A 288358-nucleotide genomic window follows, 5' to 3' on the forward strand; every position below is an offset into this window, starting at 1 on the left:
TCTCCTCTGACTTCCTCGATGTCTGTGGACCCCTCATTTCTGTCCTTAGCTCTCTTTTCTGACTCTGCATAATCTCTCCAGTTGTTCTCCCTGGAGTTTAGTAGCAGCTACATTTGATAATACCAACATCCATGTCTCTGGATCATAGTTTTCTACTGAGATCCAGGATTATATCTTTATTTCCTTCACATCTCAAGTTCAAGCTGACCCAAATGAGTCCATAATTTTACCTTTAATGCACAACAAACCAGGCATAAAACAGCTGAAAGAAATAAGCTCATTTTTATTTTTATATATAATTAAAAATTATTTTTCTATTTTGATTTGTGTCTTACATGTCCAGGTAGAGGCAAAAGGGTTTATATTAAAACATCTTTATATGATTAGATTTCAAAAAGAATCATTAGGTCTTCTGGGAAAAATATTTACTTGTCATTTTTTAATTTAAATATGAAAGCATAATCTGTATTTTTTGAGTAATCTATATAAAATTGTACTTCTGATATAGTCATATATATCTAGTTTGGTCTGAATATTGATATTAAGCAATTCAGACCTTACTGGTCATATGATGATGTAGTTCCTTAGTTTCTGGGACCTGGCACTTTAAAAAAGTCTTGCAGATGGACAGAGTTGTGGGGGGAAGTTGTTTTATTTAATAAAAATGATATTATAAAAAGAAAAAAACTATGGTTTCAGGCAAAGCATGTAAGAATATGGTTAGATATGACTCAAATGAAAATGAAATAAGTTGATTTTGATTCAAAAGCTGCAGACTTTGCCTAGTTGTGAAATGAAGAGTTCTTGAGTTTGTAGTCATGGCAACCAGCACTGAGGAAGCTAAGCTTTAGTGCCCTTATCCTCCATCACTGTCATGTTCCAGACCCCCCATCTGGAGGAATGGTGTTGGAAAGTTGGTAGTAGGAAATCACTAATTGAACCCTTTACCATCACACTAAATCACGCTAAAGGTCTTTTGTGTGATTCTTAGGTAACCTCCTGTCAATAAAAAGCCCAATGCTTTTGATTTACTTTTTTCTGCTTCTTTTTCATTTTCTTTCTTTTTTGCTAAGGGTTTTCTCAATTCATTTTGTTTCCACATAAACCTCTGTTTGCATTGGGGAGCGATTAGTTCTGGCCTTACTGTAAAAAGTGTCCTGTCATTTACTTCTCTCTATCACCACCTTGGTTACTTCCTGAACAGCCCCATAATTAAGCTGTCAACATGTTAAGAGAGAATTGATAGCACAATGATTTTCTCAATGTAGGGAAGAGACTGAGGGGACATGCAATCTCTTTCAGAAGGTTTGCCTGAAGCTTCTTTAATTCTAAGTACCGCAATGATACAGTATTATCATCCCCATATTATAAATGAAGAAATTGAGTCTTAGGAAAGTTTAACAGCTTTATACAAGGTCAATAGCTAGCATGTGTCAGAACTAGAACTTAGACCCAGACTTTACAGGCTGCAGTGTCTGGGATTCTTAATCTCTCTTTTGCCTCTCATCAACAGATTGTTAGGGGGGTCGGGCTGTTGGATTGGCCTTAACATCACACTAACTTTTCTGATGAGTAATCCCTTTTGGCTTCCTATCTCTCATCAGGCCGGGTTCATTAATTTACTCAGGAAGTACATATTGAATGCCTACTAGGTACCAGGTGGTATTTTAGGTGCTTGGAATATTTATGAACAAGATAGATTAGCACCGTGATTTTGTAGATCTTATACATTAATGGATCCAGGACAACAGCTAAGTGAGAAATCCAATGAATAAACAAGATTATTAAAGGTAGTGATCCATGGTCTGATAGGGGAAAAAACAGTGATGAATGTAGCCAAAGCGTGTATATATAAGGGTGAGTAAGTGTTATGTGAGAAGACTGGGTCATTCTCACAGGGAACATTGGCTCTAAGACAAGGTTTGAATGATGGGAAAGGAACATCAAGTCATGGGTCAGGCTAGAAAATGATTCTGAGGGGGAATATACTGGTCATGTTTCAGAAATTTTTTTTAAAAGGTCAGTATAAATCAGACAAAGTGAGAAATGAAAAAAATAATTATTCAGTGTAAGATTGGCAAAGTGAGCCAGGGTCATGTGATATAGGATAATGCAGTCCTTAAGAGAGAAATGAGATTTTGTTCTTAACGCAAAGGGGCAATTTGAGGGGGCGTCCAACCTGTGGCCCATAGGCCACATGCAGCCCAGGATGGCTGTGAATGCGGCCCAAGGCAAAACCGTAAATTTACTTAAAACATGATGAGATTGTGTGTGTGTGTGTGTGATTACATGTTGCAATGTATTTAATGTGTGGCACAAGACAACTGTTCTTCCAGTGTGGCCCAGAGATGCCAAAAGTTTGGACACCTTGTATTAGGAGATGTTAAGCATGGTAGTAACAAGGTCTGATTTATGCCTGTAAATAATCACCAGTTGTTGACAGTTGTTGTGGATAATAAGGGGAATGGACAGGAATGGAACAGAGATATTTGTAAAGAAAAAAATATTGTATTCTGAAACAGAAAGAGTGGCTGCTTAGATTACACTGGGACTGTGGTACTGGAGATAACTAGACGATTCCGGGCATGTCTTGAGGGCATTGTCAGTAGGTCTCACTGGTAGATTGAACACGAGGTGTGAAGCATAGGGTGGAGTTAAGGGCAGCTCTGCAGCTCTGGAGTTGAGAGGCCAGGTGGATGAATGTGACATTGACAGAGATGCAGACAACTGAGTGAGGAGCAAGTTTAAGAGTTGGGAGTAATCAAGAGCTTCATTTCAGAAGTCCACATTCTTTTAACCTGGTGCCCACTGATATGTACTCATGTGTAGTTAGGTGCTATCTACATAGTAATATTTCATAAGTGTTTGTTGGATTGAGAGGTGGAAAAGCCAGTGTGCCTCTCCAGTTTCTGTCGAACTCACGTGAAGTCACTCACTGGGAACAGCTTATCAATTCTAGAATCACATTGCCCAGTTGTTGGTGAAGATCAATTCTGTCCCATTAATCACCAAGAATTTGTACTCAAAATTGTAAAATTGCTTCTTTGTAGTTTACCAGACTTCTGCAAAACCCCTACTGACCCACTGCAAGAACTACTCACTAAGTGAGTACAGTATTTGTGTATCAGCCGGAGCTGGAAAGCCCATTGTCACTGTATGAAAACTAGCTTTCTTTCCCCTGGAGGTGAATTGCAGACTCTTGCAAATAATATAAAATGCAACCTATATTCCATATGATAAGGGAAATATCTCCAATCATCCAGATTGTTCAACAAGACAGACTTATCCTTTTACTCACATTTTAATTGCAGTAATGTCAGCCTCAGAGCTCATTAAGTTTTTGAAGGCACCATATCTTGGATGTAAAATATTTTTATCGGGAAAATGAATTTTTTTATGCCTTGAGAATAGCTTGCTAATTAGAAAGCACATACCATTTGTGCAAGTATATCACATTAAACATACATTCTGATGAATTGATCATTCATCTCAGTCTCAAATTATAATCATTTTATTACTTTTCTACAAGAAACCTCCAGTGAAAGGAGGAAACATCAAGATATTTTGTAGAAATTGTACTGTTCTTATCTCACTGAGGTTTTCTTCACAGTCGTAGTTTCCCAGATGGTTTATAATAATTTAATAATTTTCTTATTCCTCCAATAGCCAGTCAGCATTTGAACCTGCTGCCTCCAGCCTGCTATCCTGCTGAGACTGTTACATAATGTTTTAAATATTATTTTGCAATCATCTCAAAAATTATCTTCTTTGCAAGAAAAGTTACATCTGTCATTAGCAAAACATCCTCCATTTATTCTAGACACCATGGCAATTATGTGAAGAGCATGGTCTACATTTTCCCACAGACACTGAATAACACCCACAGAAAGTGATTGCCTGCTGTAGTCACAGAATTGGCAGTTCCAGGCAGCACATAACCCATTAGGTTTCAAATTTTCTTTATGAGAAACTCTCCATGTTTATTTTACTCAACTGTGTGGAGGTTTAAGATCTGCTGGTAAAGCACTTATCATTAACAGTGATTATTCATGGTCATTCTTGAGTAGGCAAATTCCACTTTAAGAGATTTCTCTCTGCTAAAGAGAATTAATGGGATCTGGGAAATGACGGTGGAAGCTTTAAACCACAACTCTAAAGCTCGAGACTTAAAAGAGGAGAGGAGCCTAAATGGCTCATTTCAAAGAGCAGAGTCGGGTCCTAGTCAGAGTAGAAGGCGAAAGGCAGAGATGAGAAGGAAAACGGGTTGACTGAGATGGCCAGCCTTCCTTCCTTTTCCACTCAGGTTGACCAAACTGTAGAAAGGTTCTTCCGGTATTAGGCCATTGACCTGCCTTTTACTAGAATATTACTTTAGAAAACGTATAATAATTGTTAATTCTGCCCCATTAAAATGTAAACCTTCTACAACCCAAGAATGTCTTTCTCAAGGATCTGGGAGCCATCCCATTGAATTGTAATCATCAAGAAAGCTAGCTCCCCCAGCTCTGGATCTCTGTGTGGGGGGGAGGGGCCCAACTTCGATGATGCACAGTTAGGAAACACATTGACAAACCGTCCTCTACTTTTTAAAGGTTTTTACTTGGGAAGTCTTGAAAATAGGTCTTGGGCATTTGCCTTCTTAAAAGCTCCAGTCTTAATTAGGATATGGCTCTGGCATATACCTTTCTACTATTCTAAGCAGTTGAGAAAAATCAGTGGAGCCGGACCAGTCTTTCAAAGTAGATACTGCGGACTGCTTGCATGAAAATTACTTGGATAACTAATGAAACACAAATTCCTGAGCCTTTCCAGTAAGTCTTAAAATTAAACTACTGGACATGGGAATCAGAATCTCTAAAATAAGCTCCTCAGTTCTTTCTTTTACACACTAAATTCTGAGTATAATTGACATACAGTAAGTAATTACCATGCATTCAGCCTCATAATAAAAAAAGTAGAGTATGAGGAAAGTCATGGAACTGATAGAATTTGAAACAATGGAAAGGAGAATTTTAGTTCCTTATCAGGATAAAGGCAGGGAGATGGAAGTTTTCAAGGTATATCGTAGTGAAACAGAAAATTTAAGTCATTTGATTTCTCTTCCTGCCTATGTTTGGTTTTTACCATAAAGGACAGCATCAAATGAGAATCCATTATCTTTGTCACATTTTTGATTGAAGAAAATTTTATAAATTTTCTCCCGTGTTCATTAGGATGTATAATGTTTATTTGTCAATGGTTCTTTGTAAATCATTCTGAAGTTTCTACTGCAGCTGAAATTTACTTCTTCCTCCTCTATCCATTGGGGTCATAGGAAAGTAGTGATAGTTAAAGAAGAAAAATAAAAATTCTTCTCTTTTATATTTACTTTTCCAAGTGAAAAATTACATTTGTTTAAAAAAATGTCTTTAAATGTTCACTCCATGTCTTGTGGAACAAGGAAATAGTGTCCTTGGAAAGTGCCAATGGTTGGCTGACTTTCAGCGCACTGATTTGGTTCATTTCTGGAGGCCCCTTTCCAGAAAATGTTTCCTTTCTCTTCATCCCCTTGTTCCTGTAATTAACAACTTATATTTCTTTAAAATCTATTTGAAGCAAAGCCCTGTCAGAAACTATCTACGTAGAGAGTATGAATTTATTATATCACTATATTTCTTTCTGGTATTTCTGCTTTAGGACATTCCCCATTATGCAATCAAACATTTCTACCACTAATGAGGAAGGGAAAGTAATTCTAGTAGCAGGTAGGCCTTTCTAGCACCACTAAAATTTACCATTCCCTCTTATAACATGACCTTCTTTAAAACAAACATTTCCTGAGAAAAACTATACATCCCAAACCCTCCTCCTTTGTGAAAAGAAAGTGGTTCCCTCTTAATTCGGAAAACCATGAAGAAGAGAGGCAAAGACCAAGTAGGGGAAATGTACATATTTCATCAGTCTTCCAACTTGGAACACTTCTCAGTCTTTGCTACCCTATTCTTTTTCCTCATAACTTTTTTGTTCGTATTGTTTCTTTTATACTTGCCCCAATTTTCCCCCCATTGCCCTCCTCCATCCCTCCCACCCACAAATCCCACAGTCCATCCCCACACCATTGTCCATGTCCATGGGTCACTCATATATGTTCTTTGACTAATCCCTTCCCCTTCTTTCAACCAGTCCCCCCTCCCCACTTATAGCTGTCAGTCTATTCCATGTTTCCATGCCTCTGGTTTTGTTTTGCTTATTAGTTTATTTTGTTCATCAGATTCCTCTTATACGTGAGATCATAGTGTATTTGTCTTTCATCGACTGGCTTATTTCACTTAGCCTAATAGTCTCCCACAAAATGAAGTATTTAGATTTAAATATGGATCTTTCTTGCCGTAGCTTCCTACCTATGTGGGTGACAACCCTGGGTAGAGGGTGGAACCTCGTGGATTATCTCTGACCTGGATATGTGCAGTATCTCAGATGCCACATTATGTCTGACTTCCCGGTGGAAAATCAGGACAGAGCGAGGTTGCTAAAGAGATGGCTTCTTCACACACACAAATCTTCTGATAATTAGAAATCATGGGAGGGAATACAGGAAATTGTAAGTACACTAAATTGCTTTTTTGTTTTAATGTTCTCCCGTTTTTGCATAATTCCTGTTGTGAAAAGCTCCCCTCTGTGCAGGAAGATGCACTGCAGCCCTCGGTAAATTAAAGGCTCAGCGCGGAACTAAAGCTTAGAGAGTGTTCTCAAACAGAGCCTTTTATTTTTAGGAGAGGATAAGCAGGGGCTCTGTAGCACACTTACATTGGGAGAATCACTGTGCCCTAAGACATGAAGGCGGTTATGTGAGGCATCTAATGCCCCGAAGAGGATCTTATGCATGCTCAGAGAAATGAAACTTTGGAGATTTGCTCTGCTTACAAATTGCCTATGTAATTTTTATTTTTATTTTTGGTGAAGCTAAAGATAATGGAGTTCTGCTCAATATAAATGAAGTAGTATACCTGGAGGCATGATGAAACTCTAAGTGGCCGTACAATAGAGAGCTAGTGTGAGAGAGTAGTGAGGGAGTGCACGCCGGAGGTTCGGGGAGGTAATCACAGCACAAAAGGAGACATAGGCTCTGCAGAGACAGAGAAATAAGAACCTTGGAAGAACCCGAGAAGTGTGGGTGCAAAGGCGGATCAGTGGCAGCCTTCATGCTTTGAAGAGTCATCCGTGTTCTCCTTCAGCATTTATGGAACAAGTGCTCTGTGTCAAGAGTTGTGCTGGATCCAGAGGTTATTGCAGAGAATAAGACATAGCTATTATCTGCAAAGACATGCGCATATAGGTGTAGAAAATGATCATCGCACTCAAATAGGATCCAAAACAAAAAATCTAGAGAGTTTTATGGGGGTTAGAAGGAAAACTGAGAAACTGTAAAGGAGAGTCAGAAAGTGCTTTACAGAAAAGGGAGCATTGTAGCTGGGACTTGAAGAGCGAATAGGGATTTTCCAGGCCCCCCAGAAAATGGAGACACAGTAGTTCAGATTGGGGAAACATCACACCCAAAGATGTGCTGTGGAAAGGAATGTTTCATTTACATAACATTTAATATTTTATTTATGGGGAGAAGACAAAATAAAGATGGGTTTAGGGACAGAGAGAAGGAGATGAGGAGGCTGACTGCCAGGTATCAAGGAAGGCAAGAGAGGCCTGGCGTTCTCACTGCCTGAGCACAGGCAGAAGTGAGGCATGGGGAATGAGGGTGTATGTGCCAGGAGGCTAAGAAGCAACGCCAGCTGTGCGGAGTCTGTGAGGTGCACTTGATTCTGTCACACAGCTCTGGGACATCAAGTGCTACCTACATATTCATTATTAAGATGGAAACCAACTCCAGGTTGTTAGAAATCAATTTCCTTCATGTGCCTTCATGGAAAAGAAATGGTATGTATAAAATTCACCAAAATTTATTGAGCTTTTATACTTGCAACAACATGATATTATGTATAATTAACATGATGAAGTACTTGCCCTCAAGAAGCTTATAATTTAGCAGGGAAGAAATGTATGCACTTCAGTGGAAGAGGCTGTAGAATGTTCATACTTTTTAGCAGAGGAGGATAGTGAACTCACCTAGGGCCTGCTCGGTACTAGGCAACGGGCCAAATGTTGGCATGCAATTGCCACACTAAGTGAAGTAGGGATTACTGTCCAATTTAGCCATGAAAAACATGCTAAAAAATTCCCCAAAGACACCCAGTTAGTAAGTATCAGAGAAGAAATGAGCTCAAGTCTACCTGACACTGAAATCTGCCATTACCCCCATACATGGCTGCCCCCAAAATCAAGCAGAATATAAATATTTACAATATAGAAGGAAGAAGAAACCTATTTTTTAATGTTCCTTCCTGTTCAGTTTAAAGAGTGCTGTGAAGATTTTTCTGGAAGTAAGAGGACTCCAGGTGCAGAGATGTATGTAAAGAAAGGTTATCTGGCCCTGGCTGGTATAGCTCAGTGGATTGAGCACAGGCCTGTGAATCAAAGGATCTCAGTTCGATTCCCAGTCAGGGCACATGCCTGGGTTGCAAGCCAGTTCCCAGCAGGGCACCCACAAGAGGCAACCATACATTGATATTTCTCTCCCTCTCTCCTTCCCTTCACCTCCAAAGATAAATAAATAAAATCTTAAAAAAGAAAGAAAGGTTATTTGGCTGGCCACCCGAACCCTCAAAAGGTGCTATTTATCTTGGTCAATTTACTATGACCCTGAATATGGATGGCCCTTAGGAATTGGGTCAAGAGTAGTGATTCACTCCCACCACCCGCCTAAGCTATTCATTTAAAAGACAAATTTTAACTCTACAGTAGGCCACTAATCAAACTGGACATTCTCTTCTGATGTAAGTTTTTGATGAGGAAAGTCTCGTCCAAAAACTACAGGGAAATCAAGCAGAAAATTGCTTGTTGACAAAAGTTATGGGACAGATGAATTAAATGGGCAATAATATCAAAATAAACTCTATTCACTCATTAAAGAATTATTGCACATCCGATATGAAAACTATCACATTTAACATTGTGCTAAGTCTTAAAGAAGAGCATGGAATCAAAAGATCAAAAGTCAAAATCACTGTCCACAGAGACTTTCAGTGTGTTGGGAGAGCCTGTCAAGAAATCACTACCATGCAAACGATAGAAGCTCTCAGAGTTGCAGAGACTCAGCTCATTCAATTACGGATACACCTAGAGAGAACTTGACTCAAAGAAGGGGGCCAGGTGAGGAAAGTTACAAAGGCCTCCTGAAATAGGCAATAGCTGAGTTCCATCATGAACTATGAGTAGATTCCCTGAATATAGGAGGACACTTTATAAAGGAGAAAAGGAGGTTTCAGCCAGAAGCAAGAGCTCAGGAAAAGACTGGAGGCTAAGCGCGGCAGGGAATTTCCAAACTAATAATCTAATAATCTGAGTCTTTGTAGTTTTGAGTATAATGGCTGTGGTTTCTGCTGGGGTTTTGCTCATGCCCTCTTATTTCCTCATGAATTCTGTGATTATTAACTGTGTTTATATTCCTGGTAAATGTTGGTTGGGATCTTTAGACACCAGAATCAAAAGTTAGTGCTCCACAATGCTTTCATACGGCTTCTGACCACCACTTCAGAGTTTTACCTTCCTGGGATCAGCTTAAAATAAATTCTGGTATTAAAGAATTTTTTTTTTACTTCCCATCATGAGAGCCAGCTGTGATCATGCATTTTCCTGAGCTGTTTTTATTTTCCCCACCCCAGTGCCAAAATTTGAGACAGGCAGTTTTGTATCTTTTCCCCTTGAGGGAAAACACAGATTTATTTCTGGTCATCATTACATTGATGAATGTTTGGGGGGAACCAGTTAAATGTGGGGGTCATCTGTCAGATTCTTCATTTTACAAGGTTCCCAAGCTATATCTCTTTCTACTTCCACCTCTCCACATTCAACAATAGGACATAAAAGCTATTGGTTTAGCCAAAATGTCCATTTAGTTTTTTTCCATGAAAGAAAAGGTGCATTTTTCATTTTCACCAATAACTTCATTGATTTGAATATTTTGAGTACCATGCAGGCTATCTCCTGCATAGTATAACATTGATTATTCTCAATATCTCCATTTGATTGCTATTAACATCAACTGGTCTACCCAACTATGGAGCAATATTCACTGAGAAATCTCCAGCACAAAACTTCACAAACCACTTTTGACATGTTTGATCAGTCACAGCACCTTCTCCATACACTGCACAACATTCGAGTTTCAGTTGCATTTCTACCTTTCTTGAAATAATAAAGCATAATATGCCAAAAATGTTGCATATTTTCTTCCATCTTCAATATTAAAATGGCTACACAAAATTTTACCAATTGTGTTGTTTTTAAATACACACTGATATGACAGCTCTCAAAGTACAATCTAACAAAACTATTTTGAATGAAGTTAAATACAACTAAGTGCTACTAGAACCATTTTACAGAAAAAAACAAACTTTTTGGCTGACCCAATAAAAAATAATGGCAATTGGCAGAGACTAAAGCAAAAGCCAAATTCAGTACTCTGTCTACCTTGCTGGGTTGTCTTCAGCTAGATTTTGGTCTCAGATTTTATTCTTGTAAACCAATAAATGCACTTCAAAGATGCTTTTGGAATAGTGTATTTTAAGTCCTGAGTGGAAGCATTATCAGGGGGCCTAGCCCAAGATATTACCATCAGTGGAATACCATGCCTTTTTCGTTACGGTTTGTTGTTAGAACTTTTTAATTTGGTAAAGTTGGTGACGTCAGAGTTCTTATTTTCTTTAATGTGTCAACATGTGAGTAAAATGTTATTTATCAGAAAGAATATAATAGCTACCTCTTCCTCCTTTCCTATAGTTGATAAATATTGTGATATCAAACTGAGATTAGAAATGAGAGAAGGCAGCACTATGATAACACATAGAGATGTTGGATTATATTGAAAGTGGGGAAGAAATAAACTCTTGTAGGGTGCTATTGTTCCTTGAGTATTGCATAACAAAAAAAAAGCATCTAATCAACCAGAGTTTATTATCCTTCAGATATTCTAATATTACTTTCTTCTGGATAAAGATGTTCTTGATGGTCAGCTTTAGGAAATGACAAAAATCTAAGATAGAGGAGAATTGATTAGGTCTGATTCCAGGCATCTGCCATCTACAATGTAGACATTGCATGTGTAGTGTGATTTAGCAATGAGCGAGCAGTGGGGAAAAAAGTAGAGACTTTATCATGTGAATAAGACAATAAGATACAACCTCCTACCAGAAAATTAGTCATTCACTTTGAATGACTCTGTGGCCATAGAAACAATTGAAAGCACATGATGCCATTACTACTGATATTGTGGAGCACAGGTGGCAAACACAAGGCCTGCGGACCAAATCTGGCACCTTGTTTCTACCCACTGGCAGTGCCGAGTTTTTTGCCCCTAGTTAAGGAGTAGTTACATTTATACAGTCCTAAAATTACAGTCCGCCCTTTGAAGGCAACTGGGAGACGATGTGGCCCCCAATGAAAATGAGTTTGACCCCCCTGTTATAGAAGCTCAGCCAAAGCAATGGGAAAAGAAGGGAGAATACCTCTTTAGAATTAAAAATTAAATTAAATATTTTAAATACCCCCCCACCCTAACTTTACCTCCTCCTCAAGTCTTAGTTCAGGGGCTATTCGGAAATACAGATTCAACAAGTGAAACACAAATAACCTATTTAGTTTCTTGGTAACTGAATATATTTTTGTTGTTAACATAGAGATGGCAAAAGAGAAAATCAACTATTTAAGTTCCCTGTGAGTAGCCTGCTCACGAAAATGACAAAACAAAATAAATAGCTGCTTTCATATTGCTCTCTAGTGCAACTAAAAGAGAATGATATTATTTCTTGAGTCTGACATAAATACTGGATTCAGAACCAGGTTGCTAGATTGTATATGTGTATTTCCAGAGGTTGTGGCAATGTTCTCAGGAAAATGAAAAGAAAATAATTTCAGGATGCACAAAATCTATCTTTCAAATAAATGACCTCAGGAGGTGGCAGGGGGGATAAAATATATTTGGGAAATTAAAATTGTAATCATTACAGATTTTAAAACAACATTACATGAAACTTTTAAATATACTAGTTTTCTTCTTTAAAACAGAAACATATCTGGCTTAGCCATATAGTTCATAGCTACTAAAATGAAGCTCAATTAAGTTACTATTTCCTGGAGAATGGAATATATAGTACTTCATTCTGTGCATTTCTATAACAGCAATCATAGAAAACAGTAGCAGAATAGCCACCCTATTATAATGTGGTTCCATCTTCAAGGAGGTCCAAAGGCATGAATGGCATGTAGCAGTCTATGCTTTTTGTGGTTCAAAAATTTTGATCTCAATTGTTACCAAGATATTAAAGACTTCAATAATTATAGGAAGTTTTAAGCTCAAATAAAACACTATTGTTTTTAAAAAAAAAACTTTTTTTACCTGGTTTCTATGATTTACTTGCACATAGATTTGTAAAGTGTAGTTAATGAGTGAATACCTCTTAAGGTTCATCTAGATTACAGCTTGAAGCCAAATTGCAAAAGTTAAAAGGGAGCATTAAACAGAGGGTCTAGAAACCTGGTTTTTAGTTGTAGCTCTGCAACTAACTAGCTGTGCAGTCTCCCAGTTTCCAGAGCTTCTCTGGACCTCTCACAGCTTCTTGATGTGTGAGTTGAAGAGATTGCACCAAAGACCTATTCTAGTCTAAACTTTACAAAGGTTAAAAAATGTATCAACAACCAGGATGATTCTGCTGCAAAGACAGAAACCCAGCTCAATGTGGTTTTATTTTACAGGGAATTCATGTGCTGGTTAATTAGGATGAAAGTCTGAAGGTAGACCAGCTCCAAAAATAACAAAATGTGAATGCTTTTTTTTTTTGGCTGCTTTTTCAGGCCAACTGTTTTTATGCTGTAATTATGAATTTCCAAAGTTAATTACCCTACATGTAACAGTTCCAGAGGTATGGAACATCTCTTTTCTAGTAGTTTAAACAACGCCCTACAATTGATAATGACTTGTCTGACTTGGGTCAAGTGTCCATTCCTGTTCTGTGGTCAAGGGCATAGACTTCCTCTAATTTCTCAGGTATGCCTTGTGTTTCCCTCCTTTAGTTTAGGGGGTAGAAACACCCTTTCCCCCAAAACCACGTGAACAGAATTGTGTGGCTGCTGTAAAAGAAAATTGAGGTTCTGCTCACTGAAATGGAAAGGAAAAAACCCCCCAAAACTACAGATTCTCAATCCAGATCTCCCTTGTTCATAGAAAAATCAATCCTATTAATTTCTTTAGGTTTTAACAATACAAATATATTTGTCTGTGTTTCCATAGCTTCAAATAAATATAAAGATGGTTATTTTTTTAGAAAGCTAATAAGTATAGAAAGAATGATGTAATTTTAAAATGATTTTGTAACCTTCAATGTAATAATTTATTCAAAAACAATCATAACTATAAAGCAAACAAATAAATAAGTAAAAACCCAGCAAAGGCCATGTGAAAATTTAACTGGATTTTGGATTCTTAAAAAAGTTATAAAATTACTTTTGGGAAAATGGGTCAATTAATAAGGGCTACAAGTTAGTGATGTCAGTGATAATGTTTTGGTTTGATAATGGCATGATTGTGGTTGTGCAGGAGTGTGGTCCTGTTCCCAGGCTGTCCGTGCTAAAGCATGTCCCTGGTGGGTAGGTAGGGTCTGCAACTTTACATTGTTCAGCCACTGAACACACAACACACATACATGTATACCTGTATGCATACACGTATCTATATCTGTACCTGTCAGCTGAAGAGATACAAAGCAAACATTCTCCCTAACTGCTATTTCATTCTTCAAAACAACTTGGAATTGTTTGCGTATGTTTTTTCAGTGTCCACAGTAAATGTATTAATACACTTTGGAATGCCATTATGGATCATATCACCTGAGTCTTTACGTACTTTTCCCTTTCTCCACCCTATCATATTCCCACATCCAGAGAAAAATAAGTGGTGCTCAGAGATCACTGTTCACGTGTGAAGACTCCCTGTTGCCCATTCCTACCCATGCATTAGCTGTGCCAGTGACTGTTAAAAGTAAGTAGCCAGTTATCCGCAGCCTCTGTTCCTCATCCGGGACCAGTGGGTGGTGCAAGTTTCTTACCCCTACAATCAGTGTGATTTGAAGTGATCCCTTCTGCTGCTCTGTAACTCTAATATTTATAATTTTGAGCACTTGCTATATGGTAGCATAATGTTAGGTAATATAATGCCCATAGGAAACCTATCAATTAGGTAAAAAAATATACATATATAGTGCCCCAGTCCCTACCCTAGTCAAATTACTACCATCTGTCTCTTGCCTGAATTACTACTCTAGGCTCCCAACCGTCTTTCAATATTGTCCCTATGTAAATGACTCTCTCCACGGCAGCCAGGGGGATATTGCCCAGGTCAAAAGTAGGGATTTTTGTCTGTAGTTACACAATCATCAACCTGGATCAATGCCTGGCATATTGATGGTGCCGTTAATTCTTTTAACTCTACTGGTGGAACTCTAACAAGCTTAGAACAAGAAACGAGAATTGATTTAATAGGGGTGAATAAATATTGATTGAATGAATGGATGCCTTTTAGCTCCTTAAAACATTTTAATGGCTTACCTTTGGACTTAAAATAATATGCAAAGCCCTTACCCTGGTACAAGGCCGTCAGTAAGTTTTCCATGCCTACCTTTCTTACCTTCCGCAGTGTGTTATTCCGCTCCTTCACACTAGCCTTCTCTCCCCAACCATGCCAAACTTAGTCCTTCCTCTAGGTCTTGCTCTTTGGGGGAGAGATGGGGGATAGGAGGGGATATTCTCTCTGCCCACAGATCTTCCCTTCCTTGGTTGTGTCTTTTCAAGTCATCACACATCAAATGTTATTAAAGAGGCTTTCCTACAGCAACCTCATCTTAATTAATCCCTCCAGCCAGATACTCTTGATTACATCCACCCTGTTGGTTTTCTTCACAGCCCAAAGCACTATCTAAGATTACTTTTTTAATTTATTAGTTCATTTTCTGTTGTCCACCACTAGAATACAATCTCCACATTTTAAGGACTTTATCAGATAAAAATTTGTACAGACTTTGTAGCTTTGTGGGCAGTGCCTGGCACACAGTAGGGCATGAATTGAATGCACTTATCTTGAAGGAATGAGGAAATCAAGTCTTATAAAGGTCAATATTACATATTTCTGATGAATAGAACCCAAGTATGTGTTAAGTTTACATTTGTATTTGTAAACTTGTAAATATAATGTGTATATTCATTTTTTTTATGTGTGGACTCTCATATTCCAACTGAAGCCAAAATTGGGCACATTTTTCTTTGGCCATTTTCTTTGATTCTGTTTATTGAAATATACTGTACCCTCAGTTGTAGATTCAGGTTGTAGAGAAAAATATTTTTAGCGGTGCCATTAAAAATTGTTTATCTTTCAGGCTGAACCGTTTATACCATTGTTTTTGTTTTATCTTGGAAACAATGAGAAACCAGAAATAGGAATTTAGAAAATTCACCTTAGAGCTTTAGCTGTAATAGATAACTCCTAGCATTTTTTGGACATGCAAAGTACACATTTAAGCACTGACCTTTAGATTCAACAGGTATTAAATTACTCTGTCAAAATGCTATGATGGTTTCTAAATGTTTGGTCAGTGGTAGAATTCTCACCTGCCAGCATTTTTTTTTAGATGGACCAAGCAGACACCACAAAAACTTTGTCAGGTTACATGCATTTGAATCATTTCTTCCTCCTGTTAATCTAGATTCATGGAATTACATCAATATGCATTTAAATAAAAGGCATTACAGTTGTCTTTCTCACATGAAGAAAGTAGGATAGTTTTATGTGCTAAATTATACTTTTAAAGTCCTGATATTTGTAACATTTGAGAGTACTTTCACACACCATATTAATTTTAAAACAGTCCAAGGGGTAGGCATGTCATAAAATATTCCTCTTTAACAGATGGGAACATCGAGGTGAAGTGTGGCAAGAAAGCCACCCGAGGAATGTATCTCTTTAACAATGGGCAATGGACGAGAAGAGTCAGAGCTCTAAATGAAGCATCTCTATTCCTTATCCGGAACTTTTCTTTTCATGTGAAATAAAATAAAGATAATAGTATCAATAGGTAAATGTTAAGGCAATGAAAATATTTTTAAATAGTAAAGGAATAAGAAAATCAGCCTTCTAGAAGGTTTGTGACATCAATATTTTGAATGGGATACAGAGAGAATGAACTGTCACTGTTTCTACGCGTCTGAAATGAACGATGGAAATAGACATATTAGGCATTTGAAAAGAAGCCATTAAGGCAGAATGCTTATCAGATTAAAAGCCTGTATTGAATCTCATTTTCAACATATTGAAAGCTCCACCCTTCCTGAACATCAGCTAAAGCACCTTTATTTCTTGCTTGACTGAAAATGTAATTTAGACTTACATGATAATTGAGTCTGAATACATAGAAGGAAATTTTACTCAGTTTGACTTTTCCTATGAATGATATATGTAGATGAAAACTTGTAAATTCAGCTAATTATCTATACACTTTTTCTTTCATAGTGTTAAACTTTCAGATGAAGATAAGGAACATAAAGATGAATTTATGAGTTAGAGTCTCATTAGAAAACAGGAGGCATACTCAAATTAGAATGCTTCAAAAACAGGTTTATTTTTAAGGGTGTGGGAAGGATATCCAGTAGCCTTGCTCTGATCTCCGTCTACGGCTTTTGTTAGTGAACCCAGACCTGAAGCTAGAGGCAAGCTCAGCCTCCAAGGGTAACTGGAAGTCTGTAGGAGGGTGGAAATAGAGTGTAAATAGATCTGGAGGTGCAAAATGAAGGTATTAGGTGGGGTGATAATGATGATAATGCTAACATAAAATCAGTATTGGCTATCTGTATATTATACTTAGCACTTTATATTCATCAACACACTTAATTCTCACAAGCACCCTGTGAAATCAGTATTAATCTCACCATTTCACAGGTGAGGAAACTAAAGCTTTGAGAAATTGCTTGCCGTCTAGTGTATTCCTTAAAGGTGTGTTTGTAATTATTCTCCTTCTTAGAAACAGTCCAAGAACAAGGAACAAGGGAGGCAAACGTCAGCCTATGACAGGGATAATTTTTCACAGGATATTATTATGACTATTTTTCTTGGAATAATAAAAAAGCAATACCAATATAGTTATTTAGGTATATTTTGATGTAAAATATGTAACAAAGTATAGATAACTTTATTCTAGCTAACTAGGTGTAACAAGACAAGTGTTCTGATATCTAAACTTGCCAAACACTGGATACAATTAAGAAGGTAAGACAATAATTAGTTTCCAAAGCCACTCTGTCTTCTGACTAGACAGAATTCCTCAGGAGAAAATAAACCAAGGAAATATAACTGTTGGGAATATGTGTGCTTTCATTATCTTCTTTGCTTTCACTATTCCACAGACAGGCTCTCCCCACCTATTTTGCAAGGGGCCGGTGTTAGCATGGCTCAAATTAAATCTCATTCAGAAGGCTAGAAAATATCTGAATAAGAAACCTTTTCCATGGCACTTTCCCAGGACCAGGAGAGAGTCAACACTGAAAGTGGATCTTGCGCCCAGATGAGCCGTAAAGCCCATCCCCCTCCCACTGTGTCCTGTTGCAGCCTGGTCCTTTCCTCAGCATCCACACAAGGGGAACAAAGTACAATAACACACTGGTAGTTTGCATTCGTAATGTGAAAACTGGTTTCTCTTTTTTTATTTACCTATTTTAGTGCATTCTACTGGGGTACATAAAATGGGTGCCAAAAATAGCTGCATAAACCCTGACCAGTGTGGCTCAGCTGGCTGGGCTCATGCCGCCAAGCAAAAGGTCACCAGGTTTGATTCCCAATCAGGGCACGTGCCTGGACTGCAGGTTCAGTCCCCTGTGGGGGTGCATGTGGGAAGCAACCAGTCGATGTTTCTCTCCCTCTCCTCCCCCTCTCTAAAATAAATATTTATTTGAAAAAATTAGCTCTATAAGGCACAAAAAAGTGAATGTTTTAAAAAGGGTGGTTGTAAAGACAATAATATTATCTAAGACAGCACTAAATCACATCTTCCAAGACTTTATCATTTGACGCCTCTTTAATTAAAGTCTCCATGAGTTATATGAATGTCGTATGATATTTCACCAGAAAATATGGTCCGTGGAGAAAGACCCTTCATTGTCCCTCAAGCCAGATACTCAAGGACAATGAAGATTCATGTCTCAACATTAACAAAGTCCTACCAACACTTGCTGTCCCCATACCACTCCAACTCCTGCTTCTGTGATGTTTTATCTCCTCCATAAAATGGCACAGAAGTCCTTAAAGTTTTTTTCTGGATATTGTGAAGTAATTTTTAGAAGGTAGTTTCAAAGCCCCAGAGCTTATTGCAAAGAATTCATTGCAGGCATTTTCCGTGGTTTATATTACCAGCCAAATATGCAGACCATATTACCAAATACATATTTTCTCTAGCTTAGTGCTTAAGAGGTACAATACAGTTTCTTGCATGCATTTTACTAATAGAACATTTCAGTCAAACTTTGTGGGGAAATACAGATGAAACCAATGATGGCCTTGCTGGATCTGTTCATGGCAGGGATCTGTACCACCTCACAGACCTCCAGTGTTTCCAGATAACACAAGAACTCTCCCTTCCTCAATAGAACGGACACATAGAATCTTCTAACCTCTTTTGTCTTTTTCTACTTTTCTTGGTATTAACTCTGCTCTGAATTCTTAAGATTTCACTGTTGACAGTGCTGTTCTAAACCATCTCTATAGGATGTGTTCGCTTCCTATAGTATGTATTCACTCTTCCACATACCCCAGTGAATCTGCTTGGATTAAAAAACAAATCAAAACAACTCACTGATAAATGAAAAGCAGATGGGTGACATTCGGCTTTTCTTGCTGGCTGTAGTCGGTGCCGTGAAGCATCACCTGCAGAATGGGCTTTCTTCCTGGTGTTATTTTCCTTCACATTTCAGTTACTGTGCCTGTGATACGGATCAGAACTTGAAATAGTCTGTGATTTGCTATGAGAAAGATTTCATAAAGTGCATCGGTGCTTTTCCGGCTGCAAACATCTGCTAGGAAGCACAAATTTAGCTTCTCAATGTTAGCACCCTTAGTACCAGACAGAGTTTATTATTTAACCAAAGACTAGGAGAAATGGGTTCCTATAACAGTCTGGCACATTAGTGGGTGGGCTTGACCATCAGGCAGACTGGCTTCGAGGATGGGCTGTGACTACAGCAGGTGAGTCGTTTAAGGGGGCTGACCCCACACAGTGGGATTCACTTTAGCGGGACTCTAGTGCCTGACAAAGCCACCCTTTGGGTGTGTCTATATGGAGTTGATTGAGTGAAGCTCTGATAGAGTCTGAAGTCGGCCACCAGATGTGTTGATTCTGGGGCCTTTGGTGAGAGGCCCAGGTGCAGCCAGGAACAGCTGCTATCTGAGCCTGGCCTGGGCCCACCCAGTAATAGCTATGAAGTGGTCTGCAGTTGGTAGCAGCCTAAACTGGACTTGCAGGGACGTGGGAGAGGCTATGCTGTGGCCTAAAGCTGAATCCCACTAGTGGAAGGCTTGGGGTCACTTAGCCAGAGGTCCAGAGTACACCCTATGCCAGACACTGCTTTTGGGGGGTTTGTGGATCTCTGAGAGATTTTAGGGAACTCCATAGCATGACCTAAGGAACGCTATTTGTGTAGAAAAGTTGCTGAAAGAGAGTTGGATGGAGCAGAGTGTCAGGGAATCATTAAGATGGAACAAATGGTGTTAGCAGTGTGAGTGGAGAGCTCAGATCTGGTGCCCTTCTGCACCTGCAGGCTGCGTGGGGCCAGCACTCAACGAGGAACAGTGCACTTGCCAGCACTTCCATCCTGGAGCCCTGACCACTGCCCCTCCAGCCCTTGCCCTGAAGCTGACCAGTTCAGCTCCTCCCCATACATTCCTGGTGCTTTTCGAGCTGCTGCCCTGTGCTGGGGCTCCAGCTCAGTGACTCTGTAAGCTAATGAGCCTGTGCACAGGCCACTAAGACCTTCAACCCACAAGTCTCTAGCAGCCTATTGTCTTTCTCAGACACAAACCCTGCTGGTTTGCACAGCCGGATGTTATGGGAACTTCTCCTCCCAACACTGGTGCCCTGAGCTGCTTAGGGGGGACTTCTGCATGGGGCAACCTGCACATCCATGATAATCCTTCCTTATTCTTAACCACCAAACCATGGGTGTGCCCATTCTGTGCCTTTGTCCCACCTAACAGTCTCAACATGGCTTTATATTTATATCCTTAGTTCTAGAACTTCTGTTTGGCTAACCTTCAGATGGTTCTCAGTGATGATTGTTCTATAATTTAGTTATCATTCTGGTGTGGTTGTGGGAGGAGGTGAGCATAGTGTTTTTCTATTCTATCATCTTGACCAGAAGTCTCTCTTTCTTTGCTTTGTGGACTGTAAGAGCTGCTTTACTTAAGAACAGGAAAATAATATTTTTCTTAAAAAAGTGATTTAAAAAAATAGATAATTTGAATTTAGCAAAGATAATGAAAACCCCTTCTTACTCTTTTAGGAGTTTTGAGTCTCCTGAAGGGAGACAGAGATGAGAGACTATATTGAGATTCAATCAAATGGCAGTTAACGAATACCCCTGTGCACCAGAACAGACACCAGTGGACACCATCCCGTGCATCAGTCACTGTGGGAGCACTGTAGCACTTTGTTTTCTCACCAGCTTAAAGAAGCTGGAATAGAAAATGACCTCTTGTCATTCTTTATATTACAATTGGAACAGATCTGAGTGTTCTTGAATAAACAGGTTTAAGCAAAAGTAGATCTACAGTTCTGAGTGGGTGAACCAGTGTATGCACGTATTATTTATTAATTATTGTGTTCCCTGTATGAACAACTGTAAACCTACATTGCCCCACCCTGTATTATTTATTGCATTAGATTCTACAAAAGGTGTATTTCTGACCACGTGATCATATGTTTTATTGTCTACAGCTTGCTTACTGTTTCTGCTCTGCCAGTCCATTGGGTAGGTCTAATGCAGTGGTTCTCAAACCTGGCCGATCATTAGATCACCTGGGAAAAATTTTTAGAACATACCTGTAGCTGGGCCCCAATCCAGACCAACGGAGTCAGGATTTACAAAGTTGTAAGGGAGAGCTGGATAATTGGCTATGCAACTGTAGACTTAAATCGGGTAACTTCTTATGACTTCTTCAGGTGAACCACAAAAGAAATAGACAAATATTAGATCCCTTCAAGGGACACAGACAATTTAAGTTAAAATCACCACTTATTTTTTAATAGTTGATTTCAAGCCAGGACTTGATACATGCTGTCTCATTTCATCTCAACCACAACTTTCTGAGGTTAATATTGCCTATATTTTCCAAATGAGGAAATAGAAGTTCAGTGAAGAACATTTCCCTGGGACCTAGAACTTATACATAGTACAGCCAGGACTTAAGTCCAGAAGTACCATATTTTGCCATATATAATGCTCATCCATGTTTTTGTGCACTTTGTACATGGATTATAACCATTAATATGCCCGTGGTATGTAATCGTCATACCCATGTATAATGTGTACCCTTATTTTCCCCTCAAAAATTTGGGCAAAAAGGTGTTCATTATACACAGCAAAATACAATAAATGGAATTGAAGTCCAAATTCTTAATTTCTTCATCAGTAGTTTTTATTCCTTGACTCAACCTCATTTTTATTACCAAATATTTTGAACCACCTTATCCTACCTTAAAATAAATTTATTCATTATATAATGTTTACATTTCAATAATAATACATCTCTAACTGAAATAAAGTAAAAAAGAAGTAAATAGAAAGTAATTTAAACCGAAAAATAATAAGCAGCACATTACTTATTTGATGTCTAAAAATGAAGGTATAGCCACAATACAAGTCTTAAAGTAGCCAGTGGCTGGTATATATAATGAATCTTAGAAGCACTGAATGCCACCGCATTCTGAGCTCTGATTACTGTAAACAGATTTTGCACATATGTGGCTGTTTAGTGCATTGAAAAGCCATGCAGAGTGCCTTACTGTTCTTCTTTGTATGAGACTATCTGGTGAGTATCAGAAAGACAAGCATCTCTAGCACTTGTCCATTAAATGGCAGTAGAATCTTCAGCCTCTTTCCCCCCAGACCTTGTGATAATTGAAAACTACCCACAATGAATCCACCAAATGAACTCTAGGGGGCAGCAGGGCCATTACTGAGACTTGCAGCCTAAAGATATCAGCTGAGGCTAATCTTGTATATTTGTGAATCTCATGGTTTTATCTCTTGAACATACAATATAATGGAGCTAATTGGGTAGCTCGAAATCCAGGTCCACGATTATGTGCTTAGTCAAGGAGCAACTTTTCTGGAGTTTCTTGTATTTAAAGTATCATCTCTGAAATCAATTACACAGAGGTAAAACGATGGAAAGATATAAAGCTGATTTCATTCTATTACTTTCAAGATTAGGACACAGTGACACATACTGATGTTCTAGAAGAAAATAAAAACCTATGTTACATAGGTGTTCTTGTGTCCTTCCAAAAATTCATAAAAGGGATCTCGAATTGACTTTACCATTGCCCACAATGAAGCTAAAAATAGTTTTGCTCCAGGCATTCTTTTACTTTAAACCACTGTAAAGAGAGATAATGACAGGTATTTCCCTTCAATTATTTAGATTTTGCTCTTTTGCTCCTTTCCCACAATGGCTTCCCAAGAGGTCCAATTCGAATTAATACTCTGAAAGCTGAAAGCTGGGTATTTATCTTTTGTCATCTTTTCTTCATGATGTGCCATTCACTTTTTATTATAACTAGATTGATTTTAATATTAACATACTTAATTTACTCACCAGTTCTCCAAATCTCTGGTATTTTATACTCTAGGATTTGTTGAGGAAACACTCTTTTACACTGCTTATGTGTATTAATGTATTTTTACTTTTCTTTGAGAATTTCAGCTGTCTATTTGTAGTGAGTAAACACTATCACATAGTTGACTTTTAAGAGAAAGTTAATTTCAACTAGAAAGAGTCTGCATATCTTTAAATGTTGAATAAGTCTAGGATAGACTAGACTTATTTCCCAGTGGCTTAGTGTTCTTGACATGAATTAAGTGTTTAAAGGATGGAATGAAAGGACATTTTTACTACCTGAGGGAAATGTTGAAATGTTTTCTGCTCAAACATCATATCTCTTCATACCAACGACAGGTAATTTTCACAGGTAGAAAATTGCTGTTCCTCTCTTTCTCCAGTATTATATCCCTTTAAAAAGTAGTTTTTCTTTAGAAAATGGATATGTTTCTCAAGTAAAAATATTATGTGCCAATTGATACAAGCAGCTTAACTCAGGCTGGTTTGAATTCTGAAAAAGTTTACATTTGCAGTGGCTAATGAAGAGTAAATCTTCCTTTTTAAAACAAATGTGTGGTTTCTTTGAGAAGAATGTAAATTTTGACTATGAAAGAAACAAAAAATCATAACTGATCCTTTATTTAGACAATGAACTGCATTCTCTCAAGTTCAAGTATGTTTCCTTTCTCCCATAATTTTCTAAAAATACTAAATACCAAATAAAAATTATGAGAATCAAAGTGATGTCAAGCTTTTAGCAGCTAACTCACCTGGGAAAGATCAAGAGACAGATTGCTCTATATATAATACTGGAAATGAGTTGAGAGGGCAAAAACTAGTGGGTTATTTTTGAATTAGGAAGCGTTTACCAGACTAGGGGATTTCAATATATATCAAATCATTGAGTAATCCTCCCTTCAGCAATTGGAACCTCCCTTGAGTGCAGGCTAGAGCGACCGATGCTTCCAGTGCGTAGAACAAAGCAGAAGTTATGACATGCAGAGACTGGCACAGAAAAACATCACAGTGGCTTCTGTTGCTTGCTCTCTATCTTGGATCACTTTCTCTGGGGAAAGCCAGCCACCTTGTTATGGGAGAGGGCCATGGAGTCAGAAACTGAGTCCTCCTACCAAATGTCATAGGAATGAGTCGTCTTAGAAGTATATCCTCTTGTCCCAGTCAAGTCTTCAGATGCCTTCATCCTCACGATGGATCTGACCCAGAACGCCTGGACTAGGCCCTTCCCAAAGCCTCACCTATGAAAACTGCTAGACAATAAATGTTTGTTGTTTTAAGCCACTGATTTTAGATTAATTTTTATTCAGCAGTAGACAACTCATATACCAACATGTCTTTGATATTCATTTATACTTAGGGCATTTTCCATTGTGAGATTGTAAGTTTAAAGGATTCAGTAGCTTAATATATCAGAGTATCTAAGGTGTAAGGCTATGATTAGTTTCAGCATATCTTGCACAATTTCTCCAATTTAAAAACTTTTACTGTGTGTTTTTCTGGTTTATAAAGTTTTCTTTCTGTAATTGTTTTACTCAGACATTACTCCCTCTTTCTTGTTACGATCAAATAGTAATTGATGAGACGTGAGGGCTGTAAGTGGTAGTGAGCTCCATGGGTAAGTACAGAAACTTTTGAGCCAGGCTATTTGGGCTCAAATTCTGCCTTCACTACTTACTAGGTGTGTGACCTCAGGCAAGTTACTGGTGCCTCAGTCTTCCTCTATGAAATAAGTATAAGAATAGGACAGACTTCATGAGTCTCCAAATGTTTAAGTTCATTGGTTTAACAGGTCAAAATTAATCAATGTAATTTCCCACATTAACAGAATGAAAGAGAAAAATCATAATTCATTTTGGTATATGTGCAAAAAACACTGATAAATGACATACTATATCACAATTTTTAAAAAAAACCATCAAACTAGGAATAGAAGAGAACATCTTTAGTTTATACAAAGGGCATCTACAAAACTTAGAAGACATCTTGAATCCTAAAATGTTACAAGTGTTTCCTTTGAATTTGGAAACATTTTCATAAAAATTGTTGTCTTGCTTTGCACTACTGATATCTAGAAAGGGAATTAAATTTTATATTAGTTTATTAAGCAACTTTTTCTCAACCTACTTACTAATTCTACCACCTTATCTGTGCATCTGCCATTTTATCTGTGCAATGTTCATTTCTTCACCTCTGTGGTAGGGTGTTTTGGCCAAGAAAAAGATGATGGAGTTCACAATGGCTCTTCTTAGGAATGTCATACATTACTTCTGCTCACATTTTAGTAGGCAAAGCAAATTAAGAACAAACCCTGGTATCAATGGACACAGAAGTATAGTTAGCCCAGAAAAGGAGACAGAGAATATTTGGAATAATTATAAAATCCATTGCACAAATTATTATAGTAAGTCATTTGTAAGTAAGGCAGACTCTTAAAAGTGAATCCCTTCATGCTAAAATTATTCGGGGGTGGAGAACTTGTTTATGAATGTGATGATTTACATGAGATTCTATTTCGTCTTCATCTTGTCAATGTCATGCAGAAATTCACTTGCTAATCAGAAACTTTTCTTTGACATCCTAGATCTTTGTATCCAAGATTTCTGAATGTAGAAATTTGTTTGCCTATGAAATACACTATAGTAAAGTAACAATATATATTTGTATAATCCATTACAGTTTACAGGGGTACTTTTGTTAATTCATTGAAAAAGAAACAATGAAATAGAATTGAACACTTTAATTGCCTGTTCCTCAGTTGCGTTCCCCAATAGACAGAAAAGTAGAAATGAAAATATAGTCAATGTAGTGCCCATCCTCAGAGTCTAACAATATTTGACACAGGAAGGGACTCATGTATTGAATAAAATAAGATTTAATTGCTTGTTCAAGGTCACAATGTTAACACTTGTTGGAGCAAAGACTGGATGCTGGCCTCTGGCCCCAACAGTAGCATTTGCACCTCTTCACCACTGCTGGCCAATTAGCACCTGCCATGGTAATGGCAGAGAAACTAGAAAAACTGAGAAGAAAAATGTAAATATGTTTGTATTTTTTTCTGAAACTGACCAACCTTTCCACTTTTAGCATGCTGGCAGGAACACAGATGAAGAAGATAAAACATGGGTCGCTAGGGAAGGCAACTGCTGAGAAGTCCCAGCCCATATAGTACCATCAATGTGCCCATCTGTTCCATATTTTGGACACACATTTTTCAAAATTAACATACTTAAACCCTTTTAAGTGAAGAACATATGTTCAGAAAGGTGTTGGAATGTGTACTGAGGCTGTTGAGAAAGCCTGAAGTCTAAGAGAACATCAGTGACTAACATGTCCTTATTCTAGAAAAAGTTGTTTAAGCCAATAGAAAAGGTCCCAAAGGAGGAAGTTCTCTGGTGTTGTCCAATGGGATAAATTTGACCTATGTAATTTCATTGGCCAGAGCCTCTGAACACAAGCAACATTCATTGCTTGCTTTTTGTCTTGAATAAATGAATATTAGAGTTGAGAAGATTTTCCAAGTCAGGCTGATGTACCCCTCCCAGAAAAATATAATCCTCACTAAGCAGAGTAAAACATTTTCTCAGTGGCCCGCTGTACAGTCTTCCAAATGATCTCATCTTTTAACTTTCCTTAACTTTATTTTCTGTATTATCTCTTTATGTTACCATTCACTCACCCATGATTTTTTCAATGTTTACAGACATCTAGGAACTCTGGGCAATAGAATCACAAATAATAATGTCTGTCATCATCCTTCTAAAAATAATAATCTGAACATAATATAGGAGGACATACAGTATACTTTCATGCTCTTAAATTAGAAATTGATCAATTATGGTGTCACAGATTATTTGTCTTTAATCCATTTTTAGTTTATTTTAGTAAGGAAAATCTCAGATATCCCACATAGCAATATTTTTGCCTATATATCTCCTAGGGCAAGGGAAATAAAGGAAAAAATAAATGGGACTACATCAAACTAAAATCTTCTTCACAGCTAAAGAAACTATCATCAAAATGAGAAGGGAACTGACCATATGGAAGAGCATATTTGCTGATGATACATCGGACATGGGTATGATCTCCCAAATATATAAAGAACTCACATGATGCAACACCATAAAGATGAACAACCCAATTAAAAATGGGCAAAGGACCCCCAAATAGACACTTGTCCAAGGAGAACATACAGGGGGTTCAAACATATGAAAAAATGCTGTACATCACTGGCCATCAGAGAGATGCAAATTAAAACCACAATGAGATATCAACTCACACTGGTCAAAGTGGCCATCATAAACAAAGCAACAAACAATAAGTGCTGGTGAGGTTGTGGAGAAAAGAGAACCCTAGTGCACTGTTGGTGGGAATGCAGACTGGTGCAGCCACTATGGAAAAACAATATGGAATTTTCTAAAAAAAAAAATTACAAATGGATCTGTCTTTTGATCCAAAGATTCCACTGCTGGGATTATACCCTAAGAGCTATGAAACACTAATTCAAAAGAACCTATGCACCCCAATGGTCATAGCAGCACAACTTATAATAGTCAAGTGCTGGAAACAGCCTAGGTGCCCATCAGTAAATGAGTGGATCAGTAAACTGTGGTACAATTACACAATGGAATACTATGCAACAGAAAGAAACAAGGAATTCTTACCTTTTGTGACAGCATGGATGGAACTGGGGAATATTAGGCTAAGTGAAATAAACCAGGTGGTGAAAGAGAAATACCATATGATCTCACCCATAAGAAGAATTTAGGAATTGTTCAATTAGTACCTATGTTTTTACTATAACTATAGGAAGCACAAAGAATCAAATCCATAAGTTTTGCTGAAAAGTAATAAATAAAACATGAAATTACTAAAAATAATATTCAATGTAAAATTTAATAAAATATATGCTATTGTGAAATATATAATGTAATCTTATCTTTAATATATTGTTTATTTTATATATTCATATAGAATGTATTATAAAATACAGTGCATGATCTTATTGCTAAATGTTTAATACAGGCTCTAAATCTGGATTTTAGTAGGGGCAGAACTCTGAACTGCAATTAATAGGAAATTACACATAATAAAGATAAGACTTGAGATAGGCCTTGAAGAATTAGTGCCTAATAATTAGCAAGGAATAGAATGAATACTACATGGACATCTGTATCTTGAGGTAATAAAAAGTAAAGGAATGATCTAGGTGATAGAGTTAATAACTGGGTATTGCCAAAGCAGAATGGAATTTTAATTCTATTTTAGGAGGAAAAGAAAATAATATTTGGAGGAGAAGATCGTAAAGCAGTGAGATAGGAGAAATGCTAAGAATAGGGAACAGAAAATAGTGTATTGGTCCGTGTCACTGTAATATATTCTTGAGAAAAACACTGAGTTCAAGCTTTTCTCAAATGTTTTCATCCTAGACGAGAGGCAGCCACTATAAGAACTGCGTGTGAGTCCGTCAAGAAACCAATGTGGAGTGAGGGTAGGGGGCTGTGGTCCCTGGCAACTGCCTTGCAAGTCTCCAGTGCTCTTCTTCAGCCTCCTTGAGATAAATTCAAATCTTTAGAGAAATACCCCACTCTTTTCAAGCAGCGGTTATCTATAGTCTTCAGATACTATATTGGGAAAGTTCAAAAGATACTGAATGTGTTAGTATAATATGTCTCTATTCTATGTGCTCAGACATTAACTCTGATAGCTGTGTCCATATAGAAGCAGGCTGGACCCTGAAAATGCAGGTTTACCTGCTACATATCCTTTCCAATGCTGTGGATAAATACTATCTCTTTTGCAATTGCTGCCAAAGTTCTTTTATTTTCTTTCATTTTCTCAGATAGACTCTCTGAGTTCCCAGCTATCCTATTACTCCTGCCTTCTTTTGAAAAACAATTCCTCACAATCAGGCATATACTCAGTTTTCACCCACCTCTTCAAGGGTGTATTTATCATGAAATAATCTACTTTAAACAGAGCTTCATCTTTCTAATACTGCCCAGCTCAGATAACCAACATTTTGCAGATTGGTATGATGCCAGACTATCCATCTTCTGGAGGGTTTGGATGTTTAGAAGCCTCAATAATATAATGGGTACTTTTACATCCTTAATTATTTCAAAGGCGTTTTGTCTGATTCAAACAAAATGGCTAATACTTGTCTCACCTTTCTCTACTTAGTCATTTTTGTGTCATCTACTGACAGTCTCTGAATCAAAAATTCAGAGATGACAGCAAACATCCACTTACTGTGAGTCACTAATTTGCTTACAGTGACTCATTAGAAAAGAGGGACTTCTTTCTTTTTTTTTTTACTATTCACCTCCACTCCAGTAATTTTATCTATGGTCTGAAAACACACAAGTTTGATTCACACAGAAAAGTCACAAAAGTGCCTCAAATCATTTCTAATGGAAAATCAAAGTATAGAATCATATCTCTAGGGAGGGGTCTGCTATATTCACCAACCTAGAAAGATCTTGAATTAATCTAGATGTGCTTATTTAAGAAAGAAGAAAAAAGTGACTACAACTATTGATCCATTCCATTCACTCTGGTAGGTAGAGAGAAGAATAAGTAAAAGTTCTTTCTTTAAGAAGTATGAGTTTAAAAAACAGTAAGCATATATGAACAAATGTGGTATAATAAACACAGTATCATTGGTATGTGACAGATTTGGAACAGTGCTGGGATCTTAGAATTCAGTACCTGGCAGGGTCGCCATTAGACTTTTTCACTCAACATAGTGCTATCATGGAAGAGAGGACTGGATTTTGCCATGTATGATGCATGCCCATGTTTTTTCACCCAAACTTTAAGGAAAAAATATTTTGTTTTAATTGTATAATTCAATTTTTAATTTATATTTAGATACTTGGTTTTTATATTACACAGGAACCTTAGCATTTATTTTTTAACATACTGTGGTACAAGAAATTTTATGTAACAAGTAATTACAAAACACAAGGATACAAGGTATTTCTGGCACTATGCATATACATGCACATCCTTATTTTTCCTTCAAAAATGTGGGCAAAAAGTGTGATTATACATGGCAAAGTAGGGTAATTAGGTCAGTGCGGTTTGGATAAGGAAGGCTCCCTTTCAATTAGTATTCTATTAGCTTTTTACAGTAACTGTACAAGTATAATTAACTTTGAATTTTATAATTGCAGAAATGTAGAGGAAGAGTAATTAAGTTTTTCAGGCCACTTGCCTATCAAGTGACACAGTTCAGGTTTGGTTCCAGAACCGACGGATACCCAGGACCATCTTCTTCCCAGAATACTGCCTCTTTCCTCTTCATTATCCTCTGGGCTTTGAGGAGGTTGCAAAGATATACAATGTTCATTCTCTATGTTTAAGGATTATAAAAACCTGTATAAAAGACCACCCTCCCCCTAAAAAAAAGATTTACAGGGTATAACAGAAAATTCTATTCATCAAAAGGAGATAACTTCAGTAGTTCTATTCAAGGCCATTCTTAGAATTTCTTGAAGATGGATGTGGTTGAAATCCATCTCTGTAGTGTTTCCAGTAGCATGTTTAGCATACTGGAGTACACAGTGAGCACCAAAGATGGCTTCAAAGGAACAAGAAAATGATTGTAGCTGGTGTGGCATCTCTTTTGGGTGTGGAAGTATTCCCAGAGTGAAGAACATAGACTGGTCTAGATTGCAGACCCTTAGGTGATTAGTTCAGTAATGGATGTTTCGTATGGAAGTATTCCCAGAGTAAAGAACATAGACTAGTCTAGATTGTAGACCCTTAGGTGATTAGTTCAGTGATGGATGTTCTGCTGCATCTTGGAGGAGGAATATTTTCAAAACTTTTTTTTAATTACAAATTTGATTTTACTTTAAAATGCTTTGTGTTGATAGAAAAAGCCTTGTGACCTAGATACAAACTATTACTAAGACCGTGTGGTATTTTCTATCACTTTGATTGCATTCAGCTGCATATCTTTAATAAAAACTGGCTTATTTCTTGGAAGATTAGGTGAAATGAGCATGAGTTCTGCATATTTCTCTAGGGAGCAGGTCTTAGACACAGAAAAATAATGGAAAAGATCTCACAGTGCCGTGTCTTTGGTCTTTGGAATTAACAATGATAAATCATTCTCTCACTCCTGAGATACCTAAATCAGTTAGAAAGATTTTAGTAAAATATTTCCATCTGAAGTGTCAATAACTAATTAATTAGTTAAATAGTCACCATTTAATACGCCATTATAGGTTATACACTAGGTGTCATGAACTTTGCTTTGGCCCTGTAGAGAATGCAAAAGTGAGAAAAATAATATAAAGATGCTGTCCTTAAGGAGCTTAACATCAATCAATTAAAAACAGATAGCTGGTTGATACTTTTGGAAAACTATGTGCTGGGCACAGGGCAATACAGTGGTGTACAAGATGGAGGGATGACTCTTCTCATAGGGATTGTGCTCTCTTGGGGTAGTCAGACAACAAATTCCTAAACTTACTCCTAAATAAATAAACTAGAACATTTAAGGTGTTGAGAAGCACTACAAAGAGAAGGCCAGAGAAGGTCTCTTGGCAGAGGTGATATTTGTGTCAGCCATGCAAAAATCTGAGGCCAGTGCATTCTCGCAGGGACAAAGAGCAAATGTAACAATGTAGAGGCAGGGAATGGAGTATTCAGAAAGTACTGAGGTTGGCCCGTGTATTAGAGCTCAGTAGGCAAGAGGGCCTTGATCTAGCAAGGGGTCAAAAAAGAGGGCAGGACCATTTCTTGGAAAAACTTGTGGGGTCTAGTAAATGGTGTGAACAGAATGCTCAGCAAGATGCCCTAATGTTGACAACTGCCCCACAGACATATTTGCTTCCCAGGAAGGGAAAATTCTTTAGCCCAAACAAATGACTGCTCAATGTGACACCATAAGTCCCAGCAACACACTGAAATCTTCAGGTGGCTAGAGGTTGAGAGGGATGAGAAGGGTGGACTTCACCGCTCAAGCTACACTAACAGCAGCTGTTTACTGACACCCTGGATGCTGACCCTCTTGTCGTGGGAATCAGCGTGATGGCAGTAAATGTCATGATAAAGGTGTTATTATGTTTCAGGAACCTGCCAAGGTCACAGGGAAAGATCTTGTACATCTTCAGAGTAGAAGAAATTCTCACTAGTGAATATGAATGGCCTGCCCTCTCTTGTTTTTTATGTTTCTGTTTCAGTGATTATACAACAATGCAGTCCGTGTTGAGAAAGGCAATTCAAAGGCTCGAGGAAAGCAACTGAAATCCCATTTCTTGGCTTTGGGTATGCTAATTACTCAGAAACAATTGAGGCCAACTTTTTATCTCTGTTTCAAAATGGATGGTATGTTCCATGCCATTGATGCAGTTGTAAGATGTCCTGCAATTATTGTTATGCAGTCTTTATTTCAATAGGGGTATTTTCATTGTGATTGCTTTCCCGTCTTGAAAGGATTTGTCAGGCAAACAAATTTGACTAGCAATGCGTACTGCTAGTTGAATCACTCTAAAGTAGAGATCGGGAAATTTTTTTCTATTAAAGACCAGATAGTAAATGTTTTAGGTTTTGGGGGCCAAGAAGCCAAATCAAGAATATTACAGAAGCAGTTACATAAAAAGAAAGAAAACAAATCCACTATTTCTTTGATTGATGAATTAATAGAGTACAACATTTTATAATACAAGACTACTAATAAGAAGAATGGACTTCTCTGAGGAATAAGAGTTCAGGAATTGGGGTTCAAAATTAGTGTTCTTCATCATCAAATCAATTGCAAGTGTTCATGTGTGAGCAGCATTCTTTGGGGATGAGCTGGCCTGATAGGTGCAGTCTGCTGATTGCTGCCCTGTAGGGTGCCTGAACTGCTGACATAACCATTTTTTCAAATGTCTGTGGTGATTCTACAGCCAAAATTCAGTTCTGTTATCCTGTTATTTTATTTAGTAATTATGTATTATGCAGCTATGTATGTACTATGCGGATTTCTAAGATGGCTCCCAAGAAACTTGCCCTTGGTGTATATATCCTCTCTAATCCCCTCTGCTCAAGTATGAACTTGAATGGGACTTGTGAATACCAGGGACAGTAACATACTTCATTAGATTACATTTATGGCAGGGTGATGGAAAAGTCATTCCCATGATTTTGATACATTATATAAGATTCCATAATATCAGACTAGGTGGAGATTCTTCTGTCGGCTTTGAAGACATAGTCACGTTGTGAGCGGGACAAGTGGATAGGACTTTCGGGCATCCTATAGGAGCTGAGAGTGATCCCCAGTAGGTAGCTGGCAAGAAAATGAGAAATTCAAAACACTGAATTTTGACAACCTGAAAGAACTTGGAAGAGGAGTCCAAATGATGAGAAGCAAGCCCAGCTCACACCTTGACTTCAGTCTTGTGGGACCCTGAGCAGAGAATCCAGCTATGACCTGCCAAGACTTAGCCCTGCAGAAATGGGGGATTAAAATGTGGGAGACTCATCATGGGCAGAGCCACAATTCAAATGACAGAGTATGGTACTTGGAACTAGGACCATGGGAGACAAGGAAAAACAAAAATGTTCAGGGCCTTCCACATTTCCATGATATGGATATTGAGTTGCCTTAGCTTCCGACATGATAAATGGGGTGGTTTGTAGGCCATAGCTAAAAATGTAAAAAAGTTACTCTTCCACTGAAGCCTTTTTAAAAATAGGTTGTATAACTTGAGTGTCTAGACTGTGGGAACAAAAGATTCAATCAAGTGTTCTTATCATCTGCAATGGAAAAAAAATCAATGACTTTATATGGTATGCAATGGTTATTGTTTTCTTTTTCAGGAAAAAATGATATCAGAAAAGTGGTTACCTGTTTTATTGACCTTTTCAGGGACTGAAAAATGATAAAATGCTCTGACCTTTTTAACCTTATTGCATCCCTCTGGCATTTTGATGAAAGCAATTAGCCACTTCTCTTTTTTCCAGTAATAGCAGCTCCAAATTCAGATCAAGCTCTCTCATTCATAAGCTAAGAAGGATAAGCAAATGGTCACCCAACAAGCCAAAGTAACAAGCTATTGGGGTAAATGACAGAGGTAAATAGCTCGTACAGCTATTTTGGTAAATGACAAAGGTGAAGTTCCCAACAAGCATATCTGAAATAAGAGGCGGTCTGACAGCCCAGAAAGGTTTTGATCATGTGATAAATGAGTCAATGGGAAGAAATCTCTCAGGTGAGAGAGTTATAGTTTCTATCAATTATGTTGCTCTATAAATCAGGGGAACTAGGGAAGGAGCGAGAAGATTCCTTTCAGCTGCTTGCCAGAGGGATTTCTAGGAACAAACCTCAGCTGCATTCCAGATGCTGTGTGGCAGATGAACTCTCAGCCAGAGTGTGTTAATGCAGACAGGAGTAATACCAAAGTACGGATGTATTTCCTTAATTTATGAAAATGAGTCTGTGGTTGGAGATTCTTCTGATGGAGACTGAACAAAACAAATAAGGATATCCATGACAAACCCCCTTCCTTTAATGACAGTGTGTAACGCCCATAGCCAAACTATCAAACATGTTTTATTTAATAATCCTCAAGCTGATCATTTTCTAATGAAGGCTGACCGTGTGGGACCTGAAATTGCAGAAGCATGCTACGAACATTTCTCATGGGGGACCTTCTCCTTAATTAAGCCCCTATGGGCATTTTATTGCTGAAGTAGAAAGCTTAGACAGGGTTGAGAAAGCAACCCTTTAGTGCACCCAGGAAATGCGCACGAGGACCTCTTTTTCTCATTTCTAGATGGATGTGTTTGCAAGTCCAAGCTTCCAAGTCTAGGAAACCTCTCAGGAACAATGTATCTCATAAGATTTCCAACACCAAGTCTGAGTGAACTCTCCATGAGCATTTTCAATAGGGAATGCCAAATGCCTATAAACCAAGCCCCCGGTTTTCTGGGGTGGAGCACGTTCCCTGACGTACATGGCTGCCAGTGGCTTCACACGAAAATCACCGGGGAGACTGCGAAGGAATCAACTCTAAGGTGCTGTAGAAAACATTTTGTTTCTGATTCTTCATAATCTTTGTAAATGTCAGCATCCTCCACTTGCTCCGTATTCTACTGATTGATAATATATTTCTCTTCATGAGGTGTAAATGGACATAAGCAGTAAAATGAATTGCTGGTAGTACTTATAGGATAGAAGGAAAGGACCAAATCTTCTAAAATATTATGATCTGTACTCAACTAACAACAGAATGAAGTATTACCTCACATCTTATGACACTGGGAATATTGTACAATCAGATCTTAAAAAGCTATGTTATACTGTTCTCCTAGAACCTCCATAATTGGATGTCCACTGATAAAGACAGGAAGATTAAAGAGATGGGGCTTGGGATGAGTTACAAATGCATATCGTTAGCAGTTAAAATAACAGTTCATGGTAGCGTAGAGAAGTATTTATTTTCCTCCCATGCTGTGTCAGTGGCCAGATGCACACAATGGCTGTCATTGATTCAGTGGTTCAGTGATGTCATATCGACGACTTTGTCAATCTCTTGACCTTTCCTTATCTCAGGAGACGACTGCTTGTGTTAGTTTGCTTGGGCTGCCATAACAGGTACTACAGACTGGGTGGCTCAAATAACAGATGAATGTTCTCACAGTTCTGGAGGCCAGAACTCTGATATCAAGGTATTACCAGGGTTAGTTTCTTCTACGGCCTCTCTCCTTGGTTTGTATTGTAGATGACCATCTTCTGGTGTTTTTATTTATTTTTCCCTCTAAGTGTTTCTATGCCCTAATAACCTTTTTTAAATGTCACCAGCTGTATTGTATTAGAGCCAATCCTTAATGGCCTCGTTCTACCTTCATTACCTCTTTAAAGACTCTATCTTTGAATACAGTCACATGCTGAGGTTTGGGGGATTAGGACTTCAACATATGAATGTGGATGAAACAAAATTCAAACCATAACACTGCTGAAGCTTGACGGAACATGATCATGTTCAAAGACAGGATCTTCCTGAGGGGCAGAGTCTTCCCTTTTAGAAGCCCCACCCACCAACAGGCTCATTGCTCACTTCGATCTGGAACACGTGATTACTTCTAGATAAAGGAGAGGGAAGATGGGTTTGTTGTGATTTGTTCAGTTCAATTACAACCTATTGCCTGGGTGAGAAGGCAAGAGGATGCATATTAAATGTGTAAATAAGAGAATTTGTGTCAGGTATGAAAAGAAAAGATCTGAGAAATCAGGAAAGGTTTCATGAACGTGTTTTATTTCCAGGTGATCCAGGGCTAGGAGTGCAGGTGCGATCAGTACTAGACACAATTATAAAGGTCAGCTGTCTTTCTGCTGGTTTCTCTTCCCTCTTACTCTGCCGCCACTCCCCGCACTTAACCAGGTGCTCTGCGCCAGCAGATTTGCTTCATGTCCTCTGGTCAAAGCTTGCCCTGAGAAGAGCGTCTGCTATCAGCTTGGACTCCCTGTAGTTTCTGGTATGAATAAATGTAAGTCATTGCCATGAGTCTCTGAAGGAGATTTCCATTTTAAGCTTTACTTTATAATGAAAGGCTTTGCTCAGAAGTCAAGGGATTTCAGGCACCGCTGCACAAATGAGAGAGCATTCAAGTGTCCCAAAGTTCACACTGAATCAATGGCTGACTCTATAGATGGCTACATACTCTGCTTATTCAGAAGGTTGGTACTGAATATTGGCTTACACTGCCATATTAACTCTAGATCGGCTCATTATAACTGTTTTTTATTGCTGTGTAAAAATTATGACAAATAAAGCAGCTCAAAATAGCAAGCCAGTTTTGAATCTCACTTGTGCCGCAATCTCTGGCTTCCTCTTCTATCAGCCCTGAGAAAACTCTCTGCTTTTGTTTTTATTTTTTTTATTGTTTTTCTATTACAGTTGTCCCAATTTTTTTGCATTGCTCTCTCCTGCCCCACCCACTCTTACTGCCACAGTCCATCCTCACTCTCTTGTCCATGTCCACGGGTCATTTATACGTGTTCATTGACTAGTCCCTTCTACTTCTTGCCTCCCTTATCTTGCTCCCCTCTGGTCACTGTCAGTCTGTTTCTTGTTTCCATGCCTCTTGTTCTATTTTGCTTATTTATTTGTTTTGTTCATTAGGTTCCTTTAATAGGTGAGATCATGGGGTATTTGTCTTTTGCCACCTGGCTTATTTCACTTAGCATAATGTTCTCCAGTTCCATCCATGCTGTCTTATAAGATAGAAGTTCCTTCTTTCTGCTGCATAACATTCTATCGTGTAAATGTACAATGGTTTTTTGATCCACTCATTTACTGATAGATACTTAGGCCGTTTCCAGCACTTGGCTGTTGTAAACAATACTGCTATGAACACTGGGGTGCATAGGATCTTTTGGATTGGTGTTTCAGGATTCTTAGAGTATAATCCCAGCAGTGGAACTGCTGGATCAAAAGGCAGTTCAGTTTTTAGTGTTCTGAGGAAATTCCTGTTACATTCCACTCTTGCGAGCAAGAAAGGTCGGAGACTGCCGGGTAGTAAAGATGTTTTATTGGCCAAAGCTTTTACCTGTGCAGGGGCGAACTCTCGAAGTGTCAGGGGACACAGTGCCAGAGGCTGCAAATGAGAGTTGCGCCAAACGCTTACAGGCTAGGGTTTTTATAGAAGCGGGCAAGCAAGCGGGTTTACAGAAGCAAAGGTGGCGGTTAGCGATTGGCTCGGGGCTATGTCAGGGCTCGTGATCTTTCTAATTAGTGGACCGTGGAGCTCGTGAGCTGCTCGCACTCTTACTGAAGATTGGATCGTAGAGCTCAGGCCATGTCTTGAGGTAAAAATTTTCCCCTAACGGGTGTCCAAGAGATTACTTCAAGGCCTTAGCTTAACTCCCTGGAACATCTGCCCACGGCTAGGTGTGGTTTCCTGCCTAAGTCTAAAACAAACATCTAGTTTAAGCAAACATCTCAGCTCTTCTCCTCACCCTCTAACAATTCCATACTGTTTTCCACAGTGGCTGCACCAGTCTGCATTCCCACCAACAGTGCACTAGGGTTCCCTTTTCTCCACAACTCCACCAGCATTTGTTGTTCATTGATTTATTAATGATGGCCATTCTTACAGGTGTGAGGTGATATCTTTTTGTGGTTTTAGGTTGCATCTGTCTGATGGCTAATGATGTTGAACATAATTTCAAATGCATATGGGCACTCCGTATATCTTCCTTGGAGAAGTGTCTGTTCAGGTCTTTTGCCCATTTTTTAATTAAATTTTTTGTCTTCCTGGTGTTGCATTGTGTGAGTCCTTTATCTATTCTGGAGATCAAACACTTGTCTTAGGTATCATTGGCAAATATGTTTTCCCATAAAGTTAGTTCTCTTTCCATTTTGATGACATTTTCTTTAGCTGTGCAGAGGATTTTAACTTGATATAGTCCCATTTGTTATTCTTTTCCCTGTATGCCTTGCCCTAGGAGATATATCAGCAAAAATACTGCTGTATGGCATATCCAAAATTTTTCTGCCTATATTCTCCTCTAGGACTTTGACATTAGCATAGCATGTTTAAGTCTTTTATCCATTTTTAGTTTATTCTGGAGTATGATATAAGTTGGTGGTCTAGCTTTATTTTTTGCATGTAGCTGTCCAGTTCTCCCAACATCATTTGTTGAACATACTATTTTTACTCCAGTTTATGTTCCTGCCACTTTTGTCTAATATTAATTGGCTATAGAGACAGGAATTTCTTTCTGGGCTCTCTATCTGTTCCATTGATCTATGTGTCTGTTCTTATACCAGTAGCAGATGGTTTTGATTATAGAGGCCTTGTATTATAGATTGCTATCGGGTATTGTGATCCCTCCTACTTTGTTCTTAACTTTCTCAAGTTTTCTATGAGGCTATTTGGGGTTGTTTTTGGTTCCATATAAATTTTTGAAATATTTGTTCTAAATCTGTAAAACATGTCATTGGTATTTTAATAGGGGTTGCATTGAATCTATACATTGCTTTGAGTAATACGCACATTTTAATTGTGTTAATTATTCCAATCTGTGACCATGGTATAGGCCTCCATTTATTTGTATCTTCCTCAATTTCTTTCTTCAGTGTTCTGAAGTTTACCAAGTATAGGTCTTTTACGCCCTTGGTTAACTTTACTCCTAAATACTTTACTTTTCTTGTTGTTCTAGTAAATGGGATATTTTTTCCTACTTTCTATTTCTGATATTTCACTGTTGGTGTACAAAAAGGCCTTCAGTTTCCAAATATTAACTTTATATCCTTCTATTTTGCCAAATTCACCTACTAGGTTGAGTAGCTTTTTGGTGGAGACTATAGGATTTTCTATGTACACTATCATGTAATCTGCAAGTAATGACAGTTTTACTTACTCCTTTCTAATTTGGATGCCTTTTATTTATTTTTCTGGTTTGATTGCTGTGGCTAGAACTTCCAAACTATGTTGCATAGAAGTGGTGAAAGCATACACCCTTCTTGTTCCTGATCTTTGGAAGAAAGATTTTAGTTTTTTCGCATTAAGTATGATGTTGGCCATTGGTCTCTTATACATGGCCTTTATTATGTTGAGATATACTCCCTCTTATTCCCAGTTTGCTGAGCATTTTTATCATAAATCAGTGCTGTACTTAAATGCTTTTTGTGCATCTATTGATATGATCATGTGATTTTTGTCTTTGCTTTTGTTTATGTGATATATTACATTTACTGATTTGCGAATATTGAACCATCCTTGCATCCCTGGGATGAATCCCACTTGATCATGTTGTATGATCTTTTTAATGTGTTGCTGGATCCAGTTTGCCAATATTTTGTTGAGAAATTTAGCATCTATGTTCATCAGCAATATTAGTCTCTAGTTTTTTTTCTTTGTTGTATCTTTACCTGGTTTTGGAATTAAAATAATACTGGCCTCATAAAAAGAGTTTAGGAGTCCTCCTTCTTCTTGATTTTTTTTCAGAGTAGTTTTGAAATTTTTTGGAATGAGAAGAGGAAAGAAGTAAAATGGAGTAAGAGAAGGGAGGAGCAAAATATGAAATCTGAAATAAACTATAATATAAAAACTTGTGACTTAATGATCACAAACTTGAAGAACAGGAAATGAATGTTAAAAAGCTATGTAGGAGAGAAAATAACACAAATCACAAAAAAGACCTCAGTACAATTCATCTCAGTAGAATCTAGTGTTTACTGCTATCTTCTTTTTCTGCATCTGCCCCTATTGATGTCAGATGGTATCCCAGTCTGGCCTTAAGCAACCTCTTTGAGACTATCAGGGATCTACCATCAGTGGCTGACTCCTTCAGTTGTTTATCTAGTCACTCTGCAATCAGCAGTCAGGCTTAAACACCATAGGGTGGGGCAGAGTAATTTCTGTGGGCTGGGCCATTGCTTCCCCTCAGGCTGATGGCACTTGGAGGGGAGGGGTCTACCTGAGCAAGATGGGTCCTGCAGTATGGAAGATGACTCAGCATAGGGATCCTGGTGGCTGCTCTCTAAGTTCTCTCCCCAAAGCCACCACCCCCAGATTCTCCTCAAGCACCTCTAGTACTGCCCCTCCTTTGCTAAAGCACAAGACAAGTGACTACAACCACAGTTTTATGTGTTGGCCCTTTAAGAGGCTTTCTGTATCTCCAGGCATCTCACGCTGGCAGACAGAACCCCTGCTGCTTTTCACAGCTGGATGTTATTTGGGTTCCTTTCCAGATCTGGTGCTGTAAACTAGGGAGCCCAGCCTGGGGTTTAGACCTCACACTTTTTAGGGAAAACCCCCTAGCTGCTGAAATTTCCCCCTGACACGTCAACTGCTGCCCATGGGAGCCCAGTCAGCCTTCTTGCATCTCCCCTGCACTCCATAGCACTCATGTTGTGCTGATGTGGTTCTTCTGTCTGTCCATGGTTACAAGGCTTCTCTCCATCTATTGTTCAGTTGGTTATTCTGGATGATTTCTCTACAATTTAGTTGTAATTCCGGATTGGTCCTGGGAGGAGATTAGTGTAGCTTCCATTTACTTTTCTACCATCTTGGATCCTCCTCAAAAACTCTTTGCTTTTAAAGGAATCATATGATTAGATTAAGCCAGATAATCTCCCTATTTTTGAGGTCAACTAATTAACCTGAATTACATCTGAAAAATTTCTCTTGGCATGTAACGTGGCAATATAACATAATCAGAGGTGTAAGATGAGGGGACAGAGATCATAGTAGGGGACGTCTTATACTTACCATGGTCATCTCTGGCTAAAAGAATGTCCTTGAAGAAAAGTCGGTCTTACTTTTTTTAAATTTTGACCAGTAATAAGAAAAGGTAAAAGAGTACTAAGCCACCCCAGTGGTGGTTCACCTCAAGTATGAGCCTTCTGAGATAATCACATCCTATGGAAGACAACAGGGGGAGTGAGAGGAGAGTTTTTAAGCAGTGTGAAAATAAGAATGGAAGGTGAAGGCATTGAGAAGTACAAGTTGGTAGTTACAAAATAATGTTGGGGATGTAAAATACAGCATGAGAAACACAATCAATAATATTGTAATAACTGAGCATGGTACTAGGTGGGTAAAGGAAATATCAGGGGGCTTTGTAAAAATATTGCTCCCTGATATTTTACTTTGTAAAAATATGTGCTTATCTAACCACTGTGCTGTACACCTGAAACTAATATGAAATAATATTGAATATAAAAAAGGATATAAACAAAAGAAAGTAGGAATGGAACCATGTTTGTTTTGTGTGCTTGCATATTCCCAACCCAGTAAATCACATAGTAAGCACACAGTGTTATGAATAAGTGATTAGACTATGCATTAGGCAACTTTTGTTAACAGCGCCCCCCAATCTTTTTCACTTATAATAACAAAGATTTTATTTCTAATTATCTTGATCTTGCTATTTCTTTTTCTCATGGCGGATCTTGGTAAAGAGACCAGTTCAAAGCATGCAATTATATAAAAGCCTCTCAGAACTGGACATAAGTCATAAGTCAAAGGGTCAATCCCACAGCCATAGGATGAAAATTTGGCCCATATACTGAAAGGCATTGCAACATCACATGGCAAAGGACAGAAGGAATAATACCAACACTGGGAGAGGGCAGCTCAGCTGGCAATAGTGATACGATCTATCATAGACCACACACAATTTATTGCCTAATAATTGTCCCTGCTCTTCTGTTAGCAGCCTCTCTAGGGTTTGGCACTGGAAGAAGAATATTTAGATAGAAAGGGTATCTGATCGAGGTTTCCCTACTCTATCACTCTGACTTCTGTCTTCCTCTGAGTTCTTTTACACTCCGTTGTGGACAGGATACCAGGCTACAATCAAAATTCAGTACAGATGTTTGAATGACCCATTTGGCCAACCTCACTGCAACCCTCTGGAGCTCCTCCTTCCTAGTTTTGTTTTAAGAACAAAATTTATTTATCTCTTTTCCTTATTCTGCAGAGACCCCCCCCCCATACACACCCTTTCAGGTACAATATACCTTCTCGTATTACCTAATCTATGAATTTTACATGGAAGATTTTATTTCTCACTATGTTTTAAATGTGCTTTAAACCCAACCTAATTGGAATAATGACATTAATTTTACCTCCAAGATTCTAAATACTGCTTTGTAAAGGATTATTTTTATAGCTCAATCTATCATTTTTTAAAGAAGTGTGTATCTTTTCCTTTCTTGCATTCAGGCAACATTTATCTTAAATTATAGAAACATATAGTGAAAAAATATTGCTCTCTTCCTTTTAATGCATGTTCATTTTTCAAATTTAGAAGAAAAGTTGTTGTGGAAATAACATTTTACTTAATAGAATGCTAACATATTATATTGTATGCCTTGCACCTTGAGTAATGTGATGTATGAAAAATTACTTAGCTATTAGTCTTCAGTGGGAGCCAAATGAATAATGATAATTGGTAATTCATCTTATTTTCAAGGATTTTCAACACTGTCTGTGTCCTTGGGGACACTTTTGCAAATGTTACACTCTACTGTTTCCTGATCCTAAGTGACAGGAGGCTTTATTTTAAGTCTAAGATTTAAAAGAGGATTGAGGCTTCTCTGAGCTATGCATTTACAAAGACAGGCAGGTGGAAATATAACCATTTGTTTGCATTTCTTTTCAAATAAGACAGCTGGAACAATGGCTGTGTTTTCCCTTATGCGCAGTTTCCAAAGCACCGTGGACCATCACAATCAGAATAATTAGCAAAGCTCAGTGTAGCCTCACACCTCACCTTTACTTCTTGGTCTTTGGTCTTAATGAACCACCTTCTGCCATAAAGTGAAAAGCAAAAGTTCTCACTGTCCTGCTATTTCTCCGATGGGTGTCCATAGGTTTTTCTATTTGCTGGTGATAGTGAGGTCTCCAGAAACCCTTGCAGAATAAACAACAATTAATGAGGTAGTTGGGGGAACATTCATGTGGATGGGTATCAGAAAAGAGTCAGAAGCAAGAGGTTTTCCTGGTTCTCACAGCTACCCTGATGGTGTCACAGGTGCCTCCAGAAAATAGCCCCATGACAACTCCTAGACTCAGTGTTTTCCTGCCTCTTGGGTTTATTACAGTTAATGCAATTTTTTTCTTAAAGAGATTGGAGTCAAGAGAAGGGTAAAGGGGGAACTGCACTATGCAATGGAATTATGGGGCAAAACTAGCTAGTTGTTTAGCAAACCTTATTCTGCTTTTTCCTGAGCACATGAACCATATTTTTCTGGACTTGCTTATAATTAGTTGTGGATCCTGAGTCCAGCAGATAGAATATGGACAGAAATTAAGTGTCCACTCCCCAGGAACATGCCATAAAACACCCATTAGGAATCCTTCATTACTTGGATGAAGATGGTCATTGAGGTTGGATGGTGATCTTGGAAACCATGCAGTGAAGATGGGGTAGTGACAAGACAGAAGGAGGCTGAGTAACTGAATCACCATTTAGACAATATCCGGTACGCTTAGGGTGATATGGCCATAGATGAATCACCATTTAGAGAAGCGTCCTCCACTGATCAAGAACTCCTATTTGAACCTCTTTGCAAGAAGAATAAATTCTTGTTATATTTAAACCATTATGTATTTTGGGCTTTGTTATTGCACTTATTATTTCTTTTAACTAATGTATATACAATTTCATTGTCTCAAAATAAAAGAATAGAATAGGGTAAAAAGATGACCTGTTAAATGAAATCCAGAAACAGTGTAAGAAATTATGTCCTTAGAGACTCTTGAAGTATACAAACTATTTAATGTGTGCATGTCCTTGAAAAATGTGGAGAGGAGAATGGAACATAGGAAGAAGAATGAGAGATTGTTATCTAGTACTTATGTACCTAAATCTGAACTGTAACCAGAGTTAGCATGGTAGAAACTTTATCACTACCCACTGAGGTTTAGAGATTTTTAATCAGTGAAGGTCCCTGATGAAGCTTTGGGATGACTACAAACTTGATCATTGTCAATTGCAGAGACATTCCACTAAGGTGTACACAGCTTCCTGGCCCACAGAAACTGTAAAATAATAAGTTAACTTGTTACAAAATAACAAAAACCTATTATAGGTTGGATATGCTCAAGGTGTATATATAACATACACACAGGTATTCTATCACCCAGTATTTCTACTCATAACCATCAAAAATGCATAAACCTATGTTCACAAAAAACATGAAAAGGAGAATAGGAATGTTCACAGCAGTACTGTTTATAATAGCCCACACCGGAAACTTCTCAGACATCCACAACAGTAAATGTCCACCAAAAGTAGTGGATAAGGAAATTGGGATGTATTCCCCGAATGGAAAACTGTACAGCATTGAGAATGATCAGTATGTAACTAAACACAACAATATAGATACATTTCATTAAAAATCTGGGTACAAAAAAGAACCTAATGTGTCATTAATGTATATAAAGTATGCTGTTTCGAATCAGTATAATGTCAGTATAATGATTACCTTCTGGGGACTTTTAAACTGGAAAATAGGATCAAAATGGGCATTTTACTGTAGGTGACATTTTGTTTCTTGAAATGAATGCTGTACCTGGTATGCTGTCTTTGGGAAAATTCATCCATGTTTATACTTTCATCTATTTATATTTCTGTGCAAATATTAAATATTAATTACAAAGTTTTTAAAGTTTAAGGAATGTGTGTGACTTTGCTCTAGAAATTTACCTTAATGAGATGGAATATGTGTGTGTGTGTGTATTCTTTTGTTTTTGACTGCTGCATATTGTTTCAGAAATTTGGAGACAACCTATATGTCCACTTGAGTGATTGGTTAAATTTACTCATTGCAGGGCATTCACCAAATGGTTTACTATAAAGCTATTATAATAAATATGAAAATCTGTACTGATATACCAAAATGCTCATTACATGCTTCTCAGTGAGGATAGTAGATCACAGACATACATGCCAGGGACTGGCACAACCATAGTGGGTTAGGGAGATAGAAAGATACTTACAAAATACTAATAATGATTAACTTGGGTGGTAACTTCATGGCTGATTTTTTTCCTTGTGGTTTATATATATTTTAATGTATCAGTGGATTTGGTTTTGTTTTACATTTTAATATTTTCTGTTAACACCTTAGAATCCAAAAGTCATGCTTTTTATTCAATGCTCATTGTATGCACACTTATCCCATTTAACCATATAGACCTTATACAAAGTCAAAACTCAAATATTCACATACTGCCTGGCTGAAATTCTCAAAAGTCACAAGAGATAACCAATCAATCTAATCCACATATTTTCATGCATGTCTTAGAGAAGGGTGTTTATGTGTTCTAACAAATTACATAGAAACCACATCTGAAGATGTTATCTATCTGTGTTCTGCCTTTTGTGTGGGAGAATTACATATTAGAACCTGGTATAAAGACATTTTGGACATGAATTTAAATAAGGGAAAGATACCATTGAGAAGGGACAATAAAGGTAATGCCTCCAATTGGTTAATAGTCAGTGGACATTTTTTTATCAAGTCAATTGAACAATTTGTTAGTTTCGCCAGACATTCTATCTCCTTGTCTGGTTTAGGCTCCTTGCCCGATTCTGTGAAGGTCACATAAATCCCGCCTTATTCTCAGCAAGGAAAGTACCTGCCAGTGCTTCACAACCCAGGCAGGCGCTTGGTGGCAGGATGGCTAGTGATCCGAAGCCGAGAATTAGAACTGGTTGTTGATTCTGCGTGCAGGGCTCAAGTTCTGATTTTGTATTCCTGTCTGGGAATGACTGTAAAAAATAAGGAATCCTGGAAAAATCCGTGATGGTTTTGAGCAGTTGTTTATTTTTCTTCCTTTTCTTTTTGCCTTTTGTATAGTTTGTGTATGTGTGTGGTGCTATGCCCTCCATTAAACGTCAGCAGCTCTTAATTATTCGGTTGCTGACAACTGTCCGCTTAAATGTAAAACTCCAGCTTGGCTGTCTCAATGGAAAAGAAACTGTTCACAAACTCGAAAATGTAAATAGGGGGGAGGGAAGGATGCAGAGGAAGAATGAAGCAGTAAGAGATAACTAAAACGCATTTTTCAAGATACAAGAGCCAGGACTTTGCTTATCACAAAAGTAGCAGTTCATTTTATATTTCCTGCAAATTAATTTATGTAATGTAAGAGAAGTGGGGTGAAGGAGTTAGATTCACTGAATAATGACATATAGAACTAGAAAGACAGCAAATGAATAATTACTATCTAAATTATAGGTTATCCAGGCTTTTCATTTCTTGCCTCCCTTCTCCTAGTCTCTGGGACATTGCCCAGTAAGAATATAGCCAAAATTAAAGAAAAAAAAAAAGATTGAAGTTCAAATAGGTGCTGTTTATCTGCTTGCTGGCATCTATTTTAGAGAGTAAAGTGAGGGATATCTCAAATACTTAGCTTCATTGAGAAATTATCTATACATCTGTAATGCAGGTTTTTTCCTAGTTAGTCCCATTTGCCATAAATGTGGTTTTAAAAATCATTGCATAAAAAAGCTGACCATGTGTTTTTTGAATTGTATATATGTGCTTACGATTGTGTGAGACGAGGACAATACACTTAATTTGGGGACTGTCAGTTTTCTCACCACAGTGGGATAATTTTAGTAACATGAAGCAAACACACTAGCATAGTGCCCAATATATATATATCAGTTTGAACAAGAAGAAGTAGAGAAAAAGCTAGAAGCCTGCCCATATATAAGAATTTTAAAATAATTTAGCAAAGTACAGGATTGTAAACCCTCATTTTGGTTCAATGACTTTTATACTAACTTAAAAAGTAGTAAGTATCTCAAGAGTTTTCAGCACCGAGACGTGTATATAATGTTGTATAGTAATCATCTGATCAGAAATAACAATGTTTACTAAAAAGCAGAGCTCCTATAAAACTACTGGTTTACTAAACCATTAATAAGACCAGGTTCTTAGCAACCGCAGTTTTGAAAATAGAAAACAAATTACTGGGTCTTTAAACAAATATTTTTGGCCCCATCCATATCCCATGTATCTATTTTACCTGTTCTCTGATCTGAGTAGTTCAGTGACTTTAACTTTTAGAACTCCTAATTTTTAGGAGTCATCCAGTGCGATGGCACTGGATGGTATTATTTGGCACACGGGAATGGGATGTCAAAAAACGGAGGAACTCAGGGCCTAAGTGTAAGTTCTTCAAGGTCAAGAGCATGTCTCTGCTTTTCCCTTCTGATCTCTTTTTAATGCCTAAAACAAGGCTTAGCCAGAAATGGGTGCTTGGTAAATATTTGTTAAGCGTTTTAATGAATAAATGAATTACCATGAGGTTACCATGGCTTTTGACCAGTTGAGTTATCCTGTACTTTATATTTTTAAACCTTTCACTCTTTACAGAGCAGCACTAATGGGTAAAGAATGTAAGCCACCCATGTAATTTTAAATTTTCTAGTAATCACATTTACCAAATAAAAATAAAGTAAAATTCATTGCAATACCATATTTTATTTATTCCACTATATCCAAGATATTACTATTTTAACAGGTAATCATATAATAATTATGAAAGGCTTCATTGTTTTTGTGTCCTGTTAGTGTATTTTACATGTGTAGCACATTTGGGCAGCCACATTTCTAGTATATCAATAGCATATTAGACAGTGCACTTATAGAGCTGCCACAACCTGATTTGAAAGATATAAAATCAAAGCAGAATCTTAGATTTACAATAACATAAGTGGTTCATATGGAAGAGCATGGAATTAGAAGTAAGGCAGAACAGAGCTAGTTTTGAATTCCATTTACTAACTGTGTGACTTTCAGCAAGATAGTCTCAATGCGTCTTTTGACTCATGCATTAAATTAACCAGATGTTGCTGACATTTTGATTATATTAGAAATAATATATGTGAAAGGTCTCCTATATAGTCTGACACATAGTGGGTGCTCAGTAAAGATTGCGAATAGTCATTTTTTGCTTATTATAAGTATTTAATATACGTTTTATGCTTCTCAATGGTTTGTGATTTAAAAAAATGAGATTACACATTCTTTCTAAAAAGAAACAAGTAGGGCATGAATCCCATCACTGGATTATATAGTGTGTATTAGCCCCTGTCAAAGTTTCTCCAGTTATTTCTGAGTGTTCATCACCACATAAACTCATGTATGTCCTGTATAAAGTCCTCATGTACTTTATATATCATTGCCAGGGTGCTGTCTAAACAACTGGGGAGCCCCTGGTTTTCCCGCTGGCACCTTGCCTCTGTGACCACTCTGATGCCCTCTTTTCATAGAACGGATCTTGACTTTACGAAGTCAAACACAATCCAAATATTCTCCACATGGGAGAAAAATAGACGTTTTTGAAAATGTAAATATCTAGAAATTTGTCACTCACTAGTTCTTCTGAAAATTGAATTACTCATGTACTCCAGCAAAGAGAAGGCTGAGTGGTAGTTTGAGAAAAACACAAGAAATGGTAGCAAATAGACCATGAAATTTAGTGCAATTGTTAGGCAAGGATTTAAAAAAAGAAATATAATTTGTAGACAATACTACAAAGTGAACAAATCAGTAAATTAGAAGAAAACTAAGAGTGGAATACTGGTAGAAGGAGAAAATAAGTAAAGGTGTATTTATGGTTTCCTGTCAAATGAAGAAAGGCTAGGTAATCTTTTTTTTTACAGTAATAAAAAACTCTTTTCAAATCTTAGCTATAAATTTGAATATATACATTAGTAGAATATAAATAAAAACTATAACAGCCAATGTAGCTGCAAACAAAAAATAATACATGATAACTATAGGCAATAATTAAGGAGAAAAAGAAAAATGTAAACATTGCAAAGTAAAATAGCTGTATTAGAATCTCACCAGCCTAGTCTTTCTTGTCAATGTTGGCACACCACTAAATCACATTTTCCATCATTCTGAGCAGTTCGCTGTAGTCACATGACTTCTAGCTAATACAGCATAAGATAAACTGGTATGTTCCACTCATTTTTCAAGACTCGTCCAAAAAATTCCCCGTTGAGCATTCCTTGACACTTTTTTGTTTCCTCAGACTGGATGGAAATGACTATGACAAACTTGGCAAAATTCACTTAAGATGGCAAAAACCTCTATTACTGTCAGTCTTTCAATAATTGTATGGAGATGCACTCTCTGTTCCTTGCTCTGCTGGACCACTCAAGACTATTGCATGAGAAATCAACTATTACATTTATGTCACTATACAATGTTTTCATGTCTACTTCATATACTGCTAGTATTTACCTTCACCAATGTTATGCCCAAAATAAAACCAAATATAGTAGTGATTACAATAAACATGAATGAATTAAGTTTCTCAAACTAGATTTAATGTGATTGACTTCCCCAGATGCAGGGGATCAAATCACATCTTGAAGGTGTGTTTATGAGTGACGGGGGGAGGTGAGCTTTCTTTGAAGGAAACATATGCTGCTATCGATCTCATGGCAAGAACTGGCATAGGACCAGACTTAGTGGAGGCACGGCCTTTTTCCCTTGAAATTGTTTGGTTCTTTTTTTTAATTGTTTTTTTTTTTTTTTATTCAGAGCATTTCATGTTCTGAATCTACCTTCCATGCTTCTTAACCCTGTTTAAAACATTCATATCTTTCTAGTTTTGTGCAAAATTTTGGGAATATCTCTAGGTTGTTATTGTTCAGATGGAGTAATTTTACTACTAATTTTTTGATTTATTATACTTTTTTTAAATCATATTTTTAACTTCTAACATTCTGCTTCTTTCATGGCACACAATTCATGTTTTACATACCTATCTGAGGATACTAATTTTCATTAAAGATTTGTTTGTTTCCTATATATATATTCTGTTGCCTTGAAGGTTAGTTAATCTTGGTGTTTTTTTCACTCTAATGTTTCTTTTATGCTATTGTTTTCTTTAATGTTTCATGGAAAATCTCGTTCACCTGTCCATTGTATAAGGTTCTTGACAGCGTGGTATATTATTCTTCAATGTGTTTTCATACCAGCTGTGAATATTCTGTCCTCCTGGCAACAAATTTAGGTTATGATAGAATTTTGAGCTTCTGTGAAAGAACAGGCTGGGAGCATGTACCCAGACAGACTATCTTTCTTTTTGGATATGAGGTAAGTCTGCCTTCTTGAGATTTCCTTCAGCTTCAATTTGGCTCTAGCTTTGGCTTTGCAAAGATCCAGCAGCAGATCTACTGCTCTCTCCTATAACCTATTCTCATGTGTTGAGTTTGAAGGAAAACATCAGAGCCAGAGCATGGGAAGGGAGGGGAGGCTGCAGTTGCTCCACACACTTGTCCTCAGTTATCCCACTGACCACCCAGCTCTGGCTCCCAGCCTCTGCTGCATCTGACAGGGATCATTACAGCTTTGCAAAGGGAAACATACCTTTTAAGTGATCCTGTCTTTAGTCATTTAGTGGTAAAGTTTATCATTCAAGTTAGGGTCTGCTGTTGATATAATTTTCTCTGCTTCATTAAGTCTTCAATATTTTCTTCTATCTGTGGCTTTGTTCTTTGCCTATGTACTCACTTTTATGTTGTATATCTTCTATTATTTTATAGTGATTGGAGAGAGATGGAAAGTAAACACATTTGTCCATTTACGTTTCCAATTTTTCCATAGAGTGGAGGTATTTCTTGATTTCCACCAAACATTAATTTTTAAATTTCCAAATGCTTAAATTCTTAAATGTTCTCACCACAAAAAAGATATAGTAATTATGTAAGGTAATGGAGATGTTAACTGACCCTATTATGCTAATGATTTTACAATATATATGTGTATCAAATAATCACATTATATACCTTAAACTTACACAATATCATATGTGTCAATTATATATTAATAAAGCTGGAAAAGTTAAATTTAAAAAACTTTAAAATTAACATTTTAAACAAGCTAGCCCCACCAAATATTAGAACATATTATCAAGCCTCTATAATGTGTGGTATTGTTACTGGAGCATAAGCAGTGATGAAAATGAATAGGAAACCGAGAGACAGATCAGAATGCATTGCTAGTTTGGTATAGAATAGAGTTACATGTTAAATCAATGGGGAAAAGTTTTAAATGTAATAAATGATAGCCATTTGGGAAGAGGTAAAATTGAATTTATACTTTACTCTCTATACCAGAGTTCTAAATGAAAAAAAAAAAAAGTGGAAGCATCCTCAGAGTCACTATAAAGTTGATGAGGGGGAGTTTGTTTTTGCTTTGAATTATTCTACACCACCTTGACTAATGGGAACTGAATTTCCCAGAATCCTCTTTCCCAGTTAGCCACAAGAGGAACTTACACTGGGATACAGAAAATGGGAAAAATACACAAATAAAAATAGCATTTCATACTTTAGCATTTTTCTTCTGTTTTAAACAGTTTCTCTCAGACATCGTGCCAGTGTGCTTATGTTCATATGCTATTGCAATCTTACCTACTTAACTAGCCTGTGAGTGGAAATGGAAGTAATCATCTTCCAGGTGAGTTGATGACTTGCAGGCATAAAAGTAAAAAAGTAGCTACAGATAGTTTCTAACAAATGAACTGAAAAAATATCTGCATGCATAGATACCCATGTGACTAATTTTAGTCCAGGAAAAAAAATTGTATGTTAAATTATGACACTGGAGAATAATGGGTTTGTGTGATTTTTACATTTCCAGGTTTATGTCACTATATTTCAGCTTCTTATAACTATTAAAGGATAAAATATTTACTGCAATATGCCACACTGAAAACATTTAAATTCTTAACATACGGGCATATTTCACAATGTAACATGAAAAAGAGAATACATAAAGATGTTACTTACCCGTATCACTTTTAATCTAAGAGCAAAATAAAGAGGTGAAAAGGTCTCGTACAGTGCAAGTAGATGCCTTGATGTTTTTACTTCCTAAGTAAAGATGATGGGCACCCAATTTTACTACGATAACTTAAGTGAATATCTGGTAATTAAAGTATGTACATCTGTCCCTTCTAAGTAAGCATTTGCATCCTATCGAGGAAAAAATGGATCATCATAGGTAATGAATTCTCTGTGTTCAGACATATTATCTTCTCTGTTTCATGCATTGTCATAGCAACCATTGACTTCATATGGCCTGACTCAGCTACTCAGCAACCAAAGAGAAACGTCCTGTTGTCTGTAATCTGCTGTTAGGGGTGATATCTTTCGATTGCGCAGCAGTAACAGGTGATGCTTAAACCTACTGGATTTCTTTTTGTGATTGCACAAAAAAAAATCAATGTCTATCTTCTAGATACAGGGCAGTCACCATTTTGAAGTTTGGGTGGTAATTTCCATAGGTAAAGAACAAACTGTTTTAAGGGTGTCAGGGTTTCTTGGAAAAAAATAAAATCAGGATGCTTTTTAAATAGTTATTTGCTCAAACATTTTTATGTGTAACAGATATGAGCAAAGATGAGATTTTTGAACAAAGAACTGTTATAGGAACACAGAAAACTCAATTATATTTTTCTGTATCTTCCTGTTTTAAAAAAGTTAAAATCCTTTATTACATTGAGATAGTTCTTTTCTATATGAGATAAATTTATAAAAAATATTTGCCATTGAAGGGGAAAAAGAATACGTATTTTGAACTGACTGTTGAGTATCCAGTATTGATGTTCTTCAAAATAACATAGTAATGAGGTAGCAAAAATTTGCCAGTCTTGGGTTTTTATACTGTCATATGTAGACTGTGTTGAAAAGATACAAATGAAGCTGAATGAAAGCACAAATAAGACTTGTTATTTTTATGGTGTTGGGCTGGACTAGACTGAGACAAACACAACAATTAATGACAACAAACAAATCTTTAAAGAATTCACTTAAAAATGTTCATTTTATTTCAATCATACCATTTCTTATTCCTGAATAAAACAGTTTTAGATGGCTGGTTTTTCAAATTATTTTTACCTCAGTAGACTACACAGCTTTAAACAGCTTTAATCTCTGCAGGGAATATCAGCAGGGCAGAGGGTGATCCCTACATAGGAAGACACATGGGAAAAAAAGCCGTATCAGGTTTGCCTAATTTTTAATTTCACAATTATAGCTATATTTATTGCTTTATATTGAAATGGTGCTTATAAATATGAAAACTAGCCCAGTAAGGACACAATTATGAATAGCAGCAGAAACCTGATTCAATGTGTGGGTGACATCTGTGTGGTGTATGCACTGCCCATGGCTGTCTTAATACATGCCGGTATCTCTGAGTCCAAATTTGCCCCAACAGTTTAACCAAGTGGTCCTGGCAACCACTCTTGGGAATTTCCTGCTATACCATTTTATTTTACTTAGTAAAAAATAGCTAGGGAGATGTCGTCCTTGCATGTTTTGCAATATAGTCTTTCCCATAAGTCAACTCTTGGTCCCTGCTCTAGTCCACTGACCTGGGCCTTAGGAACAGAGAGCACTGGGATGGGACACCCATATGACCACCAGCCCTACCAGTGACACCAGCACCAATGAATAACAGTGAGTCAACACAAGTGACTGTGCTTTCATTCAGCTTTTATTAATGCAGATTCAATCCAAATCTACACAAGCCTACCAATCACCCAAACAATCAGTAATAACATCACGAGAGAATTGGGGGATAAGGAACCCGACTCCCTAGTCCAGATCAGGTTCTGGGTCTGGGAAACAACTGGACCAGGTGGTTGTCATCTTGTAAGGCAGAGTCAGAGGGATGGAAGTGCAGTGGAACTCTTTGTCTCCAAAAGTGGAACATGCAGGACGTGTCAAAGTGAATCACTCTTTGCATGCGCCATCCACGGTCTGAAGTCCTCTGCTTTTATGCTTCTTTCATTGCAAAGTCATGTTGATTTTGCACAATTTCTCATAAACAGGTTTTTCTTGACTTGTATAAGCACATGTTGTTTTCCTCAGTCTCAGTAGGCACATGTTGGCATCAGTTCTGATAGTCAAATGTTGTTTGACGTCAACTCTAATAGCCGTATGTTGTTTGCCATACTGTGCTGCATGCGCTGAGGGTTTGCAGTATTTCTCTGAGCCATTGCTCTACTGCACATGCTATAAACATGGCTTCAGGTCCCGCTCTCCACAGGAGAAAAAATAAACACTGTAGAAATCTGAAATGTGGTTAACTCTTCCTCACCATCATCTTGATTTTATTTTCAGTTTTCCAGTCATTTACCTCACTTGGATGATTTGGTTTATCCTTTAGAAGTGATCTTAAAGACAACCATTTAGTCACTTATTATCATTTTTATCAGTTCTGTCATCTGTGAGTTCTGTGTTTCAAGAATATTGAATCATATTAGTATAACATCAAATGCTCAGAGTTTCTTGGAAAAATGACTCTACATTAATACAAGGCAATGCTATTTTCTTTTAAAAAATTACTCTGTCCCCATGGGTCTTGGTTACTCCCCTAAATATTTGAAATGTTGGAAGGCACAGTATTGATCTTGGCTTAAAGTGTGGCCCTGAATTTATCACATAGGCTGTGAACAGTGCCAAAATATATCCACAATTTAGTATTCTTTCTCTAACTTCCCTGCATTGTCTCAAAGGATGTATACTCATTATTTCCCCTGTTCTGCATCTTTGGACAGTCCACTAATGGTGACATTCCAAGAGGTGATTGCTGTATCCTTCATATCACCTTGTAGAAATGAAATGCCCCAAACTTGCGTTATTTTTATTTTATTTAGCTTCACATTTTATTACATCTAGACCATCATCAGACCATTACCTTTATATATTAGAGGTTCAACGATTTTGGATCTCAGCCCAAATATTAGACTCATTCTGTCTTTTTCCACTCTTCTTTCCTATATACCAATATAGAAGGTCTCCTTTATCATAATTCTCTCCCTATCTTCTAGATGTTAGGAATTGTTTTAAGGATAAATGTTTTAAACAATGAGGAATGAGCCAGAGGCAGTGGGGCGAGAATATATCTTTGCCTAAGGCTCCCCTGCAGCTCTTCTAAGGTAACCAGAGCCCCATGGGACTTGATTCCCAAAAAGGGAATCTGTTCTCTTGATGTTTGTATAAGGAGAGCTTTTTTTTCTCAGTAGCTCACAGCAATGGGAGAAAGGAGGTAACTTGCCATATCTGAGTCAAGTCAGACAGTCCTTTAAACTCTGCTAACCTTTTAATCTTCTGGGAGCACATCAGAATGAAGAGGTGAAATTGTATTTTAGAAGATTTCTGTGTGGCTGGTAATCTACCCTTTGTTCCCTGCCACTGAGCTAAAAGCAGCACAGTGTAGATCTAGTTATCTAGTCCCTACTAGCCTGTAATGGCAAGTGGGTGTGTGCGCATATGCACATGTGTGTTTGTGTGTATGTCTTTTGTTAGACAGAAGTGAAATGGTAAGAGCATGGGCTTTAGAATGAATCAGTTATAGGTTCCAGTCTTAAACAAATAACAGGTTGCCTTCTTTTGTGAAATGGGGAAAAGTATCAATTTTATATGATTATTGTGATGTTATATATACTAGTATGCTTTAAATACCTAGAATAGACTATAGTATAGTAAATACTTGATAGGTGCTAGTTTCTTCCCTGGCCCAATACCTGGGAAAATTTTTTTGTGGTAATGTGATCTAGAGTGCATTACAAAGCATTCTAAACTCTTTAGATAATTACCATTTCTTCATGAAGAGAAAATATTTCTCATGAAGATAGAGCTAGATTTTTTTGCTAATCTAGACCTGGCTTGGCTGATCTTCCTTGGCCTTGATCATGCAATCAGTAATGAGTCAGATGGGGAGAGTAAGTTTAGGATGACCTCGTATGTGACGACTGGGCTTTGCTCTCTCCTTCCCCTTAAGCAATCTTGTCCAAAGGCAGGTACTCAAGAGCAAGCAAGCCCATGTGTAGAAGGAAGCAAGAAAAAATGATCATGTGCTTTTCAAACTTGCATTACATTTGCTAATATCCCTCAGTCAAATAAAGTTATTTGGCTGAGCTGAGAATTAGAGTTTGAAGGGAATATAATACTACAGGTCAAAGGGCATGAATAATCAGGACCATTAGTACAAGCCACCTACCACTCCTACAAAACCTTTTTTTCAAACCTTTTTATTCAGTCATATATGGGGGCAACTTTTCCAGCAAGTCCCCTCATCCACCACGGATGAAAGTGAAACTAAAACATGATCTGTTTGGGGAGGAGAGGTAGCCAATCTCTCACAGGAGAAGGACCAAGAACCTCTTCTTCAATGGCTTTTATTGGGTTGTAATACACAGGAATACAGATAAAGGTCATCAATCAGCGTCAGGCAGCAAGGATCAAACAGAAGATAACATTTCAAAGAAATCTGAGGGCTTAGTCTGAGTCAGTGTCTGTCAGGTAAGGGGGTTGCAAAAACTTTGGGAGACATACTCATTTCCTGCTTGGACCCGTAACATATGAATGAAAGCACTCTTAGCAAAGCAGGCTTCATAGGACTTTACAAACTCTTTTTATGCCCGATCACCCTGCAATCCGCTCTAGCCAGCAAGGGGCTACATTGCCTTCCCCATCATAGGTTTTAGGCTTAAGTGGATTAGAGTGCTTCTTTCAAATGGAAATGGGGACTCAGGCAATGTCAGAATAGCCAGGGAGTGAGGGTCCATCACACCCTCTTTGCTGCAGCCCTCCAAATCTTTCCTTGATGGCCTCCCAAGTGATTGTGTCTGGCTTAGGTTGCCCCTTGTCTGAGGGGTCTTACCCGTCTCTGACTAACCAACCAAGCTTTGGGGGCAGGGGATGAAGCAGAATTAGTGCTGCTGCCAGAGAAGCTTTGTCTCCTTAGTGGCTTACAGTCTGGAGGTCTTTCACTCAGCCTTAGCCATGGGGGGCAGTTACAACTCCTGAAACCAAGCAGAGCGGTTCCCAACACTCATGGTTTGATCAGAGAAGCATAATACCTACAACTCATCCACCCATGCAGAATAAGGGATCTATTTTAGGAACTAAATTTTACATAATGGTGGGACCTAGTGAAGTAGGCTGTAGGCCTTTCTGTCTAGTATTCATTCAGCCAGACTGGCACTCAGGTAGAAGAAGAGAAGAATGTAGAAGTCAATAATTAGAACTCATGAACTTAAACTGAGACTCAAGTCTGTCTCTTACACCTCTATCCATGGTGTGGTGGGTGACCTGAGAGAGAAGATGGTACTCTTCACCAAAAGTTACACACACATTGGCCCAAGAATAAAAGGAACTGAAGGATTTAGATGGGACCTAGAGGACCTGCTGGTCCAGTTATTGCCCTAATCGACTCCTAAGATGCTCTTTAGCAATGATTTTTCAACCAGTGCTTAAAAATTCAACGAATTTTTAAGACATGCAATACCTGACTATTTGGTCAGGGGCACTAACCTCCTTTTCCTTTAGATTAAATTGTCAAATAAAAAATGACAACAACCAACACAACAAGAGCTGTCAGTGTGAATGAATCAAAATTACACCTACTTTTTATCAGATTACCAAAAAATGTATTTTGCGTGTGCCTCATAATTTTGGTAATTAATTTATGTGTTCCATAAGATGAAAAAGGTTGACAATTGCTGCACTGGATCAACCTTCACAATATAAAAATGTATGGCTGCTGCTTCCCTTTCATTGTCCAAATCTCATACAAATGTCTCCTGTGGCCAACACTGAGCTGAAAGTATACAGGGAAAGAAATTCTGGAAAATATATTTTAGTTTGGTCTCTTCTGCTGCTTTATTGGAGTCTATCTTTGTCTTACATTACTTTGTATTTTTAGCTGAGCTCATGTTTAAGAATCCTCACATTCAGCGCCTCTCCCTAAGAGTGTAGATAGCTAATTCACTCAGTAGGACAGAAATGCTGAAAACAATGTTATATGATAGCATCTGAATGATTGGCATTTTTTACTGCTCTTCTAATCTCATAATTCTTGATAAAGAATTTCCACTTTCCTCATGATTTCCACTTTTCTTCCAGATTAGAATATGTTTATAATATGCTTTCCAGCCACAATAATAAAAGATGTTTTATAAATGCAGAGATTGAAACTGAGAATTTAATTTCTTAAATAATGATCACAACTCTAAGTAATCAAAAGGACAGACAAACCAACCAAGTGTATTAGGGATTTGTTATCATTAAAAGAAATTATTTCAATGGATGAAGAATTAAATTCTTTAATTAATAAAAAGTTAGTGAAATTATTTTACTTCAATGTAAATTCACACAATTCAACATGTAGAGCTAATTCTCAAAAGGGAAATCATAGACTTTCTAATTGAATACAATCAGTAATCTAATAGTAGTATTGCTCTTTCTTATGAAAATATTTTACTATAGAAATAGCTAACCAGTTCAAAGAAAATTCATATCTTTATATCTAGCTAACTTGCTATACTTTAATAAAAATGCCTGGCTTGGGGAACAAAAAAGTCTAGTTTTAATTTTCAGTGGAAAATTGAAGTCATTATGATATAAGTGTGGTTAATTGTGAGAAAAGAGAGCAAATGAAACTTAGTGAAGGTGCATTCTATGAAGAGTTAATTCTAAAAGTAATGTTATTGAACAAAGTGGGATTTGGCTGCCTGCCACCATATACGAGCATAACACAACAATTAGTGGGGAAGAAAGAAGGGTTTTATTAGAAGGTTGCACAATTTGGGGAATCCGGAGACTCCCCTGCGCCAAGCTATTCTCTTCTACAAAATGTAGAAAGAAGCCAGCCACCCCCAGGACCAGAACCAGTACCAGTGTCCAGACACCCTGCTCAATCCTTATCTTTCCTTCTGGTACCAAGGGTGCTACACCAGTGGGTCTCTCCCTCCCCCTCTCCCTCTTCCTCCCTCTCTCCCCCTCTTCCTCTCCCCCTCCCCCCGTCCCCCTTTCCCTCTCCCCCAGCTTCATCCCTCTCCTGAGGCCAGGGAGCAATCACCGGGACCGGTTACATAAGGGGCTCTGTTCATGGGCCTGGGAATCCAAATCTGCTCCTGAGGCCTCTGGGGCCAGCAACCATTCCCAGCCTCAGCATCTGTGCATTGCTATTGGAGTGAGAAAGGGAGTGGTCCAGGACCCATGCTGTGTCCTGCGGGCCTGCAGCTGGTGATACACATGTCCTCTGCGAGCCTGCTCCTGACCAGGTGAGCAAGGCAAGACAAAAGCCACAAGTGGGAACCAGTATCTGCTGGGTCATGCAAATACTACTGTCCCCTGGACTGGACAGGGTAAGGGGAACACAAGTATGGGCGAGTCTCTCCATGCCCTTTATTTAAACATTTCACCATAAAAATCCCACATGAGGAGGAAGTGTACAAATTCCCAGGCAGTCTAGGCGAGCATCCACCACACTTGTCCGTTTGTAGGGCATCTCTGCCCTTCCTCCTGCTGCAATGATCTAGAAGTGGGAAGGAAGGTTTCTAGCCCCGTGCAGAGGCACAGATTCTCTGCCCAGGGCAAGGCAGAGTGTCACACACTGGCTTGCTTACCCACATCCAGTGGAATGGAGTCACACACCAGCTGCACCTCAGCCTACCTGCTTGGGTACTTCCCGACCCCTCTTGGGTGTTCGTTTCCTCCCTGTTACAGTAATACCTTACCTCTGGATAGTTGTTGTAGGTGTGATACCGGAAGAGAGAACCGAATTTCTTTTTTCATCAAGATACATGCTTTATGTTGATAGAGCAGGATAAAATACAGATCACTATCCTTTTGTCGTTTAGTTTTAATTTTCAATTGTACAAAATAACAAAACTAATACATTAATCCTTTTCAGGTGTACACTTGTGTTCATTGTATCCATTGTTGTGAAACAGCTCTCTAGAACTTTTTTATTTTGCAAAACTGAAACTCTTTACCCTTTGATCAACAACTCATTTCCCACGGCCCCCAGCCCCAGACCACTGCCTTCCACTTTGTAGACACTTGACTGTTTTGCAATCCTCATGTAAGTAGAATCACACAGTATTTCTTTGACTGACATGTCATTTATCGTAATGTTCTTAAGGTTGATCCATGTTGTAGTATGTACCAGGCTTTCCTTTTTTAAAAGCTGAACATGCCACTGTACGTATGTACCACGTTTTCTTTATCCACTCATTTGCCAATGGATGTTTACATTATTTCTACACCTTGGCTATTAAGAATAATGCAATAATACAATAAACATTAAGATCCTACTTTTAATTATTTGGGATATCCAAAGAAGTAGATTGATGGATTATAGGGTAATTCTATTTTTAATTTTTTGAGGAACCTCCATGCTGTATTCCACAGTGACTGCCCCATTTAACATTGCTTCCCACAGTGCACAGGGCTTCAAATTTCTTCATATCCTTGCCAATACTTGTTATTTTTTATAGTGTCCATTTTAATGGTCTGAAGTGATATCTCATGGTTTTCACTTGCTTTTTTCTAATGATTAGTGATGTCATTACTACTCAATGTTAGTTTAACATCTTTTCATATGCTCATTGGCCATTTGTGTATCTTGTTTGAAGAAATATTTGTTCAAATACTTTGCACATTTTAAAATCAGACTGGTTTTTGTTGTTGAGTTACAGGAGATTTCTTTTATTTACTTTTTTTTTTAGATTTTTAAAAATTATTTATTTATCTTTAGAGGGGAAGGGAAGGAGAGAAAGAGAGAAACATCAGTGTGTGGTTGCCTCTCATGAGTCCCCTGCTGGGAACTGGCCTGCAACCCAGGCATGTGCCCTGACTGGGAATTGAACCGCGATCATGTGGTTCGCAGGCCCGCACTCAATCCACTGAGCTATGCCAGCCAGGGCTAGGAGATTTTTTTAAAAAATAGATTCTGGCATTTAACTTCTTATAGACGTGTGATTTCCAAATATTTTCTCTCATTCCCTATGCTGCCTTTCACTTTATTGTTTCCCTTTGTGCGTAAAACTTGAAAAGGCCAATGTTAACTCATTTACTTGGTTGCCTGCGATTTTGGTGTCATCGCCAAATCATTACTGAATCCATTGTCTTCAAGCTTTTCCTCTGCCTCCTTATAGTAGTTTTTTTATAGTTTTAGCACAAAGACCTATAATCAATTTTGATTTAATTTTTGTATATATTGTAAGGTGAGAATCCAACTAAGTCATCATGCATGTGGATACTTGGTTTTCCTGACACCATTCGGTGAAGAGCTATCTTCTCATCACTGGGGGCGAGGGGTCTTGGCAACCTTGTTTTGTGCCCAAGATGCAAATGAGATTTTTTCCTTTTATTTCAAAGTGAGCATTTATGTCTGACTCTGTATTCTGTTTCCTTTGTCTACATAACTGTCTTTATGTTGGTGCAACACTACTTTTATTGCTATAGCTTTGTTATATATTATAAAATCAGGAAGTATTAGGCCTCCAGGTGTGTTCTTTTTTATAAAAGATTATTTTGGTTATTTGGGGTCCCTTGAGATTCCACATGAAATTCAGGATTTTTTTCTATTTTTTCCCTAAAATGCCATTGGGATTTTGATAGGGATTACACTGACTCTGTAGATTTTGTGTCGTATTGACTTTTTAACTTTATTAAGTCTTCTAAAACTTGAACACAGGGTATTTTTCTATGTATTTGTATGGTTTTATAGTTTTTCAGCAATGTTTTGCAGTTTTTGGTGTATAAATCTTTCCCCTCATTGGTTAAGTGTATTCCTCAGTGTTGTATTCATTTTGATGCCATTATAAATGAAATTTGTTTTCTTAATTTCCTTTTTGGATTATTCATTGTTAGTGTATAGGAATGCAACTGATTCTTGTGCATTGGTTTTGTATCCTACAAATTTGCTGAATTCTAACAACTTTTTCATGTATTTGTACTCTATAGGGTTTCCTACATATAAGATCATAAGTTAGAAAATTATAATTTTACTTCAGACTGGTTATCTTTTATATCTTGAATATCATTTATTTCTTTTTCTCACCTATCTTTTATTTCTTTTTCTTGCCTAATTGCCCTGACTAGTACTTCTATTACTATGTTGAAGAGAAATGATGAGAGTGAGCATCCTTGCCTTGTTCCTGATCTTAGAGAAATATAGATGCCTATTCTAGAAAGTATAGATGATCCTGATCTTAGACAAATATAGATGCCTATTCTAGAAAAATAAATGTGTTTAATTTAGGCAATACCCTGGTAGTCATATTCCTATCCTGTCATATTCTCTGCTAAATTGCTCTGTGATCTTAGTTTTTATTGTTTTGACTATAGCCCCTTAGAGTTTTTTCTTCCAACACTGCTCTCTGATTTGCCTTCTCATTCCAGGGTTTTTGACACATTAATTTTTTTAAATTAAGTTTAAGGTCATTCAAGATGTCTAATTTTTCCTGGCTTCCCTTGGCTCATGAATACCCATACAATAATGTTCTTCCTTTACCAATATTATTTTGTTGTTTTTATAATTGGTTTATGTAGTTTTCTGGTTTAATTAAACATTTTTTTCTTCTCTCATATGAGCTCATTAGGGAGATATATAATGAATTATGGTCTTAATTTGTCCTTAATTTTTTATTACTAAATGTATAATTTTCTAGAACTGCCACTGTTACTGATTTTACTCAGACTACTTCACAGTGTTCATTTGGAGGCAAAGTAGTAGGTTGCCAGTTTTTTCATGGATTGAAAAAAGCATGTATCCAGGTTGTTTTTTTTTTTTTTACTGAAATTAATATTGTGGTAGAGATCATGGCAAACTCTTAGGATGTCTTGTAAGACATCCAGGAGATTCCTGGCCCCCTTCCTCTTTGTCTGTGTCTCCTATGCAGGTTGGGAAGATAATGCATGGACACATTTCTGGCTCACATGTATCGTCAAATGGTCATAGACAAGAGTTTCTAGACTAAGGAACAGGTAAAAGACAATTTTTCCCAAAATTTGATGTTGGGAAATCTGCATATCCACATACAAAACAATGAAATCAGCCAAAGGAAAGATTTAGATATTCGGGTAAAAAATGGAGACACTTGATACTATCTCTCTACCCTCATTGAATAAAGTTACGATGGCTGTATCCATACTTGTGAACATGAGGAAAGGCTAAGAGAATTGAAAAAAAATAGTCCTCACATTGTGAAGAAGGTAAACAAATGCCACAGATTTTTTATCTTCACATACCTGGTAAGGTGAGAAAAGTTAAATCCTAAAATGTCATTTCTGCCCTTTTTTTTGCTTAAAATCAGTCCAGATTTAAGGGGAGGAAAATGGATAGGAGTAGTGGCCAACTCACATTGGAGAAAGGACAGGAACTATTGTAATAACTTTTGGAAATAATTTTCTGACGTGACCTTATGTCCTGGTTTGCAGGTGCTGACTCATTCCTGTTTAGTATAATTATCATAGAGCATCTTTTCTCTCAGAAGTTTGCTTATTTAAAAGGTATTCTTAATTGTCAGATATATTATGACAAACAGGTGTCTTCTTTATAATACACCAATATAACTAGCCAGTATAAAATATTTGAAAGAGGATGGGTTTTGGGATTCATCAGAACTTGCTAGCTTGTGTGACTTAGGGCATGTTAAGAAATCTCTGTCAGTGTATTTCTTCATAAGTGGAAGTGGTAAAATAGAAAAGGGAACAAAAATATCATAAAGTTATAGTAAGCACTGATTACAGAATAGAAATGTAGTGCCTGAAAGAAAGGTTGGCACAAAGCAGGAGCTCAGTTCAATTACTTCAGTTCTATAAAATCAGAGGTCCCCAAGAGTTTAGCACCAGGGACCAGTTTCATGAAAGACAGTTTTTTCCATGGACCAGGAGGGGATGGAGGATGGTTTCAGGATGATTCAAGTGCATTACATTCACATTCACCACTTGCTGTGAGGCCTGGTTCCTAATGAGCGCAGACATATATATAGGTCCACAGCTTGGAGGTTGGGGACCACTGTCATACATCATCTGACACTGATAAAGCATGGGGATAACAGATATAAATGAAAACAAATAATTTGATAAAAATTGTATTTTTCTGCAATCTAGGAAGCAGACATTTGGATTGTCTTGTTTAAATTGTGTTACAGAGTCTTTTTATTTCAATGGTGAACCGTGTGTCTTTATGTGTGTGTGTTTGTGAGGCCTTGTTTTGATTTCATTCAAATTATGTGCCTATTCCAATGTCACCCAGTCAGTATCACTATGAATAAGCTCTTGGTTTCTTTGCACTATGTACAAGTTATGTTTTGCAGTCTTTCATTATGTGCTGCAGTTGTGCTTATGTGCCCATTTCTCATTGCTGGTTCCTGACAATTCTCACCAGTCCATGGTCTTGTGCTCTCCTCCTGGGGCTAATGAGACTTATTAATCTTTCCCCATACCATTGACACTTTCCTAAGCACACTTTCAACCAGTATTTCTGCTGACTGTTTCATGTTTTCTTTGGTTGTGAAATGGGTCTTCTGTATAATGAATTAGAGGTCAAAAAGAAAAGATTCTATTTCCTGAGTTGTGTAGGATCCCATATTTTAGTTGTAATAAATAATAAACACACATCATAAAATGGGGAGTGCTTATTAAGGAAGGAAAGTGTTATAATTTACTTTTTCTAACTTGTATTGAAGGATTGGTAAAGATACTATATCAAAATAGGTATAAATGTCTCAGTATTTGAATAGTATTTAGTTAGGCATTAAGACTGTCCAGCTAGAGAAAGACTAATGGGAAGACAGGATAGTGTCTTAGAAAGAGCAAAGCCTTTTGAATCAGGAGCACTGTTAGCTACTGCCTGAGTGACCTCATCAAGTTTTTTAAGCTCTCTGAACTTATTTTTTCCTATGTGAGAGAGGGATAAAAACACATATATCTCAGTTAGTTTACCTCTTATCATTATTTTAAGGGTTACTTGAAATAATTAATGTAAATGATGAAAAACCATGTATCACACATATTAAACACCAAGTCATGTTAGATCTCTTTTCTGTTTCAATGGGGGATCTGGGCATCATGGACATTCAACAAGCGAGAGGTTGTGTGAAATACCGCAAGTTGGTAATAGGTAGTGTGCAGCTATCTACCCAGACTATGGTAAACATCGGGGGGACAGAATAAAAGTCAAATAAACCTTAAGAACAGTTGCTTTTTAGACTGAAATATTAGGTTGTTGGCTGGCTTCATATGGAAAGGAAGGAAGTTAATTTATTGTCATTGAAGAGTAAAATCAGCCAGGACAATAAGCGAATTTTCCCTGGTGCTGAGATACTCAAGTACTTAACTTGAAATTATTAAAGTTAGGCTAAACTCTTGATTGATCCCAGGGTATGATTTGAAAACCAAGAATCACTTGGGAGTTTACTTAAAAATACAGATTCATGGGCCCAATTACACCTGCCTTCATGCCCTAGTGTTCTCTCTGTGCCTTAGAATACACTGTGATGCCACATCAGACTGGTGAAATAGATTTATGGATTATCCTGTTGGGTTTTGATTAAATTAACTCTCCCAAAATAAGTTTCTGCAAAGAAATTCTTCCTGAAGATGAAAGAATAATACAACCATGAGAAAACAGAAGTAAAATGACAGAAACAATACTTTTACTATTAGAGGAGCTCTCCGAAGCCAAGCAATGAGGGAAGCAGATGCTAATCTGGTTAGACAGGACATAGTTAATCATATTGTGCAATCACAATGCTCTCATCAACTGTGAGAACAAAACAACTTGTATAATTAGTATATAAAAGTCAAACTCTGAGTATACTTTAAAATATTTTACATTTATACATCATTTGTTAAATTTTCTGTTTGCTCTATTTATTATAGTATGTTAATGGAGGAGTAAATGTATGTAATTTATAAGTAAATATAAACATATCAGCTGTGCGATTAGAGTTGATTAGAGCTCAGTACAAGGAAGGACTAATAGTAGGAAGCCAGCTATGTTATTACCTACCATGTTATCAAAATATTTTTATGAGAAGTTGAATATTGTATCTTGTATTCTAATAATTTCCCTATGCTGTGCCCAAAATATGCATGTTCAGAAATATCTTAATATTCTGATTATGTGACACACCATTGGCTTATGCATCTTATACTATGATACTAAAGTGGATAAGGAAACACTGTCTTAGTTACTAAGCTTAAAATCAAATACACATTTCTTTTTGAGAAAATTTGCACAAATTCTTTAGTCATAGTAGCCAAGTGCTCACAGCATGCTAAAAAACTTCTTGATGAATTGTACATTTATAGCACTTGTAATAGTATAACAATAGCATAACTTTTAATAACACATCTGCTTAACATGTTTCTAAAAAGTATGGAATGTTAACATGGAAAATCTAGTAAACTAATATTAGATTTTTTCCAATGAGTTAACGTTATGGACTTTTAACGTTATGGCCCTAATGAAGTAGAATGTATAAAGGGAATACGGCCTAAATTAAAATCAAGGAAAAATGTTCAGTATGCTCATAAATCCTCTAGGGGAAATTTGGAAGTCTCTTGCAACCAGACTTTCACAAAAACCTCAGCATTTCTTGGTTTATTTGAACCAAATTCATTGCTTTCTTATTGATTACTCTCTACTGTTGATTTTTCTTTCTAAGTGGCATAACCCATAGAGATGATAGAGATGTAAAAGAAACAAATCCTGGAGAGGTAGTGACTATAAAATGAAATGTTTATTATTCTCTAAACTTGATATAACCTCTTTGCAAACAACTGATAGGATTTGCACATTTTTGTGTCTTGCATAATGCCCACTGTGGAACATGTAGATGGAATATGTAGATGCAAAAACTGGGATTTTTTTTACCCTTCACAGAATAAATTACTATGATTGAAAGCTTATTAATATGGATATAGAAAAATATGCAATTATATCAACTTTGGTTTTTTACTCAGAGATAAATCAGCAAGCAATCACTGGAGTGTAACAGGATAATGAGGGATTAGGGGACTATATTATCTGAGAAATAGTAAATGGAGGAAATGATGCCGTTTCCCTGAGAGAAAGAGGAATTATGAGGACTTTGCAGTTATCTTTAAATAATAAAAAATTGTCATGTAGAAGAGGGAAGAGTCTTTGTTGTTCTAGTGGGAAAGAACTAATGATATAAATTATTGGAAGACAGGCTTTAAAACAGTATACATAAAGGCTTTCTCATGTTTAGCTCATAGTTGTGTTTTTTGTTTTTTTTCCACAACAATGCAAGGAGTTACCACATGACTTGAGTTATATTGTCCCTGAAAGTTTAGTATTTAAACAGAAAAAGAATGATCATCTGCCTGGGTTCAGATAGGACTTATTAATTCTTTTCTACTAGCTTTGGTAACTGCTAAAGTCTTCTAAAGTTTTAGTCTATTCTTTTTCACATATACATATATGTAAGATTTGAACAGGGAAAAAATCTCTCTGCAAGAGCAGTTTATTTTTCAGTTGGAGCACTTCTAATGTCTACTCCTTTGCCAGATTTTAACCAAGTAATGTTTTCACTTCTGTGTATGTCAGTTGGAAGAATATCCTTGTTTTAGTTAACCTATTTGGGCACAAAGAACAGAGGCTCATTTGAGCCACCCTGAGAAATAAGAATCTGTGAGAAAGACAAATTCTTCCCATGTAGCAATCCCTCATATCAGCAATTTTCAACGTGGCAGGCACACTGGTATGTGCAAGAATTTTTTAAACATGTAATATATGACTACTGAGTCAGGGGCACTGGCCTCTTTTCCTTTAGACTGTTGAATAAAAAAATGACAGTCCAGTATAAATGAATCAAAATTATACCAATTTTTTGCCAGATAAGCAAAAATATATTTTTTGGTACGCTACAGAATTTTACTAATTAGTTTTTGTGTGCCATGAGATGAAAAAGATAAAAAAATCACTGCCTTATATAGACCTAAAAATTGCTTCTTAATCTCAAGTATATGAAATGTTCAGAAACTCTCCAGCAAAAAAATTGTCTTGTAATTCAGGTATCTGGCTGACTTTCAGCCCCCAAAACTTTCTGACCCTTGATGTGTTCTCTCACTGTGAGGCCTTTGCTGATCTCCACCTTAGGTTCTTTCTGGGTATTTTGGCTGTAGCCCCAACTCCTTTATATTATGAGGGATGCCCCCTCAAAAAACTGGAATTATCTTCTGGAGGGTGGGCCCCTTGTAATACATTCTTCCTCCCCACATGAGTATTCTGGGAACCCATGTGTATCAGTATATGAGCTGGCATTGTTGTGAGAAGCTGTGTTCAGCTTCAGTGAATTTTTTTGTAGATTCTTTCAACGTGTTTGCCCATTTGGTGATGAGTAATTTACAAGCACACCTACCCACACCACACTGAGTATTCAGCTGAGTTTTTTTTTTTTAACCAAAAATGGCGTGCCCCCTACGCCCCATCATCCTCAGATGAGAAACATCCCCAAAAGAAAATGTGTTGGTGATATGGAAGAGGTGAAACAAAAACCAGCAGAAGCACTAAAAGACATCAAAATCAATGAGTTCAAAAACTGTTCTGAGCAGTGGGAAAAAAATGTCTTTGTAGGTGTATTGCATCAAACAGAGCATACTTTGAAGGTGACTGAAGTTTAAACATGCAAAAATAAATACAAAATTTTTAATAAGTTCTGAGTTGGGGGGGGCCTCCTTGTATTTGTCTCAAATGTAAAATCATCCAGACATCAGATCTGACTGACCAATTTAGTCATTAGTATTCCTTTAGCCTGAGTTTTTCCACCAGGACACTTTATAGAAAATTGGCCAACCAGAGGTTTAGGTGAACTGCCTGTGGATCAAAAGCCACCCTAGATCAATCAGCTGTAGAATGCATTCAAAGTGAGGCTACCAAAGAAAACATGGATCAGTACAAAGTGGAAACAGGACTGAAAGGAAAATGAGAGGACGATGCAAAACGTAGAACCACAATATGCTTCTAAACATTGTAGAAACACCTTGCCAGTTACATCCCTCTCAATGCCACATGATTTAAACAAAACAATTACCAGTAATAGAGAAAACCATTCTCAGAATAGATAGCAGAGTTCTCAAAACAAGATCACATAGTGATGTTCTCAACAACATCTTTACAATAGAGGTAATGTTCCACATCTCTCTTTTGTTCAGTCTAGGTAATCTTGTGTGTATTGTGCTTGCAGTGGCACTTTGGGTATTCATTGAAAACCAATTTGTTCATATAATACGTTTATGGTATTGTTCCAGGTTTCAGGAATATATAATAGTTGTTAAATAAGATAGACATAATCCTTGCTCATAAGAAATTAGATTCTGGAGGAATGAAACAATAAATAGTAAATAAGCTCATTTCAAGTCATAGTAAATTTTATGAGGAAAAAACTACAAAGCAACATGTTAGGTAATTGCTTTGGGTTGAGGGGTCAAAACTTGACTGTAGATTAGGTAGTCTGGACCTTGTGGAGGAAGTGATACTTAAGCTGAGAAGAAAAACTAACATGTAAATGCTGTAGGAGCGCTCCAAGCAGAGAGAACATAAAATGCAAAGACCCCGAGATAGGCATGAGATTCTAGAACTGGAAAAACCTTTGTGACTGAAGCATAATAATTGATAAGGTCAGAGAGTTAATAAGTGTAACAAGTTTGGATTTTATTCTAAATGTCGGAGAAAACCGTTGGGCAGTTTACACAGGGAAGGAAGTTGATCTAATATATATATTTATTTTTAATATTTTATTTATTTATTTTTAGAGGGGAAGGGAAGGAGAAAGAGTGAGAGAAAAACATCAGTGTGTGGTTGCCTCTCATGTGTCCTGTACTGGGGACCTGGCCTGCAACCCAGGCATGTGCCCTGACAGGGAATCGAACCAGCAACCCTTTGCTTCACAGGGCTGTGCTCAATCCACTGAGCTACACCAGCCAGGGCTAATTTATATATTTATATGAAGTCCATCCTGGCTCCTAGGTGGAGACTGGGAGATGGAGTAGGTATGGCAGATACAGAAGCAGAGAGATCAGTTCAGATAATTTGGGAATCCACACAGAATAGAAGGGTGGCACAGACTAGGTAAGAGTGCAGAAAGGAAAGAGTAAATGAATTTGGTATATATTATTATAGAAAGTACAGTCAATAGGTTTCTATAGTCATTTTATACATGAGAAAACAAGTATTCAAAGAAACTTTTAAAATCTGTGCAAAAATATAAATCAAGGGTTTAAGCATAGCTATTGTGATTTAAAGTCTGTCGAATCATAGTTTTAAATGGGTGATTTTTTTAACCTTAAAGAATTCCATAAACATTGTATTATCTTTGATGCCTCCATTGAATAACATTTCCACTGACTTCATTGTATCTCCATTCAGCCTTCCCTTTATTTTTTCTTAAGTTTCTTTGTTTTGTCTGTGTATTTTTTAAAGAGGATATAAATAATTTTAGGACATTGACTACATTGCGTTACCATGTCAAAGAAATAACATCTTAGCTCTATAAATTACTTCCTTCTTAAGAAGACTGCAGGATTATACGTGGCCTCATTGCTGAATCCTCTATTGCTTTAAATATCAGTCTGTTCATAATGATATTTGATGCTCAAATCTCTGCGGTAAAAAATGTTGAATATCCACTTTCTGTTTCTGCATGGGTATTTTTCTGTTGATGATTCATAATATTAAAATACTAAATAATTTGTGGAGCAGGAGGATGACTTTCAACCCAGCAGTATGCCTCACAAAATCATGTAGGCACTTTTCTCTGAAACTGGATTTGGAATATTTTTTATGTTTTAAAGATGATTCTGCTAGCAAGTTGTGCTTTACTTTCTGAAAATCATTTTTTAAATTCTATTTGGAACATACCTGAAATCTATCACAAAGTAGCAAAAGGGACATGTAGAAAAGGACTTTTCCACATTGTGGGGGCTTTATCAAAATCTAAAGCTATATGAGATTGAAGATTACATGTGGGAATTTATGTAGTTTTACATTTGATTGATTGTTTGAATTATATTCCCATCATCATACAGAAATACCTTGGAAATAAGGACCCAAGATTGAACTCCAATATAGTGTTATAAATTATTCCTTAGTCCCATGGTTTTAAAGTCACTATAGCTCAATGGAGTTAGTAAAACATCTCCCACCTCAACCCTGCTTCAGAGAAATTTGCAGATCATTCAGCCTTAATCTAATGCAAAAACATTTTTTATGGTTTTATTATTCCCACTTTACTTCTGGAATGAATTCTTTTCTTGGCTTTATCCCATTAATGGCAACCAGAATTCTCTCAGTCTCTCAGGCTTGAAATCTCAGTGGCGTATTCCATTGTTGTTTTGCTGTTCATGGTTGCATCTGATACACATTAATTCTCGTAGATTCTACCCTTTCATTTGTTAAATGATGTTCCTACCCTCCCTCTCTGCTTCTTACTTTCCCATAGTTCTAATTCAGATTCTTATTACTTCTTACCTGTAATATTTGCATGGCTTCCAAATTAAAAAAAAAAAAGATAAAAAATCAGAACTTCAAAATTACACATAACATTCCACCTGTTCTTTGAATTAGGGAGTGATTTATTCCCCACTGCCCACAAGCAAATTGGGCCTTTCTGGTGCTCATTTCCTGGGTGGGTGGGCTTGTGTACATTCTCGGACCCTGTGGGTCTCTCCAACAAACTCTCCTGTGAGGCTGGGAGTTTCACCCACTACTGCCTCAACCCCTACAGATGTTTTCAATCAGTTTTGAGGCTTTATTTTTCCTCACTGGGACCTGAGGTCTGTATCCCTCCCAAGTTCTTCCTCCTGGTTTATCGGCACTCAAATGTGGGACCACCCAGTCCAAAATCTGCCTCGTTGCATCCACCAGCCACCGTCTTGCCAGCCCAGTCCTCTAGCTGCCACCTTGCAGAGAGTCCTCTCCACCCACCTGCCCATCTCTACCCCTCCTACCAGTCTGAATGAGTATTTCTTCTTTAACTCCTTGGTTGTCAGACTTCCATACAGTTTTATTTTTCTGGCATTTCTGGAGTTTTTTGTTTTTAAATTTGTTGTTGTACTTCTTTTGGTTGTGTGATGAGGCACAGTGTGTCTACCTATGCCTCCATCTTGGCTGGAAGTCCTGGGTCTCCTGGAGATAAATTTTAAATAACCAAAGTAGCCTTTCTGTACACTTAAGACCTTTGGCTATAATATGTTCAAAAAAGTAGATAGTTGGATGGAGGGAATGATCAAAAGCCCTTGCCTACTGGTATGTGTTATTTTCTCAAGTTAGAATCTGTCATAGCTAAGACATGAAAAACCTTGGAAGGAGAACATTCGGGGGTTTTAGTTTTAATAAACTTGGTATATTGAGATTGTCGGGAAGCCACTTATTAGGAAAAGCCACTTATTATATGGAAAAGATCCCATATTGGCACAGCAAAGCCACACTAGATATTAACAATTACTCAGATACATTCTAGTACCCATAAACTTGTCATCTTACTGTGGAAAATGAATTAGCATTAGCATCTCCAGGACAGGGAATTGGGACATGCACAGTAGGTTCTTGTCATATCTTAAGGGTCAGCTTTTCCAACCCCTTCACCTAATGTCAACTGGTTACCTGATTTTACTGTATTTATGAAAGTTGGGCCTTGTTCCTCAGGTCATAGCTTTTTGTACTAGTTTGTCTCAACTGAAAAATCAGCTGCAGAGTACTTGTAACTTTATTGCAAGTCACCATGAACACTTGGACTTGGTACAGTGCCTATATGTGAACATGAACCTCAGCAGATGGATAAAAGTCAGGCACGCTATACTTAGCCTTCCTATTCTGCTTCTTAATTTTTGATAACTTATACATGTAAGGGTGTAGGTATATTAAATTCTGTTGCAGGACTGAAAGTAAACAAATGAGTTAAATACAACAAGATGGAGAAAAATTTTTTGAAGTTCTATGACAAGGAAAACACAAAACATTTTAAACACAACGTGACAGCACAGTCTTACACAAACACACACAGTTGTTACTATTTGTCTTGAGGTTCCCAAGCACTTCCTTTTTCAAACTTCTTCAGGGCTAATCTTCACTACCTTCTAATACGTTGTCTATGAACCACCTCCATCTACTATCACAAATGCAAAGCCTCAGACACAGCAACTCCCGGAAGGTCATTTTCCAAAATGAGCATTTTGTGTAACAAAAATCCGTGAAAATAGAAGAGGAACATCTGTGGAGTATTTCAGGGAAGTTTTGCAGTCCAGAGACTTTCAATATTCACTACTAGTGTGAAGTACAAATATGCTGTTTAGCATCTAATGAATGTTCATCAGATAACAAATGTCCAAACCTCAGACCTTATTGTAACTGCATGTGTGCATGCTTCCACACATGGAGACACACACATTACAACACATACATACACATACTCCCCAGTGGGCAAATCTTAAAAATAGCACTATCTGGACCAAGATGAAGAAGCAGAAATATTTCTCTAAATTTGTATCTACACTCCTACTTATGAAAATGATAAAGTTTTATGTATGTATGCCTCTTTGTCTTCCTCTGTCTTTACATTCTGTCCAGAGAGGTTCATGGGCGCTCACAAAATAGGAGCCTTTAATAAGCCTATTTTAAACAACAGCATTTTCTGCCTTAGTCTGCATCTCCTCTTGTTATACAGATAGATAAGTAGTTGAAGCTTTGAAATAATGCTTTTTGTTCCTGCCTTTCCCAGTGTGTCATTAGGTCCAGAATTTTTAGATTATCCTTGGTAAGTGTAATAAAAATGATGTGAGAAAGTATTGTTTTCATATTTATGTAGTAACATAGGGGTCCAATTGCAAGGCCTGAATAGATCTGTTCTTACCAAAGAGCAGTAAAAAGAATGAAACCAATAAGTCCAATAGAAATATTACAGAACAAAAGAAAACAGCACCAGCTGAGGAATTATAAAAACCTTTGAATATAAAACTGAACTTTGAAAACAATCTGTTACAGGAACTAGAAGACTTATTTATAAAAATGTATGAAACTCTGACCAGAAAGCAGAAGGCATGAAGGCTAAAAGTATAAATAACCATAAGGAAAGAAAACTTTGAGATGAAAATGTAGACAAGAGAATAAAATAAAAATGTATGCATGATGGAAAATAAGATGGAATAGCAAATTTGGAATATGTACTGGAGGTAATAGTAAAATTTTTTAACTACCATTCTTAACTATTTACTGATACAGTTCAGTTACAATTTGTTTTTATATTTGATGATCACTTAAAACCCTTTTGCATCCTCTACCCCATGTTAACTAAATTATGAAGTGTTCTAAAGGCTTCAGAGAGCCCATTCTTTTCTCTAAGGAGATTCTAAGGAATCTCCTCTAGAGCTTTTGGGTAAAGAAGTTTCTCATGTAGAAGCCATCATAAATTCTCTGGAGAATACTTAAGAGCAAAAACCTCTGCAAATCTTCGGTGTTCTCCCAATGCCAGAGTTTGGTAACCCTTCTCTGTAAAGTGTCAGGTACAAATATTTTAGGCTTTGCAGGCTATATGCAAACTTGATAACATATTTTCCCCCTTTACGTTCTTTAAACATGTACAGACCATTCTTAATACATATGTGGGCTACAGCACAATAGGCGGGGGGCTGGTTTTAGCACCCAGGGTGTAGTTTGCCAACTGAGCCCACAGCCTTCTCCTGTTACACTGCTGAGGAATTCTGTCCACATGGATCTCCCTGACCTTTCCTCTACTTCTCCTCAGTCAGGGAGCTCCAGGCATCTCTGCGGGTCAGGCTCTCACTGTGGGTCTTTGGAAGGATGCTCAAGTCCGTAAGTGGGACAATTGTCAGGTTCTCCTTCTTTGTTTCTTCTATCTCAGGCACTTCTATTCTGAGTTGCATGATGTCCAATGTTTTAAAAACCATCATTGCTTTATACATTTTGTCTTGCTTTTTTAGTTGCTTCAAGATGGAAGAATCAATCTGGGCCCTGTTATTCTGCCTTTATTGGAAGTGAAGTTCCAACATAACAATTTTTCCCCTTTTCAATGTACTTCTGTTAATGGTTCTATAAACAGTGCTAATAATCAAAATGCATTAAGATTTAAGTGCTTCTGAATGTCCCCTTAAACTTAGTTTTACCAAATTGCAGGTTTAGCCCAGGAGTTAGCAAGTTCCATTAGCCTTCCACATTTATTCTTTTGTTTCATTTCCCCTCACTGTTTACCCTTTTTATTGTCTGAGCGTTCACTTCACATTTATATTATTAATTTCTTTTCCAATAAATTGTCAGTTCTACTCTTGCAAGGATCAGCTAACTGGGATGTCAGATGTTAAAAACAACAAAAATTAAAGAGTCCAAGCAGATACAGGGAGAAGAAAGGAGGGAGGGAGGGAGGGAGGGAGGGAGGGGAGACACAAGGACTGGAATTTTCTTCCAATCCTTGGACAATACCACTTTATCAGCTTCCTGAATCTTTTGTACCTGCTGAGAAGTCAGACATTGATCTGCTTCTCTTTCTTCCAGGTAATCTGTTTCTTCATTAATTGTTAAAAGTTTTAAAAATATTTTTTATCTCAATGTTCTGAAACATCGCTATACCATATCTAGATGTGCTGTTTTTATTCACTGAGTACATGTAATACTTTAATATGAGGGGACTCTTGTCTTCCCCAAGTTCTAGGAAATTGTATTCAGTTATTTATTTATATATTAGCTCTTTTTCATTCTCACTATTTTCTCTTTCAAAACAGGTTACAGTTTTTTGTTTGTTTGGGCCTTTCATGGCCTTTGTGCTTCATGCTAAGATAACTTCTGGATATGCTCTTCTGGCTCATGAATTTGCTCTTTTGTTTTGTCCACAGTGCTATCTAGCCCATTCACTGATATCTTTAGTTAAAATTTTCCATACAAAATCTCTCACTTTTGAATTAATGACCTATGTTTGTTTTCTGCATTTGATATTCTGTCTACACTCTGAATATATTAATTGTAACTGTTTTATTAAACCCATCGAATTTGACTTTTTTTCCTTGTGACGTTGGTATTTATTCATATGTACAATTTTTGCCAAGTATTCATCATTAGCGGATGTTTCCTATTAAATTACCTGTTGCAGATTTGCAACTTGCTTGGAGGAAGAGGCAGAAAGTTTTCTCGTAGCTTGTACTGTGGCCTGTTTTTAAAGAGAGTGAGGTTTATAGATGAGACACTCAGACAGCTAATTTTTGGGGTGTGGCTGCTTCAGGTATTGTCAAGCTCACAACATGCCATGTTTTCCAGTTGAGAACAGTTAGTCTGTTGATTGTTGCTTTTGACTCGAGAAGGGGAGATTCAAACCGGTTGACATTCTTTCCCAAAATTTATATTTTAGTTTTTTCCCCATCAAATTATGTTCTTATATAACTTTGGATTGTTGTCTCTTGGGGCATGGAACACCCTCGATGTTGTACATTTTAGGATATGGACTTCTTCCCCTTGTTCCTATTTGCTGTGTCTTTTAGAGTGTCGCTGGTTTGTATTTGTAAGCATTGTTATGTATAGGATTATGTATATTTTAACAAATCTTTTATCACTTCAGAGGATTTGGTATAAAAATAGAGTGTTTCCAGAAGAGATTAGCATTTGAATCTATAGACTTCATTGACATCATTCAATCAGTTGAGGGCCTGAATAGCACAAAAAGGTGAAATGAAGGCAAATTACTCTCTTGTTGCAGCTAGAACATCCATTTTCTGCTGGTAGACGGCTGTACTTCTGGTTCTTGGGCCTTAGGACTCAGACTTTTACACCACTGGCTCTCTTGGTTCTTAGGTTTTCAGACTCAAACCAGGTTATACCATAGCCTTTCCAGGGTCCCCAACTCACAGAGAGCAGATCATGGGGCTTATTAGTCTCTATAATTGTGTGAGCCAATTTCTATACTAAATCTCCTCTCCAATCTATCTTATTGGCTCTGTGTCTCTGAAAAATGCTGACTAATACAATAGCACAATGAAAGAGAAAAACAGGAATGGGAGATGGGGTTGAGAAACAAAAAGAAGAGGGGCAGATCACAGAGCACATTTTATCCTTGGAAAGAGGCCAGTTTAAATGTTACAGAATATCAAAAGCTTTCCTGCAGGGCAGGGCAGTGGTAACATGACCAGGATTAGAATAGGCCAAGGCCAGTGGTAGAAACTATTAAGAGGATATTGCAGCACAAGATGCTGAGAAATTGGATTGAGGAGGTGACAGTGAACATGAAGCAAAGCTAAGGATGTTGAGATGCATTTTTGGAGTTTAGAAGCAGCAGGATTTTATAACTGGATGTGTAAAGTAATAGGAGGCAGAATAAGCATTCTTGTTTGAGCAATCAGATTGTTTTTGTCAGCCTAAGGGAGAGATCAAGAATTGATTTTGTGGTTTGTAAAATGTGAGATACCTATGAAAGTGTAGTTAAATAATCGAATATGGGAAGTTGGATCTCAGAGGAGAATTCTGAGCTGTTTGTTGACTCTTTGGGCGTCTTCTTGTCTTCCCAGGCTTTAATTTTATGTTTCCCCACATTCTTTCTTGGGCTTTCTTTACATCTCACTTAACAGATTTTCCCTGGCTTATAACATTCACTCCTGGGTTTCATATTTCACCTGTTTGCTTATCACACTTACTTCTTTATCTTCAATTAAGTTCTTAATCCTAAATGTCTAGATCTGTATACTTAGCTGCCTATGTGGCTTTTTAGAGTGTATGTTTCATATGTTCTTACAACCCCATATTAACTGAAGCAAGACACAGCCACCCACTGAGAAACCTGAAATGACTCCTAATTCATCTTTGTTCTCACTCTCCAAATATAATCAATAACTTCTATTGGATGGTGCTTTTAATCTTATTTAGTATTTATAAGAATCTGTTTTACTTGGATTGTTTTGTCCTCAGGTCTGGGATGAAGCTGGACCTAGAGGTAGGTGTTTAGTGGCCCCTCCCATGAAGGTCCATATGACAGAAAGCCAGACATATTGTGAGGTTAGCAATGAAAGCCAGGGAGTGTCAGGATCCTAGTGTTATGTTAACATAATTATTCTGGCAACTGTGAGTTAAAATAGGAATAAAAGGAGTCAACAAGCAAAAGCACATCAAAATTGGAACTCTTATTGCCAGCCGAAATGGTATTTTTTTCATGGGGTCACAAGAAAAGCATTTCAGGAAACCCATGTATGAGAGGTTGAGGCTTCGCGGTAAGATTTATTCGGGTTGAAATAGAAGGCTGCCCCAAGGTTTCCAGAATCTCAGCTACATCTGAACTCATGTGAAAAAAGTTCAGCCTTCTCTTCATCAGGCTCACAAATAAGGCCAGCGTCCACACATTTTGTACCATTGATTTAGCCTGTATCTCTATCCCCATCTGGCTAGCTTAGCTTCTATTCCCATCTGTGATCCAAATGGCATGGTGCCCAGGCTCATGCTGTATGCCCAGGCCCCAGGCAGCTGCTAGGGCCACATGCCTGATATGGAGAGAAAACACGTGAGCAAATGAGGTAAGCGCGTATTAGAGTGTGAGGGAGAGCTCTTTATTAACCTTTGGTTATTTATCTTGGGCTTAAGAAGAAACAGATGCCCTTTCTGACTAACCACTCAACTTCCCAATATTTTGTGGGCTTTTGATGCATCCACCCCCTAACCAATCTATTTCCTAGATATTCTTGGGTTTTGTGTTTCTTATTCAATCTGACTCTCTTGCCAGGCTAGACTGACAATCCTCTATGGTTGCCACTTAGTTTCTACTGTGCATGCTTCATAGCAGAAGCACCTCCCCCTGTGCCTTCTCGGCCTCTACTGGTCATGTACTTACTTCCCCTTTGTTTCAATCCCTCACCCCTGTAATCTTGGGGGAACTGACCTGGTAGTTTCCTGGAAAGTGTATAAAGCTGTAACTTACTAGTGAAGCAAACCAATGTTGGATTTAGATTTCTAATCTATTAGATTTAATTACATTTGATTCCCTTTGCCCCCTTCATTTATTAATATCTACCTACTCATGCTAACACTATGACTTCCAAGTTGTTTCCTAAGAAATTCAAAAATGAAATTGTATAACATGAAAGTTACCAAAGTTTTCTCTTTTCAAGTGTACTTTTAAAAAAATTAATTAAACTATTAGGGAGAAGTCAATTATAAAGGATGAGAGAAGAAATAGACCATCTCAAAGGCAGAACATGGACCTTTTGAATTTTTCGCTAGCATTTAGAGTCCTGTCCCATTTGAAGTAATAAAAGTGTTTTAAACAAAGGGTATTTAAAACAGGGACCTAGTTGTACAGCTGACATAAGCACAAAAAAAAAAAAAAAAAAAAAGAGAGAGGGAGAGAGAGAGAGAAGAAGAAAAAGAAGCAGTAAAACAATCTGAAATTAGCCACAGTAGGAAAGGGTAACGAGAGCCCAGGGGTTGATGTCAGGTAAAAGAAGCTGGAATTGTAACCTGTATTTCCAGTGGAAAAGCAGCTGAAACCATGTCAAAGAAACTCTCACTGACAGAGATGCTGCCTAAGGCAGAGATTGGGGGGAGAGTGCACATGCGCACAGAGGGATTTTCATCTGCCCTCCATTCAGCTCCTTCCATTGAGGGAACCCAGCTAGCAGTAACTATGCTGGGCCTAGGAAATACAGACTGAAGGGGTCAGCATATCTATGACATGGAACAGAACAGGGGAGAAAGAGAATGAGAATGGGTTTCAGAGCAAATGAGCCACAGAGCAGCCCACGTGGTATGACCCAAGTGACTGTGGATTGAATTAAAGGGAGTACTTAGGAAACCAAACCTGCTCACATCAAAAGGATGTTAGCTGAGGTAGCCATCGGAGGGTACCTTCGTAACAGATCTCATGATCCTCCAAGCTCATTTTTGTATTTTGTAGATGTTGAAAAGAATTGTTGTCCTAGAACTAGTAATTATGTTCATGGTACTATAAAGACCAAAGCATTCACGTGATTTAATGATAGAGAACAGGCCTCTGGCATTATTTCTTGATACTAATAGTGATGATTTCATTTTCCCCTAGTAATTTCAGTGAAATCCCTTTCCTGACTGGCATTTGGAAAATCTCCTTTGACATAAATAGGTACCATGCTTTCGTAGCAAACTCTGACTTAACATTTTCTGTGTGAAATAACAAAACAGGTTGGACATGTACAGGTCACAAATGGGAAACACCAGGGCTGCCACCTAAACCAAAGCTTTTATTTGTCTAGGAGGAAGCCAAAGGAGGCGGCCAGGAGGGAGGTGAAGTGAGTTGCCTAGGGTCACCATGAAACTCTGTGGGGCCTAGTAAGATAGTTCCATGAGCACATTCCAAGTCCTAGGCTCTACCGCTGAATTGGTGCTGGTAGGAATTTTTCCTAACCGTTTGAATTTCAATTTCCTCATTTATGTGAGAATAATATCTACATCACAGGGGTTCTCACAAAAATTCATTGAGACCAGGGGTCAGCAAATATTTTCTGTAAAAGGCCAGATAGTAAAATATTTTAGGCTTTGTGGGTCATATAGTCATTGTTGCAGCTACTACATCTCTGCCGTTGAAGAGGAAAAGCAGCTATAGACAACATGTGAGTGAATGAGTATGGCTGTGTTCCAATAAAACTTTATTTACAAAACGGGGTGTTTAATCCATGAACCATAGTTTTCTGTCTCCGATCATTGTAATTTGATATACTTATTGACACAAAGTAAGGATTTAAATTTTTTACTTGTAATTATTTTTATTATTATTAAGTCAAGAAATAAAGGAATCACTCATATATTAAGTTTTTTTAAATTAAACTTTCATTGGTTTCCCTAGGCTCTATTGCAAGATTTTTTTTTTATCAGCACTTGCCAGGTAATTTCCCTTACTCTGGGCTATCCCTCTCTGCTGCTCTGAAGCACTCAGAGGAGAGCAGTCAGGCCTTCTCCTGGGAATGAGATGCCTTATAACAGATTTGAAGCCTCCACAAATCCCTCAAAACAGGTCTCAACACTTCAGCTCCTGCTCCACATCAGAAGTGCTAAATGTGTAAAATGAAACTGTTGTTTGCTCCCTCATTCCAACAATGCCATAAGCTTGTGCAGCCAGTACAGAAAAGTGCCAACCCAGTTCTGTCAGTGGGGAGCCAGAGCAGCAGTGTGGAAGTGTGTGGGCAGCACTGTTGTGGAGCTCTCATTCTCCCGAGACCCAGCTATAGGGCAGACTGATAAACTGTGGGCGACAGCAAAAGTGCGTTAGGGCGCTATCTCAATTATCCTTTAAGACCAATAGAATTTTCTACAGTGTCTATTTCATAAGACAGCATTTCTGATGTGCAATAATTACAGTAAAAAGTTAACATATATAAGAAAGTAATGAAAGCTAGGCTCTAGCAAGAATAATTTAGGTCACGGGGGTCTAAAACTGAAGTTACACCCCATTCTCATTGGGGTGCTCAGATTGAGTGACCCCTTCTTGGTCCTATGGTTTTACTTTTCCTCTGTGTTCTTGGGACAATAATAATTATTGATGAGCCTGCAAAAATAACAGCACCAAAACGATGTCCGTAAAATGACTGCACCATTGACTCTAACAGAGACTAGGTCACAATACTTGATTGGCTGCCACATTTCAACCAAGGAACAGTTGAAGAAAAAGAAGAGGAAACTCTCTCACTGTAATTTAGCACCCCAAAACTCTGAGACAATTAATGGACATCAAGTCATACAATAATATTTTTGAGGAAAAAATGTTAATTTTAAAAGCATCTTCAAAATTCTTGGAGCAATTTGGGAAGTCTCTGCTTACTACAGAGTTTTAGAAAAAATATTGCTTATATTTGTCAGCTGAGGTCATTGGCACCAACCAATTCAACACCAGTAGGAGTCCCCAGTTTTGAGTGCTGGGAAGAGGGAAACTTTATTCAGTGCAAAACAGCTCAGTTGTGATACAGTTGTGATACCCTGGGGCTGGGGTACTCTCTGGCCAGCCAGCTCTGCTCCGCTCCTTGCCCATCTGCTCAGGTCCGCACTGGTCTACTCTTCTGTGGTTTGGTTTGCTCCATTCTGTGCTTGTTTGCTCTGGCCTGCACTGGTCTGCTTCCTCTCTGCTTTGGCAAGACATCTTTGGTGTTTCAGCTTGGCCAGGGAAACGCAGTCTTCAGTCTTCTGTAGAAAAGTACACTCCTAGAGCCATAGGGGAACTGGCTTCTATAGACAGAAGTTCCTGCCCCTGGTCCCCAGATGGTCTAGCCTCATGCAAATGAGGACTCCAAATCTTTGCAGTTTAATTGATCCAAAAGGTACTGTCCTGATTGGTCAGAATAAAGCTGCTCTCATTGGTCACAGCTGCACAGCTCCAAATGGATGGGGAAAGCCTCAGTCCTGTTGGTTTCAATAGAATTCCAGTAACACCTTTCTCAGGACTGGCTCAGTGGCAGAAACACAGTGCAGGCAGGCAGTTCAGTGTAGGCTTCTCGGTGAAGTGTAGTTCACGTGGCAGGTCCCTGTGTAGAAATGGCTGCTAGGCTCTGCTTTTGAAAATGTGAGCCCATTAGCCACCAGGAACCCTTCTTAGTAGGTTCTCCTTTCTCAGGGTTCACATATTAATGGTCCTTTTTAATTAAGCCAAGGCCCTTTCTGCTCATTGGAAAATATGCTACCGAGAAAAGGAGCTTTTATATTTTAATGTTTATGGCATATTTAACTTTGACATACTGAAAAAAAGTTTACAAAAATACATTTACAATCTTTTTCTTGTAGTCTATTACTGTGATCTGTTTTAGTATTTTTATGTTATGAAATGGGTTTCTAGAAATAAAGTTCAATTTATAGCCCGGAGCCTAGAATACAAGGCTTGGCACACTTGGTAAAGCACCAGGTGGTAAACCCTTTAGGTGTTACAATCCATCCAGTCTGTATCACAACTACTCAATTCTACCATTGAGGAAGAGAGCAGCTATAAACAATATATAAATGAATGGACACACTGTGTTCCAATAAAACTTTATTTACAGCAACTAGCTTTGGGTTGGATTACACCTGCAGATGGTAGTTTGCTCACCCCTAATATATAGCAGTTAAGAGTTTATTACCTTAGGAAGGCTCACATAGTATCTGTGCTCTAGGAGTCACTGGTCATGTGAAAAATAACTGTGTTAAATGTAGTCATTTATTAAAGGAAGACAGAACTTATTAACACATCAAGTGGGATACTAATAGCGTGTTTATTCCCAGTGACAAAATTGAGGTGATTCTTAGAATTAGAAATGTTGGGGCTTAAAGTGAATTGTGGTGGGGAGGGAGGTGGGTGGAGGTAAAACAGGGTATGGGGGATAAATGGTAATGGGAAAAATACAATAAAAATAAAAATAAAGTGAATTAAAATCACGGATTATAAACCTTTGGGGTCTGAACTGCATTGCAGTGTGAGGTTTTTGTGTTCCCTTCACATTGCTTACTTTGAGTCTTCCTTTGTAACACGTGGCAGCAGTGTGCTCACTCTCCCTGCTCACAATCGTATTTGCGAATGGCAATAACACTGAGCTTAGCCAGCCCCCTGCGTCGTCATAACTTGTTCTGAGAGGAGTTAAAGGCATCCTGTATGACTCCACAGACTCTTAGAGCTTTTGCCTGGTTTTCTCTAAACTCTCCAGTGCGCCTTTACCCTTTGCTGATTTTGCTTTGTATGTTTTCACTGCAATAAATCTTAGCTGAAAGGACAATTACATACTGAGCCACATGAGTCCTAGGAAGTCACTGATTTTATATGGCATTGTATCTATTACGTTCTCAGATGCATATTTGTTGATTAAATGAATTATGATCAACCTTTGGGACATCGGTAAGCTTTTCTGTACTAACATCTGGCTTCCTAGAAGGTCACTCTAGGTGACTGGTGGCAGCCCCGTGCATTTTTGGTTAGACATACTCACTTTGATGAACACAGCAGCAACGTTTCCCAGGACAAAACAGGTTTGGTGCATTTAAAATGAGCACTGAAAACTCATTTTGACTTTTTTTCCTGATGTGGTAGTAATTTTTTCCAGCCTTCAGGTTTATTTGACCATAGAGTTTTCACTTTACCACTCCCAGCCTTCTTTTACCATGATGCCTATAACATGTCAGTTCAAATAAATGTTTCCTTTTCCACTTGCTCATTCACTCACTTGTCTACTCAGTACAGGCAATGAGCCTGGCGAGGTGCCAAATGCTGTGCTAGAAGTTGAAGATTCAAAAGCAAATACTCATACTTTTTAGTTAGTTAGGCAGAAGACATTTAAATAGTCTTTCCATACCGCTATAGCAAATTTATCTACAAGTATCTTAGGATCATAAGACTGAGCAGTCAACCCTGGTAGAGTCTTTGCAGTTGAATTTAAAGAACGATTTAAGTTCACCCTGGCTGGTGCGGCTCAGTGGATTGAGCACTGGCCTGCAAACCAAAAGGTTGCCAGTTCGATTTCCCCTTGGAGCACAGGCCTGGGTTGCAGGCCAGGTCCCCAATAGGGGCTGTGCGAGAGGCAACCATACATCAATGTTTCTCTCTCTCTCTCTTTCCCTCTCCTTGCCCCCTCCCCCAAAATAAATAAAATCTTTTAAAAGACAAATGATTTAAGTTCAAAATTCAATAGCAAAAGAAAAAAAAACAATTTTAAAGGAAATAGCTTGTATTTAAAGGAAATAGCCCAAAAGCTTGATTAATTGTGACACATTCAGGGAGGAACAAGTAGCCGCCTAGAGAGTGCCTAGTGAGGGGGACAGAAAAATGAGGGCCAAACAGGGCCAAGGAACCTTCTCTATACATACACTGCGCTAAGAAACTGAAAATCATTCTACCGGCAAAGGGGAGTTACCGAATTATTTCAAGGAGGACAAGTATATGATTGTATTTTTATTTCAGAGATTACTTTAGGACAGTTGAGAGGGTGGATTAAAAAGGGTAGAGACTGGAGGCAGGAAGAACAGCAAAGATTAGCAAAAATTGTGATAATCCAGAAGAGAGATTATGGAGACCTGAACTAATGTAGTGGTCATGGGGCAAAAATGAGGATAAAATATGAAAGTTGTTTTCAAGTGGGTCTCAGGTTGACTGACTGATTGGATGTAATGTACGGGAGAAGGAACAACCACTGATGATGCACAAATGTTTGTCACCAGGAATGTTTTTTCAAGGAGAAATTGGTTGTAAGGAATGGCAGGCTCACTTTTGCTGGGTTGACTTTGAAGAGTGGCGGCCAGGCAACCAGGTGGCTCCTCCCCCAAGTAGTGGGCAGCGACTTACCTGGCCGTGGAAGTGCAGCATGCACACTGTCCGACGTTTTTTTATTTGCCTTCGTATTTAATTCTCCTAAGGATTTTATAAGATAGGGAATATTATATCTCTTTTTCAATGAATCGAGTTTCAGAGAAATTTAAGTAACTTAATGGATGTCACAAAAGGCTTAAGTGGCAGTCCCAGGATTTAAATCCGTATCTCCTTGACCTCATGGGGTCTCATTCACTGTCCCATGCTGACTCACCTTTTCAGTGCAAATGAAAAAGGTTTTGTGTCAGTCTGTGAGCTGACCCACTTTGCTGGATGCATAGTGAGTATCATTCTATTTTTCCATCAGAAAGCATTAAATAGCTGTAAGCCCGTTTTTCCTTATTTTTCCTGACATTGCTCATGGACCACATGTAACATCCCATGTAATGTAAATGTCTTTAAGACAGGAGCAGTTTAAATGGAAGAGAAAGTGAAGAAATGGAAAAGAAAATAGAGAACAATACAAACATAAGACTTCTTTTCGATTTTTTGCAGTATTATAACAAGAGAAGTGACATCATTCTCCCTCTAGACGGTGGCAGGGAAGTGAGAGGGCACTGCATCTGCACTGTTCTCGGGTCTTTACAGATTATTATCTCAACCACCTGCTGAATATTTGTGAATTTAATTATCATCCACAAAATGAAGTTTTTGTGTTAAGAAGCTATTCAGAGTTTCTACGATGATGTATATCTATTTCTTAATCTTTGCAGGTTTCAGTGGGCATGTTGTGAAAATAGGGAGGATGGGAAAATGCAACTGACATCACGGATATAAAATCCATAGCGTGCTCCCTCCACTGTGGGCATCGGTGGCCTTGACAAGTATAGGGCGATAAATGCCAATTCTCCTGTCTCCTTGGGAATTGAGACTGTGCTATTTTGAGAACTGACCATTGTCCAGGGTGGTTTTCTGTACGTGTGTACGTGAACGTAAGGATGTGTTCCAGCAATCGTGTGCTGGATGATTAGAGAGACAACAAAGTCAGTTCGTAGTAAGAAGAGGTTCTCCCAGGAGCCTGCGTTTAGCATACCAGACTCCAGGCCAGATCCTTCAATGGGGCCTCCAGAGCACTTCCTCTCTGTTCCCCTCGGAAAATTACTTTCATGACATAATAAGTAAACTAGATTTGGGAAATGCACAAAATAGGTACTAGTCTGTCTATTGAAAGTTCTGGGAGAAGAGAGCTGGCCCCTGCAGTGACACTGGCCCATCAGGAAGTGTGTGGGGTCCGATGCCGGGGGCAGTTCACGTGCCCTCCGAGCGGGTGTGGAAGGTGGAAGGCCCACGTTTCTGGGCAGCAGGGTCTGACAGGGCAACCTGGCTGGGGGAGGGGCCCAGGGACCTGCCTTACGGTGTGCATTTCATACATGATAAGGAAGCTATTTTTAGTAAGACTGTTTTGCATTATGCTGAGATAGGTCAGACAGTGAAAGACAAACGCTGTATAATCTCACTCATGTGTAAATTCTAAAAAAAAGAACAATAGAAACACAGGTCAGATTTGTAGTTGCCAGAGGGGGAGGGGGAAGGAGGAAGTGGATGGTGGGGTGATTGGGTGAAGGTGGCCAAAGGGTACAAACTTCTGGTTATAAAATAAGTTAGTTCTGGGAATGTAACATGCAGCACAATGATTATAGTTAACATACTGTATCGAATATTTGAAAGTTGATAAGGGAGTAGATCTTAAAATTTCTCATCACTAGAAAAATAATTTTTAACTGTGAGGTGATAGATGTTAACAAAACATACTGGGGTAATTACTGTGCAATCTGCAGCATATAGCAAATTATTAGGTTTCACACCTTAAAGTTATGCGATGTTATATGTCAATTACATCTCAATAACATTGGAGAGAAATATACTAAAGCAGAGTCATCTTTACATGGATTACAAAAGAAAGAGCTACATGGAAATAAGTGGCCAGGGCAGCCAATAGATCACAAAAATATGCACGTAGAAATCTTCCTTTTACTATGCACAGACCCTGAGGAAGAGGATAACAGAAAATTATCCCTTACACAGCTTTTTTTTTTTAATTGCTTGCTCCCCAGAGAGTGAGAATGAGCTGTGGTTTTCGAGAAGTTGTGATTTAGTGGAGAAGTTGGTCAACCATGTGCAAAGCTCCCCCTCTCCTTTCTCAATAGGTGCCAGGGGTACTGTAGCATCTGGCAGGGTGGGCCCTGCCATCTGGCGACCCCGCTTAAATGTCATCCTCCTCCCTTTGCTGCTTTAAAAGAAAATATTTGCACCCTTCTCTCTAGAAAAGACAATTCCACTTAATATTCTGGGAGGTAGAGTCTGTGTCAGCACAACCGCGTTATTTTGTTTCTTTGCATTTAGATTCCAGAAAAGGCCATAAAACTATCATTTATAGGAACATGCCACCATGATTTATATAGACAGAAGTCATTATAGTGATTCAGTGGTCCAATCATTTTGATAATAGATCCTAATTATTATACTCTTCTAGTACCTAAAAACAATTGCACACCAGAATGAAAACCATTTGAACAAGAATATTTTAACATGACTACTTTTATCACAACTCGGACTTTTGAAGGAAAAAATAAATTAGAACTACTAATTATGCAAATCACGGGTGACCTTGTGGGGCTGTAAGATGGACCACAGAGGCCAAGGCTGTTGTTAGCAATGTGAGGTTTGGAGCTCTGAAATCTGTGGAAGAATCTACTGGGAGAACACTTCCAGCTGCCAAAAGCAGAGATTAAGAAGTGATTAGGTTTCTTTCTTGTTTTAAAATGGAGACCCAAATTCCGCCCTTCTACTTGCTCTTAAGGGAGCATTCATCCATCACCCCTTGCATGCTTATTGTCTTCCCACTATCAGTGCTTCTGGTTAGAGACTCAAAGACGAGCACATGGAAAATGGGCTGCTGAGGCCCCTGGCACCCTGAAGACACTTGTGTCGGTACCGTGGGCCACTCAGCATGGAGAGGGCAGGCTTCCCATCCTCATCAGAATCTCCTCCAAAAACAAGAAGAGTGTTTTCCTGCCTGAACTGCCACTTACTCCTTTTCCTTCCCGCCATTTCTCCTTCTTCCTTCTAGAATATTAATTTCATGTTTTTTTGCACTCTACCTCCAACCCCTTGGTTTTATCGTTTTCTCATTGCTCAGTCAACTGATCTGTCATTCTTACTGTTGCTCCTATTGTTGTTTCTAAACACCCCTCTTTTATTTGTCCTTCTGCACCAGGCATCTGCCTATTTTTCTGCTAAAGTTACTTTTAAAATTACAGGGCCATTCAGGTTTGGAGTAATATTCATCGAATATAGAACTTGAAATGTTTGGTGCGCCCAGGAATTACATATTCACAAGGTTGTCTTCAAGACTGGTCTGACCTTCTCTGTATCTGTCTTAATCTGTATTTCTGTCCTGCATTTCTCTCCCTTTCTGTCTGTCTCTCTCCCTCCATACAACTCATAAAATACAGGTTTAAACTTTTTAGAACTGATTTTACTTTTCTCTTAAGTCACCATCCTAGTGGATATTAAAGAGATTTAAACTTTCCAATTAATCATGTGCTAGTCTTTCTTGGTTTATTCTTTTTCTATCAAATTTACAGTCAAGCCTCAGTTCATTTCCCTACTAGGGCTGGTTTCAATAGTTGCTGTTTCCATAGTTCATTCTATTTTAGAGGAATCTTTCGTCTCTCAGATGTCCTTCCCTCACTAGGCTCTTCTCCTGGATCATGACGCTGGTCTTTTTTTTTTTTTAAATTTATTTTTCGAGAGAGGGGAAGGGAAGGAGAAAGAGTGGGAGAGAAATATCAATGTATGGTTGCCTCTCATGCGTCCTCTGCTGGGAACTGGCCTGCAATCCAGGCATGTGCCCTGACTGGGAATCGAACCGCGATCTTCTGGTTCGCAGGCCTGCGCTCGATCCACTGAGCTACACCAGCCAGGGCATGACGCTGGTCTTTATAGCACATTAGAATCATTGGGTTGAGGAGCTTTTTAAAATTCTGATACCCAGGTCACTGTCCACATCAACTATATTAGAATCTCTGAGACTGGGAGCACAGAATTAGTTCTTATAAAGTTCCCATGGTATCTGCAAGGTGTGGCTGATAGGAAGACCTGCTGGACCTAGAAAGACCTCATAGCTAGTGGTTGTCTGGACCACTGAACCTGTCCCTAAACATAGCTGGGGACTATTAAAGCAACAGAACCAGAGTCCCTCTCAGGCTCGGGATCAATCTTATCTTAACTCACTGAGGTTTGGAGTGATGTAAGGAGCACAAGGGAAATGCTAACAAAAGTTGATATTATTGTGCCTCACTCACTATGCACCACTTACATTATTAAGTGCTTACATAGCTTCTTTATTACCATTGCAACTGCTAGTATTATCCCATTTACAGATGGAGAAATTGAGGCTTAGGGGAGTTCAGTAATATACCTCTAGTCAGAGAGGTAATGTTATTCTGATGCTAAAACCTCTGCTCTCATAGCCATAGACAATACTGACTCCCTATATTTATGACACTTAGAAAAAAAGTCATTCTGCTTGAGTGGCTTAGGAGAGTAAGTAGCTAGTCATCGTAGTTCTCTGGTCCCTCTGCCTTCCCCACTGCATGACTCCCACCCCTGTGAAGTTGCCTAGTTCAAGGTTTGAACACATACAGAACCATTACTCTGTACCTTCTACATTCAGACTCTGCCATAGTATATAATCTTTATACCTGACTATTAATAGTTCCCTTAGCTTTCATGAGTCAGTCTCCATTTCTTTGGAAGAGTCACTGGACCCTGAACCTGCTGGTGATGTTGGCTCCCATTATGCTGGGGTCTTTGATACTGCCTTTGTGCAGATATGCATCGTTCGCAGCAGCTTGGCAAGCTCACACTGTCACAGTGGATTTAATAACCAGTTTCCTCTACCTCAGGAATACGTGATTCTCCTGTCCTCCTTTATTCTTTGTCATTATCCCAAATGAACTATTTCAGATATCTGTGTTAGAAACTCTTAAGACTGAATTGTTCTGTTTATGAGAGGGAATATTTTAAGGCAGTGTTTACTTCCAATAAAATGGACTTGCAAGAAAATAAGACACCATCAAATCACTTGTTCTAAGCCTCTCTGATCTCATGACATTTTAATGCAGATTATAACAATGTTTTCTCCAAATTCTCTATAGTTAATGTTGTTTAAATTATCCTCCATTATATAGTTTATGAAAATACATTCTCCTATAGAAAACGGGAGCAATTTTTAGCAGCAGACTGCATTTAATATGTTAGATTTAATAAACAAAGGCACATTTGTATGTGGAGCATTTTCCTGGAACATAATCAAGTATGACAGGTTGGTTATGAGGAGCTCAGTTCCTTGATGTATGTATCAGCTTAAGAGCTTGTCACCTACCTTGACACATTAATTCTAGTACTTTGTGCAAGTGAAACTTCCCGTTGTCTGCAAAACACTGTGAGCCATTTAACACATGACAAGCTTTTAGATCACGTTGCTTCTGTGACTGCACATTCTGAATGCAAATACACCTCTGCAGTGGTTGCCAGCATCAAAATGTTAACACAAGAAGTGCCTTCTGCACTATCATGTCGGGCTGTGTCTAGGAAACATGTGTCTGGTGCTCACATTCTCCACTTCCACTAAGTTTCTGGTGGATTTACTGGATTCCAAGATGAATTCTAGAGAATAATTTCATACTCAAATTCAAGGTCAGATTGTTTTTTAGCCAATAAATAATAAATGAGCTGGCATTTTGCAAAAATCTGCCCTGCTAACTGTCCTATTTAGATAATTAGACATTGTGGTTCAGGTCAGAGTCAAGGGACATGATTTACACTGCATTGCCTGAATTTGGCCTAAATTGTATGCAATGCTCAAAAATAGTAATTACTTTTAATGTGCTCCATTGAGGGAGTGACTGTGAAATTTTAAATTAAGGGTTTTTGAGGCTAACTTGGGAACAGATTCATAAGGACTCAAAGACCATTTTGCTTTAAATTCAGCTGGCTTTTTCTATCATTTCTTACGGGTTTATTGTTTATAGACCTTGCTGGTGCCTTGTCATCTCAGAAAGACCAAGAAGTATATCTCTTTCCAAGGCTCACCCTTTACTACTTTGTACCATAAGATAAATTTACCTCTGATATGTTTTCTTCACCTTCTGACTGGAACCCTTCCTGTAACTCAGAGAAACCCCTTCCATCTCTTTCTGGTGCTTTCTTTCTGGTAATTCCAAACAAGACTTTAGCAGATACCTGTGGAAGTGATTTGACCCTGGAAGCAATTGGTTTAACTAAACAGATGTTCAAGAATAACCCTAATTTTCTCCTGACATTTATGGAAAATAAATGAATATTTGACAACACCTATAATGTACAAATAAATTTACAAACTATTTGGATAATAAGGACTTCCACATGTGAAGAAGTACATAAAAATGCAAGAATATAATTGAATGTGATAAAATGGTTCCACTTAGTTACCTATGACTGAGAATATACTAGCTATTTTATAGTAATTGACACATTCTCAAATACCAGAATACCCAAGCACCTCCTGAAAGGGTAAGTCAATTTACCGGGCTTTGGCAAAGGGCAGTTTTATCAAAAAAAGAACATCAGATGATATTAAACCTCTGAAACACACACGCAACAATCTAGAGTGCCATAGTCTTCCAATTTCTCACAAAAATAAATTATCTCTAGCATTGTGTACAGTTTTCAGGGGAAGAATTCTCTATGATTGGGGTCATTTTCTTTTGTATCACTTGTGGCCAGAGTAGGAGCCATTGGCATTGTCTCAGCTGACCCACCCCACTGGTGTTCCAGACACTTTCCCATCACATATGTTAATAACAGGTATCTCCCACAAATCTCTAAGCATCTACAAAGCACACAATGTCAGAATGCATAGTATACAGTCCTTCTTAGGCAAGGACAATTTGGCAAATAGGTACCACTAAATTGAAAAAGGTATACATATAGATGTAGAAGTCCTATTTTTTTTCATTTTTAAGGCAAGTTAAAATTTTATCAGAGAAGGGCATTGTTTTAATCATATGTTCTTGGAAACATCTTATATTACATGATCAGTGATCCAGCCTTAACTCACAAGTTGGGAATCATCGTTATTTTTATCTGACTTCTATTCCCCAGAAGCCCATAAATACAATCCAATTTTTGATTTATAAAGACAACTGTGGCAGCAGCTTGTAGCTTGATGGGAATGGGCAGAGAAGAGAAAACCTGTAGACAGCAGCAGTAGGGGTATGAAGCAATGGTCCATGGAAGACTGAACAGATCTGGACAATGTTAATAGCAATGTAGCAGAGGATACATATTGAAGAGAAATTTCAGAACTTCAGTCCACATGGCTGAGTGTGTCAGACTGGGTTTGTTTTGTGAACCTATGAAGCCACAAGTGACTACAACATTTCCAAGTGAAGTCACTGGAAGTCAGCTCATGCTAAAGACATAAGCTCAGGAGGAAGAGCTCTGAAAAGCCTTCAGTTTACATGATCAGAATTTGCATACTCTGAGTCTTAGATAGATCTCTGTGTCTTTAGCATAGTTGGACACGGTCTCTCCTTTGGGGCTGAACTTCCACCCTGCTTGAATGGGAGAAGTCTTCTCCACATTGATAAGTTGCACCCTTATCTATTCAGTCAAACTTAAAACCTAGAACTGATTTTTGATCTCTCAGTTTCAAATCCAGGTTCAAATCCAACCAATAACAAAGTCCTGTCAGTTCTCCTCTAAAAACATCTTGAGTTCATCTACTTCTTTCCACTTCCACCCCTACTACTTTAGACAGTGCTACTTACTATCTTCTCTCTTCTCAGGCTACTGTGATATCTTCCTAACAATAATTTCCCTATTTCTTGTCTACATCTTTTGTTGAAGTGACAGTTAAATTGCTGTTTCAGATACAAGTTAACTCACATCAAAATTCTCCTGAAACCCCTTAGTGGCTTCCCATTTTAGGTAGGAATATATCCAGACCTTTTACCATAACCCGCATGGCCATTCACAGAAGAAATTTGTTTACTGTCTTTACATTTGCCTTTATCTAGTTAGTGCTCCTTTCCTCCCCACTGACTGTGACCCTCGCACTTTACCTTTCTTGTGAGCTTTTTCCTGTTCTCCAGCCATACTGCAAGCTCATTCCTACCTTGAGGTCATTATTTCTGCTACTAACTCTGCCTTGAACGTGCTACATTCATATCATCACATAGCTGGCTCTTTGGTATCAGTTTTCATATCACATTTGAACTTCTCAGCATGGTTTTTCCTGACCTCCCAAACTAAGAAGTGCCTTTCTACCCCCGCATTATCCTTACACTTTTTTTCAATGTATCTTACTAGTTTATAAAAACTGTCTCATTTTCATGTGTATGAATAGTCATTTATGATCTTTTTTCCACACTCCAGAATGTTAAGTTTTATAAGAACATGGACCTTGCTTCTTTATTTACTGTTCTAACCCAACACATGGAATGGTGTTTGACATAGAATCTTTCATATTCGATGGGAAAAATCTAACCAAAAGGAAAGGATGCGGAGAAAGCATTCACAAACTTTTCTGAAATAATTCCAGATGCCTTTCTTGATCTACAGCTATGGTAAGAGGTCTTTCTGAGCCCGGGTGGCATGAGAAACAACAGGAGGTAATAAAAATCTGCCTCGTAGGAAGAGAGTAGGAATAGTCCCAAACGAATGGTTTCACTGACAGCATACTAGACCCATTCTCTTCTCTCCCCCACACTTTCTCTAACTTGCTCATTGACATTCTGACTAAAAAAACTTAAAGCTTTAATTTCCAGTTTAAGCAGGATAAATTATGCTTGACTTGTTTCCTCGCCTTCCCACATTGTCTGCGCCCCCCTGGCTCTTCTCATGGATTCCCACAGCCGTTCATCAGCTCAAATCCTAGACCCTTGGATTTGCCCCACCAAAAGCCAAACTAGGTAATTTGAAAGCATTGCCAGTTGCTATCACTACAGATCTAATTCAGCCACCTTCAACTAGGTCCTTGTGCTGATTTTATTTTTTCTACTTCATCTTAGTCTATTTTCTCACTTGTTTCCCATGGTGAATATGCAAGGGCAGTGCTAGTGTTTCTATGTAGGAAGAACATAAGGTGGATGGTATGTTTTTGAAAGGGAAACTAGGAGACTTGTCTTGATTTTGCATTTGCATAATAGCATTCTGTTTTCACTTAGTTTGTATATTGCAGATTCAAGAAAATAGAAAAATTTCTGAAGATACTTTCACACTTACCTAAGACTGAAAGACAGCTCATAATCCATATCTAGTATAGTACTGTTATTATTTGAACTTCGTATGGGTACCTCATAGATACTAGGAGAGGTAAACTTTACTTCACCACTTAGATTCATTACTCTAAATTCTACAAATATGTATTCTTTTAGGTTTGTGTATTGCAATAGTAAATTTCTATCTAATTTAATTTATAATTAAATTAAAATTTAATTTTAAACATTTGTTGAAATATTTTATGGTCCAGGAAATAAAACAAAAAAATAAACACATAAGGTGTGAATGCCTAAAAGCTCATATCCCATTCCTTCTACTTGTGAACTTATCTGTTTCTTCACTTTGTAGTGCACCTTATTACCACTGGTCTGAGAAAAAGAAATATTCCTGCTCTGTAAGAAAAATCTCTCCAAATAGAGTTTGATCCTGTTTTTATCTCCATTGGAAACTTTTCCCATTGATTATCCCATGTGTTGCAGTGTAATTCTTTCTCTTTTTATTAACTTCTCCTTGGTCTTATGGATATGGTAAAGTTATAAATATTGTGCAGTCTCACTGTACTCAGGAAACTGTACAACACTGAAGAAAGAAATTAAGGAAGTAAGACACAAACAAATGGGTGCATGTACAGTGTACATGGATTGTAAGAATTAACATAATCAAAATCTCCATACTACACAAAACAATTTATGGGTTCAATGAAATTCCTATTAAAATACCAATGACATATTTCACAGATATAGAACAAACATTTCAACAATTTATATGGAACCATAAATGACCCCAAATAGCTGCAACAATTTTGAGAAAGAGGAACAAAGTAGGGATCACAATACCTGATATCAAACTATATTACAAGGCCACTGTAATCAAAACAGTCTGGTACTGGCGTAAGAACAGACACATAGATCAATGGAACAGAATAGAGAGTACAGAAATAAATCCAAGTTTCTATGGTCAATTAGTATTCAAAAAAGAGGGCATAAGCATAGAATAGAGTAAAAACACCTCTTCAACAAATGATGTTGGGAAAGATGGACAGCTACGTGCAAAAAAATGAAACTCGACTTGCAATCTACACCATACACAAAAATAAACTCAAGATGAATAAAAGATTTAAATACAAGTAACAATGCCATAAAAGTCCTAGAGGAAAAACAGGCAGGAAATTTTCAGATATTCCATGCAGCAATATTTTCACTGACACATAGTAAGGGACATAAAAAAAAGAATAAACAAATGGGACTTCATCAAAATAAAAAGCTTCTGCACAGATAAAGAAAACATCAGCAAAATGAAAAGGGAGCCAACCAGATGGGAAAACATATTTGCCAATGATAACTCAGACAAGGGTTTGATATCCAAAATATATAATGAGCTCACACAGCTCCACTCCAGGAAGACAAACAACCCAATTAAAAAATGGGCAAAGAACCTAAACAGACACTTATCTAAGGAGGACATACAGAGGGCCCAGAGACATATGCAAAGGTTTACAGCATCACTAGCCATCAGAGAGATGCAAATTAAAACCACAATGAGATACCACTTCAACCTGTCAGAATTGCCATCAATAAACAAATCAACAAACAACAAGTGCTGGAGCAGTTGGGGAGAAAAGGGAACCCTAGTGCATTGTTGTTGGGAATGCAGACTGGTGCAGCCACTGCGGAAAACGGTATGAAATTTCCTTAGAAAACTAAAAATGGAACTGCCTTTTGACCCAGCAATTCCACTGCTGGGGTTATACCCTAAGAATTCTGAAACACCAATCCAAAAGAACCTACGCACCCCAATGTGCATAACAGCACAATTTACAATAGTCAAGTGTTTGAAGCAACCTAAGTACCCATCAGTAAGTGAATGAATTAGAAAACTATGGTGCATTTGCACAATGGAATACTGCATAGCAGAAAGAAAGAAGGAGCTCCTACTTTTTGCAACAACATGGATGGATCTAGACAGCATAATGCTAAGTAAAGTGAGCCAGGCAGTGAAAGACATACCATATGGTCTCACCAATAAGTGGAGCCTAATTAACAAAACAAACAAGCGAAATATAACCAGAGACATTGAAATAGTGGTGGTGGCTGGGATGGGGGGAAGATGAAGACAATTGTACTTGAACAACAATAAAAAAAATAATAGGCAGTAACCAGAAGGAAGAGGAGAGAGGGATAATGGGGAAAAACAAGGAAGGACCACCAAAGAACATGTACAAAGGACCCATGGACAAAGCCAAAGGAAGTAGATTTGAGGGTGAGAGGTGGGGATGGGTGGGGCCAAGGGCATGATGGGGGTAAAATGGAATCAGCTATACTTGAACAACGGTTTAAAAAATTATTTAAAAAAATAATGGAAGGGTAAATACATTGATTCCCCGACAAAGTAAAGCTAAAGGAGTCCACAATCACCAAATCATTGTTATATGAAATGTTAAAGGAACTTATTTAAGAAGAATATGAAAATCATAAACATTAAAATGGCAATAAATACATAACTATCAACAATTGAATCTAAACAACAAACAAACAAGCAGAGCAGAAACAGAATCATAGATTTGGAGAACATTGGGATGGTGGCCAGTGGAGAATAGGGTTTGGGGTAATGGGTGAAAAGGTGAAGGGATTGTTGGTAGTTACAGAATAGGCGGGGGCATGTTCAGAGCAGTACAGGAAATGGAGTTGCCAAAGTACTTATATGCATGACCCATGGACACAAACAAAGGGGGGTGGTCGCTGGAGGGAGTAGGGGTTGCTGGGTGGAGTGCGGCAAAGAAGGAAAAATTGGGAGAACTGTAATAGTATAACCAAAATAATAATTTAATTTAAAATATTATATAGTTTCCTGTTGCCACTTATTATCAACCCACTTCCCAATGCTTCATAATCTTTTGAAAAATTATTTTTAAAATTATTAGTAACTTCTACCCTGATTCTGTTTGACCTTTCTGTATAAAATGAGTACTGACTCAGTCCCTCCTTTTGGAAATTCTCTCTTTGACTTAACGTTAGCATTCTATAGCTTGTTCCTATAGTAACCTCCTGCTATGGATCAGGATCTGTTGCTAGTTCCTGGTGAGATAATAAACTAGATGGAGTATTTAGACTTCAAGGAACTAAAAGATAAAGGGAGGAATCAAAAAAGAATTACAATCAGTGTGATAATTGCTTTCATTGAAGTATGCCCAGAGTGCTGCATGAGCAGAGAGGAAGGAGAGGCCAATCCTGTGTGTTTCTAATATCCTAGAAAGCACTCCCCAAGGAGACCCTCTTCTTTTTTTTTTAAGATTTTACTTATTTATTTTTAGACAGAGGGGAAGGGAATGGAAAGAGAGGAAGAGAAACATCAATGTGTGTTTGCCCCTCATGCATCTCCTAATGGGGACCTGGCCTGCAACCCAGGCATGTGCCCTGGTTGGGAATAAAACCAGTGACCCTTTGGTTCACAGGCCAGCACTCAGTTCACTGAGCCACACCAGCCATGGCAGGAGCCTTCTTCTTTAAAGAAGCACACCATCTTTTGGGGAAACACAGAGGTGAGAGGAGGGGTCCTCAACTTAGGGATGCAGTACACACCAAAGCACAGAGATAGGAGAGCATGTTGAATTGAAGGACTGCTAACTGGAGATGCCCTCCAGTTAGAAACTAGAACTAGAAAGCAAGCAAAGGCCAGATCATGGAGGACTGTGTGTGACCTATGGGAACACATGGGCCAGAGCAGGTGGGAGCTACAAAGACACCAAATGCCTCGATTAGATTTTTATCTTAGTTACATTTCTCTGCTTATGGTGTAAAAAAATGAATGTGACTAAGGGATAAAAAGAAAGAAAGTGACTAGTATGGAAACCATTAAATGGGCAACCTGTGAATTAATAATGTCCCACTGTAGTCTGGAGATGGGAGTACATAGGGCTTGGATGATTCCAAAAGAACAGGACTGAGAAGAGCCTAAATAGGTTTTAACCAGTTTCAGGTTCCCTTTCAAGGTTTGTTTCCAGCTTTTCTATTCTTAAACAACTCTCTGTTTAGGCTACTGTTTCCCAAACAGATCTTTCTGTGTCTTATATTTGATTTAAGTTCCCTTAGAAGTCGTTTTATATTTTTTGTACCCCAAGAATTACTCTCATTGTCTACCTTAGGGTTAAATACCTCTAGGAAAGCTCCTGTGATTCTATATCCATCTGTACATCTATTGCAGGATTCATCACTTGGTGGGATTTTCTGCGGTCAGTGTCTCCTTGTGTGTTTCAGATGATTATGACAGGTTTTCTTTCTTTTTTAAAAAAAACAGTGATCCCTTTGGATAGTTCCCGGAATACAGTAGTACCACAGTAAATATTTCTTGAATTGAATCTCAGTTATCTTAAATAAGATGATATTATGTTGGCAAACACTTTAGGGAAAGTTAAAAAGCAAAAAACCTTGGAAATAATCGAACTAAAAAAAAAGACAAAGGGAAATACACAGATTATAGTGATATGGCTAATATTGTGAATTATCGGTGCATCAGATGGCAGATGCTCCAGCCGACCATATTTAGGCTAGCCTTCCAACCAAATTTAAATTTCGCCTACAGCCTGGATGGCGACATTCCTCAGTGTATAAATGACAGACTAAGTCACAAGGGGATTGAGAATTGCACTTCGGTTATCACAAAAGCCTTAGAAGGAAATCTGCAATTAGTAGCATGGATGCCTTTGAGTCACGTAATATAAAAACTTAGAATGATTTATGGGCTGACAATTGGACTTTAATAATCTCTGGAGCTTCCCAACATGCACATTCAATCAGGTCTTCTTCTTCTAGTGAGATGATAAACACCAAGCCAGAATAGTTAGACAAATGACTGAGAGGCCCAGGAAGTCATTACTTTGCAGTTAAAAATAAATCAGCCCTTGCCTATCCTTCATGGGCGTGCTAGGTACAGAGACCGGCTGTATACCTCTGCATACCCCTGAATTCCTCGGTGTACCCCCTCAGTCACATAGCTTATAGTTACTGCTATTGACCTACCAGCTGTCAGTATCTTCTTTAGCATATTGAAAGAAAAGAAAGCAATGGAATGCCAATGTATTTTGAATTCAGTATTTAAGAACCAGACCAAAAATATTATGTTGTAATTATTTATGCAGAAAATTCATTAGTATCGTAGCTTTAAAATTTCAAACAAGATATCAAACTTGAGAAATGGGGTGCTTGTACCAACATTTAAATTCCCTCCCCAGGGCCTAAGCACTTTGTACTTAGATGTGTTAGCTAACACGGTGAACAGGAGTATGCAGCTACCTTATTCCAATTCTTGATTGCTCTTTGAACAAAAACAGGTTTGCTGAGATAAATAATTGTCATCTTCGTAAATATGTCTGGCACGTGTGATAATGAAATGCACACTGACAGGTATCAGTAGTTAAATTGTGTTTCTAATTGCTTTCTGAGAAACTTGTGACATTTTGTTAAACATACAGCAAGGCTAAAGAGAACTCTAACTATAAATATATCTGAGTAGGTAGTCGCCTCTATTACATAGTAGGCATCTGAGAATGCCTACTCTCTAAAGTTCTGCTTGATTTTGCATACAGAGCCACTGATGAAAAGTTTACTCCTTCATAGTGACTTCACAAGTGAAGACCAAGTACTATATGTTAGCAAAAAAACAGATTTACGTATATGCTTTTTATTCTGAAGCATTTTTCAGGTGTCCAAGTGAAGTATATGAGGACATCTCTAGAATTTGTCAGGTTATTATAAATTGTATACAGACAAATGGACCAGAGATGGGGAGTGGCCCAGGGAGACACCAGGAAGGCAGGCATTGGCTACTGATGGAACACTATTAGTGCATAACCGTAGTCTTCTGACCATAGCCCCATCAAGAAATTTTCACTAGCTAACTAGCAAAATAGCCATCCACTTTCTTTCAGGTGTGAGAGACTAGCAATTAGTTTATAGTAACCTTTTTTGCCTTCAAGGCTTATTTAGATTTTTATTTTAATGAAGTTTTATATGCAAGACCATATTAAAAAGTAAAAATGCTTAATGTGAATGTTCTTTTACTTACAGTACTTTTCCTGGGGGATCACTTATTATAAGATAATGGGGAAACAGTATAAATAGTCCTTACATATTCTCTTTTCTACCTGGGAAAGAAAATAGAAAAATGTCATTGTTTTATGGGGAAAGAGGCTAGTGTTGCAGTATTGGCTGGATTGTGCATGGCTTGAGAACTGGGCTGTCAAACGAAACTCAGTTATCCTAACCATCTGTATGAGAAGAGATTAAGGTCCTCCATTGAATCAGAGCTACCAAAAAATAATGTATTAGCTGGGGAAACCTGCCTGATTTTCTCCTCTTTATTCATACAGAAAAGTATTTCTCCTGAAAGCTACTCCTCCGCCTTTACATCCAAATTGAAATGGATGGAATAAAGCTCTGGAGTAAACTTGAAATTTTCCTTAAACACTACTGAATTCTACTTTGTTTCTCTTCAGAGTGCAGGACTACGCAAACACACTTAAAGCTGGGAATAGAGGCATTTAAAGAAAATTGTAAACTCTTTTCAGGTCTAAATAGTCTTCTTCAGCATTTTTTTCAGATACGATTTCTAAGAATTGAAAATCAACTTGAGGTACATAAAACTAAAAAACGATGTATGTTTTATAAAAATGAAAAAAATTACCCTAATTTAATGCATGCATCCACCAGAAGAACATGGACGTCATCGAACCAAGGTTTTTCACTTCTGCACTAGGGGCAGAGGGGTTTCTGAGGAGTGTAGTTTTACTGTACTGCAAGGTCACGGGCTCGGCTTAAGTAATGAGGTAGCTGAGTAGTTTATACAGGAGCATTCAGCCTTCATGAGTCCTTTTAGGACGTCTCTGGTCTTTAGAAAACCAATGTTTATTCTGCAGTATCTTTTTTATTCTTCTGATGACCCATGCTTGGCACTTACAGTATCAATTCTACGGGTATAATAAACCTATAGAAGCCACAAAAATAGATTGTTTGACAGCTGTGGGGGTGGGGGTGTTGTGGGGTGCAGGGATCAAGAAGAAAAGAAAAGGGACCCATGGACACAGACCACAGGGTGGCAACTGGGAGGGGTATGGGTGGAGGTAGAAGAAAGTATAAGGATAAATGGTAATGGGAAAAACACAATAAAAATCAATGATAAAAACATAAAATTTTATATGGACAACACTACAGACCTTGCATATAAAGTACAAAGTCCATTTACAATAAAGATCAGAAACTGTCAGTACTTTCAGGAATCTAGCTGAAAAGCAAATTCATATGGGATATTGGAATTTAAAGTGACTAGAACTTCTCTCTGAGGGATGTGTTTCTTCTGCCCTACGATGAAATGACCTCTGGGGATCAGCAAACCACAGGGGAAACTCTCAGGAACTTTCAGTGCTAGTTGGATAGTGATGGTAATTTGCATTTATCAGCTGGTGCTTTGGGTCAAGTTGTCATATGGCTGAGGATTCAGTATATAATAAAATATGTGTGCCCTTTGTTAGGATTTGAAAGGAAAGGAAAATCATCGAAACAGCTTTCATTAAGACAGCTGATACATATATATGTGTGGTGGGAATATGAGTGTGATGTGTATTTGTTGACAACGAACACAATTATTCTGGCAGAGTGTAGAATTCTAACATGTTTATCTAAAGTCCATATGCTGCGTGGTTTCTCTGCTATCCAGTACTCTCTGATCACCATCTCTATGAACAGGCAGTTTCCCACTGTATGATGCACTCGTGTGTCAGGTAAAAACCTGGGACTTGCTTTTCCAGTTTCCCTTGCAGCTAACACATAAGAACATGACTGAGGCAACACCAATTAGACATGATCTGAAATTTCAATTTAGAGAAAAAAGAATACAAAGTCTGAGGCTCTGTACAGAGTCCTTCCTGTTGAGGATGATGGAGAGTTGTGGAGACCCATGGAGCCTTCAGAGGCAGCAATAGGCAGCGTCGTCTGTAGTGCTGCATTCTTGGCATCGGCCACAAGCTGCAGAGCTCGTGCCCAGTGGCAATGGCTCTGTGGTCCTCACCAGGCAGTCCTCCAAACCCGAGTCTCTGGTTCCCCTGGATTTCCCATAAGCTCCCTAGACTCTTTGCACAGTGGCAGGGAGGCTTAAATGAGCAAAGACGTATTCTGCTGATTACAACCAAGAAATTTGACTAACGTAGCCTTGCTAATAGTATAACATTGTTTCACATCAGCTGTCTGTGAGCACAGCCTCTTGTAAATGCAAGGCACTTTAATAGTATTTCTTTTATTGTTTGTTTTCTCAAGAGATAGAATATTGAGGTTCAGGGAGCCTAAACACAGAGGTAGTATAACAAAACCAGACTGGATGTGGAGTCAGAAGAGGGTTCAGGCCTGAAGACATTGGGTAAGTTGCCTATCTCTTTCAGCCTCAGTTTTTCCAAATATAGAGTAGTTGGATTTATTGGAAGAAACTACAGCATGCCCCATGCTTGAGACTAAATTATTTTTTGTTATTACAAAATTTAAACTTAACTAGACATCCTGCACTTCATCTGCCAAGAATGATAAAATATATGAGTAGGCAAAGATAATGAATGCGAAAGTTATTTTTATATCATAAAACATGTTGCAATTGTTTATTATTGCCTGAGGTCAAACAGTTATTAGCATAGCAATTTTTACTTACCTTCGTATTGAGGTTCAAAGAGCCTACATAACTTCTATGGGATGACAGGCATTTAGCTCAGCAATAATAATCTGGTGAATAAATTAATGATTATTCTGAATTTTTAGTTTATTTTAAATCACTTAGTGTTTAAAAGACAGCCCAAATTGAAAATCCGCTCTTTTTAATGGATGCCACCCTGACTATCTCTCCTGTAAACATGTCTCTGCCCCTGACACCAATTTTAGACAATAAATTGTGGTATGTATCCCCAGGTTTGTTTGTTTTTTTAAAAAATTATTCTACAGACTATAAGACAATTAGTCAAAAATTTAGGGCAGACGGATCTGATTTTCATGTATCCTTGGTCATTATCACAGATATTACAAAAAGCTACAGGAAAGATTGGTCATGGACAGAATAGATTTCACATAACACCCAGACCTGCTGAAAAACATTTTCCTTAAGACACGACAAGTAACCACCATTTAGCAGTGGCTTGCAAAATCTGCATGGATAAATTATTTGCATTTCTGAAGATACACAGAAAGAAAGAAAGGTAAACAATAGCAGGAAGTATCATCTCAGCCGTAGAAAGACGTGGCAGGACCCTCTCCAACACCCAACAACTCTCCTTTCCACCTCAGCTCCGGGGAGGGAGGCGCATGATGGCCAGCAGAGGACTCGGGGTCCGTGATTGGGGATGTCATTAAATTCTGCCTAGTTTTAGGAAAATAAAGTTTTCTTTAAGTCAACACAAATGCATTTGCAATACTGTGGACCTTTCTTTGAAACCTAGAAAGGAAAAGGGAGGGAAGGAAAAAGATCATGTTTCTTCTGCAGGGACAATGTCACTCGATTCATGTGAACACGTTTGGTGATGACAAAGACACTTTCTTTTGAAATACCAACCAGTGTTGTCCAAAGTTTAGGGAGTAGTATTTAGAAATATATCTTTTAAGAAATGGATATTGCTACCCAAAACAAAAAAATACGATTTTTTTTAAGTGTGTGGGTTGTGAGGGTGTGGGGATGTGTGGGGGAGGTGTGGAAAGATCTCTGTTCTACTTTTCTGCCATGTACGATCTGTTGGGGGTGGGAGGCCAATGGAGCGATCTGTTACAATCTCTGCACAGTCTTGGATTTTTCCATAACTCATCTTTACAGAAAGGCTTACAGCCTTGACTGAGACCTAGAAAGCATGTAATTGTGGTTGTCATAATAAAGCCCTGACAGAAGGAGCACGTCTGTGAGCCTGCCTGGTAGCCAACTCTTTCTATCATGTATTCATAGACTTGCTTCATTCTCCTGAAGAGAGCATTGGATTTTGATGAGTGAAGTCTGTATTTGCCTTCACTGCTCACGTCTTTAAGCTGTCATTCTTCAACCCTTCATTTTGGTTACATTTTCACTGTAGCATGGTGATTAACAACCAGTGCACAACTCAGACTGTGTATGAGAGGGGTATTTTATTTTTAAATAAATGCAAAAACATCCTAGTCTACAATATGCTGTTTGCAGCCGGTATCATAGAGATACGGATAGAGGTAGACATTTAGACAGATGTAGATATGTAGGTAGGTAAAGACTGATACAGACAATAACAAAGGGTGTGTGATGGCTATAGGTGATCACTGCAGCAAAAAGCAGAAGGGGCAAAAGGCGGATCCAAATCTCTTATAGGAACATGAAATCTCCAAAACAGGAAGCCAAGAACAGACACATCTGGTGCCCCAAAACTTGTTATTTTTGTTTGGACCATTCCAGAAGTTTAAATGAGTATCTGAAACTGGTCTGAGCTAACGGGAAGCTCTGCTCTGGTCTCCTCCCTGACTGTAGGACAACAGTTCTAACGTGTCACCTGAACGCCTGGGGGGGCCTTGAAACACTTTCCCTTGTCCAACTACTACTGTGAGTCCAAATGTTGTTCATATACATTGATCAAAACAACAGACTGGATGCGGAGCAGATAGGAGAATCTAGCTGTCTGAAGCCAAATTTTAAAGAGATTTGCAAAAATTTAGGCAATGCGATTTTTTTTAGTTTTTGTTTTGGAAAATGTAGTTACTTTTCATATACCATGTTACTTGTTTTGATGTGAAATATGTTTATTATTTATTTTAAATATAGAAATATATTGAAGTTTCTATAGTTTTAATTTCTACTATAAGTATTGACAGATATAACCCACATTAAAAAAAAAGGTTTTGGGGATCCTCAGTGACTTCTAAGAGTGTAAGGGAGTTCTGAGACCGAAAAGTTAGTGGATTGTATTTAGAAAACAACATTCTATGGCAGAAACTGAAGATTATATGTGAAAAGAATAACAAACCTTTGGTCTAAACAGTATGTATGTATGTATGTATGTATGTATCTATCTATCTATCTATTCATCTATCTGTGGACGGTGTGTAGAGAGCAGGACTGAAGCCAGGTTAAAGCATGCACAGTATAGCCCTGGCTGGTGTAGCTCAGTGGTTTCAGCACGGGCCTGTGAACCAAAACATCAGGGTTCGATTCCCAGTCAGGACACATGCCTGGGTTGCAGGCCAGTTCCCAGCAGGGGATGCACAAGAAGCAACTGTACATTGATATTTCTCTCCCTCTTTCCTTCCCTTCCCTTCTAAAGCTAAATAAGTTAAAAAAAAAAACATTGGAGAAAGAGGCAACAAACACTAGTAAAAATAAAGCATGCACAGTACAGCAATGACTCAGAGAAATAGTAACAGGCCATCAGCACACACAGAACAGCGTGGCAGGCAACCAGTGCTTATCTGCAGGGTAACACCACCCGCTCAGAGCATGCGCAGTAGAGCAACATGAACCACTGTGTTTATAGGGGTCACGCACAACAGCACAACTGACACAACCACGTGCCTGTCAAACCTGGCATACGTGCCTGTCAGGACTAAGGAAAACAACACGTGCTTGTCCAACTTAGGAAAACACGTTTTTGAGAAATTGTGCAAAATTACCATGACCTTACAACCAGAAAAGCACAAAAGCAGAGGACTTCAGACCGCGGATGGAGCATCCAGAGAGTGAGTCACTTTGACACGTCCTGCATGTTCCACCGCGGGAGACAAGGAGCTCCACTGCGCTTCCATCCCTCTGACTCTGCCTTGCAAGATGCCAACCACCTGGTCCAATTGCTTCCCAGACCCAGAACCTGATCTGGACTCGGGAGTAGGGCTCATTATCCCCCAATTCTCTTTTGTGCTGATATTACTGTATGTTTCTGAGTGACTATTATCGTTATTGAGTTAGTATTGTAGTTATTAGGTTAGGAAGGATTTGGACTGAATCTGCATTAATAAAAGCATAGTGAACGGCAGTCACCTGTGTTGACTCACTGTATTCTTTGGTTCTGGTGTCACCTGTAGGGTTGGTGGTTGTATAGGCAGGTTGGTGCTTTCAGTTCTTAAGGTCCAGATCAGACAACCCAAGCAGGAATTTAAGCCTGGCTTATAGGAAAGACTACATCGTGAAACATATACTCGCGAAAGAGGGAAGAGGTGGGGAGAGAGAGAGACTGAGTGTATTTTACATGGACATAAACTCAGTTGCCCAAGGGGTCACCACTTCTTTCTTTCAACTAGCTCTACCACTCATTGATTTGTAACTCAGTGGCCTAAGAAACATTTGAGTTTCTGAACCCCTCAGAGAGGCCTCCTGTGCTTTAGTTTCTTAAATAATTTTGAGACAATAAGGCCTTTCTCTTAGTGATCTAATGGAAATGTAGGGGATTAAAATCAAATGACAGATGCCAGAGACATGAATGCACAGGGAAAGCTTAATGTTACAATACATAGAAATAAATAGTATTAGCCATTCTATTATTATCATAATCACATCACTTTTTAAATGAAATTTAGACATACAATTCAAGAGTGAAGCACTGTAAAGACTGCATATTACTGCTGAAAATTTCCATTCTTTTTCACAGTAGATTTTTCTCACAGATTTTTTTTCGTAGTCAATAGAACTAGGTAAAAACTTCTGAACTAAAATGATAACTGTGAATAAACTAAAATAAGGACCTCTGCTGGACAAAAACCATAAGATTGGGAGTCATAAGATGCTGATTTGTTCTTCTTCTACTCAGTAGCTGTGACAACATGAATAAATTACTCAGCTTCCTTAGCTAGTTTCTTCATTTATAAGTTAAGATTATAGGGCTAAGAGAGTCTCTAAAATTTCTTCCAGCCTTATGATTCTGTAAGACTAGGAGAATGTATCTCCTTTTTCAGTAGCAACCTTAGTTTTCGCTTTTGAGAGTCAGTTCACATTGTCTGGAAATTTAGGCTGTATCCAGAAATTGCTACAGAAGTAGCAAATTATCATTTCAGATGTGCAAATCTATTAAGAAAACATCATTATATGATGGATGTCTTCAATAAACCAACCAACGAGCACAGCAACACTTCATTTATCCCATATTGGTAGGGAATGAAGTGTTTCACATGCAGGCATTTTCCAAATTATTGACATATTCCACTTTCAGTACCCAAATCTGTTTCTATCACTTTTTATGGAAATATTTCTCAAAAATATGTTCTATATTCCTGTCTCCTTTAAAGCAGAAGTCATAAGCACATGTGAACTCCTTTTCTTGATTCAGCTCGGTGGAGAGCTCTTTACTGCCCAGGGGCGGTTTGTGCTTCTAGGGAACCTTCCTAAACACTTTGCTCCTTGATTTATAGTCAATAAATTGGCTTGTACATTCAGTAAACAATTGTTTAATCATTAAAACATGATAATTATGCAGCTAATGAATCAATTTCTCTTCAATATTTAAACTCTAATCATTAAATTAACTGATTAAGCCCTGCTAAATGAAAATCACGTCTACCAAATTCTCTTTAACACTTAAAATTGTATTACAAAGCTATCAATTAAATTAATTATGAATACTTAAATGTATTTTATAAAGTTAATAGATTAACAGTTTAATAGGTAATAAGTCTAGTAGGCTCCATTATTTTAAGTATTTCAAGTACCTGAACAGAAAACATAACATGACATGCATAATAATTTCAAAAGCATATGCAAAAACCTAAAATAAAAACATTTTTGCCACCAGACTGATTGTGTGTGTGTATGTGTGTGTGTAACCTTAGTATGACAGTAATCTTATCAGTCAATAAAGAGAATTCTCTTTAGAAAACGATTGGTGGATGTTAGGTCAAGGTTGATTTCAAGATCGATTATATACCTGACCTCCCTAATTAGGGGCAAAATAATTTAGCTTTAAAGTGAAACTTTTGAATTGATGACTTTTTTGTTGGGATTTTCCAGTCTCAGTCAATCACATAAGTTTTTGTTTCTTGACATGATAGACTTTTAGATTTTGTTTCACCAGGGTTACATGGCTCAGAGTCCCATCATTTATACATAATGCTGACCTACTGTCGAAGGCTTACTTTAAAGCTTTTAGGTTCAGTTATAAACTATGGTTATAGACCTAGATATTAATCAAATAGTGGAGTAAATATTTATAATTTTAGTTGGGTATCATTCTGCTTTCACACCCCCCCCAAGATAACTGTTCTTAATGAAATGTATGTTCAAATTGTGAAAAGGAGGCCAGCGGGTGTCCATTTATTAGCCATTTTTCCCCTTTGGAACTTCTCTGAACATGTTTTAGATTGTTCTTTTCTTACCTTATGACAATAATAAGATGCTCCAAGATCACCTTGACTTTTCTCCTTAACAGAATTTAGAAACATCTGCTCTCCAAGAATCCCTGATTCTTTTCAGTAGAAAATATAATTAAAGGCCAAATTTGTGTATGAGCATATGTATGAATGCTGGTGCTAGACAAAATAGTGTGATCATGGGCAAAGTCAGTGATAGAGATGTTTAATTCTAAATATATTATATTCTGGACACAACATGCAATGTATGTGGAGACCAAGTTTATATTCTTTTATTTAAAATTTTTTAAACCTGAATTTCTAGAGCATAAGGTGGTCTAAAACCCACATTTGACGTACAATATCCCTTCTTCAGTTTTACAATTTTTACATCTTATAACCTTTATATGGAAGTCATATTGTTGTCAGTGTTATTTTGCTGCTCTGTGATACTATAACATCTTAATATTTTTAGTGTAGGAGAGCATTTTGTTCCAAAATGGAATGGCGAAAGGCCACTTTGCTCTTTGGTTGATGTCCCTCTTGTTTTTTTTTCTGTGCTCACTTTTACTGCAGGTTCAATCTTCTTTTCTGAGTGAATTCCAACCAGGCAGCACCTAGGGAGTCTGACATTCATCAAGTAGTCATGGACCTGGGGTAGCATGAGTTGATGGTGAACCATGGCCACCTGACCTGCTCTCTGCTGTGAGTAAGACCACATTTCAACTTCTTGCTGAGTTCCTTGCCCTGAATTCTTGTTTCTGATTGGAACTGAAAAGCTGATTTGACCTTCATCAATGGAGTATGTAGGCTTTCTGGACCTTGTCAGATACAAGAGAATGTTGCTCCACTAAACAGGAGAAAACTTAAAATAGACAAGGTTGGGCACAGGATGAAAAATCTACTCAATCAGAGTCACTCACTTGGTGGCACCTGCCTTCTTGAGATTTTGTGACATTGTTCTGCTCTGACCACCATGCTGGCCCCAGGTGGTGAGGTTCTTTTTTATTATTGTGGCCCTTGATTCTCTTTGGCATGTTGAAGACAGGCTAAAACTATCAAAATGATATTGCAAGTACTCATGGTCCTTTAAACAGATGTAAACACAAATCTTACAAGGACTATAATCATTTACTTAGCAAATTAGACTTAATTCCCCCTAATTAGTTTGCCCTTCAGAGCCATAGACTTGGTGGCTTTCAGGAACTGGATCTTCTGCTTCCTTCTTCCCTAAAGCACTTTCCCAGATACTCTGGCTCTTCTGAAATTTGTCATCCATAAAGCTAAAGTCTTGCATCTCAGGTACAGTTTCATATTTAGGAGGACATAACCATTCATTGATTAAATCGAGAATGATATCCCTCTTCAGAGAAGTATTCCTACCTCTTGTCTAAACTCTGTACAATATCACAACATTTTGTACATTGTTTTAACCATAGCACCTCATAAAACCAGGTTACACATAATATCAAGGAGACTCTTCCCTCATAATCTTTTCTGTGGGAGAAAGGAACACGGGCTCCTAATCACTATATCTGAACAAATATTTGGGGTCCTAAGATATATGTTTCTTAAGACCATGCCTGACTACTTTCCACTTAGAATTCTGTTGCAAGGCCAAGTGTACCACATTGGACTCCCTGTACATTGATGGGACTCAGCCCGGCCCCCTCACCTCTACATCCCTTCAGGCAGAGTCATGCATTCAACTGCTTGGCGGCCCTCCCTGCAGCTGTCATCTGAGAATGGCCTATATCTCTAACCAAGTGCTTCTCAACTATTTTTACTTCTTCTCTCATGGAGAAATGATAATTCTGCAATATGTATTGGCCTTCCAGGCTCCACTGAGCAACTCCAGTGACTGAGGAGATGTATACCTGGGTATACTCATAATTCTATGCCAGGTTGCACCCATTGAGAAGCTCTGCTTTATCCTTTTTTCCTACAAATTCAGATTGAAAGGAACATCGAAGTAAATCAAATTCAGCTCTTGGTGAAGGCTTACAGAGCTCCTTTATTAAAGATGCACGGGTGCTTTTGAACAGTACTATTTAAAATATGGTCTGCGGACCATTGCCTGTTTAAAACGGTTGTTACCAGACCACAGTGAGATGATAATGTAAAGAAATGAGCTCTAAGTGCATTCATTAATCCAGTAGATTTGGGGGGTAGAGGGTGGTAAGAATAAATTCTCAACAAAGAACACTCTGTCAATTTGCTATATTCTGACACCAGCTCTGATCAGCAAGAACACTGGCCGAAGAACAAAGCTGAGGAACAAACTCTAGCCATTCCCTCCATGTGGTGTGTTGCAAGGAAGTGAGTTAATTACATTGTCCTCCTATTCTTTACTATTTGGGGGTACTTTTATGACCACCTCCAATAGAAAAGAAAGAAAGCAAAAAGCAAAAGAAATAATTATTTGACACCATTATGACTAGGTGAGTATTAATTCTGGGGAGTATGATGAGAAGTTCTATGAAGCAACTGTTCTCTGTTCATCTGGTGAGGGTTTGTGCAGAATGGTAGGGAGGGACACTGGTTAAGCTTAGGTGTTAACACTTTGCAGACTATCATGCAGAGAAAACTCCAAAGCAGCCAATAATTCCCCACTTGCCACTTGTTGGTTGATTCTTGATCTGCACCTCTGTCTCTGATTAAGTTTCATAATATAAACTAAGGGTTCTCAAACTTCAGTATACCTCTGTCAACCAGCCAGCCAGTTAAACTGCAGATTACTAGGTTCTACCTCCAGGGATCTGTAATCAGTGGGGCTCAGGTGGAAAATTCTGTCAAGTTCCCAGGTGATGATGAAGATGCTGGTCCACACAAGGAACCACATATTTATCCTGAACTCACAGTGGATTCATCACTGGGGGGTTTCTAGCTTCTTGTGGGTTCCAATTGAAAAAGGATTTACTAAGAATATCTAAACAGAAGTAAAAAGGGAGAGTGACCATTAAGCTATTTGAAAGTATGAGTGGTCTAATTTACATTGTGGAGATCATTTACATTCTGTTCTGAGAGTCAGCCAGTTCTTTCTGTGTTTGTTCAAGGCAAACCGAGCTAGACAATTGCAGTTTTTCTCATTCCTTTTACCCATTATCCACAGGACCACTGCCAAAGAATATCAGTATCAACTCCAATGGTCCATATTATAGTAATTCACATTTAATCAATTTTATTTGTAAACCAGCAATTGCTTTTGAAACTTAAAGGAAAGGATATTCAAGAACATAGAGACCAGCAATATCCTTTTTACTAAGCTGCTCTCCCAAAAGGAGCCATCCTATATTTTAAAAATCAGTGAAAGAGAGCTATTTAAGGGTCTAAAAATCATTACAAGCTTACATTTGGAGGAAAATGTTGAAAATTATTTATTTTCTTGTAATAGTCCTTCTTTAGGACCCCGTGAGGGTCCAAGTCCAAGTGAGTTTCACAGCCATGTCGTCTCTGGGTCCGGAGGACTGCACGCCTGCTTCTCAGGTGTGTCTGCAAGGGAGGACTCACCTTCAAAGGTCTCTTCCTCTCCTTTCAGTGTGAAGGGTGCACCGCCCATTTAGCAACCCCTGTCCTCCCCTGACAGCCCGCAGCTCTTTGTTATTCACAGAGTAATGCCAACGTCATTACTCTCAGTTTCTGTCTTCTGTGAACACTGGGGACCTTCCTGAGACGTGTCATCTCCGTCACCACAAGTCAATATTCGTTTACTTTCTTCAGGGTCCATAGCACTGGCCTGTAATGCTGCATCAGAGACAGTGTCGTTGTCAAAGTGGTTAAGTAGGAAATATAGCTCCTGTTCTAAAAATCATCTGGCCTCCAGGCCCTGTGTGCCCAGGACCTAAATAAACCAACAGCATGAGCAAATGGCTACTTCCCACTTGTAAAAAAATCAGCTACTGCCAATAAACACACATGACAACATATGTGTTTATCGATATTGGAGACTGCAAGCCAAGATTTAAAATGTGACTAGGACTTGTATGAATGTGTCAACAATGTTTTTGGTGGCCTGAAAAACAATTATAAAGGATTTGTCAGGCAGGATAAATTACCTCTGAATTACAACTTATTTTATGATGTGAATTTTCAGAAATCTAATAGGGAGTCTATTAAGTATGTTTCTCTGAATATGCCCATTCCTTCAAATTACTGTCACTAAGTAAACAAAGAGCCCAAGGATTTCAAATCATCTGCAGTGTTGACCCAAAACTTGTTGTTCGAAATTGATGGGATCAAATACATTGTGTGTGTTTTAATGTTTTAGGGCAGCATAAGGTTCACAGGGAAATCGAGAGGAAGGGACAAAGTTTGCCTATGACCCCCTGTCTCCATGCATGAATTGCCTTCCCCATTATCATTATCACTCCTAAATGCCTTTCAAAATTCAGAATTCCTCAGATTTTGGAAACTGTTAGGGACATAAACTGCGTGAAATATGACAACTCCTGTGGGTCTGGGCCTGGACCCCCAAATCAGGTATTAATACTTCTTTAACTAAATGGATGAATAGTTACATTAAGTGGGATTTTTATAAAGAGCTAAAAATACTGGTTCTTGTTAGAGTCTGCTGCTAAAAAGTTGTGAGAGACAAGCTGTGGAACACTTTTTTTTGGAACTTTTTGGATTTCTTAACAGCAGACAAGGAATTGTGAATCTGCACCACTCTTGTAAAATGCTGCTATCAATTCACAGATGTCGAGTGTGCTGTGGGGAGATACTCAGTGAATGAGGAGAGTCACTTCCCAATTGATATCTAAATGAAAGCAGGTATTTCCCTTAGGGAAGAAACATGGCCTTCTGTGCCATACTGTTAGCCATCCCCATTAAGTGAATGGATTAGATGTAGTTTCCATTTGTTTAATTTTGAAAAAAATATATGTGCACAACAAAAGAATGTAATGTGGTACTTTGCAGACCAGAGATAATTCAGTAAGTAGGCATTTCATTTCATTTTTGTACTGGCAATTTTGTGGCTATTAAAAAGTTCCAAATATGGGAGGGCTTTGCCCATATGTGTATGATCTTAGTGCTCAAATATACAAATCAATTTAGCAATATGCCTTAAAATTGGTCACTGAGCAGCATGTCTTCCAATTCAGTTGTGCCATTTATTGCACAAGAGAAGATGTTTTGCTAAAAATTCAAAGGTTGTTTGCAGCATTACCCTTGCAGCCTGTTTTCATCTGCTGTGTATGAGGATGTCTATGTATAGACATGGATAAATTCTCCTTCAATCCACCTGTCTCTATATGTGTAGGCCTATTACTCACCAATTTCAGAGTTCTGTGATACAAGTCCCATTTAAATACATTCATTTATCTTATTTCTGCAGGTTTTCCAGGGAAGAGTAATTTGGTTGGTTTTCTACCATTTTTTTGTTTTGTAGAATGTAATTAACTAGGCATTTGTCCAGATAACCTTCAATGGTGCAGATTCCAGTACCTAGGAACTTAGTCATGGTCAGCCTCCAGGAAGCAGACATTAGTATCTAGCTGTTGAATCACTGAGCTCAGGGATTTTCCACTGTCATGCCACAGCAAGAGTGTTGTGTCGTGAGAATTTTTAAAATATGCAATACCTGACTATTTAGTTGGGGGCATTGACTTCTTTACTCTTAGATTGTCAAATAAAAAAGTGACAACGGCCAATACAACAGCAGCCAAGGGTGTGAATGATCTGTCTTGAACCACAGTATTTAGGTCATATAATAGAATTGTGTCTTATTGGTCACATTGCATAATAAGGTTGTGTTTGATTGGTTAATTCTTGGTAGCAGAAATCCTTGTATACAAATATAGGCACCTGATTTTTTCAAAAGTCACTTTGGAGCAAAAAGGGTAGGTAATTCCTTTTTTTTTTTTTTTTTTGTAAATCAAAATTATACCTATTTTTGCCAGATTAGCAAAAAATGGGGGGTTTGCCACAGAATTTTAGTAATTAGTTTGTGTGCCATGAGATAAAAAAGGTTGAAAATTGCTGCCTTAGCTAAAAATGAGATCTCACCTTATACGTCTTTTTATCCTCTCATTTTTAACCACTCCTTTGTCCTATATAAACAAAATCCTCTGTTTTATGCAGGGTAAGCATTCATAACTCCAAAAAGATTACTTTGAGATTAATTACAACAGTGTCCTAGCACAGCATAGGAAATTGTATTGGTTTATATGAGTGTGATTGTGAATAAATTATATCTAGATAATATTTTATGTAGACCTGATTTTGACTTTTTCCCACTATGAAGATCTTTGATATCTGCCTCCAGAGACCTGCTAGCATTTAACCTCTCAACATATTAATAGTTCTTAGCATTAGATCTACTGAGAGTTTCCATCTATGCAAACCCCATGGACAGATCTGGGTCATGCTGCTATTTCTTCGAATATGGGAAAGGCACAGATGTTTCTGCTTTAGGTCTTCCCCTATACAGAATGGCTTTGACTATTAATGTGTGTCATCTACTACCTATGAAGACCTACATTCTTTGATTTATTGTTGAGCTCCTCATTTCTTGATCTGCTTTTTTTTTATTCACTTCATTGACTTTTATTGTGTGCCTAAACATACGTAAGATAGTTTGCAATGGCAATATGTGTAGAAGAGCTCAAAGAAATATTTATTATTAAATAAATTCCTTTGGATAAATATCAGGTAAACTCTAAAAGGCCTCTTTTTTACAAGAAATCGTGGTAATTTCATGAAAATTGATTATTAGCTAAAAGAAATATAGCAGCTTGTCCCCTGACATCCCAGTAGCAATAACTTTCAAGAGCTGTTTCCCACAGAAAGAGTATTTTGTGGCAACCTTCCCAGCAGTCTTCCCAAAAGTTCAGGTTTTATGACCTAAACTGCACATTGCTTATAAGAAATGAACCTGAGGCATAAGTGGTGAAGGTCATTTGTGTCTAATACAGAGTCAAGATTGAAAATAGAAATGAAGACCCTGGTTAGGAGAAAGTCCAAATGCAGCCTGGCAGCACAGAATGGGTCAGGGTCAAAATATAAGAATGGAGGTTCATACCATACCCAGGATCAAGCCAGAGAGGAAACAGTAGAAGGCTGAGAGCTAATGTATCTTCATTAAGAGAACTCAAAGGCTCCAAGTCCTTGATTCCCTGTATCTTTCTAGGTGTGAAACTGATTGCATAGAGCAAAGTCTGGGTAAGAAAAACTCAGGTTGTGCCTGCTACTCACATTCAGCAACCTGGCTGGAGAAGTACATTCTGGTCTACAGGTATGGGAGTACCCAACAGGAAAATAAGCTCAGTTTCCATTCGATTAAATTGCTGTGAGGTTTAAAATATTATTAGGCCATCTTTGGTCATCAGTTTTGAGATTTTTTTTGTAAAATAAGGAGATCATCTATAATGTAACTTCTAACCTAAGAATAGTAGTCTTTTAAGTGTTGACCCTAGTGAACATGAAAATATATTTGGCTCTTTTATTATCATATTAATTAATTTCATGCTCTATATTATGGGCTTAAATTGATAGCTTTAAGAAATCTGTGTGTGAACATTCAAATATGAATACCTCCTATTTCATTCAGAGTGTCTCATATGACTACACCAGGGCACATCATAATCAAATTTCTTAAAACAAGTGATAAGCAACTAGAGGAAAATAAACAAGACATACATAAAACACAGATGAATGACAGTCGGCTTCTCAGATATAATACATGCCAGAAAAGATTGTGGAGTGACATTTTTAAAGCTGAAAGAAAAATATTGTCAATCTAGAATTTTATACCCAAGAAAATATCTTCGAAAAACAAAAGAGTGATAAGATCTTTTAAAAATAAATTTAAAAATTTTATAACAGTTTTAGATTTAAGTAAAAATGTAACCATAGTATAAAGAATTCCCATATTCATTTTCTCTTATTTCTATTTGTGTATGGTACATTTGTATATATTAATGAACTGATGATATTATTTTAAAAATCCATATTTTATTCAGTTTTTTTTAGTGTTTACCTCATATTCTTCTGGCTGTGACAATTCCTCAGACTCCTTGTGTTTGATGACCTTGACAGGATTGAAGAATAATTGTAAAATTTTATAAAATGTCTATCAAGTGGGATTTATTTGATTTTTTTTTCATAATTAGACTGGTTACACTAGACTGGATGTTTGTGTCCTTCCAAAACTCATATACTGAAATACTATTTCCATGCAATGATTTTGGAGGCAGGCTCTTTGAGAGATGTTTATGTCCTGAGGGCAGAATTTTCATGAGTGGGATTAGGGTTCTATACAACAGACCAAGGGAGCTTCTTCACTCATTCCACCATGTGCAGACACTATTAAAATATGTCCATTTAATGAACCAGAAAGTGGGCTCTCCACAGACATTGAATTGTCCAATGACATGATTTTGGTCTGCCCAGCCTTCAGAACTATGAGAAATAAATTTCTACTTTTCTCAAGTTTATGGTATTTTGTTGTAACAGCCCAAACAAACAAAGACAGTGATGATCTGTGACCTTGGGAGGAATATCACAGAGATGAAGTGCCATATCCATCACAGCATAAAAAGGATATAAACCAGTAACATAACTTATCACTGTTGAAGTTTAACCTTGACCACCTGGCTGCCATCATGTTTTTTCACTATAAAGTTGCTTGCTTCCCCCTTCTGTATCTTTGAAGGCAACTTCACTATATTTCATTTCTTTGAGGACATAGCATTAACATAAATTATTTGAAGTTCTGCTTGGGATAATTATTTGGAATTATTTGATACTAAGTCATACTCCTTTGTAAAATACCTATATATTCAACCACTTATTTATATCCATAGATATTTTATTTTATACTTTGAGTTATAATGTAATACTTTTTTAATGATCAACTTAGTAGGGCCCTCTGTCACTTTGACACAGCCTTATTATTAAGGAGTTTTGTGTTTTGAGTGCTTCCTTTCTTCCTAGTATCACAACATCACAAGATACTCCAAGCTAATACTATATATTTCCTGCCCCAGTTCTAGAATCAACTGTTTGAACAACAGGACACTTTCCTTTTATTAGATGATGAGGTCAGAGGCCAGTATCTGAGTGCAAGCACTAGAGCACAAGGTGTCCTGTTGCTATTGGGATGTCATTGCTTGTAGGCCCTCTCAGCTGACAGAACAAGGAAACATGTGTGTGTGTGTTCACATACATAGTAATATTTCTGTATGTAACAGTTGTGTCTATATTAAGCTAACAATGAATTCATTTAGACGATTCCAACTTTATTCTACCACCAATGGATTATTATAGCTTTCTTCTTTTATTTGTAACCTCCCACTCTAAAGCAAGAAATCTGGCTCCCACCATCAATAACCTATTTAACTATTCAGTTCCAGTGTGTGTGTATAGTGCTTTCATAATTGTTAATCCATACACCCATGAGAAACACCTGTATCAAGCACAGTACATTGCTTATTACAGTCCATTTTGCCTTTAATCTTACAGTCTCCACTCGTTTGTTTTTTTTTTAAACAAAGCCCACATTTTTTTAAAGATTTTATTTATTTATCTTTAGAGGGGAAGGAGAGAGGGAGAGAAACATCAATGTATGGTTGCCTCTGGTGCTTCCCCTGCTGGGAAATAGCCTGCAGGGAACTGGCCTGCAACCCAGGCATGTGCCCTGACTGGGAACTGAACCACAATCCTCTGGTTCACAGGCCTGTAGCTCAATCCACCGAGCTACACCAGCCAGGGCTCCACTTGTTTTTAATTAATTTATTTTATGTTCCATTACCATTTATCCACCCTATGCCCTCTTAGCCAGCCCATTTTTTTCCTTCCCTACTCAGGGTCATTGTTTAATATATCTGTGATAAAATTAGACACATTTATCACATTTTTATTCCACCTTGGGATCCCCTAACCTGCCAAATTATTTTTTTAATTTGCATTTATTGAGGTTTCTCTCTGTGCTATAAATTTCTATGGGCTTTGACAAATATACAATGCCATCCATTTTTCCAACATTATAATATTATACAGGATAGTTTTACCGTCCTAAAAAATTCTCTGTGCTTCACCTGTTCAACCCGCCCTTTGAACTCCTAACAACCATTGGTGTGTTTACAGTCTTCATAGCAGTTTTGTCTTTCCCCAAATGTCATGTAATTGGAATCACAATATGTAGCCTTTTCATACTGGCTGCTTAACTAACAGTATGCTCTTAAGGTTTATTCATGTCTTTTTGCAGCTCGTAGTTCATTCATTTTTTATTGCTGAATACTATCAATTTCATGGATTAACTATAGTTTGTCTATCCATTCACCTTGATTGTTTTCAGTTTTTGATGATTATAAATAGAGTTACTATGAACATTTATGTGTGTGTTATTTATAGACATAAACTGGCACATAAGCCGAGTAAACACCTAGAGCGAAATTCTTGGATCATGAAGATATTTTGCAAATATACAAGACTGTAGAAATTCACTACCATCAGACCATAACCATAAGTATTATAAGTGCATGATGTGCATCAGAGGAAAATATGTACCTGCACAAAGAATTATAGTAGCAGAAATGATATCTATCAATAAATACATAAAAATGCTTGTTATTTTAAAAATTTCTTGTAACTTTAAAATACTATACTGAATGATTTATAATGTATACATTAGTTAAATTATGAGAACACTGGCACACAGACCAGACTAAGGCAAATGGCAGTATATATATTTTAGGTTTATAAGGTATAAATAAAGGTATATAAATACTATTTAAAATAGATCTGATAAATGGACAATGGAAGTCAAAAAGCAAACAACTAAAAAGTAAATAAAAGTATAGTGAATAAGCCAGTAAAGGAGATAATATAGAATCATAAAATTACTCAAGCCAAAGAAATCCAAAAAAGAAAAGAAAAAAGAAAAGAAACAAAGAAAATAAATAAATAATAGAACAAACAACCAGAGCTGGTAGAGGTGGCTTAGAAGCCACGGTGACCAAACCAAGCCCAGTCACTAGAGCTGTAGGCCTCCATCTCCACTGCCCTCTCTGTGTCAGGCTGGATAAAATGTCTTTCTTCTCATCACGTATCAAAGCTATTTTCATCATTGCCTTGACATTTCCGCTTTATTCTGAAATTTCTGTTCTGTTTTCAACACCCACTTGCAAAAAGCCAGACTGTGATGTGTATAATGATTAATTACATTTTGGCACCAGAGAAGAGGACCCAGTTTGTGCAACCAATGGCAGAACTTACTCCAATTAATACGGGGTGTTTTTTTTTTTGCAGTGAAATGTTAGAAAATAATAGAACTTTTGAGCTTGATTATTATGGGAGATGCTGACTTTGCCTGAGTGACATATTCCTTTGGCTTTTATGCGGATCCCACTTTGCAGTGGATTCTACAACCAATCGGAGTAAAATCAGGTGTTAAATTTCTAGGTGACCAGGCAAAGCCTTCTATGGTACACAAGATGAAATATAGGATGTTGCAGAATTTTCCTAACTTTAAGAACCTTTGATTCTTTTTAATTCTGTTCAATTAGTCAATAATAGCTGAAAAACCATCTTAATTCTATGTTTGATAACACTTAATGTAACAGTCATAAATATTTCAATGTTAAATAATATTATCTTTATTACAATATTTTTGGTTGATTTTTGAGTTAAACCACATGACCACTTTTAGTAAGTGTAAGTAAATACCTTCAAAGGTGAAAAAATAATACACTACTTGGGTGCTCATTAAAATTGCAGACACTTGGGCATCTCTTCATCTGGAAGAATCAGAACCTCTAGAACAGTGATCTAGGAACTTGAATTTTAACAAGTACCCCAGGTAAATATTACAGTCACAGATGTTCAGCAATATTAATGTTTATTCTAACACATACAGCATGTCTATAATTGAGTGAATTGCAGAGCCTATTCAAAGATATTGTACAATTTTTGAAGCTTGGAGGAAAATTACATTTTCTTTGTCTCTCAAAAAATCAGTCAAGACATGGGTAGTATAATTTATATAATCTAGATAGGAGGCCCTTGTTAGATATATGACTTGCAAATGTTTTCTCTGATCTTTAGGCTATCTTTTTTTACTTTATTCATGTGTCCTTTGATGCAATTTTTAAAAATTTAATGAATTCCAACATATCTATTTTTTCCTGTGTTGCTTGTGCCTTTGGTGTTTGATAAAAGAAATAGCTGCCTAATTCAAGCTCAAGAAGATTTTCACCTAGGTTTCCTTCTAAGAATTTCATAATGTTTGCATTTAGATCTCTGATACACTTTGAGTTAATTTTTGTATATGGTGAGAATTATGGATACAAAGTCATACTTTTTGCATGTGGCTGTTCAGTTTTCATTAGCACCATTTGTTGAAAATGCTATTCTTATGCCATTTAACTTTCTTAAAACTCTTGTCAAAAGTCATTTGATTAGTCAAGACAGCGTAGTTCTGGTAAAAGAATAGACAAATAGGTGAGTGGAACAAAGTGAAGAGTTTAGAAATAGACCCATATGCATATAGCAAATTGATCGTTGACAAAGTAGGAAAGGCAATGCGATGGGTCAAAGATAGTTTTCTCATCAAACAGTGCTGGAACAACTGGACAGCAACATGCAAAGAACATAAACACAGAACTTATACCCTTCACAAAAATAAATGCAAAATGGGTTATAGATCAAAACGCAAAACTATAAAACTCCTGGAAGAGACCATAGGAGAAAACCTAGCTGAACTTGGTTATGCTGATGGCTTTTTGGTGTATTGGGTCAAGATTCCTCAACTAGAATACAAAAAGCATGAAAGATGCTCTTAACTTTTCATCAGAATTAAAAACGTCTGCTCTTCAAAAGGTACTTGTTAATAAAAAAGGAATGAGACCTTGGCGGGATAAGTCAGTTGGTTGGAGTGTTAACCTGATGCCACAAGATTGCAGGTTCAATTTCCAGTCAGGGCACATACAAGAATCAACTAATGAATGCATAAATGGAAGAACAACAAATCAAAGTTTCTGTCTCTCTCCCCCCTCCCTCCATCCTTCCTATCCCTTCCTCTCTTTTTCTAAAAATAAAAAGGGAATGAAAACCACAGAATGGTATAAAATGTTTGCAAAACATATCAGTAAAAGAACTTGTGCTTAGAATATGTAAAACACCCATAAACTCAAAGACAGAAAGAAAACAAGCTTATTAAAAAAACAGATTTGAGCAAACACTTCATAAAGAAGATGTACTAAAGATAAATAGGCACATGAAAAAAATACTTTTAGCCACTAGGGAAATGGAAATTAGACCTACAATGAGATATCATTATAAACCCACTAGAAAGGCTGATATTAATAAGACTGGAAGCAGGAAATATTGCCATTTATGACAACATTCATGGACCCTGAGGGCATTATGCTAGGTGCAATAAATCAGACAAAGGAGGACAAATTATTTAGGATACCACTGAAATGTGGAATCTAAAAAGCCAAACTTATAAAAACAGAGACTGGAAAGGTATTTACAAAGTGAGAGTACAAGGCCTGTCTAGAAAAAAATCCAGCCATTGTTAATATAATGAGAACAGTTTTCATGACATTAATGTAACCTGGCAGCCAAGGAGAGTGGACTGGAATGCACGTGCATGAACAATGATGACTTCACTGTACTAGTCAGTGGGGGTGGTAGATACTGTTGAGTGAGCATGTGCACTGTGTGGCCATCACATTCAAAATGACTAAGGGAACAGAGCAATGAATCTGCATCCAATTTTGCATTAAGCTTAAGCATTCCTCCACAGAAACGATTCAGATGATTCAGAAGGCTGAAGCTATGGGCCACTGTTGACTGGCAGCTTCATCACGGCAATACGCCCACTTATGCATCACATCTTTTGCAGATTTTTTTGGAGAAACATCAAATCACCCAGGTGACTCAGCTACCCTATAGCCCAAGTTTGGAGCCTTGTAACTTCTGGCTTTTCCCAAAATTAAGATAGCCTTTAAAAGGAAAGAGATTTCAAACCATTAATGAAATTCAGGAAAATACAACAGGGCATTTGATGGTGATTAGAAGAACTGGTGAGGTCCCAAGGTGCCTACTTTGAAGGGAACTGACCCTTCACCCCTTTCCTATGTACAGTGTTTCTTGTATCTTGTATCTTCTTCAATAAATGTCTCTATTTTTCATATTACATGGCTAGATACTTTCTGGAAAGACTCATGTGCATGTTTGATTCCATTTACTTTTTCATTTATTTTTTTTCTAGTGGAATACATGCCCAGCCCTTTCCAGCTCAGTTTTAGCTGAGACAGAAGCTAAAACTGAGACAGTGTGACAGTGTGAACTTGAGTTCTAACCGGGATGTCCTGTTTAGTCACAAATACTGAGTTTTAATACACAAGGGTACCATGCCTAGACAGTGTGATATTCACGGCGTTGTACATGAAATAGACCAAGAGCGCATGAAACAGCACTTACTGCCCAGAAAAATAGGACAACAGGAGTGTGTGTTTTGTGCTGATGCTATTAGTTTCATTTTACTTGACAAGCCCTGATGAAAAAACAGGTGCGTTAAGAAATCAGCCAAATGAGCAATGAGGTTTTCAGGATGCCTCAGTGTTTAAAATTTGGGGAAGTGAAGTCTACAGGCAATAAAATGTAAATATATCAGTTATACAGTTGGATGAGATTCTATTTTCATTCTGGTTTCCTCTTGTTGTTGTTTTAGTTTGCATGCATTGAAGTTCAGTCTTTGGGATGTTGAGCTCTGTGGGTTTTCATGAATGTGTAGATTTTGCTACCTGACCATTTGAGCTGCTCGTCACTTTTTGTCTCTCCCTGCACTTTAAATTTCTATTCTTATGGTTGAAATTCACCAATAAAGAGTGGGCCTTCAAAACCCTAGGCCTCCACCCTCAACCCCAAGAAAAGCAGAACCCCAGGCCCTCTCTCTCTTCCACCATGTATGATTATCTAAAATGTATGATTTCATTGAATAAAATTACAGAACATGCAAACAAATCTACAGAGACAGAAAGCAGATCAATGATTTCCTGGGGATGGGGAGAGATGGAGAGAGGACTAGATGACAAAGGGATACTTGGAAACTTTGGGGGATTATAGGTAAGTTGATTATTTTGATTATGACAGTGGTTTTAGTCATATGCATTACCTACATCAAAAACTCAAACATCTGTTCATGTTATTGTATGTTAATTATACTTAAGTCTATAAAAAAAACTTTTCAGAAAGTTAAATTTTAAAGTACAAGTGATTTTCTTTAGAGACATTTTCATATATAATTCACAATCCCCAGGATGGTGTCCACCCAATACCATCAATATATAATTGCAACAAATGATTTTTTAATAGAGAATGAAATATAAGGTGTTGCTCCAGTTTAAGTATGTTCTCAGTCAGTTTGGGCTGCAATAAAAGCATACCAGAGACTGGGTGACTTATAAGCAACAGAAATTTAATTTTCACAGCTTTGGAACCTGGGAATATAAGATCAGAGTGCCAGCACAGTGGGGTTCTGACAAGAACCCTCTTCCAGGTTTCATAAGGCTGTTTTCTTGTGTCCCTTCATAGCACAGAACTCCCTGGAGGCCCTCTTATAAGAGCTTGCTCCCATTCCTGAGGGCTCCACCCTCATAACCTAATACCCCTCCAAAGGCCCTACCTCCTACTACTACCACATGGGAGATTGGAATGTCAGCAAGTTGGAATTTAAACATTCAGTCCATAACAGGTATTTCATGCTTTCACAAATATTCATTTTTGATTAAATTAATGCCATTTTTAAATGATTAAGGTAGCTGATGTTAACTAACTTTTAAATATTTTTAAAATACCAACAAATTATTGGACCAATAGATAAAGTATATATGGTGGTATTTAAATATTCGTTTATATTTCATAACTTTGAGGGAACTGCCATTTCACAGTCACACTTAAAGATGCAGTTTTACCCACTGAAGGCCACGTACACCACCCAAGTATAATGTTATACTATCCTCACTCTGCCTTCCAATCTTCCTTATTTCACCTCTGTCTCTGTCTCTGTCTCTGTCTCTCTCTCTCTCTCTCTCCCCCTCCACACTCTTTCCTCTTCTCTCTCTGTCCTCTCTCTCTTTCTGTATTTCAAAGCTCTTATCTCCTTTAATACAATATACAGATTCCCTCTTTTGTGTATTCTCTGTTCCCATGCAGTAGAGTGTCAGGTCTATGAAAACAGGCATTGTACAGATTATCTGCTTGCTTGGCCACCTGCTCTTAAGTACTTCTTTAATGGCTTCCTCTAGCACACCAAGGCTGTTGATTCTCTTCTGTAAGCAACAGAAATTATTTTAAGACAAAAAGAAGGATTATTTGAGAAGGAACTGGGGTCCCCAGTACTGACTGATCAGATGCATACAGCAGGCAGTGGCACAGTGGATTCGAGAGGGTAGGCCATCAGAATTATTGCCAAGGCCACAGCGCAGCATCACTGTGATCTCATGCCCCTCGACTCTGACTGTGATGAATCCAGTCAATGGAATCTTCCAACTTTGTGGCCCTCACTCAAGATTCAAACCTAGGAGTGAGTGTCTGACCAACTGTGCTTGTAATTCATCCCAACCTCTGTCTTAACTCGGCCACAACAGGAGGCATCAAGAGGCAAGTGGGCACTGGGACTGGGAGTTTCCTTTCCATTGAGACCATAAACAGTGATGCCCCATAAAAGTAGAATTGTCATTTAACTTACTATTCAAACTAATATACATTTAAGAATATAAATGGTATTGTTAATTTTATATAGGAACAACTGGTATAAACAAAGATAGTTTCTTAATTACAAGGATGTATGGTCAACTACCCAAAAGGAATATTAGGGTAAAAAAGGTGTGGTTGGATGTTGGAGGGGCAAAAAGGATCATGGGGTATGGTAATTCCTCATTCTATTTCCAGCCAAGATACTGCTTCAATAGTTTATCACAATCTACTTACCTAAAACAGAGAGAATGGAAGCCGTAGAACATCACAGTGGACTCTCCCCCAAATTAGGCAAGTCTTTGATAGTTCCCAACTTGAAGGTAGGAACAATATTGTACAACGATTTGGGTTTATTGCCAGCTCTCAGTTCATTCCTCTGCGTAGTAAATTCTACTACTTGTCAGTTCATTGGACTCTCCGGTCCCTTTATAGCATGACTTTTGAGTCTTGCAAACAAAAGTGTTTCTTTACTTGACCAAAGATATAAAGGACCTTGGCCTTACTTTTTGGAATAGCTCATTGATCATAAAGTACCTAGTTTGCTGGTGATTCATTAAAAGTGAACATGATTTATTATAATGGGATTCTGTGATCCCCATACTGAGAGCATTGAATCCAGTGTGACACCAATCTCAAGAATAAAATGCTCACTCTGCTCTTCTTGACCAGTGGCAAATCATCTAATGCATGAGCCAAAATGAATAATCTGTCCTCAGCTGGTAATTAGTCACTTCACTGTAGCTTAAAAAAAGAAAGAAGAAGAAAGAGAAGTCCTGTTAGAATTTCTCAGCTCTAATAAATCAAGCGTTCATATGATAGCTATTTAAGCTAATGGTAGCATGACTTTTAATGAGGCTTTATAATTAATTAATCCACTCGTTTAAGGTATGTGGACTCCTCATTATAATTAGAGCCTCTAGTTTTAGAAGGTAAAACTAATATTTACCCCTGTGTGCTCCCTGGAAAAAGGCTGCAACAGACATCAACTGGTAAATATTCATTTATACTGACAGCAGAAACATTTTTCATGGAGCTTCGGGTCCGCAGCCTCCCAGCTGTCAGCTTGTGGGCAAACTGGTAGAGGACTGAGGGGTGCCTGCTGGGCATGGGTGTACATTTGAGTACAATAAAATAATATGGCGATAAAAAATAGAATTTTTTTGTATTTTTGTAGTTCTCCCTCTGTCAGTCTATCTGTCTCTCTATTGGGGAGGGGTCTTAATCTTCCTTGGGAAACTTGGTCTTACATTTTTTATGATATAGTTTTTAACCACTTTTTGAGTACTCTTTCAGGTCTCTTATAAGTGCTTTAACATGGACTATCTTTGTCAATTGTCACAAAAAAGTATGAGGAACATGTTCTTATTATATTTAAAGAATAAGGACACTGAGGCTCAGGGAACTAAGAACATGCCCAAGTTAATGCTTCTAATAGAGCAGATGATATTCGAAGCAGAGATAGCCGACCCTAGAGCTCTTGCTTTAAAATATGTAAGAAGCTTGGCTTATTTGGTGGGTGGCTAAGAGAAGCTTGGCTGGCACATTGAAAAGACCACAGGTACCATTCTTTAAAGGCTTAAATTATTGTGTTGCCATTTATTGTTTGCGTGTGTATACAGATATTCAATTTGCTCATAAGGTATCAGCCTAAGAACAGAAGATGATGTCCAAAGCTCATGGCAAGGCCAAGGGAGACCTCAGCCCAGTGACAGAGCCCAGGCCTCAGCTCAGTGACAGTTCTTGTCTCCACACAGGAAAGAAAGAAAGAAAGTCAGCAAAGAACAAAGATTTTATTAAAGGGGAAGTACACACTTAGTTGGAAAGCACGGGCAGACTTAAGAAGTAAGTTGTCTGGAAGAGTCTCAGGTGCTGGGCTTAGTGAGGAAGGACTCATGAAGGGGCAGGTCTGGACAGAGTGGAGCCAGAGCAGACAAGACACCACCTTCCCAAGGGGAGGGGGAGTTTTCATCCTTATTTGGTCCTTTCTGGAACTGTTGTGGTGCCTGTGCATTACGGGTATTGGTCTAACTGCAATGCTAATGATATCATAATAGCATCGTAATTGCCTACAGGTCATTTTGGCCAGGGTGCCCGTCCCAGCTGGATAGAACTGGACCTTGTTTGTCTCTGCAGTTTTGCTCTGTAAGCTTGTTTCCTCCTGCAAACTGGGTTTTGTAGGGAGGGCAAAGGAAAAAGGGCCAATATCTCTCTCTAGCTAGCCTGCCTCAAAATGATTTCACATTAAAGGTGATAGCTCAAATTCCTCTGGCTTATGGACTCTAACTAAATAAATGGACCTTAGTTCCATTCAAATTCCTGCTCAGATATTTCTGAAGCCCTTGATAGATGTTTCCTATGTGCTCACCACCATGCCTGAGTGCTTCAGTGACTCCATTTTTACTCTTCCAGGCATTGCACCCCATGCTTTGAGGTAGGGTACAGACACCTCAGTCTCTTGGTCCTTCTGCAATATCCTTAAACATTTCTATTGTTTCTGGAAGCCTACCCAGATTTGAGAGCCTGACAAATCCTAGTCAGTATGTTTTAAAGATGATCCTGGAAATATTAACTTCAAAATGACTGAAATTTTATTATACCCAAATTGTTTTTTGAAAGCGTAGCAAATAATTTATAGATCTCACAAAGTGCAATTTAATACACACAATTTTTCTCAAGGGCTTATCAAATAAAGAATCCTCCACACAAATGCTCCCTGTAGTTGAATTTTAAAGCATATACTGTAACCAATAAGATAAACTATTTTGACAATGGTAAATTAGTCAATTATTCTACCCATGTAATTTTTTATCTTATGGCCAGGCCTACAATTATTTCCTGTTTTACTTAAAATTTTTTCCATGTGTACCTAATGATTGTGGAGGCACAAAAATTAATTTTCTCCCATCTTAATTATTCTAGCTGGGCTAATAATCAACTTAAAATGAAACAGTAACAGGAGAGAATGTTCAAAATTCATTGCAGCCATCCCATGGAGATGGTCTAAGATATGAGACCTGAAGAGACATGAGGCAGTTGAGGTTTATATGCCATTTTGAACAAAGCTGAAGGAGGGCAGAGACCTGGGATTTGAAGAGAAAAGTAGGCAGTTTTTACAGGCAGATGAAAAAGAGCAAATATGTGGCAAACAAATTCTTGCCGGGCCAGCAGGAAACAGTGGGACTCAGAGGGGGGCCCAACAAACAGGCTCTGCTGGACTTCTCCCCGGCTGCCCCATTCGGTTTGTGTTCTGATGCTAAGGGGACACTCCCTTCATTTAAGCAGGTTTTTCTGTATGAATTCCTTTAGACAGGTAAGGGGGGAGGGTCAAAGGGTCTTTCTGACTCCTTTGTTTCTTAAAAATAAGGAGCTTAAAATCAACATACAGAGGCATGTTGGAGGGTGTTAGAACTTTGTTCCCTCCATCATGAAGGTTTCTGTATGTTCATGTGCTATGTCTGCTGGGCTATGACAGGGCCTTGCTCTATACAAGGGTGGGGAAAAGTAAGTTTACAGCTGTCATACCAAGAAATAGTACAATAATTCATCTTTTTCCTACTCACTTTATCAGACTTATTTTTCTAAGTTCTCACTTTTATCAAATCACTCCTTCAATCAAGAATCACCCAGGTTGCTTCCAGCTCTTGGCTATTGTAAATTGTGCTGCTGTGAACATTGTGGTGCATATGTTCTTTGAAATTGATGTTTTGGGGTTCTTAGAATATAATCCTAGCAGTGGAATTGCTGGATCAAAAGGCAGGTCGATTTTTATTTTTCTGAGAAAATTCCATACTGTTTTCCATAATGGTTGTACCAGTCTGCAATCCCACCAACAGTGAACTAAGGTCCCCTTTTCCCCACAACCTCTCCAACATTTGTTGTTGGTTGCTTTGTTTATGATAGCCATTGTAAAGTGGTATCTCATTGTGGTTTTAATTTGCATCTCTCTGATAGCTAGCGATATCAAGCATTTCTTCATGTGTCTCTGGATCTTCTGTATGTCCTCCTTGGGGAAGTGTCTGTTCAAGTCCTTTTCCCATTTTGTAATTGGGTTGGTTGTCTTCTTAGAGTGGAGTCATGTAAGTTCTTTGTATATTTTGGAGATTAAACCTTTGTCTGAGGTATCATTGGCAAATATGTTTTCCCATACAGTTGGTTGTCTTGCTAATTTAATACTGTTTTCTTTAGCCATGCAGAAGCTTTTTATTTTGATGAGATCCCATTTGTTTATTCTTTCCTTTACATTCCTTGCTCTAGGGGACATATCAGTAAAGAAGTTGCTGCGTGGAATATCTGAGATTTTCCTGCCAATGTTCTCCTCTAGGACTTTAATGGTGTCATGGCTTATATTTAAGTCTTTTATCCACCTTGAATTTATTTTGGTGTATGGTGTAAGTCAGTGCTCAAATTTCATTTTTTTGCACGTAGCTGTCCAGTTCTCCCAACACCATTTGTTGAAGAGGCTATCTTTACTCCATTTTTTGTTACTGCCCCCTTTGTCGAATATTAATTGACTGTAGAGAGTTGGGTTGACTTCTGGGCTCTCTGTTCTGTTCCATTGGTCTATATGCCTGTTTTTATGCCAGTACCAGGCTGTTTTGATTACAGTGGCCTTGTAATACAATTTGATATCAGGTATTGTGATTCCTCCTACTTTGTTCTTTTTTCTCAAAATAGCAGCTGCTATTTGGGCTCGTTTATGGTTTCATATAAATTTTTGAAGTGTTTGTTCTATGTCTATGCAATATGCCATTGGTACTTTAATAGGTATTGCGTTGAATCTGTAAATTGCTTTGGATAGTATGGACATTTTGATTATGTTAATTCTTCCAATCCATGAACAAGGTATATGTTTCCATTTGTTTGTGTCTTCCTTGATTTCTTTCTTCAGGACTGTGTAGTTTTCTGCATACAGGTCTTTTACCTCCTTAGTTATGTTTATTCCCAGATATTTTATTTTTGTTGTTGCTATATTGAATGGGATTTTTCCTTGATTTCTGCTTCTGCTGATTCATTGTTGGTATACAAAAATGCCTTTGGTTTCCGGATATTGACTTTGTAACCCGCTGTTTTGCCAAATTCATTAATTAGTTTGAGCAATTTTGGGGTAGAGTCTATAGGATTTTCTATGTACACTATCATGTCATCTGCAAACAGTGACAGTTTTGTTTCCTCCTTTCCTATTTGGATGCCTTTTATTTCCTTTTCTTGCCTGATCGCTGTGGCTAAAATTTCCAATACTGTATTGAATAGAAGTGGTGAAAGTGGACATCCTTGTCTTGCAACCTAGGTGCCCATCAGTAAATAAATGGATCAAAAAATTGGGGTACATATACACAGTTTTCTCTGCTGCATAGAATTCCATTCTATGCAGCAGAGAGAAAGAAGGAACTATTACCCTTTGCAACAACATGGATGGAACTGGAAAGCATTATGCTGAGTGAAATAAGCCAAGGGTTGAAAGACAAATACCATATGATCTCACCTTTAACAGGAAGCTAAACAACAAAACAGACAACCAAGAAGAATAAAAACAAAGATACTGAAATAGAAAACAAGGGGACAGGTACCAGAGGGGAGAGGGGAGGGAATAACTAAATAAAAATAAAAAATAAAAAAAGAATCACCCATATGTTCCCATTGTGTGCAAGTTAATGTTCAATGGCAGGCCTGGTATTTAATAATCAACTCCATTTTTCCTTTTCTTCAAATATTAATTTCTCCTCAGTCCTTACATGAATCCTCTATCTAATACATGAAGCATTTCCCCTCTAACAAATCATGCTCATTGATAAAGGAAGACTCCTTTTTTTGTTTTGTGTTTTCTGTTGACATGTGATTACCTTATCATTTCACTGTCTTATGATATTTTTATTATCTCTTGTGGTAGGCTGAGTAATAGCCTTTCTCTAAGATATCCATGTCCTAATTCCTGGGACCTGGGTATATATTACCTTACATCACAAAAGGGGCTTTGCAGTTGCAATTATGTTAAGGATCTTGAAATGGGCAGGTTATCCTGGATTACCAGATCGATACAAGCTGACCACTTGAGTCCTTAAAAGAGGAGAAACTTTCCCAACTGTGTTCAAAGTCAGACAGAGATGTAACTACAGAAGAGTGGTCAGTGAGATGCCACCTTGCTGGCTGGAAATATGGAAGATGGGACCATAAATGCAGGCAGCTTCTAGAAGATGTAAAGGGAATGAGATGGATTCTCCTCTAGAATCTTCAGAGGGAACACTGCTCTGCTGACATCTTGACTTGAGCCCAGTGAGACCCATTCTGAACTTGTCTTCTCTACAACTATAAAAGAATAAATTTGCGTTGCATTTAAACATTCTATTTGTGACAATTTGTCAGAGCAGCAAAGGGAGATTAATACATCTCAAGTTATGTTCTTCAAATGGACTTTGAGCTCCTTTAGATCAGGACTGAAAAGCAAAGTTCCAATATCTGTTCTCCCCTCTCTTCTTAGTAATACAATATTTATTTCAAGAATGCAGTAAGCCCAGCTTCCTTTGCACATATGTGTGGCCATATGATCATACAAGTAAAAGGAAGTGCTGTGAAAAAAAACTTCTAAAAAGATTGACTCAGCTAGAAAACTTGACTCTTGTCCATCTCCTGCTCCTGCTGCTGCTGGTCTGAAATACAGAGGTGATTTCTGGAGCCCCTCAACCATCATGGACTGTGAGGTGGTTTACAGTCTGGAATGTAGAAGCCAGCTCTAGAGATGGCGGTCCTGCAGCATAGGTGTGTGGTTTACGTGGGTCCCTAACAGAACCGTGGAGCTTGACCTGGACAACTGGCCCTCGGACCTCTTTTATTTAAAAGAGAGAAAAAATGAGCCTCAGTGTTATTTAAGCTTCTATAGATTGACTCTTTTTGATTTCTGTGAAGCCACATCTTCTAGATACTAACACAAACTAAAAAATGAATCTCCATTGGCTGCTGGCATGGTGGCTGACACAAGCTATTTGCCTAGTAAGTGCTTGTTGAATAGATGTTCAAACTCTCCTCTGCCCAAAGCCACTCATTTATCAGGGCCCATAAATCATTAATTTTTCTCTTAATTAGGCTCAGTCTAGCCCTCTCCAGTGGGTTGAATGGGGCCCCTGTGTAATTTATGTCTATCCAAAACCACAGAATCTGACCTTTTTTGCAAAGAGGTTCCTTGCAGGCATAATTTGCTGAGACGAGGTCATGCTGGATTAGGGTATGCCTTAAATTCAATGACTGGTGTCCTTAGAAGAAGAGGAGAGGCCACAAGCAGACACAGGGAAGAAGTCATGTGATGACAAAGGCGGAGATTGGAGTGATGCAGCTACAAGTCAAGGGACATGGGGAAGTACAGAAGCCACCAGAAGAGAGGGAAAGAAGGATTTTCCCCTGGGATCTTCAGAAGCACCAGGGCCCTGCCAGCTCCTTGACTTTAAACATCCACCTTCCACAACTGTGAGAGAACAAATATCTTTGTTTTAAGCCACCTAGTTTGTGGTGATTTGTTATGGCAGCCCTAGAAAGCTAAATTACCCTCTTTTGCAATAAATAATACATGCAAACGTGTAGAATAGTTGCTGGTATATCATAAATCCTTAAATGTTAGACTTTGTTTCATGTGCTATTACCATAATTATTACTTCCTATGCTATTTTCTGACACCAAACCTCAAACTTTGAGTTGAAATTGTTTTCAGGCACAAATAAATATTTTGCGTCTTCAACTAGACCACAAGGTCCTTGAGGGCAAAGACAGTCGTTTATGCTGTTTTATCCATTTCCATTGCTCCACATATAGCATGGTAGTGGCTGGGCACAGGGACAGCAGCAGCCTTTAGAAAAGCAAAGATCTCCAGAGATGGTGTTCTCTGAATAACTGGAATCTGCAAAATAGTGGCCACCTCGGGGAATTTGGCAGACAGTTGCCAGGGTCAAAGATTCCTCCTGACTGCCAGAAAAGTAGCTGCTGAAGAGGGCTTGAGTTTCTTCAGACACCAGCAAAGCGGGGAGGCTCAGACTCTGGCAGAACTCAGTCACCCGTGTTTTTTATCAGCATTTTTGGAAGAACTATTAAAGAGTAATTTCATTTGCCTCTTTAAATAAGTGCTTTATCTATTTAGAAATCTGCTATAGTCAAAGCACAAAGAAGCCCATTAGGATATCAATGTACAGCTATTATAAGCAAGAACATAGCCTGGGGTAGCAAGTCGTTTTTCTGTAAAGTGAGCATATTTTCTGTTTTCAAGCTCCCTTGTCACACTCCTTGGCCACATTACTAAGGCACAAAGTTTGCAAGCTTCCTTGCCTTCTCTATTATTTAAAAGATTTTATTTATCAATTTTTTAGAGAGAGGGAACATAGAGAGAAAGAGATAGAGAAACATCATCTATGGGTTGCCTCTTGCACACCCCCAAATAGGGACCTAGCCCACAACCCAGGCATGTGCCCTGACCAGGAATCAAACCAGCAGCCTTTCAAACAGGTGATCTTTCCGTCTGCAGGACCATGCCCTACCCCTCAGTCAGTCAGGACTCTCTTGTCTCCTCTTGCTGGGAGATTTGGTGTCTCTAACTTGATTTCAGGCAGTTCCCTCTCCAGAAGTGGGAACCCCCCCCCCAAAATGGCTTTGAAATGTTAGTGAACACAAAACAGTCATTTTAAGAGTCACAGATAAGAAATTCCAGGGTTTCCCAGGAAGAGACTTAAAAAAGAGCAAGAACAGATTTGAATTGTCAGCATTTTTGACACCAGCAGCTGTGAGGTAGGTTGGGACTATCTTACTACAGGAGGCCCCCCTTGCTCTCTGAAGCCAGACACTAAAAAAATAGCTAAAGTAACTAAAATTTAACCTCTGCTAAATTTGTTCCAATTAACTCTCTTATTGCCTTACATATATTAGCTTAAACTTTTAGAATAACTGATGAGGAGGTTGTATTTTTCTGATTTTACAGTTGAAGTAAATAAGGCACAAAAGTAAGGAATTCCTCTGGGATCTGCCTTACCCTCTTCAGGCTTTTAACACCTGAGAGGCGGGCTCAGCTATTTTACTTTTCTGGCCTCAATTTCCTCATCTACAAAATGTATCTCCCATCTAGAAGAGGAAGCCTGAAAAGGGGAAAGTAGCACGTGTTTGTTCTCTGAAGCTTCTTGGTGGTTTTGTCTGATTCAGTAAGGGAGGCAGAGCCGAATGTGTGGATGCTAACACACAGATGCGTATGGATTAAGCCCTAGAGCAGAGGCAACCGCCCCGCCTCCAGCATTTCCAGTGTTTAGGCAGAAGTGCTAACACGGGCTTACGTCCCATATGTCTAGTCTCTGGGTGCTTAAAGTATATAAATCAGGCTAATTAAAATATATTCTAGTCTCTTGTCTTGACAGGCATATTTCCATAACCACCCAGCAGACTAGATTCAAAGTTAGAGTTCTCTGACTTCTTGGGGCTTCACACCAGACTGTGGATGTTGATGAAGAGCCTGTACCAGCTCCCTGACTCTGCAGCTCCTGCTCCCTGGTCCCCACTCATTTTTTTCCCGTTCCTGCCCCTGTGCTAACACATGAGGGGCCTTGGACACCATGATGGACACCTTGTCCTACAAAGCCGTTTTTGTTGACATCCCTTCCAAGGGAGTTGCCAGATTCAGCAAATAAAATTACACAAGGCCCAAGTAAATATGAATTTCAGCTATACAAAAATATATTTTTAGCAAACATATGTCCCATACAATATTTTCTTGTTTATTTGAAAATCAAATTTAACTGGGCATCCTGCATTTAATCGGTACTTAACCCTTCCTAGAAGCTCTTACCCATTGGCCGAATTTGGGGGCCACTGGTACAGACTCCGAGGGCTGTTTCTATACTTTCACTGGAATGGATCCTGATCAAAGGTGCATGGAAATTCTGGGATGGTCTTAGGGCTTTGGGGACAGGCAGATCTGTAGTCTAGGATACTCAGAGTATTATTTAGAAGTCAGGAGGAATGCATCCCTTGGAGAGGAACAAAGACAAGAAAGCATCCAAAATAGGCCCTCTAAAGTGCAAGGCTCAGGGCAGGCCTTCTTATAAACCTGGTCTGTAAGTGGAACAAGCAGTGCCCAGGGAGACTGTTCAGCTCTTACTGGTGGGATCTGAAAATCCGTGGAAGAAGTGGTGGTTAATTTGAATCTAAAAGGAAGGGGAGATTTGGGGCAACTTGAGTTAAGGAGTAGGCATGTGAGATAGAAGTACTTCACTTATGTTTGATTATCCTTCAATTTTAAACACATCAAGTCCTATATGTTTTTAACATCTATGTCTTTATTATGTACAAACATAAGGTATAAGTCATCTTGTTAAAGACCATAAAGGTCATGTGTACGTGAAGGTAACTTACAGGTAATGTGGAGAGTGGTACATTTTCTTTATATATTCCCTGTATTAGCTGATTTGTAGCATGGGGTATACAGACTGAACAGAATATAAGGTGCTAGAAACTGCTGCTGTTTCACTGACCTTGGGAGATGGAAATAGAGTTCAGGACTACCAGATAGCCAAGGATTTAGAAGACAAAACTGTGGAGAAAAGGGAGCAAGTGAAACATAAACCCGAATTTCCCCATTCAGTTTTTTTTCAAGGTGATTGCATACTCCAAGACTGCACATGCTTGGGATAAGACATAGAGAAACCAAGCAGCGAACTACTGCCAGGTGGTTAAATGTGTAAGTAGAGAATTTAGCAGTCTCGTGGTGTTGGGGAGACAAACTGGAGTAGAGGGCTTGCCAAGGACAAGAGCCCTGGTCAACACCCTAGGCGTTCAATCAAAATCTCAGAAGGGATATGTGCTCAGGAAAAAACTGTGAAACAAATAGAACAGCCTCCATGGAATCAAAGTGCTCTGCTCATATTCTGTCTGCTTCTGAGAAGAAAATTAAAACTTGCCTAGAGGAGCTAACACCATCCAGGGCCACTTTAATTTTTTATAAATAGCAGACAGCGTTCAGTACAGAAGTTTTAGCCATGATGGAAAGCAGGACTAGGTGACCTATAAAACAAACAAAAAGAGCACAGATAAAAGAAACATTGCACAGAAAATCCAGATATTTTGAATTATAGGAAAAATATGTGAAAGTTAGAGAAAATGTTTTCAATGCTTCTATCCAATAGACTCATATCCAGATTATACAAATAATTTCTACAGATCAATTCAAAGAAAAACCAATAAGCCATTGAACAATTTCAGTGAAAGATTTCAATGTGTATATCACAAAGTCACAAAATAGAATATCCAAATGGCCGATAAACACATGAAATGTTGCTCAACAGATAAACAGGAGTAAGACACACAAATACTAGAATGAGTTAATTAAAAATTAAATGAGAACATCAACTAAAACAAGTGTACCACTGTAGTGTGGATAATTTTTAACACAAGATCTACCCTCTTAACAAATGTTTAAGTGCCTGATACAGTATCAGCTATAGCCAGGATGTTGTACAGCAAATCTCTAGAATTATTCACCCTGCAAAATGGAAACTCTGTCCATTGAACAGCAACTCCCTGGTTTTTCCACCCTTGCACCCAGCCAGTGGCAACCGCCATTCTACTCTGCTTCCATCAGTTCCACTATTTTCGATACCTCACGTAAGTGGGATTAGGCAGCTTTTGTCCTTTTTGTGAATGTCTTATTTCATTCAGCACAGTGTCCTTAAGGTTCATCCACATTGTCACAAATGGCAGGATTTCCTTCTGTTTGAAGGCTGAACAGTATTCTATTTTGTGTGTATATGCCACACTTTCTTCATCCACTCACTCATCAGAGGCCATTTAGCTTGTTGCCACTTCTGGGCTGCTGTGAATGATGCTGCAATGAACATCAGAGTACAGATAACATTTTAAGATTTGGGTTTTAATTCTTTATGATGAATATCATGCTGGATCACTTGATAGTTCGACTTTTAATATTTTGAGGAAGCTCTACACTGTTTTTTTCATAGTGGTTGTACTCCAATTAGCAATGTTAGCATGCTTTCATAAACCTGTTGGCTGCTCGTATGTCTTCTTAAGAGAAATGTCTATTTGGGTCCTTTGCCCAATTTTTACTTTGGTTATTTGATTTTTTTTTTTGCAATAGAGTTTTAGGTTTTATGTAAGGTTTTCCTTACATATTCTGAATATCGATGACCCCTTTTTATATATTTGGCTTCAAATATTTTCTCTCATTCTATAGATTGCCTTTGCACTCTATTAATGGTTTTCTTACATGTGCTTGGCATAGGATTTTGATAGTGAGGGATGCTGTTCATTGGGGGGAAGTGGTAAATGGAAAATCTGTATAAATGGAATAAGTAGTGCACAGTAGTTCACCTTTTATTCAATTTTGCAAATAACCCAAAACTGCCCTAAGTATAAAATCTATTTTTTTTAAAATCCTTGGAATGTATTGATACAACACAGAGTAAACTCTAATGTGGGGTCAGGGGTATTCAGGAACTCTGCACTTCTCACTCAGTTTTGCTGTGAACATAACCAAAAAATAAAGTCTATTTTAAAAAATTAACCTACAATAATGAGAGTTAGCAAGTATACGGAGAGACTGCAACTCTCATATGCTACTCCTGGGCGTTACACGTTGGTACCACTGCTCTAGTGAATGGCTCGGCAACATCTAATGCTCACCATATGCGTATTCTCTAATACAGCAATTCAACTCCTAGAAATAAAACCACTGGGAGGAGGTCATATATTTAGCAAAGGACATGTACAAAAATAGTTATGGCAGTTCTATTTATAATAGCCTGTGATTGGTAACAAAAATACTCAACTAGAGTAGAATGGAGAAAATGTGGTATAATCATACAGTGGAATTCTATGTGGCAATGAGTGTGTTAAACACAACTTGACTAAATCTTACAAATAAAATGTCAAGTGAAGGGAGCCAGAAAAAAATAGTACATTCAATGTGATTCCAGTACATGAAAATCAAAATCAGCTACAATTAACTTATTATATCAAAAGAATTGTTACCTTTGGAAGAAAAAATATATAGTGGGCATGAAGTGGGCTGCTCCAGTACCGGGAATATTTTCATCCTTCTCTGGGAGCTTAAAATGCTATCAAGTAAACATGAAGGCTGGTTTGGGGAAGCATACATAAACATATAACTTCAAATTAATAAACATCATGAGGAAGTGGGAACACTGTGTCATGGGATGGAGGAGAGGAAAGTGCAAGGCTGGCCTGTTCTGTCAAGTGTGTATGACTGTATATATATATATGTGTATGAGTTTAAAATAAGAATTTGCAAAGCACATGATTCCTGGATTCAATCCTCAAAGCTGAGAACACTCTAAGCATGTAAAAGAGAGGAGTGAGGGAAATGCTGAGCGAGAGAGAAAGGCATGAGTGAAGACACTGGGCTGATAAATTGTGGCATGAGAGCTTAATTTACAAGCAGCTCAGTATGCTAAAGTACATGTTTTGAGGCAGCAGGTGGTATGAAAAATGGATGGACAGATGTACAGCCCAGGCATGGCAAACCTTAGAGCCACTCTAGATGGCTGTTGGTTGTTTATTGTATGAAGGTGTATTGAGAGGACATTTTCACACAGTGAACATATAATAACCTGAAGCAGAGAAAGCTAGCCACAGGTAAGCTCAGAAAAGTGTGCAGGGAGACATACACTGGCACACATATGTGTAAACTGCTGTAACCTTTCCTAACTTCATTCTGGTTTCTTTCATCCAACTGTCACTTGAGGAGGTCTGGTTTCTCCATCCCAAACCTGGCATGGTCACCTCATCTGCAGGACAGGGCATAGGAGCAAGCATGGAATATTAGGGTTGCTGAGGCATATGCAAATGGCACCCAGGGTGTGGGGAACAGGTAAATGTTGTGGAAATATGTGTATGTGTGTTCATGGAGAGTTCCCCAGACAGACTCTGGACTAGCTGAGAAAGAGATTCACACAGCAGTGGATCCTGTTGACTTCTATGAGTCATAGCATATGATTGATCAGGCAATAGGAACATCCTTTCTTTTTAATTTGAAAATGGTCAGCCATTTTCTTATTTATACAGAACTCTATGAAAGTGGCAGCTCTTCTGTAGGACATGCCAAGAATATTGAAATTTGGCTTATACATGTTGTGAGAAATGTTGAAAGAGTGTAAGTCTGTAATATGCATGTTTAGATTTTCATTTAAAATATATTACCGTGTCAAAATATGGAGAATGTGTAGAAGTGGAAGCAAAGCCAGAGGTAGGGATAGAGATTACAACATTGGGTATAATAGGTGAGAAATGAAAATATTTTGACATGGTAATCATGGTAAAAATGAATATAAAAAGATGAATTTGAAAAAATTAAGAGGAAAACTTGGTGGGACTTAATTGACAGTGGAGAGTTATGTGAAGAAACGAATTTAGGATGACTCGGGGGCTTCTCAAACCACATTGATTAGTAGGTCATGGAGAAAGAGCTGCCTGTGAAGGTGAGCTGGGCTTCCACTCCATTGGGTTTAGGAATTTACAAAACATTCCACTGAACATGTATATCTCACATCTTAGCAAGACCTAAGGACCAAAAATAAAGGATGCTAATCTGGTGATGCTATGGAACCTAACAGCATTTCAAATGGAAGACTGTGTTCCATCATCAAGTAAGATTAAACTGAGAATGAGCGACTCATCTTCACAATGTTTAAGTCCTCAGTTACTCTTAAGAGAACTGTTTCAATGTAGTGGAAGGGGTGGCAACCAAATTGCATTGAGTGGAAAACTGCAGAAAAAGGATGACTATCTCCTAAAGTTATTTTCTGGTGGTCTAGGATGACTAAAGTTCATTGTATTTGGTTATATTGTTTTACTCTGCTTGTTTTTTGTTTAGATTAAAAATAATTGAAGAACCAAATATGTAGGGGAAATAGTTCACTTAGAAAATTTTACCCTTTGAAACTGTGGATAGACCTAGAGAACATTATGCTAAATGGAATAAGCCAGTCAGAGAAAGACAAGTACCATATGATTTCACTCATTTGTGGAATCTACTGAACAAACTAAACTAACAAGCAAAATAGAGACAGACTCATAAATAGAGAGAATGTTGACAGCTGTGGGGTGGGGCTGAGGGGTAGAAGGCTTGAGCAAAAGAGTAAAAGAACTCACAGACATGGACAATGGTGTGGTGATTGTAGGGGTTGGGGGTGGGTAGAGATGGAAGAAGATATAGGAGAGATAAATGGTCATGGAAAAATATTGTAAAAATGAACTATTAGAATAGGGGATAACTGATAAAACATTGTCTAGGGGTCTTGGGAAGAATAGATGGTAATCATGATGATGGCAGTAATGACGATGGCATTGATGATTATTACACTGGTATCATCTCTCACTTATGGAATTCTAACAATGGGCAGCATTATGAGAAAGAACCTATTCTCTCCAACTTGCAGATGAGAAAGTGAGGCTTAGAGAAGTTAAGTAACTTATCCATTGTCACATAGTCTGAAGTGCCAAAGTTTGAATTTAAACCCAGATCTGTCTCCTGTTTATGCCCATGCCTATATCGCTAATATGCACTGCCTGACACAAATTAAGCATACAGATAAAAGGGGCGTATGGAAACCCACTTCATCTTTAGAAAGGAGAACAACCTAACTTACTCCAGCCTTTTCTCCTATTTTAGTAGTAAATATAAGGAAGCATATTAACTTCTCTGTGCTGCCATATCTTTTGGCATTTGAGATGCCTTCATTTCCTTGCTTAATGTGTTCTTCCTTGCCTTAATTGGCAAGGCGATCCACAAATCATTTTTAATTGGCATAACCATATACCTTATCTTCTAAAGCATGGCAATTTTGAAAGCAAAGAAGGCATCATTAACACAACTTAAACCAAACAGGCATAAACCAGGACCGTCCTGAGTATACCGTGTACCTGGTTTAAATTGTAATAACTGCAGCTATTACATATACACAGTGTAATAAAGACTGAATTGGCATGACTGATATTAAGAGCTTCAAGGCATATTTTGTCTGGGAGAAATTGATATTATTTTCATAAAATTTGTAATAGCATCCACCTTTTACATAGCTAATGTTTCTCATTAGCCCAAAAAGCTATCCTTAGGATCATATTGTATTAAAAATTAAATGGAACCTCGGACAGAAATCATGTGGGCCAATCTCTCTTCACTTGATCAGTTGCATCTTGTTTTGAGGACTACACTTCACCAACTATCTGAAATTACCTATTCAGACCAACACTGGCCCTTTGAAATAACGTTATGAGGCCAGCACATTGGAGGTTCTGTAATGTGTACTTTGACTTACACCCTCTATGGTTAGAGCATGTCAAAAAAATCTCTCTACTTAGGTACCAGGATCTTTTTTACAGGTTTAATCTAAACATTTTTATAGGTTATTTTTCCCATTTTGAATCAAAATGAATCAGGTCAGCAAAGTACTTTTGCAGAATTGGACTCTGCTGTCTACTAGGCCTGCCTGCTGCTGTCGTCACTGACCCCTTGCTCATAACCTGCTGTTCTTTAAATATGAGCGACTGCTTTGCTGCCCCTCTCCCTCACTGTCTCTGTTACCATTCTTGGTAACTTAAAACAGATCATTTACCCAGGGTCTTGGCTACTCTGTTTTTCCTCTCTCCCTATCAGCCTTTACTTTGTCCAGTTTTATTTCAATTTATACTATACTACCATTTACCCGATTGTTCAGGCCAAAACCTAGGAGTCATCTTTGTTTTTTTCTGGAGCTTTCATGTCATCCCCTGTACCCAAAGCAGGAGAAGGTAAGCTCTACTTACTGAAAACACCTGGAATCCTGTCACTTATACCAGGGCCTCCTTCACCTCTTGTCTGGTCGCACAAGAGCGTCTTCATTTTCATACTTTGTCTTGATACCATAAAACCCACTTTCTACTCTCAAACATGAGTAGACTTTGAAAATGTAATTTATATTTTATCAAACAACATGGAATTATCTATCATGTCCTCCATGACCTTGCTCCTGCCTGCTCTCCCATGCCATTGTCTTTCTCACTATTCTCCTTGTTATTTCCCAAACAGAGGGAGCAGTGTTTTCCCCAGGGCAATCACGCTTGTGTTCTCAGCTCAGCGTACTTTTCACCAGGATCTTTTTATACCTAGCCCCTTCTCATGATTTAAGTGTCTTCAAATGTCATCTCATTTGGAGAATCATTCCTGACTACATTATGTAAAAAAAGAGAAAAACCTGTTTCCCAATCCTGCTTTGGTTTTTTTTTAGTATTCTATTTATTTATTTTTAGAGAGAGGAGAAGGGAAGGAGAAAGAGAGGGAAAGAAACATCAATGTGTGGTTGCACTCCGTTCTAAGGACCTGGTCTGCAACCCAGGCACGTGCCCTGACTGGGAATCAAACCAGCAACGCCTTGGTTGGCAGGCCCGTACTCAATCCACTGAGCCACACCAGCCAGGGTTGTTTTCTTAACAGTACTTTAAAATGTGTTTACTTGCTTAAAATATGCCTGGTCCACAAATGTGAATACCGCGATGGCAGGGACATCCTATACCTTGTACCTGTAGCTGCAGTGCGCAGGATGGTGGCTGAATCAGAGGAAACGTTGGTGATGTTTGTTGAATAAACGAACAAGTTAAATACAAAGAAAATACAAGCTCTTGCATGGGAAGGGCCTAGAAAAAGCCTGGCATACAATGTATCTTTCCTATAGTCAACCCACTACAAAAGAAGGTGTGACTTTTACGTTAATTTTAGTTCTGTATTTTCATACTACGGGACACTACAATATAGGAAATAAAAATTGTCCGTCCAAAGTTAGAATGCTTTACTTGCTTGATATAAAGTATATGTATATACATGTATACATATAGTTTCCAAAGATTAGACATTTTAGCTAAGGATGGAGGCACTAAGTCACTAGTATTGAGATTAAAGTCTCAATTTCCTGTGACACATGTAAATGAAAACCAGCCCAGACACTCTTATTTGCCCATGTTTTGACAGATATTACCAAGTGCCTCTAGTGATAGGCAACAGAAAAGACCTGGAACCTGCTACCAACCAGCTCACAAAGGGGGATGGGCGCATTCAACAAAACATTACAGTGTAATGTGAGAAATATATGGGCGAAGGAGTAACTAAGTGCTCAAGAGCCCTGGAAAAGTTTAATGTAAAAGATGAAGACTGGCCTTTGTTGAAGGTATGCCAACCAGTCAGGCATAGGAAAGGCAGACAGAGAAATTGGTGTGTAAGACTCATAGAGAAATGCAGTAACACAGTGCGTTCTTTGAACCAGAGCCAGTGTAATGTGTCTCGAGTATAACATGAGAAGGAAGAACACTGGAGACATGTCCAGAGATGCAGGCAGGGGAGTCTTGGCCCCACTGCTGGTGCACAATTTCTGTTCAATAACTGTTCCTATTTTTCCTCTTATCCCATTCAACATATTCAGCCAAGGGAGATATGTTGTCGCTGAAGCACTTCTCAAGTTAAACCAGAGTAAGTTTTTGTATCAAGAAATTCGCCTCTTGAACATAACCTGCTTTCATCTTATTATTCCATTGCTCTGTACAGTTAAGGCGGTATTGCCTTCTGTTTAAGCTTAACATCCATTCTTTATACAGGATTCTTGATGTCAAGTGCTTTTAGAGAACATTGATGTAAGTGCAGCTGTTTTGAACGTTGTGGGTTGGACTTCACTGTTGGCAAGCATGTGAAGACATTATTTGCTCTGCTTTTACATAGTGATTTATTTATTTTCCACACAATACAAATATACCTTGTGTTGCATATGATAGCTTATTTCTGAAAGTCCCACTGATATTTAATCATATATTCCAAATTCAATGTTTATTATATAAAACTGTCAGAAAAATAAAATCTTTTACTTTATATTCTTAAATTTTAATCAAACATCTTTCCAATTTTCACTGGGAACATTCTTTATTACAGGGATAAAGCCATTCTTTCATTGACTTTAATTTGTGCTTGTGTTTCCTTTTGGGGGCAAATTTTTGTCTTTGTTCAGTTTTCACAGGTCAGTTACTTATGCTTCCCAAATAATTTTGAATGTTAAAAACCACAAATACCAGGAGAATTGGGCATGCTAACGTAAAAGTCAATAGTTGATGCAATGTGATGCTTGTCATGTTTCTCTGGAGTCACAATCAAGAACAGGACTAATGAATTTCTTCATTTAAATATGAGATTCAGTGTGATAGTTCAATTGTGAGTATGTGGCCAGTATAACAGGATGATGGTTAAGTCAACATACCCTAAGGACCGATTAGGCTATCAACGGAACAGATGAATAGTGAATACCCAATTATATGACTCCCTAGAGCTAACCACAACTATTCAGTGATGAGTTGTAAGAGGAAAAAGGAGACAGGCAAGCAAGCATTATTTTACCGAAGAGCATAAAGATTCATCTCTAGAAATCTGACAGCCCAGCTGTGTGTGTATTTTTAATCTCTATTATGGTTTTGGGAACTGAATTTTGGAACTCCAGTACCATATTAACTTGGACTACAAAGTGGAGGAATAGTCAAAGACAAGGGTGTCAGTAGCAAGAGACAGGAAACCAGACCGGTGTGTGTGTGTGTGTGTGTGTGTGTGTGTGTGTGTGTGTGTGTGTGTGTGTATGTGTACCTCCATGCAAGTACGTGTAATGAAAAAGTCTGCAGTATGCCTGGAATTGGGGGAGGGGGTGGTCTTCAGTCTGGCCAAACAAAAATGAGTCACTCTTGACTGAAAGTGTAACTTCAAAGGAAAGCATGAGATATTTCAATGAAGTTTTGGTGATTTAAGGGCTAGAATCTCTGTTGATTTCCATTTAAGTATTAGAACACTAGGGTTTATTCTTTCTCATATTGCTCACAAATAGAGTTTTAATGCGTGTGTTTGAAATAGTCTCTCAACTATTTCACCTATTCTTTTCCTCCTAATACATGTGTCTTTAATGCACAGGGACTTTATTTCCTGTGTCTCTTCTAAATTATACCTACTCAAAATTTTTCCTCCTGTGTATTACAACTTAGGGAGTAATGATAGGCAGTCAATTTTTCCCTGGATATTTTTCTTTTGACCTCTAACTTTCATTCTTCCTGCAATTTTTTTCAAATATTAAAATCCTTTTCTGAAATGCTATCAGTGTTGGAGGTAGCACTAGAAGGGTCCAGAAAAGTACTCACTGGAGCACTACTGAAAATTTTAAAAACAAAAATAAACAAGCCTAAGAAAACCCTCCAATTACTTTTGAGCTCTTCTTTAGAGTCCAAGTTGTCCAGTTTTCTTTGCGAAAAATAAAAATACATCATTCATGTTCACTAGCAACCTATACTTAACAGTAGAGATTTTCAACTGGTGTGCTGAAAGAATTTTTGAAACATGCAATATCTGACTATGTAGTCAGGAACACAGACCCATTTTCCCTTACATTGTCAAATAAAATGACTACAGCTAACACAACAATAGCCATTGGTGTGAATGAATCAAAATGATACCTATTTTCTTTGGTCAGGTCGACAAAAAATATATTTTTGATGTATCACAGAATTTTAGTAATTAGCTTATATGTGCCATAAAATTGCTGCTCTAGAAGTTGTGGCGCGGTCAGGCCCCAAGCCATGGTGAGTGCGTTGCATCAGCTGTGGCTCTAAGGCTGAGGGTGCTGACCAGGGAGCATACACTCCAAAATACAAATTTTAGACATTGACCAACATCACAAAATCCCTGGCTACCTGATGTACTTCTCAAATACTTTTAAAATTTTTCAGTTATTATGAGAAAAATGTATGTTGATTTGAAATTAAGGAATATACAAGGAGACTTCAAATACATTTATGAGTGGCTACAATCTGGGGCAGGAAATATGCGTGAGGAGCCTTAGCAGTGACACAGTAAGGAAGTGCTAAAAACTGATGGCCCTGTGTCCTAGGGACACAGGGGCCAACTGAGAGAGCTCCTGGTGGCCACAGCTGGACCAGTTAGAGCAACAAAATAAAGAATCGTTAGATTAAACCCAAAGCATAAAATAAATATCTAGACTCCACACTCATAAAAACAAATAACAGAATAAAAGAAATCAAGAAAGAAGGAAACAAAAAACAGAAGAGAAATCTTCTATGCAGAAGAGTTCCAAATAATTTATGTGGATACTGGACCCTTGAGAAAGATTACATAACTCCCCTCCCTTTAAGTGTGGGCTGCACACAGTGATTTCCTTCCAAAGACCCCGGCAGAGGAAGGGGGTGGGGTGGGAGCAGTACTGTACAGTGGGGAAAGCTGCCAGTACTACCTCAGCCAGGTGATCAAGGTCAGCATCAACAGTGGGAAGTCATGTTGGTAGTACATACCCTTGATATGATATGATGGAGGTGGCACCTTCCTTCTGTGGCCTTCCTCCCAAAAACCCATAACCCCAATCTGACCATGAGGACAACAGTCAAATTTCAATAGCCAGGTATTCTACAAAACCTGACAAGTACTCCTCAAAGCTGCAAACTCTTCAATGAAATGAAAATTTGAGAAACTGTCCCAACCAAGAAAAGTGTAAGACTATGTGACAACTAAATGTAATGCGCTATCCTGTATAGGCTCCTGAAACAGAAAAAGGTTTTCCTAGGTAAACACTTAGGAAATATAACTACATATAAGTTTTAGTTAATGGTAATGTTCCAACATTGGTTCATTAATTGTAACAAATGTACCTTAGTAATGTGAGATATTGACAGGGAGAGACTGGGTACAGGCTATATGAGAACTCGGTGCTGTCTTCACAAGTTTTCTATAGATCTACAACTGTTATATAAAGTATACTAGGAAAAATGGCTAAAATGTATTAAACTCCATATATGAGCTCAAGAAAGAAAATTATTTTTTAACTACAAAATTTAACTTCTCAGTGAACACATGTTACAGTTTTATCATTATCAGGTCATTTGGCAGCATCGGGGGGAATTTTTTTCTGTTCTTTTGCCTAGAGCAGTGATTTCCAACTTGTGTGCTGCAAGAATTTTTAAAACATGCAACAGCTGACTATTTGGTCAGCTGCACTGACCTTTTTTCCCTTAGATTGTCAAATAAAATGGCAACAGCCAACACAACAATAAATGTCCAGTGTGAATGAATCAAAATTATACCTTTTTGTCAGATCAGCAAATATATATATATATTTTTAATGGGTCACAGAACTGTAGTAATGCTCGTGTATGCCATGAGATTAAAAAAGGTTGAAAATTGCTGCTGAAGAGTCATGAATTGTACAGAGAATTTGGGGTTTTATAAAAATAAAATCCCAGAATCATAGTCCTCAAAAGTCTGCCATCAAGAGTTTAGTTCCACTGCTTTTCATGGATTAGAAATATGGATGAGATTCTGTGTGTTTTAATAAGCTAACAGTATATGCGGGAGACAGACATAAGAGAAATAATTAGGAGATCCCATACAGGGCACTGTGATAAAGAGACGTGGTGTGTGAACAGAGTGGTGACAGCTAGCTTATTCCCAGACAGCTGGGAAAGGCTTCATAGAAAAGGTGACAAGGAGCTGGCGTCAGAGGGAAGAAGATGAGTAGGATCTTTTCAGGAAGACGTAGGAGTTGGGAAACAGCACTTCTGTCCCAGACGCTGGCTCTGCAGAGTCCTGGGTTGTCAAACTCTTCGTGTGTTCAAGAGCCAGGGGATAGTTTATTGCTCAGCTATTGTCCACAATGCTACAGAGGGGGGAAAAGTGGCCTAGAGGATTTTCTAGTTATTTACAGGGGTAGAGGCAGTGCTAAAATTTATAATAACAACAACAAACCAGTAAATTATGTGCTAGAAGATTTAGATGTTTATTACCTGCGAAGTTCAGAATGACCTAGTTAAGAGGTAGAAATTCACTGAGTCCCCCAACCCCGGCTCTTCCATCAGCCATCAGACCATTCTCTGTATTCATGAGTCCATTTGTTTTATTCGTTCATACTGTTTTTTAGACTCCACATTTAAGTGAAATCATATGGTGTTTGCCTCTCTCTGATGGACTTATTTCACTTAGCATAATACCCTCTAAGGATTAAGAAATACAGATTAGTAGTTACAGAATAGTCATTGGGATGTGAAGTTATTACATTATTACTGACTATATAGGGAATATAGTCAGTAATAATGTAATAACTGTGAACAATGCCAGTTGGATACTGAAAACATTGGGGGAACACGTTGTGAATTATATAATTGCCTAACCATTCTGCAGTATACCTGAAACTAAAACAAAATAATATTGACTATAAACTGTTTTATTTTTTAATTTAAACAACAATAAAATAAAGATCAAAATTAAAATATTTGTATGCAAATGCAATTTTCTAATTTTCAAGCACATAGGGCATTTATAATTGTATACTGATAAGTGAGATAAGTTCATGAGAAAATAGCAATTTGAAATAGGCTCCATTTGCATAATAATGGATTCAAAATATAAAAGCATGTTAATACTAGAGAACTAATTACTGCATAAAGAAAATGAAGGCATGTAAAAGAAGTTTTAGTGCCTTTAATGATTTTGAAAATGCCACTTATTTTAAAGTGATTCTGTTTCCTCAAAAATTAAACTTAAAAAAATTCAGAACTGTATAGACTTTAGTGACACATCTATTTCTACTTATGTTGGGATTACCCCAAATCAAAATTAGTGGGATTCTAAAGTGTATTTTAAGTTATTCTCCAATTTAGAGAGCACAAAGACAAATATGCTCTGTAAAGTCTTAAAATTTCAAAGGCAAAATTTGAAATAGAAGATCATGAGAAGGGGAAATGTGTGAATATTCTTCTATTTCCCCCATAACTCAGGGATAACCCAGCATGTCCTCATTCAAGTTCATTACCTCTGACAAGAGAGAGGGTACTGGCCATGAAGGTCAAGGTGACAGCCAATAGTTGGGTAGAATGTGCTATGATGCCTTTCACTATTTTTCAATCAATCTTATAAACAATTATGACACTACTTCAAACTAGGCTCAGTTCTAGAGTACAGTGATTTGAAATATTCACTTAGCCAGAGGCCCAAAAATGATTGTTTTTAGAGTTTAGGCATATATAATCAATTAGTGAAGCAGGGAAATAGTAAGATGGTAGTCCAACTGGATGGACACAAACCTGCTTAAAGGTATGCGCATTCTAAACATTTTTGAAATATCCATCTCTATATTAAATTCTGCCACTGGCCTTCAGTTTGTATATGTTACTCAAGGGAATCAGAGTTTCTCTAAGTCACTTCTTGAAATAAGTCTTGTCCAGGGATGGTTTCATGACAACTAAGCTTCTAGGACTGTGTCTACTCAGGCCCCTCTGTGGTCCTGCAACTCCCAGGAAGCTCTGATGAAGTTGCATCCACCTTATTTACACATTCGCTTATTCATTTGTATATTTATTAGCATTTTGAACCCACACTGCTTGTGGAACTAGAACCCACTCCCAGAATCAAGATAGAGAACTATACACTGCATAATTTTTTGTGTGTGTCTCAGTTGCATTTTTACCTTTCTTGGCACAATATGCCAAAAATGTTACATATCTTCTTCCACCTTCAACATTGCAATGGTTGCACAAAAATTCACCAGTTTTGATAAGTTTTTTTAATGCATGCTGATAAGACAGTGGTCACAATACAATCTAACAAAATTGTTCCAAATGAAGTTAAAGACAACTAAGCACTACTACAGCCATTGTACAGAAAAAACGTAATGGACCTTTTGGCCAACACAATATTTTTTCTCTTCTTGATTCATGTTTTCCTTTGTCACCCTTCTATATCCTCCTCTCCCTCCCTCCGCCCCACTTTACCTCCATCCCATTTTCCTTGCTAGCTCTGTCATTGATTGTATTTGTTTCCAACAAATGGCAGGACACTAACTCTGTGGGATGTAGCATGCTGATGGCAGCTGGGATGGTTAAGAGGGGCAGGTCAAGGAAAATGAAGCCCTCAGCAGAATTTCATGTCAATGCCAGGCCTTGGAGGACACTTGAGCAAGGCATTGGGAAGGCAGATTGACTGTTCAGAACTGAATGCAAACATTTTAAAGAATTCAATATTATTCCCTGGCTGGTGTAGCTCAGTGGATTGAGCGCAGGCCTGCGAACCAAAGAATCGCAGTTCAATTCCCAGTCAGGGCACATGCCTGGGTTGTAGGCCCGTTCCCAGCAGGGGATGCACGAGAGGCAACCATACATTGATAGTTCTCTACTTCTCTTCCCCTCTAAAGATAAATAAATAAAATCTTTTTAAAAAGAATTCAATATTAAATTAGCTTGATGTTTAAAATATTGTATTAGTCCAGGTTCTGGGTTTTTCTGAAGCTAGGAATCTCTATTTTCTCTGCACAAGAGCCTCATTTCCTTCCTCTACATTGTCTTGTGAAGGTGTTTTATGCTTCAGACTGCCCTTACAAGTATTAGAATAGAATTAAACTGATAATCATCCATGTGCAGAGAAAGCATGATGGAGTCTTAATTTTCTGCACTAGTTCATCTGTTAATGCGGAATTGAATGCTCTGTCTTAGTCCACTGCAAATTAAGCAAAAGTACATCTACTTTACACAGGAAATCCACAGCAAGGGGCAACTCCTTAATAAAAAGAGGTGTGAGGTAAAGTGTAAGACAGTTTACTGAGATGTACAAACAAATTAATCATCCTGTCTTGCATGATTTTCCTTCAACCTCTTACCCAACTGGGGGTCCAACTTCTCAGGTGCAGACCAATCTAATTTCTCTCTCACCAACAAAAGACTGTAATCAATCTCTCTGCTCTGGCTGACTGCTCACCATACTTTCATTTTACTCAAATGGAATATTCATGGAAATCCCTAGTTTCTCTTATTCTGAGAAGCTGGACAACCATGGTTTAATTTAGCCCAAGTAGGCCAGATGTACAATTTTGGTGGGATTTTCAACACTAAAATGGGCATTATGAAATTCCCAGTTCCAAAAGATAAGCAGCATAATGATTTGTGTATGTAATACAGTAGGTGATTGTGGCTGGTTTTACAGACTGACTTCAAATAGAATGGCAATGGTGTCTGATTAGCATCAGCCACCATTAAGGGATGCTAATCAGTCGTGTAGCGCCCGAAAGGAACAGAGTGCAGAGAGGCTCCAGCATGTGTATTTCAGCCAGGACATGTGGCCCATTTCTTACTTCTTTTGCTATCTTGCTATCAATTCACAATTCAAAACTAACAAAGCATTTCCAAAATGTTAACTGTGGATAACTCCTGTGTGAAATCATGGAAGGTTATCTTGTTATCTTATTTCATCTCAACATTCTAATCTTTCTACAATAAAATGTCCAAACTATATAATAATAATATAAATTTATATAAATTAAGGCTATATTGCATATTGACTCTAATGTTTTATCAACAAACTAAATCTACCACCATCAGGGGAAAAAAACTAACAACTTATTTCATCCCTGTTTTATTTGCTTGGCAAAAAAAAGGGGCTTATTTAACACACAGTTTATCAATTCCAGGCCTTTATAGGCAAATCTTAAAAATGCCTTTTATTGAGACCATATGTAATTGAACTTTGTATACTCACCATTTTTCCAAGTTCTGTGATAATTTTTGTTTCTCTTAATGTCATCCTTGAACATATTTCCTGTTCTTTCTTTTCCTCTTTCTCATTATAAATTCAGATCCAGAATTATACTTAGCTATTCACTGCTCCGATAGAAACTACTAGAACTAGTTTTCTCCTTCGTGGCTGTGTACATTCACATGGTGAGCAGACTGAAAATCGAAGTGCTAGATGGACCTGGCCATTCAGATCCTGTTCTGACAGGGAAAGGGAGCTTCTCATGAAGGGCCAGGCCAGGAAAAGGCAGTCCTTTTGGAAGTAAAGAGACACTTGACTCTGTGCAACTCAGCCCACATTTATCCTTATCTTAAAGATTGGTTCATGCCTAGAGACAGCTCTTCTGAGGGAAAGTGACAGTTAATGTCAGAAGTTCAGAAGCAGGTACAGCAAGATAACTTAGAAAAGAAAATTGCAGTGCAGTTCAACCTCCACAGAGCAAAAGGTGGCATCTCATGTACTAGAAAAGAAATAGGCTGGCTTATTATTAAAGTTTTGTAATAAATCCAACACTTAGGGTTTATGAAATGTCATTTATTCAATCAATATGCATTTCTGAGGACTTGTCCTTTCCTCGCACAATTCCTGGGATACAAAAGAAGTCAGATTGCTTGACCTCAAGAGAAAGAAGAATAACCAGTACACTTAATAGTAAACCATAACAGAAAAGGGTAAATCCCTGAAGTCTGCAATAGTATGGGAGATATCATTTATCAATTCATTCAATCAATCATTTGATAGGGCATATTGACTGTGCCAATGTGCTTTAATTTAATCTTAAACAATAGACTCTTATTTGGCTTTCATGAACATTATATTTTCATTTAAACTTTCATATGGAAAATGAACTTTACCTGAATCCATGTAGGTAAGACTTATATCAGATGGAGATAGGAAAAGAACATGAACAATTGTATGAAGCTTAAAATGTATTCAGCACATTGATTATCACTTTCCATAGATATCATCATTTAATCTAATAATCCTGCAAAATAGGATTATTCTTTTACTAATGAGAAGAATAAAGTTAACATCAAACATATAAAGAGAAATATTTACAGAGTCAGTCTATGTTATCACATTCTTCGCACTATGAAGAATGGATTAGAAACTGAGAAGCAATAAATTGCTAATTAGCACCACAAATAACTAAATAGCTGGTACATCAACTTTCCTTGGGTCACTTCCTCGAGCAGCAGCTTCTTTCAAGGAGGTTGTGGCTGACAGAAAGTATTGCAACTGATTTCATATAGACTTCACACAGTGAAAATAAGAACTACTTGTAAGCCTTTTGGGAGAAATGTGAGTTTTGCTGGTAATCTATTACACCCTTGGGTAAAGTGCCTTGTTCTCTCAGGAATTTGTGGGTTAAATGTGTTTTGTATTCAGTAGGGACATAGTTTGAAACTATCCAAACTACTCTTTGTCTCTATCCAAATAATTTGAAACCACGATCGCCCTCCTGACCATTATTTCTAATAGAGTTGTTATATCATAATTCATATGTGACCCTTATAATTAAAGGTGTTTAGTTCCTGCTTTCCCTTATCTCACCTTCAGCTATTTAATAAAAGTCTCATTGTGGATTAAGTCCTGGAAGCTGCTTTAGGGAAGATTTTCTACCTATGCAGTTTTCTACAGAGCAATATGTTTGGTATTATAGATATTAATTTTCTTTTGCATAACAATAATATAGCAATAAAATGATCTAAGATTTCTGTGGTGCTTACAGTTTGCCAATTACTTTCATGTATATTTCATATACATGATTAAGTCCACAATGAAAAAGTAATTGTAGTTCACATCAAAATCTTATTTTTGAATTCCTTCTCTGTCACACATGTATTATTTGAAGTCTTTCAAATTATGCAGCTCTCAGTTTTGTCATGTGTCAATAGTTAAAATAAGAGCTGCTTGCATAAATATAAGAATAAATAGGGTAATATTTAAAAGTGCTCTGTAAATTCTAGTGTTTTATGGTCATGACTTATTGCAGTTGTCATTATTCCATGGATGAATATTTTACTAAGGGATAAATCAAAGTATTTTTATACAAGTAATTTAGAAAGAAATTCATACGAGACCAGGTACTGAGAAGAGAAAGAATAAGCAATAAAGAGACAAAGAGGGGGAACTCAAGTAATTAACAAGAGATAACACTGTCAATTGACATTACTGAAAAATCTTCTGAAATTTCCAGGAGGAATCAACCAGACACCCATTAAGAGTCCCATAGACCAGCACACTCCCTGTGTCTTCTGAGAGGGTAGCTTTACAAAGTAGAAATTTATCTTGGCTGTTTCTTTATATTAGGGAAAAGCTTAGCAAACTGCTTTAGAAAAAAATGTTAAGTATAACATAAAAATAAAACTGAAATTTGAAAAGCATTTTACTAAGTATACCAGAATTACAAAGATATAATCATCAAGATAGAATCTTACTGGGGCAAAGAGATGTATAGATCAATGAAATAGAATTGGAAGTCCATAAATATACCCATAAATCTATGGTTAGTTAATTTTTTACAAAATTAACTTAGACAAAATTTATGGTAAATATACAAATATTAAATTCTCTTTTTTCCATAGTATTTCATTACACAAGTAATACATTATTATACTGTACTTATAAAAAGTGTAGGCTTTGTAGAGAAGACTGTTTATGAACACCAGCCCCTCCCCATCTCCCAGAGAAAAAGTCTTTAATTGTTCTGTAATGTCCTAGATCCTTTAACATTTATTTACTAACACACACACACACACACACATACACACATTATCATGCTGTTTATACTGTTGTGTACATTGACTAAACACAGATCTTGCATATTTATACAAATGAGCACAGTAAATCTACCTTATTCTCTTGTACATTGTATTCCATAGTGTAGATAAACTACAGCTTATTACATGATTTTCTGATGATGAAGAGTTAGGGCTTCTCTCTACAAATGTGTCTTTATTACCTATAATGCTTTCATAAATGCTCTAGCAATATGTCTCCTTATGAATCCGGAAATTGTTCTGATACCACTTTCTCTGATAACAAGACTGAAATAGAATTCCTAGGTGCAATTCCCAGTATAGGATTCCTAATATACTGTGTGCAGTTTAATTTTAGAAAACTATTTCCAAATTTTCCTCCAAAGTGGCAGCCAGTCTGTCCTCCCAGCAATGTCTGAGAGATGGCTGTCCCCATAGCACACTGACACTTAATGTTGTCAGTTTTTTTAATTGTTCACAATCTAGTGGGTTAAAACCTACCTTACTGTTGCTTACTGGCTTTCTCTGACTACTAATGAGACCCAGTATTTTTTATTATGTTTCTTCTTCTGTAAATTTTCTGTTCATAGCCGCTAGTGATTTTTCTATGGTGAACAGTTATTTATTCTTAAGGACTATCAGAATTGATCTTACCTGTTGTGTTATTACATAAGAGAGCCCTGATCATAACAAGCATTGCAAAAATAGTTTCAATTGGAAGAAGCTGAAATGGAAGAGTTCTAGTTCAATCTTTTGTTGTTATTTTTGAGAAAATGCTGATGAAGAGGAGGACAATGGGTTCCCACAGGGTGCAGAGTTAGTTTAGTGACAGTATCTAGAATTGAAACTGGATTCTTAAATACTCAGCACACTAAATTATGTGAGCCATTTTAATTAGAATCAGATGTAAATTTATTGTGCTAGATATCATTTAGTAACCTAATATCTAAGCAATGGAAAGTTGCCCCACACAAATTTTGAAGTTGAAAAATGATCTGATTTGGAAGGCAGGACTTTTAAAATGATTCTTGAAGTTAAAATAAAGAGAGTCAAAGATCAAATGACTTTACAGAATCATTTCCAATAGTTCAAAGTATTTTACAAAGTTCCAACCTGATGCTTTATCCACTTGCAGGATCAATTTTATTCTATTATTTTAAAAGCAGAGAAAAGTAATTTAAAAGAAAACAGGGCCATCTAAATGTTCTTGTACTCCACAGAGGTCAGAATAAATCTTAACCCAGCATGATAAAGCACTGAATTAAAAGTAGCTTATACAAAGGACAAATATTCTCTACAGACTCTAATTTCTTTTGAAAGTTGCCAATTCATACTGGAATTTTTTTAGAAGCATAGTTGCTACGTACTTTAAAATAGATTCGGGGAGAGAGCAGGAAAAAATTACTTAACATTCACATTACTAGCTCAGTGCTGTAAGTTGCACATTGTTTTTCTCTTCTGTTCAACTTGAGATGCAGTTTTTTGAAGTTAAAAGGCAGCCAAGTAAATGAATGCATCCAATGGCTACTTCTGAAGTTACCATATTGCTTTCAACACAAAGCAAATTAGAGAAAACAACTATTCTCCTAAATTATTTCAGTGATTCACACTAGTGTCTTTATCAAAGATATTTTGACATTTCAGAACCATTATCATATTAGATGATGATAACAATAACAAAAACAATTCACTTGATGAGGGCTTTCAACCTGCATGACACTGTGCATGGGATTGGAAACTCATGCAATGCATTACACACTGTCATTACATACAATAGGTAAAGAAGCTAAACTTCTCCAATGCTAACAAATAGGAAAAGGTTTTCTATTGCTCCTTTTTTTTAAAGATTTTATTTATTCATCTTTAGAGGGGGGAGGGAAGGAAAGGAGAGGGGGAGAGAAACATTAACGTGTGGTGGCCTCTCATGCGTCCCCTGCTGGGAACTGGCCTGCAACCCAGGCATGTGCCCTGACTGGGAATTGAACCGAAATCCCTTGGTTCACAGGCCCGTGCTCAATCCACTGAGCTACACAATGCAGGGCTCTATTGCTCCTTTTAAATTCTGATTCAATGTTTCAAATATGGAATATCAAAGTATTTGGTGCTTCCTACCTTTTCACTAATTTCGCATTACACACATACACACACACCACATAGAGGATGAATACATATTTAACAGATTAAACTCTTTATATTTAACAAACCGAATTCCTTCTATGAAGATATACTATAAGCATAAACGGTAGGTACAAAAGAGACAGCGGGAGGTTAAGAACAGTATAGGAAATGGAGAAGCCAAAAAACTTATACGTACGACCCATGGACATGAACTGAAGTGGGAGGGAGGGAGAATTCAGCTGGGAGAGAGGTGCAGGGCAGAGGGGAATAAAGGAGGGGGAATGGGACAACTGTTATGGCATAACCTGTAAAATATACTTTCTAAAAAGGAAAAATAATAGCTTTGTGGTAAATATAAATACAGTAAATACAAAAATTATCAAGTATTGATCAAGAGTCATTTAGAGTGTCATAAAGACTAGAGTATACCCTGATGGGATGTTGGTACACAGACATTCCTTGTTTTATTGCGCATCAGTTTATTGTGCCTTACAGATATTGATCGGATTGTTTATAAATTAAAGGTTTGTGGCAATCCTACATCTTTTAGCATTAACATTTTAGCATTAACATTTTTAGCAATAAAGTATTTTTAAATTAACATGTACATTGTTTTTTTAGACATAATGCTATTTCACATTATAGTGTAAACACAACTTTTTATATAAACTAGAAAACCAAAATTTTATGTGACTTGCTTTATTGCTATATTTACTGTAATGGTCTGGAAATGAAGCCTCAATATCTCTGAAGTATCCCTGTATTTTAGTAAAGATTATACTAAAAATTATTTCTGAACAATAATTTTCTTGGTTAAAATTGTTTTCAACTCTAAATAACAAAAAGCCTAACACTATGGCATACTCACAAAGAGGTATTTTTTTTCATATAAAAATGTGTTGAAAAGTAAATATCATTAAAGTTGATTCATACCTCTCTACTATGGTGTTGGTTTTCCATTATGGTCACACAAAATGAGTGGGGAAGCTCCCATGATCCTCTCCATGTCCAAGCAGTAAAAGGGGGGGATCAATTGTTTCTGTTCCCTTCATGAGGGAAGAAACACTTTCTCACAACCTCTCCAGATGAACTCTGTTACTTGGATAGCAAGAGTAGGAATTGAGGCACCCATTTTCCTAACTTGCTTAGGTCAAGTGTGAATCATTTATTACCTGGGGCTGCACCAAAACCAAACATGGGTCTGTTAGCCAAAGAGTGAGGGGATGACCCAGGCCACATAGCTCAGTTAGAGCACTGACTTGATAAACCAAGGTTACAGGTTCAGTCCCTGGTCAGGGCACATATAAGAAACAATCAGTGAATGCATGAATAAGTAGATAAATAAATTGATCTTTCTCTCTCTCTCTCCTTTCTCTGTCTCTCTCTAAAATCAATAAATATTTTAAGGGTGAGGGGATGGATGCCTTTTAAGAAGTTCTTTTGTTCAAAGTGGTGTGACTATCAGTAAAGAAGCATTATGACTTGTAATGCTTAAGGTCAAAAACAAGATGCACGTCATAGACACCATAGTGTAATAATATTGCATGGCTCTCAGAGTCAAACTAATCAATCTCAATAAACTCTAGTTCTTACAAAGATAAAAGTACTTGTCTCACAGAATATAGCATGAATCATGTGAGCAAGTACATGTGCCATTCCTCACATCTATTGCATGTTTGCATCAGCTACTGGACACCTAGCAGTTTTAATAGACTTTAAAATTGAATAAAGGCTCAAACATAGTAGATGACTATCTGGTGCTTGCTTAAAAGTCACATGAGAATATCCCCAGTGACTGACGACTTATCTCCATGAAGGACCATGATCCTTTTATCATTTTGCTTTACCATTTAATAGGACCTTAAAAGCTTCTGCATGTAGCTGGTAGAAGGGACATCAAAGAACAAAGGAGATCACTAATGTGTTAAAAATTTTTGTTCCAGAAATGACACATCCATTTTGCTCACTCACTGTGAATTACTGACAAGAACTGGCGAGGCGGCTGCACTGAGTTGCAGTGGGATCCAGGAACTGTCACCCCTGCCAGATAGCTGCCTCCTCTCAGGACCAAACACGTACCAGGTTAAGGTAATACACATTTTAATAGCAACTGTTCATCTTTTCTGCAATGGTCAGTAATTATTAACAGTTCTTTTTAGATGTATATTCCTTTCTAAGTGAACAAGATTCTAAGTGATATTCCTTTCTAAGTGAACAAGATTCTAAGTGAGGCAAGCACTGTGAACCACCATGCATGAGTACATCTTGAGTCCTGTGGGTAGCTGATGAATGTTCCCATGAAGGCAGCCATAAGTATAGTAACTTCATGGGCTCTGAAGCCAGCCTGCCTGCATTTAAATTCAGACTCCATCAATTCTTGGCGGTGTGATTTGAGATAAGCTCCTTAACCCTGGCTTCTTCCTTTATAAAAATGGGAATAGTAATATCATATGTCCTATGCAGCTTATTGTAAGGATTAAATATTAATATGTTTAATATTTAATGAAAGCTTTTGGAACAATAGTTATTGGCACATAGTACACAGTATAACTACTGTAAACCATTTACATTAAAGTTTGTTTGATTTATAGAATCTGTATGTATACACAGAGAGATATACATATATCATCAATATTTAAGAAGCATCAATGAAGTATGAGAGATAATGAGAAGTATGTTAGATAGCATTTGCCTAAACATGCTCACAGAAACAATGGGGACACAGAAAATCCTCTGATAGGTGGAGTCACGCTCTGAGTGTTAAGGAATGGTGCCTGCCCCCGAATGGCTCAGGAAGGTGTATGTGGAGAAGGTGATAGATTACTACTTACCAACCAGGCATGGAGAGTTGCGTAGAGGTCAGATAATACACTAACAATGTTTTGAAGAGGAAGAGACCAGAGATAGTTTAAAGGAAAAGATATTATTAGATATGAATTAGATCACATGTGGAGGAAGTGAAATGCTGAAGATATTTTTCCAAAAGACTCTTTCTTCTTCATTTGACTTACCCATGAAGGGAAGAGAAGAGATTTGGGAAAATAGTGATGATGGCAATGCTGATGTTGATAAGTTTGTACTTAAGGCAGAGAGAATCTAAGATAAGTTGTAACTGAGAACTCGAGATAGTTATAAAGAAGCATTGAGGATCTAGAATTTGACATTGGAAGCTAAATGAGAATCTTCAAAATCCCTTATAAGTACTTATTATAAGTTTAGTAATATCACATGTAATGAATATTAAGCAAAGTAAATGTCATATATAGTAATCACAGAAACAGATACATCTAGCTCTTTTTAAAATTGCAAAATTCTGCTTTCATATTGGTAAAGACATCAAAATCAGTGTTTTGCCTTCTTATTAATCAGCTATCTCACACTAACTTAGGATGAGAAGTAAAAGTAGAGGTGGGCAAAGGAGGGGGAAAGGGAGACCTCTGTATTAGTGTCAACAATAAAAATAAAGGGGAAAAATAGACAAAAGGTCTGTAGTCAGAAAAATCTGGCTTTGAATCGTGAGTTCACTAAATTATGTGATGTGGGTATGTTACTTAGCCTATATATTATTCAGGATGGTCTACCCTAAAATTATTAGAAGCTCTTGAATAACCAGTGTAATACATTCAAAGAAAAGAGAGGATGAAAAGGATCCAAGTGCACAATCAAGGGTCCAGAATCTCTTGATTTTTCTACTTTTACATCCTCCTCCCAGAGTTGCTTTTAGTCTTCAGATTGTCCCTTCTGGTCATAAAATGCGTGCACGATTCCAAGACTTTCATCCATACACAGTGACGTGAAATGCTTGGAGACAGGCCATCTCTTCCTCGGATCCCTTTCAGGAGTAAATCAAGAAGTCTTCACCCAGTGTCTCCTGGCTAAATTATACCCTTTTTGCCCCAGTAACTAGCAACATAAATGATATCATTATGATTATTGAGCATACAGTTCCTGGATAGTTGGGGTGCCATTAATATAGATAAAGGAAGGGGTGGCTTTGGGGAGGCAACATTTGCTATTGCCACAGTCTCTCGGACCTATAAGACTTTCAGCCACTGAAAAAATGTAAGCATCATAGCTACTCTAAATGAGACTACAGTTGTGAAAATACCTGGAACTTTGCATAATTTTTTACTTCTTATAATCTATGGAAAAAGAAAAAAAACAGTGTATCTCATACCTCTTCCCCAATCTCGGACCTGCATCTTATTCAAAGAGCCTTTAAAAAAGAAAAAAACAGTCTCTACCCCCAGGAAGGAACATGCCTTTAAGTCTTTCATCTAAATGTGACAGATAGGGAAAGAAGAAGCACACTAGGCCTCCTGAGTCCAAATCAAGAGGATAAGTGTTTTTGATTTACATCTAGGTGATGGTTTGGAAAGCAGTTAGTCTATATGCAAAGTAAATGCTCAAAGTAATATAATATTATTGGCCAGAAAGCAAGTCATACAGCAGAAGAGAGAGCAGAAGCCACTCCTGCTACCTTTGTGAACAATATCATCCACCTTGAGCAATCCTTCTTTCTGAAAACTTGGGAAACCATGCTCTTGATTCCAGTGCTTTAAATTATGCATCTGTAGAGGCAGAGTTTTTTTTCCCCCTCATCTAGCAAACTCTTAATTGTCCTCTCCAAAAGCTGACAGTGGTATGTGCCAGCTTTTTTGATGAAAATAGAAACTGTTTAGAAATTCTTCTGGGGGATTTTGAAGAGTTCACACACGTCTTGGATCCTGGCACCTGCTCTGTTCTTATGGTTGATAGGTTTTGTAACTTGAAGTGAGTTCTAAGTGTTAGACTTGTCTTCACGGTCTGGAGAGACCAAAGGAATTGACCTATAAAACGGAAATGTTTCAGGGTGGCTGATAGCTCTGTTTGTGTGTGTGTTTTTAGGCCTGGTAAAATCCATGCCTAGGGCTAGGGAGCAGTGTGTTACTTTGAAGAATACTACAAAGACTTACATGTGTTTAGATGAAGAGTTTAGTTTCTAACCCCTGCAGACTTGGATGCTACATGGTTTGAGGGAAGCTCTCTGGCTACTTGCCAAGTTTCCATTCGGATAAATTCTTATTATTCCAAGGGACTTGTAAGATGGCTATGAATTCCACCTTCATGACTTCATGACAGGAAAAAAGAAAGAAATCAGGGACTGAAAGATATAGAGCAGTGAATAAAGACTGAAGTAAAATGCAAGTCATTAGTTAATGCCTTATATAGAGAGAGTGATTTGCTCTCACACTGGTTAAATACAACTCTACTTGCTAATTACCATGGTATTATTTTCTTTGACTCAGAACCTTGCCTTACCAAACACCACTCTATTTCTCTGAAATGTCTTTTATGTACCCTATCCATCAAAATTAGGATCACTCTGCTATATAAACTGACATGTTACATAAGATCATTAAAAAGACAAAATGAATATATACGGTTACCTGCAGAGGCACATGGACCCTCCACCCCAAATTTGGTTTCAGTGTTGGGACTAGTGATATTGCAAATCTACTAATATGGTATAAAAAGGTTTATTACTAACATCTTTGGAAGGGATGATGGGACAGCAGGACAGGCCTCGCTAAAAAGTTCAATGTGGCTTGAGAGAGCAAAGAAAGGAGACCAGCCTGGGTTTTTATTACGGCTAGTTGAGAGATTCCTATGATGGGCAGGGGCCTGCATGGTTTGACTCTCCCTCCAGTGCCACAAAGAGAACCCAGGCTTCTAATTAGCTTGCCAGGTGTGGGGTGCCAGGGGAAGATGGAGGGGCAAAGCGTAAAAGGTGGCAGCAGTCAAACATCAAAAATAGAGGGAGACTCCTCATTACATAATATAAGCAAGAAAAAAGATGGGGTTTCTTCCTTTATAACACCACCCGAGGAAGGAATAGATGGGTAAATACAGTTGATCCTCATTATTCACTGCAGTTAGTGAATAGTGAAGCATGGCTCCTAAGGGAAATACAGGGTTAAGTTCCTCCGAGCCTCTGATCACAATATTTACATCAACTGAGAATATACAACCTTGTTTTATGTATGTTTCCACTTAAAGATGCACATTTAATGTATGTAGATTCATTAATTTGAACTCATGCCTGAATGAAGCTTATCTAACTAACATGTATTTTCTCCAGAAGGCATATTGTAGCTTTCTTGTGCTTAGGAACACTAGATAGGACTTCAGTACTATGCTTGGAGGCCATTTTAAATAGCAAAATCACCAACAAAGACCACAAAGTGTGAAAAGCGTGGCACTCTACAAACCAGGGAGAGGACACTTGTTTACAGCATAAGAGCCAAGACAAGAAGGCAGACCATCGCCTTATTAGACCTCAGCTGGGAGCATCTGCACCAGGCAGCCAATTTTTCATGACTCTGTGCACAGCCACAATAACCCCAAAAGTGCCCTAAGTATTGACAAGTGCATTTTAGCAAATAGGTGAGTTGTGAATATGGAGTAATCAATGAGTAATGAGGATTGTACATAAATGAATATATACTTTTAGATTGAGCCATTTTGGAGACTGACACATTTTTCTCTTCTTTCCATTTGTTGCTGTTGTTTTTGCTTTACTCAAGCAGGTTCAGGAGTTCTTACCAAGCAGCACAGGGAGTGATACCATTTTAAACTAGAAGGAAAAAGGCTGTTGAGTAATTTCCATGTAAAATCACTGACATTATCCTGTAGGTGGCTGGCAATGTGACCAGTGATGAGACACAGTGAAGATCGTAAGTGACAATACAATGGAGCAGCTAAAACACAAGCTCTGGAATGAGAAGTAGTAGATTTGTATCACAGACCTGTTACTTATGAGCTGCATGATTTTAGGCAAGTTACTTAACATCTCCAATCTCCGCTGTTTTCATCTGTGAAATGGAAATTATGTTCATAGTACGTGGTACTGGTGTTGTGAGGAGGATTAACTGAGTTAAATTATTAACACACAACATAAACTTGTTCAGTCATAGAGAGGTTCGTTCAATGTTTTAAAGCTATTTACATTTATTTGATATGCATGTTTCATTTGTGTTTTTGTGGTACAATTATTAACAGCACTTTCTTTCATTTTCAAAATACCCTGGCTTGAATGATTAATTCAATGGTTGCATTGCTATACTAAAGAACTGTAAAGCCTTTTTGAGCGCTATGGGAAGCGTGCCATGGCGAACTGTTAGGTTGGTGTTCACTGCACCATGGAGGACAGAAGGCATTATTCAGCCACCTTGGAACTAAACCATTTGTGGTAAATCAATGATTATTATGCTTTATCCAAATTTATTTTTCTCTCGTCACACTTATAAAGTCTAAGCTTATAGAAACCAGGATTGTCCTAGGAAAACTGGGATAAGGAAATATATTTGCTATGACTTGATTTTTTTATTTACTACCTCCAATTTCTAGAAATTAGTTAAAGCTGAAAGCTGTTTTTTAGCTTTTAATCAAACACAGCCATTTTTTAATTAGTCCCTCTAGAAAGAGAAGAGGTCTTGGGTACCAGAAGACATGTTGTAGTTGATAGAAAGTAAGGGTATATTCTATAGGTGTTTTTTAGGGGGTAGGTCAAGTGTTAGTAAAATGTAGAGAAGATACTATATAACAGTTGATCATCTCTGTTTCATGGATAAAGTTTTCAGGTTTTTTTGAACACTTACCTTGCTATAACTGAGCCAATAAGTTTTGAGATGCCACGAAGATCTCAGATCATTATATAGGTGGATCTTCTTTTGGGAAACATACGTTTTGCTTTAATGAAAACTTAACATCTAGTCCTGGTGGGGTAGCTCAGCTGGTTGGAGCATCGTGCTGTGCACCAAAGGGCTGTAGGTTCGATCCCCAGTCAGGGCACATACCTAGGTTACAGGTTTGATCTCTAGTCAGTGCGCATATGGGAAGCAACTGATCCATGTTTCTCTCTCTCTCTCTCCCCCTTCCTCACTCTCTAAATATCAATAAACGAACATATCTTTGGTTGAGGGTTTAAAAAAAGACAATATCCTAGAAGCTTTAGGTTATGGCAATTTCTTAACATATCTAAAAAGTGATTGAATGGCAAAAGAAATGAGCGATATATATTTTTCGATTAAAATCCACATTGGTCCCAAACAAGTGAATTGTTCTTCTTCAGCGACAGTATTAAAGGAATTTTTTTTAGTGAAAGCCACCCCAAAAGTATCAATAACAGTGAATACATAGCATTATATTCATATAATGGAATTCTGTATATCAGATAAAAGAAATTATTTAGATATGTATATACTTACAATGACGGTTTTAAAATGATGTTGAGGAAGATTGTGGATACAGGAGCTATTTAAGTATATTAAAAACACACAACACTATACTATGTATCTTTCATGGGATAATATATAAGCAGATAATTTCTTAATATATAATTTCTTATATATTAAGCAGAAATATGTAAGAATGTTCTTTAAAAATAAACTTAAAAGGTAGCTATCAAATAAAGGATATCAGTAAGAATTATTGAAGTAGTTCCTTTGGAGAGTAGGACATCACATTGGGAAGAGAGCAAAAGGATATTTCAACTTTGTAAGGCATCATTTATTTTGTTATTGAGTAGCCTGAAGCAAATTTGAAAAAGACACCTCCAGAGCTCAGAGGAGTGTCCCTGCAGGGCTGGTGCTCAGAACACTGAGAAGATGGCACAGGATGACTGCTCTCTAGCACTTCTGAGAGTGCACACTGAGGGTGATTCTGAGAGCACTGAAATTCAGGCACTTGGGACTGCAAACAGCTGCTATTGCCGAAATGATGCTGATGAGGGTAGCAAAACTGAAAGGACATCCTTTCCTCCTCTGCCTTGCAGTCTTCCTCGAGTGCCTCCTAATGGCAGAATCTAGCCAGACTTTCACTGGAAAATGACTCTGAAAATGTGGCTGGGTCCCAGCATCACAGAACAGAGTCGAAGATAGGAAACGTATTTATTGCTGAGACAGAATGGATAATTGACTGGCACTATTTTGTAACATGGTCAGGATTGAATTAGATAATACATGCAAAATGCTATCCCTGACACATGATTGACACAATAAAATCTATCTGAAATAAATAATCAAATATCTAGCAATTATCTATAATGCAGAGCACCTCTGTAAGTTCTGTGGCTAACACACAAATACCATGGGTATCTGTTGCTGTAAAACAAACTACATTCAAAATAGAGCAGCTTATAGCAATAATCATTTTCTTATATCTCGTGAATTTGTGGGTCTGGTTTGAGTGATGCTCAGATGGCTAATTCTTCTGCTCCACATGTTATTTCTCAGGGTCCCTTGATCATATTCAGTTTACAGCTGGGTTGGTTTGGAAGGACCAAGATGGCTTCACTTATTTGTGTGCTGCTTCAGCAATGACAGCTAAAAGGCCGAGCTCAGTTGGGCCATTCTCCTTCTTACACATATTTTCCGGGTCTCCATACGACCTCTCTGGAGGCTTCTTCCATGGAAGTCAGGCTTCTTCCATGGCTGCTCAATGCTCCAGGAGAGCCAGACTGACAAACCAACACACCATCCTTCTACCAGGCAGTTTCCCTATCTTACAAAATTCATATGGAAGTACCTACTTCCATACAATGTATTGTATATTTTCATATGGAAGGGCATGGTGCCAGAGAAAGGATGGAGATCATTTTAGTAGAATGTTCTCCACACAGTGGATGCTACAGTGTCCCAGAAAGCCTTTCCATGAAGGGCTTTTTTGGCCCAGCCACTGGGAATGCTGACCACAGACAGCCTGTAGCTGTCACTACCTTCAGAGATAGCCTTAACTATAAAAACCAGTTCACTAATAGCAATGGGGGTGATGGTGATAGTGTCTGACAACAATAGAGGCGTGAATACAATGCTTAACCTTCAGAAACTAGGTGGGCATATTATACTAATAAATGCCATGAAAGAGACCTGACCCACAGGAAGTTATGGGGATGGTTAGTAGGACACAGAACCCTTGGGACAAAATAGAAAAGTAGCCAAAAAGGTTACCATTTAATTAGTACCATCAGAATAAATCAGGAAGGTATGATTCAGAAGCTGAAGAAAGTTGCCCGGTAAAAGTCACAGTCCCTTCTACAATGGACATGCTCCAGGGTTAGGACACAGAACACACTGGTGAAAGGGCCGAGGTCCTCAGGGAGCAGCATGTGGCCATATTGCAGCAAGTGTACCCAACACTGGCTTCCTCCAGCTCTTCCCTGAAGAACTGGTTATTCACTAGAATACATAGGTACTGAGGAAAGGGTAAATGCCCAAACATTTTAAAGACTTGAACACAGGGTCCATGTTGATATTGTTACTTGGAAACCTGAAGTGTCATGACCCCCTTGATAGAATAAGGGAATGCAGGGTGTAGATAATAAATGGAGCCCTGGTTGCTGAGAATTTAGCTAAGCTGATCCATGGAATTGTTCTCAGCATCTATTTTGTCTCAGCATCCTGCGGTGACCTTGAACTGGTACCAGCCCTCAAGTGAGCGCATGCCCTAGATAGCAGCTTGAAGAGCCACAAGTAAATGTAAGTTCCTTATGCCTTCCCCAGAATTCTTTGTGATCAGCAGTCTTCCTTGCCTCTCAATGCATTTCCCTTATGCACCCCTTAGGCAAAAAGACCCCTATGGGGATTACCAAACCCCACTCTTTTGGTTTGAATTGACCAAACCAGCCTTAGCCCAAGAACCCTAAAGCACTCTACCCATGGACTCTGATGAAGGCATGTGACCCAGGTCTCTTATTCTCTGCTTATGCTCAGCCTTGACCTCCCTCTGGGGTCTCTGGAATTGTTATGGGAGAAACTCCCAGAAACTCCATCCTTCTTGCCAAAGCAATAGAAAATTTACAGATCAACAAATCTATTAGCATGTAAGCAGGGTTTATTGATGATCCCTTGTCATGGAAGATAATAGCCTGGCGAAGGAGTGGGAGGGGTGAAAGACATAGGCAAAGCAGGGTAAGGGTGGAGAAAGCAAATGTGGCCGAAGGCTGGGATGGCTTGAGCCTGGGTGGCCAGGGAGCCGGGAGAGAGTCCTTTGTCCTGAGGACTTACATAGTTAGCAGGATGAGGTGAAGGAGTTACATATTGATTGACAGGTAAAGGCGGTACCAGCTTTTCCAGGGGGATGTGACTACCCAAACTTAGGTATGTGTGGGGGTCTGTTAGCCTGAATCCTTATCTTACTCCAGACTCCATTTGTACATCTTGTTGTAAAACAGGTACGTGACAGGAGGCAGTTAATTAAAGTTGGGGCAGTTACCCAAAGTTATTTATGGGCTCTTTCTGTAAGCATTAGGGACTCCCAGTAAAACAAATAGTGATGAGAGGTAGGCAATTAACCAAAGCTGTTTTATGGGCCTCTTCCCTTGGGCACTGTGGACCCTCTTTCACCTTCCAGGCCTTGCAGTGAAAGCACCTTTCCACACTCTTTCCCAGATAGTGGAGACAATACACAGACTTTCAAGGGCTTCCCTCCTTCCATGTTAGCATGGTGTTTCTTGTGATGTTGGCCCACCTGGCAATATTACTGGACCAGGCTCAGGACTGCTGAGTCAGTGGGTGAGATGTGTCTCCCTCCTCCTCCCTGCTGTGGTTTGCTATCCATCCTACCTAACAGAACTATGCTGTGTACCTCCTCCAGGACTTATGAATACCCAAATTCTTTATTTCAGTTCCCCTTCAGGTCCATTGTTGAGCTGTGGTTCACCATGCCCCCACCTTGTGTGCCACTTAATAAGTGTTAATTCGACCAATTCATAACACTAGCAGTTGCTGTTTCTTTATTCTCCAAATATTTAATAGAATAGACCTACTTAGCAGTTGGCACAAGTCCCAAAGTTTCTTGGTCTGTGGAGGGAAAGTTATTGTGGTAGCAACGTCCAAGTAGAAGCCTGCCCTCCTGTCTTTTTCTCCCAAGCCAAGAGAACAAAATAAAAACATTGTTATTCTAGGGGGATAGCAAAACTCAGTGCCACACATATAGCTCTAAGGATGCAGGTATGGTGATACTCATCACATCTCCATTTAATTTACCAGTCTATTTTTTGCATAAACTAGATGAATTCTCTCATTGGCTTTCATTTGTTTGTTTTCAATTATTAAATTGTAAGAGTCCTTTATATATGCTGAATACAAGTTTTTGTCAGATATTTGAATTGCAATTGTTTTCTCCAGTCTGTGGAACTCTTGTTAGTGCCATGGCAGGGGAGTGTCCCCCCTCCGGGAACAAGGCCATCCAAATCTGCAGAGCCCAGAGGTGTTCCCACTCACGTTCTTTGTAATTTGAGCAAAAGGTGCTATTGCAACATGAATGGATGCATGGGGGTCTGAGCTACTTGCTTCTATAGCTTGTCTATTAACTTTGTCTTCTTCATGGTCAGTCCCAGATGTACCATTTTCATCCTATAATGGGTTTTTCCTATCCCTGACTAGCCTTATGAATCGGTGGTTTAGACAGTACCTGATTTATGATAGAGAGGTGTGGCTGCATGATCTCTTAGTGACCAGGGCCAGGCATGTCCTCTCTCTACAAGAGGATAATTCTCCCCTGTAGATGGCACAGAGTCTGCGCTATGATTCTCCCACTGCAGCTTGCCACAAACTCATTATGGTTTTTTTCCCACCACTATAATATGAATATCATAATATTTTCACAGCCTGGCTTTCCTGCAGTGAAGGTGTGCCAAGGTCAAATACATGTGAAGGGATGAAGAAAAGAAAACTATGTTTTTATTTAATTTTAGGCCTTCTCAGACCTCTTAATTCAATAATGAAAGTGGATCTGATCTACTCTATATCATTAACTCAGAATTCTAAGTACTCTGCATGTTAACTTATTTCATCTTTATATTATAAGGCTTAAACATTCTATTGAGTAAAGTACATTTTCACCTTGTTTTTAAAATAAGGAAGCTGAGGCAGAATGAAATAAAACAGTTTTTAAAGGTACAATGCTAGTAAAGGGTAGGGTTGGGACTTAAACCCTAGCAGTTGGATGCCTGTGTCTACAAGCATCATGTCTTACAGAAGATGTGGCAAGAAATAGGAAAAATAGTAAATATCAAACAGGAAAAAAGGAATAAAATTTGTCAACCTCTTGGAAGGGAAATTAACATATACCTAGTCCAAAGGGAAATATTTTCTAAGGTCAGGCAAGTTTTCTGTTGAGGGTTAATGATAGATAATAAATTCAGAAAAAAATCTTGAAACTATACTAAAATTCAATAATGAGAGCAGGAGTTTTGGAAATCCAAATAAAGTGCTCGGGAGTCAGGTGGGGTAGCACAGGGGACTGGCTCCAATCAGGAACCCTCAGAAGCAGGATATGAAGAGAGCTCTGTGATGCTGGATGACTGCAAAAGCTTGGCCTCTGGGTGGTGAATGATGAACACAGTTTAACGAGACATAGGAGGTAGGGTTCCAGGGAAGTCTAGCAGGAGCAGTCACATGTGAGTGGGGTTCCAGAATCCCTTGTTCAGTGAGGTGGGGGAGGCCACTTGCCTTGAGCCAAATGCACTGGGAAAAACCAGCTCAGGCTGTGCCTGTAGGATAGAAAAGATACAGGTGATATCGTTTGAGAAATATAGTATCGGAAGTGCAGAATGCAAGGGATATGAATATTTTGGCTTAAATATTGAGCTGGTTCAGAGGGAAAACTGAAAATAGCTGATCTCACTGGTGGCAGGTTTTCATTTTCCAATGCGTGATAGTTTAAAAAAAAAACATTTCTGATGATGAACTCTAAGAGCAAAGAAAGTCACATGGATTTCTTAATTATTCAGGAAGTGCAAGAGAGAACTTGATGAGAGAGAATGGAGAAAATTCCTGACAGAGCTAGAATTCTTCTGTGGGTGAGATAAGAGACCATAGCAACATAGTTTTTGATTATTAACACCTAAAGTAGTATCCATAGGAATTCTGAGCTTCTCAGCAATTTGGAATGAATCGATAAAGGAGTGGGAAGCTACAGTGACATATACTGAGAGAGCTGAAGACTCAGCCCCTGTATCTCCAATGTCCCCCTCTCTCCAGGACCAGTCTGGGTTCTTGGAGACAGTGTTTTCCTCAGTCAGCTGTAGGCTGGCTTCAAGATTCTTGAACATCTGAGTCAGTTTGAATTTTTCCTGAAGACCCTTTCTAGATCTGATTTTATTGGAAACCTATGAAATGTACCTTATTTGTCTTCAGTGTCCTCCAGAATGAAGATGTATTAAGGCTGATTTGAATCTTTTGAAACTCATGGATTTGATTTAGGCGCCCTTTATTCTACCCATTAACCATCAGGAGAATGAGAGTAGAAGCTTGGATTCCTGCTTTTATGGGCTATGATTCTAAAAAAAAAAAAAAACAAGAATCAGCCCTGGCTGGTGTGGCTCAGTAGATTGAGTGCTGTCCTGTGGAGGGAGAAGTTGCTGGTTAAATTCCCAGTCAGAGCATATGCCTGGGTTGTGGGCTAGGTACCCACTTGGGGGTACGCAAGAGGCAACTGATCAATATTCCCCTCACACATCCATATTTCTTTCCCTCTCTTTCTCCCACTGTCCCCCTCTCTCTAAAAATAAATAATTAAAAATTTAAAAAATATTCCACATTAACAAAAAAGACAAGAATCAAAAGAAACAGATTGATTTTTACTTTGAGAAAATAAATGCCCCAGATATATTTCATAGAATTTGATACTTTGTAGGAAATCTGTTTTCCAAGAGTAAAACATCTTCAAAATTATTTCAAATCCCCAAGCACATTTCTTCAGCATAAAGAGATGTAACTTTTCTTAAATTGAGTTTAACTTGAATGTTAGCAGAAAAACGTAGGAAACTAAAATGATCTAATTAAAATGGATGAATAACTTTTGTTTGTAATCTGAGAAGGCTGATAGGAAAAGAGATGGATTGAGAGTGAATATCAACAAGTTAAAAGGATAATTAGGGATAGGAAAAGGAATATGTCATTCAGACCACATTCTCACTAAAGAAAAAACATTGCAAATGTATTCGGAGCATATATGAAAGAAAAGTAGCCTTAGTGAAATTGAAGAGTGGAATTAAAGAGAAGTTATCAGGAAATGGGGGATTTTACGCCACTATTTCATTTTTGCATTTAATGTAAAGTCAGAGGGAAAAAGCTGCCTAGGGCATAGAGCACATTTCTTAGCGTAGCTGTGGAAGAGACCATTGTAAAGAAAAGATTGGAACATCCTCAGGCAAAGCAAGTATAAGTACCAAATCTAAATAACCCTGATTAATGACTCTTAAATGACAAGAGAATAGGAAGAACAAGGTCATGCTTTGAATTAGTTGCTTTTGCCACATCGCGGAAGTGGGTGAACATGCTACCCCACTGTTGGGAAATGGAGAATGGTAACCACGAGGAAGTTACTCTTAGTTGGCTTATGAAAGGGAAGCATCAAATTGCAGCTGGGAAATGTGTTTTTGAATTTTCTAAGGTTAAAAGACATCTCAAGCTGATTTTAAAAAGAGAGAAAGTAGGGGACAGAAAGGGGACATGGAGAAACCTACTGGGATCTTGCTAAAAATCACACAATTTTGTAACTGGAAAATGCCTTAAACTTACCAACTCCAATTTTCTTGTTTTTCAAACAAGAGAGCAGAGTTCAGGACTCTAAATGGGCTCCTCAGTCTCCCATCTCACTGGCCTCTGGCCACTCTACTAATGTATTTTCTTTTTTATCTCGGAGTCTCTTAGGTCAGAGTAACAGGGTGCTTTGTTTGAGAACATTCCTAGAAACCATCATTGGAGGGTAGTTTTCCAAAGCCTGGCTCTCAGCATTCCACACTTCTGCTCTCATCAAAGTTAAATCTAAATTTTAAAAACTTAACTAAAGTTGAATATACCCCCAGATTCAGTTTCTTGGTGACAGTAGGCACAGGTCAAGTGTTCAATAGCCACCTGTGGATAGTGGTTACCATATTGGATAGTACAGATGAAGAGCATTCTTGTGGTCCCAGAAAGTCCTATTAAAACTGGACAGCACTGTGCTAGAGGCCGTGGTTATATTCTATGTATGGCTTTAGCTATAATTCTTACTTAAATTTAAGGTACCTCTTCTATTTTTCACACAGGAGTATTCCCACAAGGAGTTAGCAAATATGAACGTTAGTTTTTCTTCAACCATAAAACAAATAACCGGTGATGCTACTTATATTGATCTCCTCTCTCTCTGTTTCACCTCTCTCATCTATAAAACAAAATAGGTGCCTACTAACCTCATAGGGCTGCTGAAAGGGCCACACAGAAAGCTGGAAAATACCTTATTATCATGAAGTTTACTACCATTGTAACACAGACATCTGGCCAGATCACTGGGAAGAGAGGAAGCACACTTAACAGGAGTCAGGAAGTGCTGAAGGCAATAGTTTGAAATTGCAATCAAAACCTCATGACAGGCTTCCTTACCCCTGGGGAAGGGTAAATAACTAATGCAGCTTATAACACAGCTTGCACAGAATATGCATGGGCTGAAAAGGTCACAACATCTGTATATTGTGAAAGTGAGCATGATGTCACCCCACCCTGGATATAGACGCTGTGCTCTTGCACTTGGCTAGAAATCCCCCTGCCCACTCCTGCAACATGGCCTCAAAAGGAGGGGCAGGCACACTGTGTGGGCTGATGCACATGGTGGACGTTAGCCTCGATTGGCTGACAAGTGGACATTGCCACAATGCATAGGATTTGGGGGCAAAAAATTGAGAGCACATGGAGAGATTCACCTTTCTATTTGCAATCCCTCACCCTGCCTGGTCGTGGGGGACCAGAGTGTTTCCTGGACCCAGCAGACACCCAGTCCTGCTCGTGGCTCTTGCCTTTGCATGGTGGGGAGCAGGTTTGCACAGGATGCTTGCCTCACCAGTGGCAGTGTGCATGGGGCTGTGACCTCCTGCCACAGAGCATGCATCCTGGACCACTCCCACTCTCTTGCTCTGAGAGCAGTGCACAGATGTGCAGATTCCAAGGGTGTGAGCAGCCCTTGACCCCAGGATCTCAGAGATGGAGATCCTTACACAACTGGCTACAGTGATGTGGCAGCGCACCCCAACCCCAGGAGAGGGACGAAGCTGCGGAGAGGCAATGGAGTTGCCAGCCCCACAAGTGCGCACTACAGAGAGAGAGAGAGAGAGAGAGAGAGAGAGAGAGAGAGAGAGAAATGAGTGAATCTGGAGCTGGGGGGACAGAGATCCATTTGCATAACAGCCTTGGACTCCAGAAAGACAGATCAGAATGGAAGGGGGGTCTCTGAGCATGGATTTTGATTTAATCAAAATCCTGTTTGGAAATGAGAGGATTTCTGTATTTTGTTGAAGAGATTGGCTTGGAGCCAGGGAGCCCTCACTCCCCCAAATTGGTGCTCTGTTAATAAAACCTTTTTTCTTCCCCACCTGTTACTGAGTTACACTTGCATATGGCGGCAGGTGGCCAAATCCCACTTTGTTCGGCAATTCCATAATGATGCTTATTAAAGAGTGTGTCATGTTTTAAAACCTAGGCTAAAAAAAAACATAGTCTTGGCTTTTCTCCTACTTTCAAAAATATCTGTCACTTTTGAAGTCCTAGTTATTTTTCTGCTGGTTTAAATAATGCGTACAGTGGCTAAACAATGATACAAACCTGGTACATTAACTTTTTTCCAAGTAAAACTATATAAACTAATATATCGATTATGAGTAAGGGTTAGATACAGTTAGATCCTATACAGTTAGAAATTAAGATCTGATTGGAAATTTTGGAGTTGAAACACCAGATTAAAGTTGAAGAGTCTCTGATCTCACAGCACTATATTAATAATGGCTTATATTTGTTTCTCAAACCAATGATTTTAATTAAATGAAGGCACAGACAAGGATGTTCACTTTTACTTATGCACGGAATTGGCAATCTAGCCAGCCAATTACCTGCAAAATACTGGGATAGTGAACGCTTGATTCAAAACATTTGAAAACTACTAGAGTTTGGAAAATTGGCATAAAGGTAGCTTTTAGCTAAAACTACAATCAGGTACTTTGAAAGGCCCTTTTTTCTTCTTTTCCACTCATCCATCTGACACATACCATCTGTCAGATCATGCTGGGTCGCCTCTGCCAGTGTTCCACTCATCTTGAAAGAGAGACAGAACTTTTGAAGTTTTTTTATTTTTCATGAATTTTCCCCATGGAAATGCATAGATTTTTTTTCTTCTTTTACTGGTTTAACATACCTGTCTATAGAAGACAAGGAGCTAGTGTCTGTCCACAGGAGTGTGACTCCTTTTGGCCAACCAGCATACTGCTTGATGAAGGACACACCCCGTAGTCATGCCCTGCTCAGGTAGTCTATACCAGTGCTTTTCAAACCTCAATATGCATAGGAATCCCCTGGGGGTTTTGTTAAATGCAGATTCAGATTTTATAAGTGTAGGTGGGACCTCCTTTTCTGCACTTCTGACCATCTCCCAGGTGACACTGAGGCTGCTAGTCCATGAACTGTATTTTTGTAGTAAGAGCAGAGCATATTGAAATGAGTTAATCATCTGAAGTGACTCTACAAGGCAATTATAATAATAAAAACAAAAGCAATGATAATCATATAATTTTTTCGCTCTTTAAAATATCTTTTTGCATGTGTTATCTTACTGTACAATTAGACAGATGTTATGAATATACACTGCTGTGTAACATACTGGCCCAAAATTTAGTGGCATAAAATAATGACAGTGTTTATTTTCTTCACAGACTTGACATCTGAACAGCCTGTCTCATCTCCACAAGATATCACTGGGATCAGCTCAACTGCTGGAGAATGAAGTCACCTAAAGGTTTGCTCATCCATTTATCTGACAGTTGATGCTAGAAAGTAAATATCACCTCAGTCAGGGCTATGGCCATACCTCCTTTCCATGTGGCTCTTAACATCATGGCCAAGTTTGAAGGGTGAATATCTCATGAGAACCAGGTGGAAGCTAAATAATTTTTTAACAGTTGAACCAGGAAGTCACATTGGGTCACTGATGTCATAGTTACAGACCTGGTCACATTCAAGGGAGGGGTATATAGACCATTCTCCAAGATGAAAGAGTCTGTGTTGCATATTAAAAGGAGCTTGTGCAGTGAGATACATCGACTTTGCCATCTCCGGGAAGTGCCATTGCAACAGGTAATGTGATCCAACTTTACAGATGAAGATGACTGGCAGTCAGTCAATGGTGTGATTTCTACCATAGGATTTAGTTGATATAAATCAGTTCATGAATCTGTTTAAATATGTTAGTATTTGAATTTTTAAAAAACATAGAGTGGCATACAGAGGCACGTGTATGTAGTGTATGTAGCATTAGAGCAGTGGGCTTGGGCCCATGCTTCACCATTTCCCAACTCTATGACTTTTGACTAGTCATCTAAAATTTATATTTATTACTTTTGCTTTCCTTGTTAATAAAATGAGGATTTTTCTGTCTTAAATAGTTCTCGGCATGCTTAAATGAATTAAGATTTGTAAAGCACTAAATCTCCTGCCTAGCTGATAGTAAGTGCTTAAAGAGTAATCATCTTTTTTTTCTGTCACCATTATTGTTTTTATTTCCATTACCATTAAGAAAATAAGAAGGCTTTATTTTATTTTTCGTTAAGGTAAGTGCATTTGGGTTTGTTTTCCCCATGCTCTTTATCCTGTTATGAGTGAGTGGTATCACTGCCTTACAAAATTTTGACATTGGTTATGAGCCAGCTAATTCAAAAGGGATGAAAATGTGAGAGCTTAACCACTTTTTAGTAATATTTGATGTATATGGAACTTGAGAGAAAAATGCAGTTTTAGAATTGACTCCTAAAAGCACATCTCTGCATTCATGCGTTGATTTAGTTTCTCATTCTGGACAGTGAGGGTTATTATATTACTTCTTTATGCCCCACAGCACCTGGTGAGTGATCTGCATAGATCAAATGATCAGTAAATATGTATAGATGTATGTAACTAATTTTTAATTGCTTCTCAATCTTGCTTTTTTGGACGATCTGTCCATTTTTGATAATGGGGTGTTAAAATCCCCTACTATAATTGTGTTGCTGTCTATATCTTTCTTGAATTTCTCTAAGATTGTCTTTATATATTTTTTATGCTCCTATGTTGGGTGCATATATATTTACGATGTTAACGTCTTCTTGGTGGATTCTTCCCTTGAGTATAATGAAGTGACCTTCTGGGTGTCTCTTTATGGCCTTTTTTTTTGAAGTCTATTTTGTCAGATATGAGAATTGCTACCCCAGCTTTTTTTTTTCTTGTCCATTTTCTTGGAAAATTTGTTTCCAGCCTTTCACTTTTAGTCTGTAATGGTCTTTTGTCCTGAGGTGGGTCTCTTGTAGGCAGCATATGTGTGGGTCATGCTTTCTTATCCATGAAGCTATTCTGTGTCTTTTGATTGGAGCATTTAATCCATTTATGTTTAAGGTTATTATTGATAGCTACTTATTCATTGCCATTTTTGTACCTGTGTTCCTCTCTGCCTCTCTCTTTTCCTTCCTTTCCTTAAAGCAGTCCTTTTAGTATTTCTTGTAGAGCTGGTTTGGTGGAAGCATATTCTTTTAGACGTCTTTTGTCTTGGAAGCTCTTTATTTGGCCTTCTATCTTGATTGAGAGCCTTGCTGAGTAAAGTAGCCTTGGTTGTAGGCCTCTGGTTCTCATTACTTGAAATATTTCTTGCCAATCTCTTCTTGCTTGGAGTGTTTCCATTGACAATTCAGTAGCTAACCTTATTGGGGCTCCCTTGTATGTTATTTCTTTTTTCTCCCTTGCTGCCTTTAATATTCTCTCTTTGTCTTGGAATTTTGCCATTTTAATGATGTGTCTTGAAGTGTGCCTCCTTGGTTTCCTCTTAATTGGGACTCTCTGTGATTCCTGGATTTGTGTGACTTTTTCTCTCATCAAATTAGGGAAGTTTTCTCTCATCACTCTTTCGAATACATTTTCTATCCCTTGTTCTTCTTCTTCTCCTTCTGGTATTCCTATTATTTGGATATTATTACATTTCATATTGTCTTGAATTTCTCTTAATCTCTCTTCATTCTTTCTTAGCCTCTTTTCCCTTTCCTGTTCTTTCTGTGAGATGCTTTCTACCTCGTCCTCCAACTCACTAATCCAATCTTCTTTCTCATCTACCCTATTTTTAATACTTTCTACTGTGTTCTTCAATTCAGAAATTGTATTCTTCATTTCCTCTTGGCCCTTGCTGATAGTTTCCATTTCCTTTTTCATGTTGATATAGTTTGCCATGAGATGGTTGTAGCTCCCCTGTAGTTTCTGGTAGCTCATTGTGAGCTCTTTGAAATTCCTGATAACCAGTGCTTTGAATTCAGTCTCTGATAGTTGACTTGCCTCTATTTCATCTAACATTCTTTCTGAGGGTTCCTCCTTTCCTTTCATTTGGGGATTGTTTCTTTGTCTTCCTATTGTTTGTGAGACTCTTCTTGTTAGCCTCGGCTTCTTAGATTGATCTGTTTTGACTCCCTGGGTTTATGGTGTGAACTTTTGTGGTGGAATGCCTGTGAAATTCTGTGGTGCAGTCTCTTTCGGTTATCCTGTCATTCTCTGCTTCCACCTACTCAAATATGCAGCAACGTGTGGCTTCTCTCCTACAGCGAAGTGCAATTTGTCGCTCTGACTCTGCTATTGGAAGGCCTCTTCTATGGGTCCAGCTCTGGTCTTTTCGTATTTTCAAGTTGTTTGTGTCTCTTGTGGGTAAAAGAAAGAAAAGATAAGGAAAGAAATAAAAGGAAGAAAAAAGGAAGGTAGAGGAATAGAGGAAAGAGCAGTAAGTTTGGAAAGAAAGGGAGAAGGAATAAAACAGAAAATCCAAAAAAAGAGGACAAAAGTATCGAAAGATAAAACAGTAATAAAATTTAAAAGAACAGATTACTTTTAAAAAGCAAAAAGATAAAGAAAAGGAAAAGAAAAAGAAAGAAAAGTCAAAAAAGAATAAAAGAAAATAATAAAATAAAGTAAAATAAAATTTTAAAAAAAGAAAAGAGAGAAACAAACAAACAAAAAAGGAAACATTGCTTGTTGGTTTCAAACTGGCCAAACCGGTTTTTCTGGCTGCAGTTGGCTGAGGGTGGATTGTTGTGATTTTCTGCCAACCCTCTCTCAGGAGCCAGACCATTGGTGCCTCTCCCGAGCTCCCTACAGTGGAGAACTAGGACTTCCTCTCAGCGCTCTTTTCCCAGGGGTTACCGCCTGAGGGTTGGGTTGCAGGGTGCGCGCAGGTGCTTGTGCCGGCCAGGTTGCCTGGTTCCCAGTACATCGAGCACAGAGCGCAGACCTGCCCCCGTTCTGTGGGGAAGCTCCAGGCCCTCTGCCCAACCTGGGGCTCACTGCCAGGTTGGGTGTGGTGCCTACCGGGCAGTTGTGTCTATTGGATTCAGAACCCCACACTGTACCTATCAGATCTCTGGGGCTGGCAAGCACAGAGTCCTCAGCAGCCTCTCTGTAAACTCTAGCAAACAAGTCTCTCCTGGCACCCAACCTTGCTTGGCCAGAAAGGGAGGGAGTTAAGTATCTCAGCTCTTTCCCCAGGACCCCTTGGCAGGCCTGTGGCTTCCAGATAGTCCGAGGGAGATAAACTGAAAGCTGGGAGCCGATCTGAGGGCTGGGTGCCTGCAAAACGCTGTGCGCACACAGGTCCAGGCACGCTGCAGGTTGTGTTCTGATCCCCCAAACTGTGCGCCGGCTGAAATCCCTTCTGCTCCTGTCTTTGTTTGGGTCCCTTGGCAGGCCCCGGCCAAAAAATCCTAGGGAGGGAGCAGCTCGGGGGACTAGCACAAGCGTGCTGGCAATTGCCCAGATACACTGCTGGCGCTGGCCCCCCAGCCTTGCACCAGCCGAAATCTCTTCAGCTCCTGTCTTTGTTTTGTGAGACCGCAACCTCCAGACGAATCCAAAATAGGGGTTTGCATGGGTCACTGGTCCAGAACGCTGGGTGCTCCTCAAGGGGCGCCATGCGCTGAGCACTAGTCCCCAGACTGTGCACCCCCCAGATTCCCTGCTGTTCCTCTCTTTGCTCTGTCCCGGAGACTCTACTGTACCGCTGCTATCTCCCTACCGTCTGGTTCCTCCATGACCTACCATCTGGTTCCTCCGTGACTGTCGAGATTTCTGGTCCCTTATTTTCACATATGCTGGGCAACTGCTGGCTGCCGGCTTCTCCTCCACCCACAGGTTTCTCTCCCTTGTGTACAAGAAACTGGAATCTGCTCCGTCCTACTCCATCACCATCTTGCCTCCTCCTCCCCTCAATCTTGCTTTTTTATGGAAGGACTATTTAATAGTGTTAAGGAAAGAAATAATTAATGTAAGAGTGATTTTCCATAATTTCCATGATTTCCCATAAATTAGACTTTTTTCCATAAAAATCTTAATTCTTTGCTCCAGAGTAGCTATTGTATCACACTGGTTATCTGATTATTTAGTTGTGTTCTCTAGTTTTAATTGTGAACCACTGAGCAAGTAAGGGTTCCTTCAGCACCCAGGGAACAGTCACGCACTGGGAGAGAGAACATCTCAGTCTTTTCTCACCGCTTGTTCAGTTTCTCCCAGAAGCTACTAACAATAATAAACTATTTCAAGTTCTTGTAATAAAATGGGCAGTGATGGCAGAGGGAGAATTCACAATGTCTGTATACCCTTAAAATATCTTATTGGATGATAAATTCACTGTAGTATACATGTTTCTAACATCACTGATGTTGCTCTGATCTCATATTTTGTATCTAAAAACATTTGTATCTATCTGAGAAAATTATTTTCTTTCTGAAAAAGACATAAATGACTTCCCCTTCCCACATTCAAAAATATACTCATTATTGAAGCAAAAGAGAGGAGAGGACATGGAAAACAAACAATACTCTTATTACTTCTTTTACCTGTTAATATATGCCATATGAAAAAGTGCCTTGAAGCCAGCCACCTTGCAGTGAGAAACCCCACGGTATTGCTGTAAGGGACTCTACATACACAGGTGCCTGGCTACTCGATGGTATCATATTTTCCAATTCAGTAAAAGAGATTTTATAGGAAAGAAAATAACTGTTTCCGACAAGTTGCAGGAGACAATGAATGATAGATGAAGTGCTTTGCTTCTCTTACATCAGCATTTTCCTGGCCTCTGGCTCAGAACATTGTACTAACACACTATTTAATTTCTGTTCAAATCTAGATAAGCGAATCTAAAATATCCCCCAAAGCAATATTGTTTGATGATTCCTATTTGTGACCAGTGCCATAAGAGGCACCAATCCAGTGTTCTTTCAACATAAGACTAGGATGTTTCAGGAACTGGTGGTTCCTGAAAAGAAGGAAGGTTCTCATCTAGCTTCACTATTTGCTGGGAGCAGCTCAGCTGCCAGGGAATGAGGTCACCTAAAGTTTTGTTCATTCATTTATCTGATGGTTAATAGCTATTTGATAGTAGCCCCAAACCATTTGGGTTTCTTTTGTTTTATTTTACCTTGACTAAGCTACATAGTCTTTCTAAATTTTGGTTGTAATGTAGACATTATGTATATCTGAACATTTTGTTGTGAGGATGACTAAAATTACTTACAACAAAATGCCTAGCATTGAGACTTAGTAAATGAAAAGAAAGCAAAGACTTAGTAAATGTCAGCAATTACTATTATTATTAATCTTATCAAAAGCTAACAGGCTTTGAAATCTTATTTAGGCATTGTTGTACATGCTTATTAATATGATGACTAAATATTTAAATCAATAAATCCAATTAATCTTTAATATTTTCAGATATTTCAGGATTTAATCATTTTTGCTGTGAATGTGGAGAAACTGTACTATATGTGTGTTTGTGTTTGTGCATACATGTATCTTTGGTTTCCAATGACGTTGATCAAGAGAGGATTATTCATTACGCCACAGTCTTTTGAAGAAACAGAGAAATCAACATGCAGAACTTTAGGACTATTGGTATAATTAAGGTTCTTAATTATAACAATTTAGATAAAAAAATAGTGTTCATATGAACCAGAGAGGATAAGACCTAGCTATAGGAGGTGCTGCTGGGTAAACGCCTTACCTTTTCCCTTCCCCTGGCTAGTTCCTGGCTTTTCACCTACTAGAATGTTCTAAACCGAAGGCTAGTGTACACTGTTCCACAATGTCAAAGCTAAACTTCAGAAGGAAGCTGTATGTTCTCTCTTGTTACTCTGCTCTCCTCATTGAGCAAATGAATTGATCGATTTTGGCTGAGCATGAGCCACAATGATTGGTTAACCATTAACAAAAGAACACTTGTAAACATTGGTCAAAAACTTGCGTGTACAGTATTGGCATAAGAAATCTCAGAGAATTGTTCAAGCCAGGCAACAACATTTAAATGTGTGTGAAATAACTGTTCCTAGGAACGTATGGCCCATTTTCAATGACATGATTTCCAGTTCAAAGGCTATATGCATGTCTAGTTAGGAAAACTTAATCTAGAGAGTATATAATTTAATTCTTAAAATAGCACTGACAGATTTTGGAAAGAAAGACTTTTATAGGCCAAGAAGAGAGAGAATGGAAATATGAAATATGCGATACTTTTCATCACAGAATAGGACGTACAAGCATCACTTGTTAAAAATGTCAGATTTTGTGAGCCCAAAAAGAGCACTGTTAAGTGTTTAATGATTTTCCTCTTCTGAAGACAAAATCAAATGCTCCATCAGCTCATGGATTTAAAGTACTTGTTCATTTATAAGCAACATTTCATGCCTATCACTCAGCTTTCCCTAGTTTTTCTTTCATATTAGAAATACAAAAACAAACCAAATCAAACAGGATTGTTCAATTAGTTACTTTTGTATCTTCTGACACAGGCTGATGAATGACAATTCCATTTCTTTACTTTGTAGCTTGTCAGGTTCTAAGAATTGAATGCCATCTTCTTGTTTCAAAATATTCTGAAAATGAAAACAAATGTGCCTTTACTTTGCAAATGTGATTCTTTTGAAACTGCTAAGTGTCCTTGACTAAATGCCTGTGAATCCAGGACACAGTATATTTCTCACTGCTTTGATTTTAATACTAGTAAATAGAGATACTGGGAATGTGGGACTGTAACTACTGGTTGATGATTCGTCACCTGCAGATACTGCCTTTCCTGAAGCTAAAGAATCCTGCCAAACATTATCTTTATACCAAATTCAACAAACATATTTATCCAGGGCTTTTTTATTACAATTTTTATAACCATAATAGCAATAGTTTTCTCACACCACTTGCTTGAATGATTTCTATCCAAATACCATTATTTAAAACATCTCCTTAAATTTTCCATTAAATGTTTCTCTGTGGTATGGTAATATAAGAAAACTATTTAGGAAAAAATAAATAGCATTTCATGATCAGATAAATTTGGGATGTTACTACTTCCTACTCCTTTTGAAAATTCACAAAGCAAACTGTCATGGTATAATAATCTCCAATGTTTTATAATTAAAAAAAAAATTAACCTTCTTCAATCCCAAATTTCCCAAACTAATTCAGCAATAGAGCATTTAATAAGATGTATCCTGGGCAGGTAGTAATGAGTGAAACATAATTTGGGAAACAGCGTTGTACAGTATATAAGAGGTAGTTGGAAATGTCACCAGTACCAATAATTTGCATAGCATCAATGCTTTCTAATGATGTGTCATTGTAGTGGTCTCCTTTGGTAGAGATTAAAGTTCAAGAGCAAATGCATACTGATCCCTAATTGACAGCACATGTTGCTTCCAGTGTGGGGCCAAAGCCAACCTAATAAAGTGTTGCCCTGTGTCTTAAACAATGACAGGCCAATTTCCACTGTTCATAAAGGCTGTGTCTTGAATGATTGAGTACATGGTAAGATCTATGAATGCTATGGATACACACTCATTGCCTTACTTCTGCTATTAAATTCCCTGGTCAGAAACATTCCTGGAAGAAGCATGACAGGCAGAGATGGTGTATGTATAGCCATAGCCCTTCTATATGTAGAATAAGAACTGATATACACACCAATATACCATAATAGCAATTAGATATTCATAATAAGCATCTAATCCAGGAAGGTCTAATCTTGATAATTGGAGTCAAAAGTAATGAACTTATGAACAGATTTCCTGGATCATCATGCCATATCAGACTCTCCATTGATTTCTACCTTTGGAAAACCAGGTAGTAATGGTAGTCAGATCAGCCATGTTGTAAAGAAGCCCACTTTATTGAGCCCTTGAATAATCTACACTTTCAGCTTCATGCCCACTTTGTTTATGAGCCTTTGAACAAGCACAGAATGTCCAGATAAAGAGACATCTGGAGAATGAGTCATCTCTCCACCTGATCACTGAGAGCTTCTCCTGCAGCTGGTATTCTTCGATGACCTGCCTATGAGATGTAGGTATCCGCATGACACGTGCCAATTCTGAAAGTCTCATCCACATCTCTCCTCAAGACTTCCTTTTATCAAATCTTCACTCTCATTATTTACAAGTCCTTGACCAACCTTTGACAAACAAAACAATCAGATGTGTTACAACCCTCCACTTTCAGCTGGGGCTAGAATATCATATAGAACCATCTCTAAGCCAGGTTCCAATATGCTTTTCCTAGTTCACTGGTTTTAGAGGACTTCTTACAAACAGTGAAGGAAAAAGTGGTGATGAAGAAGGAGGAGGTGAACCCGTAGTATTAACCACCCTCTGTCCATAATTCTTGTTAGTTCCTTCCTTAGGCCTTAATTGAGCCCGATCGCATATGCACCACGGTCATTTGATGACGGGGTGCCTCTGTGCATGTTTTAGCACTTGGTGGTCAGACAACACACAGTTTATGTCAAGTGGCATGATCATTGGTTATCCCAAGGGCAGACACTGATTTTCCACCAGGATTCAGTTGTAATGATAATAGGAAGCATGAATGTGATATTTACTATGTATCAGACACTCTCATAAGCACTTTATGGACATTAATTTATTTAATCATCCATCATATTGACACTATAAAATAAGTCCCACCATTGTTCCTATTTTTCAGAGAGACAGTGTGTCACAGTTTAAATATGGTGTCCATGGTCACACAGCTGATAAGGGACAGACATCAGAGTCAAACTCAGTGTCTCCAAGGATGGCACTCTTAACTTTACCCAGCACAATGCTGCCTCCGTTTTAAGTCAGGAGTAATTTCTTAAAAGCAAATTGTTACTTAAAGAAAACATGACTTTGTTTTCGAACCCTAAAGGCCATTCTTGTGACTGTCTTTTTAGGCAGTTTCTTCACGTTATTCCCTCCTGGCACAGTCCCTTTGAGCTGGGTCGGAAAACCCAAGTGGTGTTAGATTCTAAATAGCTGGGATTCATATGAGCTTCCAAGCAACACTTAAAATTGTATGAATTAACTGTTAAAACTAAATAACACTGTAAAAGAAGAGCATTATTCTATAAGCTCTCATCATACATATTTTCTTTAGATAATGTTAGTTGTCCATTATTTTCCTTTTATTGTTTATTGTATTAACAACCAATGCTTTTAATTTTATTAACTATATAGTCTGCCCTTTTGTCTTATTTTTCTGCCTCTGAATTGAGAATCAAATTTAAAAAAAAACATTTTATCAAAGAAAGACCTTATCTTCTATCTCTTTTTTAAAAATTGAGAATAGTTATTTAGTCTGCCTTAAGATGCCAATGACTGACATGTCTCATACAAATGTGGACATTTCTCAAACCTTAGAGCACACTCAGAAACAGGTCTAATATTACTGCTTCTAATTTTTGCCCTTTTGTCTTTAAAATACATTCCCTTAGAACTCCCATAGGCAGGACAAAAAAAGAGAATTTCTTTAACTTATGCCTGCTTCTTAAAACCCTCTCCCTCAAGACCCAGGCAAACTTAACTTTTCGAATTCTGAGAATGTGACCTGACCCTCCAAAATGTTTTCAAGAAGTTTAACTTCTTGGTTGCTTTTTATTTCACAACTTTCAGCAGTTTAGTTTCAATAAGAATAAGAACATGAAAAATCAGAGCCCAAACAATGAATTTGTTGGATTATCTCAGCAATGCTTTTCTACCGTAGATTTGCCTATCAATTTACCATCCTTCCACTATGGCCAGTTGATGCTAAAACACTGCCCTCACCCTCGGCTCTGTCATGGTCAACACTAGGTCCCAGCTAGTATTTTACCCTCCTGGGGACCAAAAAGCTAATGACGAAGCAGAAAGCTAATAAACCAATCACATCACAGGTAGTTCTGTGCATGTCTTTTCCACAAACCATTATTTTTCCTATTTTTTTCTGTTGTATTTTGGCTGACCATAAGCCACAGTGGTTGGCTGTATATTTTCCATTAAGATTTTCCACTACATTTTCCGTTATTTGAGATTTTCACCTTTGAGATTCCACTTTTCCTATATACAGTGGTAGAACATGAGTAGAAACATGAGTTAGAACATGGTACAAATTCAACTGATGCTTATTAAAATAAAATAGGAGACAAAGTCCACACATTCTTAGGTCACTTAATCAGTAATAACAGAAGTGGCCATTGCAGTTCAATGTTGGTGTCATTTGGAGAGACCCCAGCTCCTCCCATCAGTTGTCCACATGTCGCATTGTCAGCCAGGCCCAAGTGGAGATGAGCATCATGCGTATTACAGAATTTGGCTCCAAACTTTGAGCGAGGTGCTGTGACTTTGCATCTCAGCACTTCAGTTTGCAACTTCCTAGGGAAACAATTCTTACAGAATTTTAGAATAAAGGTAACTTTCTAGTGCAGCATCTTATGATTTTTATGGATCTGTCCTACAATCTCTTCTTATATAAGGAAATAAGAAATAAATTATCCATCCTGCCTTGTCTGATGGTTACTATTTTAGTCGAGCTTATGTTAGACCCCAGAAAGAAAATGTACTTTTCTAAGATTAATTCCTTAATTTATACATCTACTATGTAATGAGCACCAGTAGGTACTAGGGCTTAGGGGCAGGATAAAGTTACAAATATTAATAGCAAAAAAATGTCCTCTCCCTTCACAACCTCCAAGGAGTTTTTGCCTTTAGTAAGGGGCAGAATATGAGTTTCTGGCTCTCATTGCTAACGTTACACCAATAACTCTTGGACTGGATTTTTTTCTCCAGGGGAAAGAGTTCTGTATTTTAGTGGAATCCATGCAAAGGCATGTGATCTACATAGATGCAATGGGGGGTGATAGCAGAGGGGTATGGATGTGGAATCGACTGGAACCTTATCTGAGAACCTCTCAGAGAACTGGGTGCCACATTCATGCTCTGCATTCTTATTTCCATCAGAGTTGGTCACCAGACTGATAACGCACACACTCTAAACTGATGCAATTTGATGTCCAAATGAAATGGTCACATATTTTACATAATTAAATAGATCCTATTTATTTACAGAAATCCTAATTTCATTAGATCAAGTTTCTTCAATGAGTATGTAGTCTCTTATTTATTTTAGGTTTGATTCAAGTTCAATTTATTTTAACGAAGAAATGCTTGTTGGCTTGTGATATTATATTACTGTATTACCTCCTCTTCTGACATACACAAACTCCTTCTGAGTGCTTAAAAAGCTATTTATACTGTTGGAACTACTACTGAGCCACTTTATTCTCATTTTTTCTCCTGTAATATACACCGAATTGTGGCTGCTGTGCAGATAATCTTTATTGTAAAAGCTGTTAATAAGATAATTAAGAGTATGAATTATCACAAGACATATCAAAGTTGAAGTTTCATGTTGATAAAAATTAGTGTTCTTTTTCACATGATAATATGGATATTATACTAAAACACTTTATATATTTTGAAGCCTCATTATATACAAAGTTTATTATTTATTAAAATAAAATACTTTGTTAGGTATTTAAACACTAACCCACCAGCCAATTATGTTTATATGATCAGGTCCAAAGATAGTAGAGCAGGATCATAACTGAGCAAGGAAAAGTATATATGATCCCTAAATTCACTCATACTGATTTGTGTAAAGCACTATAAGTGAAAATGAGGACATAATAACCTCAGCTAGAACCTTAGTCCAAATTGGAAGAAGAATAGGCAATAAGATTTAATGGCTTACTTCAGTTAACAGTTACTAATCTAGATTATAATAAGAGGTTCTGTGAGGGATACAGAAAATCTCTATCATCAAGCAGTTTATAATTTAATTGGAAAGTAAAATAAAAACAATTTTAAAAATGAACTCTGAAACACAGTAGGGCTTATAAGTTCAAATATCATGTGATATTAAAAATCAAAAGAACTCTGACCGGTATAGCTCAGTGGATTGAGTGTGGGCCTGCAAACTAAAGGATTATGGTTCGATTCCCAGTCAGGGCACATGCCTGGGTTGCAAGCCAGTTCCCAGCAGGGGACCCACAAAAGGCAACCATACATTGATATTTCTCTCCTTCTCTCCTTCCCTTCTCCTCCCCTTTAAAGATAAATAAATAAAATCTTTTAAAAAATCAAAAGAGAGAAAGAGAGAGAGAGAGACCTGGCTGGTGTGGCTCAGTGGATTGAGCACTGGCCTGCAAACCTAACGGTCACCAGTTTGATTCCCAGTCAGGGCACATGCCTGGACTGTGGGCCAGGTTCCCCAGTAGGGGAAGCCCAAGAGGCAACCACACATTGATGTTTCTCTCTCTTTTTCCCAACCTTCCCCTGTCTAAAACAAAATAAAAACTTTTTTAAAAATCAAAAGAAAAGTAAATCATAGAAAAAATCCTTTCTTTTAGATTTTAGCAGAAAAAAGGATGACAGAGCATTTAGATTTATTAAAAATTGCATATGAGAAAGACGTTTTAGGCTTTGTAGTACAAATAAAATAATCACTAATTTTCAGTTAACATCTATAAGAATGGTTCTTTTTTTGACGCTTTAATTTCAGTTGCATGTCTACAAAACTGACTGTTTAGGGATGATAATTATTCACTAGGATGGCTAATAATTGCATTGCATTTATATGAAGTTCTCCCTCCTTCAAATATGCATTCTAAAGAACATCTCACCAACCCTATTGAATTACAAGAACAGCAATAAAGGGAATTTCTTTAGGAGGAGAATTAAGTAAAAAGAAAAAGGGGATTCAAAATGTAGAGATCTAGGCTAGTAAGTGAGAGTTTCTCCCAGCAGGCTTTGGGGAGCCAGCTTTTTTGAGACAAAGTGAAAAACTGAAGGTAATGAGCCTCTAGAGAAGGGAAAGACCTTGAATCAGTTCCTGAAATGCAGCTCCATGCATAAGACATTCTACCAGCAAATGCGCTTGACTTGAAGCCCCTTTATTGTTTTCCCCTAAAAAATAAAATGGTTTTTGTTCTTGCACTCTGTCTATCAGCGAAATGCTGGAACCACATTTCCCCACAGACCTTTTTTTTTTATATTGAGTCTGAGCAGTGGTATGTTTAGCTGTTGAAATGCACATGGAATAATCACATCACTCATGCTCTCATAGGATTTCTCGAAAGTCAGATAGTTCTTTTCATCTCACTTGGGTAGTCAAATTAAGCAAGGGGAATGGTAGCATTAGCTGATTCTCTCAAACATCTATGGATACCGGCTATTCTCTGCACTGTAGACTTCATATTAAAGTAGAAAGTCCATATTGTACTTTCTGTGTATCTTTTCATGAAGAATGTAGATAGTTATTGTCAATCTTTTGTTATCATCACTATTCTTATGGGTGGGAAAAGGCACAGGTTTAAATATACTTGTACATGAATTTAGTGCAAATCCTATGGCCAAATATTGATCTTGGGCTAATTGTCACGTTACAGGGGAGAGATGGGTCAAAATAGAATACCTTGAGATTAACTGGGGGCAAGGGCCAAAGTGTTATTCTTACAGTCAAGGGGAGAACTAGATCCTAGCCATGAATCTTTCAGGTTTGGGATGGCCTTGCAGGATGGTAGTGTGGGGTTCTTTTCAGAACTCGAATGTAACGCTATCAGACATGAACATCTTCATCCAGAAAACCTATTCTTAGGCCGCAGTAGTGAAGAGAATGTGGTTTAATTATTTGGAGTTTGGTTTTCTGAGTAATTTCAATAATAGAACAGTCTTCTATGACTTGAGTTATCTTCACAACATTCTAGAAACAGAACATAAGCCAATGTTCTAGAAACAGAATGTAAGTCATTTCTATTTCTCACTTCTTGTATCTGTGTCATGTTGTAAGATGGTCCACAAGTTCAACTAAAAGCAATTAAAAGTAAAATCATTTGTCTCTTTGTGTATTTCATTTGAAAGGCTATTTGCTGTTTTGTGGCAATGGCTAACCGATACTCTTAATTGGCTGTTCCTCACGAAAGCCCTGCCGTAGATGAGAGACAGTCACTGAGTCTATTTATTCATGTAGAGACAGTTTTATAGACTGAAACAGTAGGCTGGAATGCCAACCAGCTGTTGGGTGCCAGCCAAGTGCATAGAATTCATCTGTACTTTATTTGCTTTTTCTTTTTTAGATTAATGAATTTATCACTTTACGGTGTAAAATGTATCATTCTTTCACAGATTATTTTCATAGTTTTACTTCTCAAATGTGCCTGTAATTCAGTCCCTATTTTTTCATGTTTAAAGTTTCAGATCTTTAGCTACCTCTGGTTTCAAGTTTGATGTATGTTCATAATGGGAAGATTCTAAATATAACCAGCAACCAAGCCCATTGTGACCTCAATAAGAGGCTCTATAGTTAGAAATTAGAGGTATCTTTATTCCAGAGGGTAACTGAATAAGGCAATAAAATTTTCTTTCCTTGTCCCCTCTTCAAATTTCTAGACATGTTGCTTGAATGTTTATGTAACACGTTGTAAATTTTAGAGTTCTGTGTGGAGGTCAGACTTTGCTGACCTATGGACATTTCATGCTGTTGGAATAGTACGACTCTAAAGAGAAAGTTGCTACTATTCTAATAGCTTCAGATATCTCAGAATTGTATCAAGAATTATTCCCACCTACACCAATTTGGTGTCATCTTGTTAATTTATGCTTGTCTTTATAATTCAGCTGATGTGGCATTAGTGAATTTTATTATGCAGTGAGTAGTTATTTTGATGAAGAAAATGATTAAATTTAATTTCAAGCAAATGCTAGATTGTAGAATAGTTTTTCTCTGTTGGATGTTAATATAAACAAAATTCCTCCTACTGTTGTGATCTGAGAAATATGAAAATATAATAAAAGGGAAAGGATAAATTCTAAAAACAAAAGAGAAGACTGTTAAAAAGTTATAGGTATATTTGATTTCAGTGTGTTAGTGATCCAGTAATGTTGATGTGGCTTGATTATGATTATTTTTTGGCTGTCTATTACTTTGACTATATTACAATAGTGTGCAATTAAATACATATGAGTAACATAGTACATCCGCCATTCATTCTTCCTATCTCAGGTCTGTGCCAGTTCGATTCCTAAAAAAAAAAAAAAAAAGGAATATGACTGAATCTTATGTCCACCGAAAGTAAATGTGTCCAACTTGACATGTTTATGGAAACTGTAATTACATCCAAGTGATAACAACATCATTCTCTGTCCTTTCACCTAGGATTACAGCTCTGTACACATACACCCTTTACCCCCTTGTTCTATGTGAGAAAATTTTATAGAAAATTCTAGATGCACATGCCATACAAAAAGAGTATGCTCTTCTGTTGTTTTAGAGTTGCTATGGTGACCTGTAATATTCTTTCAGGGATGACAGAAAAAGAAGTGTGACTTCCTTAATTAATTGCTGATACCGAGTGAGAAAATGTATCCTATTTCAGGGAAGATACAGGCTTGAGGGTGATTTTCCCATTCAGGTGGTAAATGTTGATACTGTGCTTGACCTTCATAAATACATAGGGTTAAGCCACAAAAGTTTACATGGATCAGACTCATATATCCTTAAGTCAGTAGAAGTCTATGGGAGCTTTTTTCCTTGTGTCATATGGTCATTTTAGGACTTGAGCCCCAGGGATCACTACACATTGTTAGGTAAGCGACCTTAGTCAAAGCTCATGGCTGCAGAAGTCTCATTTCATCTGCAGTAAAATGAGGAAGTTAGTATTCCATGTGATCTAGTTCCCTAATGTGATCTGTCTCTAATATTCTGTAATATGCATAGCTCTCTGGCTGAGTTCATTTCAGTACTAAAAACATTGCAGAGTTTGGGGCATCTCTATTTATCTAACAAATATTGAATCTGTACTATGTGCAAAGCTTTGTTCCAGGCCCTGCAGGCACAGTGGTAAATAAAAGGATGAGATCCCTGATTTCATGGAGGTAACAGTCTAGTGTGGGATAACTATAATAAACATCTAACTACATGTTATACAAATGAATTCTTGATTGTGTTAAGTGTTGTGAAGTTAAGAGTCATGAGTAAACCAGGTAAATCCCTTGAGATAAGGTCAAAAAGAAGGCCTCTCAGAGGAGAAGACCCATGTAATCTGAGATCAGAGGGTGTGAATAAGCTGAAAGAGGGAATTCCAAGCAAGGGAGTAAGTGCAGAGTCTCAAAGGTTTAAGTGTGTCTGGCATTAGAGCAAGGCCATGTATCTGCGTTGTGGCAAGGACTTAGTGGGACTCTAAGCATGGCAGTAATATATTCAAGTTTAACATGTTTTATAATTTTAAATGTTATTGGGGTGACAGTTGATAAGACTGTGTAGGTTCAAGTGTACAATCCTGTAATACATTGTCTGTTGCACTGTGTGTTTGCCACCCAAAGACAAACCACACTGGCCTTTCCATAGAAAACAACTTCCTTGGGTTTTTGTTACTCTGATTCGGATCCAATCACAGAGATTTTAGTAAAATAATCCCTACAATTATTACTTGCAAATTCCACAGAAGTCTACTACAGAAGGAAGAGTCAATAAAACAGTTTTATGACACCTTGTATATGCATGTATGTATGTATGTGTTCAAGAAACTTTCTGTGCCAGAATGTTATTTATTTTTTTCCTGAAGGGGGAGAGCTGATGGCTTAGCAAGATCACGGAGTATCTTCCATTCAGTTTTGTTTTCTGACTTGGTGTGAGAACTACCAAATTTCATTAGTGTCCTTCAGTGCAAAAGGTGAGCATTAGACATCCTGAAATTTAGGGCACTATGTCTCATACCTTGAGCCTCAGTTCTGCATGGAGCTTCCTCAGTGCCTGTGTTGTTAAGGGACTCCAACATCATGAGTGTGATAGCGGCCCCAACGCAACTCGGGGTCACCCAGCAGACAAGGCGCAACACGCATACACACACCTATTTTTTATAACCCAAGTTTTAAAAGCCAAACCAAATTTTGACTGTTCCCTGCAGACTCACTACCCCACTTTTCCCAGACTCCACTAATTGCCCTTTAATTGCTTCCAGGCACCCTGCAAAAAATTTTTTATTCCCTTTACTAGCCTGAAGGTTTCCACTAAATTTTAGGATTATTAAGGTTAGTTTTATGATCAGCATTTGACAAATATTAACTGTTGGGAACAATTGTTCATTGGGTGCTTCTAAAGTTATGAAATGAGACTTGATTAGCAAAATTTCAACTCACAATTTTATCACACCTGGCAATTGGTAATAATTACTATTTTAATATTAGGTAATCTCAAGCTTTTAACCGTTTATCAGAGGTAAATTGGTAAGGTTTCAAATCCACATTTCACAGATTTTTAGAACAGGAAGGTCTAAAGGAAGTTAATAAGCCACAGAGACATTTTTTGGAGAACCCAGGCCTCCTGCTGCTACTACTGTCTTCTTGTGTTGACGCTTCACAAAATACAACTGCTTCTAAGTTGGCTTCCTCCTCATGTAGGGGTTCAGGGTGGCTGGGACTCAGAAAAAGTATTATTTATCTCACATTCCGACAGCATGCTGCTGACATTCTTATGATTTACTATGTGATGTCACGCATGTCAAAGCCACATCTCACTATACATTCAGTGGCTCTTCGGAGTGTGGTTCCTGGTGCATCTGTACATGTGCAACAGATATATATATGTATATGTCTATTGTGGCAATAGACGAAATAAACCAATTTGGTTCTTTTACCTATTGAAGGCCTTTAAATACATGTGACTTCTAGGGTACATCGAATGCTTCCCTTGACATTTAGATTACAGACATTCTTTGGATTACAGGATCCTTGAATATTGACAAGGGAATAAAGAAGTGCAGCCATGGCCGGGTAGCACGGTTGGTTAGAGCATTGTCCTGATATGCCAAGGTTGCAGCAGGTTTGATTCCCAGTCATGGCACACACAAGAATGAACCAGTGAATGCATAAATGAGTGGAACAACAAATTGATCTCTCACTCTCTCTCATCAGTAAATAAAAATTAAAAATTAATGAAAATAAATTTAAACATTAAAACAGAAATGCAAAATAAGGAATGGTTCCTTATTGATGCTTTAGTCTCACTGTTTTCCCCAGAGCCTCAGATTCATCTGATGTCTGTCTTCAGAATTGAATTATATCTTGATTTCTGGAGAGGTTTTCTCCACTAACATGCTTAAGAGAGTACCACCATCAGTACTGGGTCCAAACTACATGTATTCCAAATGCAGTACTAAGGTAGGGATTTTTCTTTATTTTCTTTTCTTTTATGTTATTTTATTTTTGACCTTATCAATTATTCTTGTTTGGCAAATCAATCTCCTCAATGCAGGAGGCTTCTTGGAAATAATATTCCAGATTAGAAAACAGTAAAAGTTACAAAGGTTATTCTAACTAATATACTTTGTTCTGGCCTCAGACATGAGCTACTAATCATGAAAATAAAAGCATACTGGAGAAAGTTGTAGGCAGGTCTTTAGGGTATTTGGAGTGTTCAAAAGGTTTCTGTGCAGAGGGATGGGGAGCGAAGCTCGCAATCACTGTGGCTTCATTTCACGCTCAGTACCCACGATTCAGGGTACAATGTGGCATCGCCTTTTACTGTTTTATTGCTTTGCTACTGAGCATATTATGTATTAGCACTTCAGCGGGGAAATTTAAAGAGGGTTATTCTATTTATTTTAAGTGTCATATAATTATAAATTGATTTACCAGCCATTGTAATGCTACAAATGATAATTAATTTATTTGCATAATATGTAGTTTCATAGAAGTTCAATTATAACAAAGCATTTGCTAAATGTACCGTGAAAATAGTGTTTTCAGAGGGAGTGAGAGTCTGAAGCAGGAATCTCCTTCGTCTGTCAGTGTGTGTCTTCATCCTGGGCCAGCTCCTCGTTTCAAGATGGAAGGGAGGTTTCCTCAGCCCCACAGTTTGCTCAGCTACATTTTTCTTATCATAAGATATGACAGTCAGGATCTTTGAGATGTGCTAAAAAGTAATATGAAGTTAGGATATTAATTCAGTTAATGAGCCAAAACTGGGGTAGAGGTATACAGGGTCCAGCAGAAGTAACACCTGCTTGGGTGTGGTGGGTAGGGTAATAATATGGGTGTAATAATTCAGTTTTAACTTGAACATTTCACCTACAATGTCATATGGTATGCTTGAGTGTGATATCGTTATGTTAGAGAATTGCATGCTTATCGTTTTGTAAGAAAAGATTTTTGTAATAAAAAGGGGGCATTATTTGTGGCAGGCCCTGTGGAATGACTGCTATTTTGCCTAAACAGTGGACTAGCAGGGTCCTGCATCTTGTACCCATGTTAGCTTCCTATGGCTTGGTAACTCTCTCCCGCAGATAGGACACGGGGAAGTGGGAGAGGGAGGGCTGTAAATCCCCACTGTTTGGGAGCCAGACAATAACTCTAAACAGCCGGTGGCACAAAAAGCCAGACTTCCTTGGACCACAGTGTTTTGATTATTCCTCCCCTAAAATAGTCACTTTTTCCATGTTTGAAAAGGAAGACTTGCAAAGGAAGGAGTTCTTCTCCTGGTATCGGGGTACACTTTTCATGCCCAGCCTGCCACTCCAGGAAAGAGGGAGGATGCAGAACCAGTACTTCCCTTGTTTTTGTGCCAGAGTGGGAAGATGTCCTGAATTGTCATGAAAGACAGATGGTGACAGAGATAGGATCTGTTTTGCACAATAGTAGTAGCCTCTAAGGGAGCTACTTGATACGGCAATTTATTTATTGTATTTGTTTGTCTCCACCTGCTACAATCAAAGCTTCACGGGGACAGGAATCATTTCACTTCATTTCATAAATGTGGTATGTTGTCTTTTTATTTTCATTCATCTCAACGAATTTTCTAATTTCCTTAGTGAATCCCTTATTGATTCATTGTTTATTTGTGTGTTGTTTAATTTCCACATATTTGTGACTTGTCCAAATTTTTCTTAACTATTTCTAATTTCTTTTAAATTTTGGTCCTGAAACACAATTTGTATAATTTCAGTTCTTTTAAATATATTAAGAGCTATTTCATGGGATAATATATGATCTGTCTTGGATAATGTCTCATGTGCACTTGAAAATATGTATTCTGTTGGTGTGTGGATGTTACGTAGATGTCTGTTAAGTGCAGGTGACTTACAGTGTTGAAGTTGTTGACCCCTTGGCTAGTCGTTCTAGTCATTATTGAAAATGAGATACTGACGTGACCAACTACTAGTGTTGAGTTGTCTTTCTCTGTACAATTCTGTCAGATATTGCCACGTGTATTTTGAATCTCTGTTCTTAGGTCTATATACGTTTATCATTGTTATGTCTTCTTGGTGGATTGACACTTTTAAGATTAGGAACTGTGTTTTTTTATTCTCTAGTAGCAATTTTTTTGTGTCTCAAACTCTATGTTGTCTCGTATTAGCAGAGTAGCTCCATATATGTGTTTTCTGTTTTTTTGGAATATAGGCTCTATCTCTTTTTTAGTTGAATCTTTTTTATCCATTCTTCTGACCTCTGCCTTTTCATGGGACTCGTTAATTCATTTCCATTTAAAAATATTATTGGTAAGGTATGATTTACACCTTCTATTTTGCTATTTGTTCTTTATATGCCTCATGCAGTATTGTTTCTATATTCCTGTACATGAGCCTTGATTTGTGTTACAGAGATGGTTTGGGGTGCACCATTTTAATTTCCTTGTTTTTCACTTGCTATATTTGAAAAAGTAATTATTTTGCAATTGTTCAGAGGATTCTGATTATACTTTGTGTAAAGTCTATACTGTATTAGTATAGACTAAAAAAAGATAATATGCATGTATTTCTGTAACCTTTTTATTCCGATCTTATTTAAAACTATATAAGTCGATAATTACAAATCTCTGTTGACAGGCACACAATTTATATAGATGCAATTTAGGACAATATCAGCAAAAAGGGAGGAGACATCACAGAAATATCGGGAACTCTGTTTTTTTTTGGGGGGGGTGCCTTCAACATGCCAGCAGGCAGATGACAGTTCTGCCTCAGCTGTAACTCAGTGCTTGCCCCAGCTCAAGGTAGCCAGAGGTGCAGCATGGAGAGTTCAAGGCCTCCTTAGGTCTTTCCAAGACACACACATAGCCCTGCTCATGTGCATGGGTTTCTAGATCCCCAAGTGTGTATCAAAGATTTAAATCACCTCATAGATGTCTCAGTCTCCATATAATTTTGACAGCTTTTAGTGTTTATTCTCACTGATTTTATGGAGAGCATGTTTTCAGAGGTCTTCACCCCACCATTTCTGCTGATATCTTGACATCGAATATTTTAACCTTTAACCAAATGACTAGGTGCTATATATAATTGCTTAGACAAGTAGAGTATTTTTTTCTCCTTCCTCCAGTGAATGGCTATTTCTTATAGTTCAACAAAGAAATATGCTACATCTTGCTATCTAACATCAAAGTAAATGATGGTTGGGTATAAATAGGCTTTTATAGAAACATTCCTGTAAACAGAGTATAGAACCTACATTCATTCTAATTAGTTCTAAAATAAGTTCCTTCATGCGCCCATTTCTTGCAATGAGCTCAGAGTCTCTAGTCCTGTTTATTACAAGAACTAATTTGTGCACATAATGACCCTACATTTGACTTTCGGCTGCTTCATATGTTTCCTTTAAATAAAAGTTCCCATGTGTGAAATACGCTCTGATTCTGAATAGTCAAATTCTGCAAGCATCAGCTGAGGTTTAGTTATTCTCTGTAAATGAGATTTTTCCAGTTAAATCCTAATTGTCCTCAGGAAACACTCCATCAGTCTCTCAGCATATACCTCCATTCAGTGAGTTAGAAATAAACTTCCAATGTATTTTTATCAAAATTGCATTGGTGGAATGGCTGTGTGCATAGTTGCCTTCCAAAAGAAAGTACTGTGACATCACCCTAACAATCATTCAGCCCGAAGACTTTCAACCAGCATGCCATGGCACATTGCTGGGCCACCGAATTTTTAAACACACAATACCTGACTGTTTGGTCAGGGGTACTGATCTCTTTTTCCCTTAGATTGTCAAATTAAAAAATGACGACAGCCAGCACAACAATAGCCATCCGGAGTGAATGAATCAAAATGAAACCAATTTTTTCAGATCAGCAAAAAATATAGTTTTTGGCATGCTGCAGAATGTTAGTAATTAGCATTACGTGTGCCATGGGATGAAAAAGGTGGCAAGTCGCTAGTTTAGCCAAATCTGCTTTTTGGAAACAATGTTGCTATGGCAGAAGACTAACAGAGCTGACATTGCTTAGTTTGTTTTGACTTGTTGCCATTAGCTTTGTTTTGTGAGGGGAGCCTCTGCCATAGGATCTATGAAGATGGACTTCATTCCCACAGCAGTAAATCTCTTTTCACTAATTTGTTCTGACAACAAGGTGGGGAACACTTGAAAATAAGTAGTTAAGGTGGTACCCTTAAGAGCACCTCATACTCTGCATTGGTGTGGAAACTGAGAAATAGCTTCATTGCTGGTGAAAGTGTTTACTGGTTATCTATACAGCAGGTCCTTAAATAACGTCATTTTGTTCAATGTCTCTTTGCTATAATTGATGAGGAAAAAAATTGATTCCCAGCAGGACCACTCTCTGTGTGGAGTTGGCATGTTCTCCACATGTTTGTCCATACATGGGTTTCTCTGGGGACTTGCTTACCTCCATGTCCCAAAGATGTGCACACTGGGCGAACTGGTGGTCTACACTGCCCCAGTCTAAGTGAGTGTGGGTGCAGGTGTGAGTGTGAGTGTGCCCTGCGAGGAAGGGCACCCTGTGCAAGGTGGTGGGCTTGCACCTTGCACTCTGATTTGCAGGATAGGCTCTGGCCACCTGGGACCCTGAATTGCAATAAGCAGGTTAGAAAAATAATTATTTCACATGATCTTATTAATCTTTCCTAAATATATGCATAGCTGACATTTATTTCAATGTTTAACGTTAGAAGTGTTTTGTGTCTTAACTTAGAAGTTTGTTGGTGTTTTTGTAATCAGAAATATGCCTTAGGAACTTAGTTCTTGTTCGAATCAATTAGCATGTGGTAATATTGGTTTTGTTACAAGATTCAATCTATGACATTAAATGAGGACTTACTATAATATCACTTCCATAAATGACATAATATCTATATTTACTACAAATTCCTATATTTACCCTACATACATGCTTCTTTGGTGACATAGTAAGTGTGGTAATAAACATGGGCAGCATAGAATGGAGACTGAGAGTAAGTAGTGTGACCACACACGGGGGTGAGCAAAAGCAGATTTACAGTTGTGAGCACATGAAACAGTTCATTCCTGTTATTATTTATTAATTATTATATTTTTCCATACAAACAACTGTAAACCTACTTTGCCAACCCCTGGATACTAGTTTGCCCAGGATTTATACCCACTATCCCAATGTAATTTTTAGTACGGCCCCCTTTAACTCTCAAAGGTATGTCAGTTTGGATGAAAAACTGTGTTAGTGACCTTAGTTAAAAGTACTGTCTCTGAAACTGGCCCATGTATGGATTCAAATCCATGTTCTCTTATTTCCTGCCTATGTAAACAAGTAATTTAATTTTTCTATGCCTCAGTTTCCTAATCTACAAAATGCAGCTGGCAGTAGCACCTTTCCAATACGATTGAGAAAATGTAATGTTTGTAAAGCTCTTAGAACAGTCCCTGGCACCCAGCATATGCCCTGAGTCTGACATGGATGGTCTTGTACCACAGGCAATACAATGTCTAGAGGACATTCATTAAAAAGGTTTCTATCACCCCATGAGATTAACTTACTACAAATGAGTTTTTAAAGGGAGAATAAAGACAGAAGAGGAAACAACACCAGCAAAATGCTATAAAATCTAATGAATAAATTAAGATCTTGAGTGAGATGTGTAGCTGTGAGTAAAGCTGAACTGTATCTCCCCCTCCAAGGTAGAAACTTTATATTGAAAACCAAAGCAATATTCCAATATCTTTGTTATTAATTCACAAATTTACATCTTTGTGGATTCGGTGCTCTCATAGGGTATTCTAAATTTTCCATAGTGCTGTCTGAAAACCTTAGCACCTGACGGTGTTGTTCATTACTTGGAGACCTCTGAGGTCAGAGCTGTGCCTTCTAAACCCTGGAGCACACAATTTGCATTCTAATGACTGCAGTAATATCATTGTACTTCAAGTTTCCCCCTTTGGGTAAGTGTAAGTCTCTGTCTATTTGATACCTTTCCGGGAGCTGTTCGTGTCCATCAAAAATACAAAAACAGCCTTTTACCTAAAACACACACACTTGGAATAGTTAACAGAGAATTTGGAGGACTACAATACAAGAGCACTGCTGCCTGCTCCAAGTGAAACAACACTAAGTTGTATTTGTATGTATTACTTTATGTTGGAGAGCTTTTTCTCGACTCATTTATTCAGCTCACAATTCTAAATGTGCAGAAGTGCCTGCAACTTCTCTCTCTAATACATCAATGCCAGTCAAGAATATGGCAGCAGACAACAGCAACACCAATTCTGAATTGCAAACCAATAATCTGATTTGTCCCTTGAGAAGTAAAAAGGGAGCTCAGTAGTCTCATTAGAGACACAAGTGATATGCTCATCCAGTAAGAGATGATTCTTAAGGAAAGTAATAGAGCTCTATTTAACTCACTAATTTACCTTGATTAAAAATGTGTACATGATATAGGCATTAGTGCTAGCTAAGGAGAAATGGAGAGGTGAAATGAGAACAGCTGCAGAGTGGTTTGACTTTTATTTTCTTACTTGGCCTACCTAGGGATTCCATAATTCTTTTAGTCAATAAGCATAAAATATAGCATAAAAAGAAAAGCTTATTTTTTAATCTTCATGAATCCAGAAGTAACTGTCTATACAACAGTATATATGGCTGCAACTGGCCTCACCAGAGACGTGTCTGACAGATGGAGCATGCGGTGATGATGGCTCTCCTCGCTGACAGCCCTTGAGGTAAAAAATATCAGAGCTGTGGGGATTCCATGATCACTCGGGTTGTGCAGAGGCCGAGGCCCCACTCTGTACTGTGCCACACTAGCAACAGTGACAGGAACGAGTGTGCCAAGGGATCTGTGTACTAAGGAGAGTTGTGTGTGAAAGGTGTCCAGCATACTGCTCCCTAAATGAACTGCTGTTTGAAAAAGAGGATGCTACTTCAAACAGAAGCCATGGTCTTCCGTGGCTCTGAGAGCTCCTGTATAAAGCATTAAGAGTGTGATTTATGAGTTAAAGATATTTGCTAGATGTCTTGGCTCAGCAAAAGGATCTGGGAAAATAGGGGAACCTTCCTAAATACAGACGATTTTAATTCTCTCCTATGAGACAAGGGTGTATATACTTTCTTACCAATGAACTGGCTACCCAAGCCATTTACATTATTCAGTGGCCCTGTGGCATTAGTCGCATATTGAGGAAGTAGACTTAATAGTCTGGGGGAGTAATGACAAGAACTTGGGAAAAATGATCTCATGTACTTTGGTCTATACAACTTGCAGGTACAAAAGAGGTAGTCTTAGAAAAGCAGTTCTCCTTTACTCTCTCATTTGAAATAATGACTAGCTGATTGTCAAAGCAGAATGGCATTATGGATAAAAGCATGACCCATTGGGCAAATTACTTACCTCTGAATCCCCGGTTCCTTGTTTGTAAAATGTGGGTAACCCCAACTACCTAGAAGTGTGAACATCTAACCTTGAGTATTATATTAGATAATCCATGTGAAACAGAGACATAATGGGCACATTATAAAGTCTTCAAACATTAGCTTAAATATTGTGACCAAACTGGTTATATAATGCACATAACCAGTATGCCTTGAATGTCCCCTATTGATGCGTAAAGATAGGTCAAAATACCCCAACATTGATATTTCCAGTCCCCAACTCTTTATGTCAGCAAGGTAGTATGTTCCAGTTATTTCTGAGAGTCAGTGGACATGTGTAACTATAAACCTGTAACTCTACAGGTACTTTCAGGTGAGGAAGAGGGGGGTAGTCAGAACTCTCTGTGGGGTTCTACTACACTGAGCCCAAGCCAACAGCCTCTGCCCATCTCTGCTTGACTTTCTTAGGCTCCCAAACTCATCCTCTCTCCCCAGTTTTCCGGGAGTGAGCATCTACTGACCAGCTTTTTCTTACACTATTCTGACAGCACAGCTGTTGAGACCCAGTGACACAGGTATTGATTGTGGAGCTTGCAGAGGGCTCTTCCTCCCAGAGACCACACAGCAAAGAACAGGTTGAGTGTAGCCCAACCTCATAACATACTTAGCAATTCTCCTGCTTCCTCCGAGTAGCTTAGCTCTGATCATGTCTGGTCTATTCCACTTTTGCTTCAGTCCAAGAAACTCTTGTGTATTTTCTTGTAGCCCAGTCACCTCTGGGGTTCTTCAGTCCTTCAGACTAGTCAGCACATCTCAGAAACCTGTTTCTGGACCAGGCTCAGAATTCTTCCAACTGACTTCCTAGGACCCCAGACATGTGTTTCACTGTCCCTGAACATTTCATGGTGTTAGGAAACAACCTGAACATTCTAGCATTTGGGGGAATAGTTGGCTCGGGTACACTGAATACTTTCAAGTAATTGCCTAACTTCAATTGCCTGACTGAGATAATCTCACCTTTGGCCCAACCAAAATATTTTGTGTAAATGGAACAAAAATAGTGTTTCATGAGTTTTCTTAAATAGGCCTATCTGTATGATCCAAAATGACTCAAGAGAACTGACTGGACCAGTGGTCAGAAGGCCAAACCGTCACAGATGGGTGTGTGCTGTGTCCCGGTGCACACGTGCTGCCTACAGAGAGGTGGAGGGAGGCTGGTGTGAGCACACCCCCTAATGGACAGCAAGGTTGATGTGCAGGTGACCATTAGAAGGAAAGACCCTGAGAAGGGGTGGTGAGGAATAAAAGGTAAATCCGAGGGAAGGTACTAACCACCAGGAGGTGTGGAATATCTCTTAATGACCCTTCCTATAGAGACCTTTAGTGACACCATCACATGCACAGCCGTATGATGGTAGCATTGAATGTGTGAATGCAAGACACGTGCATGTTTATGTGTCACATTGGTATAAATCCATATAGTTCATTGAAATTAAGTTAGGAAACCATTATAATTATATTTTATTATCTTTTACACATGTCAATGGCTATCATTACCGATTAGCTGGATATCCTATAGGGAAAGTCTCATTTATATCTGGGAAGGGCCAGAGGAAATTCAAGATTTGTTTGTGCTAATGAAATATATATAATAGCATTTTACAAAATACTAATGGCAAATGTTGCTTTGTCATACTCTTTTAAAAAGTGAGGATAATAATAATGATAATAACATCCTTTTTTCTCTGCTTTTCTGAAAATAAACATTACTTCATGAAAAATAAGTACCTGGATAATAATTTATGACATATTATCTATTATCTTTTCTTGCTTTTTAATGATCTCACATTTCTTTAATTCTAATATAAATAACACATTTGATAATATAAGAATGTCAATCCTACACTAATGGGTTATAACCAGAATAAATTTAGAGATGTATCTAGTTCTTCCCTCACTTTAGATGTAAAGAAATAAGCTGAGGGAGAACAAGAAACTTGCTGGAGGTAACCCAGTGAAATTGTGTGTTCCTCCCTCATTCCAAGTAGTTCACTCGTTATTAGTTAATTAAAAGACCACAATGTTCTGACTCATGGTCATGCACTTCAAACTGATTTTTCTTTTTATTGTCAGTGCTTCCAGATTGATCTATTTTAAAGATTAATTCAACTGAAGATGCTTCTAGAAAAGAATACTTCTCCCAAAAACCAAAGTATAACCTACTTGATAATATCTGAGTATTTCTGCTTTCTTAAACTGCGCATCTAGGGAAATTAAATGTAATCAGTTCCTCCCTGATTATAGAATTTTTATGCAGTTGATTGCCACTGATAATCAAATTACTAGTCATGATAGGGCAGGTTGGAGGCTTGCTATTCTGCTATAATTTCGCTCTGTCCCATTCTCATGATATCTTTAAGGACTAAGGACTTGAGTTCCTTCCATTCTTTCTCCTATTATTTGCTGAAATCTGACTTTAAAATGGTAAGGGCATTTATTCAGTCAATCAAAATTTGTTGAGAACTCTTAGCTCCAGTTTCCGAATCATCTTTGCTACATTTCCTCTTATTTTCATGTTCAGAATCCAAATACTACAAAGGCTCCTTTTGGGAAACTTTCATAAATATCTTCTTTGTTTTTACTATCATTACCATAGACTGGCATTTATATTCTCTCACAACTAGCTATTTCCAAACTTGTTGATCCGATCCCCAGGTACTAGACTTTTTTTTTAATAATTTTATTTAGCTATTTTTCAAGTACAGTTTTTTGACTATTTCTCCCATCCCAGCCCCCCCCACCCTGTGCTCCCACCTCCCTCCCATTTCCACCCCCCTTAGTTCTCATCCCTGTGTCCTTCATATTTGTTCCTCCAAATCCCTCCCCCTTTTCCCCCTTAAATTCCCTTCCCTCTGGTCACTGTCCCCTTGTCCTCTATTTTTGTGTCTTTGTTTTTATTCTGCTTGCTTTCAAAATCCAAATATCCAGGGATGGAGCCTGGTGATCTCTTTCTGAAAACAGCTTCATGCTGATATCATCTATTTAATTAAAAGCATGTAATATTTTTAAAGATTTTATTTATTTTTAGAGATAGGGGTAGGGAAGAAGAAATAGAGGGAGAGAAACATCAATGTGTGGTTGCCTCATGCCCCCTTCTGGAGACCTGGCCCACAACCCAGGCATGTGTTCTGACTGGAAGTCAAACCGACGACCCTTTGGTTTGCTGGCCCGTGCTCAATCCACTGACCTACACCAGCCAGGGCTAAAAGCATGTACTTATTAAAGTACTTTCCAAATTATTTTTCTCCTCCGAGATTTGCCCAAAACCAACTCATTTTTAAATTTTTATCAGAAATACTAGAAAAAAACCTGACGATCATAAACTTTTATTTATCATTCTTTTTCTCATCCAGAAAATTTAGAATAGTTCCACAGTTGATGATCAATTACAAATTCCATAGATGAAGATATTTGTTCCTTAGTAATGTCAGACCTTGTTTATCCAGTCTTTTGTCCCACTACTTCCCAGCAGAGGCTTTTAATATGTGCCCTCTTACTTAACTCACATTTCATACGTCCCCAACATGTCGTCCCCCTGGGGCTACTTACCTCTGCACCTCTCACTTCTCATGTTAGCTGTGCGTGTATCTTATTCTTTCAAAAGACATGAACCTTTTTTTTTTTTTTTTGCTTTTTTGAAGACAAAAACCTAGTTTTATACTTTATTCCCACCATTCTGAGCATAGTATTATGGTCCAGGAAATTCTTCTTAAACGGTATTAAGTATGCTCACAGGACAAAAGTATGGATAGGACAGAAATGTGAGGATTTGATTAGACAATGGGTCCTTTTCTCTTCTACTCGTAATTTCTCAAACACTGATTTAATTCTTTATTTTGTCTCGGCACTCATCAAATCTGTGCCCACCTCCATAGCATCCGAATTGGGGTTCATCCATGATGAAAGCAGTGTTTATTATATAACATAATGTGTCATTTTCTATTAGTGTGAGGACTTGCTAAATGAAATCTAATAAGGTATGTCATCATTCTACCAAAGATGAAGGTAGAAACCCTAAGTTTACTGCTTACTTAAAAAAAATTTTATTGTAGACACCATTGCAGATGTCCCCCATTGGCCCCCCCCAGTTGCCCCCTTCCACTCAACCCACTCCCACCCCCAGCCTTCACCACACTGTTGTCTGTGTCCATGGACTGTGCATATATGCATTTATGTTCTTTGACTTTTTTTAAGTGAGCACTGTACCTAGGAAAGAATAAGAGTAATCCGTTGGTAGATGAAATAATGTTTAAAACTATGCCAATGTTAAGTCCATAAGATAGATTCTTAGCAAAATGGTTAAACTTTTTAGTAAAATAAGCAAGTAAAAACAATTCTACTAGTGCTCTTATGTCCCAGGGCTGAGCAGAACTAAAACCTGAGTGTTTTCCAGGATGACCATGACCATGACCCTTTGGTATCAGGGTTTTCCCAGATTAATGGTTACTTTCTTCAATCAAAGACATAAGAAGAAATGTGTTGGTGAGTTGTGAGGAAAATATCTACAGAATGCAATTGAGCCAGAAATCAGATGGCCTTAGTCCAGAGTCAGCACTGCCAGAAACCAGGGAATAGGCATATGAATTAGGTGAATGCTATTGCACTGATAACTTTGTCCATTATGTCTATAAAGTGTCAGCCCTCACTCAAGGCATTTTAAATATCATGTAAGTTCTGGCCCATTTCTCCTTAAAGGAGCCATCCCTCTTAAATTCTCTAACTTGTATTATTAGAGTTTCCTGGGAGCAGGGTAGCTAGAAAAGAGCCAAGACACTGAAATGCTGAACAGGTGTTTGCTACTTTGCAGTACAAAGCCGAAATTGGGTTCCCACCATCATGTCTAGTAAGTTGTTGAGGGTGAATATTAGCATGACCAGTAGATTTTTATTGAAGGTATATTTGCTATCAGCCCAAGAGAATGATGACTTTGAACTTCAGGATAAAAATAAAAATTGATGAGTAGAAATAAATAGTATAGAACTGAAACTTGTGCTTCTAGTTATAGCAGGCTATGGGATTTAGAGTGACTATTCTATTCAGAACAAACTAAAGAAGCACCAGAGTGTTTTTAAAAAGTGCAGAATGAACAAGACAAAATCCTGAAATAGATGAGAAACCAGAGTGGTAGGGTCAGGTGACCTTTTCCCTGAGGGTCTTTTCCCATTTTGGAAAAAAAGAGGCAAAGCAAATGATCTTTTATTTTGGTGGCCTTATGAGACCAAGAGGACAATACTTCAAATACAGGGTCACCTTGGGTGGAGAGTCCAACTGATATATTAAGCTTCTGAATGCCTATGCTGTCAGGGGAAACTTGAACTAGAAATAAACTTCCTTTATGGGAACTTACAGCCAAGATACTTACTCTCTGGGTGAACTGGGAAGTGTTCTCAGACTGGTAAGGAGCCCCAGACAGGTGACAGAAGGAACAGCAGCAATCTTCTCAGTAAGAATAGAGCTTATGAGAATCCTCAAATTATTTCTATGATCTTCTAATCTTTGTTGGTGTCCAACAAACACCAAATAAAAGCAGCAGAAAAAAAGAAATAGATTGGAATGAGTGGACAAATATTAAAAACAAAGGATCATACTTGTTATCTTGAAAGAAAGCAGACACACTTTTAAATATCTGCAGGAAATCATGAAAAGTAAAATAGTTTTCCAAAATAACCAAGTAGGAGTTCTGGAAGTTAAAGCAAAACATCCCAAATTAAGAATTCAATAAATGGATTTAATGCCAAATTACACAGTACTGAAAAAAATTAGTGTATAGAAAGCTGGGACAGAAGAAATTCTCTAGAACTTTGATGCTCAAAATATAGGATAGAGGCATCATTTAAGGTGAACATGGCTGAAATTTTCCAGAAGAAAAGAGAGATAGAATCCCATGGCTCCAAGGGTCCAAATAATCTTAATCAAGGTAAGCAAACATAAATTGATACCTAAGTACATCATAATATACAACTACAGAAAACTAAAGGCAAAGAATATAATCTTAAAGGTAGCCAGAAAAATCAAAGACAACAGAAACAAGAGTTAACAATGAGTTAACTCAGATAAGTAATTATCATTCTGCTGTAATGGTTTTTTAAAATTGATTTCTTTTTATTGATGTTCAAATACAGTTGTCTTCATTTTCCCACCACCACTTTCCCACACCCACCTCTCATCCTCAGTCCCTCACCCCCTTGGCTCCATCCATGGGTCCCTCATTCCTGTTCATTTACATCCCTTTCCCTTCTTTCCCACATTATTTTCCTCTCCCCTCTGCCCTGTTTACTGTCAGTTGGTTGTGTATTTCAATGTCTCTGGCTATACTTTGCCTGCCAGTTTGTTAAATAGGTTCTACTTACAGGTGAGATCATATGGTATTTGTCTTACACCGCCTGGCTTGCTTCACTTAGCATAATACTTTATAGTTCCATCCATGTCATCAAAGAGGGTAAGAGCTCCTTCTTTCTACTGGGTAGAATTCCATTGTATAAATGTACCATAATTTACTGATCCACTCATTTACTGATGGGCACCTGCGCTGCTTCCAGCACTTGACTATTGTATATTGTGCTGCTATGAACATTAGGATGCATAGGTTCTTTTGAATTAGTGTTTCAGGATTCTTAGGGTATACACTCAGCAGTGGAATTGCTGGGTCAAAAGACAGTTCCATTTTTAGTTTTTTCAGGAAATTCTATACTGTTTCCACCAGTCTGCATTCCCACCAACAGTGTACTAGGGTTCCCTTTTCTCTACAACCCTGCCAGCTCTTGTTTGTTGATTTGTTTATGATGGCCATTCTCTGACTGGTGTGAAGTGGTATCTCATTGTGGTTTTAATTTGTATTTCTCTGATGGCTAATGATGCTGGGCATCCTTTCATGTGTCTCTGGGCCCTCTGTATGTCCTCCTTGGAGAAGTGTCTGTCCGGGTCCTTTGCCTATTTTTTAATCAGGTTGTTTATCTTCCTGGACTGGAGCTGTGTGAGCTCATTATATATTTTGGATATTGAACCGTTGTCTGAGTTATCATTGGCAAATATGTTTTCCCATCTGGTTGGCTCCCTTTTCATTTTGCTAATGTTTTCTTTATCTGTGCAGAAGCTTTTTATTTTGATGAAGTCTCATTTGTTTATTCTTACCTTTATGTCCTTTGCTCTGTGGTACATATCAGTGAAAAATATTGCTGCATGGAATATCTGAGATTTTCCTGCCTATCTTCTCCTGAAGGACTCTTATGGTATCATGACTTATATTTAAGTCTTTTATCCATCTTGAGTTTATTTTTGTGTATAGTGTAAGTTGGTGGTCATGTTCCATTTTTTTTTTTTTTGCATGTAGCTGTCCAGATCTCCTAACACCATTTGTTGAAAAGGCTATTTTGATTCCATTTTATGTTTCTGCCCCCTCTATCAAACATTAATTGACCATAGAAACTTGGGTTTACTCCTGGGCTCTCTGTTCTGTTCCATTGGCCTACAATTTTTGTGCCAGTACCAGGCTGTTTTGATTACAGTGGCCTTGTAATACAGTTTGGTAGTATCAGGTATTGTGATCCCTCCTACTTTGTTCTTCTTTCTCAAAATTGCAGCTACTATTCAAGGTCATTTATGGTTCCATATAAATTTTTGAAGTGTTTGTTCTATATCTGTGAAATATGTCATTGGTATTTTAATAGGGATTGCACTGAATGTGTAAATTGCTCTGGGCAGTATGGACATTTTGATGATGTGAATTCTTCCAGTTTATGAACATGGTATATATGCTTCCATTTGTTTGTGTCTTCCTTAATTTCTTTCTTCAGTGTTGTGCAGTTTTCTGAGTACAGATCTTTTTACATCCTTGGTTAGGTTTATTCCAAGGTATTTTATTTTTGTTTTTGCTATAGCAAGTGGTACTTTTTTCCTGATATTTCATTGTTGTTGTACAAAAATGCCTTTGATTTCTGAGTATTGACTTTGTATCCCACTGTTTTTCCAAATTCACTTTAAGAAGTTTTTTGGTGGAGTTTGTAGGATTTTGTATGTATACTATCATGTCATCTGCAAACAATGGCAATTTTATTTCCTTCTTTCCAATTTGGATGCCTGTTATTTTCTTCTTGTTTGATTGCTGTGGCTAGAACTTCCAATACTGTGTTGAATAGAAGTCTACCATAATGGTTTTAATTATTTATCTGGTTTGTTTTAAAAGGCAACATGTGGCTGCTCAAAAGTAAATCTACATTGACACATGAACTAGAATAAAATGCATGGGTACAAAGCCTTGTCTACAACCAACTAACTGCATAACCTTGAGCTATTTACTTACTTAGCCTTTTCATTACTAACAGTACCTCTACAGAGGCTTATATGATGATTAGATGTGGTGATGTAAACAAGCATTTATCATAGTGGCTGGCATTTAGTTACTAGTACTCAGTAAATGTTCAGGATTACCATGAGTATTATTTTGTAACACATTTTAAACAGTATTATCCATTTACATTTTATAGTACATAGATTTTTATTGGCAATATTTTAAAAGAGGAGATATTTAAATTTTTTCAGTTTGTATATTAACACAATACTTCATTTATGAGAGAGATGAACAAATTAAATATGTCCCTGGTGAACATATGAAAAATGCTCTGAAAATTGTAAATCACCTTGAAAATCCTAGTTGTAATTAATTTATGTCACATAAAAATTATGTATAAAGTAGGTACAGTTATAATCTCCATCTTACAGAGCAGGAAATGAGAGCACAGGAAGGAGGAGTCAGTTCACTTTAGAGCTGAGAGTTTACTCCTTGACCACCTGACTTGAAAGATTTTGCCCTTTATCTTGGATGAATAAGCCCTAGAGTCTTCCTAGGATGTAGTAAATTGGGATTTGACATCAGTGCTTATGGTATTCCAGTGCACTGCCCATCTAAAGGTTTATAAATGGTCACAATGAGTATTTAGATTATGCAAAATATTATTACATAAAATAGTACTAAAAATTAGCAATTAAAAGGATTTAAGTGGTAATATACTTCTTCCTCTTTTTGTTTCCTTATACATATATACCTCCTCCTTCCATTTTGATGGGAGGGTTTATTTATTTTTTGAGTCCTAGATTAACTTTCTGTTCAAAATTTTATTGAGTAGGCCCTGATAAAGTGTCATAGTTTTAAAACAAAAACCTGAAAACAATTATGAATTAAATAGGGGAGGGTTGCAACACTGCTCTTTTGAATTTGATGAAATTTCCGTGTAAAATAATTTAAAATACTGTTTTCAAAGTACTTTTAAAATTATAAGGTAGACAACTCAGGGAGAAGACATGAAAATGTTTCTTAGTCCAATGTTTAGAACATGCTACCCTGCATGTATATGCAATTATGGACTTTATAAGAGTTGGGGAAGTTGAATTTTAAAACATTAACAGAGAATAAGGGAGAACATGAGACAGGTGGTAAAAAAAAGCAACTTTCACTAAAAGCAACTTTCACTAAAAAAAAAAAGAAAGAAACATCAGAAAAACACCCTAGAGAAATGGCGAGATTATAATAGCTCAACGAAGGAAGTTAGATGTGTTCCAATGGTGTGAAATGCTACTGAAGCACTTTTCTTGCTTATGATTGCCAGCTTTACTATTCATTAAGTTCTTATTTCTGACAGAATATGATGGTTCATTATCCTCAAATGGCAGGGACGGCATGGAGCCCAATGTGTCCTGGCCAGTGAGGAAGTTGTCAATTCCGGAAAGCTGGTTAGACAATCATCAGTCCATTAGGGAATGAAAAAAGCAATACTTTCCGCTCTACTTGGCATTTATTTTGCTTATTCTGGAAGGAAAAGTGTTAGCTAAATTATAACCTGACTTGGCCTTTATTAAACATGTGTGGGGGAGAACATGACAATAGCTTTAGTGGTGAGCACAGTAGATAGATCTGGTACCTTTCTTCTTGCAGTTTCCCCTCCCCCCGACCTTATTAGTGAGAGCCCTTAGGACAAAATGCTACGGTAGAAATTTAAAATGGCAATGATTCATAAAATTTGTTTCTTTGTAAAAAGACCGTGGTTTTGTGGAGCTCTCATTTTGCCTTCATTTATGCCTAGTTAGCAATCTATTACTGAAACATTTTTTTAGGAGGCAAACACTAACAAAACACTTCAGTATGGCAAAAAAGAACACCTTCTCTAATCTATTATCAACATTTGTCATGGGGAAGAAAGAAAGGGATGAGTAACAGGAACCCTAAGGATTCACTTAACTTGTTCACTCAACAGATTCACTTGTGAGTATGTATTTACCTCAGTGAGTATGTATTATGTGCTATGTATTTTGCTAGGTACTGAGGCAAAAATGAAAAATGAGCCATATAACACCTAGTACAAGAGAACTCACAGATGAGTGGGGAAGCTGATGTGTAAGCAAGCAATTGAGATGCAGCATGATCCAGTATGCAGTCTGTAACCAAAGGAAAAGTAATCAACTCTCCACGTGGGTGGGAGGGTGGGGACAGGGCAGGGAAGACTTTAGGAGGACTGAAGTGTTAGCAAACCGCCCCCCGCCAAAATATGCCCTTTGGGATACTGATTTTAAGTTGGTTATCAAGAAAGACTCATAAAGTAGCTGTAACCCTTCCTCCTTACCTGCCTAAAGTAATTTCAATAGAAAAACTGCTTTGAAGGAAGGGAGTATTACCTCATATTAGAGTATAAACAAAATGTGGCCAAGACCGGGGAAAATCTGATAAAGCCTGTTAGATCTCCTTCTGTGTCTTCTTGTTTCCAGCTGGCCCAGCAAAAATTGAACACATTTGCTCTTTCTCGTCTACCTGTAAATTGTCTACTTTTCTTTTCAAATTCCAGATCTCTGCCTACCCGCTTCTGTTTTGTCCAAAGTGGCATATACACCTCAACCGTCCAATGTGTCTTCAGGTCTCATTAGGGTACTTCCATGTGCATACATGTAATACACTTTGGGGCCTTTCTCCTGTTAGTCTATCTCATGTTTAATTGATTATTAGCCCAACTAAAAGAACTTAGACAATGGGGAAAAAGTACCCCCACAACTTCATATTAAGAGGAGGTATCCTCTGCTGGTTGCCCAAAGGGTGATATGGAGGGGGGTTGCTAGACGAGCAAGGTCAATTGGGAGGACATCAGAAGCATAAAGCAGGAGCTAATCGAGGCTGGAGGGAGCATTTGGAGTTGGCAGCAGAGTCAGCAGTGTAAATACAGCAGGAGCAGAGGGAGCCAGGGGACAGAGTGGACAGGAGTTCAGAAAGATTGAAGAGGGAGCTATAAGGACCTCTCTATTTAAAAAAACATAGATGCTACACATGTGTGTAATTTTAAAAGGATGTTCAAATAAAATTTAAAAAAATAAAAGGGTGTTCAAAAGAAACCTTTAGTCCATATAGATACAGGATGTAAAAGAAGGCTATTGTATTTTCCCTTTAGAGGAGGAAAGATTATGCATTCTTTTTAAAACGTTTTTTATTATATTTTTCCCATTACCATTTAGCTCCCATATACTCCTGCCTCCCCCCCCCGCCCCCATAATCACCACACTCTTGTCCATGCCCTTTAGGTATTTTTCCTTTTTGCTCAATCCCTCCACCCCTAACCACCATCCCCATAATCATCATCCTGCTCTCTATGAGTCTGTCTTCATTTTGCTTGTTCAATTTGTTCATTAGATTTCACATATGAGTAAAATCATATGGTATTTGTCTTTCTCTGACTGGCTTATTTCACTTACCATAATGTTCTCCAGGTCCATTCATACTGTTACAAGGGGTAAAATTTTCTTCTTTTTTACAGCCAAGTAGTATTCCATTGTATAAATGTCCAATAGTTGTTTTATCTACTCATATACTGATGGGCATTTGGGCTGCTTCCATATCTTGGTGATTTTAAATAATGCTGCAATGAGCATAGAGGGCTGAAGTTCTTTTGAATTCGTGCTTTGGGTTTCTTCAGATACATTCTCAAAGTGAGATGAGTCAGTCAAAAGGCAGATCCAATCCAACGTGGATTAAAGACTTAAATGACCTGAAACCATAAAAATCTTAGAAGAACACATAGGCAGTAAAATCTTGGACATTGCTCATAGCAATATTTTATCTCATATGTCTCCGAAGGCAAAGGAAACAAAAGAAAAATAAACAAATAGGACGTCAAACTAAAAAGTTGTTGCACAGCAAAGGAAACCATCAACAAAATAAAAAGACAGCCCATGAATGAGAGAACATATGCACCAATACATCTGATAAGTGGTTAATATCCAGAATTTATAAAGAACTTACAAAACTCAATAGCAAAAAAAAAAAAAAAACCAACTAAATCAAAATGGGCAAAGGAATTGAATAGACACTTCTCCAAAGAGGACATACAAATGGCCAACAGACATATGAAAAGGTGCCCGATGTCACTAATCATCAGATGAAAGTAAATTAAAACCACAATGAGATATCACCTCATACCTGTCAGAATGGCTATCATCAATAAATCAACAAACAATTTCAGGTATGGATGTGAGAAAAGGGAGACCCTTGCACACTGTTGGTGGGAATGCAGATTTATGCAGCCACTGTGGAAAGCAGTATGGAGATACATCAAAAATATATATTCTCTTGAACCACCACTCTGTAATCCTGCTTTCCCCAACCTCAATCTACCTGTTCTTAAGGACTCAGGACCCCTAAAGCTCTGACTACCCTAGCCCACAACTTTCTTCTCTTCTTTCATCCCGTAATTATCTGAGGCATTCCTTTGATACCTCAGAATCCTAGGACTTTTAAACATTATGCTTAGTGAAATAAACCAGTCAGAGAAAGACAAATACCATATGATTTTACTCCTATGTTGAATCTAATGGACCAACTGAACTAACAAGCAAAATAGAGACAAGACTCATAGATAGGGAGCAGATGACAGGTATTGGCAGGGGTTGGGGGATTAGGTGGTGGAAGGATTGAGCAAAAAGGAAAAAGGACTCATGGACATAGACAACAGTGTGGTGATTGTGGGGGGAGTGGGGTATAAGAAGGTTAAATGGTAATGAAAAAAGCACTATAAAATTGTTTTTAAAAACACAAAAATAGTAAACAAGGTTCTAAGTTTACAGATCAATATTAAACCCAGGGAGATGAAATCACTTGCTGAGGGTTTTGACATTTTGTCTTACGTTTCGGGTTAACATTTTATATGTGTAAATCTTGTTTCCCAGCCAGATTATAAAGAAGTAAGGGCTGACTTCCATTTTACTAATTTCTACTTTCTTTTCTACAGTCTTGACTAATTGCCCACATTACAGCTTCTTAATATGAGTTTGCAGATTGATTAGTAAGGACACAGCTTTCTGGAATACATTTCCCTTAAAAGTGGGGCAGGTGCTTTAGGCACTCAAAAATAAATTAATTCTTTTTTTTTTTTTTTTTTTCGTAAGATAGTCGTTAGTTTTTATTTATATATGTATTATATAATCATTTATTCAACATAGCAGTACACCTGCATCCATTCATTATGTTCACAATTTGAATTTAAATACAATAAAAAACAAATGATGATGTACACAAAAAAATGAATGGGCAATCTTAATATGACTTAACACTAGAGAAGTCATGTTGGCTCAATCTTTCTCTCTTTCTTTCTTTTTTTTTTTTTTTTTAATTTTATTTAGTTATTTTTCAAGTACAGTTTTTTGTCTATTTTTCCCATCCCAGCCTCCCCTGCCCCTTGCTCTCCTCCCCCCTCCCATTTCCTCCCCCCCCCTTAGTTCTCGTCCCTGTGTCCTTCCTATTTGTTCCTCCAAATCCCTCCCCCTTTTTCCCCTTAACTTCCCTTCCTTCTCCCCTCTGGTCACTATCCCCTTGTTCTCTATTTCAGTGTCTTTGTTTTTTGGTTTGTTTTTTTTTTGTGCTTACTTGTTTGTTTTGTTGTTTAGCTTCCTGTTAAAGGTGAGATCATATGGTATTTGTCTTTCAGCACCTGGCCTATTTCACTCAGCATAATGCTTTCCAGTTCCATCCATGTTGTTGCAAAGGGTAGTAGCTCCTTCTTTCTCTCTGCTGCATAGAATTCCATTATGTATATGTACCACAATTTTTATTTAAAAAAAATGAAAACCATCAAACTTTAGTCCATTTTTCTGCTTTCAGAATCTCCTCTTTTCTGTTCCTACCCTTAGCAGAAACCATTGTCTTTTTAGGAGGGAAAAAGGGGATGTATGTTACATCAAGCACCCATTATCTAGAAAATAATTCTTCCCCTCCCCAACTTACATCTGCAATGAAACAACAAATCAAAACATGACTTTAACAGCAATCATTACACACCTGCAGATTACTATCAGGCTTTCCATCTCTTGCTTTCACATGTAGTGGATTTCATTTGATCTTTTTTCCATACTGCAATTTGTAAATTGCCCAGTATAATTTTTCAAGTCTACCATGTTGCTCCCTTAACTGATATCTTTTTATTTAAAAACCTGGACTCTGCTTTACATCTGTGTTCTCCTTAGGAAATGAACATAGCATCTCCTTTATACAAAACTAGCTCCCCAGCCTATAGTTCATCAAAGATACGAAAATATCTCTGTCTTGTAAGTTTTGCAAGATATAAGTATAGTTATCATTAAACTCCTTGGAAAAAAAGATGATTAAATCCACTAACTACATAGTGTTATTCAGAGAATGATTCTCTTTGGTCTTAATTTCGGTCAGCATGTTGTTTATTTGTAAGTCTATTTTCCTAATTAAGCTTGCTCGTAAGACATTAGTTAAAACTTCTTCCATCCCTGTAGATATAGACTTGGGATTCTATTTTCTTCAACATTAAGAAACATATGGTACTTTCTTCATACAGAGCTTTCATTTTGAAGAGTTAATCTTCAACCGTGGATGAATGGTTAAAAAATAAAAGTTTGATTTTAAAGTGGTTCCCATGAGGAACTAGGTCTCCCTTTGTTTGTACATTGACCAGACTCTGGTTTTAGATTGCCAGACCTAGCAACCCGATATTGTTATTCACTAAAAGTACGTCATATCTCAGAGCCAGGCTCAAATTAAATACACTCATAGACCAATGTGTAAAGCCAGAATACCTATTTACTGATTTACAGTGAGAAAAATTGCTGCTACATGGACTGAAATAATAATGTCAACTTTCTATTCCAGCAAACCATGTAACAACTCCTGCATGAGAAGCTAAATTATAACACAAAAATTGCTTGGTGAGCATGGGGTCAGAACAGGGCAGGATTAAAACCTTTCAAGGCCACAAACATGTTAGCTTGCCTCCCACTTCTCTTACTCAAAATATAAACAATATGAAACTATAAAAATGAGAAAAGTCCAACAAAGTTTTGTTTTTTTCCCATGGCTAATATCTTATATTTTTTAAATGTCAAATACCACATTCTTTCAAAAGTAATATTTTGTAACCTTGTTTTGTTGGTGTCCTAAACACATGATCCGTCTACTGGGCTCAGAACAAGAGGAGCTGGTTCTAGTACTTGGAGTTTTGATTGCAACAAGCCTGGATGCGGCCCTTCTAAAGGATACCAAAACCCTCTCATCTGGACCCTACTGTGGATAGAGGCTGCCAAAATTTACCAAGTGACTTTCAATGCACTTCTGTAGACAGAGGCATCCCTTTTTGATAGACATGTTCTTCCTTTAACTATGTTAATGCACTCATTTACTTTATAGTCAAGGAAGGCTGATCTGAGAATATTGTATCTAAGGAGAGTTTTTGTATCTCTGATCTGCTCCACTGTGCATCAATTTCATATTGTAGAGCTCAATCAGAGAAGAGAAAGCCTCCACCTTCTTGCATAACAATAACAGTTGAGAAGGGAGAAAAATCAGGTAGACCCGCATGTCATAGGCAAAGCTAAAAGATCTGTTGAGGATAGCTATTACTATCTATAGATATTATACATGATGGGGTCAAATTTATATTGGCCTAGGGAAAGCCACAGCCACAGCATAAATGATCACCACTCTGAAGATAGGATTTTCTGGAAAGTGTCCTAAATATTTAAAAAGATACTCATTGAATGAATACATGAATTGATGTTCAAAAAATTTAAAGTCTTCAAAAAACAAGGGCAATTAAGTAACTAGTTGTTTGATGCACTGCACATTTAAAGACTTAAATAAATTGTTAGATTTAAGAAAGGCTGAGGACCTGTCCCCATGAAATATTAACTACAGGGAATAATCATAACTTTATTGTTGAAAAATTTGGCAGGCACCACTCTAAGTAAAATTACTTTTAAGGAGACACATAAACATCATACTCCTTCCAATATGATAGAGTGAGAAAGGCACACTATAGCTTTTTGTGACACACTTGTCAAAAATGCATAACTTTAGTCATGGAAATGCAATGGATAAAACCAATTTGAGGGGCATTCTGCAGAGTGGCTGGCTCTTCAGAAACACCAAGATTGTAAAATACAAAAAAAAGGGAAAATAAAAAAATTAGTGGGAGAATTGGTGGTATTCAAATAAGATCTGTAGATTAGATTTAGTAAAGCAATGTTAATGTCCTGGTTTTGAGGCTTATACTATAGTTACATAAGATGTTACTATTAGGGAAGTTAAGTGAAGTGTATGTGGAAACTGTACTATTTTTGTATCTTTTCTGTAAATCTAAAATTATTTCCAAATAAGTTAAAAGAGAACAAGACAAATTTCACGGGAAAACAAGTATGTTTATGTGTCAATAACTGACATATCTTAAATTGCTTGTGTGCATGTGTGTAAAGGAGGTGAAATAACCTCTGAATGATATTTCAAATCTGTCATTAATGCCACAAAGCTATTCCTTTTCCCCAGAGCCATTGGTAACTTTTCCACCTCCACTCTTTCAGAATTGTCATTATACACTTTACATTTTCAAATATGTACTTTTCAAATTGTGATTAAAATGCACATGCTCAAAGCAAATCTAAGACTACAAAAGACTGTTCATGAAAAGTCAGTCTCCTCCAAGGTTCTGCCATCTCTCAGACCTTGTCTCCAAATGTAATCATTTTAACACCTGTAGGAACTGCTACAGTGGTCCCTTCTTGTCTGTAAATACCACATCATCTCCAGTATCGTGGTGGTTTTAGACAAAATCTTTCGGCTTCTTGCCATGATAGATAGATTAGTTTTAGCTTTTTACATAACCTCTTATATTCCCTTGTCCATGTCCCAGTAAAATTATTACCCCCATTTAAATTATAAACAATGATTAGAATATTATTATGTGTTTGGTTCACTTTAAAGATAAGTTATGCCGTGATTTACTTTTCTTGATACAAGTTTTTGTATTTTCTGGATTTTGCTATATGCTTTTATTTTTTTTCTTATATCTACTTTTAGTTGTTTCCCTCAAATACTCTATTATACCAGGTATTTTGTTGCATCTTCCCCTTTTACTTTTTCCTGGAGACCTCTGCCCTAGGACCGTGAAGCTTCCCGCTTCAGTCTGGGTCGGCTTCTCACTAATACTGCCGCACACTCTCCTCGTGGGGCCTCCCTCCCGGATCTTCTGCATTAAATCCAGAGACTCCTGAATCTTAAAACATTATAGTTGAGTACTGATTTGACCAGGTTTACAAATATAGGTTATGAATATCTTTTTCCTTAGCACTTTGAATAATCCCATTATTTCCTAGCATGCAGTATTGCTGCCTCCATTTTTACTCTCTCTTTTTAGGAAATGACTTCCCACCCTTTAATCTACCTCCAAGGGTAAGAGCATCTCTTCTTAGATGTCTTGAAATTTCATAGTTATGCATGTAAGTATATTTATTCATTATTCTGGCACTCAGTACAATCTTTTAATCTGGAAAATAAGTCTCTCACTTGGCATTTTTGTGACATCATTTCCTCTCTGCTTCTCTGTTCTTCCCTGCCACAGCTGTAGCTCCTAGAATACTTCTCCATGCCTTTATTTAAATTCCCTCCCAATGCTTTTTAAGTAATTATCTTGACTTAATATTCTGTTGTCATTAATTTGTTATTCTGGTCATTATTTTCTCAGAAATGCTTCTTGTTTTCTTATTTCACAAGGCAGCATGATCTTAACATATGAATAAAATGTCTTCTTAGATTGCTCTGCTCTGCACTGAATATTTTAATGCTTAAATTCTCTATAGTCCTTAATGTATTTCTGATATAAAAGGTCATTTTTTCTTGTTTATTCATATCTTTTTTAGTGGGTCGGCTTTCATCAAATATCAGGAAATATTTGCTTCTGTGCTCATATTTAGGAGACAATACAAAAAAAATTAAAGAAATTGACTGGGGGATTTGTACACATTTGCAGGGCTTGTACTTTGACGGGTCTGCCTCAGAGTGTACAGGCAGGAAACCACTCGTGATGTTGCAGAATGCTACAATGCTAGATTATGAAGATCATTCTTCCCTCTCTAGGACCAATCCAGATTTCTTAGAGGGTTTTGTTTTGTTTTGCCTTGGGAGAAGACAGCTGTGAAAAATTATGCCTGGAGAGTTGAACAATTTAACTATGGTTAGATTCAGTACAGCTCTATCTTCAATAAATGCTCAGTCCAGCTTCCATACTAGTGTGCGCCTGTGCTCTCTGTGGCTTTAGCAGTCTGGCCATCTCTCTCACTGACTGGGTCTCCCTCTGGATATTGTCGAGGCTTAAATTTCCTCTACTTTGAGCAGCTGCCTTTCTCCATTTTGATCTTTATTACCTAAAAATATATTGAAATCTCTTCCACTAATAGCTCCCTTCTCATCCTCGACACCGTTGTTATAACATGTGTGACCCTTTGCTATCACCTACTCTTATTTAATAGTTTTAAAAGGAGAGAAGAAATGTGGCCTAGCTCACCCTTCTAGCTAGTAATGAAAAGCAATGAAGAGTTCGTTCCAAAGCACCTGAATCACACAGAGAAGACTTGGCTATAAAATGAAGCAAAATGAATGGTGGTAGCTATCCAAAAACAGTGATTTAATTTTTATGTTTATTTGGATCATCTGGAGGACTTTTTAAAAAAAAGTCATGGCCAGACAACATTCCAGACCTAATGACAAAAAAATGTGCAAGGTCCCAGCTTTTTTTAAGCTCTCCTTAAAAATATCATACAGTACAATATTGTTTCAAAACTGTTGTTGGTGACTGCGATCTGCTGGTTCCCAAAGCACATGCCTACTTCACTGGGCTCAGTGCAAATATAGGTACTGGAAGATCTCAGGGTGAGGTGACATCTTTGGTGCCAAACAAAACATGAGCAGGTAGTGGTCAATATTATATTTTAGACATCCCCAAATTTAATTATTCTACAAGAAGTATAAAGGTCATATTCCTTTTTTTTTTTTTAATTTCTCCTCAAAGGGCTCTCAGAGGGTATGAACCAAAGAAGAACTTGGCTCCTTTCCACACAGCTGGAGTTTTTCTCTTTAGGGGTCAGAGGAACTGAACCCCCATGCTTTGAAGCCAGGTACACTCTGATCTCCATGTCCAGCCACAGCATGCTGGAGTGTGAATGAAGAAATTGGTAAACACCAGCTGTCAGGGAAGATGATAAAAGAAATCCAAACACTGAGGCCAAAAAATATAAACTAATGATTATCTGGTATATAAAGGATTCCTGTCTAGGTTCAGGTGAACTCTCTTTCACTAAGTAAAGACAATTATATGGAGGGATAGGATATTATCAACTTTTAAGTTGAAAATAGTATATTTTCATATAGCACTTTATAACAATATGTTTTTATAGAAGCATTTGATTTAATCACTTTGCAATATTTTTTTCTTTATTAAATATAATTTGATTATGCTATTATACAGTTGTCCCACTTTTTTTCTCCCTTTTATTTCCCTCTGCCCTACATCCCCCCCTTTAGTTCATGTCCAGGGGTCATATATATGTTCTTTGGCTTCTCCATTTCCTACATTATTATTAACTCCCCTTGTCTATTTTTTACCTACCATTTATGCTTCTTATTCCCTGTACCTTTTCCCCCTCTCTCCTCCTCCCACTCCCCTGTTGCTAACCCTCTATGTGATCTCTATTTCTGTGGTTCTGTTCCTGTTCTAGTTGTTTGCTTAGTTTGTTTTGTTTGGGTTTTTGTTTTAGGATAGGTTGTTAATAATTTGGTTGTTAAAGCTTGCCGTCATTTTACTGTACACATTTTTTTATCTTTTTTTTCCTAGATAAGTCCCTTTAACATTTCATATAATAAGGGTTTGGTGATGATGAGTTTCTTTAACTTGACCTTATCTGAGAAGCACTTTATCTGCCCCTCCATTTTAAATGAAAGTTTTGCTGGATAGAGCAATCTTGGATGTAGGTCTTTGGATTTCATGACTTGGAATACTTCTTTCCAGCCCCTTCTTGCCTGTAAGGTGTCTTTTGAGAAATCAGCTGACAGTCTGATAGGAACTCCTTTGTAGGTACTCTCTGCTTTTCTCTTGCTGCTTTTAAGATTCTCGCTTTATCTTTAACCTCTGGCATTTTAATTACGATGTGCCTTGGTGTGTTGCTCCTTGGGTCCACCTTCTTTGGGACTCTCTGAGCTTCCTGGAAGTCTATTTTCTTCGCCAGATTGGGGACATTCTCCTTTATTATTTGTTCAGATAAGTTTTCCACTTGTTGCTCTTCCTCTTCTTCTTCTAGTACCCCTATAATTCAGATGTTGGAATGTTTAAAGATGCCCTGGAGGTTCCTAAGCCTCTCCTCATTTTTCTGAATTCTTGTTTCTTTAGTTTTTCCTGTTTGGTTGTTTTTCTTCCTTCTGATCCACTCCATTGATTTGAGTCCCAGTTTTCTTCCCATTATTATTGGTTCCCTGTATATTTTTCTTTATTTCACTTTGCCTAGCCTTCACTTCTTCCTCTATTTTGTGACCATACCCAACCATAACTGTGAGCATCCTGGTTACCACTGTCTTGAACTCTGTATCTGATAGGTTGGCTGGCTATCTCTTCATTGCTTAGTTCTGTTTTTGGAGTTTTGATCTGTTCTTTCATTTAGGCCATATTTTTTGTCTTGGTAGACCTGTTATGTAGTAAGGGGAGGAGCCTTAGGTGTTCCCTATGGCAGGGCAACTCAGGTCACTGTGTTGTAGGACTGTATGGGGGGGAGGGATCTGAAAGGGAATAGTGATGATTTCTGGGTTCTTGGCTAGTGTTCAGTCACTTCCCCTGCTACCCACAAGCAAATTGGGCCCTTCTGGTACTGATTCCTGGGTGGGCAGGTTTGTGTACATTCTAGGACCAGGACCCTGTGGGTCTTTCCAACTAACTCTTCTGTGAGGCCGGGAGTTTCTCCTGCCACTGCAACCCCCACCGGTTTTTTGAGGCTTTATTTCCCCACACCTGAAACCCTGGGTTGTGTGGTCTGTCTTGCTCCCTGGTTGTTCCTCCTGGTTTATCCACATGCAAATATGAGACTGTCTGGTCCGCCAGCCACCTCCTTGTCACATGTTCTATCCTCCCCAGCTGCCCATTTCTGCCCCTCCTACCAGTCTGGATGAATATTTCTTCTTTAATTCCGTAGTTGTCAGACTTCCATACGGTTTGATTTTCTGGCAATTCTGGTTATTTCTTGTGTTTAAATTTTTTTTTGGTTGTGGATGCAAAATACATCTGCTCATGCCTCCATCTTGGCTGGAAGTCCTAGGACAGATTTTTTTTTATCTTTTTTTTTATAGATCTCAAAACAGAGGCTCACACTTTTCCCCCCCAGATTACATACATTTAGAAAGGTAATATCATAACTCAAAGTCAAGCATTCTGTCTTTAAATTATATGTTCTTTTCATCATATAACATTGATTGAAATTTATCAGTCAGAAACATTGATTCATCCTCTAAATTTCCCACCAATTCTGGTAGTCTTTCCATTACCCTGCTAGCAATGATCTAGGTTATATAGTCTGTCATGAAAGTACTGTACTACCAAACAGACATTTGGTTCTAAAATTTCCAAACATGATGGGACTTAGAGAATCAAGTTCATAATTAGCTATAGAACTTGTGGGGTGCCACCTCATCTGTTCAGAAAGACTGGATAATACCCTGCAGATTAAATTTCTATGAGGCTCTTAGCAAAATTCCAAATTCCTATTTGGAATCCCAGGTTTCAAAGCATCAAATTAGGTAATTAGAGACAAGTTAGACAACCATACTATAGTGAATCTCAGGATTCTGTAACTAAATAAAGTTGTAGAATATCTTTGTCTTTGCTTAAAATTCTTTGAAATTAGGTGCAGATCACTATGATAAGTTTAGAAACATATGATCAGCATGCAGAGTTACAATAGACATCATTAAATATTCTTATTCAGGAGTTAGAAGGAAATAGTGTTTTTATTATAAAAATGGCTAAACTTCCCAGATTTATAATTTTCAGCAGATTAATTAAAATATATTTTTTTCTAGATAAAGTGAGAGCTTTGAAATGGGAGAAGACTAGTTGCATCTCTAACTCTATGATAGAAGAAAAACCAATGGGTAGAAAGATAATCAGATTTCAGCTCAATAAAAAAAGAAAGCCTCTCGTGGCATTGAAATGTGACGTGAATTAGTGAATTAATGAGCTTCTTATTGCCAAGATGTTCTCTGAAAGATCTTTAGAAATGTTAAGTCAGAGTGTGGAAGGTTTGGTCAAAGAACATCCAACCCCATGATATTGTTGCCTTTACACTAAGTAATCTAAATGACATGGGAACCTTGGGCTCCCATCTTCCCCTCTTACAAATGACCACTGATGCATAATTACTTGTGTGTAAGAACAATCCTTCTTGATATCAGATTATTTAACATCAGTGGTATATAAGTGATTTTAGAGGCTTTATTCAGTTATCTATATTTGAAAAAATGGGACAGTGTCATTATGGTCTTTATTCCATTGCCTCCTAGTCATTTGAACTTCTGCTCTCATCAGAAAGGCCTTTATAACTAAAGCATCCCTTGTAATTCATTCTGGTAAATCTTCCCTCCAGTATCTGTATACACTTATGAGAAGCACAAATGTCAGGTGTGTGGCAGTATGGCCCCATGAGCCCTGTGCACACTCTCTTGGGGTCCATCAATGTAATAGGAAGTTTAAAAAATTGCCAAGGACCTTTTCTGTTTACTAACTTTTATTTGGTGGTACTGGTTGTTTCTGGAACCTGACTTTTTACCTTAGTTTACAACTACAGACTGTCAGAAACTTAGTCTGCATGCCTTTGTCAGTGGGGTGCTATAACCTAGGGACATTACTCAGCATGGAAGCATATCTTAGTTTGCGTTTCCCTAGTAACAGACATTGTGACATCAGTTCTTGGACAATAGTTCATTCATTGGGGAAATCATCCCAGGAAATGCTATTAGAGGGGGAGATAAGTGAGACAAAACAAAACATAGTATCAGTCTTTACCCACAAAGCTACTGCTAAGGTCAACTGGAGTTCAATCCCCCTGGGGAATTCTGGAGATCAGTGCTGAACATGCCCCAGAGTGTTCTCACCAGATCTCCTTCTGGCATTTGTGGTGAGCTGATTCCAGGGTCTTTAACTCTCCCAATTCTGGCCTGCCCTGTGTTTGCGGGTCCACTCCCATAGGTGAAAAATCAAACCTGTAGGCAGAGAGTCTGAGTTGATCCCAGACAGACTTCAGGCGCACAGAAATGAACTCCAGAGCACTGACTGCACCAGCCTCAGTGGCATAGCCTTTGGCTCAGATATTAGTTTAAATCAGAGTTAGAAATCTCATAAAGCAGAGGCTGATTTGGAGTCATGGTTGGATGATACCCAGGAGATGACACATGCCTATGTGGTCTGTGGGTACCAGATATGAGGAGTGTGGACAGCAGTGCATCTGATAAAAAACCTAAAGGAACAGCAGTCAAACAAGTTAGAAAAACATTGAAACAAGTTTGAATAGGTCAAAGGACTCATAAAGACAGATTAAACCACATGCACACAGCCTTTTCCAAAGTAACTTGATATATGCAGCATTTCCCAAACTCATTTAATGAAAGAAACTTCTTTTCATGGCTCACCTCTTTGAGTCAATGTTCCATGGAACACACTTTGAAAAATGCTGATCTTCGCAGGAAGCCCAGTCTTCTCATGTTACAGGTAAGGCAACTAGAAGCTCAGAGCCCTTGTGACTGGTCAAGATCAGGCAGATTAATGGTAGTTAAGCTGGGCCCTAGTCCAGGGCTTTTGAGTCTATCCTTCTATCTCTTCAGTTCAAGAAGCCTCTGGTGACCTATATCTCCTGCTTCTTGAGCTGTTTCAGAAGATCTTCTTAGGAGGCATTAACTGTCTCTGCATGGCAAGGGTAGCTACAGCCATCCAGTGAAAACAAGGTCATGAAGTCCACCTAATCTAGAGAGCTCTTCAAGATACAGAACTGTATGTGTTTGGTATTGGTCAAGAAGTTTAGCATGCTTACTCCTAGGGTTGGTCAAAATGGTGCAGTTTCTTGCTAGTCTGCTCTAAGAAGCAAGGCAGTGATATAAAAAGTATCTGTTAGAATAGCTTGATAAAATTGGCACCTACTGGAGAAATTGTTCCTCTTCACCGGTTCACCCACTGACAGGCCCTGCAGCCAAGACTCTCTATCCAATCAGTGACTTGCTTCAAGGTGCAGGGAGATGCAGGTGCAGACCAGCACAGGTGGAATGTTCTCAGTATTTCCTCAGAGGCTATAACCGACCCCAGAGAGAGATTTTAATGGAATGAGAAGCTGTCCACTGCTCCTTTCTTCTTTATTATTAATAAGGTGTCTTATATTTAGGATACCTCCTTGTGGTAGGGGTTGTACTTGGCAGTTTATTTAATTTGGCTCATTTAATCTTCACAACAGCAGTGTGAAGAATACTATTATTTGCTTTTCTTACGTGAGCAAACTGAGTCTTAGAGAAGCTCTTCCATTCCCCCACGGTCGTGTCCCCCACAGGACACAGGAGATCCCATTCTAGGAATGATAGCCTAGGACACTGAATTGGTCTGTACCCCTTAGTGCCACACCCTCAATAAGAAGACAATAGATCAGGAAAAAAATGAAGCAAATTCATTTAGCAAACGATAGAAATTAACAGTGCTTAGTGATGTGAACAGTTATCTCTCCTAAGAGAAGCAAACATCCACTATTCCCAAAGTTATTCAACATTGCCCCTAAGAAAGACACTGCAGTTTGATTTGCCACATGAAAATTATAATGGCTGCATTGTATTCTCCTTTTCGGAGGAAAACTGAACCCTTTAACTTAAGGAGGCCCCTTAATTTACACACACTCAGAGAAGAGAGAGATAATGAGAGAGAGTATATATAACCTCTACTTATTGTCCTCCTAGGGAATAGCAATACTGGGATTCAGCTTTTTTATAGCTGTTATTTGAAAATAAAAAACAAAACTGCACTCACACAAGCTTTAATCTGAACAAGTACAGTCAATATTACTAAAATATGAAACCATACGTTTGGAGACTAGAGAAATAAGAGGACAATAAGTCACACTTTGGGGTTTGCACAGATAGCTGAAGGATGAAGCATTTGATACCGAGTGTGTGCCTTAGATGCCCTGATTGTGCTGGGTGCAGCTTCAATAGGTGAGTAATAGACAGTAGAAACAGGGATAAAAAGTTGGGGAGGGAAAATAATTTTAGAAAGTGTAACAATTCTACAAAACTCAAGCAGAAGCAATGAGAGTTCTTAGAGAGAGGGTAAGATAAATGGCAACTTTAGGATATTCTTAACCGTAAATGATACTCTCCTGATTCTAAGGACAGAATCAGGCTCAATAAATGCCATGACAATATATAACTTTGCTCTGGTTCTTTGGCTACCTGGGGAGCAAATGAGTCAATGTGAGATGTTCTCTAAAGACTCCCACAGTGCCTTATGCCTAATAGATTCACTACATGCAGCTGAGGTTTTTAATGACTGAGAACTGGGCCCCAGAGGGCGGGCTAAAATGAAGAGGTATGGCTTGCCCTCTCCCCAGACATTCATATTTCAGAGATCAGAAGAAAGTCTTTGACTAGCAAGCAGGTGGTGATGCTATGGTAGAATGAAGGGGAGGGAGGATACTGGAAATCTATTTTTAACTCCAAGGTTTTGGATAACTGAAATGCATTGCATATGGTGAATGGCTGTGCAAGGGGACCTGAGGTCAGCCAGTAATGGCTGAAGAAGATGGTTCTGGAGAAGAAAACGGTAGGTGAAATGGAACAGATGGAAGCTCTATTAGGCACTGAGGTCACATCATGTCTAAGGAAAGAAGTTGGCATGAATTATGTTGCCACATTGTATGTGCAAATATGTGATTGCATAGCAAATTAAAGAGGTAATGAATGAAGGAGGGATTGGAAGGTGACAAGTCCAAGTTGCCAGTTATCATATGTCAGTTAATCATACTGACATTTCACAGGCAAGAAGAAAAATGTGATTAAGATACAGCATATATTAGTGCAAAGAGCAAATGAATTGAACTGAGGAGGCACAACTGACAGTTTACCCCATAATGACTATTTGAAAATGGGCAAATGATTTATCCCCTCTGCATCTTTTTCCCCTTCATTTTTAAGTGGTGGTTTTTACAGCAAATATAACATCAAGGATCAGAAATAGAGGATTGCTCTACACATGATGTAGTTGTTATCATTAAACTAAATATTATAAGCAGAAGCCATTATTATCAAAGTAGAATAGTTTTTTTTTAATTTAATCTTCATTGTATTTTTTCCATTACCATTTAGTCCCCTTGTACTCACTGCCCCTCAGCAATCACAACATGGAAGAGTTTTTAATGGAAAAAAGGTTAATCATATTTGCCAATATATAAGGTATAATAACAGCACATGAATATTAGATCAAAGGGGACATTTATTGGGATGAAAGCAGAGGTTAAGGACCTAAGCCTTGAATTATGATGGTTCTGTAATCGAATCCAAGTTTTTCACTCACTAGAAATGTGATGTTGACATACATATAACTTTTGTCTTGTTTTTCTTATCTGTAAAAGTGGAGTGATCCCAACTTCATCCCTGTTGGTATTTACATCTTTAATCCATTTGGGGTTAATTTTTGTTGTGTGGCAATTAATGTATCCAATTTCACTCTTTTGCATGTGACTATCCAGTTTTCTCAACACCATCAATTAGACAGACTATCCTTAACCCATTATCTTTTCTCCCTTGTTAAATATTAGTTGATTACACATACATGGATTTATTTCTGGGCTCTTGATTGTGTTCCATTGGTTTGTGGATTTGTTTTTATGCCCAAAGCATACCTATTTGATTACTCCACCTATGCCATACAATTTGAAATCAGAAAGTGTGATGCCTCTAGCTTTGTTCTTCTTTCTCAAGATTTCTTCAGCTGTTTGGGGTCTTTGTGGTTCCATACAAATTTCAGGTGTTTTTCTCTTTCTATAAGAAATGCCATTGGAGATTTGATAGTGGTTTCATTGAATCTGTAGAAGGCTTTGAGTAGTATGAACATGTATTTTAACAATATTAATTCTTTCAGATGAACATGTAGTATCTTTTCATTTATGTCTTTTGTTTCCTTCACCAATGTTTTATAGTTTTCAGTATACAGATATTTCACTCCCTGATTAAATTTACTCCCAAGTATTTTATTGTTCTTGATGCTATTATGAATAGAATTGTTTTCTTTTTCAGATATTTTGCTGTTAGTTTATAGAAACACAATTGATATTTGTATGATGATTTTGCATTCTACAACTTTACTAAACTTATTACATCTAATCATTTTTGGTGAAGTCACTAGGATTTTCTTTATAAAAATGTGATCTGAAAACAGAGACGATTTTACTTTTTCATTTCCAATCTGGATGCATTTGATTTCTTCTTCTGACCTGATTGCTCTGGCTAGGACTTCCAGTACTATGCTGAATTGTAGTGGCTTAAAAATGGAGACCCTTATCTTGTTTCTAATTTTAGAAGACACTATTTCAGCCTTTCACCTTTGAGTTTGATGTTAGCGGTGTGTTTTTCATACATAACCTTTTTGTTATGTTGAGGCACATACCTTCTATACCCAATTTGTTGCATATTTATTATAAAAGGATGTTGAGTTTTATAAAATATTAAATTGATCACATGCTACTTTTTATTTATTAATAATGGCATATCACATTTACTGATTTGCATATTTGAACCATCTTTGTATCCCAAGGATAAATACCACTTGACCATGGTGTATAATCCTTTTATTTATTTTTAATTATTTTATTATTGTTCAAGTACAGTTGTCTCCATTTACCCCCCACCACTTCTCCCCTGACCCAAGCATCCACATCTCCCTCCCCTGCTTCCACCCCACTTTGGTTTTGCTCATGTATCCTTTATAGTTGCTCCTGAACCCCCCCCCCACACTTCCCCTCAGGCCTTGTCAGATCATTCTTAATTTCAATGTCTCTGGCTATAGTTTGCTTGCTTGTTTATTTTGTTCATTAAGTTCCACTTAAAGGTGAGATCATATGGTATTTGTCTTTCACTGCCTGGCTTATTTCACTTAGCATAATGTTCTCCAGTTCCATTCATGCTGTCACAAAGGCTAGGAGCTCCTTCCTTCTTTCTGCTGCATATAGTATTCCATTGCATAAATATATCATAGTTTTTTGATCCATTCATTTACTGATGGGAACCTAGGTTGCTTCCAACAATGGGCTATTGTAAATTGTGCTGCTATGAACATTGGGGTGCATAGCTTCTTTTGGATTGGTGTTTCAGGGTTTCTTAGGATATAATTCTAGCAGTGAAATTACTGGGTCAAAAGGCATTCCATTTTTAGTTTTCTGAGGGTGTATGATGCTTTTAAACATGCTGTTTAATTCAGTTTGCTAGTAATTTGTTGAGAATTTTTAGACATATATTCATCAAAAATATTGGTCTATAAGTTTCTTTTCTCACAGTTTTTTATCTGACTTTGGAATCAGGCTAAGTCTGGTCTCATAAAATTAGCTTGGGAATGTTCCATCCTCTTCAGTGTTTTAGACTTTGAAAAAAAATGGTGTTAATTCTTTTTAAATGTTTGGTAGAATTCACTGTGAGACCATCTGGTCCTGGGCTTCTCTCTTCTGGGAGAATTTTGATAACTCAAGCAGCATATAATATGGTGAGAAGGGGGCCTAGGTTCCCAGGAGTCTGCAGGGAGCCACTTAGGCCTGCAGACGCAGGTCTCATAATAGGATGGGCTGGCTCTGGGGTCTGTGATGAAGTTGGGTGTTGATTTCATTCTTCTTCCTCCACAGGGAGGGGTCCTTTCTTTGCACAGGGCTGTGGGCTTGGGGGTGGAGGGATAGAATAATGTGAATCTATCCTCACTATGCATCTCAATGCATCTTTTCTTATTCCTGTCTTTCACCGAGCTGCTGTAATCCTTCACCTGGAATTCCTAGTTCTTGTGAAGGTGTTTTGTACTTGAATAGTTGTTCAAAGTGATGTTTCCAGAAAGAGAACAAGCACTAGAAATTCCTAAGCCACCACTTTGTTCTCTTTTTCTTAATGCTTGCACTCTTCTTCCCATTTTTTCATTACTGTGCAAAAATCAGTCTCACATTGAATTTTAATTCACAGCGATTTTACCATTACTGAGGTTATGGTAATTCATTCTCTGAATTATTAGTTTATATCCTTATCTATTATTTATTATATATTTAAAAGTTATACTATTCTTTAGAAATTCTACTGTATTATTCATATTGATGTTGGGATATTTGTTTTATGTGATATTTAAATTGACTATATATTTGTTGTGATCAAAGTAGTATAGTTTTGAATAAAGAGTATAAACAGAAAGTCCATAAAGAATACAAGCATACATAAATGTACAGATAGATTCAGGTGCATAGGAGAAATAACATATGATAAAGCAATATTTCAACTCCAAGAGGGACAGATGGATTATTTAATGCATCACTAGTATAAGGAATAACTTCTAAAAAAATAAATTTAGAACCTTGCATCACATCATGGAAATGAATAGTGGATCGAGAACGAAAAAATAGGAAAGGGAAAAAAAAATATCTTCAATTCTCTAACTTAGCCTTTTTATCTGAAAAATAATGATACAAAAACTCTCACAGTGAAGTTCTGACATATGAATGTGAAAGCTCTTATCAGATGAACAGTATAAAGTCACCTGCAAATACAAACAGAAATAGTGTCATCTTTTATTGCTGTTCAAGCACAATTGTGTCCACTTTCCCCTCATCATCCTCTCCTGCTCCACCCACCTTCAATCCTACTCCTCTTTGGCTTTTCCATGGGTCCTTTATACATGCTCCTTGATGACCATTTCCCTTCTTTCCCCATTATCTTCTTCCCCTTACCCCTCTGGTTAGTGTCAGTTCATTCTTAATTTTAGTGTCCCTGGTTATATTTTGCTTGGTTGTTTGTTTTACTGATTAGGCTCACTAATCGGTGAGATCATATGGTATTTGTCTTAACCAATTAGTTGCTACACATTAATGACTGCTTTGCAGCTAGAGCTTGATACTCAGTGGTGAGGCTTAGGCTAAAAATATATTCCCCCCCACCTTGTAAGTTCTCCTGGCTGGGCTAATAAACATATTAACAGACACAATTAACACGAGAAAATCAAAATTTTAATACATGGAGTCTGGCCAAGAAGGAGGCATAGGTAGAAACCCTTTGCTTCCTCACACAACCAAAAGGAGGATAACAAATCATCGAAAATCAACCAACCAGAAGCACCAGAAAACCAAACTGCATGGAACACCAACAACCACAGAATTAGAGAAAAAATTAATCAGAACAACCAGACCAGTAAGGCGGCAGACCATGTGGGCCGGCCTGCTGAGAAAAACCACGGCAAGGTGGCAGACCTTATCTATCATTTAGTATATATTTATTTTATATTATTATACAGACAATATTTTATATTAATATAAATTAATATGAAATGATAAATCAATACATAATGTTAATATATAATGGTGTATTATATAATACATGTGGTATTATATAATAAATGTGATCTACATTTTTTATATGTTATAAATATAATATATAATAAATGATAAGGCAAGCAGGGCTGACTTAAGGGGAAACTGAGACTCAGAGTTGATACGGTGGTTGCTATGGTGGGAGAAACTCCCAGTCTCACATGAGAGTTTGTCAGAAGATACACTAGGGAGGAGCTGGCAAGCCACATTGTTTGATCTTCGGTCTCACCCCCTTACAACTTATCAGGTGCACCAAGACTAAGAAATATGGCTCAAATGAAAGAACAGAGCAAAACCTCAGAAGGAGAACTAAATGATGAGGACATAGCCAACCTACATGATGGAGAATTTAAAGCCCCGGTAATCAAAATGCACACAGATCTGATTGAACTTGGTCAAAAAATGAAAAACAACCAAATGAAAGATGCCCAAAATGAAGTAAAGCAAAATATTCAGGGAACCAACAGTGACAGGAAGGAAACCAGGACTCAAAGCAACAATTTGGAACAAAAGAAAAAATAAACATCCAACCAGAACAGGATGAAGAAACAAGAATTCAAAAAAGGGAGGAGAATCTTATAAACCTGAAATGTTCCAATATCCAAATTATAGATGTGCCAGAAGGAGAAGAACAACAGCAAGAAATTGAAAACTTATTTGAACAAATAATGAAGGAAAACTTCCCCAATCTGGCACAGGAAATAAAGCGCAGAGAGTACCAAAGAAGTTGGACCCAAAGAGGAACACACCAAGGCCCATCATCATTAAGTTGCCCAAGATTAAAGAGAAAGAGAAAATTCTAAAAGCAGCAAGAGGAAAGGAGAAAGTTACCTACAAAGGGGTGCCCATTAGGCTATCATCTGATTTCTCAAAACAAACCTTACAGGCAAGAAGGAGCTGGAAGGAAGTATTCCAAGTCATGAAAGGCAAGGCCCTACATCTAAGATTACTCTATCCAGCAAAGCTTTCATTTAGAATGGGAGTTAAGATAAAGCACTCCCCAAAGAAGGTCGAGTTAAAGGAGTCCATCATCACCAAGCCATTATTATATGAAAGGTTAAAGGAACTTATCTAAGGAAAAGAAGATCAAAAATACAAACAGTAAATTGACAACAAACTCACAACTTTCAACAAATGAATCTAAAAGAAAAAAACAACGGAAACAAAAATTAAGCAGTCAAATAGAACAGGAACAGAATCAGAGAAATGGACATCACATGGAGGGATTTCAGTGGGAAGGAGGAAGGGAGAAATGGGGGGAAGGTACAGGGAAAGAGAAGCATAATTAGTAGGCATAAAATACACAGGGAGAGATAAAAATGGTATAGGAAACAGAGGACTCAGAGAACTTATATGTACAACCCATGGACATGAACTAAGGGGAGTGGAGGATGCTGGAGGGTTGGTGGGACAGGACAGAGTGGGGATAAGGGGAGAAAAGATTGGGAAAACTAATAGCATAATCAACAAAAAGTATTTTAAAAAGTTTTAATACATGCACATGGGGAATGCATAGAGGCATGAAAATTCCAATGACAATGAGGCAACACTGGGTATAGAAGACATTTGTGGAGAAAGTGGGAAACAGAATATTCAATTTCAGAAGTAAGAATGGGCAATTTATAGGTAGTTGAGGAAGAAGGAACATAACGTGGCCAAAAATCCTCACTAGGCAACTATGAAACAATGGACAGGAGATACCTAGCTAACAGTCAGCTGTCTGAAGCCCTGTTGTTTACTAAACTCAGATTAGAGTAAGGCAACATCCTAAACTGTCCTTCCTGGAGCAAATTTCTCTGTCTGCATCCATTGGGCAGGAAAGGGAGCTAGGGCCAAAGATTCCTTCTGAGTCTTTTGTTTCTTAATAAACAGCTTAAAATCAATATTCCACAACGGCAGCTTCCGGGTAACAGAAATGTGGTCTGTTCACCACTAAGTGAGGACTGTAAACATTTCCCTCCAAAGAGAATTTACAACAATGGAGACAAAAAGTGGCTAAAACTGTGATAACAATGCAGATCATTTGCATAAAGGAATCTGAATAATAAATTTCTCCAGCAGATTGTAAGATATAAGTAAAGTGCAGGAAATTTGTTTTCTTCTCATTAAATCAGAAAGAAATTTTTCATCTCCATGAGTGCAATGAAAGCTTCCCAAATGGTGTGGTCATAACATGGTAATTAAATGCCTGAGTGCCAGCCAGATTCCTTCATTTCTCTGAATTATAATAATTATAATTGACCATTACTGGTAATTACAGTGATCAGAGGGTCAAATTTTAATTTTTCATTCTCTTTTCTGTAATAAATATGTAATTCCTTCCAGTAAAATCCATCAAGTTTCCTTTTTCCGTGACCCAATTCCTTTCTGATTTTTAGCCCCACCCCATAAAAATGACTCGCTTTTCATTCTCGCCTTTGTTTTTATTCACCTTGTAATAGTAGTTTGTTTGTTTGTTTGTTTTTCATTTCCCCCAGGAGCTAATCAGGAGGTATCTGGCTACACAAGCATTATATCAAAATAATATCAAAATAAAATTAAAAGATAAAGATGTAAATTATCGCTTTAAAAGGGAGTTGATGTATTCTGAGTACTTGAACCATCGTATGCCCACTTATTATTCCTGTAATTAAAATAAGAGCTACCAAAGGTCCTAACCAATTCCTTGAGGCAATCATACCTTCTGAATAAAAGAGATCAGTAGCTAATTCTTTCACCTTTGCGCTAACGCCATGTTGCTCAGCCCATATAGAGACACCACTTTCCTAGTTTGCATAAATGGTGGTTTCCACTATGGGACTTTAGAAGGAGTCCTACAAATCACATTTTTAATGTTTCTTTCCTTTCGAATTAATCCATCCTATTCTCCAGGTATCTTCCTTGAAAATGTAAATGTCTCTGAGTAAGTCAAGCTGCCCTGATCAGCCATGGCATAAACTTATCAATTTATATCTTTTTTTTAGGAGCACTAACTCAGACAGGAAATTCTGAAGGCCATTTTGACACTTTGAATCAAAATTTAAATACCTAGAAAGTTTGGCCCTATAGTAAGTAATAGCTATAAAATTTCACAAATTCATATTGTAAGCCACTTACATGCCCATCAATGAATAATTAATCATTTAAATTATAGTACAAATATGTAATGAAAAATATTAGATACAATTATGCACACATACACAATACATTCATCGACATAAAAAGTTGTCCAACACATGATTCCACTTATATATAATTCATGTGTTTATGTATGTGTGTGAATGCAGAACATAATAGAAAGGACAGAAAGAATCATAACCAAATGTTAGCAAGGTTTGATGGCAATGGCAGGATCTCAAGTATCTTTAATGTTTTATATACTTTTATATCTTTATAAGGGTCTAGCATGGATTACAACCATGCCAGAAAGAATGATTTAGTATTCCCAAGTGGATGTTATTTAATTGCCCCTATCATTTATAAATATGAAACTATTGTTTATTTTCTGAATTGGTCAAAACATGTTCCTATAAAAATCCACTATATTCACAGAGGGAAAAAAGAAAACAAAAAATATGTTAGATTTGTATTCCCTACCTAGAACATTCCATCATATTTATCCAGTGATAAAATAGATTTAGTTGAAACACTAATTTATAATTTGAATTATGCAAAACATTGCCTTTTACTCAGAAACCTTACTATCTGCATCAGATCCAACTCTCCTGGGGAAAAATGGAAGCACCTGTAGCAGAAGTAGAAAGTCACTCTCTGAATCCATACATGAATATGGATTTCAGTGATGAACCTCCAGAAGTAGACATGCTGGAGAAATTTACTGCTTACTCAAGATCCTTGCAAAAGCTGCTGATGACAAGTTTTCCTGTGTGTTACACAATCCTTTGTGTTTTATTTTTGTCTTCATACTTTTCTTGTTTCAGATTTGGCCCTTCAGGTTTAGCCTATACTGAGTGGTCCCTGCCTGAGGCTAGAGTTTACTAGAGACACATAAATGGTTTGGGTTTTTTTTTTTTTTCAAACTAGTGTGATTTTGCATTGCCTTTGGAATACTACTGGGGACATTCAGCAAAGTCTGGGGACATTTTTGGTTGTCATGACTGGGGGAAGATGATGCCATTGTCATCTATTAGGTAGAGGCCAGAAATACTGTTTGAAATCCTACAATGCCCAGAACAACCTGTCCACCACAAGGATGCACAACAGGTATCTGATCCCAAATGCCAATAGTGCTGAAGTTACAAAACTCTTCTCTGAAGTAGAAGCAGCATAGGCTGAATGAGAAAGAAAACAGGGGTCTGCAAACAGAGGCTCCCACACTTCTAGGAAATGACTGGGTGCTCTGCAGCTGTGTTAACACGTAGCCACTAAAACCTGCTCTAAACCCATTTATTCATCACTAAAAATCTTTTAACACACTTTTAAAAGCCAAATAACAGAACCAAATTCATCTTAATAAACACATTACTACACTTATAGATGTGGTCAAACCATTTACACCTCTGTACAATCTACCTATCTCCAAACTCCTTGCTTCTCACAACTATATAAAGTTAACAGGACTCTTTCCTTGGGTAAATTGTGCCTGACTGTAGCAGGCAGTAAATTTATCTTTGATTTCAGGCACTGACAAACCCAGAATTGCCAAAGGATTATGAGATTTCCTGTCAACATCTGAAATAAAAAGACAAATTATTGATTTTTATAATAACGGAGAGCTATGCTAATCAGGAATAACAGACTGTTCCATTTTAGACAGTGGTTTAGACAGTTCCAAATGCTTTCGGAAAAGAGTTCTTTCAATAAGAGGTTGTAGCTTTGACACAGACAAACCCAAACCAGACAAGAAATAAAAGCTACTATCACTTGGCACATAGGTGCTTGCAAACAATGTCTAGGGTTCCCAACCAATCAGAGCCTGGAAGGCTCAATGTGATCAACAAGCTGAACTAATGCTTAAATGCAGACTGAAAGGAACTTCTTTAACAAACTGACAAAAGAAGGAAGGTTCTCAGGGAATATTTATAGGTCACCCAGGACCAAATCTGACCAATTAACTTTTCATAAATTAGTCTCTGGTCTAAGAAATCATTAGCCCTCAGAGCAAACTCGCACTAGAATTGAGACTTACTGGCCATATGTCTATTCCCTATGAAAGATCCTCTTATATATTCAACAGAATGAATAAAATCCAGGAAACAGCAAAAACATATAAAACCAGACTATGCATATATACAGACAAGAGCAAAAGCAAGCACCAAAAAATAAACAGGTTAATGGCAAAAAATATTTGCCAAAGGGCATACTTTTCAACCTAAAGGTCTAATGACCTTACACAAAAACCTGTCTCAGTACTTACCATATAAAATAACATATTTGTATAAATACCCTTATTCAAAGACTGGACTGAATTATACAAAGACCTTGGTCTAACAACCTTATGCAAACCCCTTTTTGCTTATAAATCCTAGGAAAACAAGGTGGCCATCAATTAAGCCTCAAAAAGCGAATATGCAAACTTATCTTATTCATTTAATAATAGAATATTCTGGCATTCTGACTTTAAAAGAAATAAAGATACTAGAAAAGAAAGTGATTAAATGCTTTCAGAAAGGTCTGCCATTAAAATGGCCCATTTGAGCAGCAGAGGAAAAACAGTACCATTTTACTAAGGGTAATTTCAGTGCCTACATTTATAGATCTGTCAATAGCATGAAAAGTAGTTTTATTTTTTAAGTAAAATTTTCTTTTAGAGTGGTACAATCATCAGTTGCTTCAACCAAAAATTTAGAGGTTCGCCTTTGATTTTCTGATTCACCTCTAATCCTCTAGTTAGTCTGTTCTACCTGACTCTTCACTCCCAAAAGTAAACCTGTCCCTCATTTTCACTGCTACAGTTAGTTCCCTAATCCTTGTCCAGATTGTAGTCATAGTCTGCCACATCCTCTCATCTGTTCCACTCTTGGCTTTCTATAATCCACGTTCCGAAGAGCAGTCAAAAAATCACATTAAAAACACACAACATCACGGAATATTCTATTTTAACATCCTCTAATGGCTGCCCATCGTGTTTAGAATAAAACCCAAACCATATACCCAGGCCTAACATAACTCTAATTTTCTGACATTATCTCGTACCTTTTTTCTCCTTGTTCCTGCCTAATGGGCTTTATTTCTGTTCATAGAAAACACAAATGCTCTTATTTATCTCACGACTTTTATATTCATTAGCATACGTGCTTAAACTGATTCCTCCACCCTTAGCTGAAAAGCTGCTGTAGCTTATCAATTTTTATAACTATAACCCATTCTGAGAGGCCTTTCTTTACTACCCATATTATTTCATATCCCCCAGCTTTATGTGCAAAGAAGTGTATATTCTCCAGAGCATACTTAATCAAATCAAAATATGACATTACCTTTTTCAATAGTTTCTTTTGCTCCCTTATTACCCAGTAGAATATAGAAAAATGTTTGTCTTGTTCATTTATGTAGCCTCAGAACCTACAATAACACCTAGAAGATAGTGAGTGCTTGATAAATGTTGAGTGAATAGATTTATGATTTACTGACAGATGAGGTCATGCATGTGGGCTGGAGATGGGTTTAGGGGAGTCAGGAAAACATGTTACGTGTCTGGACTGGAAGGCCCTCCAAAATAATGGCGGGATCTCTATTTCTGCCCCTCATTAGAGTTCTTAAAATTCTCAAAAATGACGTTTAGGTTTGGCTCACCAGAGAATGACAGTTTTCTCTTTTAAAAATCACACCAATTTTTAGAGCATTATTTTCCAGAGGTAAAAGAGGTTGGCACAATTCTGAACTCAAACACAATTTTCAAGGGCAATTTATTAAGTCAGGTTAATAAGACCAACATGTTCTCTAAGTCCTGGAATGTGATAGGCCCAGAGCCTTGAAAACTTTAAGAATTTAGTGCCAGTCAGTGGTTTATCTCCCTGACACACTGTGAGCCTTCCTTATTTGCCTCAAAGAAGATCACAGCTGTTTTTTGCAATTAATCACTCAACTACACAATGTTGACATATTATTCTTTCCATTCTATCTTTACCAAATGGACATTCATCTTTCATTAACGTAGAGATACGTGGTATGTGGGAAGTGGCATAGTACTAAAAAGAGACTAAAAAACCTTCCAAGACTAAACCAGGAAGAAACAGAGAATCTGAACAGACCAATTACTAGCCATGAAATTGAAGCAATAGTCAAAAAACTCCCAATGAACAAAAACCCAGGACCAGCTGGCCTCACAGGTGAATTCTACCAAACATTTTTTAAAAATTAATATGTATCTTTCTCAAACTTAAAAAATTTGAAGAGGAGGAATGCTGCCAAAATTACCCTGATACCAAAACCAGACTAAGACACAACAAAAACAAAAATTGCAGCCCAATATCCCCGATAAACAAAAGTGGGAAAATCCTTAACAAAGTAATAGCAAACTGAGTTCAAGAATACATTAAAAGGGTTACATACCATGATCAAGTCAAATTTGTATTAAAGGTGCAAGGGTGGTTTGGCATCCATCCACAAAACAGCTGACGTCACTTATTGCATTGATAAAACCAAGGATAAAATCATATGATCATCTCAATTGATGAAAAAAAAGCATTTGACAAATATTCAACATCTATTTATGATAAAAAGTCTCAACAAGGTGGGCACAGAAGAAACTCACTTCGACATATGAAAAGCTATCTATGACAAGCCCACAGCTGACATCATACTCAATTGTGAAAAGTGTATAGCTTTTCCTCCAAACTCAGGATCAAAACAAGGATATCCACTTTACCACTTATATTCCACACAGTACTGGAAATCCTAACCACAGCTCAGAGAAGAAAAAGAAATGAAAGGCATCTAAATTGGAAATAAGATGTCACTATTTGCAGATGGTAAGGTACTATATATAGAAAACTAAATAATCCACCAAAAAATTAAATGAATGAATATAGAAAAGTAGCAGAATACAAAATTAATACAGAAATCCATCAGTTTCCTATCACTAATAACAAACAATCAGAAGGTGAAATTTAAAATAAACAATCCTATTTACAATCTCATTCAAAAAAATATCTAGGGATAAATTTAACCAAGAAGGTGAGAGACCTGTACTCTGAAAACTATAAGACATTGAAAGAAGAAATTAAAGTGGATACAAATAAATGGAAGAATATACCTTGTTCATGGATTAGAAGGGTTAATATTGTTAAAATATCCATTCTACCTAAAGCTATTCCTATTAAAATACTAATGGCATATTTTTGAGAACCAAAACAAATTATCCTAAAATTTACATGGAACCACAAAACACAAATAGCCATAAAGTAATTTTGAAAAAGAACAGTGGTATCATGCTCCCTATTTTCAAGCTACACTACAAACTTATAATAAAATAGTATGTTACTGGCACAAAAATAGACACATAGATCAATGAAACACAATAGAAAGTCCAGAAATAAACCCTTACTTATATGATCAACTAATTTAAGACAAAGCAGGCAAGAATATTCAATGGAGGAATGACAGTCTCTTCAAGTGGTGTTGGAAAAACTAGACTACTCTCTTACACCATGTATAAGTGCAAAAATAAACTCAAAATGGATTAAAGACTTAAATGGAAGCCCTAAAACAATAAAACCCCTAGAAGAAAGCATGGGTGGTAAACTATTTGACATCATTCTGAGAATGGTCTATTTTTATATGTCCCCTCAAAAATGGAAAAGCAAAAATAAACAAATGGGACTTTATCAAACTAAAAAACTTCTGTACAGGGAATGAAATCAAACAAAATGAAAAGACAACCCACTAAATGGGAAAATATATCCTCAAATGACATGTTGATTAAGGGGTTGATATCCAAAATATAAGGAACCCATATAGCTGAAGAAAAAATAAACAATCTTATCAAAATATGGGTGGAGAACAGAGATATTTCTCCAAAGAAGATATATGGCCACCAGACATATGAAAAGGTGTTCAACATCACTGATCATAAGGAAAATGTTAATCAAAACCAAGAAAAACCACCTCACACCAGTCAGAATGGTTATTATCAAAAAGTCAATAAATGACGTGTTGTTGAGGATGTAGAGAAAAGGAATCCTCTGAGCACTGTGGCTTGGACTCCAATTTGGTGCTACCACTATGGCAAACAGTGGAGATTCCTCAAAAAAATAAAAATAAATCTATAAGACCCAGCAATTCCACTTCTGAGAATTTATTCAAAGAAAATGAAGCACTAATTCAAAAAGAGAGGTATACCCCTATGTTCACTGTAGCATAATCTACAATAGCCAAGATATAGAAGCAATCTAGGTGGCCATCAATAGATGAATAGATAAAGATGTGATAAACACACACACATGCAGTGGAATACTACTCAGCCATAAAGAGAATACGACTTCATCATTTGTAACAACCTAGATGGACCTAGAGGTTATTGTGCTGAGGTAAGTCAGACAGAGAAAGACAAATACCATATAATTTCATTCATATGTGGAATCTAATGAGCAAATTAAACTAACAAGGAAGATAAAACAACAACTACCCCCAAAAAACTCACAGAGATCAAGCTAAACTGATGGTTGCTGGAGGGAAGGAAAGTGAGGGGGACCAGTAAAAAGGGGAGTACAGTCAATACAAGTGTGATAATTTTGCACATTGACAGATGATTACTAGAATCAGTGTGGTAATCACATTAAGGTATATAACTGTCAAATCACTATCTTGAACACCTAAAACTAATATACTATTTTATACCAACTATATTTAATTTATTTTAATCTAAGTGACAATCTCCATCTTATCATTCAACTGGATTCTCTGAAGCTTCCATAAATTTCTAAGCTCATCAATGTAAGAAACAGGTTTTTAAACTCATCTTATTCTGGTCATGATTGGTCTAGGAGATTCTAAGATAATGGAGTTGAACCTGAAGTTTTTACATGAGAAAATTAATTAAATTGGGTATCCATAAAGGTGGGAGAAGAAATTAGTAATTTACTCATGTTTTCTTTCATAGTTTTCTTAACTAAATAAAAACATCTGTATTAAATTCTAGTCTAGTGTGTACATGTTAGAAAACATGGCCTCCATCACCATTCAGTACCCCAAAAAGGCCCACAAACTGGATATTGGATTATGTCTCTCTAGTGAATGAGACTTAAACTGTGGATGCTAGTTTTCTCTTCCATTTGCTGGGTTTCCAATGGCTTCTAAAGTGTTGCCATGTAGAAACCTGCTTTCTAGGAAGCCCCTACATTAGGGAGCAATTAGGATCAGCTGTTCCCCATTCCCACCAGTTAGAGGCCCACTGGATCCATGCAGATGAAGAGTTGAGAGATTTGGTGACTTTAATGAGTTCAACTTTTTGCAATGAGAGTTGAAAACAAATCTATTATAAGGATCCCCTGTGTTCTAAAAGCTTAGAGAATAGAGAACATGCAGAGAACTTGCAATATTTTTAAAAACAAAAACAGTTGCATTTTTTAAAAATACATGAAGAAACTAGAAAACAGCAGAATACCAGCTGAGGCACTCATTGCATTTTATGGATATTCAGTCTGAGGCATTTAAATTTAACAATTAAAAAGACACTGGGGAAGAAGGTAATGTCCCATTTTGTTTGATCCTGTAAACTCGTTCACTGAGCTCTCAAAATTTTCAGCTGTTCCTGCTTAAAACCAAAGGTGCAAATATTTGAGATCTGGAACAAGATTATGAACCAAGACCCTCAAAAATACTTTAAAGAAATAGAATTTCCAAAATTTCAGTGCACAGAGATAGAAAAATTATTTTAAGTAATTATTCACATCATGAAACATTACAATTTATAAGAAAATACTCTATCACCAAGATGGGAACTCAGAGATGCTATTCTTTCAAAGAATAATTCAAAATAAAACCAGAATAATGCCTACCTCTTTTTAAAAAGATTTTGTTTGTTTATTTTTAGAAGGGAAGGAGAAAGAGAGGAAGAGAAATATCAATGTGTGGTTGCTTCTTCTGTGTCCTGCACCAGGAACCTGGCTCACAACCCAGGCATGTGCCCTGACTGGGAATCAGACTGGTGACTTTTCAGTTCACAGGCCAGCACTCAATCTACTGAGCCACATCATCCAGGGCATAATGCCTATTTCTATTTTTTGGCATATATTCTCTTCATTAGCCCCACCAAATCCAGAGACACCTATTTTCTTATAAATAGATTGAACTCAAACACAGACTATTTTGTTAAATTATATTTATGAAAGAACTCAAATGAAAAACTAGGAATCAAATGTTTTCAGTAAGACAACAATTTTCTTTCCAATATATCCAGCATGTCATTAATACCAAAGTATCTATTAGTCACATGTGCTCACAGTAGACAAAGTATAAATAATTTAAACAAACATAGTACTTATTTTTTGAAAAACTTCAAAGAAAATAAACAAGTATGTCAAGTTCTGCTATTTATATTCAGTCCTGGTCTGCTTCCACATTCTCTACCATATGTAGCTATCAAACTAAATGAAAGCAAATATTGAAAAAAAGTAATAAAATCTTTATGACAGAGATAATATTAGCTCAATGTGTTAACTTCAGCCATATATACTAATCCTGAGTAAATACAGAAAAGGTATTAGCTTAACCATTTAGATTACTGTGACCAATGAGGAGTGAGTAACAAAAGCCATTCATGTAAATAGTATTTAAGGAGCTCTCATGTGCCATGCACTATAATTGAGGCCAGACATATGGAGTGAACCAGATGGTCAAGGTCCTCACTTACCACTTATCTCAAATATGGTGATAAAACTTAGAAGAAAAACAAGCCAGGATAATATGAGAGAAACTAATAACAGGAAGGAACAGAAGTGTTTGGGTGGTAAGAGAAAGCCTTTTTGAGGAGGTAGCATTTAAACTAAAGCCTGATCGATGAGAGGCTTCAGCCAGGAACACGTTCGGTAAAGAGAACTGCAGGTGCAAACACTTGGCTGGATGGAAGAGAAGAAAGAAGAGTGCTACGCTTTTAATATAATGAACACCATCCCCCAAATTCATGGTGCCTGCCTCTGCCATTGTGATCAAAACAGTTGAAGCACTTGTGTGTAGACACAACTCACTGTGGGTTTCCTCCCATGGAGTACCAAAAGGGTCTAGGATGGGACACTTGATCAAGAAAAGGCTAATTGGATAGCCATGGTATCAAATTAGTTCCTCTTTAGAAGGTTCAGGGACTGTCTTTTCATCTTGACTCTCAAATAGTGTCTTTGTACAAAGTCTGCAGAGATGAATATCAACACTTGGCATGCCATCTGCATGGAGCTAATTATATATACACTTTGTTATCTGTCACTATAAGATATTTCAGAATGAAATGTGCAAACCATCTGCCAACAACTTTATTCACATTTCTCAGATCATCAACAAGAAACCTTATACCTCTCTTCTCCCAAGGGAACACAAATTGTAATATGCACAATGTGGGTAGAGAGAAAAAAATCTAAAAATGGCTTTGGCATGTACCAGAATGTAGGAGGCATTTTCAGTAGAATGTCCTAAATCATTTGTATCCACTACTCTGCCATGTGTCCTTGATACTGTATTAGACAAACTAAACTTAACCCCCCGCATGTCAGACACCAGTGCTTTTGGCATTACGTACATAATTGTTGGATAAGGCAAAACAGAGAATCCATGAGCTTAAAATAAATGGCAGTTTGCTATTTGATTATGTAAATATGTGGTTGCATGATCCCCAAATTCTCCGAATCATGTTTGATGTACAAAGGCAAAACCAGCTTTTGTGTTTTGAAAAGCAGGTGTACAATTAATCCTGCAAAGAAAAAGTCCCTTGCAATCATTTGGAAGGGAGGTGAGTAAGCAATTACAGATGGACATGTCAATGTTGTTTCACCCTCTGACCATCTTCTGCTTGCAAAATAGGTGTTTTTCCTCTCTGATCTCAGGAAGCAGCAGCAGAAACAAAGGTAAGGCAGTTGGACAGTTTATGCAACTGCCAGTGGACATCAAACTGCTGCCATTTGTTCAGGTAGTTCTCAGAGAGTACTTGTCATGGCCCAGCACTTAATAAAACACCCAGGTGAAGCTTAATACCTATCTTACAAACCATAAGTTGTCCCAAACACCCCCACAGAAAGTCAGAGGTTCAGTAACTGTCTGCAACATAAATACTTTTTAATTCTACTTTCTAATAATAGATTTGAAGATAAAATGAGAGTTGAAGATAGAAGATTAAAATAACCTATACTTTGATTTGGAAATTCAGCTCACTTTCTTATTACTTGAGCTTCTCTCAAAAAAGTAGGGAACACGTATTCACTACAATATAAGATTAGGACTTGGGTGATTCTAAAGGGCAGAAAAATAACAGGAATACTGGTCTTCACTACTTGAGCACTTTCATTACTTCAGTTTCAAAAATTTGCCAGGATTAGAATTATAATTAATACTATAAATAGCAGAATTTCTATTTCCAAAAGTTAAAAATTTATACAGTTGGAATAAGACTATACATGTAAAGTTTTTATGCATAGGGAAGTACTCATTGGGAGATGACTCTTAAGACATGGTATGTGTAGAAGGTAAATAACTTGCTTGTTTAAAGTGAAGGCTGGTGAAGGGGCAACGCTCCCTATGAACACATGAATAGAGACGAGAGCTTTCTGTACCCTAGTGTTTGCTGAGTTGGAGTGGAGACCGCAGTGGGCCAGGACATTCCTAGGAGGTCTTGAACCAGTGAAGCAAGCTGTGTACTCCAGGTTTGAGTGCATTCTGCCCATGGATTTGTGTGTATACTGTGTACATGTACACACACATCCATATACACGCAGGTCTTCATATTTTTATATCTGTATTTTAAGAATCAGATGAAGAATCTCTAATTGTAGAAAACTATTTTACATAATGCAAAATCATTAAAATGTCAAATACCTTTCAAAATTGTCTCATTGAAACTACTTGGGAGATTTTCAAATAGATAATCATAATAAAAAAATTGATAGGACAACTGGTAAACTATTAGAATAGGAACACTTGCTATAAATAAATTACAGACGAGTATCAGAAATAGTCTATCTTAATATCCTTGATAATAAGATGGAAAATGTATCTAGATCCTAATTAACTCTAAAATAGGTAAAAGTCCTGACCTAAAGGGTATAGATACATGAACCAATACCACTTGCAGAAAAGGCTCAGAGCCCATGCCGTTGTGTTCCATCCCTGCCCATCTTGTTCATCAAGTCCACAAGTGCTTTGTACGAGGAAAGGGTGACATGCTTATTAAAAGACAGTGAAAGAAATATGCATTTTTTTCCTCCTTCTGGTCCACTCCCTTGATTTGAGTCCCAGTTTCCTTTCCATCACCATTTCTTTCCTGTGCATTTCTCTTCATTTCAATTAGTTTAGCCTTCATATGTTCCTCTAATTTGTGACTAAAATCAACCAGTTCTGTGAGCATCCTGATCACCAGTGTCTTGAACTGTGCATCTGAAAGTTTGGCTATTTCTTCATCGCTTGGAGTTATGGGCTCTGGGGCTTTGAGTTCTTCTTGAGCCATGTTTGGTCTGTTCATGCCTGTTACGTATGAGGAGTCGAGCCTTAAGTGTTCACCAGGCCAGGGGTGCCCAAGAATTCAAAAAAATGAGGGGAAGCTTAGGAACCTCCAGGACATCTTTAAACGCTCCAACATCCAAATTATAGCGGTACCAGAGGGGAAGAGGAACAACCACCAGTGGAACACTTATTTGAACAAATAATAAAGGAGAACTTCCCCAATCTGGAAAAGCAAATAGACTTCTAGGAAATCCAGGAAGCTCAGAGAGTCCCAAAGAAGTTGGACCCAAGAAGGAACGCACCAAGGCACATCATAATTACATTACCCAAGAATAAAATGAAGGAGAGAATTCTAGAAGCAGCAAGAAATAAGGGGACAGTCACCTACAAAGGAGTTCCCATCAGACTGTCAGTGGATTTTTCAAAAGAGACCTTACAGGCAAGAAGGGGCTGGAAAGAAGTATTCCAAGTCATGAAATCCAAAGACCTACATCCAAGATTGATCTATCCAGCAAAGCTTTCATTTAGAATGGAAGGGCAGATAAAGTGATTCTCAGATAAGGTCAAATTCAAGGAGTTCATCATCACCAAGCCCTTATTATATGAAATGTTAAAGGGACTTACCTAAGAAAAAGGAGATTAAAAAAGGTGAACAGTGAAAGGACAGCAAGCTCACAGTTATTAACAACCACACCTAAAACAAAAGCAAACTAAGAGGACAGCTAGATCAGGAGTGGAACCATAGAAATGAAGATCACATGGAGGGTTAGCAACAGGGGAGTGGGAGGAGGAGAAGGTACAGAAAATAAGTACCATAGATGGTAGGTAGAAAATAGATAGGGGGAGGGCAAGAATAGTAGGGGAAATACAGAATCTAAAGAACTTGTGACACATGGACATAAACTAAAGGGGGGAAATGGTGGGGGAGGGGTGTGCAGGGTGGAGGGGAATGAAGGGGGAATAGAACTGTAATGGCATAATCAATAAATTTTTTAAGTGAAAAAAAAAGAAATATGCAAGCCAAAGGGTGAGTTAGAATTTAAAATGACAGGATAAAGTAATGGGCCGAGTTTATCAAAAAGAAAGTGAAAATGTAGTCCAGATTTTAGAAAAAGTGCATTTTACTGAAACCATACAAGCCCAGAATAGGCTAGAATCTTTGCTGTACCATTTATATTAATTGGATGCCCTGGAGCAAGTTGCTTAACCTCTTTGTGTATCAATTTCCTCATCTGCAAAGTGAGTATAGTAAAAATGGGTACTGATTTATTATGAATGTTGTAGGATTAATGAGTTTAAGGGATGCTCAGGCACAGAGTCAGATCTCAATGAATGTTAGTTAAAATACTATTGTGTGTGTGTGTGTTTTTTTTAAAGAGTGAGGTTATTTTGGCTAAGAGCTCCATGTGAATCAACAGTGACATGAGATTGCCAAAACTGGCCAGAGACTTCATTAAAAGAAGTAAAATATCAAGGCTGAGAAGTCTGTGGAAATGCAGATACGCACCACCCCAGCTCCTGGCGACCCTCTTCCTTTCTGGTACATCTGCCTTCTGCTATCTCTGTCTCTTTGTTTCTTTTTTCTTTTTTTTTTTTTATTGTTGTTCAAGTACACTTTTCTGCTTTTATCCCCCACCTCTCCCACCAACGCAGCCCACCTCCCTCCCCCGTTGCCACCCCTGCCTTGTTATTGTCCATGTGTCCTTTATAATTATTGCTGTAAACCCTTCACCCTTTCCCTCACTATCCCCTCCCCTCTCTCTTCTGATCACTGTCAACCTGTTCTCAACCTCAATGTCTTTTGCTATACTTTGCTTGTTTTGTTGTTTAGGTTCCTGTTAATGGTGAAATCACATGATATTTGTCTTTCATCACCTGGCTTATTTCACTTAGTATAATGTTCTCCAGTTGCATCCATGCTGTCACCAAGGATAGGAGCTCCTTCTTTCCTTCTGCTGTGTAGAATTCCATTGTGTAAATGTACCATAGGTTTTTTTTATCCATTTCACTTACTGATGGGCACTTAGGTTGTTTCCAGCACTTGGCTATTGTAAATTGTGCTGCTATGAGCATTGGGGTGCATAGGTTCTTTTGGATTGATGTTTCAGGATTCTTAAAATATAATCCTAGCAGTGGAATTGACAGGTCAAAAGGCAGATCCATTTTTAGTTTTCTGAGGAAATTCCATACTGTTTTCCATAATGGTTGTACCAGTCTGCAATCCCACCAACAATGGATTAGGGTCCCTTTTCTCCACAACCTCTCCAACACTTGTTGTTTGTTGCTTTGTTTATTATGGCCATTCTGACTAATGTGAAGTGGTATCTCATTGTGGTTTTAATTTGCATCTCTCTGATAGCTAGTGATATTGAGAATCTTTTCATGTGTCTCTGGATCCTCTGTATGTCCTACTTGGAGAAGTTCCTGTTCAAGTCCTTTGTCCATTTTTTAATTGGGTTGCTTGTCTTCTTAGAGTGGAGTCCTATGAGTTCTTTACATACTTTGGAGATCAAACCCTTGTCTGAGGTATCATTGGCAAATATGTTTTCCCATACACTTGGTTCTCTTTTCATTTTAATGCTGTTTTCTTTAGCTGTGCAGAAGCTTTTTATTTTGATGAGATCCCATTTGTTTATTCTTTCATGTCCCTTGCTCTAGGGAATGTATCAGTGAAAATATTGCTGGGTAGAATGTCTGAGATTTTCTGGCCTATGTTCTCCTCTAGGGCTTTAATGGTGTCATGACTTATATTTAAATCTTTTACCACCTTGAATTTATTTTTGCGTATGGTGTAAGTTGGTGCACAAGTTTCATTTCTTTTGTTTCTCTGTACACATCTCTCTTATATATCTTTAGCTCTTCCTATTTGCCTTTCTAGACCACATCTTTTCTGTCACATTAGAGGAAAACTCAATGCCCTTGAGTGCATTTAGGGTAGAGCAAAGACTAGCTGGTAAAGGCTGGAAGTGAGGGCTCTTGAATGGCAGTTCTGTAAATGGAGGCTGATGGGTTCAGGGAGAAGACATGCTGAGCAGCAAAGAGAGTTGTTTTCAAGACCACCAAAGTCTCATAGTTTAAACCGGGTCTATGCAGCCTAGCAGGAAACATGAAGAGTAAGTGGAGAAGTTAAGAGAAGAAGAAATTTGGATTAAACAAAAATAAGTAACTTTTAACCTAAAATGGTCTGGAATTAAGAATAAGTCTCCATACACTGTGGGAATGTAAATTGGTGCAGTCATTATGGAAAACAGGATGGAGGCTTCTCAATTAAAACTAGAACTACCTCATGACCTAGCAACGCCACTTCTGGGTATACATCTGAAGTAAACGAAACATCCTGACGAGGTATCTGCATCCCCATGTGCATCGAAGTGTTATTCACAGTAGCTCAGTCATGGAACCAACCTAAGTACCACCAATAGGTGAGTGGGAAAAGAAGAAAATTCTGCAGGATGTGACAGCTTGTATGGACCTTGAGGGCATTATGCTAAGTGAAATAACCCAAACAGAGAACGACAAATACGGTATGATTTCACTTGTATGTAGAATCTTTTAAAAAAAGTAAAACTCATAGGAACAGAATATATTAGTGCAGGTTGAAGGATGGAGAAATATAGGTCAAAGGTACCAACTTCCAGTTACAAGATGAAGAGGTCCTGGGAAATCTAATGTACGGCATGGTGAAGATTGTTAATACCGTGTTATGTGCTTGAAAGTTAAGAGAGTAAATCTTAACTATTCTCACATAAAAAAGTAATTATGTGAGGTGATAAATGTCTTAATCTTATCATAGTAATCATTTTACAATATATAGGGGTATCGAATGATCACACTGTATACCTTAAACCAACACAATGAACAAAGTAATATGTCAATTATATCTCATTATGCCTGAAAAAGAGAAAAATAGTTCCTTCATAAAGCAGTGAATTTCTGCCCACCCCAAAATTCAGAAAGTGGCTGAAAGAGTGTGCGATTAGAAGACAGCTGGATGTGGCCATCGTGGGAAAGGCTTGTCGGTTTAACCACTGTTCCCGATTCAACAGACAGCTGTATTTGCTGTGATTTGAGGTACAATAGAGACGCTTGTGTAAAACAAGCTACTAATCAACAGTATTTTGACCAAAAATGGAACAAGATTTGAACTCTTCCACTGGATCAAGATATTAAAGGCTCTTGTCAAAGTAGAAAATACTCTCTAGGAGTGATTTTAATCATTACCACTTTAGTGTAAATTTATTTCCCAGTTAGGCAAAGAAACATGGGATTCATATCTACCGGGTTATGGGCTTCCTTTGGCTTTTATAACATTCTGTTTAGGAAAGCCTGGGTTATTTATGTGATCATTGAGAGACATGCCTCTGCAAAATGCATAGGCCACAGAGGCACTGCCAATTATCTGACCATGCAGATATGAGAAACAATGTGTATAATTAAACTAAAACATTGCTATTTCCAGTATACCTAATGTTACTTCTTTGTTAAGTATGACTGGAAAAAAAAAAACACTTGGGCCTTCACTATTATCTGTAACCTCAGTGCAATGGCCAGTGCTATTTAAGGATCACATACACATAGCAGAAAGGGGAGATGTACACAGTCTGTATTCCAAATATAATTACTCCTGAGACAGATTTAAAAAGAAACACTCGATGTATTTGCATATAGGTAAAATCACATTGAAATTTTACTATCTACTAGATAATGAGGATATAAAGACTATTCATTTTATATCATGCCTTAGGAAACAGCACCTTTCCATAACATAACATTCATCATGGAATATTCTAGTTGACTTAAAACTGCATCTTTATCACTTGCCACTTAGAAAACTGAAAGCACAAACATTCCAGGAGAGAACAAAGTTGGAGAGCAGTGTGGCACAGCTCCTGAATACTCCAGTAGCTCAGTCTTCTAGAATGCTGAACTACTAGAGAAAGATTTTCAGGAAGAACTTTGAGAATCAGCTTTGAGGCTGTGAAGAAGACTAAGTGTGAGCCAGGAGCTTGCAGTAAGGCAGGTGAAGCGTCAGAGATGGATTTTGAAAATGCACTGAACAGCGAGACACAGAAGCAGAGACACACAAGAGACAGAGTTAAAATGTCTAGTTGAAACAGACAGGAAAAAGAAGTAAAAATGCTACCAAGAATACTGTTGCATTTTACTGAGCCCGCTTAAAGGTTAGGAGGAATATCTTGAGTAGTTCCCCAGAGTTAGGTATTTTATTCTGTTCCTGCAGCCCTTGGTTTCATTTTGTTCAGAACAAACAACTGAACTTTTCAAAGATAATTAATGAAGAAACCTTTAAGGCCTTAGAACTTCATATTATTGTCACAAGTGCGATCCTGCCTTCTCCACACATGGTGATACTAGAATGTATCTTTTATTTCTTTGATCCCAAAGGTCATCTCTACAAACTCAGGCATCAAAGGAAAGGAGAAACTGACTGACGGATTCTTTTTCTTGTTGTAGCAATTATCTCACAAGTTCCATTTTTGCCTTTCTCCTCCCACAAAAAGACTGAACAATACCCACTTACTAAATCTTCTGCCACACCAGAAAATGTATTCTTTCCTTCATATTAAAGTATAGCTGACATATGCTATTACACCAGTTTCAGGTGCAAAATGTAATGATCTGACATTTATATACCTTATGAAGTATCACATTAAGTATAAGTAACCATCTGTCACCATACAAAATTATTATGATATTATCAATTAGGAAATCAGTTCTTGCCATGTGGTAAGTTTGGGGATTATAAAAGCATGTGGTCAAAACACAGTGGAAGTTGAGAGACACGGATACAGTCCCTGTCATCACCCAAACCACATGACTTAGGGCAAGTTATTTCCACTCTCTGGGTTTCTGTTCTGTCCATAGAGAAATAAGAATCCTTAATTCAGTGCTTGCAATGTCCCTTGTACTTGTAAAATTATATTATTTTCTAAGTAACCATATGACACTTTCATGAAGTAATAATTTTTGAATAGTCATCTTACTCAATTATTTGACTTAACACTATTTATACACATCTAATGTATTTACTATGTATTTAAACACAGCAGACAGTGATCTTATTCCTGGTGGTTTTTCAATGCACTTAATTCTACTTTGCTTTTATAAGAACAGTTATGACTTAATAATTCTATGAAAGTGAAATATTTCAACCTATTGCCATAACAACACACACACACCAAGCCTATTACTTCTTGCCATCAAAATAATTGGTCACACAAATGGAAGGAGGGAGAGGACACCACCTTAAGTAATAAAACACACCTAGTTAGGTATGCCATAGCATTCAGACAAATATGTCACAAAAATTATGAAAAGTTTTCAGTATGAGTATTGGCTATTTTTAAGGAACACTGAGCTTTGGGATATTCATGAAGATGTAGAAAAAAAGCAAATGACCTTCAAATCAAGTGCATTTTCCCAGTCATAAATGATCATTTTGTGAGAAGTGTAAAACAGATCTCATGGCAACAATCTGTGGGGAAACTCCAGCAAAATTCTGCTATCGAAATTTTGAAAACGATGTCCTCTTCTCAAACTATGAAGACTGTAACCTAACTCATTGACTTCGTGTCCAGGTAGAATCTGGAGTAATTACTAACCGTGAAAGTCTTCACCCTCAGAAAAGACCACAGTGATCTGTATGAGCTGCCAGAGTTGGACTCCTGCTAAGTTCAATTTGCTTCTTTTTCTGAACTGCTTATAAAGAATTTCAAGCCAGATTTTATTATGCACAATTTATTACACTGTTACCTTGGTTCTACTGAGTGTAACATTTTCATTAATGACCTGAATGAACACCATTATATATGGACAAACATGCTAACTATTATAAGAGATAAAAGAATAAAAGGTAAACATAATATCAAAAGAATCCAAACACATAAAATTGGGTGTGCATCAATCAATGTATGCTTTGTATTGGACTCAAGAGCAAGTATACATCTACACAGTCAGAGGTACATGTCCTGAGGTTAACTCTTAAACATAAATTACAGTGAGGAGCAGCTCAAGCTGGAGCTTTCTCTGTACACACTTACAGAGCCAGGAAGAATGGGGTCTCCCTTCAGCCCCCTCCTGAGGTGAACTGCAATAATATCACATCCTCACATTAAAACTAATAGTGAAGATCTACAGGTGTTCAGAGAGTGCCAGGCAATGTGTTAAGCAGTTTATATGCATAATCTCAGTTTTCACATTAAATTCATGACATTAAAAATTGCCCACCCCATTTAGCAACCTAGGAAACTGAAGCTTAGAAGAGATTTATTAATATGTCCAATGTCACACAGCTAGTAAATCATGACTTAAAGCCACTTGTGATGCTCAAATGCCCGTGTTCTTATCACTACGATATATACCCATCCAAGTGTGCAGATTATAAAGCTAAATTTTTAGATGAGTTGTATATAATAGCTGATAGGTATATAAACAATTTATTTAGTGTAAAGATATGGCCTCAATACTGTCACCTAAAAGTGGCTTCAAGAAACACTGTCCACTGGTATCATAAGGAACTCAATTAAGTTAAAACAAAAACGTTTTTTGGCTGACACAGTTAAAAAGCAGTTCAACTACAATAAAATACTACTACCTCTAGACCTCTGGATGAATTATGTTATACACACTGGCCGAGTGGCTCTAATGGTCGGAGCATCATCTTGTGCACCAAAAGGTTGTGGGTTCAATTCCTCATCAGGGCACACACCTAGTTTGCAGGTTTGATCCCCAGTTGGGGCATGTATGGTAGGCAACCAATCAATCTTTCTCTCTCTCAAAATCAATAAATATGTCCTCAGGTGAGGATTAAGAGAGTAAATAAAAAATAAATAACATTATAACATAAAATACTGTATTTTTAAAACAACAATAATTATTAAAAACAGTGGCCCTGTTTTGCATATTTACTAACTCTACTAGCTTCTGATATCTTCTTCAGAATTAGATCTGTTGCACACGCTGTTTGGGTGAAGGGTACAGGAAAATCCAGCCTCGCACATACATGTAGCTAGAAAAGATGGGACCTCGTGCTTCCTGAAAGGATCTCATTCGTGGGCCTCAAACACATTTTAGAAAGCACTGGCCAAAAACGTTTTTAAATAAAATGGAGAGGGAGTAATGACCTGGTGTATTTATTATAAAGTGACAGTTACTAAAACAGTATGGTTATGGGTAGAAAGAGAGATAACATACCAATGGAGTAAAGGAAATATCCTAGAAACAGACACACAGATATGACATGGACTCTTCGCTAATAAATGACACAAGTAGCCTACGGAGCCACGAGGAAAGGACATTTCAATAAATGATGCTGGAATGGTTGGATATCCACGTGAGAATAAGATAGAATTTTTCCTTTCTACTATACCAAAATTAATTCCAGATGTATTTTAAACCAAATGATAAAGCTTTCAGAAGCATAAAGAAGAATATTATAAAATCCTCAAGAAAAAGGAAATAGTTTTTGTTTTTAACAGAAAACCTAAAGCAGTCACCATAAAGGTGATGATTGATATTTTCTGTGTTAAATTATTTTTCTCCAAAAATATCAAAGTTGAAGGAAAAATCACAGAATGGAGATGCTGTTTGCAATACAGCCATAGACCAGTAAGGGAGGTGTAGATTCAGAATTCAGACACCACATAGTAGGATATATTCAAATGGCCCACAGTCACATAACAGCTGGTCTTCTTTGCTGATCAGCAGAGACATGAAAATTAAAAAAAAAACAATAATATACTACTAAACATCCACCAAAATAGCTAAGATTAAAAAGACTGACAATCAAGTGCTAGCGAGGATGAGGAGACATGGGCACTCCATGCAGTTTGGGATTATCTGCTAAAGCTGAGCACTTGCCCTCTATGACCCAGCAGTTTCACTCCCACACAGAAACTCCACCAAACTTCATTCACACGCACCAAGAGACAGATAAGTGAATATTCATAGCTGCACTGACCCTCAGTGTCCATTCACAGTTGATTGGATAATTTCATTGCATTACATTTACTCAAAAGAACACTGTAACACCAATGAGAATGCACAGATAACAGTTACATGTAAAAACATGGTTGAATCATGCAAACTAATGTTGAGCAAAGAAGCCCTACACAAAAAGAACATTCACTAAGGAAATCATTTATGGTCCCAATTTTTCTTTATAGGTGCCATAATTTTGAGTAAAACTGATTTTTGAAAAAGGATAATATTGTTATGCAGTAACTTTTATAGCCACATATCTACCAGAAGGATTTCAAAATACTTAATATGTATTATCTCCTTCGCTCTAAAAACTACCCCTACTTTATAGATGAATAATCAAAGGCAGAGAAAAGTTACGTGAGATATGGCAATCACAAGTAACAGCACCAAAACTAACGGCTAGTTTCCAGAGCTGACAGAGTGGACTGTCTTACATGCATGGCTCATATAATCTGATAGGCTTGCAAGGAAGGAGCTGTTATTACTAACAGGCACCTCCTTATTTTTCACTCTATACAAGTCCACTGAAATAAATTAGCATCCTGGCTCCTACTAAATAACTTGGACAAAACATGTTCTGCTGAGCCATAGGACCTATTTTTCCCAAAATATAAAGTGATGCCTATTTCCTCAATGGGACCTGAGAAGTAACATGCACCTGTTTCTGGCTTTCTGTGGCATCGCGTGACTAATGATTTCACCTTTGAGACACCAGGCATAAGCAGGACTAGTTTTGATAATTAGCAAAATAATTTGAGAGAATAGTGCTGAGAAGCTCACCAGAAAGAGAAAAGTCAACACTGCTTCTGAGATACAGGTGGCTAATTCCTTGCGACAGAGACAGAATCTTGCATTCCTAGTGCCTTTATCACAAACTACAGCTGTGACACAAGAAACCAGGTGAGGAGGATTGAAGGGGAGGAAGAGAAGGAAACGAGGCGGAGAGAAATGAAGAAAAAGAAGAGGGTACTAAGAAAAAAAAGGGAGAAAACAAAGAAAAGCCAAAAAGAAAACAGTTTTTAAGCAGAATTTCCATTCCTCTATACACTGAATAGGAAAATAAAGAAAGGAGGGAGGGAGGGAGGAAGAACTCTCCCTCTAGGGAAAAAAAAAGAGAAGGAATGATGATAGGAGCCTGCCTTCTGAATTCTGTCATTTTGTGGAATTAGATCACATTTGCAGTGACTCCCAGCATTTAATCATCAGTCTCTTCTAACTATCTCAGCCTGAACGGAAAAACGCCATCATACATTCAGCTGGATGTTACAATAAAATGACTTCCAGCAACTTGCCTTGCAATTTGGGTGAATTACAATGGGCTCACACAGTAAAATAATGTGCGGCCTGTTGGTGACCCACAGGCTTAAAAGCACCATTCACTTGCTTCCCTGCTCTGAAAATAAATGGTTTACTACCAAATTTATTATTTCAGAAAAGCCTAGCTACCACTATTTGATTGTTACTGCACACAGTAGTTCTTGTAATATTGACATCAAAATACTAGGTGCCAATTTTAAAAACAAGATGAGCTTCGTCTAACATATCATATCCTCTTCCTTTTGAGTTCCTTTCACTGCACTAACCATCATTTAATGTGACGCATTGGCCAGAAGGGGATGTTCAGTCCCAGCCATCAATTTCATGCAGGACCCTGTTCCAAGAAGTTTCCTCCTATCAGTGGCATTTATCTTGCTTACAAACTCTATCTTATGTCATTTGTAAATTGCATCCCCAAAGGGGGGGGATGAAACTCCTATCCTATATTTTTATGATGTAACACAGGAAGCTCAACTCTTTTTCTGAAACCTGTAAAATGGTAGAAATAGCCTCTCCTTGTCATTTAAGAAGATATTCCCAGTCTTCTCCAAGGGAAACCCAGCAATGGAGAAATGAGAATCCTTTAAAAATACTAAGTTGTGTTCTAAAACTTATAAATGGTCTGAAATAGGGAGTAAATAATTTTTTGAAAAAATTTATTGCCATAGATATTATACACTGAAAAGGATAATATTATATGATGGTGATTACTATTCTGACTCTGCTTGCCTTCCAAATTTTCTATATTATTCTCTTATAATTTAGAAAAACTTATACTTAGAGCTAAAACTGCACAAATGCAATCATTTAGGGGTCAGTTTAACAACAACCTATACTCTACCTGAAGTAAAAGGTCAGAAAAAAATTATGTCTGGATGAGTATCAAATATATCTACAAATGGAAACCAAGAGACTTGGGTACATATGAGCTAGATAGTAACCATGCCCAGAATTAGGAGTAATAGTACACCTAGCATACTTTGTGTCCACCACAAGAAAAAGCCTCACACGTAATTTCTGTATCCAATCCCATTCAAGTACAGAATAGGAAAGGGATCCAATTGGAGAATAACTTCATGTGTAATTTGGCGGTCCATTTACGTAGGCATAAACTCAGAGGCACCTCTGTCTCTCTCAGTATACCACCACTGGCCAATCAAGGGGGAAAAGGACAACACTTTTGTGGGTTTATTATCTGGCTTCAAGTACAAATCAGTCTGGGGCAGCCAAACCAGAATCAGGCCCGTCAGTGCGATATACTAAATAGTTTGCAAACAGAAGTTGGTGGGGGAAGTAGGGATGATTTTACCCCCCTGGGGAACATTTGGCAATGTCTGTAGCCTTTTGTGATAGTTCCAAATAAAGCTCCCAGTGGAATCTAGTAGGATAGAGACCAGGGATGCTGCTAAACATTCTATTGTACAATCCAGAGGATAGCCCTCATGGAAAAAAAAATCGTCTGGCCTAATGTATTGATAGTACCAAGATTGAGAAACTCTAGTCTAAAGAAATATGCATGTGTATAAATCATAGGCAGTTTAAAGTTAAGTGCACAACATATAATTAAATTTAATGAGATTTGTTTAAATGTCAAAAGCTTATAAAACTGGGCTGTAGAGTTTAATTTTTGATTTGTATCATATTTCTGTGTTAAAGTGTATCTTAAACAAATTAGTGCTTCTTAATTCAAGATGTTACTTTAAGATTAAAAATATGAATCTGATTCAACACCCAAAATATGATCTGAAAAAATTGATATATTTGGCCTTCATCACAATTAAAAGTTCTGCTCTTTAAAAGACACTGTTGCCCTGGCTGGTATGGCTCACTGGACTGAGCACTAGCCTGTGAACCAAACAGTCACAGGTTCAATTCCCAGTCAGGGCACAGGCCTGGGTTTTGGGCCAGGTCCCCAGTAGGGGGTGCGTGAGAAGCAACCACACATTGATGTTTCTCTCCCTCTCTTCCCCAGTGTGTAAAATAAATAAATAAAATATTTTTTTTAAAAGACACTGTTACGAGAACAAAAAGACAACCCAAAAACTAAAATAAAATATTTGTAAAGTATATATCTAATCAAGGGCTTATATCCAGAAAATATGAAGAACCCTCCAAATTCAATGATTAAAAAAGATTTTTAAGTGTGCCAAAGATATACAGATGATACAGATGTCAAATAAGTATGTGAAAAGATGTCAACATCATTAGCAAAAAGGGAAATGCAAATTGAAATCATAATGAAATACCAATTTATACCTTTTAGAATATCTAAAATTGAAAAAATGGCCATATAAAGTGTTGAGAGAATGTGGAACAAATGGAACTCCCACACATTGTTATTAGGGATGTAAAATGGCATAATCACTCTGGAAAACATTTTGATGTATGTGTCTATACAAAGATTTGAACACATATACACATAGAATACTTATTTGTAAAAGCCAAAACCTGGGAACACTCCAAATGCCATCCACAGATAAATGGAAACCCTAATGGCAGCATGTCCATACAATGCAATACCACTTCACATCTGAAGGGATTAATAAACATCACATGATTGAACTGCAAAATAATTTTGCTGAGTAAATGAAGTGAGACTAAAGAGTACATTATTCCATTATACTGTGGTCCATTCCAATGGACTACATTATTCCATTCATAGAAAACCCCCAATAAAGCAAGCAAATCTATAGCAAGGGAAAGATCAATAGTTGCTGGGGACCCGGGGAGCAGGAGACACTTAGGAGGGGCCAGAGAGAGAGGTCGCCATAACAAAGCTTTTGGGGCTTATGGACATGTTTACTGTCTCAATCCTGGTAAAGATGTCACGGATATCTTTATCCTACATGCATAGGTAGGTCAAAGCAGAAGAAACTGTTCACTTTAAATATATGAAGGTTATCATATATTTATTATATTTCAATAAACAGTTAAAAATAAAAAAGACTATTTTTCTGCAAAAGCCACAAAGTCTCCTTCATGTGTTGTTCTGAGGTTTTTAAGATCAAATCTGGAACTTAATTTGACATTTCCTCTGCTGCCATATAGCAGCAAAACCTTTTGATCAGCCAGCAAGGCCAACGAGAGTCCTTTCTAAGCTCGAAAAGCACAGGTAGAGGTTACCTAGTTCTCTGTGATCATCAAATAGGAGTTCTATAGAGAAGTTCATACAGTTGCATATTAAAATATCACTCTACCAGTCCTTAATGTGAGAGCTTCAAAATTAATCAATAAATATAAGTTACTGAAAACCAACAGAGTCCATTCTGAAATTTGAGCAATTGCTGATTCCTCAAGAAATACCAAAATGATCAGAAATGAAACTATACATACATAGTACAGTATATATACACTCATAAAATGAACCAAAAAGTTAAAACAGAAAATGATTTGAACACAATTTTTACAAGCTGAGTCTTCCCAGAGGTTTGGATAGTAAAAAGCCTACACGGAGGAACTGAGGCCTGGCTGGGGTGTACTCATTTGTTCATTCAGCATGTATTTGTTGTGCCCACTGTGTGAAAGGTGTGAATTGGATGCTAGAGATACAGCAGCAAACAGATCCATTCTCATGGAGCCATGCTTTATGAATTTGATATCCAAGTGGAGCAGTGGGGAATATAAATTTAAAAAGCAACCATGCGTGATGTCATATGGTGACAAGTGCTAAAGAGGAAAACAGAGCAAAGAACTAGCTGAGTAGGGGGAGCACAAGGAGGTCACAATTTTAAACAGGGTGCAGGGGTTCTAGTAAGTCCTCACTGAGAGTAACATCTAAGTAAAGACTTGGAAGAGGCGAGAGAGTAACACATACAGGTAACTAGGGGGAAAAGCACTCCAGACAATGAATAGCCAGTTCCCTCTGAAGATGTCAGAGAGGTAAATGCTCAGATCATGTATAAAGACATTAGAAAGACTTGTGTTTTGGTATGGTTGAAACAAAGGACATTTCATGTTTGGAGCCCAGGAATGAGGTTATATGGCTTAATTTTTAAAAAGGTCATTCTAACAAATGAATGCAGGTCGGAAAGGACAGAACCAGGAAGCGGGTCGGGATACTATTTCAAACCACTGGGCAAAACCATGAGCTGTGGCAGGTAATTCGTCTGGGGCTCTCAATGACCTCTGCCTCTGGTATTTACACCTTCATGAAATCTCCACCTTTGGGCATGGAGCTCACTTGCTTCTAAGCAAAAGAACATGGCAAAGGTAATGACATGTCACCCTGTGATTAGATTACATTAGATGGCAAAGGGATGTCACTACCATGATTACCTTCCCATTTACATAAGACCTGGTGTTTCAGGCAGAGCCACTGAAGACCTTCTCCTCAGTAGCCTTGGGAAAGGGAGCTGCCACAAAGCAAGTGGCCAGCTCTGTTGGAGAAGACCCTCTGTCAGAAATCAGCAGGGGTCCCTGAACTGCTGAGGGCGGCCTCCAGCAAGACACCAAATCCTCCGTTCTGCAGCCAGAAGGAAAGAAATTCTGCCTGAGGACACATTGGAAGCAAATCTTTGCTTAGGTGAGCTTCAGGTGGTACTGCTCCTCAGGCCGTCACCTGGACTGAAGAAAGGGAATGCAGAACTGAAAAGGAGAGTCGCAGTAAAAATATGCTTATACGCTGGCCTGCAGAACTGTGAGACAACAAATATGTGTTGTTTTAAGTTGCAAAGTTAGTGTTCATTTGTTATGCAGCAACAGTGGATGAGATTAGGGTGGTAGCTGTGGTTAGGCAGCAAGATTCAATGACTGATACAAAGGAAAAGTGAGGGTAAATTGCAATGTTTTTTACCTAGACAACAGAAAAGAAAAAGCCATTTTCTGAGATGGAGAGAACTGTGGAAGCAATGGGTGTGGGGGAGATGTTATCAAATGTCTGGTTTTTGGACAACTTAATTGTGAAATGCAATGGAAATAACAATTAGGGAGTAGTGAGTTGCATGTAGAAATTGGAGTTCAGTGGAAACAAGAGGCCAGAAATATACATTTGGGAGTAGTCAGTATATATACCGTCTACACAGCCAACAATAGCTCAGAGTGTAAGAGAGAGAATGGAAGTCATAAATCTAATAGAAAATAATGTCATTCAAAAGAGAGCACACTGGCCAATGTGGCTCAGCTAGTTCAGCATCATCCCACGAACCATCCCAAAGGTTGCAGTTCAATTCCAGGTTAGGGCACATGCCTCTGTTGCAGGTTTGGTCCCAGGTTGGGTCAACTAGGGAAGGCAACCAATCGATGTTTCTCACATAGATGTCTCTCTCCCTCTTTTCCTCACTCTTTAAAAATAAAAGATGAAAATTTTTTAAAAATTGCCCTGACTGCTGTAGCTCAGTTGCTTGGGTGTCTGACTGCAAAGTGGAAGGTTGCGATTTGATTCACAGTCATGCCTGTGTTGCGAGTTCGGACCCCTGTCAGGGCACATGCACAACCTATCAGTGTTTCCCTCCTTCTCTTTCTCCCTCCCTTCCCATGTCTCTTACACATGAATAAATAAAATATTTTTCTAAAAAAATAGAGGGTATACAACATAAGCAAAAGCTTAAAGGAAGGAATACTCAGAAAGCTTGACTGTTAGTGACTTTAAGGCAGTGGGCATATTTTTTTTTATCCAGTGAATTGTCAAGAAGCTAGCATAGCACCTGGAAACCAAAATGCCCTAAAAATGACAGGTAGCTAATCAGCAAGGCACATGAAACCAAAAGGAAACTGTCCTTATAGGAGGTGAGATGACAGGGGGAGCATTCATATTAGTGGCTCTCCCTCAGATGCCCCATCCTAACAATGACATGCATTCAGAATGTCTCTGAAGCTGAAGTGGCAGGAACCCTGCAGATGTCCTGGCTAGGATTAAGTAGGTGCCTTAACTTCTAGACTCAGCTGCTAGGGGAAGTGGTGATTTGAGAGCCACCGGAAATTCTGTCTGGCACAGGGGAGGGGTGAGGAGTAGGTTCAGAACTCGAAGATGAAAATAGGTTAACAAAGAGAGAATGCAGGTCAATTAATGGGTCACGATGCCCTCCAGACATTTTTAAAGTTCTATATTAGGGTCTTCTCTTACTCAAGAATCTTTTACTCAAGAATTTTAAATACTGTGTGTTTTTGGTACTGTGGCAGAAATACTGTGTAAAAAAGTTTTCTGGTATATTTTCAGTACTGTACCATAGATATTATGAAAGATATTAAAAAGAAAAAACCTATGTACAAAGAAACACTAGAGAATCAGGAGTCAGCATATATCCATATTGTAGAGGTATTATTAAAGTTCATAGAAGTATTACTTTAATACTTCTATAAATTATTTAGAAGCACATGTTTTAAACATTTCCAATAGATTACCCTGCTATACCCTACTATACCTTGAATCAAATGTATACATGTCTATAAATATATAAGGTTTAAAAGTAGATTTCCATCAAATTCACTGAAATGCCAGAAGTAACTACCGGGAGCTACACTAATTGGCTGCTTTCACCTGTGTTCATACGGCCACTGGCTGATGGGAGAGGACTGCATACAGGCTTCAGGACCCACCCAGCTCCTCTCTCTCAGCCCATGGTCTCTGCCCCTGCCCTCCTTCCCTCTCACTCTGCATGTGTCAACTTAGATCGACTAATTGATATGTTCACACTCTTCCCTTTAGATAAGTGCCTTAAAATTTTTTAATAAAATCACCCTGACACATGACAATTTTTCAGAAGCACTGACAATTCTCCCACGTGCTATTATGAGACAAGTTATACACCAAAATAATGTGCCGAGAGATGCAAACCTCCCTCGCTGCTTGGACAGGTGTAACAGCATAGTAGGTTCATTCCACCTCTAATTTATTGTCGGAATGAGATTTGACATTTTGTCTGGGTAAAAGTGTATCTCCAGAGGGAATTTTCGATGGGTAAAATTAATTTCAATCATTTTGAACTTTTAGCAAGTCTAGGAAACTTTTGGAAAAAATGACTGCTGTCAACAGATGAGTCAACATTTTGAAAGCACACAGGAAGGCAATTCACATAGTTTTAGACACTAGAAAGGACACTCAGAGGTAAAATGTCTATCAAATGTATCATACACACAAAATAGTATAACCTACAGAATTTTTCTTTTCAATTAAACACAAAATATCCCCCAATTAAGAAATTAGGTAAACCCAAAGATTTAGAGACACACTAAGACAATTCAATCAGACCACCAATGCTTTGTCCCTCCTTTGTGTGCACAGGAACTCGGTCATCTGTGGTCATAGGTGCCTCCACATGAACCAAAAAAAGGCAAGAGGCCACTACTTTATTGTCCCAATGTCTAAGCTCTGTAATTACCCAGTTCTTCACTGAACTTTTTTCCCCTTTTTAACCAGACATTGTTAGGCCCTGTGTGTACTCAAGCTAAGGAAATACCTAAGCAGACTAACACGGGCGTACTTCCGTGCAGTATCATCGACATGATGACGGTACACAATGACATTCCTATAGCTGAAACAAAACTAACCTTCCCTCCCCATATGTGGCTTTTCAAAAGGAATCACATTGTGTGATTTTGCTGATTCTACTTGTGTTAGTATACTTCATCTCTTATTAGGCTCTTATTAAGCATGAAACAAATTCTTTAAACTGTATTATGTGTTAGTAATACTCTCATTTAATATCACAAAAATCTTATAAATTAGGGATTTATGTCCTGATTTTACAGATGACCAGTTAAGGTTTAAAGATGAAAACTCACTTTACCCGGTTTCGACTCCACAGACCTTTTAATACCCAAGTACTTGCATGGCTTTAAAAGGGAAGGTGCCTGAGAGGTTGAGGCCCAGGACACAATGCTTTGGTAACGCTGTTCTCATGTGATGAGGAAGAATATACTTTCTAGATATGATTTTCAATCGCCAGCCACATCGTCTGAGCTCTGGAGAGCCCGCTTTCCCTTTCTCTCTCACCTTGAATGCATTCTTACAAAAGGAAGATCTCAGTAAATGGTCTTTCATGCATTACGGACTCTATCTCTACAAAATTAAATTCAAATTGGAGGTGAAGAAGAGAAAATAATCTGAAAGAGTTTCTCTATTGCATTGCCTGTTATTTCTCTGCCTTCGACTACACCCTCCAAGTCACTGGCGCTACTGGAAGGGGGGAAAAAGGTAGACGGAGGAAAAGGAAGAGGTAAGAAATAACGAGAAGAGATCAAGGTCTGGCACAGTTTTCAGGAGTTCAGAAATGGACTGCAGTTAGACGTCGGAACCACAGATTGAGAATCTGTTACTCCCATGCAAACAATGAATAAGTAAGAACTGATAGGCCCATATTTACCAGATAAAAATCTGTCGAAATTCCAAAGAGAACAAGGGCTTTCATAGAGCAGGCTAAAGGCCCAACCCTCTCCCTAATGACTGTGCATTTTCTACAGCCCCAAAGTCCTATCAATTTTGGGATTGTAGAAAGGGAATAAATACTTTTAATCCCTGACTCCTTTAAGGATCATAATCTTACATTTCCTTCCCATTCTCTTGATCAACTTTCTTGATTTTCTCACAATACATGAAAAGAAAAAAGGAATAAGATTCAAACCTTCTTCCTTTTGGATAATACCAATAGATGCCATAAACAAAGGCAAAATCTAGCGTTTTAGGTTGTATACTGTGGGATGAAATTAGGTATCGCATTGGGGGATCGCGGTCTTAAGCAAAAAAAAGTAAAATATCTATAAGTAAAAAGGAAAGATACACCTTTAAATGTATTACTTGAAAAATGTTGATGATAGCACAATTCAACAGTGCTATAAAAATTAAGATGTCCACTTAAACATGTAGCCCATCTGTCTAAAATATGAAGAAATGTTCTGTCACTTATTTCACCATTTTAACTGGATGTTTTTAATATGTAGAGGCTTAGAGACCCAGATGTTTATGTCTACTTTTGGCCAGATGTTTCTGAATACAGCCTCTTCTCTCCTCAGTACGATATTTTGCAGTCCCTCTTCCACCTCTGAACTCCACACTTAGAATTATCTTGGTGTGAAAGTACAACACAGAGAAAATGGAAAGATTTAAATTCTACAGTAAGAACTCTCAAGTCCAAGGTTTTTATGGGTAGAGCTTAAAAGATTTCCAAAGATTACATATTGCCTATATGTAATCCTAAATAATTGCTTGCTCGTATTTAATAAAAATAAAATTAAATGTCAGTGAACTTCTTAGATGACAGAAGAAAGATTAATTTTAAGTCAGAGAACTTACCAGCACGACTTTACGTACAAAAGGCCTGATGCAAAAAAGTGCTGAAATGCTCGTGCCTGCTCCACCAGCAGCCACCACTAGGTTCTCTATTTTCAACGTGAGGCTCTTTTCTCCATAAAAGTTCATTGACTTCCTCTATAGGTCAATTCCATAGCAAGAATTTACCCCAAAGTCTAAAACCTACCCCAGGTTGTTGAGTGCTGCTAAACTGGGATACATTTTCAGACAAAAGAGAAAAAAATAGGGATATGATAAGGAAATACTTAGCCTCACCTAAGATCACAAAGCAACAGGATTGTTTCCACGCCAACAAGTAGCAACAGTAGGTATTATATCCAGAGTCGTTTTCAAGGAAACATACACATAATTTAGTGTTTCCTACAAAACGAAAATAATTTAAAGCATCTAACTAAAAAGGAGTTTAAAAGAAAAATAGATTTTAATCTATATACTTGTCAAGAATATTCAGTGGGTATACAAATGGAATAATATAGTGGCCCCCCTGAAATCATGAAACACATGGTAATTAAGTGTTAATGATGCAAATAACTCACAGGCTTGCAGAGAAATGCTTCTGCATTTATTATTATAACAGCATTTTATTTATCCAAGTTTTGATATCCATTTACCTGAAATCCTTACCAATTCCACAAGAAATCAAAGAAAAGTACAAAAAATACATCAAGCCATTTCTCTAGATAAATAAAAGCCCATGAGAGAACAAAAAGATACACATATATAGATATATAAACATATTTATCCATAATGTTTATTGCATTGATGGGCTTGGAGGAGATAAAGGATACATCAAGGGCACAAAAACAAAAAAGAGAACTAAAACCAAGGCAGAACATGATAAGCCAAATATAAAATCCAGAATTGCTTTGAAATCTCAATGTTAGCATTGCAGTGAAGAACTTTGCTTTAAAAAAGAAAGAGAGAGAAAGCTGAATTCAAGATTCCTAGATTGAGCTAGGGCCCCAAGAAGAGAGCTGAAGATTTGTGTGTTTCTTGCTGCTTAGTTAAACAAATGCAAATCTTCTCTGAGAAAAACTTCTACATTCTGGGCTTGCAGGTTGTGTGTGTGTGTGTGTGTGTGTGTGTCTCATAACATATGTAAAATATATGTATTTATAGATCATAAATCATTATACACAGAAAATCAAAATCACCAAACATGCAAGACATTACATACAAGGAAACATGTATGTAAATCTATAAAAGTATAAGCAGCAGTTTTAGATAACTAAGTGCTTAAAGTATTGAAATTGTCAGCTAGAGATTATAACATACCTATGGAAGAGATATTTAAAGAAATAATTAACATCATCAAAATGTCCATACTACCCAAAGCAATATACAGATTCAATGCAATACCTATTAAAGTACCAATGGCATATTTCACAGACATAGAACAAACACTGCAAAAATTTATATGGAACCATAAATGAGCCCGAATAGCAGCTGCTCTTTTGAGAAAGAAGAATAAAGTAGGAGGGATAACAATACCTGATATCAAACTGTATTACAAGGCCAGTGTAATCAAAACAGCCTGGTACTGGCATAAAAATAGGCACATAGACCAATGGAACAGAACAGAGAGCCCAGAAGTCAACCCAACTCTCTACAGTCAATTAATATTTGACAAAGGGGGCAGTAACATAAAATGGAGTAAAGATAGCCTCTTCAACAAATGGTGTTGGGAGAACTGGACAGCTACGTGCAAAAAAATGAAACTTGAGCACAGACTTACACCATACACCAAAATAAATTCAAGGTGGATAAAAGACTTAAATGTAAGCCGTGACACCATTAAAGTCCTAGAGGAGAACATCGGCAAGAAAATCTCAGATATTTCACGCAGCAACTTTTTTACTGATATGTCCCCTAGAGCAAGGAATATAAAAGAAAGAATAAACAAATGGGATCTCATCAAAATAAAAAGCCTCTGCATGGCTAAAGAAAACAGTACTAAATTAGCAAGACAACCAACTGTATGGGAAAACATATTTGCCAATGATACCTCAGACAAAGGTTTAATCTCCAAAATATACAAAGAACTTACAGTTCTAAAACGGTTCAAAGACTCCACTCTAAGAAGACACCCAACCCAATTAAAAAATGGGAAAAGGACTTGAACAAACACTTCTCCAAGGAGGACATACAGAACATTCAGAGACACATGAAGAGATGCTCAATATCATTAGCTATCAGAGAGATGCAAATTAAAACCACAATGAGATACCACTTTACACCAGTCAGAATGGCCATCATAAACAAAGCAACAAACAACAAATATTGGAGAGGTTGTGGGGAAAAGGGGTCCTTAGTCCACTGTTGGTGGGATTGCAGACTGGTACAACCATTATGGAAAACAGTATGGAATTTTCTCAGAAAACTAAAAATCGACCTGCCTTTTGACCCAGCAATTCCACTGCTGGGATTATATCCTAAGAATCCTAAAACATCAATATCAAAGAACCTATGCACCTCAATGTTCATAGCAGCACAATTTACAATAGCCAAGAGTTGGAAGCAACCTAGGTGCCAAGCAGTAAATGAATGGAACAAAAAATTGTGGTACATATACACAATGGAATTCTATGCTGCAGAGAGAAAGAAGGAGCTACTACCTTTTGCAACAACATGGATGGAACTGGAAAGCATTATGCTGAGTGAAATAGGCCAGGTGCTGAAAGACAAATACCATATGATCTCACCTTTAACAGGAAGCTAAACAATAAAACAAACAAGCAGAATAAAACCAAAGACACTGAAATAGAGAACAAGGGGACAGTGACCAGAGGGGAGAGGGAAGGGAATTTAAGGGGGAAAAGGGGAAGGGATTTGGAGGAACAAATAGGAAGGACACAGGGACGAGAACTAAGGGGGGTGGAAATGGGAGGGAGGTGGGGAGCAAGGGGCGGGGGAGGCTGGGATGGGAGAAATAGACAAAAAACTGTACTTGAAAAATAACTAAATAAAATTAATTTAAAAAAAGAAATAAAATAAATTAAAAAAAGAAATAATTAAATTTTTAGAATGAGCAAGCTATAAAAATACCATCAAAAGCAATCAGGCAAATCTGAACAGAAAATAAATAAGTATAAATTTTAGAAATTAAAAAAGATCATGGAAACAATGCAAATGTTTACAAATAGATGAATGTGTGAAGAAAATATAGTATATAATACAATGGAATACTATTCAGCCTTTAAAAAGAAGGAAATCCTGCCATTTGCAATGACATGAATGAACCTAGAGGACATATGCTAAGTGAAAAAGGTCGGTCACAGAAGGACAAATACTATATGATTCCACTTATAAGGTACCTAAAATAGTCAAACTCATAGATACAGAGAACAGCAGTTATTAGAAGTTAAGGGGAAAAGGAAATAAGTTGTTTAATTTGTATAAAGTTTCGGTTAAGCAAGATGAATAAATTCCAGAGATTTGCTCTACAACATGGTACCTATAGTCAACAATACTCTACTGCACACTTAAAAAATTTTAACAGAGTAGATCTCACATCAGGTGTTCCTGCCACATACACACACACAAAAAGACAAAAAACTTTTGAAGGCAATGGGTATTTTTATCTCCTTAATTGTGGTGATGGATTCATGGGTGTACACATATATCCAAACTCACTAAATTATATTATATACATTAAATATGTGAAGTGTATGTATGCCAATTATGATTCAATAGCGCTATTTTTATAAAAATAAAAACACAGCTGAAATAAAAACATTATTAAGTAAAAATCAAAACAGGCAAAACAAAAGTCATGAATATAGAGACAATGCTGAAAAGCAAATGGAAAATTTGAAAGAGAAGTTAAGACACAGAGAGGACAGAAAGAGAAGAGCTGGCATTTATTAACTTACCATTCCTTAAACAACAACAAATGTTTATTAAGCATCAATTGTGTAATAGGCACTTTTTAGTCTCTCGGAAAAAAGTTAAAACAAGTAGGAAATAGAGAAAAAAGTAGATCAGATGAAGGTGGGTATGATGGAGAAAAAGAATGAGTGGAAAAAAATACATTCAGAGTTCTTCAAATATATGGTGACAGAAGGAGAGAAGTCTTTGGTTGGTGAGCATACAATGCAATAAAAAGATGATCTCTTATGTAATTATGCACCTGAAACTTACATAATGTTATTAACCAGCATTGCCCTGATAAATTTAATTTTTTAAAAGACACTTATTCATCCATTGAATGAATATTTGAATATTTGCTCTGTGCTATGGATTAAATAGTAAGCAGAATAAACAAAAATGTCTGCCCTCACAGAACTTACATTTGAATGATTGGGGATTGACAATAACCAAAGTACAAAATAAAAAATATATTAGTGACAAGTGATATATTGTGGAAAATTTTTTAAAGAGATAGGAAAGACAGTCATTGTGAGAACTAGGGAAGGGTGTTTGAAGAAGTTGCATTATTAAATAGAAAGTTAGGAAAATAACCTCAGTAAGAAGCAATAAGAAGGGAACCTTTGATCAAAGCTCCAAAATAAAGCAGTGAACTTGGAGTTTGAAGCCACAATCTTTCTTTAAGTTTATGGCCTTGTCAGGAGCATGACTGCTGTGTTTCAATATCAAAGAATGCTTGTATAGTTGGGGCAGAGAGAGAAAAAAGAAAATTAGATATGAGGTTGAAGAAGAAAGACGGGGAGAAGTCAGGTTGTATAAGAACTTGCAGTCTATTGTAAGGACTATGCCTTTTACTCTAAGATATATGAAGCAATTGGAGGGTTTTAATCAGAGAATTGGTATGGTGGGCTGACTGGTGGCCCACAATAAGATATATCCAAGTGCTAATGTCCAAAACCTGTGAATATTACTCTATGTAGAAAACGAATTTAAAAGTGAAATATATAACAATAGTGCAAAGAATGAGAAAAGGTAAATGAAATTATACTGTTGAAATTTGCTATGTGATGTGTAAAGTACTATAAGATTTATTCAGAATAACCTGTGACAATTTATGTGTAATATTGCTATACCTACAGTGTCTTCTTTAAAAATGCAAAAAGTTGTAGCTCAAAGAACAAAAGATAAAATTAAATACACAAGGTCATTTGATTAACCCTAAGAAAGGAAGATCACAAATCATCGGAATAAATAGGAAGTAAACAGGAAACAGTAGACTTAAACAAAATTGCATTACATCAATGATTATATAAAATGTTAATAAACCTAAATATCCCACTTAAAATGAACAAACTAAATAAAAAATAAGATTTCTCTTATAACTATGCTAAAGATTATTCAATCTTAAAGGCAAAACAGTAGAAAAGATATCTTTTGCATGTCTGACCTTTTCTTTCTACTGGGTATACAGTTAGATCAGCAGACACATGCCCACACACTTAGTAAATAGATAGCTGGACTTATATTATTTGGGTATATCCAAAAGATAATAACCTCTGTAATTTTGAGGAAAGGATGTTAAAGGTTTCCTTTTAAGCTAGGATGTAGTATGATTTGGGGCTATACTCTATCTAGGTCTGGTGAGTTAAATAGAATAAATTAGTCTTTGATCATTTGTTTATATCTACAATAAGAAAGTGTGCTCCATTGCCCCTTCCAGCTGTTCCGTCCAAGAATTTATTTTACATCGGACAAACCTGGGCTGCATTTTCAACTGTCCTTGGTTAATGTGTGGATTTTTACCACACAACATTAGATACAGCCTTTTGTGCTCATCTTTGAATTAAAAATTTTGACCCAAAAAGCCCCACATAGCAACAGCAATCCTAAGAAGAAGAACAAGGTTGGAGGAATCACACCTACCTAATATCAAACTATACTGCAAGGCCATAGTATTCAAGACAGCCTGGTATTGGCATAAAAACAGACACATAGATTAATGGAAGAGAACAGAGAACCAAGAAGTAAACCCACACCTTTATAGTCAATTAATCTTCAACAGAGAAAGCAAGCATATACAATGGGTTATAGATGCCTACTCATTAATGGTGTTGGGAAAATTGGACAGACACATGCAGAAAAATGAAACTAGACCACCTTCTTACATCGCAACCACGAATAAATTCAAAATGGATCAAAAACTTAAATGTTAGACCTGAAACCATAAAAATCCTAGAAGAAAACATACGCAGCAAAATCTTGGACATTGCTCACATAAATTTTGTATCAGGTGTATCTCCCCAGGCAAGGGAAACAAAAGAAAAACTAAACAAATGAGACTATAATTTTTTGCACAGCAAAGGAAAACATCAACAAAATAAAAAGACAACCCACAGAATGGGAGAACACACTTGCCAATACATCTGATGAGGGGTTGATATCCAACATTTATAAAGAACTTACAAAATTCAACACACACACACAAAAAAAGAATAAAAAAATAGGCAAAAAACCTGAATAGATACTTCTCTGAAGAGGACATAAAGATCGCCAATCGACACATGAAAAGATGATCTATGTCACTAACCATCAGAGAGATGCAAATCAAAGCCACGATGAGATACCATCTCACACCTGTCAGGATGACTGTCATTAATAAATCAACAAACAACAAGTGCTGGTGAGGATGTGAAGAAAGGGGAACCCTTTTGCACTGTTGGTAGAAATGCAGACTGGTGCAGCCACTGTGGAAAGTAGTGTGCAGACACCTCGAAAAATGAAAAATGGATCTCTCTTTTGACCCAGTGATCCCACTTCTAAGAATTATCCAAAGGAATCCAAAACACTAATCCAAAAGAACATAAGTGCCCTGGCTGGTATAGCTCAGTGGATTGAGCGTGGGCCTGCGAACCAGAGGACTGCAGTTCGATTCCCAGTCAGGGCACATGCCTGGGTTGCAGGCCAGTTCCCAGCAGGGGTCTCACAAGAGGCAACCATACATTGATATTCTCTCCCTCTCTCCTTCCCTTCCCCTCTAAAGATAAATAAAATCTTCTTTAAAAAATTTTTTAAAAGAACATAAGCACCCTTATGTTCATTGCAACATTATTTAAAATCACCAGGATATGGAAGCAGCCCAAGTATCCATCAGTAAAGAGTGGATAAAAGAACTATGGAACATTTACGAAATGGAATTCTACTCAGTCATAAAAAAGAAGAAATTTTTACCCTTTTCAACAGTATGGATGGACCTAGAGAACACTACACTAAGTGAAATAAGACAGTCTGAGAACAAATACCATATGATTTCACTCATATGCAGAATCCAATGGACAAACTGAACTAACAAGCAAAACACAGACAGACTCATAGCTGGAGAGCATATGTCAGGTAGTGGGGGTGGGGCTTAGCGGTTAGAAGAATTGAGCAAAAAAGGTAAACGGACTCATGGACATGGACAACAGTGTGGTGCCTGCTGGGGGAGGGAATTACAAGGGGAACTAAAAAAAATATTGGGAGAACAGCCACTCTAGTTCTTATTATGCCAAACTTGGAATAAGAAAATGAAGAGAAATAAGTGAGGGAAAATAGAATGAATAAAAAATAAATAATAAAAATTGTGGTTGACAGTGAGCATTCAAGCCAGGGGGGAAAATTCAGGGGCAGCATACCTACTATGTAAATAAGACACAGTGTAAAAAGCAGTGATTATTCTCTGCATTATATTGTCTTAATCTACAAATGAAGTAAACAGTATTTTTAAAATGTGAACAAATCCCTATTTCCTGGTGAGCAATATTCCTTTCATTTTAGAGCCAAATGGAATTTGAGATTACCAGTTCTTTTATGAGCTGAACCGTGCCCCCGCCTATATCAAATATACATGTTGACAATTCATGTGCAGAAAAACTCAGAATGGACTGTATTTGTTTTGTGTGTGTGTGGTTAATGGATTCTCTTGTTTTATTGCAGTTCACATTCAGTATTTTTTGTATTAGTTTCAGGTGTACAGCAGAACAGTCATATAATCACATACTTTACAAAGTGTTCCTCCAGATGCTTCCAGTACACACTGGGCACCATACATGAGAATGCAACTATATTTGGATGTGGGGCTTTTAAAGAGATAATTAGGTTGAAATGAGGTCTTTAGTGTGGGGCCTAATCCAATAGCCTGGTGCCCTTATAAAAAGAAGAGATTAAGAAATTAGAGGGTGAAGACACAATGAAAATGTTGTCATTTACAAACCGGGGTGGGGGGGAAGCCTCCAAAGAAACCTGCTGACACCTTGATTCTGGACTTCTAGTGTCCACAATGATGAGCAAATAGATTTCTGTTGTTTAAGCCCCCAAGCCGTGGTGCTTTGTAATGACAGCCCAGGCACGCTGCTGCAAGTTCCATCCTAGTCATTTGGGGCTGTTATTGCGATCGACACCCAAACACCACAAATGACTTAGTCAAGTCACAAAGTAAGTCACTAGAAGAGCTGGGCTAAACCTCAAGCCTCCTGAGAAGTGATCTTATTTCTAAATAAAACTCAAATGTACAACACACACAAAAAAAAACAAAAAGGTGGAAGACCTGCTGAATGGCAGAAGGGAAAGCTCCTTCTGTTTGTGAAACCCCTGAAGATGCTCCCAGTGGTCCATGGAGCACCGTGGGAAAACCGCGCACTGAGAACACTGGCACCCACACGCACATTCACAGAGACGCATGCTAATGAAATACGTTGATTCTGACCTTCCCTTTGACCTTAGATAATGAATCAACTAGGACTATATCAATAAGCACACATGAGGAGAAATATTTTCCGTAGTAGATAAAACAAAACAGAGATTTAATTATAGCATTTGAAGATATAAAAGGGACAAATAAAGAAATGAGAAGTTTTATAGCTCCACCAGGAAAAGGGGAGGAAAGACGTGATAAAGAGTATAGTTCTCCTAAAGCTTTAGCATAGGAGGAAGCTTAATGTTTAAATCTGGAAGCAGGTAAATAAACATTTAGGAACGAGGTGAAAACAACCCAAAGAAATTACAAAGAGCTAGAAGCCATTGCCTCTGGAGATCCATGAGTAGAACTGGGAGGCAGGAGGCAGGAGGTTATGTATCTATTATAAGCACTGCTATAGCATTTAGGGTATGTGTGTGCTTGTACACGTGTGTGTGTAACTTTCCCTGCAAAAGAAACAACTTATGAAAAGAAAGCTTTTATGGAGTTTATCATCCATCCATATCCACCAACAGCAACGGTAAAGTCTACCAGTATACAATAAATAATACAATTCAAAAAGATACATACCACCAAATAGGACAAAAGTCACTAATCTGTCTTATCCTTACTTCTGTTTACATACAAAAGGCATCGGCCCTTTCCCAGTCTTCCCCAAAGTAAGTTTTCCTCACTAAGGTCACACTCCTTGGCCACGCTGGGGAAGTCAAATCAAATCTATCTTCACCGTGACAATGCACCTCCATCCACCTGCCAAAATCTTTTGTCTTTAAAAAAACACAATGAAGCACTTTTTACACTAGAATGGAATATGTCTATCCTCTGAAGCAGAAGACATTAATGTCTACAAAATTGTATTTTAGGGCTGAAATTCAATTCCAGTCCACTCCATCATCTATTTTACTTCCCTAGGCTACTGAAGAATTGAAACAAAGTATGTATTTTTGTTTTCTACTTAAATATGGAGGTAAAAAAGAACTTGCAATTTTGCTCTCCAAAAAGTCAGTCATGAAGGATGTATTAAATATCATAACTGGAAAATCTTGCTGCCCTTTAATAATATTAAGAGCAACTGGAAAAAGGCTTCCTAAAAATGGCATGCCAAGACACAAGATAAAATAAAAAAAACTTTGGTAAGTTTTCCTTCACAAATTGATAGAGTAGAAAGTACCTTACTTACAACATTAGCTTGTCTAGAATAACTTCTGGATGCAATAGAAATATGGTTGTTACATTTCAGTGTCAAAATCACAAGAATGATAGCTATATTCACCAAAACAATATTTTCATGTAAAGTCAATATATCTTTTATTCACAAGCAACTGAATTTTAATAATGTTTCAGGGAAAGTGTCCACATTATTTTTTCAGACTAGGAAACTGAAAGGGTAATGGATCTATTATGTCCATGTAACTAAATTAGAGCCATCAGCGTACAGTACAAGTTCAGTTCATAAAAGGAGGTCACACAACGTGCACTCTCTCTGGCCCTGATACACAAGGAAAACACGACTCGCACTGTCCCCCTGTAATCCGCTCTCCTGCAACTGTCTGGGCAGTACATTTCCCACGGGGGGACATTTTCATCTGGCTCCCTCCTTGCTGAAACACTGCCAATTTTGTCAAACTACTTGGAAGGCTTCACTTCATTACTTTCAAAGCCACTGTGTTTATGTGATCCAAAGCATTTAAAAAGAGCTCGGAGACACCTGGAAATTTTAGTCAAAAGGTATGGTTTGAAGTGGTGAGTTCTCTTACAATATCACATTTTTATGAAATAAATTTTAAATCACAAATAAAAAAGTCTTTACCGTAATGGCTCTGTGAATAGGTAGGTCATCAAGGCAAATACAAGCACCAAAAAATTACAGACATAAACTCTCTGTAGTCTACGGAGCATGAATTATAACATGCTCCTGAAGACTCTAGCTGCTCATTTCAACACAAATTCTAAGATTGTGTCCAGTAGAAACTGAATTCTCAGTTCTTGGTTAAATAAAAAACACTCACCAATACTATCAAGCAAAATGAGTTGACCTCTTTCTGGACCTTGTGAGTCAAAGGACTAAATATACAGACATTTCAAAAAAATTATTTCTTAGAGTTCACTCTTTAGTACACATGGCATCCATCCCACCCCCATCACCATACCTTACCACCATTTTTATATGTTTTCTGACTCATACAGGCAGCTAATGCCATTCTGGTTACGCATCTATGATCTAGAGATATGGGCTGCTCAACTGACAGGGTGAAGACCAGTGGGTCACATCACTATAACCTTGATCGTAAAAGCTAGAGACTGATTACACAGTTCCTTGTTTAGGGTGCAGCAAAGATAGTATCAGAACAATTGCACAGGGCTTCAATAGATAATTTTTTTAAGAAAAAATTCTCTATCTCACCACTCAATCACTAAAAAAAAACAAACTTTTAATTTATTACTAGATATGAAAGTACAAGGAACTTTTAACTCATCAGATAAAAAGTTCATATTTGCAGGCTCAGACAACATGACAATACTTCTTAAGAGAGATTTATTACCTTTTTAAGTTAGTCCCATTGATTTTTCATGGCTATACACCTGTGTTTCCTGCTATACCACAATATTCTATTTTCTACTTGGATACTTATATTTGCCATCTGCCTACTACTAACTCAAGTCTTTAATAAAATTTTAATGGGTTTTTAGGGTGACCTTAGCAGACCATGCTTTTGTTCAAGTAATCTCCAGAGACAGAGGCCAAGGTTAGCTTCTCTATTTCTACACAAATAGGAAAATAAATTGCAGGTTAAGCTGTATAAGCAATGTTAGGTGTTCTACTTCTATCTCTAAAACAATGCAATAATTCTGACACTGCTGATTTTTAATACATTAAATAACTTGACTTCAACAACTGAAAAACAGTATAAATGAATAAAACTTGAATATGCCTCACTTTGAAAAACAATTTCTAATCTAAAGAGATAAGTGAGACAAAGCCGAGGGAGCAGCAGCATCATAACACAGAGTACGGCACTCAGGAAGTGTTTATGAAACTTTACTGAACAAATAGTAATGATTTAACCAGATTTTTCTAAACCAAAAATCTGCTCATACAGGAAGGATGAACTTTTGGATGCTAGAAAGCCCGGTCCAAATTTAAGACCATCTGAGGTAAGACTAGAGAAAGTTTGCACAGTCACAGGATAATGACTATTCATGTGGAAAGAGATAACCTTAAAACCCTGTAAGGAGCGCCTGTTTCATCAGTAAAGGAAAAAAAGATTCATTTTTGTCAGTGTTTGGAAGAGACCCTCATCCTCATCTCATTCACTCTTGTACCCAAAATATCGCCACGACCTCCACCGAACTGGCTGGGGTCACCAGCTCTGTTTGAACACTTCTGAGAAAAGGAGGTCACTTCCTGCCATTAGCCCATCCAATTTGGACAACTGTATTCTTTCTTTTTTGATTCCAAATCTGTCTTCTACTAAGTTGACTGAATTTATTTTAGTTTTGATCTCTAGAGATTTACAGTTAATTAAATGCCATGAGACTTTTTCTTGAACTCTTAGGTCAGCCAATCTCTTGGATCTGCTTTTGGAACCTCACTTGAAAGTTTTTCTTGTTCCTCATTTTATTCTGGGTCAGTGTTAAAATACTTTTACAACATATATTTGTTATGAAATATTTTAAACATGCAGAAAAGCCTAAAATAATAAAATAAATGCTCATATACCAACTAACTTTAGCAAGCTTCATGTTTTTCCATGTTGCTTTAAATATCAAAACAAAGCAAATCAGAGTAAAGTAAATCAAACAGCAACCTAAAACTTCACAGATACTGTTGAATTATTTTGTGTGATCCTTTCAAATTCTATCTCCTTCTCTCTCTCCCAAGCCATTGTTAATATAACAAGAATGGTTTGTGCAACATCAATGTAACCTGGCAGCCAAGGAGAGTGGACTGGAATGCACATGTGTGAACTTCACTGTACTTAGTCAGTGGGGCAGTAGACACTGTTGAGTGATCATGTATATTGTGTGACTATTGAATTTAAAATGACTAAGTGAGTAGAGCAACAAATCTGCATCCAAATTTTGCATTAAGCTTAACATTCCTTCACGAAAACTATTCAGGTGATTCAGCCGGCCACAACTATGGACAATTGCTGATTGGCAGCTTCATCACAACAGTGCATCTGCTCATGCCTCACATCTGATGGCATTTTTTTGGTAAAACATCAAATCACTCAGGTGACTCAGTCCCTCCTACTGCCCAGGTTTGGCAGCCTGAGACTTCTGCTTTTTCCCAAAACTAAAATCACCTTTAAAAGGGAAGAGATGTCAGACCATCAGTGAGATTTAGGAAAATACAATGTGGCAGCTATGGCAATTGGGAGAACTGCGTGAAGTCCTAAGGTGCCTACTTTGAAAGGGACTTAGACATCATTGTTCTATGTATAATATTTGTCTCTTCTTCAATAAATGTTTCTATTTTTGATATTACATGGCTGGATACCTTCTGGATAGAGTGTTATATAAATGAATGAATGAATGAATGAATGAATGAATGAATGAATACACACACACACAAGGTATGGGAAAGTAGATTTACAGGTGTTCTTATGGAAAATAACACAATAATTAACAAATAATAATACAAAGGTGAACTGTTTTGCATACTTAACAACTGTAAACCTATTATACTTTTGCCACACCCTGTACACATAAGTGTCATGTTCCAAAAGTTGCTTTATTCGACTCAACTTCAGAGATTTATCTGAGTTGATACATATAATCCCAATCAATTCATTTTAAACCCCCCGCGAATAACAACAAAAATATTAAATGCTGGAAGGAGAAAATCTACATACTTGAACACACATAGGAGATTTTCTAGGGTATAAACCTAGATATGAAAGAAAGTACATGGCTGTAGAAAAGAGGCATTTTCAGCAATTAGCACTGTAAAGGGACTGAACCAATTAATACACACACTAATAGCCCCACTCCTCCACTAGCTTGACAATATTTGGCAACTGGTCCTTGTTGCCAGTCTGGTGGGAATTATACATACATGTCATTGTGATTCTATCTGAGTTTATTTAATAACCAACAAGGCTGAGTGTCTTGGCTTATGGTGCTTGGCTGTTAAGTTTTCCTTATCCATAAATTGCCTGTTTACATACTTATTCTTCTTTTCATTTTGAGTTTCTAGTCCGTTACTTTTTAAATTTTTATTTTATATTCTAACATAAATCATTCAAACTCTCCTATGTGTGACTTATAACTTGATCTATAGTTGTACAGATACTTTTAGCACTAATGTAATAAAATGTATAAATGTTATTCTTCAATGGTTTGTGCTCACCGCATCTAAACAATGTTTTCCTGAAATAGGTATATTTAAGAACCTATATTTCTTTTAAAAGTTTTAAAATTCTGGTTTTCACATTCATCTTTTTCATCTTTCTGGGACATATTCCTGTGTATATGGGGTAGAACCTGATCTTACTTTTTATTTACAAAGACAAGCTTTGCTCAGAATAATTTATTAAGTGCCCCAATCTTTCCCCACCGATTTATAATGTCACCCCTGGCGTTTGTCATATTTCCATATTTGAATGGTTCATTTTAGGACTCTCTATTCTGTTACATTATTCTATTTAATCCCTGAAATAATGCTACAATGTCTCCACACTGTTTACGTTACTATGCTTACTAATTAGCCTTGGGGTCTGGTAGAGAAGAACCCTCACCATGTTCTTCTCTGCAATGGTTAATTTTATTTCAACTTGCCTGGGCAAAGGGGTACCTGGATTACACACTACTTCTAAGTTTATCTGTGAGAGTATTTCAAGGTGAACTAAGCATCCTAATTAATGAACTTAGTAAAGTAGTCACCTCCCCCAACGGGGTTCAGCATCATCTAACCTGGTATGGGCCAGAATTTGTCCTTTCTGCTTCTTGCCTGCCTTCTTGAGCTAGGCCCTTGGTCTTCTCATGCCCTTGAACTAGGATTTATACCTGGAGACTTCCTTGGTTCTTAGGCCTTTTGACCCTGACTGGAATTACACCACCAGCTTTCTTGGGTCTCCAGCTTGCAGAGGGCAGATCAAGGGACTTTTCATCCTCCATAATTGCATGAACCAATTCCTCACAATAAATCTCTTCCTATGTGCATGGCTTATTCTCTTTCCCTTGTAGAGGCCATACTAACACAGTCTCCTTCAAATAGCCTCAGCTGTACTTGAAATCATGCTCTTCAATGTACATTCTAGTAACTGTTTGTCTAGCTAAATTCCTGTTGCACTTTAGAAAGAAACTGCATTAAATTTATATGTTAATAATGTGCAGTTTCTCAAATTATGTGACCCATACATGACAATTTTATATCTTTTCATTTAATCAGATTTTTAAAACTTCATAATATCTCACATTTTCTCCCATAAAAATCTTAGGTACTTTTGTTCAATTTATTCCTGCTTGCTTTTTGTTCTATGGGCACTTGGAAAGAATATATATCTATCTGTACAAATGGGATATGTTTTTAAATGTTTTAAATCAAGCTTGCTAGTTTTCTTGCTCAAACATTCTAAATCCCTCTAATTTTTCACATACTTGACTTCTCCATTTCATAAGGTGTGATGAACTATCTCATAATATTGTGGAGTTTTCAAAGTTACCCACGTTCTGTCCATGAGAGCATGGATTTTTGACATTTTATTGATTTTTCCTCCCCAATACTCGGAATGATGCTGAGCATCTAACAGACACTCCATGAATAATCATTAAATAAATGTTTTATATATTCATTGCAGATTACTTTTTATTAAGATATAGTATCTCTATTCCTGTAAGTGATTTTGCCTTAGATTTTATTTTGTCTAATATTAATTTTTGACATAGCAGCTTTCTTTCCTTTTTATTGTTATTCCGTTACTGTTGTCCCAATTTGTCCTGCTTTGCTCTTCTCTGCCCAGCCCACCCAGCACTCCCACAGTCAATCCCCACACTGTTGCCCACGTCCATGGGTCATTCTTACGTGTTCTTTAACTAGTACCTTCCCCTTCTTCCCTCCATTATCCCCCTTGCCCCTCCTCTCTGGTCACTGTCAGTCTGTTCCATGTTTCCATGCCTCTGATTCAATTTTGCTCATTAGTTTGTATTATTCATTAGATTTTTCTAATAAGTGAGATCATCTGATACTTGTCTTTCACCACCTGGCTTTTTTCACTTAGCATAATAGTTTCCACTTCCAACCATGCTGTCACAAAAAGGTAAGAATTATTTTCTTTCTGCTGCATAGTTATCCATTATGTAAATGTACCAGTTTTTTTATCCACTCATTTACTGATGGGCACTTAGGCTGTTTCCAGTACTTGGCTATTGTAAACAGTGCTACTATGAACATAGCAGTGCTTAAGTTCTTTTGCATTGGTGATTTGAGATTCTTAGGGTATATTCCCAGCAGTGATCGGATTGCTGGGTACAAAGGCAGTTCCATTTTTAATTTTTTGAGAAAATTCCATACTGTTTTCTAGAGTCGGATACACCAGTCTGCATTCCCACCAACAATGCACTAGGGTTCCCTTTTCCCTACATCCTCACCAGCACTTGTTGTTTGTTAATTGATTAATGATGGCCATTCTGACCAGTGTGAAGTGATATCTCATTATGGTTTCAATTTGCATCTCTCTGATAGCTAGAAGTGTTGAGCCTTTTTTCACATGTCTCTGGGCCATCTGTATGTTCTCCTTGGAGAAGTGTCTATTCAGGTCCTTTGCCCACTTTTTAATTGGGGTGTTTGTCTTCCTGGTGTTGATCTGTATGAGTTCTTTATATATTTTGGAGATTAAACTCTGATCCAATGTATGATTAGCAAAGATGTTCTCCCATATGGTTAGTTCTCTTTTCATTTGGATGATGATGTCTTTATGAATGGAAGCATAAATTATGTTCATGGATTGGAAGAACTGATATCATTCAAATGTCCATACTATCCAAAGAAATCTATAGATTCAATGCAATTCCTATAAAATTACCAATGACGTATTTCACTGATCTAGAACAAATACTCCAGAAATGTATTTGGAACCAAAAAGACCCTGAATAGTCTAATCAATCTTGAGAAAGAAGAACAAAGGTGGAGAGATCACAATACCTGGTATAAAACTATATTACAAGGTCACTGTAATCAAACAGCCTGGTATTGGCATAAGAACAAACATATCAATCAATGGAACAGAATAGAGAGCCCAGAAATAAATCCATGTCTCTATGGTCAATTATATTTGACAAAGTGGGACAAGCATACAATGGATAAAAATAGTCTCTTCAATAAATGGTATTGGTAGAACTGTACTGCTACATGCAAAGAAACACAATGAAACTAGACCCCCAACTTACATCATACATGATAAGAAATTCAAAATGGATAAAGACTTAAATATAAGTCATGATACCATAAAAGTTTCAGCAGAAAACATAGGCAGTAAAATTTCAGACATCCCACATGTAATATTTTTGCTGATATATCTCCTAGGGCAAGGGATTAAAGAAAAAAATAAATGGGACTACATCAAATTACAAAGCTGCTTTCTTTTAATTCGTACTTGCCTAATATATTCTTTTACATCTCTTTATGCTCAAATTTTTTGCATGGTTGTTTTAGGTATTTTGCTTGTCAGTATCATATGACAGAATATTTTAACATCATGTATGATAATGTGTGGATAATTATCTTACTGACTTCTATCATCCTACTTTACTTCTATTTTTTGACCTTTCTCTTTGATTTTATTTTTTTCATTTTTACTTCTTCTACTGGAATTAATAAAGTATTATGTTTTCCCTTTGTTGGTAGGATGTCATAGATTATATACCTATTCATTTAATAATTACCTTTCATTTTATTTTCCATTTTTATTGCAGTAAAATACAAAAAATACTATCTTAATCATTTTTAGGTATAAAGATCAGTGGTATTAAACACATTTCATATTGTTCTGCAGTTACCACAATCCATGACCAGAATTCTTTCTGTCTGCAAAACTGAAACTCTATACCCACTAGACAACAACTCCTCATCCTCCACCCCTAGCAACCACCATCTACTTTGTCTTGATGTGTTTGACTAGTCTAAGTGCATCACATATGTAGAATCATACATTATCTTTCTGTGACTGGCTCATTTCACTTAGCATAACGACTTCAAGGAACATCCAGCTGTAGCTTGTATCAGAATGCCCTTCCTTTTTTAAGGCTTAAAAATATTCTCTTGCATGTACATCACACATTTTGCTTCTCCATTCAGCTATCCACAGACACTTGGATCACTTCCACCTTTTAGCTAATGTAAATAAAACTGCTATGAATGTGGGTGTACAAATATATTTGGGGGACCCTGCTTTCAATTTTTTCTGATTAATACCAACAGCAGAATTGTTGAATCAGATGGTAGTTCAATTTTAATTTTTGGAGGCACATTCGTGCTGTTTACCGCAGCCACTGCACCACCTCACATTGCCACCAACAGAGCACAAGGGTTCCAGTGTCTCCACATCCTCGCCAATACTTTTTTTTCTGTAATAGGTGTGAAATGGGTGTGAACTGGTAATTGACTTTAAATTTCTAACACTCATACTTGACTATAAATTACTATAACAAAAGTTAAATTTTCATCTCATTCCAAATATGTCACAGATCTAAACACAGTCTAACTACCCATTTATTCTCCAGCTTCCTTTAATTCTTGTCCATTGTCTTACATTTATCTTTTGTAAGTGTCATTCTACAGTCAGTATATATTTTACACATTATTAACATCTATGTTAACATTTTTCTCTGACAGTAGTTTTAGCAAACGTTTAAACTCTCAATCTTCATAGGTCTGAAAAAACTTCTGATAATGCACCTGAAAACAACCAAAAGGCACCCCAATATCCTTCTGTAATTTTGCCCCTTTTCTGTATGTTATACCTATCTTTTTATAAACATGCACTCAGGCAAGAGCTGCTAATAGAATTAAAGTCGTTTTTATTAAAATGGGCATGAGAATTCTAAAAACTCTCTGCAAGTAACTGTTGAGAGATGTAACTCTACCATGATAATAAAAAGTTGTACAGAAGTAAATGCTATGAAAGTTCAGAGGTAGATGAAAGACTATTACAAGATAGTCTCATCCAAATTTATCAAGATGGTAAAATTTATGCCTTAGGTGTTGATAGGATTAAATGAATCCAATACAATTTGGAGGGCATGGGTGAAGAACACATTAGAAGGTGTAATGTTAACAGCTGTTAAACCATTTTGGCTGTAGCAAAGAAAGGGATTAAAGTGAGCATATAGTTGAGAATGCAGAATGAAGGGAAGGGCTTAGAATACCGGGTACACTAGGAAAAGAAAGTGGGTCTTTATCTTACAGATGCAAATTGCTACTGTTATTTACTGTAAAAAATATTTGCTCTTGCAAAAGAGGACTTAATGAAAACTGTACATTTGAAAGGTTAATCTGGCTGCTATACAGAATATGACCTATGGGGGAACAATATTAATGAGTAATAAACTGTTTTAAAGGAAAAAAGCAATAATCTAAGCATGAGGAAATAAAGGCCTAGATTTGAATGGGAGCAAAGGAAAGCAAAAAGCTAAAGGTTTGATAAATTTTGCCAAAGATATTAGCAGACTTAATAATTTCTGATTGACTTATAAATAAGAGCAGTAAGAGAAAGAAATGGAAGAGAGCAGGTACAAAGAAATGCCATTTTTAAAAAGATAAAACTATAAATGGAAGTGAGATTGGGACAAAGAATGTTACCTTAAGAAATTTAATTTACTTATATTTATGATCATCTTGACTATTATCCTTGTTTATCTTGAAAATGAATGGACTCAAAATTTTCTCCTAAAATTGTTCATGTTATACATTGTGGTATTTCTCCTATGTTTACATAAAATCCTAAAAGCTATAGACTTTCTGAAATAAGAAAAAAAATTATATAGCATTACATTTAACTTGGAAATCATCACACAACACATATTCCTAGCAAAAAAATAGCAACTGGATTAACTAAAGAAAAAATCTAGTTTTTGTTTTAGACTAATTAGTTCACCCATAAAGTTATCTCTCACTTATTAGTAATAAAAACGAGACTGCTATATTTCATAATTGCCTAGCAAACTGATCTTTAATGTGTAGAACATGGCAAATCAGAAAAGCATTAACCAGATTTCAGAAAGGAAATTTTACCTAGTCAGCAAAAACCAAGATGTCATTTATAAACTTCTTTTACAAAGGGAAGAAAAAGATCAGATTCTTTCGATTTCCTATGACAGAGCTAACGCACATGAAATAAAATACAGTTTCAGTGAGAATCACTCCAAGAATTTTGATTTTTTGCAAAATTTTCTCAAGGCTGCATCCAAAAGCCTGAGTTTGAGTGGAAAACTGCCATGGCCAATATATATTTCAATATAAGAAAAACATTTCCCTTCGTTCCTCTCCCCTAAGTTCATGAGGGTAGTATAATAAGGACAGAGACCACCCTGGTTTCCAAGACACTGGGAACATTTCTGAACCTGCCAGCCTGATGGAGCAGGCACAGTCCAGCCCTAGGGGGCTTCCACAGGCTTGTGGGTATTCCACAGCCAAATACCCTCTGCACTGTAAAATGTTGTATGACTCCCTCTTCCTTCTCATCACCCAAACAACTGTATCTTAACTCTTTATCTACTAGCTTTAACAAGTACGACAACCACCAAACTAACATGGTTTTACCTAGTAATTATAGAGAAAGGGAAAAATTCTAAGATCTAACTGTTATTGTAAATCCATACGTAGTTTTAAGATGAAACGTTAGAAGGTGATGCCATTTATTGTCTTCAATAATGTAATGTTGAGATCCTTTTTGCATATATTTCCCCAAAGGCTGATCTCTGTTTCATTTGTTTCCCTGTTCCACAAATACTGCCCCCAACACACCTATGTATCCCTTCAATAATACTAAGAATGTTAAAATGACAAGTCAAGTATCTTCCTACTCAGGAGCATGTTCACTACACTAGGAACCTTTCTGTTTCTCCTGGACTCAAATTACTGCAGTCTAGCTGCTTGGGAAGGTTTTGTCATCTACTGGGAGTGGGACCATCACATGTACATCAGTCTTTTCATTTCTATTTGAAGATATGAGTGTGTTGCTCTCCAATTAGACAAAAGTATCCCAGTAAAAGTTTTTCACAGACTAAAAAGGAACATTGCTTATGAAATTTACACTTGAAGTTTTC

This window comes from Artibeus jamaicensis, unplaced genomic scaffold, assembly GCF_021234435.1.
Source record: "Artibeus jamaicensis isolate MK-2021 breed Jamaican fruit bat unplaced genomic scaffold, CSHL_Jam_final contig_465, whole genome shotgun sequence".
NCBI lineage: Eukaryota > Metazoa > Chordata > Mammalia > Chiroptera > Phyllostomidae > Artibeus > Artibeus jamaicensis.